The sequence below is a fragment of the Lacerta agilis genome, chromosome 10, assembly GCF_009819535.1.
Source record: "Lacerta agilis isolate rLacAgi1 chromosome 10, rLacAgi1.pri, whole genome shotgun sequence".
In the NCBI taxonomy this organism is placed as follows: Eukaryota; Metazoa; Chordata; class Lepidosauria; order Squamata; family Lacertidae; genus Lacerta; species Lacerta agilis.
This window is the reverse complement of record NC_046321.1, coordinates 31746608-31978547: the sequence shown is the minus strand read 5'-3', so window position 1 is coordinate 31978547 and position 231940 is coordinate 31746608. Positions and strand designations below refer to the sequence as shown.

The 231940-nt window shown below is 43.4% G+C and overlaps 10 protein-coding genes across 25 annotated transcripts; 5 read left to right on the top strand and 5 right to left on the bottom strand.

Moving 5' to 3' along the window:
* Window positions 1-1010: 1010 nt before the first annotated feature.
* On the bottom strand, window positions 1011-11301 carry LOC117053945. 2 transcript variants are annotated; one of them, XM_033162321.1, is made up of 5 exons: window positions 10914-11289; window positions 7715-7903; window positions 7323-7479; window positions 2839-3021; window positions 1011-1635 (listed from the first exon to the last, which is right to left on the bottom strand). In XM_033162321.1, the coding sequence occupies exons 1-5, from the start codon at window positions 11260-11262 to the stop codon at window positions 1383-1385; spliced, it is 1131 nt and encodes a 376-aa protein (XP_033018212.1). In that variant the 5' UTR covers window positions 11263-11289; the 3' UTR covers window positions 1011-1382. The 2 variants fall into 2 exon arrangements, with proteins under 2 accessions (XP_033018212.1, XP_033018213.1); XM_033162322.1 differs by lacking the exon at window positions 2839-3021 and having other exon boundaries at window positions 10914-11301.
* Window positions 10439-53735, top strand: LOC117053944 (solute carrier family 23 member 1-like). Of its 5 annotated transcripts, none has more exons than XM_033162318.1 (14): window positions 10439-11023; window positions 15829-15946; window positions 25498-25573; window positions 28470-28622; window positions 30810-30967; window positions 38750-38909; window positions 40050-40231; window positions 41858-41978; window positions 42342-42498; window positions 43464-43717; window positions 44984-45148; window positions 47002-47110; window positions 49704-49799; window positions 51286-53735. In XM_033162318.1, the coding sequence occupies exons 3-14, from the start codon at window positions 25517-25519 to the stop codon at window positions 51549-51551; spliced, it is 1878 nt and encodes a 625-aa protein (XP_033018209.1). In that variant the 5' UTR covers window positions 10439-11023; window positions 15829-15946; window positions 25498-25516; the 3' UTR covers window positions 51552-53735. The 5 variants fall into 5 exon arrangements, with proteins under 5 accessions (XP_033018209.1, XP_033018211.1, XP_033018206.1 ...); XM_033162315.1 differs by having other exon boundaries at window positions 10440-11023; window positions 25495-25573; XM_033162317.1 differs by having other exon boundaries at window positions 10440-11023; window positions 15803-15946; window positions 25495-25573.
* A 3083-nt stretch (window positions 53736-56818) lies between these two features.
* On the bottom strand, window positions 56819-73755 carry STRA8 (stimulated by retinoic acid 8). Of its 4 annotated transcripts, none has more exons than XM_033161759.1 (9): window positions 73569-73755; window positions 69704-69901; window positions 69136-69211; window positions 67457-67541; window positions 66545-66703; window positions 64321-64603; window positions 61553-61629; window positions 60237-60348; window positions 56819-57102 (listed from the first exon to the last, which is right to left on the bottom strand). In XM_033161759.1, the coding sequence occupies exons 1-9, from the start codon at window positions 73587-73589 to the stop codon at window positions 57028-57030; spliced, it is 1086 nt and encodes a 361-aa protein (XP_033017650.1). In that variant the 5' UTR covers window positions 73590-73755; the 3' UTR covers window positions 56819-57027. The 4 variants fall into 4 exon arrangements, with proteins under 4 accessions (XP_033017650.1, XP_033017651.1, XP_033017653.1 ...); XM_033161760.1 differs by lacking the exon at window positions 73569-73755 and adding an exon at window positions 72637-72713; XM_033161762.1 differs by lacking the exon at window positions 73569-73755 and adding an exon at window positions 70897-70985.
* On the top strand, window positions 73240-90602 carry WDR91 (WD repeat domain 91). The gene is made up of 15 exons (XM_033161758.1): window positions 73240-73422; window positions 76059-76238; window positions 76476-76683; window positions 77774-77856; window positions 78323-78459; window positions 79187-79355; window positions 80148-80306; window positions 82180-82379; window positions 82710-82860; window positions 83572-83666; window positions 85261-85429; window positions 86568-86676; window positions 87429-87541; window positions 87963-88160; window positions 89990-90602. The coding sequence occupies exons 1-15, from the start codon at window positions 73300-73302 to the stop codon at window positions 90152-90154; spliced, it is 2259 nt and encodes a 752-aa protein (XP_033017649.1). The 5' UTR covers window positions 73240-73299; the 3' UTR covers window positions 90155-90602.
* A 1118-nt stretch (window positions 90603-91720) lies between these two features.
* Window positions 91721-96211, top strand: CYREN (cell cycle regulator of NHEJ). Of its 2 annotated transcripts, none has more exons than XM_033162537.1 (4): window positions 91721-91954; window positions 93804-93978; window positions 94914-94980; window positions 95798-96211. In XM_033162537.1, exons 1-4 carry the CDS (start codon window positions 91738-91740, stop codon window positions 96035-96037), a joined length of 699 nt encoding a protein of 232 aa, XP_033018428.1. In that variant the 5' UTR covers window positions 91721-91737; the 3' UTR covers window positions 96038-96211. The 2 variants fall into 2 exon arrangements, with proteins under 2 accessions (XP_033018428.1, XP_033018429.1); XM_033162538.1 differs by having other exon boundaries at window positions 91839-91954; window positions 93854-93978.
* A 728-nt stretch (window positions 96212-96939) lies between these two features.
* On the bottom strand, window positions 96940-98255 carry TMEM140 (transmembrane protein 140). Its single transcript, XM_033162539.1, has one exon. It carries the CDS (start codon window positions 98229-98231, stop codon window positions 97629-97631), a length of 603 nt encoding a protein of 200 aa, XP_033018430.1. The 5' UTR covers window positions 98232-98255; the 3' UTR covers window positions 96940-97628.
* An 11733-nt stretch (window positions 98256-109988) lies between these two features.
* Window positions 109989-140754, bottom strand: AGBL3 (ATP/GTP binding protein like 3). 3 transcript variants are annotated; one of them, XM_033162748.1, is made up of 23 exons: window positions 140566-140746; window positions 137147-137251; window positions 136222-136282; window positions 135017-135202; window positions 131878-131985; window positions 130944-131091; window positions 129439-130221; window positions 127317-127482; window positions 126442-126568; window positions 125323-125423; window positions 125099-125178; window positions 124879-124927; window positions 123055-123153; window positions 121731-121799; window positions 120952-121065; window positions 119438-119563; window positions 117715-117808; window positions 116126-116197; window positions 115374-115550; window positions 114713-114743; window positions 113542-113753; window positions 113076-113331; window positions 109989-110508 (listed from the first exon to the last, which is right to left on the bottom strand). In XM_033162748.1, exons 2-23 carry the CDS (start codon window positions 137210-137212, stop codon window positions 110259-110261), a joined length of 3375 nt encoding a protein of 1124 aa, XP_033018639.1. In that variant the 5' UTR covers window positions 137213-137251; window positions 140566-140746; the 3' UTR covers window positions 109989-110258. The 3 variants fall into 3 exon arrangements, with proteins under 3 accessions (XP_033018639.1, XP_033018637.1, XP_033018638.1); XM_033162746.1 differs by lacking the exons at window positions 109989-110508; window positions 113076-113331; window positions 113542-113753; ... (10 more) ...; window positions 125323-125423; window positions 126442-126568 and having other exon boundaries at window positions 127376-127482; window positions 129431-130221; window positions 140566-140754; XM_033162747.1 differs by lacking the exons at window positions 109989-110508; window positions 113076-113331; window positions 113542-113753; ... (12 more) ...; window positions 127317-127482; window positions 130944-131091 and having other exon boundaries at window positions 130074-130221; window positions 140566-140754.
* Window positions 140755-148793: 8039 nt separating this feature from the next.
* On the bottom strand, window positions 148794-157246 carry PDE6H (phosphodiesterase 6H). The gene is made up of 4 exons (XM_033162011.1): window positions 157102-157246; window positions 150838-151023; window positions 149255-149295; window positions 148794-149129 (listed from the first exon to the last, which is right to left on the bottom strand). The coding sequence occupies exons 2-4, from the start codon at window positions 150978-150980 to the stop codon at window positions 149053-149055; spliced, it is 261 nt and encodes an 86-aa protein (XP_033017902.1). The 5' UTR covers window positions 150981-151023; window positions 157102-157246; the 3' UTR covers window positions 148794-149052.
* Window positions 157247-171105: 13859 nt separating this feature from the next.
* Window positions 171106-190972, top strand: ARHGDIB (Rho GDP dissociation inhibitor beta). 3 transcript variants are annotated; one of them, XM_033162008.1, is made up of 6 exons: window positions 171106-171218; window positions 183744-184007; window positions 186075-186158; window positions 188480-188556; window positions 189720-189783; window positions 190270-190972. In XM_033162008.1, exons 2-6 carry the CDS (start codon window positions 183830-183832, stop codon window positions 190467-190469), a joined length of 603 nt encoding a protein of 200 aa, XP_033017899.1. In that variant the 5' UTR covers window positions 171106-171218; window positions 183744-183829; the 3' UTR covers window positions 190470-190972. The 3 variants fall into 3 exon arrangements, with proteins under 3 accessions (XP_033017899.1, XP_033017900.1, XP_033017901.1); XM_033162009.1 differs by having other exon boundaries at window positions 171116-171218; window positions 183747-184007; XM_033162010.1 differs by lacking the exon at window positions 171106-171218 and adding an exon at window positions 182074-182233.
* Window positions 190973-192107: 1135 nt separating this feature from the next.
* Window positions 192108-211434, top strand: ERP27 (endoplasmic reticulum protein 27). Of its 3 annotated transcripts, XM_033163227.1 has the most exons (6): window positions 192108-192262; window positions 195762-195899; window positions 202968-203084; window positions 206156-206281; window positions 209290-209487; window positions 211316-211434. In XM_033163227.1, exons 2-6 carry the CDS (start codon window positions 195798-195800, stop codon window positions 211361-211363), a joined length of 591 nt encoding a protein of 196 aa, XP_033019118.1. In that variant the 5' UTR covers window positions 192108-192262; window positions 195762-195797; the 3' UTR covers window positions 211364-211434. The 3 variants fall into 3 exon arrangements, with proteins under 3 accessions (XP_033019118.1, XP_033019117.1, XP_033019120.1); XM_033163226.1 differs by lacking the exon at window positions 211316-211434 and having other exon boundaries at window positions 209290-209696; XM_033163229.1 differs by lacking the exons at window positions 202968-203084; window positions 211316-211434 and having other exon boundaries at window positions 209290-209696.
* The last annotated feature ends 20506 nt before the right edge of the window (window positions 211435-231940 follow it).

Sequence of the window (231940 nt, the reverse complement as noted above, 5' to 3'; positions counted from 1 at the left end):
AAATGAATGACATGCCCCATTTTATGGGTGTATGGAATTACAAGGTTCGGCAGTGTCTTGGTATTTGCAGTTCCCTTGTAGCACCCTTGAGCCCCAGCTTCTTGCATTCATTTTTGGGAGGAGGGAGGCAGAAGATAAAGTACTTATCAGTCTCAGCTAGAGTTCCCTTGGTGGTGGCAATTCTGTGGGGAAGCCCAGATGATGATGCATATCTGCAGCAATGTTGTCAGGATCCCTAGGAGTGGCCTCACCTGTATGTGCCAGGTGAGACAACATAAGCCCAGCATAATGTAAGTGACTATGACTAGCCAGATATCATAGAGAAATTAACAAATGAGGCGTAATAATGCCACTTACCTGTTGCTAGTCACAAATCTCAGAATGAATATGTCTGAACTTGGAGACATCTTGTATTTGTCATATGGCTTACAGTCACCAGTATTACAAACCATCGAGTGGGATCAAACTAAACAGGGCAGCTAGCTTGAGCACTTTTAACTCTCCCATCTCCACCTGCCCCTTGTGTACCCCATAAATCCGGTCTCTAGCACAGTCGTACCTTGGATCCCGAACGTCTTGTGAGTCGACTGCTTTGGCTCCCAAACGCCGCAAATCTGGAAGTAGTGTTCTGGTTTGCGAACGTTCTTTGGAACCCAAATGTCGGACGCGGCTTCCGATTGGCTGCAGGAGCTTCCTGCAGCCAATCGGAAGCGACGCCTTGTTTTCCAAACGTTTTGGAAGTCGAACGGAGTTCCAAAACAGATTCCATTCGACTTCCAAGGTACTGCTGTACATATTTCGGGGGTACACTGGGGAAGGAGAAGATGAACTTCTATTGCCCAACCAGAGGTGCTTGCACTAGGAGAAGTATTTAGTTTCATACTATCCTGTGGTATTACTTCTCAATAAATCACTTTGTTTGTGTAGGAATTCTGTAGATCTAGTCATATATTCTGTGGAGAAATAACATTTGATCTGTTTCCTACTTCCTCAGTGAATAAGACTAGAGATGACATAAAAGGTTGTGGCTTTATTCTGTCAAGTTGTCTACCTGGCTACAGAAGAAACACTTTACTAAATAATAGGGCTATGAACCTATGCCTTGAAATAAAACAAATGTTAAAACTCACTTTTCCTTTTTGGAGCTCCCACTGTTACACAAGTAGATGGTACATTTTCAGTAGTATGTTTCAGTTTTGAACAAGCAGCCTATATCATAGGGATGCATGCTTCAGATTATACATGTTTTCTCTATTGTATTTTACATAAACTGACCTATAATGACAGGTTTCATAAATGGGCTATGTATGCCATAAAAGAGCAAGAAGTCCATTCCCACAAACTTCCATGAGTGCATTGCTGTTGGTTCATTACAAAGCGATTTATCTCGGATTCCAAAGTCCTGTCTTATTCAAAGGGTTCAGTCCTTCAGATCTTCTATAATAAACGGAAGGCAAGGCTTGGGGGAGATTGCGATGGCAAGGTTTCACGTTCAAGGGGGCATCTGGTTTCTGAAGCAAATGAACAAACATGGAGGCAGATGGGGCAGTTCCTGGTTTAAGAACAACCTGCGGGAAGATGTGGATTTCAGAGCATAAGCTTTGCGGTGCCCATTTCTGCAGATTCTCCTGGCTCCTATTAGAAATGGAACACAGTAAAAGAGATGGTGAGAGGCGTTGGGCAGTAATCAAAATCACTCTGAACAAAATGTTCTACAACTAAAGGGCCACTGGAACATAATGATCATGCTTTTGTGACATTATGAATTTCACTCTCCCCAATCAGTTTGTGAAAGTGTCAATTGCCGCTTAGATGGGTATGGCAGCACGGCGTTAGGTGAAAGAAAGACATTTGAATCATATGCTGTGTGGATCATAGAACTGTAGAATTGGAAGGGACCCTGCAGATCATCTAGTCCTGCAATGCATGAATAGGCATCTGTCCCATGTGATAATCAAACCTCCCAGCTTGCTGTTCTCAGCATTGTGCTTTGGACCTCCAGATGTTGGACTTCACCTTTCATCATCCCTCGCCTTTGTCTGTACCAGCTGCGGCTGTGGGAGTTGGAGTCTTACAACATCTGGTGAATCCCTCCTATGTATTCAAAACCTCTGTTAAGACATACAGAGAAGAGGACCAAGCCATGCCTTGTCCTAGATAGCTGCTTTTCCAGCTATGTAGCTCAAAATAAGAAGTGCTTTTAATATTGGGAGCTTGGCATGATTTAACTGATTTTATATAACTTTAGCTGTGCCCCATTTGTTGATATTGTTGGTCTGTGTGCTGTGGGTAAACAGGGATCAACACTATTCCCATAAGATTTCCTGGCTATTGTGCCAGGCACTCTCAAATCCTCCTGAGAGCACCCTTCTGTATAATAGGTCCCTCACAATACAGCTGAACAGCGAATAGGTGAAATTACAAGAAAATTTGCCTTCTACAATAGCTTTCAACATGCAGAGCAGTTTCACTAATGCAGTGTTAGCTTCTAGGTGAAATAAGGTAAACACTTGTACATCACATCCCACCCCCCACTAAAATGAAATGCACCCCCACAAAAGTCAGCCAATGTTTGCATGAAATGTCCATGTGTGTGTGTGCGCGCACACACACTCCATCTCACCATAGTAGGAAAGACTGGCTAGGCGACCTGTTTGCGCACTGCTGTGTAGGGATCCTGTTCTCCCTTATGGTTCTTCATTCTTAAACCAGGTTGAGACCAGACAGTCCATCAGATGGTTCACTGCCACCCCTCCAAATAGACAGCTGTGCTCTGTAAGTGGAGCCCATGGCCACCTTCAGGGGAAGAATTGACTGCACCATACAGGCATGGAATACCTTTGGAATCCCTGGTTACTGCATCCTGCCAGAGCCCCAGGGTATGCACAACTGTAGAGGGCAGAGGTGCGATATTGAAGCCTGCGATTGTGCTTCATTTTCCCAAAGCGAGTCCTGCTCTTCCCCATCTCCTGTTTAGCTGAGTTTCCTCTCCCAACTTTGAATTTCCTTCTTGGTCGTTGCCTGGAATATGAGAAAATGTGCTACATTTGTTCTAGTTTATCAAGGTATTTACTAAGTCTGAACATGGGCAGTAAGTTTACAATGGCAACATATATTTCAGGACAGGAGGGTTTGCTGGATCAGGCCAGTGGCCCATTTAGTCCAGCATCATGTTCTTGCAGGTGCCTGTCCTGCAGATTCTAGCCCTTTCCTTCAGTTGGATATCAATACCATCACTGAAATAATATTCTTGTTAAAACGTCCTTTCCAGAAGAGTGAATAAATAAAAATAAAAGGTTTCTTTCCCTTTGCTATGATGTAATCAGGATTTAGAGTCTATTTAACAGCATTAAGCTTCTAAGAGGTGTTTTTGTGGTGGGACATTTAATTGGTTCTTTCAAACTGGAGTTTCGTTTGGAAAATCCTGCTAGTCCGTTTTTTTCCCAAATGGATGCCTTCCCCCAGTGGTACACCTAGAATAGAAAAGTCCATTTGGGATATGAGGTATATCTTTATCGTTTAAAACCACAGAGCCTAGGGCTTGCTGATCAGAATGTCGGCAGTTCGAATCCCCGCAATGGGGTGAGCTCCCGTTGCTTGGTCCCAGCTCCTGCCCACCTAGCAGTTCAAAAGCGCAAGTAGATAAATAGGTACTGCTCCGGCGGGAAGGTAAACGCCGTTTCTGTGCACTGCTCTGTTCACCAGAAGCAGCTTTGTCATGCTGGCCACATGACCCGGAAGCTGTACACTGGCTCCCTCGGCCAGTAACGCGAGATGAGCGCCGCAACCCCAGAGTCGGACACGATTGGACCTAATGGTCAGGGGCCCCTTTACCTTTAAACCAGAGGGATCTTGTGCAATCATCTTCTACAGCAGGTCTGATTTAACAATAAGGCAACGTGTGCTGCAGAGGAAGGTCCCTGGGTACCCTTTTTCAATACTACTTTAGTGTTTGCTTTCACAAAATGGCTAGTAAGATTTTTCTGCCCCGTAGAATTTGAACACATGCAGGCAAATGCAAAACTGCAATGCAGATGCCAAAAAAACAATTAATTAGAAAGAAGTGACAGATTGGTGGGTGTAAACAACTGAGTTGTTGAACAAACAAACAAAAAACAAACACCCCCACGTTTTCCCTTTAGGTGGGAAATGGCTTCCTTCAGACCTTGCTATGAGTTCTATCACGAATGAGAAAGTATTTGGAGACCCCCAGTTTATGAAATGTAGTAAAAACACAAAAGCAGTCTTTAAATCTATACCATGTCTGACAGCAAGTAGTTGAGGCTGTGTGCTTAGGCAACAGCATATTCGAGTCCTTCGTTTTCACACCGTTTCTGTCACAGAATCATAGAGTTGGAAGGGATCCCAAGAGTCATCAAACCCAACCCTCTGCAATGCAGGAATCTCAACTAATGCATCCCTGACAGATGGCCATCCAACCTCTGCTTAAAACATCCAATGAAAGTGAGTCCACCACATTCTGAGGGAGTCTCACTGTTAAACAGCTCTTACTGTCAGAAAGTTCTTCCTGATGTTTAGTCATTCTGCATTCATGTATGTATTTGGGGGGGGGGGTTGACTTTCACAGATCTCTCAATGCGGGGATTATAGTTTGGAGTGAGTAGCTTTTGGTTTGCTCCTCTTGTGGTACAGGAAACAACAACATAAAGCCGAATTGTCTACCACCTGGCCCTGCCTTCACCTACCTGCTGTTTTGGACCACATTTCCCATCAGCCCCTGCAAACCCATCTTCAAATTAGAGAAGGCTTTTGATTTGACCCCTTGGCCTGCAGATGGCAGCACCAGCTTAGTAATTTGCTCAGTAACTCAGAAGAAGTTTTATGCAGGAGAAATATACCATAATATGCACCCCTCTCATGGTGTAACATTTTGCAATGCAAGAGAAAAAGAACCAGTGATTGAGTAGCAATGGAACTACAACAGAATCTAGAATTCTCCCAGGCTTGTGGTCATATTCAATGTAGCACTAAAGTGAACATTCCATCAGTGCAAAGTTTTCTCCTTGCACAAAGGAACATTCTCCCCCTTTCCTCAACCCCCAACCTGTTATGGGGTTTCCCTCAACACCCCTGGAGAAGATTTGAGGACAGCGCAGAATGTGTGCAGAGGAAGGAGAGCGGGGAATCTTGTGCTAGTGCAGAAAAAATATTTGAATACTGCGCTTAGTGTTTTAAGGCTGCTGAAATCATAGAATTGTAGAGTTGGAAGGGACCTCAAGGGTCATTTAGTACAACCCCCTGGAATACAGAATTCTCAGCTAAAGCATCCATGACAGAACATAGAGCACAACATTCTTGCCATGACACCCCCCCCCCCTGTCCTTTGCAAATACCTCATTCTACCAGAGATGCGATGGGTTTGGTTAATATGAGACCCTTCTCTGTGAGTACTACAAACAAACTACAGGGAGGAACCAGAGGTGTTATATTGGAACAGTGACTGAGTCTATAGAGCATACATGCATAGTATTCAGGAAAAGGGTAAGCACAATGGTATATTTTGATGGTTGTGCATTTACATAGCTGTCCCATGGGGAACGTATAACCAACAAGGACTATGTATATTTTATCAGAAGGAAGTCCTACTGTACTTAGTGGGATTTACGCCCATAAAGGTGGGAGAGGAAGCCAAGAGCAGCATGGTGTTGCTCTAATATTCCTAATCCATATGGCAAATCTTGCAGTGGATTTAGAAGAGCAAACGTGTAGACAGTAGAGGCTCATTTTAAAACTGGACTCTGTTTCTTCACCAGCAGAGGGAGCTTCATTCTATACACGCCATAATACGCTGGACAAATGCTTGAATAAATGTCCTGCCGAAAGCCTATTGCACTGGATCCAACCTCATTCGTTGCAGAAAGGGAATTTGCTTTTCACAGTCTACCCAAAACCCAAAGATACGCCCTGCCCCTTCCTCTCTGCAAGTCTGGGAAAAGTGTAGGAGGGGATGTGGGGCCCTTGTAACTGATCAAACTGCTTTGAATCACCGGAGTGGTAAAATAGCTCATGAAGCTGGACCTCAAAATGTAAGTGAGGGTGTAGCTCTGGAAACACCTGGTAGTTGGCTGCTGAATTCATTAGCCACCACCCTTGCGACTCCCTGCCACAAATAGTCTTGCCGAATGCACTGTTTTCAAATAACCCAATAAGTCAATCTGATCCCCAGACTTGCTCCCCTTTCCTGAGCTCCTGCAGCTGCCAATGATCACTCGACCAAGTTTCAGCCACCATCTTTCCTAATATTCCCATGCATTCCTGCCATGCCATGCCATTACATGTACATACGCATAATGCTTACCCAATTTAAGTATGGAGCGCTTTCTTATGGGGACATGCCAACGGAATGGGATAGCAGTGGATTCCCTCAGAAGCAACAATCAAAGGGTGCAAGGGCACAATTAATGGGGGAGATATGGAAGAGGTGCCCCAGTCAGTTGATGATGGAGGCCTCATTTGGCCTCTGAGGCCCATTGTGGTGTAGCAGTTAGTGTCCTAGTAGGGCTGATTCCATGAAATTCACTAGTGTCCTCAAGCCAGGCATCATCTGTCTTTCAACCTAACCTGCCTCACTGTGTTGTGAGTATTGAATGGGAAAGGAGAGGACCACCTGTGCCAATTTTTTCTCAGAGAGAGGAGAGGAGTTAATTTTAATAAACTATTGAGGATCAGGAGTTGGATGAATGAACCTAACCAGAGATATCCAGGAAAGCAATCAGAATATATGGGTGGTGTAAGAATAGCTACTTCCCATCTTGCTGCTTTGGGGCAAAGTATGATATTCTCGCAGGATCTTGGCATGCACATGGGAAAAGTTACTGACAGAAAGCAAATTCCATAGCCACATTTTACAGCTAAAAGACTTCCCACTGAAAACATAATCTTCCCAGCGCAGTCAGTGGAACAGGCAGATGCTTAAGAAACAAACATGTCTCCCTCTCAGGGATAGCCAATATGGTGCCCTCGATATGTTACTGCACCCCAACTTCCCAACCAGTCATCAGGGAGAGGATGGCAGGAAGCTCTCTATAGGTTGATAAAGTCTAATACGAGAGTTGTACCTGTTACCTGCCTAGAGATTTTTCAATGGGCTCTAATAGAAACTTTGCCAATCTGAATGGAGAGGAGACTGAGGGCTGAGCAGCACTCCTTTCTTTGATTTGTTTGGCTCAGCCTTGGATATCTGGCCATTCCTCATCAAACAGCCTTAGTGGTGGAGTCACTTCTCACTTGGGGGCCTAATTATGGTGCTGAATGGGCCTGACTGAGGTTACAGGCGGAATCTACCGGTAGTCAATACTTACCCTCCTCTGGTGTCACTGCTTTGTGCATTTGCCCTCAGCATCCTGTCTTGCAGGCAACAAACAGCGAAGGAGATTGACATGGTAACAATGATCACTCCGCTGATGAGAGAGGCGATTACTGCCACCCGGAAACCTTTGTCCAGGGGCTTTGGGATCACTAAGGTGACAAAAACAAAGCATGCTTGTTATGAGTCACGCACTGTAAATGACATTAACTGAAGGGCACCTGGAATATTGCCAGTGCACTCTTTAGTTTTTCCATTTAGAATCTTCATTTTTGCGGAGAGAATGATCCGAAAAGATGCATGCTTTCTCGATCCACATTTGAACAGCACAATGTTCTGTCCATGCAAAGCCCAGCAATTCAGAAATAAGTTTAACCAGTAGCTTACCTTCACAGTGAGGTGGGGGGTGACTCCAGTAAAAGATGCTTCCTTCTAGCAAACAGGTCAGCTTTCGTTTGCCCACAAGCTGATAGCCTTCTTTGCACCAGTATGTGACCACTGAACCCAGGGAGCTGCCAGAGCCCTCTTCGGTATAATAAAACCCATAGCTTGGAGGGAGGAGAGCTGTGCACTGAGCTGCAACAGACACAGGGAAACTAAATATGGGTTATTTGAAGAACACACCTGTACGAATCAATGGCGTTGGCAGCTCAGGTCTGCAAATGAGGTTCTGCAAAGTGACTTGTGCAGCAGCAGCTTTTGTCTGCATGGGAGCTGCTGCAATGTGATGGCATCACAAGGGGGTGAATTGACGGAGGATAAGGCTATCAGTGACCACTACTCATGATGGCTACATGCCAGCACGAGGATGAGAGGCAGTGTGCCTTGAATGCTGGTTGCTGGGGAACAACAGTGGGAGAGGGCTGTATCTGATTGGCTGCTCTGGTAAACTTTATGCTGGGTTAGATAGGTTTTTGAATCAGACTCAGGAAAGTGGCTCTTATAACTTGGTGCTTCTCATGTTGAATTGTATGTATGAAAGAAGGGTACTCCCTGAAAAAAGTGGGTGTTTTGTATTGTTCAGCTGTGCAAACTGTCCATCCTATGATAAGCAAAGCCAGATGTATTGAATTTGTGCATTCAATCTCTTCTCTCCATTTGCCACATTTTAAAGCAAGGGAAGGAAATCAGGGCACATGGTAAGGTCTGAAGTGTTCCCAGGAAAATGCTGGTTTTCATTATTGTACTTGCTGCCTCTTGAGGGTAAGTATGGTTCAGCGCTCATAAGAGGGTTAGCAAATTCCTTCAGGTTGGAAACTAAGCAGTAAGTACGGATTTGGCATCCAGTGTAACTGGGACAACACAGTTCTCTGTGTCTACTCAGAAGTAAGTCCCACTAAGTTCAATAGAATTTGCTCCCAGGTAAGTGTGTGTAGGATTGCAGTCTAAAACAACGGAACTGGCTGGCTTTGAAAATGTAGTGGTAAACAGCTCACATAAGGCTAAATGCTTAGTTTCTCAAACTTACCGTATATACTCGAGCATAAGTCAACCCAAATATAAGCCGAGTCACCTAATTTCCCTACAAAATGTGGGAAAGCTTATTGACTCAAGTATAAGCCGGTTCACCTTTGCCACTGTGGTAGAGGAGGAACGAGCAGCCCTTTGGGCTGCTCCTTCCTCTTCCTCCTTTGCTGCTGTGGAGCTCACCCCGTCGCAGGGTTTCGAACCGCCATTCTTCTGATCAGCAAGCCCTAGGGCTCTGTGGTTTAACTCACAGCGCAATGTTCCCTTGTGTTATACATAGAAGGCTGGGATCCTGTCCTGTTTAAGCAGGAGCCAGGGAAAGTGAGCACCTGTGGGGTTTTAATACTTCCTTAACTGATAGGCTTTCTGCCTTCTGGGGTCTAAAGTTTGCATTTATGTGAGCAGTTCAGGAATGGAAAAAGCTGCCTGGGGAGAGTCAAGAACCACCGTTCTTGTACACTTCTTAAGGAATGGTTGACTTGAGTATAAGCCGAGGGCAGCTTTTAAAGCACAAAAAGTGTGCTGAAAAACTAGGCTTATACTCAAGTATATACGGTACATCCTTTTGCTAGGCTATTTGTTTGTCTTTACTGAGAGGCCATGGTTAGTTTGGGAAAGAGACAAAGACAGCCAGATCTCTGCAGATGACCAGAAGAAAATTTGGCAAAGATATGCCATGAAGGTAAACTTGCCTAGAGTTCATCTCAGTCCACATTAAAATTAGTGCACCAGGAGCACCTGCCACCTCTAAGTCTTGTTTGTTTGTTTGTGTTTGTTTGTTCGTTCGTTAAATTTGTTTACTGCCCCATTCTCATAGATCTCAGGGAGGCTCACAGCATAAACTTCCTTCACTTTGGAGTTGGAGAAAACTTGTATCTCAAAGTTCACACTACAGCTTGTGGTAGAGCAGTCCGGTGGACTCATGCATACAATATTAACAAAATAATACAGATAATTTGTCTCCCAATCGCAAGCCTTTTCAACCAGACATACTTTATAACAGTAATTGCAACACTGGAGGCAGCAGGATTCGATAGGGTTTAGGGCTGTTCTCCAGTGGCATAAGTGAAGTACCAGGACCGTGTGATCAATGGCTTCTCTAAATCAGATGTCTTTAACATGTAATGGTTTCCATTCATTGCATTCATTAACAACAATTCATCAATAGAAATATACACCTCTCATCAATTTTGGACTGGACGTGTTTCTACATTGTGTGTTGATTTCATTCTAATGCGGACAACATATTTGTGCCTATTCCTTTATAGTTTGTTATGCCGTTCTATTATACTTTTAAAGGATCTTTTAAAATCCTTCAAAAACACTTCAATAGTTTCTAAATAAATAAACATATTATGTATAGTGCAGGGGAGAGAGGGACCTGTACACCAATTCCCCACTAAGTGCCCCCTTTCCCTGCAATTGCCTTACAGAGAAAACAACAGAAATCACGAATCCTATGTTTTCCTCCTAAGATAATGCTATCCCCCTGGTGCCAACTCTGCTTCTCCCAAAAAGTTTATCAAACTACCAATATCCCCACCCCCAGGAGGGGAGAAGATGTAATGATGCACTGATTTTTGCATGGTATAAAAGAAGTATTTTTGCTCAAAAAAAGAGAGGGAAATTCAAAGAACATCTAGAACATCTGTGGTAGTTCTGCCTGTCCCAACAGGATCAAGATCTTAGTTGAAGATGCCATAGTGTGCTTACTAGTGAATTTGCACCATGCTTACAAAACGGCACACTTGTACTTGACATTTACTAGCACAGAATAATTGCCACCACATCCCTCAACATTTATATGCACTAAAGTAGGTTAAATTCTTCATACCACTTATATGTGTGCATTGAGTCTGTGAGAAAAAATCCATAGCTTTGATCCTCAGTGACGCTTAAGAGTTAACGTTGTGGTTTTTGTAGCAGTTAATATGACTGAGTGGTTAAACCGGGATGCTAAGGGGCAAGTAATGAGTGACCTAGTATATGCCCCTTGAGCGATGGTAGGAAGAATACCCTTCCGATAGCAAGTTGTGCATATTAGACACACGAGATGTGACTTTTGGCTGAAGATCTGAGGACACAAACACACACTTAAACACAAGACGTTTCAGAGTACCTGAAAGGTTGCCTTGTACAATGGTCCCATTTCCAGCATCTCTAAGAAATTTCTTTACACCAGCTTCCTCTCCAGGGATGATGGTCAAGGATTCCAGAGCTTCACTCAAGGTAAACTCTAGGCAACTCCAGGCTAGTAGGCAGAGGGCTGCGTGTTCCTGGGATGGTTGCCTCTTCATATCTTGAGGCTTTGCTGTGGCATCCTGGAGTTCTCCCAAGAATATTGAATGTATGTGTGCATGTTTCCCCCCCTCTTCACTCAAAATCTGACCTGGCAGCAGTAAGCTGGATTTGAGGTCTTTAAGCCTTGAGGAGGAAAGCCTGTTTGTTCCCCAGAGACCAGCTGCCATTTCACCAAATCTTACAAGACTGAAGGAACCTATTTCTCTCTCTCTCTCTCTCTCTCTCCCCCCCTCTCTCTCTCACACACACACACAAATATCTCTGAATTGTCTTCCTCTGCCCTCACCATGCATGTACATTCATTTGTTCCTGCATGCTTCTCTTTCCCCACCCCCTGTAAAGATAAAATACAATGATGTCCTGTTCCAGTGTTGGCTCAGTGACCAGTTTCTCCCATGGGGAAACCAGGGCTAATAAAAGTAAAGATGAATACAGTGTGCATGCAAAGCCTTTGAGAGGCCACTTATACAGCCATACATGCTAAATAGTGCTGGTGCTCTTATTCAAGATAAGTAATCTGTAATGACTTCTCTGCATATAAGGAGCGTTAATGCCATAACTATAATTACCTCACTGTGGGTTGCAGGGAGGCGAGGCAAATTGATGACCTCTCTGCAGGTATTCGCTTTGCTTCTTTCCTTTCTCTGTCAGTGTATCATGTATGACCACTTGTTTGTTTGTTCGTTTGTTCTCTTGTGGTGTTTTTGTTCATTCTCAAAAATTTCAATAAGCATAATTTTTTGTGTGAGAGAGAGAGAATGAGAGAGGGAGGGAGAGGGAGAGGGAGAGGGATGCTCTTCTGTCAAATAGCCAGGTTGCCATGCTAAGTATGTTTGGGTGTGCTAGAAACCAGCCAGGTGAAGAAGCCATTGCTATTTCATTCTGTTGCTCCACAGGGTAGGATTTCAGCTTAGCATTAGGAAGAACTTCCTGGCAGCTCAAGCTTGTTTGACAGTGGGACAGACAACCTCAGGATGCATTGGACTCTATTTTTGTTGGAGGTTTTAAAGTGAAGGCTGGATGGGCCCCTGGCATTTCAGGGGTGCTGTAGCAATGAGTATCCTTCATCAGCTGCGGGGGCGGAGGTTGGACTAGATTACTCTCGAGGTCCCTTCCAATTCTACGACTCTATTATCCTCTTTTTCTGGGGCACTTGCTTACATGCATAACTTCTGGCTGTGATGGAGTGGAGCCTCCTGGCCTATTCTAAGCTGCAGTTGGCTGTCACAATGAGCATGCTAACAACTTTGCTCCCCCATGATTCACAGAGGTGGGGCAGCAGAAGGAGAAGGAAGTGAAGGGCACTATAAAAGCTGTTTCTTTCTCCACATAGCAGGGTGAAGTCTAATGTTGGATTCTCCCTGCCCTGAAGCTAATGGGAAGGATGAGAGGCAGACAATAGCAATTCCAGGAAGTTTCTGCTTCAAGTGAATCAAGGGTTTAGTTACAAACACTTCGGGTTACAGACTCCGCTAACCCACAAGTAGTACCTCGGGTTAAGAACTTTACCTCAGGATGAGAACAGAAATTGTGCGGCGGCCACACGGCAGCAGTGTTAGACCCCATTAGCTAAAGCAGTGTTTTTCAACCACTGTTCCACGGCACACTAGTGTGCTGCGAGATGTTGCCTGGTGTGCCGTGGGAAAAATTGAAAAATTCAAGAGAATTACTTTATATATAGTCAATATAGGCACCGAGTTAATTTTTTTAACATTTTCTAATGGTGGTGTGCCTCGTGATTTTTTTCATGAAACAAGTGTGCCTTTGCCCAAAAAAGGTTGAAAAACACTGAGCTAAAGTGGTACCTCAGGTTAAGAACGGTTTCAGGTTAAGAACGGACCTCCGTAACGAATTAAGTCTGTAACCAGAGATACCACTGTATGTTGAATAGTTAGGTCATGTCTGAACTGAGCCACAGAGTGAAGCCATTTTATACCCATAATAATCCCACTTTAAACAAACAAACAAACAAACAAACCCTTGGACAGCCCACTTATTTCTTAATTTATAGTGCCAGAGACACTTGTGACCCCTGTAAAAATGTGGTTTTTAAAATCCCTCCCCCGTGTCTGCTGGGTGTTGCTACCGGCAGATGATGCCCCTGGCTGTAATCAGAATTTGGGACTTTCACTCCCTTCTGTTGCCCAATCTTTACAGAAGCTCCAGCTTCAACCTGCCCGTCACGTGTGCTTGTTGCGCTTGTTGATACCTTGCTTTCTGAGGATTAGTCAAATGTGAACACGGCTTGACAACAAGGACCAAGGGAGAAGCAGTCAGAGATGTGAAGCAATGGGACATGAGGAAGTTGCTGTTTGGCACCTCACTGTACTAGGTGAGGCAAGTGAATACTGGCAGTGAAATGTCACCAAATCGTTTCACTAGCTGATGGCATCTCACTGCCAGTTAGGCTATGGGAGAAAAAGTCCCCTGGTATTTAAGTTGCCGGAAAACAGAGCACATGTTTCAATTAAGGTCTGTGCTGCAGAGCCAAAGCTGAGTCGCATCACATGTTCAGAGGGTATCAGCCCAGCTAACATTGAGTGACTCCAGTTACTGTTTTAGGCTGTGAAGTTATAGTATTTTAGGCTGAAAATGCTGATTGGATAATCAGCGTGCATTTCCCCCCTTTTAGAAATATTTTAAAGCAGCCAAGAGAATACAAAGGCTTGTTATTTTGGAATTAAGACTCAAAAGGCTCATGCCTGCCAATCTGGTTTTAGATCCCTGTTTTATCAGCTCTGAGCCTAGTAAAATGTGGCTCAGAGATGTGGGTTCAGTTGGGGCAATCTGGCCTTGTATTTGAAGCTTGGAATGGCAGTGGAAGTGGAAGGAGAGCTTTTATAGAGTTCCCCCACCTATTTTATGTAATTTAACTGAATGACAGTGCAAAAAGTATGTGTATGGCTGGATTAGGAAATGTGAACAATCACATTTGGATTAGTTTTAACCACAGACATTTAAAAACTATTTTAACCCATGTATGTTTATTAGATGGCCTCGTCACAGAATAAAGAAAAGGAAATGGATGTATCTAATGAAGCAAATCTGGCCTCTTACATAACTTTTCCTAGTATACCTTCCCTTTCCTGCTAGCTAATGCTTCCCGCCCTATTTCCACATTTGACATCACATATCCTTTTCTTGAAAGCCTATATTCCCTGTGCTCAGGTGTGAGTGCCGTTGCTTGTGTAGCCCTCAGTGCACAAGAGAGAAGCACTCCCAAGATCAGAAGAAGAAGAAGTAGAAACTTTAGGGGGGGGGGAGTATAAGGGGGTGAGACCCCTTCAAACAACCCAGTCATGACTGAGCATGCTCGGTGGTTGTGGAATGCTCCCATGTCTATTTGCAGGGTGGGGCAGGCGGAGAGAGGAGGGTTGGAGTATCATAGAAAAGGGAATAATAAATAGGTCATGAGTGGAATGCTGAACAGAAGCATTCCACCCGGCAACATTTTTGTTGCAGGTCCCACTTGTCCTTTGCTAAAAGCTTGTTTGGTCATTGCTGCTCTTCCTCCATTCTGCAGTGTCTTCACTTATTGGTTAGAATGCTATGCTTGATGTCACTCCGTTAACAGACTTTTCCTGATTCAAGCATTCACCCCCAGTGGGTTATATCTAACTGAGTTCTGAGTAGCCCCATTGAAATGGATGGACTGAAGTTAGTCCTGGCCTTTAATTTCAAGAGGTCTACCCTGAGTAGAATTCACATTAGAGCCAACCCAGCAGCTCCTCTCCCCTCATGAGGCCGTGTGCCCTTTGCTCTTCAACACTCTTTCCACAAGCTCTGCTGCTGTTTGGTGACAAGCATGGAGCACGCACAGCAAGAGCAGCCATTCCTTCCTATAATGCTCACCTGTGCTCTTTCGTTTCTGGAGAGAGGGGGGGGGGGAAGGAGCATAGCTTTGTGGCGGAGCCAAGTGGGACCCAAGTGATTTTGGGCAATGCCTGGACTTGAGGAAGACCCCTGCTAGAGAGTGCTGTGGGAGCCTTTGGCAGAGCACACCATCCTGGACCAGTACAGACTTGAAGCCAAACTAGACAAGAAAGCAGATGAGAGAGGGAGGAGGCGTTGAAGGTGAAGATGCATTAAGGGAAGAGTTGTAGCCCATTGGTAGAGCATTTGCCTTGCATGCAGAAGGTCCCAAGTTCAATCCCTGGTATCTCCAGGTAGGACTGAGAGAGGCCCTCACCAGAAAGCCTGTAGTGTAGACAAAACTGAGCAAGATGGACCAATGGGATGACTCAGTACAAGGCAGCTTCCTATGTTTTCAAGAAGAATTGGGGGATTATTTTAACCCTTTCCTGCCTGTGCTGTCTGTGAAAATGGGTCCTTCCCCTAGCTGGATTATTAGGGGAAGCGTACATTCACACCTACTTACATAGGTGTGAAATAGTTTCATATGTGCTGCTGCTTACATTTGACCATTTCACTTTGCTGGTCCTTCCTGCTTTAGCTGAGCACCTGCCTCCTAACTTGCATGGAATGTGTGACATGGGAAAGCCACAGAAAAATGTGGTGCAAGCCTCTTTTATTGCAGGATAAGTAGTATAGATATATCTTCCTCAGCCCATCCCATGTGTAAACAAGCCAGAATCATCTTTAATCTTCCATAGTGTTTTCCCACCCCCCTTCTTTTTGTCCCCTCCTTTGTTGTATCGGTGCCACCTACACCCACGTACAAATCGCCTGGTGTTGACATCCTGGCAGCTCTTCAATTTATTCTTGTGCTCCAGCCCAGAGCAGTTTCAATGACGCCAAAAAGCATAAGCCCTGGAGGAGAGCAGCTACCTCTGTGACTCGCATCTCAGTGGACCAAGAACAGCTGGGCAGAGAACTGTCTGAAAAGCTCAGGTACCCTTTAACTCTTTGTTGACAGATAGATAGATCCTCCTAAGAGGAAATGCATAATCCTTCAGCCCCTGCTCTGGAGCTTGCCTGTCTGCTTGCCTGTTGTGAACCGACAGGTAGTGGGAATAGGTAGCACTAAGACAGGACAAAAGAGCCCTTTGGGGAATCTGGCTCCTGTTGCTGTAGAGGTGCAGGTTCAATTTGCTAAGCTATTGTGACAAACCCAGGATGATAGATAGAGCCTTCTCGGGTCAGGCCTAAGAGGCAGTGGGACAAGTTAGCAACAAAACCCAGTAGCAGAATAAAAGGATTGGCATTGCAGGTACCAAGTTAGAGATGCCTTCCGCTTCCTTTTGTTTGTTTGCTACATTCCCTGAGTTTGATTTTAAAAACTTTGAGAGCTAGCTATGGAAATAGGCAGAAGTGGATGGGAAAATAGGAATCCAAGGCAGTTTTACTTAAAACTAGGAATGGAGTGTAATGAAAGTATCCCATAGCAGATAAACACAAAGGTAGCACAACGTTAACATGGTCAAGTGTAGCACATAACATAACTTTTCAGATTCTATGAAGTGAGCTTCTTTGACTGGACTTCAGAATGTGTGTGTGTGTGTGTGCGCGCGTGCAGTCAGACCAGAAAAGAACTATTTATATACCTGCATGAGCACCATCATGCTCACGTTACCTTTGAAGCACACTGTGGCAGCCCCCCTTTAGACTGCTAACTCACGAATTAGTGGTGGAAGTGGGGGTAACTCAGCAACAAGGTAAAATCTCCTTATGGACCGACTTGAATTAGCATAAGCAGGATTTCAGATTTCCTTATCCCTGGCTAATTCAGCATATAGCATTACACAAAAGTCTGCATTTTTGTTTCTAGGAACAGTTGGTCTGGTGATAGGTATATTAGAGGGAGAAGCATTAAAAGTAATGAATTGCTGGTTTGTGTGTTTGGGTTTTTTTTGTTTTTTTTTTTAAAAAGGCCTTCACCCTGCCCTCATTTGATTAATGGTATAGCCTGCCGAATTACATGCAGTGTCGACATGAGATGGTCTGCTGATGTTCTTCCTAAGTGCCATGCACTTTACATGGCCAAACAGAACACCAAAGTAAAAAGGAACTCCAGCTAATTAAGCTTTCTTGAAAATGCAGATACAGTACTGGCAGTGTTCTGCTTTCATGACTCAGTCCATAGGGCAAAACCAAAAAGTTTTGCACGTCGCACTGGTTAAATAATGCCCTTAAGACTTTAGTGCTCCTTTTGGACTTGTTTTGGAATTTCAGATGCATGTGTGCTTTGAAATATTAAGTGCTTCCTATTAAGTGCAGTGGGAAGGCAGGGAGTACTACAGCGTTTACTTTCTTTTGGATGAGAGAGTGTTGGAGACATGGGGCAACTTTCTAATACAGTTCCATCATTTTGAGTCAAAGCTGCAAATTGAGTATGATAAAATTAAACCTAGTGGCTTTTGTCTAAGACGTCCATTTTATTCTGAGATAGGACGCAGTATCTTAGAGGATAAAGTTTATTTCCTTCTACTTAGTAGACTGGTTTCACAATTTTAGTCTAGTATTAATGACACGTTAGATGATCCTGGAGAAACCACAATATACTCTGTTTCCCATCTATAAAATGGGAAGAACAATTAAATAATGAGGCTGAGCAAGCGGTAATGAGGAAGAGCATAAGATAATAACGTATGAAGTGCTGCAAATACCAAAAGCATTGTATGCACTGTTACTACTTTATTAAAGAAAATATAGTATAAAAAGACCCTGGGCAAACGTCTACAAATGCACATTCAGGTAGCCAGAAATTTAAGGAAACTGCAGCAACTATTTTATATCATGCTATTTTTAATCTATTCTTTTCATAAATATCCTATAACAGTTCCAATAGTTGTTTTTTTACCTACTTGATCATTCTATTGTGATGCTTAGCTCTTTTATTCATTTTCCTATTCATTTTGTGACCTTTAATTTTCTCTAGAGTTACATTCCATATGACTAAAGAATCTGTTCTATTCCCTGGATTCCTCTATCCTTCTCTTATTCTGCTACATCACTTTAAGATGGGGTGACCGCAACTTCATACAGGTGCAAAGTTATCAGTGCATGATTGATTTATGCAACAATATTTAACTTTGGCCTTGTTGCTGGCAATAACTAACCTATCTCACAAGGTGGTTGTTCAGATATAATGTAAATGAAGTGGAAGATAAAAATGCAAGGAACTCTGTGTGTGTGTATTTGTCCGTCTCTTCTTCCTGGTACTGAAGATCCTGTTTCTTTTTATAGCTACAGTGCATCAGACTGATTTAAAATCAAATCAATTCCAGAGTGACTTAAGAAACTCTTTGTTTGCATGTAACAATTGATTTTGAATCTAATATTGGGTGCACACAAATAAACAACATTTTCTTGGAAGGAAAAGGCATTCTGCTATGTTTGTGTCTCTCAAGTGAATTACCTTTTATTCCTTCTGCAAGAGAATTAATCTAGAGAAGTTGCAAACCTCAAATCTAGTTTATGGCGGCCCACCATGAAGTCTGAATCTGATGGGCCAGAGGCAGGTGGCATGTGGCTATGAAAGGGCTGGAGTTAATGTACTTGATCAGTCAAGCAAGAACAGTAGAGGGTAAACGACAGAAGGTGTAGGCTGAAGATTTATTGTAATTAAAGCATACAAATAATTACAAACAGATTTTATATAGGTATATAGTTTTAATTCTATTAAAGTTTAACTGTACTAAATTTTTCAAAATGTTTATAGCGATTCTTGTTTTTAATCTGTAAGCCCCCTTAAGTCCCAACAGGGGGAAAGGCAGGGTATAAATAAATATATAGTAATATATATCAGATGGGACAGACGAGCTGGACTTGTAACAAAATGTTATTAGTGTGGAGTGCTCCTCTTCAGGTTTCTAGCTACTCCATTCTATTCCCTGCCACCTCCCACTGCTGTTTCTTCCTCTCTAATAGTCATTCTGCATTCCATGCAAGCTGAGCATGCTCACTCCTCATGGGGCTGTTTTAGGCATTCTTCCCCTGTTAAGTTTTAATAATAATAATAATAATAATAATAATAATAATAATAATTGTATTTCTGTAAATCTTGCAATTCCCCCAAGGCTGCTGGCATCTTCCTCTTGTGTTGTGAATGGTGCCATTTGAATGACATGGCACTGATTTCAGAACACATGGAAACACTTTGGACCAGAGAGACTAGGAAGGCCATGTTAAAGTTCAACCTAATACTTAGCACGTATTTGAAGCTGGGCAAGCCTCGTGAAAATCCAATATAGTTATTAGATGAGCACCAGAGCATTATTTTTATGTAGAGAGAGAGAGCTGGTTAGAAATGTCATCCACACATACAAAACAAAGTATGGTATTAACTCGGCCAGTGCTCACACCTGTAGCTGATGTAATAGTAGGGTAAAGCTAAAAACTTAATTGTTGCAGGCTGATCCAAATAATGCCCACATATAATGATGTCACCAAGCTAAGGTCTATTTCTCCTTCAGGTGCTGCAAATTATGTCATGCCTTTTCTATCTGAGCTGGGTAATTTTCCTAGAACATTCAAAGTTTTAGCCGACCAATATTAGGGGCAAGAGTGGAAGGGCATAGCTAACTCTGCTGAGCTGGCTTCATAGTTGAGAAGCGCCTAAAGGAAAAGGGTTCAAATAGTGGGAAAATATAAGTGACCCAGCATCAAAAGGCAACCAAATAAGGAGTAATTCACCGGAGACTGTTTCTGTGGAATTGGCAAGGATTTGGAGTAATTTTTCTCCTTGTGACAGTCAGGTAAGTCTGACTCTGGTGAGCCATCATGGTGAGAGGAGTAAGAAAACAGGATAAAGGCACTAAAGACCACTCTGATGAGGCAGTGGAGGTAGGAGTGTAAAATATGGGGTCACTGCTGTGGACGTCATCAAGTTGAGGTAGAATTAACTTCCCAGTTTCAGATGACTATGCAGCAGCCCAAATTCAATGTCCTCCAGGCATCTATAGAAGTGAAATTCCATTGATGAAAAGAACAAAGGCAGCAACTGGATTTTCTGTTCTGTGTGGGAAGGGATAAATACTGGCAATTTAGTCGATGGAAAGGGGATTCTATAGGTTGCATAATTGGTTTGAGCGGGGTCATCCCATTACAGAAGTTCGACTTCATGCTCTCCTGAAGGACACAAAGATTTGTGTACTTTAATGTGATACTGATTAATGTGCTTTCAGGTTCAAATGTGTTTGCAAGGCACTTAACAAATCATGAGCGAAATTTCAGATTAATTCAACCTCTGATGGCTTTACTATATTTGTTTGACCAAAGGGAGAGGAGCAGGTTGCACAGGTGAAGCTATTTCTTGGTAGCAGCGAGGATGGAAATAGCTGGAAAGTGAAAGGGTGATATGGGAGAATTGATAGATGCCCTCTCAAAGAAGCTCATTAGCCGTAGCAGATGGGTAAGAGAGATAATAAGATCGCATAATGTCATATGAATTTGGTTTTCATTTCTTGCATTGGTAAATAGAAGTGGGGAGTGCATCTATCCAAAATGAATAATAAGCTATCTTGAGAGGTCTAGAAATTAGTTAATAGCATCCAGGTGGCACTGAGTATCTGAACTTGCTGTCTGTATGTTATATAGACAAATGGAAATGAAAAAAACTCTATACCAGAGTTATTGCTCGGTTTTGTTATTTTTTAAATTGAAAATCCAAATAAAATATTTAAAAGATATATATTAGGGTGAAAACACTGGTCCAGTAACCACTCTGACTTCCTGATTCATTTGTCTGGAATAGAATTTGCAAGTAACACCAGTCTTGGCCTGGCAAACTAAAGAGGAGAATCTTTTAAATTTGAAAATGAACTTCTGGTTCTTCTTCATGTTCTTATCTGGTTGTTATCGAGGTTGTCATTACAGTGGTACCTCGGGTTAAGAACTTAATTCGTTCCGGAGGTCCGTTCTTAACCTGAAACTGTTCTTAACCTGAAGCACCACTTTAGCTAAGGGGGCCTCCCACTGCCGCTGCGCCACCAGAGCACAATTTCTGTTCTTATCCTGAAGCAAAGTTCTTAACCTGAAGCATTATTTCTGAGTTAGCGGAGTCTGTAACCTGAAGCGTCTGTAACCTGAGGTACCACTGTATCATCTCTTCTTGGTCATTAAGTTTATTCACCTTACTGGAATAATCATAATGATTTGTCCTGTTCACTGTTTGCATGAGAAATGTTATCTTTTTTATCATTAGTAATGATCTGCTTTTTCTCGTAATTGTGATCATTATGCTACAACATTGGCTGTAAACATAGTTAAACTTTGACTTCAACCTTTTTTCGTGACCTATTGGGAAACTAGATTGATTGTTTAGAGACACACATATACTGTAAGCCAGGAAAACAGGGAAGCTGTCAGAGGCCTGAAGCCTCATATCTAACTGAAATTCATTTGTGACCATGTTGTTGTTGGCATCTCTCTCTCTCTCTCTCTCTCAACAATAGAGTGCGCCTCTGTGGGTGAAAAAAACTGCTGTGTTAGCTGCACTGAAGTGACCTCCTCAGGGCACAAGCCTGGGGCTCCTGGGCTGCCCAGCTGACAAGACACACACCCCTCAGCTCAAAGAAAGCAGAGTGAAATGTTTGGCACCATCTTGGCTGCAGGAATTGCTATAAGGAGGGATACAAGGCACCATTCAACTGTCTTAGGGAACTATGCTCCAGATTTTTGTAGGGTTTACTCCTTAGCCTTTTCTTCTCCCGAAGATATCCCGCAAGGCAGCAGAGGTTTAGGATCAGAGTTTTCCTTCTTCTAGATGGGCTACCTTCCCAGGTTGATGAGCCCCATCTGACCCATACTTCCCTCTACGGCATGTGAAGAAACCACCTTCTTGACTATTGAACCCACTATTGGTCTCAACGGCTCAATCCACCAGAGCCTGTCTTCACATGCAGGGGAAATCCCTAACTCAGAGAGTTTCAGATCCAGCAGCTACACTCACCTGGTTTAGCCAACCAGCTGAAGCCATTTTCCAGGGTGTGGCCACTGTTGCATGTGGACAGCTTCTAGGAGCCACAAGTAAGAGCTGAATGTAGGGTGGGGGACCAAAAGTTTACAAACTACCCTAGAAGGAGCACAACATGTTCCCCACCAGAGGTGCTACTGCTGCCCTGACATACAATGACACTGGTTCTAAAATTGCTGTACACTTGTTATGTGTTATTCAGCTTAATGTTTGCAATGCTAGGCAGCAGCAAAATGTTTCTACAATTATTTCTGCCACCTGCATCCATGTGGTTTCTTCAGGCTTGATCCACTTCTATAGAAATTATGTAATCATCAGTTCTATAGTTGGTTTTGTGTAATCTGTTGCCCCAGCAAAGTCCATTGTTAGCAAAGCCATGTCTCTCACACCCATATTCTCCATCCATCTAGTAGCAGGCAAGGTCCTGCTCCACCTAGAACCTAGTTAGCATACACACAAACTGGACCACTTCTCGATCAGACTTGCCAGGTGAACTCTTGTTACTTGAATATTAATTTGAGTAGTTTTGTCAACACCAAGGAGGCTTGCAAGCTGCTTTATTAAGATAGCAGCATCTACAATGTTGTAGTTCTTTTTAGGCTTGTTATATTTGAAAATCAATAAAATGCAGTTTTTAAAAAACTGGAAAGGCTAGAAATTATATCTTAATGCATGTCCAGACTGTTGGTAGAATGGATGATGAGCTTGTGTGCTTTGAAGAAGCTGTCACACTGTTCATTTACACAAGCAGGGCAGAAAATAATATCAGTAACAAAGGTGGAGCAGTTGTTCTGGGGTAGCCATTGGTGGAGTTTGCAACCCGTCTGGCTGGTTCTCCTATTGATTAATTGGTTAAAAGTGCTGGCGCAAAGTTATTGCAGTTCTTGTTGAGTTTCTGGCCCTAGGCAATATCCATTGCTTCATTCAGTTCTCATCATCTATGTCTTTCACATTGTTATTGGATGTTACAATAAACCATGATTGATTACTGGGTGGGGAATTTTTTCTGGCTCTGCAGGCCCGATCCTTCTTTGTCTCCACCTCTGTGGGGCCAACTTTGACAGGTGGTTGTCCTGCCCACCTGTCAAAGTCCTTGCATAGTGCTTTCCAAGTGCCCAACTGTCAGCAGGTTGCTGGCTGCTTGGGAATTGTAGCACAGGGGGCTTTGCCACCCCTATGTTTGATGCTTATCAAGCATTGGCAGATAAGCTATGGCAAAGCTGTTTTCTGCAGGGATTAATTTTGTGATCAAATTATCCAGGGGAAATTGGTTGCAAAGCCAACGTAGTCATGTCTCATATATGCTTTCAGGCATGGGGCAGGTGGGTGTGGCTTTCAAAAATTACCTTGTGGGCTAAATTGAACCCATGCCAGGCCAAATTTGGCCCATGGGTTGGAGGTTTCTCACCCCTGTTTATAACGAAAGGAGCAAGGCAACCCCACGCCCACCACCTTGCATATTCCCCCCTCCTCTCCTCTCCCCAGTCCTGTGACAGTATAGCTGGCCAAGCATACCATAGCTGCATGATTTTATTTGGCAGTCTTTGGCTATTGGATTGTTAGTTAAATATTTAAACTTCTTTCAGACCTAATATTTTGACCCTAATGCTTGAGGAATCTGTGGTACCGAGTGTTTGCCATGGTCCTACAAGGCCACAGGAAAATAAAGCAAGTTGTGTTACTGAGTACAGAACTCTGTTTCCTAGGAATCTTTGAGAATCTTTTGTTTTCTTGGAGAAGATTAGCTTCCAATCCTCAGAGCTGCAGAGAGACAATTGAAAGTGTTTGGATAATCCCGACTGAAATCTCAGAAGTATGAAAGAGGTAGCTGAGTAAGATTTTCAGTCCATCTTGAAAACAGCATGTGGGTGTCTTAGGAAGTAGGGCACATTGTTCCAATGCCTTGCTTCTTGTTGTTTTGATGCACCAAACAAATGGTTACCTTACCACTAAAATTTGTAACTGAAGGCAAAGTTTCGGCATGAAACACAGCGAGTGCCAGGAGTGGCATCTCTCTTAAACTGGTTAGCTCTTCTGCATGCTCAGCCAGAGTCTGAGATAGCTATTGCAAGAAGTCAGACAACTCACCTTTCCCCGGTTTGCATTATTGGAAGAATAATTGGTGACCAATAATGATGGGAATGTTCTCAAGCAAACTGTTCTAACCAAAAATCGCTTTGTGGAATTCTATGTTGCTTTTAATTCCCTAATTGGCTACACTTCCCACATTCCTAATAACAGATGTACTTGGATGTTAGGGGGGGGGGAGATGTTGTGGTGGTGGTGGGAGAACCTTCTAGTACCAAGCAAGGTAAGAGGGGAGTCCTGCTGGAACGGACCAAACACCCATCCGCAATCTCCTCTTTTACTACAGCTTTTAGTTCCTTGCCATCAGAATCCAACTGCATTCCAAAAACGACCCACAATCTAACATTTAAAAGACGTATATTGGCTTCCCACTATCAAGCCTTCAAGGTAGGCTCATTATCATTAAACGATTAAAAACTATATGGATGAATATATATGTGTGTGCACATGCGTGTATATATGTATGTATATTTCTTATGTGGGTAGTATCTTGGGATCCTGTATCTGTGGGGATAGAATGTATGAGAGCAGACTTGCCAACACTGGTTCCTTTGTCAAGGTAATGGCTTTCGCTCGCTAGTCAAGTACCATGATTTAGCCTATGCAAATAAATTGCTCTATGCCACAGAATCAAATGTGGGGGCTCTTTTCCACCCCACTCACCTAGCCATTACATAGGAGAAGAATAGCCTTGTTCCAGGCTACATCTAAAGGTGGGACTAATAAAGGAGTGAGATCTGTTGGGGTGTTAATTCTGCGATACCCTCTTTCCCCATCCTATGCCAAGGTTGTATGTATGTGTAAATAAAACCATATATCGTAGAGATGTCCAGTCTTCACCAACCTTCATTCCAAAGAAAACAATCCCTGGGGTGTAGAGTCTCTCACCTCTTGGAGATTGGGGTGATATGTAACACACACACACACACACACACACGTATACCGGTATATAATATGTAAAGTTGCCAAATAGTTATATTCTTCAGGTATAGCTGTATGGTTTTTGAGTTTCATTTCCCTGTTTCACAGTAAACAACTGCGGATTTTTTTTTAAAAAAAAATAGTGCTCAGTCTGAAAAAAAAAAATCTGTTATTCAACACGAAATATGTATTAACTTAGGAAGGGTAAGTTTTAATGAATTATTTGTGATGCCCATGAAATCGACACACTGCCCTGTGTCTCAGGCAGGGCAATCTCAAAGATTTAGAAACTTACCCATCCTGTGTAATTGAATGGAAAGAGAGGGTGAGTTATTTCAGCAAGCCCGTGAAAAGGGAAATTCCTTTGCAGTAATTCTCACATGAATGCCTGGAAAAGAATTTGGACTCCTACAAGTCAGGCTCATTCAGCTTCTCTGTTGCTGCTTGTTCAGAACTTGAAGCATGAAGTTTTTATGGGAAATCTCATCTTCTCTTTTGTCTTGTTTTTTCGAAGAAGGTGCTGAAGAAACCTTGAAATGGAGATGACTCCCTCAAACAAGGACTCAAATGGACTAGACAATCCCATATTTATAGTAAGTTCTATTTGTATTTTAAATCAGATGCCTGCATAGTAGACTTGCATAAAACCAAACAAGAAGAAAATAAAAATAAAAAGTGGGGAAAGAGAGAAATGGATAGAGTAAGCCAGGGGATGGGAACTTGGGGCTTCAGCACCCAACATCCCTGACCACTGGACATGCTGGCTAGGTCTCCTGGGAAGTGGAATCTGGGGGTTGGGGTGGGCACGGGTTAACACCCCTGGACTTAGCAATGTTAGGCTGTGTTTATAATTGCCAAAACATTTTTATTTCTTGTAAAACTCTTTTTTCCCCTTATGTGTGGTGGAACTATGTTGAATAAACTTCTGTTTCTGAGTAAATTGTAACAGTTTGCTATTTATATTGTCCTTTAAATTTGACAAATAAGAGAGAGGAAGAATTGATTATTTTTTATTACATGATAGTTCACTCCCTATCATTTCCTTCTCTGCTTTAAAAAAAAGATAATCTCTTGCTTTTCTGCTCCTACTCCAGATTAAGACAGGCCAGAACAAAAAATATTGTTAGCATGTTCAAAACTTTAGGATAGTGAACATTCCTAAAGTTTACGCACCCCTATTCTGCATTACTGCATGCCTTCGGTGGGTTCTGAAGCTGCAATTTTGTGAACGCTTGCTTAGAAGCATGGGCATAGCCAGGATTTTTGTGGGGGGGGGGGTTGTAATTTTTTAGGGGGGTAGGATTTTGGTTAGGGGGGTCAGAACCAATGTGATTGGTCAGTTAGTTAAGTATTTCTATTGTTTTACTTGATCTGGGGGGGCAGCTGCCCCCCCAACTTTCATATTATTAGACTGCACGTCTAGGAGGAAAAAAAGAACACAAGTGTATGTACATGCACAAATAGGAGGAATGTACCTGCCTGACTACCTTTGTAAACAATGTAGATAATATCTAGCAGCGCAGCAGTGAAAAGTGTTACCTTATGCTTTCATATACTGTAGCCTCAAAGAGGGGATCAGTAGGCAGATCTTGCAGAAGGGTCCAGGATCCATCTCTAGTTAAAGGATCACAGATACTAAGAAAGATCTGTTCCAGAGACCCTAGAGAGCCACTACTAGTTAGACAGCATGCTAGCTGGAGTACTGGAAATTCAGTATTCCTCTTTTGTTCTCTGTGCTTGAGGATACCTTTGCTGTTTAGACTTCCAGGGCTAAATAGCTTTGCCATCAGCAAGTCTGGTAAATCAAGTCCTCATGCTATTTGGAAAGAGTCCAAGCCACATGCAAATAACTTCATAGCAGAGGTTTGGATGGAAATGCACAGTTTATGTTGTATAAATGAATAGTAGCAGCGTTGTTGTTATTGTTGTTTGTTGTTATACCCTACTTTTTCCTCTAAGGCTCTTTGGATGGTCCGTACATAGGGTTATTTAAAACAAATATTAATTTTTACTGCAACAAAATGCTCCTGTGTGGGGTTCCAGACAGCAATGCCCCCTTCTCAGATGCTCCATAATATTTCATCCTGTTTTTCTTCTTTCCCTCCCCACTGTAATGACTGATACTCAGCATTTTATTGGCGACTTAAAATGATCTGTCTCCACATGTCTTTTGGGTCCACTCTCTTTTTGCTACCTTAGTCATCCCTGAAATGCCCAGAAGCATTTCTTGTATTTCTGCAACTCTTGGAATTCCTGCCGCCTTATTTTCTCAGTGACCCAATTTTGGTTTCATAGCTACCTGTACTCATCACCTGTGTTTCCTTTTAGATGGTGTGTTTCTGGACCTTCAGCAAATGGAATGCTCGATGGTCTTTCTTTTTCCCCTCATAGCAACTAAGTGGAACAGATTGCTAGCTTCTCTCTTCCACAAAAAGGGACCCTGATGATAATAAACTTGAGAGGGATAACTAGGCCAATGTCCAAGCTCGTTCTAGCTTTCAAATCAGCTGCAGATTTTATTACCCGCCTCTTATTCTCTTTGTGTTGTGTGTCATTGCTGCTTTCAAGTCTCCTCCCCCCTCTCTCCCCCATGACTGACATAGTTACATGAGAAATAAAAAGTTTTCCTCTTTAGCAAGAGTGAAATCAGCTCAACCTCATTATGTATTTCCTATTTAGGATGCATGTGATACATGTGACAAACCATGCTGCACAGAAAGAGCAGTTTAAATGAAACATTTGTGGTGTGTTATTGTCTTTTTTTAAAAAGTAAAGCAGAGGTGGTTTTCAGTAACTTTTCTCGGCAGTGAATGAAACTGGAGTGAGCTTGTTTAAGAAGGAACGGATTAGAAAATACAGGGGCCAGCTCTGAAGATTTACTATTGAAATAGATCCACAGATAACTTTGTTTTTCCCCTTCCCAACCCATCCATATTTTTTTAATGCTTTATTGATTTTGCAAAAAAACAACAACAATCAACACAAACAATCCAAGGTCAATACATATTACAAAAAGAAAAAAAATAGATTCATACATAACATATTCCTTTATGACTTCCGATCACCCCAACATGGTTCCTGAGTTGCATTTTTTCAACTGCACACTTTCCATTGTCTCTCATAAATTGTCTCAATTGTGTTGGTTTTGTAAAGTTTCCTACTGTCATGCAAGGGTTAATCATGACCTGCCAAAGAATTTAGATGTTTACAATGCTCTTTTAGGTATCCTCTGTAAGTGTCCCATTCTCTATTAAAACTTAGTTCTGTATCATCTCTAATTCTTCCTGTCATTTTTGCTAACTCTGCGTATTCTGGCATTTTCTCCTGCCAGTCTGAGTCCATTCCATCCATATTGAGACAGGTAGCAAGATAGGCACCCAGAGGCCCCAAAGAGGTGCCAGTAACTTTGTAAAACACATTTCAGAGAAGCAAATGCTGGTGCCCTCCGGTTCAAGCCCTAACTGAAATGTTCTCCCTTGGTTCCTGCAGACTGATGATGGAGGGCATTACTGCAACTTCCCTGGAGCTGGTGCCACGGTTCCAGAGTGCGAAGAAAGGCAGAAAGGCAAAGACACCAACCGTCTCGCTTACACCGTCACAGATATCCCACCTTGGTACCTCTGCATCTTCTTGGGAATTCAGGTGAGGCTTGGAAGGAAAAGTTAGGTGGAGGGTCTTGTGTGACCAGTTGAACAAAACTATGGCTAAGAGTTAATAATAAATTCTAACAGATTTAAAGTCAGCCAATATGTGATAAATAGGCATAGGAGCCACAACGTGTACTGATTATATTGTAGCAAAAATGCTCTGAGTGGTGTATATATGGGGGAGATTATATCTCTAAAGGGAGAATTATATCCAAAGAATTCAGGATTACTTATTTGGGGGTAATTCCATTTATTCTGTGAGGCAAGTGAGTCTGAGAGAGAGAGAGAGTGACTAGTGGCCATCCAGATCACTAGAATCGGTATCAGGGGTTGCTAATGTTGTGTTTGCCAAGGCTCATATCACAGGGTTGCCACACGTCCGGAATTTACCAGACATAGCCGGAATACTGCAACCAAAAGCAGTGTCTGGGCAGAAATTGGCTAAATGTCCAGGAAAATCCGGGCGTATAGCAGCCAATGTTGGCAGTGTCATTTTCTCCAATTTCCCTCAGAAAAAGCTGCAACCTATCAGAAACCTATCTCAACACAGCCCCTGGTCCTGTTGTTGCTCCACTTGCCTAGGCCATCTATTCATCCTTTTTTTTTAACCCTCTGGCCCAGAGGGAGAGTGCTAGGAATCAATGTTGGGTAGTGCTTGGAACTGGGCCCAGAGGCACACCAAGGGAATGACTGAAGGGGAGAGGGATGCCCACGACAGGTATCTTACTCAAGGGCCCCATAAAACATGGAGCCAGCACTGCAAGTCCAGCTTTATGACTGAATGGGGATTTCAGTCATCCAAGTCTGCCCAGGGCTCTATTGCACAGCAACCCACAGTGGTTCTGACAACCCTAGTTCAGCCTTTCCTTTTTCACACAGCTTTAGCTTTGTGAGGCTTCTGTAATTCCCTCAGCTCTGAGGTGCGGACTTACCTTTAAAACAAGAGGTCAACACTAGACCAGGTGTACTGACAAAACTTTCTCAGGCACATGAAGCAGCTTCCTCTTTCTCATCAGTTCAAATATCATTTTGTAATAAATATGTATAATCCTATTAGTGGAGTTTTTTTTTTAAGTCTGTTAGTGGGCAGCCTTGAGGTAATGCTCAGACATTGATTTAGTGATAGGGGCATTATGTCAATGAAATTCAGGGCTAAAGGTTGAAGTTATTACATGTGAGGTGAGCAACAGGAACCTCAACCATTCTTTTGTTTGTTTGTTTGTTTGTTTGTTTGTTTGTTTGTTGGAGGAGGGAGGCCATTTGTACAGGAGCTATTTTGGTGAGGGAAGGTGTTTTTAAGATTTCCCCCAGTTTAATCCTCAAAAGTTGTCACTAGCTTGGGGCAAGGAGCAAGGGGAAGACAGGTACAATGCAAGAACCTGTGTTCCTCTCCTCTGTTTTCATTAGTGGTTTTGGGGACAGAGCATGGTAAGGGGAGGGGGAGAGGAAAGATTTGAAAAATCCTTCCTCCACTGCTGCAGAGCCAGAATATGTTGTTGTTCCCACAAAGCAGCCTATAGCCTAAATTCTCAGAACCAGACTTAAAAAGAACAATGTATGTAGAAAACTAACATACTGTATATGGAAAATGGGTCTATCTTGCCTGTTCTCCAATAGATCAATTTTGGATGGATTTTTGTGTGTGAAAGAGCATTCAGTCAATCTGAGCCCCTACCTGCAGCCTGAAGAGACAACAGCATTGCCTACATTGGAGAAAAGGAACCTTTTCTGGCCAACAGGCCAGATCCTTATCTCTCTACTCCTGTTGCCCAAATTTGACAGAGGGTTGACCTCTACCTGATGTCACTTTGACGTCAGCAGATGTTGTGGTTTGAAGCCTTGGTTGTTGGGACTTTGAAGCGTAGCATGGAGCGTTGGGAATGCCTTGCTCCCAAACAATTGGGAGCTCACTTTGAGTATCCAATTGTTCCTTTGAAGCCCCACCCTTACCTGCTCCACACATTCTTAAAGCTGGAAGGTACAGACATCCAGCTACATTAAAGTACAGTAATGGGAGCAGACCTGAAGCTTCAAAGAGTGGGAGCCAACTTCACCTCTCCTGGGAGGGAGGAAGTTCTGTACTCTGGGTACCACCACAAAAAAGGCCCTGTCTTCTCCACTTTTATTCACAAAGCTATTTCTCTTAACTCTTTTTTTTTCTCTTTCTCTCTCTGGTTCTTAGCACTACCTCACTGCTCTTGGGGGTCTTGTTGCTATCCCTCTCATCCTGTCCAAATCTCTTTGCTTGGAGCATGATACCCTGACACAGAGTCACCTGATCAGCACCATCTTCTTCGTCTCGGGGATCTGTACCCTTCTTCAAGTCATCTTTGGAGTCAGGTAGGCATGTACCTCTGGGAGTGCAACACTACATTACATTTGCATGTGGCTGAGATGGATGCAGTGCATTATTAGTTAAACTACTAACAGCTCACTAAGAAAGAGAATTATTTAAACAGTTTGACTGTAAAACCTCACTTAAAGCATAACAAACTCAGCAGCATCTTCTAATTTCAGTGAGTTGGATCAGGATCCCAGGAAGCAGAGGATAAGATAAAAGTTGAGAATGCATATTAGTGTGTAAATATTGCGCGTGCCTCCTTTCATGTTTGCGCAATGGAACAATATAGTCTTACAAACTGGTTTTAGTAACTTCCTTTAGAAATAAGTGAAGCAAAATGATTTAGGAACCAGGAATCTTTTTTTAAAAAGCCACAGTGGGGAACCTCCATCTGACAGACCTATTAATTTTGCCTGTGAGGTGGTTTTCCCCCAAACCATGCTGATGGTATATGAAACATCAGGTTTGTGGCATGCCAAAATGCAGCTGCAAAGGAACAAATGGGGGCTCAGAATGTATTCTCAATTGTTATTTGGTACATAGCACTAACTGAGAGCAAGTCCCTTTAATGTTGTCTGTTTGCAGGCACAGTTTAGATTCAAACCACACCTGCAAATGGACATTTTAGAAGAAAAATGTTCATGCGTAGTCGTGGTTTGAATCCACACTTTGTCTGTAAACAGACCAAGTGAAGTTCACTGTTGGTGTCAATCAGCTGTCTGATGCTGACGGTGGGGGGGGCCTCTTCTAACATTGTCACATCCATGTCTGTTGGCTGACAGGTGGGTGCTCTCTTCCACTTGTCACAGTGGCCTGCAGGGGTGGGCGAGGCCTTGAACAAGTCCACTGGTCAGATTTGGTTCCCCTCCCCTGTATTAAATACAGATAGTAAAATGTAAGTTAGTTTTGTACAAAAACAAATAAGTATCTTTTCTAGACATTTCCTGTTCTGATTTTCATATAATTTGTAGCTTTCTCTGTCCTCCTTACCAAGTTTTCTTCTCCATGGTTAACTATAAAATTCTGGAGTCAGGTTTTGTGGAATATTATCTGTTTCCAAAATCTTCAGAGGCTGTGTTCCATTTTTGTGTATGTGGGCATTGATATAAAGAAACCAGAAGATTTCTCGCTAGCTGACATCTTCTGAGAATGCGTGGAATCTTGTTCTTAATTCATGCAGTGCTGTTGAGTGTTGCATTGTGGAAGCAGCGTGCTTTCATCTTTCTAGCAATCATTAAGAGCTGTATCAGCAACCTTAAGGAACACTGGAATCATTTGCAGATGATCTTGTAAGCAAGCTGGATGGTATTGATGGTGTGTAGGTTCTTTAGTCATCTCCCATTTCTGGCACTTGTATTCTCCCCATAAGTGGACATAATTAGATCTCTGATCACATAAAGGATTGCCTAATGTCTGTGAAATGTTTTATTAGCCTTGATGTTTTAAGCTGACTGTGATGTTTAATTATTTCTGTTTTTAGCTCTTTAATTGTTGATGATTATTTTATTATTTGACCGTTAGCTGCCTTGCGCACTACTCTGCTGGAAATTAGGAAAGCAGGATAGGAATTATTTTGCTAAAGAAATAAATGTATTGGGTGGAATGCACAGGTGAGAATTTTCCAGGAAGTACTTCTCTCTCTAAACCCAGTTTGGACAGATGCTATGGAATTTTGGAACATCGCTTGCTCCTGATGTAAATCCTAAGATGGGTTAGGGCTGAAAAGAAAGAGCTTGGTTGTATAGTTAGGGAAACAATTCTGCCTCTTACATTTGCAGCAAAACTAGTGTGTGGCATAATATGTTCTAGCTTCTGTGCCACTATTAACACCCTGTCAATGGTGGCTGGGTTTATACGCTATCAGAAAAGCTGACTTGGGCCCCAGGTTATGGGTGCCCAGTGTACATGACGTCAAGACTTTATGCAGCCCCCCCCCCCCCAGCCTCGAAACCTGACTTCTGGTGGCACCAAAAGTCAGGTTCTGAGACCTCGCAAGACCTCAGAAAGGCCTTGTGATACCTTGGAAGTTGCATGGGGGCCCTGTGGTGTGGGTGCTGAGCACCCACAACAATTTTTTTCTGGGTGCTCAGGCACTCAGAGCCCCCTATAGTTGGCACCCCTGTATACTACATTTTCTTCTTTTTCTTTCATTATGTGGGAGAAGTTAAACCCTGAGCAAGTTAACACAGGCAGTATGTATTTAAACAGAACTGACACATGAACTTTCCCGCAATTAGAACAGACAAAAGTTTTTTCAATATCTCTCTTCCACATTACTGTTGTACCCCTCTTCCTTCATTATTAGTCGTTTTCCTCCACTGACGCTGACTTGGGGCGGGGGAGACAAGTGCCAATTCATACCCTTTATGCAACAATCATATTTGCTGTACATGCACCACTGTTTCCTGCAACAAGTGCAAATATACATATTCTTAAAACAGCTGTGTAGCTGAAGCAAAGTGTAGCTTTCACTCAGCTGTGGCTCCCTGAAAACCAAAATGGTTACAAACTTCTAAAGAAGTGTATATTCTCTTGTTATGGATTTGCTGTGAGAAGGACCAGTGTGCCTCTGGCAGATGCTGTTGTCATGTGCTGTCTACATTCATCCTTCTTGGGATGTTGGGGTGCAACTGTGCAAATTCAAAACTATTTTTTGCAAGGGGTGGTGGTGGTGGAGAATAATGACCCTGATCCTACAATCCTGGGAGAAGGAAGCTTGTGTTGCATAGGAAGTTTGCAGGGATTACCGCTGAGTCATGAAAAGAAGCAAAATTTGACACGGAGCTCTATAGCGCAAATCAGCTTCGTGAAAGGAAGCAGTTCCAGGGTCCAGCTTTGACGAGGGTTCATATGAGCTGCCTTTACAGACTATCATGAGACTCTCTTGAAAGAATGGCCATGTGCTGTTTTGTATGTGCCTTTGTTCTTCTGAGCCAGCCAGCAGGAGAGGAAGCAAAACAAACCATTATTCAAAGACACGGTGTTTCTTTTCTCAAAAACAAACTCTCAGCACAGGGCACAGATAATCTTTGTTCAGAGACTACTTCAGAGTTCACCACACCGCCCTGTCCCCCGCACTCCTGCAACTTCACAATTACTCTTTTGATTCGGCAGAGGTTTGGCAAATAGCTTTGAGAGCTGCTGAGCTAAATCTCCTAGGACCTTTTTGAGGATGAGGACCCCCTTTTAACCCCAATTTAAAAAAATGTGAACCCCCATGTGCAAAGGCTTTAAGAGATGCTCCTTCAGTTCTGTTTGAAGCTCCAGATATACAAATGGGAGTGAGGGAGTGCTTCAAGGAGCACTGTTCAGAAGCAGTCCTTGAAGCAGCCTCCACCTTCTGGAGGCTCAGAGATGACTGCCAGGTGCTCTCTTAAAGCCTTTGCAAGTCTTTGCATGTTAGGGTCCACAGAACATTTTGGGGTTAAAAATGTTTAACTGATCAGATGGTCGCTGAGGTATCCTGCACCCAAGCTGTTAAGAGCCTTGTAAATTAACAAAGAACTACGAACCTAGTCCAGTAGTGTATGGACAGCCAGTAAAAAATAATTTTAGCCTCATCAATTCACCAACTGCAGCATTTTGCTTGAGCCACTGAACCAGACCCAAGGGTAGACCCATGTTGGACTCAAATTCCCATCAGTTTCAGCAAACATGACCAATTGTCAGGAATCATGGGAGTTGTAGTGTAACATCTGGAGAGCACCAAATTGGTTACTCCCGCTTTACGAGTTGGTCTCAAAAGGTTGAGGTAAGTTTACAGGTGGCTCCTACTTTTTAATAATAATAATAATAATAATAATAATAATAATAATAATAATAATAATAATGCAGTACTGCGAGTACCTCCCTAAAAGCTGTGTTGTCATATCACTGATAATTTGCTGGGACAAAGGAGCAATTGGATGAAGGGCCACAGTTCAGTTGGTAGCTCATGCTTTGCATTGGTAAGGCCACAGTTTCAATCCTTGGCATTTCCAGGTAGGGCTGGAGAAAGCCCTGTCTGAAACCCCGGAGAGCTGCCACCTGTCAGTGTGTAGATGATACAAACCTAGATGATTAATTGGTCTGACTCTGAATAAAGCAGCTGCCTTCAGTTCCAGCAGGAGCTGCACTGTTGTGGGAATACGTTTTAGGGTTTTCCCGCGCGATAGCCGCTTTGTTAATCCTTCCGCGCTACTGCGCAGAAGGAAAGAAGATCCGGCCGGAGATTGGAGCCTGGATCCCTCCGCGCCTCCCCGAAAGCGCGCCAGGAAGCCTCCTGGTAACGGTCGCAAGGCTGGTTTCCCGCCTGGAAACACTCGTTATTGCAATGCTGTTATTGGTTGATGCTTATTTGATGACGCTGTATAATTTGCCAATAAATAGCCCTGCCTCTGTTAGCTCGACGAGTACGAGCAGAGCGACAGAGAGACGGAGAGCTCGCTCGCATTGAGTGCACTTGAAACCACCGACTGCAGTCTCTTTATTTTGGCCTCCTTTCTGCTATTTCGGCCACACCTTTTGCTTTGCTTCTTGCTGCCTATCCTATCCTCTTCAGACCTTCTGCAAGTCTTAAAACTCCTCACGACCTTCAAGAACCCTCATAACCAGCCAGAGCAGGCTCTCAGACGACTGGTTATCCCAGCAACTGGTTATCCCGACACACCGTGAGTACTGATAAGCTCTGGAGGCAAATAGATTTGTCCCTTCCTGCCTTCTAACAAATCACTTCACATCGTTTCCCAACCTGGTGCTTTCCAGATGATGGCTGGGGCTGATGGGGGTCCAAAATATCTGGAGGCCACCAAGTTGGAGAAGACTACTCTCTAGGCACTGTGGCATCATAGCAGTGAAAACTTGTGGATCAGTCAGGGATGAAGACTAGTCAAGGTTGAAGTCAGCTCAGTCCAGATGGTTCCACCCACCCTCAAGCAGAGGCTGCTGCTGCTGTCAGCACTGATATAGTTGATAAGGTGGGAAGATTATCCTTGCTCATGCTCTCTAGATTTATGAGCTCTTTCTTTGGCAGGCCTAACACTGATGGCTCAGTTCATTGGGAAACTAGACAGCTCACTAGACAGCCAAGTAGAAACCTTTTAAATTAGATTTAAGGTCAGGGATGGGGGACCTGTTGCCCTCCAGATGATGCTGGGTTCCATCAGGGATGATGGGAGTTGTAATCTGACAATGTCTGGAGGACCACAAGTTCACCGTCTCTGATTTAGGCACAGCAAATATCGCCAATACCGCAAGGTCAGCTGCAACATACGTCACTTCGACCTGGTCTAAAGCTCTTCATTTCAATAGGGATTTTATTTGTTTATTATTTTTTTTAAAAAAATTGTACTTGTATCCTGGCCTTTCTCCAAGGAGCTGAGATTGGTAGTTCCACACAGTGGTTACTCATTTTAACCTTGTAAGGTAGGTTAAGCTAGGAAATGGCCATCCAGTGAACTTGATGGCTGAGCTAAATTACGCCACATATTGGCATTCGTTGTAATTATAGGAGAAAGAACTCACAGTTCCAGAAGGTTCTGAAGCCATAATTTACAGTTCTAAAGCACACAAAGGAGGGTGCCTTCCTGTTTGCTTCAGTCGTCTTAGCCCACTGACATTTTTTAGACATAACAGTGGTATCTTTCAATATAATGGAAGGTTACCAATGAAACAGGAGCTTTTAAGGAATCTGTTTCCTCCACACCCAGATCACCTCTAGGAATGCCTCTGATGTAACCTCTGATCTGTGCGAGTTACTCTCTGATAGTCAGTGAGCTCAGGGGCATAATGGATGCTAATGAATGCCTCAGGTAGCAATATGCCTGTTACTATTTCCAGAAGAAATTACTGAGCTGTGGCTCATAAAATAAAATATTAAAACGCCTTTGAAGTCTTGGGTACATAAAGTGCAGTAACACTCCTTTATATACTTTGCCAAGGCTTATTTCAATTGTGATGTCGTTGTGGAAAGGCCCACAGGCACTCCCAGGATGGCAAATATTAAATAACTTACCTCATAGAGCAGTGAAACAGCAGTAAATGACAATTAAGATGAAGGAGAAGCAGGCTTGTCTATTTAGTTAATGCGTTTCTGCACTGCTGGATGTGCAGGAAAAGGCAACATAAATATGGAAGGTGATGATAAAGGATTGACTTGAAAAATCTGGTCATGCTTAGAGTCACCATGTTCACCTGGGTCTTAGCAGGCACTTTTTTGATGGGATTTCTTTGCAACATCCCAAATACTGGCTGCACTGGGGACGAGTTATTACTGTCCCAGCAAACCTATTCAAACATGGTGGCCAAAATATTTCATAGTCTTATAATTCAAATTTACTAGTGAGGTCAATGCTGGGTCTAAGAAAAGGCAAGAAATCGCCAAAACCTTGGATGCCACAGATCTCTGCCTCCATTCTTTGTACAATTACTTGAACTGTTCCTAGGTTAAAAGCATAGCCAGCAAACCACTGCAACAATTGAGAAACCAAAATAGAGGGAGGTGTGAGAAAGAGCAGCTTATGACACCTGTGTAGCCCTGTTTCATGCGTCAATCATAGCAGCAAGAGCTGCTATACTTGGGGAAACGAATCATTGTTTCCCCAAAACAAAATATATTGGCTTGTGACCAGGAGCGGGAAAATGTTATAGCTCCCAAATGAAAGTGCCGCTGTTGGGGAAATATTGGGGTTCAATACCATGTAGGTTCAGCCTGGATGGCCAGTAAAATCCAGGCTCCAACTGTCAGTTAAACAAGACATTTATTTAAGTGTCGCAAAGACAGCACGATATAACCTCAACCAGCAAGTAGTTGATGGGTGGCACCGCCAACATGAAAAAAGCACAATCATTTATACACTTCTAAGCAAAGGGAGTCAAAGCAGCAGTGATGGCCATATATGACAGTACTTCCTTCTACTTGTTTAATCACAAGGCATAGCAGCCTTCTTATCTTTCCCGTCTTCCTTTGCCCTTAACGGTTAAAGCAATAGCTCCTGTGGTACATGTTGTTCCATCCTTCTCTCATGATTTCCTTGCAAACACAGCCATCACATTCCAACCTTCACTTGCCCAGCCCTCCTCACACACATTTCCAATGTTTAATTTTACGATACCTATAATTCCCATGACACTGTCTTGAAGGGAGACCAGTGGATGCAGTGCAATCAGCTGTACACGTTACCCCGCTCTAAGTGGCTAGTACAGGAAGACTCCTGTTCTTGCCATACTAAATATCCAGAAGAAAGAGAAAAGCAGTAATGGAACCTGTGGAACCAGTTTTCTACCTTGGTTTCCAAGGAATTGGCATTTGCATAGGAGAAGGAAGGGGATGCTTGGTCCTTTGTCTGCTAATCATCACTTTTTCTTCTGAAACTTCCTTCCTCAGCTGCTTTTGCAGCCCTGGACACACTGTATGTATGTGTTTTAGATGAAGGGTGATAAGGGTGAAAGGGGATTTTTTTTCAGGGGAAAGCCACTGGGAAGTGAAGGCTTAAGCACTGTTCAATATAGAACAGGCTGAGCTAGGACAAGCATTAGCTGAACAAGAAGATGGAACAGTCTTTGGTTCATTATGAATATTTATACTGAATCATTTACAAGGCACCACTTTCAATACAGGCAGGCCTGCAAAAACCATGTTGACAAGCTTCTTCCATTTCTATGACAGTAGAATTAGATAAAGGTCTTCAAATGTATTTTCTGTGGTTGTATTTGCATTGTTGTTTAGTCTGTTTTATCTACAAAAAACCTACAAAGTGCAATCCACTCAGCAGTGCCATTCTTACCTCCATTTCCGAACACAGGCTACCTATCCTACAAGGAGGGACTTTTGCCTTCTTAACTCCAACGCTGGCCATGCTCTCTCTCCCCAAATGGAAGTGCCCAGCGTGGACTCAAAATTCCAGCTCAGTGGATACTTCTTCTCCAGACTTTGTTGAGATCTGGCAAGAACGAATGCGAGAGGTAACCCAATGGGCATTCCATATATATGTGGGGGAATATCTTGAAGTTTGGTTCTGAATAGTAGGATATCCTACAAGTTTATGTAGCTTCTCCAATAGCTATGGAGAGGGTGATTTCACTTTTGCTTTCAATTCTTCTCTTGATCAGCCACAGGGAGATTATACTTTACTTGCTCTTTGACTAGGTCCATATGTTAGAGGACCAGCATGGTTTCTATTCCCCATAGTTCCTTTCCATCATCTTCCAACAGGGCCAGTGCCAAAGGTCAGCATGGTTGGGCATCTGCCAGTGGTCCACATCCTAGCAGGATGTGCAGCAGTGAGGAGGTAGATTAATTGAGTTGGGCATGCATGAAGGGTATCTTGCCCAAGGGCCCTACAAAACCTGGAGATTTCCCTGTTCTCCAGTAATAATTAAAGTCTACAATATCATGGGAGATGTTGATGACATGATTATGTCTCACATATCTAAAACTAACAAAGATGGCAGCTTAAATACTTAAACATTTTGCTATGGTAGAAATTCCAATGTCACTCTTAAAAGCTGATGTGCAGGGAAAGAATCCACATTAAAATAAAATCAATGGAAAGTAAGAACATAAGAAGAGCTTGCTGGATCAGGCCAATGGTCTATCTATTCCAGCATCCTCTTCTCACAGTGGCTTCCTACATGCCCACGGAAACTTCCAGCAACTGGTATTTAGAAGCATTACTGCCTCCAACCATGAAGGCAGGAGGAAGATAACCTAAAGCTGCCTTTTGCAGGAGGGGAATTTGAGGAACTGAGGCAGATAGTGGTGATGAGAGATGAAGTTAGAGGCCTAATAGACTGATTAAAAGCTGACAAATTGCTGGGTTCAGATAACATCCACCTGAGACCTATCAAAGAACACAAATGTGCAATTGCTGATCCTCTAATATATGTAACTTACGTATGTCTCAGATCAGCCTCTGTACTTGAGGACTGGAAAGTAGCAATGCAAAAAAAAAGTTTGGAAAGGGGGCATTCCTAGAAATTACAAGTCAGTTAGCTTAACACCTGTCCTGGGAAAACTGGTTGGAAGTATTATTAAAGATACAGTAACTAAGAATATTAAAGGACAAAGCTTGCAAAAGTTTATTTTTTCTTTCTCTGTTTCAGTTGCAGGGAGCAATCATGGTAGCTTCCTGCTTCCAAATCTTTATTGGTTTTTCTGGTCTCATTGGATTTCTGTTGAGGTTCATTGGCCCTTTGACAATTGCCCCAACCATTTCCTTGGTGGCGCTGCCTCTCTTTGTCTCTGCAGGAGAAGAGGCAGGACAACACTGGGGTATAGCAGCCGTGTAAGTTTTACCTCCCTTTAATACCAAGATGAATGTGATGCAAACAGAGAACATACCCCCAGTGCTTTTTTCTGGGGGTATGCAGGGGTATGCATACCCCTAAACATTTTGTGAATCTTTGTACTTTTGTCCATTTACTGTATTTTCCCTGAAGTGATGATTTTCTTGAGTCAAAATGAGAGTACCCCTAAACATTTTTTTAAGAAAAAAAAGCACTGCATACACCATTCCCCAATTTTCCGTAGTAACTGGGGGCGAAAACATTGGCAGTTATGTATTTGTATGCAGCATATGTGAAGTAACTCTCTTCTGGTAAATGTGAGTTATGAAGAATGTGCATAAACATTCGTTGCTGTATGCAGTTGCATGGAATATATAAAAATGACATAATGAAGCTGGAAATATGTATATTACCAACTCAACACACCTAGTCTCCAAGCACTCTTGAGAAAGTGACACAAATTCATAGTATAAACAGCATATTTAGTGAATTGCCCAGTCAAAGACGGCAGGTGGATTCCAGTTGGTGTCCTTGCATTCACAGAAGGGCTTTTGATCCAGTGGACACTTCTGCTCACAAATTAAGAGAGGATACTCCCCACCCCACCCCAATCCACTGTTCTCTCTGCAGTTCCCTCTGTGCTGGACAATCCACCAACTCTCTGAAGCCAGTTTTTGAGGGGTGCTGAGGGCTGCAGTGAGAGGATGGAGAGTAAGAATCAGCAAGGGGCCATCAGTTAGATCACACCCTATCTGTATCAACCAGCAAATGTAAAATAATCCATACCTGGGACGAATTCACAGTTACTTGGAAACAATGCATCTTTACGGGGCAAAATAATGAAATTCCCAATTTCTGTTGTTAGTTCCATGCCTCATTTCAGTCACACTCCTGGCATAGCATGCGCTTTATGCTCACATGTAGATATATTCTTCAAGGCATTGAATAGGCTTGATCCTCTGATTTTTACGATGAACTTTTCATCTGTTTCTAAGTGTGGAATACTAATAAGTGCACACTGCTTGAAACAAAGTACACTGTTGTTGATTTGTTTTTGTTTTTTTACCCTGCTTTTCTGTCACAGGACACAAAGTGGCTTACAAGATTTACGAACACAATAAAACTAATGAAACACAACAATGCACAATAATCAGAAAATATAAATGCACGACATATACAACAGCAGATTAACAGTGCAATCCACTGCTTTGCATATCAGGTCAGAACAAAGTAAATAGTAGGATCCCAGCCTAAAATAGGTATTTTGGAAAACACAAAAATCCAGTCATGAGAACTTTGATATCAGAGGCTTGTCTCTGTTTGTAACTTGCACTGAGGTGTGTGGAATTTTGTAAGATGATTCAGGACAGTTGCTATCTCAGTAAATGAAGTTGATCCCATACAATAGTGTAGAAAAAACAGTGTAATAAACATGGTTGTGAAAAGGCAGTGTAGTAGGAACATTGTGCCCCATTATCTGAATAAGTGCAATGGAAGCATACAAGTGGCACCAATGCTTGTATTTGTTCCTGTATAAATACTCCCTTAAGTTCTGAATCAGGACCTCCATGTCAACATAAAACATACTGGCAACTTTTTCTTAACTTCTTTCTTTTCCACCTCAGAACCATGTTCTTCATAGTTCTGTTCTCTCAGTACCTGAAAAGTGTCCCTGTTCCAGTGCCATCTTACAGCACAAGCAAGAGATGCCATTTCTCCAAGGTCTACCTCTTCCAGATTTTCCCTGTGAGTTAACTCCTTTGAACTTTTGGTAACCAGATAGACCACAGCAGGTAGACTAAAATAAAACTAAAGCATGCTTCATTTCAGTCACCTAACAAATTGCATTGACTTCCACTCGTTTGTTGGCAATGAAATAAGCCAGCTGCAGAGGAAGTTTGCCAATTGTTTTCTGCTGCATCGTACCAATTTGCCTTTGAGTGGGGATTTGGTGGTTTTTGTTATGATTGAGTAGCTATACCACAACTACATTTCTTTGATGCACCTTGCAAATGTAATGGGAAATACTGTTGAACTATATACAGCTTCCAGTCTGGAGGAATGAGTCCTGCCACTAACAGAGATTCATTGTCTTCTGTAACTGATTAGGTGCTGTTTGGCCTTACACTTACCTGGCTTCTCTGTTTTATACTTACCATCACCAATGTGTTCCCTTCGGACCCACTTGCTTATGGCTACAAAGCTCGGACTGACAGCAGAGGGGATGTTCTTTCACAGGCGCCCTGGTTTCGGTTTCCTTACCCAGGTATTGTCATGCCGTAACGTTGCTGATTTTTTTTTTTTGGCCTCCCCATTAGGAGTGAAAACATTAATCAACTGCTTGGTTCTCTTTATTAGTTGATTTCAGATTGTTAACATTGTCTTCTTCAGACGAAAGGGCTTCATTGTTAATGGTACTGGTAACAGTCTATATGTATCTGTTGATTCTGCCAATGTGTTTAAGACTATGTTTCAAACAATAGCTGGGTATTTATTACAGTGCGTGGGCATAGCCGGGAGGAATTGACTGTCCCCCTCTCCCAATCAAGTTAATAAATAAATAAAAACACTTAGCTAAAAGTAGAAATTGTAGAAAGATTTTACAGATTTTTCTGAGCACTTGAGGTAAAAAGAAAGTAATTTAAAACAACAGTTGTGGAGACATTTTGTTCTGAATCTGCTAGACATAAATCCTGGCTACGCCCATGTTACAGTGGCATAGCTGCCCATCCCATTCAGGGATGCAACTTTTTTTTGGGGGGGGGTAAAACTTTGGAGCAGCAAAATTGTCTAGGAGTTGACTTGGAAGCAGGTAGAGGTGGATATGCAAGAACACAACTGACAGGACTGATCCTCATTCCAGGCACTTCTGATTTAGGCAACAGCCACTCTTCCATAGAGAGACATTGCACACAAATAGTTCGTCCTTGGCGACAGCTTCCACTTGGGAAAATGTGAGGAACAACATGCTCAAGTTCGTACTTGTAATGTAATGACAGCTGATACATCAAGCAAGTTAAAGTAGCTTCCCATGCGGTGGTTATTGCCTGCAAAACAGTCCTAATTGTTGTCCTGTTAATAATTATAATCGGCAAAATAACAGTTCCTTTGGCTTCAACGTTCAACAACATCTCAAGACGTTTTAACTACTTATGCTGGTGAGCTTCACTAACCAGCCTCAGATCCACAGTCTTAACATGGGCACTTTGTTTTTGTGTTTGCGATACACAGGTCAATGGGGAGTTCCAACCATTAGCTTGGCCGGGATATTTGGTATCATAGCTGGAGTGATCTCCTCCATGGTGGAGTCAGTAGGAGATTACTATGCCTGTGCTCGTTTATCTGGTGCTCCACCTCCTCCCAAGCATGCAATCAACCGTGGAATTGGAGTGGAGGGGATTGGCTGCCTTCTGGCGGGAGCCTGGGGGACAGGAAATGGCACCACTTCGTACAGTGAAAACGTGGGTGCTTTGGGGATCACTCGGGTAAGTCTGATTTCAGTACGATAAATTGAATTCCACTGCAGCAAAGTGCTAACATTTTTGCAGAAGAGGCAGCCACACATGTGCTCTTTAAACAGGCACCCCAACCTTTGGCCCTCCAGATGTTTTGGACTACAATTCCCATCATCCCTGACCACTGGTCCTGTTAGTTAGGAATCATGGGAGTTGGAGGCCAAAACATCTGGAGGGCCGCAGGTTGGGGGTGCCTGTCTTAAACGTGGGCTATGCATGTATAGTATTTTCCCAACCATTCTAAAGCCAGGAAACACTTTCCACATTAGCTTGTCTGCTGAGCAACACTGAGGGAATCTGCTATGGAAATCCTGTGCTTTGCAGAGAATTCTGGAGAATTTTCTAGAGCAAACATTCAGTTTGTGTAGGGCATTGGCCAGGCCACACACACCATTGGCACATCCGAACTGAGAACATAGCCTGAGAATCCCCCAATACTCCCCTGGATCTGCACACTGCAGGATGAGATCAGCAGCGGCGGGCAGGCTCAGCACTGACATTGTGGTCTTCGTAAAAAAGTGTAGCAAAGGGGAATGGAAGAAAAAGTTAATGGGGTTAGGCACCATCTTGCTGCCCTATGTTTGAAGCACTAGCACAAGCTCTGCTAAGCTTCTAAATGAGCACGTTTGCTGGATTGCTGTGCTGGAGTCCTTCCAAGCAGCCTGTTGCTCCGTGTAGACTTACCTCATTCAGAGGGTTAGCTTTTGTCTGTAATGAGCCACAACATTTTAGTTCTCTCTGTGGTAGTATATTATCAGAAATCAAGTTGTGCGGTAATATGATTACCTTCAGAAAGTTTATTAATGTTCTATAGGTTATAGAAAGAACAAAGGTGGGGGAACCTGTGCCCCGCAGGTCTTTTTCCCACAAACCATGCCCACCTGATGCTATGTTTAATATCTGCCATTGTAATTTAGAGCATTTAAAGGGAATAATGTTAACACCTCTTATAAGTATTTATTAATAGAACACAGAACACTAAAAACAAAGAACCTTTAACAGGAAAATCCATGGAACAACCAGAAAGGCTGTATTTCCATTGGTATAAAACACCTGGCTTGGCTATTGAGTCTTACTGTAATCTTATCTGATAATATGGCCATTATTATTAGTTACTGATAAATGTAATAACTAATACCAAAGCCCTACTGTCAGAACTGACAGAGCTCTGAAACATATAATTTTCTTCGTCCTTTTATGGGGGCTTGTAATTCCCTTCTGTTCTTCTCAACACAGGTCGGGAGTAGAATGGTCATTGTGGCTGGGGGCTGCGTTATGCTTTTGACTGGCATGTTTGGCAAGGTTGGAGCTATATTTGCCAGCATTCCAACTCCCATCATTGGAGGAATGTTTTTTGTGATGTTTGGCATCATCACGGCTGTGGGAGTTTCCAATTTACAGGTGAGAGTTTTGCTTCAAAAATCAATTTAATTCTGCATAAGTGAGGAGGAGCCATTTGTACAGTTTCTCTGGATATCCTCAGCACACAAATGCTAACCTGACATCCACACCAAACATTTTAAAGCACATGGCTCACCCCCACCCCTACAAATCCTGGGAACTGTAATTTGTTGAGGCTGCTTAGGACTGTAGCTCTGTGAAGGGAAAACTACAGTTCCCACAATGCTTTGTGGGGTACGTGCTTTAAATGTATGGTGTGGGTGAGTTATTGTATCCTGCCTCTTAGCCTAAATATAGTCCATCAAGGCATCTTACATTAAAGAAAAAACATAATCTGTGACAGCTCAGAAATAGTTGAATAGCACAAATTTCATATTAAATGTGTTTCAGGTAAGAAAGTTATCAAGGACCATTGCAGATGGGTAACGAGATGTAATAAGTTGTTCTTCCTATTTTGCATGGTTGGCATGTCTACAGCTGAGATGATAGGCAAGGACTACAAATTGTTAAGACTGCTAGTTGCACTGATGGGATAGTTGCAATTTATGAAAGACAATGAATTGTGTTGTTAATGTTTCAATTTTCAGTAAGATACATGCCCAAGGGTGGTTTTTCACTCTAAGTAGAGAACCGTTTGAGAAAGTTGAAGGAACCTGGTAACATGACCTTAAGATGAAATGATTTGAGATCATTAACAAATCCAAAAGTGTCAATGAACTATGAGTTAACTTCTGTTAAAAAGTACAGGTGTGTTCCAACTACAATATTTAATGGAAATAAAACAAAACTTATTAAGTTTAAACATTAACTCTGCTATAAAAAATGGGATAAATCAGCACATTGAAATGTGTCCTAAAACCAATGTGACATCTTTCTAACAGAATAGATTGCCTTTATCAACATCATTATCAGATAGAAAAGATTACAAGAGATTTTCTGAGCTGATAAAAGGTGAAGATTTTGTTGTTAGATAAAATTGCTATCATAAAAAAGCATTATCAAAGGCTTTATCATTGTTTGAAAATTATTCATTTTCTTTTTCATCAAGGATACTTACATATCTTATATGGAAAAGTAAACATCCTAGTGTAGCATTAATTGCTTTATAGAAGCCCAAAGAGAGAAGCTTGCCTGCTTGCCCAAACTTGTCTATTATCAGATTAAAATAAGTGTAAAACAAATTAAAGCAAAGGATTCTTCTTAGAACAGTACTGGAGCAATATCCAACGGCTTCACTTCTCATTGTCTTGGGTACCATAAAAGCATAAGTGTGCCATATTTCAGTTCTTTCATACCATCAACTTTCGCATTGTGGAATATATTCAAGACCATATTGCCCTGAAATATTTATTATTACTATGTTATACAAATAGGCATGCACAGGGGTGTGCTGGACACATCCTAATGTTTTTAAAACACTGGGGATTCTGGTAAGGAGGAGAGAGCACAGAGTAGCAACCCAGCTTCCACTCTGTCTGAGCTTAGTCTGGGACACCTGCTCAGGGACACTAATGAAAACCTTCAAGGGCACCATGGTGCCTGTGGGCACCCGGTTGGCAACTCCTGCCCTACTGTAACTCAGCGTGTAGCTAAGCCTAAGCAAGTGCAACTGAAACCACAACATGTTTCCTTGGTCTCCCCTTATTCTGTTTCCCTTGTGTTGAATTTTAGAGTGTAAGCTCTTTGGTGCAGGGACTTGCCCTCTTATACTCAGTAAAGCACTATGCCCACAGATGGAATAATAAAGAATCAACAATGCTGCATTGTCTACATACCTAAAATAGCTGGTGAAACTAATTGATATTGTAGTATCCTTTTGTTTTCCCTCTAAAGACCATCTCCTCTTTATTCAGTACACAGATATGAACTCTTCAAGAAACCTTTTCATTTTTGGGTTTTCTATATTTGCGGGTCTGACGGTTCCATTCTGGGTGCAGAACAATTCAAAAGTAGTGGAAACAGGTGAATGTTGTTTTCATTATATTTTGTATTTTGCCTGACGTCAACAGAAAATGAATTAGAAATGTAACCCACTAAAACTGGGATGTGGTTCCCATAATTAACTTCTGCCCACACTGTGGTTTCAGTTACATTGCTTCTGCCAACCCAGGAGTTCGAAAACACACCAGTGCAAGTAGATAAATAGGTACTGCTGTGGCGGGAAGGTAAACAGCGTTTTTGTATGCTCTGGTTTCTGTTGCACCAGGAGCTGTTTAGCCATCCTGGCCACATGACCTGGAAAGCTGTCTGTGGACAAACACCAGCTCCCTCAGCCTGAAGCAAGATGAGTGCCGCACCCCATATTCGCCTTAACTGTCCAGGGGTCCTTTACCTTACCTTACCTTACATTTCATGTATTTGAATGACTGGACTTTGACAGACACAGTGCTCATGCTAAGAAGCTGCCATAGGTGGTTTCTCAAGATGCCAGATGATAACTGTCCCAGTTACATTTTTGTAGCCGTCATCCTCCAAATTCACTTAACAGCATTATCAAAGCTGACTATGCCAACCACCTTTTGTGGGTGGAGACATGCATGCAAATCCATGTTTGTGCAGCCAGTTAACGTGTATGGAATCTGTAGATTGGGTCGAATGGGTAAAAATATGAAGACTGTTGTTTTAGCTTAGTTTAATTTAATTTATACGTTCCTTTTCCACAGTGTACCATGCCCAAAGATAGCAGAACAATAGATAGCAGACATCTAAAAAAAGAATGTTACAAAACTTAACAAACTCTAGTAAGGCAAAGTCAACAAGTCTGAAATTCTTTATTGCAATCAAATAATATAATAAAATACAAAAGGAAAGCCAATATTAACAATATTAACAGGAAAAAATAAGACTAAGTTTAGAGTAGCTGTTATCTTCAGGCATTCAACCCTTCATCTAATATGAGAGAAGGGGAATAAGTGTGCTAGCTCCCCCTCCCCGCCTCATTCCTGCACCTATTCACATCTCTGTCACTCTTGACAAGTTGGAGGGATTTCCTCTGAAGCAGGGAGTCTGTCTGGACTGGCTCAAGGCATTTTGCTGCCTGAGGCAAAAGTCACGATAGAACCCTTCCCCCAGGGCACATACAGGAGCCAATTGGACTGGTTATTGAATCTTATTCCAATATTGGCGAAAGGACAACGCCTTCCACTGCACTTGAGGGCAGTAGGCTAGCATGGGGGATGCAGGGCAGGCCACATGCCACTCACAGCTCTGGCCACTCCCCCTACTTCAGCAGCTGCTGCCTGAAGAAGCTGTGTCACTATGCCTCATTGTAGGGGTGGACCTGGAACCTGTTCTAATTGTGTAGGTTCCTCACATGATGTGAAACCAGAGCCGTCTTAAGGGGATCTGCCGCCCTGGCGCGGCTATCCCTCCGGCGCCCCCGCCATGCCGCCTCTCCGCCGCCTCCCTCCCGCGCTTGCCGCCCCTTGGGAGGGGGGTGGGCGAGCGGGGGACGAGGGGCGTGGCGCTGGAGCGGCGCGGGGCTCTGCGCGCCCTTCCAGCGCTTCCGGGACGGTAGGCGAGGGCGGCCGGCTCGCGCTCCCGCGCGCATCCGGATGGCGCGGCGCAACCGGGCAGCTTGTGCCCCATCGGGTGGGTGGCTGGCTGCGCGCGGGAGCGCGAGCCGGCCGCCCTCGCCTCCCGTCCCGGAAGCGCTGGAAGGGCGCGCAGAGCTGTGCTCCTGTGCTCTGCTGGGCCGCCAGAGGGCGTGGCGTGGCCGGCCAGCTCCCTTGCCGGGAGTCAGAGGGCGCTGCCGGCAGGCACTGCCAGCGGGGCTGGAGGACGGAGGCGCCCTCCAGGCCATTGCGCCCTGGCGCGCCGCGCCACCAGCCCCAATGGATGAGACGGCTCTGTGTGAAACCCTGAAAATTCACAAATCTAAAAAGCAAGAGGAGCCTGCACAAGTAGAAAAGGGGTCCCTGTTGCACAGTTTATACTTCCAACCTGTGGACAGGAATGCCAACAGGAGGACAGGGGTAACATGCTCACCCCTCACCCCATGAAGGGTTTAGAACACCTGAACTAGGTTTATGACAGCATTCTATCTGGTGTTTATAGTTAGTATCACTATTAGAGTTTCTGAAGAGAAAGCTGGACAAGTATCTTCTTAGATATGGTTAGTTGTGTTGATTCTAAACAGTGCAGATACTTGGATCAATGACTGCTGTTTTGGTAATTTGCATTGTACAACAAAAGGCCGTAGTTCAAAGCACAGTCTTTATATTATCAGATACGGGAGATTTAGCAACATGACATGGATATCTCTATTTTGAGGGCTGATATGCTTGAGTTGCAGAGTTGAGAATGTGGATTGAGTACAGGGTGATGTTTGCAATTGTGTGACAGCTTCCCTGTTGTGCCCAGTTCACAATTCCAGGGCATCTGTCTGTTAAACAGAATATTGTTTGTTGGACAGAATATTGAGGTAAATATACACTTTTGAGCCCAGAACGAAAACAACACTTTTAAAAAATGGCTTCCATCATGAGCTGTAAGGACTTGTTGGGGTTTCTCATTTGTTTGGATTGTTTGTTTGACAAATGGATTCTGTTTCTAGGAATTCAACAACTGGACCAAGTAATCAATGTGCTGCTCACCACAGGCATGTTTGTTGGGGGATTCCTGGGCTTTATCCTTGATAACACTATTCCAGGTAGGAATTACAATAATATCCCAGCTTCCTTGACTATATTCTAGTATCCGTTGCTAATCCGCAGTTGCACAGGTTTGGCTGCCTTTGGTTGCCAGGGTTTTTGAGCCCTAGGTCATTTTCAGAATAAATCTGAGATCCAGTCCTGATGGCTTTAAAAACACAGAGATCTTTAGCTTCCTAGCCACTGCCTCTGAATCAGTAACACTGGAGCTCTTAAAACATTAGCTTAACTGAGAACCTGTTTTTCCATGAGAGGCTCTGGTGTGGCTGGATCATGTTTAAATGACCCAACCACATGCAGGCACAGGCCCTGACCACTGAGTCAACAACATACTGGGAGCAGGGTGCTAATGCCCTGGGGAAAACTAATCATGTAGTTAGTTTCCCAATGCCTGGTTGGTCCATTTAAAAGTTACCCTACAAGAGAACAGCTCTCAACGCAGCTGCAGGAAAATTTAAGGGAGCCAACTCCGGGTTTGAGGGGGGACTTTTGTGTGGTTATGGGGCGTCCATCGTTAGGGCAGTCAATCCCTGTCCTCTGGCCCCTGGATGAATAATATTCCAGAGATTTAAAGCTTTCATATATATTTTTAAGAGTAAGTTTCTAGCATTTGTAGAACATGAGAGAGGAGGCAAAATGGACAGGTATTTTTGTGACCAACTAACCGGCTTTCAGTGTCTTATTTGGCCACTGCCACCCCACCCAGATAACTTTCTGTAATGGATCATGAATGTCAACAGTAGCCGTGAGGGTGGGGCGTATCCTAGAGCAGTTATGCCAGGGGCATTGTGGGAAATTAAAATGGCAGCTATACTCAGCTACCTGGTGCCTCTCAGATCACTAGTCTGGGGAGAAAATGTTACAGGGGGCCCATGGCAGGAAACACTGGCAGGCCTTGCCAGGCTTTTGCGGCTGTGTAGCTGCATCTGTGTCAGGTGCTGTGCTGTCCCCGAAAGCACCCTGTTGATGCAGTACAATTGTCCTCAGCATTTTGATTTGAGGAGGCCGAGGGTGTGGCTGCTACAGATTGGGATCAGGGAGGTTTCGTTTTAGAGTAAGCTTTGTAGGTTCTGAGGACAAAACTGCACTCAAGTTTTGCTTTTCGTAGCAGAAAGTCACAGTCAAAACCACTTTACAGGTTTATAGTGGCAATTAGCATGACAGAGCTGTGTTTATAATATATTCAGTGTACTATATAGATTCAGTCATTACACCGTGCCTTGCATTTTACCCATATTCGAAAAGAGTATGAGTTACATATGACGCTTTTCATATTTTTGTTATAACTGGGAAGTTGTCTTGCAAGAACTGATGCTTATTGTGAATGGCTATTTTTTCTTATACTCTAAAATGACTGTTGTGTTTGTGTTTATGTAAGATTCTTATTTTTTGTGGCACCAGAGGCTGATACGTACCGATGACACGAAATCACTTTGTTATTCTATAGGATGCCTTTTTCTATTAGTCTCTGTTTTCCTTTGGTAGGTAGCTTGGAAGAGCGGGGACTCCTGGCATGGAAAGAGGGTTATAAGGAGGAATCTGATGATACTGTGAACACCTCGGACATCTATGATCTACCCTTCGGAATAGGTTCTAAGTTCTGTGCTGCTGACTGGTTTCAGTACCTCCCAACGTGCCCAAAGCGGCCAGCTAGAAACAATGCAAAGGAGCCCAATAATTATGTACAGGAGAACAAAAGCAAATTTAATTCGGAAAAGGATACAGAAATAAACATTGACACGAGAATATAAGACTGCATCAGTAAACAAACTTGACTTGCTAAGCCATTGAAGCAACATCTTCCTTTTTTCTGGCTTCTTATCAACGAGATTGTGGCTGTAGCAAGAGACCAAGTTCTGGCAAACGACTCCATAATTTGCCATCAGCACAAATTGGCCATGTGTGTCAATTTCTCTGCTGGGAGAATACTTTGAGGGATAGCCTAGCTAGGGAGCCCAGCAGCACCCAAGACAAGAATTTGTTTTCCTTTCTACCATGGGAAACTGTTTTCCTGAAAATTGAATCTGTGGTTCTTGAGTTTCTGAGTAACTACCAATAGACAAGCTAGTTCCAAGGAGCAATGCTGCTGTCCTAGGCTTCCTTAAATCCAGCCTCAGCTTTTGTCTCTGATCATGTGCAGTTTGCCAAACTGCTTAATGTGTGTGTCACAATACTTTTGTTGCTCCCACACCTTTTAGTCTTCGGCTTTGTTGAGTCCATAAGTATTGGGAACCTGTGGGCCCTCAAATGTTGTTGGACTCCATTAGCCTTAGCTAAACGTAGCCAGTGGTCAGCAACGTCGGGAGCTGTAGTTCAACAACACCTGTGTTGTTTGCTACAACAGGCTCCTGAATTAAACTGGGGCATCCAAAGTCTATAAAATAGTTCTAAGCTGCTTTTAGGCTTTCATGGAAATCATTGTCCGTGAGAAGCCACACAGAACAAGATATGCTTGATCTTGGTTATATTCATAAAATGTTGTACTTTGTATTTTAAATCCATCCTAAAGGAAGGATTCAATACTTACCTCAGGGATGGACTCTTGGATCATCTTCCTGTGTGTATATAACAAGAGACCTCTTAGGTTTACTGTTGGCATTACCCCAAAGTGCCTTCCGTCTAAGATACACAAAGCTTTAATTGTGGTAGACTAAGACTAGGGCATTCACATTCACCTTTTTTGAAAAAACTTTCGGAAGGCCAAGTCTCATTCTGGTGACTACTGGGATGACTCTCCTATATAGTGTTGATGCCCAAATAAAACTCTGTGCCTCTGCCAAATTCTTAGGGCCGTTCTCTATTTCCATTTTTGTATTTGTAGAAATTATCCTTGCTCAGAATATGCCCCAAATACGTATCTGGTATTTTTAGGTCGGACAGGATGAATTTCTATTACACTTGTGTGTTGTCTCTTTCCATTTCTGCCTATCTGTTCATACTACAGAGCTCTTTCGCCGTTGCCTCCTATCTGTTGACAGCTCTCCGTTTCCACTTTGCTGATCCTTCCTCAATTTCTCCCCATGTCCAGGCTTTTGCGATCCCACTTACACTCACTTGGTATTTGTTTACCTGAAAACACTGTGCATTTTACTGGGCAGGAGCTGTACACAAATTATCCTACTACACATGAGCCGCAGACAAAAGTATTTTAATTGCTCTTTTGACAAAAGAGTTTGTTCGGCTGTGTTAGTCACAAGGCTGCACTGTGCGTGCCCCATTGTTCTCCCACTGTGTGGTGGTGTCTGATAAGCGATAACATCTGCATGGGCTGTGAACAAGTTTCCTGCCTACCCTTTTCTATCCTTTGCTCTTACATGGGTGTTTTTACGTGGTTTCTCAGTATCAGCCACTTAAGATGCCCTACACAAGGTCTTACCTAAGATTGTATTTGTAATGATATACGCTTGCTCCATGTGTTCAGTTGTCCTGACTCTGCCATGGGATTTTGCCTACATATGCTTAGTTCAGTGGTGGCTGAATTTGTGGCCCTCTAATCGTTATTGAACTACGACGCCTATCAACCATTGGCTGATGGGAAACTGCATGTGTGGATTTCCTGGTCTGCTCCAAGAACAGCAGGTGGAATTGCATCTATCAGCTCAGCTGGAGGATGGAAGAAAGGATTCAGTTCTACCACATGCAGAGCAGATACATGAACTCCCTACTGCTTACAAGGCTAGCTGCTGCATGTGTGCACTTTTGAATGAGGGCCACCAGTCACATATGGATCAGAAGCTCCCATTCTACACAGTAAGCCAGTTGGTTACATAGGTTTTTTTTAAATTACTGTACCTCTTTAAAACCAACCCAGCAGCAAACTTTGAACTCTTATTTTTTAATACAAGTATTTGCAAAAACACCTCGGGTGGCACATAAAAGCATCTTAGGTACGGCACTCATTCTCTCTCGCACACAAGACAAAACCTTGGATCCCAAGTTGTAAGGGGGTGGGAGAAGGTGGTTTCTGTCAAAGCCGCCTCCGCCGACAGCCCTCTGCACAAAAGTCCAGGCCATTTTCAAGGGTCTGTCAATCCTAAGGAGCAGATCTTGTGGGGGGGGGAGAGGCAGGAAAGCATGGGGGTGCAGGAGGGCAGCTGCCCCCCCATAATTAAAATTAATACAAATTGGAGGTTCTGTTCCCCCCCCCAAAAAAAAAATTCTGGCTATGCCCATGCAGGAAACCCTTGTTCTGTGAACATGAACTCTGTTCTATTCTTGGGAAGCTAGGACTCAAGTCATCATCTCTCCTAAGATGGCATCTGCTGTGCACATTATCTAGATTTTGAAGACAAGCATTTTTCTTCATAATGATTATTTTATTATCATGCTAGTGTGTGCAGATTTAACCAACCGTGCAATTCAGAGATTAAAACTTAATTGGGCGACACTTTTTTACCACTTCAAACCACTTTTTGTATACAACACTGTGGGTGAACCCTGTATTAACAAGCTCTACCCCACCCAATTTGTGTGCTTTTAATTTCACCTTCTCAATGTGCCATTAAAATGGATTATCCTATATTGTGGATTTGACAATCTTGTATGAAAAAAATGCTCTGTACTACTGGAAAATAAATAAATCATGATTTATTTATTTTTGTTAAAGTGTTTTTACTTGGCAGAAAACCATCCCATATTTTTGCTGTCTTCCTAATGGAGAAGTAAGATCCAGCATTCCCCCGATTAGTGCCCTTTGGATGTCACTGAACTACCACCATCCCCGACATTGCAGATATTGATAGCAGCTGGTTTTCAAATATTGCGTCTTTCAGTGTGCATACATGTCTAGGAAATTTGCTACCTCCTTGAGCCTGTGTTCACACCCCTGCTTACTGCATGTGTATCCTGTACTTGGCTGTAAGATGCTGCAGTTTAATGCGTTGCCTAATTTGTCTCTACTCAACGTGTGAACACCTTTGGGTAGACATCCCCTGGTGTGCGCACTAGCAGAAACAAACTGAAGTCGCACTGATGTGAAGAGCTAAGAGCACTCTCTCCTCCTGTGGTTTCCAGCAACTGGTATTACTGCCTCTGTGGGGGCAGAGCACAGCCATCATGGCTAGTAGCCACCCATAGCAGATCCTCCACGAATTAGTCATCTAAGTTGACGGCCATCCCTGCCTCCTGTCTCAGTGAGTTACATAGTTTTATCTGTCCTGAATCTTCCAATATTGGATGTCCCCAAGTTCCAGTGTTTCAAGGAGAAAAACTTTTCTCTAGCAACTTTCTCCATGCCACCCACAATCTTACCAGCTTCTGTCATGCTGCCTGTTACTCACCATTTCTCTAAACCAGGGGTCTGCAACCTTTAAGACCAAAAGAGCCACTTGGACCCGTTTCCGAAGGGGGGAAAAAACCTGGGAGCCGCAAAACCATTGCGACATTTAAAACAAATATAACACTGCATTTTATTTTTAAAAATCCGATTTAAATAAAAAAAAATCCGATTTAAATAAAAAAAATCCGATTTAAATAAAAAAATAATCTATTTATTTTTTAAAAAAATCATTCATTTTTATCCACCCTGGGGACCACTACCAGGTCACAGCCTGGTCCAAGGTGGGTTGCAACAGCATACAAATATTTGATTTTTTTTTTTTTTTTTAAATGAGTCCTCAACTGCACACTTGTGTTAAATGTTTGTCCCATGTCTAATTGAAGACTGCTGGCTTTTACAATAATCTTAGTGTCTTTTACTCTTAATATTTCAGACCAGAGGCTATGTTCACCTCTTCCAACCTCCTCTCTTGCTAAATAAAGCACAGAATTGCACCAGAGAAGCCTGTGATGTTTGTGCTGACTTGCATAAAGGTGGCTGTAGTAGTTCGTAGTGTTCAAACCTTTTTAGGGGAGTTCCCTGCCCCTTTAATGACAATGGCGATAGATTTTGCACATGAACACAGATCCAAGTTAGGACTCCTCTCTTCCACGCCAACAGGTGCTTTGTCAAGGCTCCCCTAACACACACTCAGGACAGAGGAAAAACTGCAAAACGTCCCGGCCTTGCTCCGGGGCTGAGAGAGACGCGCGCCCGCGAGAGCGCGGTCTGATGCTGCGAGTGGAACCAGGAGTGAAGGAGGCAGCGGCAGGGAAACAGGCGCCGCTTCCTCGACCATTTTTAAAAAGAGGGCTTCCCCCCTCGCCCTCGCCTGCCACCCGCCGCCCCTGGCCCAGCCCACAGCTGCCTACCTCGTCGTCGCCTCAACGCAGCAGCCAGCAGCCTTCCGAGAGGAACTGCAGCCAGCCCGCCCCCGCGGTCCCACGACCCAGCCGAGGAGTCCTGGCCTCCAGTGCCCATGCGGGGACGCGTCTGAAGGCCCCCTTCCTGCCCCCATCCTGTCCTGTCTCCCAGGTGCCTCTGGATGCCGCGGGGTCCCACATAGCTGCCAACCCCAGAGCTCCCCTGTCCGCCCTGAGGCCGCCTCCCACGCTAGGAAGACTCCCGGAGCTGGGCAGGGTTGGTCCCGCCAGGCAGGCTTGGGGGGGCGGCCTCTCCCATGGACGCCTGCTTCGGAGGCGGAGGTGGGGTCTTCAAAGTTCCCCCTCCCACTCGCCCAGCTCCATCTCTTCCCGAAGGAGCGCACGCGCCTCAGGCGCGCTCCCCGCCAGAGCCCTCAGCTGAGCTGCGCCACCTCTACTGCGTCCCCACTGCCTCCGAGCCCCGCTGCCCCGCTGTTCAAGGCCAGGTGATCCTGGATACGCCCCTGAGCAGCGCCCTCAGCCTCCGGAGAGCGGGCCACCGGCCCGCTGGAGGGCGGTCGCTTCCGCTGGCCAGCTGGAGAAGTGGGCGGGCGTATCTGCCCCAGAGTCCCAGAGCCGCGGCAGCCATGTAAAAGAGCCGCATGCGGCTCCGGAGCCGCAGGTTGCTGACCCCCGCTCTAAACTAAGAAGTGCCAAATGCTGCCACCTCTCTCCAGAGGGGAGTTGCGCTATATGCTATGAGTAGAAATGGTGGCTATTTCTTCCCAACATGTCTTGTTTTGCACTTCTCAGCACCAAATTTCAGACACTTTTTTTAAAATTTTAACTTTATAAATATCAAACTGCAATACATGTAAAAAGTACAAATAATTTAACAGACGAAGAATTATGTAGTATAAACAAACAGAACTCGTTTAAACATGATGAACACCAAGAAATTGAAGCAGCATCTCCTCGCACAGGCGGAGGGGTGTCATTAAGTAACAATTAGGACCCCTCCCACACGTTTAATAGAACCATCTTAATTTACAAGTCTTCATCATCAAATGTCTCTGTGCATCTCAGCATCACAGTCTCATAATCTAGCTGGAGAACCTCTTCCTGTCAAACATACACAGGGGGAGAGCTCTTATTAGCATTGAATGGCATTGGCAAAACAGGTAAATGAATAAATATTCTTTCTCTAGAACAGGGGTATCTGGCTCGGGGCCCTCCAGATGTGGTCAGGCTCCAATCCTCATCCATCCCTGACCAGCTGATGGAAGCTGGGCATCCAATAACATTGGAAGGGCCGCAGAACTCCCATCCCTATCCTAGGTACTGTAATGATAACTAGCAGAATCTAGTTACTCACTTCCATCAGGGTTCCCCCTTCCCATATACCAATGATGTTTATATGTTCCCGTTATTTAATAAAAAAAAGTCAGCTCTGGGACAAACTGATTCATTGGATGGAGCAGCTCAAAGTCTGGCACTCAGCAAAATGTTTATATAATTGTTGATTTTGACGGGCACATCTGTCATTACTTCACTTCTACCCAACCCACATACGGCAGTTTGTGGAGGTGAAGTAAATGTTAACCGAGTTAAGTTAGCTGGGCGTGCAAACAAGGAGAAAGAACGAGAGCTCTGCTAGCCATTTCTTGCCTTAAACGGAACAGTAACTTTTCCTTTCAAAAGTGGAAGGGGTGCCACAAAAACAGAAAGAAAGAAAAAGGATGCAGTTCATACTGCCTTGAAGAGTAAGAGCAAATGTCCATTTAACCCAGCAAAGTACAACAGAAATAGCCAAACCTTGTTACTCTGAGCCATACTAATTCCAGACATGAAATGCCTAGGCAATGGATGCTAAAGCAATTTCAGTGAATGGCCCCAAGTTCTAGTATTTTGAGAACGAGTATTTTTTACTCTGTTTGGTCTCCCTCAACGATTCATAGTTCTGTAAAGTTTCATCACGGTGTGCCACATCATGACAGCCACCTTTCAACATTCTAGAGGTCCAGCCTCTTTCTTAACAACAAAAAGTGGTTCTAGGTCTTTTGAACACTGCAGTTGGGCCTTCTCTACACTGATGGAAAAATGTGTTCCAACTCTGATTTCTTGCTGTTGTAAGTACAGGATACACACAGTATTATTACAGACAGCCCTTCTTATATTGTTCAGAGATAATAGTGTCACGAACTTTAATGCCCTGAAGAACTTTGTGCTGACACCTCATCCTGGTCTCTAGGGATAATGTGAAGCATTTAACGGATATGGCGTTAAGCAAGGACAAAAGCTGTGGCTGAAACCAGTTATCCTAGCTGTACATTTCTCTTCATTGATGTGTATTCTGCTGCAGTTGTGTAAAAAAGAAACTGGGCGCCACTATTTCTTTTTTTTTTTTTAAAAAAAGTAAACAAGTCCTACTACTTCTTCCTGTTCAGCCCATCATCTCTCAACTAGAAACCTGCTATTCCTGCCCAATTAAACTTTGCAGTTATCTCTCTTTTACTGTTATGAATGAGTTGGACTGGGATGGAGAGTCTTAGTCATCATCAACCTGCAGATGAGTCACATAATTTTAGTCTGGTGAGGGTGCTGAGATTTACTCAGGATACCCAGGCCTCCTTTACAGAACTACAGCTCCCAGAATCTCCCGTCCAGAGATGGCTTTTATCATCCATCGGTACTGCCTTCTATGCTCTAATCCAGGGCTTTTCAAACTTGGGACTCCAGCTGTTGTTGGACTATAAATCCCATCATCCCCAACCACTGGTCCTGCTAGCTACGGCTGATGGGAGTTGTAGTCCAAAAACAGCTAGAGACCCATAATCATTAACCTCACTGCACAGGACATTTGCTGCTCACAGCTTCTTTTCTCTTCCCTTCTCAGCCTTATGAATATTCTGTCCCACTTCTTCCTGCACCCCAAGCTACTGCTTCTCCCTGGGGCACTTGGAAGAATCCTTACAAAGCTGGTGCTGGCTTCTGCCTTCTGCTGCATTAAGCCAGATAGAAAAGAAGGATTCACAGCAAGGACACAAAATGTTATAGTGTATACAAAGTACTGTGGCGTTCACCCCTATAGGTTCTCCAAGGGTTAACTTGGCAGGGAGGAGCTTGACCAATGGGAGCTCTCCAGGCAATTAGAGTGTGGAAGGATGGCAGTTAGAGAGGATAGAAAAGGCAGTTAGAGGTTAGAAGTGAGACAGTTGAGATGAGTTGAGTTGAGGGAGATAGAGCTAATGAGCAGAGCTAGAGCAGGTTTAATAATAAACAGGAGGCATTAAGGATAGTTATTGGAATACTAGGTTGAGAGTTGAAATATACTTATCTGAATAACCATACAGTTATATTAAACGTTTTACCAAGTCATTTGAAACCATTACGCTTTGTACAAACAATAAAGAAACTTATGTTTTATTTTCACCGAAATCTGAATCTGAAGTGAGTTATTCATTGCCAGAGTGAATACTGGCTGGTGGCAGCGGAGAAACCATATGTCGTTGGGGCAGTTACCAATAGACCGTTAAACGTCCGGGGGTGCTGCTCAGGTCTGAGAGAGTGACCGCGACAAGTACCAGCCAGCGCTGCTCCTCTGCAGGATTCTCTGCTCTATTCACCCTTCCCCCTTTTCTGTTTTCCTTCCTCAGCATGCTCAGTCATAAAAGAAATGTGGTTTTTTTGGGTTGTTTTTTTTTGCAGGGTGGGAAATTCCACCCCCCCCCATTTTCTTCTTCTGCAAAACCTGGAGTTTCTGCCTGCTTTCTTGTGCATAGATGCTGTTGTTTGGGCTATATAGAAGATCTACATCCAGATTCTACGAGTCTGCTATCGATATATCAAACACAGACAGCTTGGACTTCCACAACAACAAGCACACTACAGGCAAATGCTGCACCTTGGGGATAGTAGTTCTGTAATAGGGCACCTGCCTCTGAGAAAGCCCTGCTCACCCATGACCTGAATCACCAAGAGCAGTTAGGTATACCCTCATGTTACATCTGAAAGACTGCCTGAGAGACAAACAGGCAAATGAGAAGTGAAAATTGCCGTTGCACCCAATTAGCTCTGAAATATATGCAAGACATTCTGAAAAAGGCCTTCAAATGGTGCATTAATTTAACCTACTTGCAGTGATGTGGTAGTTCTTATATCTTCAACAACACAACAGGCAGTCCTAACATTACCTGCAAGTTTATATTTGGGGGTAGGGTGGGCAGCCTTATAACAAGCACTTTGCAAAGTCCTACCTGGGATGGTTGTGTGTTAGCAAAAAACAGGCTCTTCAAGAAGCTGATGATCTGCAGGTAGAGGTGATGGTAATCCTCTTGGCTTTCTGAAGTACAGCCTGTGAATGCTGAGCTACAAACAGAAGATATTATAGTGAGACCTCCATCTACCCTGGAGAAGGAAAGGGAAAATTACAAAAAATCAATTGTTTCTTTTCAATATGGACAATGAATTTGATGATCGCCGACTGTTAGGTGTCATAGTGGGAAGCATAACCTACAGAAAAGAACCTTGTGTTTCTGCTGTCATGTCAATTAGTCTACCTTACTAACACAATCCACACCCTTACATAATCATTAGCAGCAGAGCTAACTATATATTTACACAATGGATGATCAGGAAATGTTTCAGTTTGTAAATACTGTAATGAATAAATTGCCCAGTCACACCAACTAATGCTTCAGGCGCTAACAAAATAGGGTTCTCTCTCTCTCTCTCTCGCCTGATCATTCATTCATTTATTACATTTGTATTGTGCCTTTCCCTACAAGAGGTTGGCAGCTAACAACAGAAATAAAGCCATGAGCTGGCATTTTTAAAACATCACTTCAAAATAACACTAAAAGAAAAGACACCCCAGAATACAGCAGCAACAGGATATAAAAAACAGAGACAGCTAATTACCATTTCAATAAGACAACCATTTATAATCCAGAGCCTTCTTTAAAAAAGTAAGGTTTTCCACCGACCTACAAAGCATTGTTAAGGAGAGGCGGTGGTCATGGAGTAAAATAATGAATTATTGCCAGGGGTCAGCAAACTTTTTCCGCAGAGGGCCAGTCCACTGTCCCTCACACCTTATGGGGGGCCAGACTATATTTTTTTTGGGGGGGGAATCCCCCCCAACTCTCCCCCTCCCTTCCCCACAGCACCGGACGAGCCCCAGTGGCTGCTTACCTGTGCCTTGCAAGTGGCAGGGGCTGGCAGTAGTGGCAGGATGATGAGCGGCGTGAAAGGGCTGGCTCTGGAGAGGGGCTGCTTAAAATGGTGCTCAGCTAACCGCAGCTCAACAAAGCCCAGCCCCCTTCCTCCTCTAGGCAGGGCAGGGAGAAGCTGTAAGGATGGAGGGAGGAAGTGCCGCTGCCGTGTGTGTGTGTGTGTGTGTGTGTGTGTGTGATGAGGGGGAAATAGTGCAGCCTGAACAATCAGAATCTCCACACAGCGATTCCCGGACTGTCCGCGGGCCAGATCCAGAAGGCAATTGGGCCAGATCCGGCCCCCGGGCATTAGTTTGCCGACCCATGATTTTGGCAGTTCACAGAACTGAGCCTATTACCTTTGGCTGGACATTTCTTGGGTTTCATTTCTATCCAGGAAGCTAGTTGCCACATCGAATGCATCTTCAAAGAGGATCTAAAAAAAGAGAAAGATGGCATTTTGGATACTAGCTCTCAGCTAGATATTGTGTTAGTGTCTTGTTTGACCACTATGCCACTCACAACAACAACAACAACACCATGGGAAGGTATCCTGCGAAGCACTATATCTAACAAAAACACACACAACTCACAATTCTGCATGACAAAGGAATGCAGATGGACAGGAAAGAAGGAACTTGGAACTGATGAGCAATAAAGCTTTTAGTGTCAATCATCTCTTTAAAAATCTAGTTTTTATCTCTTAAAAAGCACAGTCTATTATTAGGATAGGCCGTGTTTTGTTTCCTGGTTTTATAAGAGCTGGCCATAATTAATAAAAAGGGTGGGACAGAAGCCAGCTAGTTTCACTGTGAGCGTCACTTTTTAATTCTCTGTAACCCTTGAATCTGGGTCAGTTATTCACAACAGCTTCAGGGAAAGGTAGGGATTGTGCTGGTAGCTCCATCCTTTTCTAGCATTGTGCTAAACTGCATCATCTGTATTCCAGATCCAACTCATCTGTGTGCACATAACTGGGTTTAAACCACCTTTCTACAACACAGTGAATGTATCTGCATCATGCGAACCGTACCTGTGTTTTGTTTCTGTTTTAGCCTAGTTGTAACTAAGATTCCTCAAGTGTGAAGGCAAGGAGGGATGGGGAACCTGTGGCCCTCCAGATGTTGACGGACTCCAACTCCCATTATTTCTGAATACTGACTAGGGCTGATGAGAAGTGGGAGTCCAGGAACATCTGAAGGGCCACAGGTTCCTCATCTCTGGCCTTCTTCATGACTCAAGGAATCTTGAGTTAATCATGACAACTAATGTCTCAGACACTAACATAACATAGGTCTCTCTCTCCTACTCATTTATTTAAAACATTTATATTCCACCTTTCCTCAGTCACAATCCCAGGTTTGGATAGCACACTAAGCTAACCTATTACCTTAGCTAAGCCTAGCACAGCAAAACATTTGGGGGAAGAGCAAAACAGCCGATCTCTCTTCTTTGGGAGGCTGCACATTCCTGTTTCTACTAAGCCATGGTTTGGCTTAGCATAACGGATCAACCAAGCCACTGTCTCAACCTGAGATGTGCGTTTACACTTTCAGTAGCAACACTGCATGGAGAACTCCCACAGAGTACAGTTATTCTCTTTATATGAAGGGAGACTTTGCAAAGCAATGATATTGCCTCAGCAGAACTGATTTAAGTGGTGGTGCACCAAGTTCTGCTGCTTGATTAGACTGACAAGTCAGTTAGCCGTGATGGTTGAAATCATGCCAATAGATAAAATATGAGGAATATGATTGGTAGATTGGCTAGTAACATCACAAAGTCTCATGAACTGTACCTCTGAAACGGAATTTGTACATTTACTGTATGGAAGCATAGAGATACACTCACACACATATACGGTATTCATTTCACTCATATAAATATTAACCTTAATTATTCATATTGGCAGCTCAATCTTGTCGAGATTTTATTCTGCAATCTTTTGTATTTTTGCTAAAACATGGGTCTCTTGTTGCTTGTTACACATTGTTATTTTATTCATTTATTTCATAAAATTTATATTTGTAAACCCACCCACCCATTCAAATTACATGGAGCTTATGCTACTGCTTGCTTTGATTGATGACCTCTTTACCCTTCTCCATGAGTGAGTTTTGCCTGTCTGCCCAGTCACTGTGCTGTTTATGTCTGGAGGGGCTCAAACTTTTTTCTTCCTTCATTGCAAAATGGTCACTTTAGCTGAGAACCTCTGGCTTACAGCTTGTTGGAAACAGGTGCTGCCATACCTGTAATTTTTCCTCACCCATCTAATGAGTCCTGCCATTTATTCCCAAGACCTGCCCTTCCTTCTGAGTTTATAATTTATCCTAGTGATTTTAGTAGGTCATTATGCCTCCCCTACACTTTTGGGGTGTGTGCCAGCATTCTTGAAGATTAGAGCCAGGGCAAGTGTCAGAACTTGGAATCTTTAAACACCACGTCAGGGCCCACAGCTGATGCCTGTCCTCCCGGATTTCCCAGTTGTTGTTTTTTTAATCCAAGTCAAATGCTCCCCATAGCATTGAGCACCTCAATCAAGCCGTAATTTTAATTTACCGCGATGTATTCATTTATTTATTATTTGTAAAACTTCCTGTCATAGCAGGGCGGTACATAGAATGAAAAAAGCAACAAAAGAGAACAATAAAAACGGTGCCAGTAAAACACCGAAAGCGATTTGCTAGACTGATGCTACTTTGGAGGCACTGCGCTCCAGCGTTTGGGAGTGGGTTGAGGATTTTAACAAGCCATTCACCTGAAAGTGTTTATTGCCTGCTTTGGTATTGTTTTGACACTGTTTATTTTATTGACTATTTACTTATGTATTGTGTGATTGTTGTTTCATTGATAAGCAACGTCCTGGGACATTATGGTGTAAGACTGGCTATAAATCCCATGCAGAGAAATAAAACAGTCAGTTGGATCAGCTGTCTGCCCTTTCTAGAGCACACTGGTTAAGGCACTACTACCTGCTGTCAGAGGGAGGCCCTGCTCCTTGCAGAGGCTACAGGTGGAGGACGGGGCCTACCAAAAGGTGCTTTGCCCGAGGCCACTTCAACCTTAGAGCCAGTCCTGGTTAGAACTCTGAAGCTTGAATCCTTCCTTAAGAGTGATTCGTTCTCACCTCTTCTGGTGTGGATACTAGCGAACCGCTGGCTTCCTGACTAGCGCCGCTGTCCCTCACACTGCCGTCAGTACAGGGAAGCTCTTGGGAAGCCATCTTGACCTCAGTGATGAAATTCTGTCTCTCACTACAGTACTGCAGGACACTGTCCCTCCTCTCTTCAGGGAGGCCCTGCCACAGGTGGGAAACGGCTGTGGACACCACAGGAAGAGTAACGTCTTTGGGGCTCACGACCCCATTATCTACCAGCAGGTCTACTGTCTGTTTGTAAAAATGTAAGTATCTAGATAAGACAGGAAAGGAGATGGCTTTCAGAATGTGGTCTGGATGGCATCCAATAAATAGCACAGAGACCAACCAGGTGGTCCCTTTTGTGCCTCATATATTCGGTAGTAGCCAAGAGAAGGTGGCACAATTTAGGAAGCTGCCTCGTCCCAGGTCAGATTATTGTCTGTTCTAATGGTTAATAGATTTCTAGGAGGATCAAGCAGAGAGTGCTCTTTCCTGCTATCTGAACCTTTTTCTTCATCTTTTAAATGGAGTTAACCAAGGTCTGAACCTGGGACAGATGTTCTACACGCACAAGTGAACTAGCAACAGGGCAATGGGCCCTTCTCTTTGTACACCAAAGTATCAAGACAGGGAATCACTCTTTTTTACAGGCACCTTTCAATCATTGTCTTGCCCTGCATTTCTCCTGGTGACTGAACATACTGTACATGGTCTTGTTTTCAGTTGTGTTAAACATGTCACCCTATTCAGTACAGCGGTACCTCGGGTTACAGACACTTCAGGTTACAGACCCAGAAATAGTACCTCGGGTTAAGAATTTTGCTTCAGGATGAGAACAGAAATCGCACGATGGCGGCACGGCGGCAGCAGGAGGCCCCATTAGCTAAAGTGGGACCTCAGGTTAAGAACAGTTTCAGGTTAAGAACGGACCTCCAGAATGAATTAAGTTCTTAACCCGAGGTACCATTATTGTCTATTATGCCTGTTAACTCACTGGAGGTTTCCCTAAATTATGATTTAGGGTAGGTGGGTGCATGGAAGGGGAGGAGAGAATGGGTTGATTTCTTGTGTTGCCCAACTATATAGCCATAGTACATAGAACCATAGTTGGAAGGGACCCCAAGGGTCATCAAGTCCAACCCCCAGGAATATAGGAATCTTTCACACAACGTGGGGCTCAAACCCATGACCCAGAGATTTAACTTTCTCATGCTCTACCAGCTGAGCTATCCAACCACTAAAAGGGAAGGTCACAACTGTGTCACGTCTGATGACAGAACCAATTACAGGAGGAGAACCAGTAACGTAAAGAGCACACACGTGCTTGCCCTATTATTGCACAGGAACAGCCAGTTATTCGCTGTTGTCGTGACAGACCTGGTCAGACTTGCTCTAAGGAGTATCACTGAAGGTGGGAAGGGAGGGAGCAGAAACCACAGAAGGAGTTGTATAGGTTTTGTGAGGAGTAAAGTACTTATTTTGCTGGCTAAAACTTCTGCAGACGGTCAAAGAACTCAGTATCTGGTAATTAGAAAAGGCCACAATAAAGTGTAGGAGAGAAGCAGGCTTGCGCCACCTGCTGGCCAAGCTGGAATGATACCCCTATTTCAGCCTGACCCTCAAAAGAGAATTGCAGAATTATAGTGCAGAATTATAACATTATAGCATTATATATAGCATTATAACAGCAATAAGAAGATAAAGTCATCACAAATGTGCATCAAGCTAGGTCTTAGCTTGTCATTTGTATGAACAAAACATTATCCCAAGCTTGTACGGGATATGGGGGGAGGGGTGTGTGTGTTCTACAGTGCTCAAGCCATTTAAACTATTCTGTTGACTATGACAGATGTGAGCAAACATTTCCTCTACTCATAGGGGAAAAGAATTTTCTAAAAGCTGCAAAGAAATTTTATATTTCTAAAATACAACAATGACAATATAAAAAAATGCACAATACATAATAAGAACAAAGACAACCCAATAATTTCCCCTATACAAAGGTAACCAATCACTCCAGCAGAATTTCCGCAGGGTAGTTTCTCTCATTAGGGAGCCCTATGAAGGGAGAAGTCAGACCCACAGAAATCGCCCTATCCTGCAGCTATCGGTGTCTTTCTTGTATCAGGCAAGGACTCAGAAAATTCCGTCGTCTGTAACGTTAGCCGGTGGGTTATTCCAAAGGGAGAAACAATGGAAAATCTTCACATACCGCTCAAACTCCATGAGGTCAGGAGAAGAGGCAGCCGGCGACTGCGTCAGCCTCAGAGTCACATCCTCCCCTACGGAGGTCTTTTCGTGTTCCTGAATCACGTACCAGACGGTAGCGCCACTCTGACTCGCAGAATTTGAAGGAGGGGATGCAGCAGTACTAGAAGCAAGAAAGGAAAGCTAGAAAATATTTAGGGGTGAGAGATTGACTGGCTGTGGATTTTATCCAGTCACAGCGGACCCACTGAAATGAATCACCCTAGATAATTTTAGTTTGTTAACTTCAATAGGTCAGCTCTGAGTAAAACTTAATTGGACACAAGCTTTTATTATGAGCAGCTACTTTTTTTCCAAATAACTTGCCAGGCTACCCAAATCATGTTAAGAGAAGGATGACATTGGCAGAGAGAAGCAAATGTAAGAGGAGTTTGGGTCTGGTGCTGATAGGACGCTACAAAATGAGCTGCTTTTAAGGGTTGGCTCAGCCTGCTCTACAATACAGTGGTACATTGGTTTACAAACTTCATTCGTTCCGGAAGTCTGTTCTTAAACCAAAGCGTTCTTAAACCAAGGCGTGCTTTCCCATAGCAGCGGGGGACTCAATTTACAAATGGAACACACTCAACAGGAAGCAGAACATGTTCTGCTTCCGAGGCAAAGTTCACAAACCATAACACCTACTTCTGGGTTTGCAGCGTTTTTAATCCAAGCTGTTCATAAACAAAGCTGTTCTTAAACCAAGGTACCACTGTAATTTTTCTACTTGTTTGTTTCTATAGCCTGAAACTGTATGTACATACACAACTCGCAAGGCAGAAGCAGTTTATCCTCCTGAAGCTTGCAAAAAAGGTTTTCTGAGTTGCTTAAAGGGGACAAATTCAGTACTGTACATCCATATCTTTCGGTGACTTACCTGTGATTGTTGAAGTACATTTTGACATATTCTTCCTTTACTTCCTCCAAGCTCGATGGATGGCCATCCTCCAGATTTAAAACCTCTGTTGCCAGAAGAATGAGCACCCATCAACAAAGGGGCATATTCTGAAGTTCTCTCACTCCAGGCCCATTTCAAGGAAATGATGTGGGTAAATGGCTTCATAAGTTACCAACAAGATATTTTTTTTTAAAAAAAAATCCTCATCCTATTTTTTTATGCTCAAAACACCTTACAATAAAAAAAAATCACAATATATATCACAATGTAAAAACCAAGGGAAAAGCACAGTAAAACGAAATAAGCAATAGAACTGTAAATTCCAGAAGGAAATACAATCAAGTTAGCAAGCCAGAGAAGACGGGGCCTATGAGGGACCACAGAAAAATCCTGCAATTTTATTTTGGAAGGGGCCATGCAGAAGGCTCAGTCCCCAGCATGAAAGGAGCAGATAGCACAGGTGATGTGAAAGGAACTCTGCCCAAGCCTCCGGAGAGCCACTGCCAGTTAAAGTAGACAACAGTGGGTCAGATGGACAAATATCCTGACTGCAGGGAAAGAGGGAAGTTAGCCTGGGAAAAAGTGACAACATCAAAGGTTAATTAGTAATCTTCAAGCCTGAGCACAGATTAAAACTGAGGTCTCTCCAGTCCAAATCTAGCATGCCTTCTGCATTTACTGGAACACACTGAGGGACAAAATAAATATGACTTAATCACATAGTTCAGGGGTCAGCAATCTTTTTCAGCAGAGGGCCGGTTCACTGCCCCTCAGACCTTGTTGGGGGCCGGACTATATTTTGAAAAAAAATATGAACGAATTCCTATGCTCCACAAATAACCCAGAGATGCATTTTAAATAAAAGGACACATTCTACTCATGTAAAAACACACTGATTCCTGGACCGTCCACGGGCCGCATTTAGAAGGCGATTGGGCTGCATTCGGCCCCCGGGCCTTAGTTTGGGGACCCCTGACATGGTTCATCCTTGAGTGCAAGCTCCTCCCCCATAATAAATTGCAGGGGGCAGGAGGTGTGAGCTAGAATGAGACCTTGGCATGGAGGCCAGGGGGCTTTTAACCCATCGCCCAGATGTACTGTAAGAAGGCAGCAATTTCCATTCCAAACTATTTTTTATCACAACTGATGTTGCTTCTGTTCCACTGCAGAATGGTTTCTGCCAAATGGCACATTATTTGTCTCACTGTCTGCTATTTAATGTAATTAGTTGCGTAAATTATGAATCTGAAATAATTAATGATGTAATCCTTCCTAGGCCATTCATTTCAATGTAAAGGAAAAGTCAGAACAATGTTTAAAATTAGGTCATTAATTAGGTATCAGTTGCAGACTAAAAAGAAGTGAATACCAATTGTAATTGCTGGATTGATTTCTGTTCTGCACTTTGGGACAAAAACACAAACAGTGGCAATTTCTGCTTCTGTTTCCATTAGAATTCTCCAGCATCCCTGGTTGAAGACATAGGTTTACCACCTCACCTACTACTGTATTTGTAAGAAGAACCAGGCTCAGGATGGTATGTCAGAAGGAACAAGAACCTCAGCCATCTGCAGGGACAGTTTACCTCTTTCCTACTGAAAATGTCCGGGAAAAGTTTATTCATATTTAAATGAGGTGTCATGGTGCTGGTACGATACCTTTCATCTTCAGCAAGTTTTCCAAGGTTTTCTCCAGCTCCTGGATATAATTCTTAGCCTTGCATAAAACCTGACACTAAACAAAAACAGAGAACAGGCCCAATCTATCTGTGTTCTGAGCAGATTAACATTTTAATATGCCTTAGATTTTTCTGATCATTTTCTTGTTGCTGGCTAAACATCCATTTGAAGACTTCAAATACCGTACAAGGGATTATGAAAAGCAAAGGAAGACAGCACAGTAAATAAATACCCACCCTGTCAGGAAATGCATGGCCTTTCATGCAGATTGTTTTGACCTTTCCTCAAAACACATAAACAAAAGATGGATTCAGAAGCCAACATTCTCCTCCAACAGCTATCATTCTCAGAGTGGCTGAGTTTCTCTTCCCAGAAACTGTAGTTCTATGTGGGGAACTGGGGTCTCCTAACAACTCACAGCACTCCTGGGAACAAACTAGTTCCCAGGAGTCTTTGGGGGAAGCCATAGCTGATTAAAGAGGAACAATAGTGTTTAATAAATAGTGCAGATGGGCCCATAGGTGCTGATTCAGAGTTATTTCTATACCTTTGATGTGGTGTTATCTTGCTGAGAATATACTGTTTCCCGTAGGTTGTTGAAAAGTCCTGCCAAGGTAGCTCTGTTGCGTGCCTGAGACAACCGTCTTTTGCCCCCTTGCGACTTTGGATCCTGCAGATGTGTACGATACTTAGAAGTCACTCTAGCATATGGGGTGCTACAGTTTCCAGATGTCTCCATCAAAAGCTGTAAGACAATGCCATTCCACTGCTTAAAAAACAGCTTAATATCAGCACTGGCGAGTGCAACAAAGCAAACTGATTTTAAGCAACATGAGCCCCAGCACCCCTTACCTTGTTAACACCTGCTAAGTGCTAAAAGGATCGGAAAGTCACTGTAGGTTATCTATATCCATGTAATAAGGAAAAGAAGACCCATCCAGAAAAAAGAATATATAATAGGAAGTGCAAAGAGTATCCAAAGTGAAGCCCAAAATAGGAATGCACCTCAAGACAAAATGTGGATTATATTTTTAAAGCAGCCCATTTCAAAGCATTTTCAAACCAGCAAATTCAGGTTGTGTAATTAAAGATGATTTTAAGCTCTTGTGCAACAAACCTGTTTTCCTCCCACAACTGGACTTTTGTGATAAGGAAATTGTAAAGTGTGGGATGTTGTATAACCTCTCCACAACAAATCGGAACAAATGCTTGATAAAGAGCCCCCTGCAAACCTGTGCAAACAAATCAAGATTAATGCTCAATCTGGAAGTGACCTAGGTCAGGCTGTCATTTTAACTTGGGTTGACCAAACCAATGGTCTCTTGCTAGCCTCTGTTAAGCCTTAAAGACAGCTCTGAGTCCTTGTTATCCATTAGAGTTCCTAGGCCCTGTTCATGTCCTCTAACAAAAACCTGACACAAAGAAATTTAGCAGATGACACTTTCCCAGCACAGAAGCCTGGTTATTAAAAACAGAAGATAAGGTGGCAAACTTGTGTGTCTGCATTTCACTATGTCAGCCTGCAGGTGGAGTTCACCTGTGGGGAAAACAACAACACAATCTTTTATACAGAAAACTAGCAAGTCTAGGAGTAGATGAGGCAATACCAGTTTTTTAATGTTCATGAATTTTTTTATATTTTTGCAGAGTATTCAGTCACACAAAACTCTACCTGAAGAAATTCAGTCGGCACAGCTTTACCAATTTAGCTGCTGTTTCAGAGAAGTAAATTACACTTACATGTTAGCAACATGCCTGCACAGGGATTTGTACTTAGTCTGGCATTCTTAACCAATACATCAAATTGGTTCAAGAAACACCAGGGCCAGGCCAGAGGTAAACTGATAAGAAATCTGTTGTGCACTTTGACAATGTATGTCAAGCTGCTGTTGAAGAAACAGAATCGTGGTCAGGAAGAAAATAGTTACCCTATTACCAGAAGTCCCAGGTCCACTGTTTTAGCCAGACATCCTCTTGACGAATCTCTGCCAGATCCTTTAAGGCTGAAATTCTGCATGCTTATGTCTGACTGGACATCTGATTGGATTCAGTGGGACTTACTTAGTTCCAAATAAATATGCTTGGGATTAGGGTGCACATTTATTTTATATTACATCCCTCCAATCCTACTGAAATCCTAAAGTTTATCCTAGGATAAAACCAGCTGCAACTGAGGTGTGATTCATGGCTTATTCCTTCCTTTGCTGCCATTTTTTTTTAGTTCTGGAAATATATATAGAGAAAGGAATAAGGACTATGCTCCAAACAGCACTTAAAGTAAAGGTAAAGGTACCCCTGAACGTTAGGTCCAGTCGCAGACGACTGGGGTTGCGCCGCTCATCTCGCTCTATAGGCCAAAGGAGCCGGCGTTTGTCTGCAGACAGCTTCCGGTTCATGTAGCCAGCATGACTAAGCCACTTCTGGCAAACCAGAGCAACGCACGGAAACACTGTTTACCTTCCCACCGGAGTGGTACCTATTTATCTACTTGCACTGCATGCTTTCGAACTGCTAGGTGGGCAGGAGCTGGGACCAAACAATGGGAGTTCACCCCGTCACGGGGATTCGAATCGCTGACCTTCCGATCGGAAAGCCCAAGGCTCTGTGGTTTAGACCACTGCAAACAGCACTTAGAGATGCTATTTTATACAACAGAAGCAAATAATTCATTTTTGATATTTTGAATTAAAACAAACAGTGCTGCAGACTCCTGCCAAGTTCTGCAAATCTTGAGTGGAAAGAGTCTTGATATTTACATAACAGTCTGGTATCACCTGTTAATTATGTGTCAGTGGATTTCTTTTTCTCCTCCACAGCAATATATAGTTGACTCAGTTGACACTGAGTAACCACAGGATTGATCCCTCCCACTTGGTATTTTCAAGAGCACATTTAAATCCACTGTGACATTTTTCAAATGCAGATTTACATCTGAGTAAACATATTTAGAAGAAATTTGTTTTTAAGGTTTGTGGAAGGCCGTAGCTCATTGGTAGCAGACCACCTGCCTTACTTCAAAAGCTCCCAGGATTCCTGGCATCACCCAGCGGGCACTGGGAATTTGTCTGAAACCCTGGAGAGCTGCAGTTCATATAGATAGAATACTGACAGCAAATTTCAACTACAATAGTTCGTTACTGTCTCAAACCAGCTTTTCCATTATTTTTAAAAATCCACTTTCCCAACTGACTTCGGGGTGTGTGTGTGTGCTGTCTCTCCAACCACGGCGTTGCTTCTGAAAAATATCTACAATCCCCCTACCTGCCCCGCCCGTTTCCCCGCTACATTTCACCGCCTTTTTTCCCAGACACCGCTCTGCTTTAGGGGCGCTAACTCCTTCCCCACTTTATGCCCCCAGCCTCCCTCTGCCCCTTTGCAGACTCGGCCCTGGGATACGAGGGGAAGACGCTGCACGCCTCTTTGCAGAAGACGCCTCACGCAAACGATGCTTTTCAAGCAGCGCCTGCTCCTCCAGCTCACCTTGCGCCAAGCTAGCAGGCAGCAGCGCAGCTTTCGCAACACGCGCCCCTCGCGCGCCTTCCCGCTCTATATCTCCTCGCCCTAGCGCTAGCCGAGAGTCGCATAGCCAATCAGAGCGCAGGAGGCATAGCCAGCCGCCAATAGGAAAGCTCCGATGTCGAGCTGGCCGTTCTGGTAGCGGGGCTGGAAAAGGGCAACAAAAACGCGGGAAAGAAAAACGGGGGAGCGGCGGAAAAGGAGAAAGAGGCGAAGCGGGGACGGAGATTTGGGAAAGTGGGTGAAGCTGAGTGAGGGGACCGGGCAGGAAACAGTATTTACTCTTGTGTCGCTTAGGTATATGTTAGAATATAGTACTACATGGAACTGAAGTTGTTTACGCTTTGTACACCCATAGACACGCCTGCATCATTTGTGTTTCTGGTGCAGCGCCCGAGCCTTCAACCCAACAAAACCACACAGGCTCCTCTCTTTCAAAGGGAAACAAAAGCCAACGGGAGCCCGCCGCCCGCCAAACGCCGATTCTAGCAAAAAGCGGGGCTGGAGGAACCGAGGGAGGAGGCGGCGGCGGCAGCAGAGCGCCTCGGCGAGGGGCGGAGCGTGGCGGCGAGGGCGGCGCGCTGAGCTCGGAGCGTCCCTCCCTGTTCCCCGTGACCCGGCGGCGCGATGGCGGCTGCGGCGGAGCGCACCGATGAGCTGGTGCGGGAATATCTGCTCTTCCGCGGCTTCACGGCCACCTTGAAGCAGTTCGACGCGGAGATAAAGGCGGACAAAGAGAAGGGCTTCCGGGTGAGGGTTGCCCGGGAGGGAAGCCGGCGAGACCCGCTTGTGGATGGAGGGAAGGAAGGGCTGTGGGAGGAGGAGGGGAAAGAGGAATTGGGGTTAGCAGGTCCCGCCCGCCCCTCCTCTTTCCTTTTCCAATTTAACTCACGAACCTGCAAGGAGCAGCATTGCATTACGTGTGAAATGCTCCGCGCCTGGGATTTTGAGCGCCCTTGCCAGTGCTGCGTTGACACTTGCTGCCGCTGGCTAGATGGGCCTGGTGTTGTGGGCGGGTTGGTTTAGATGGCCTTTGGGTTCCTTAGCAGCTAGTCCAGCGTCCCCCTAATGGCTGCCTCGTGTAGCCCCTTGTAGCGGCAGCGGCACCCGTGCCTAAATTTAAGCAGGCCTCCCCCACCGGAGCTCTGGAGCAAGTGCAGGCTAGCAAGGGAGAGGAGAGAGCCTGAGTACTTCCCTTTTCCTCAGCTGAGTAACTGCAGTAGTCCTTACGCATCTGGAATTGGGAACAGGGTATCAACGAATATATATTTGGCATCAGAAGTAATACACAGTGTGTTTCCCTTTACATAAAGTTCTTGAATGGGGTTTCAGTAAATTCAGATATGTATAAAGCAGTACCCAACACATTGCACTTGACCTAGATAATTTGAATAATATTCTCTTGAATTCCACAGAGGAGAGTTCTAACTGGTCTTTCTCTCCCCTCTTCTAATAGTACCCCATTAGAACTCTTCTTTTTCTCCCCTCCTCTTGTCTGAGTCTTCTGACCAACCTGGGCTAATTTAAATTTTGCTGCTGACTTGCACTGTCTATATTCAGTATAGCTGCAGGCTAAGAAGGGATGTTGGCATGTGATAATGAGCACACTTGAAGTTTTTCACACTGAAAAGGATGCATGTGATTCAGCTGATGGGCGATGCTTTCTTCAGGGGTTGGCTGTGTGCTGAGTTCCCCAAAGGGAACTCAGATTCACTTCTGAGCCTGCTGTGTGTATACCTCACATATGACTTCAGGTATAGGGCATGTGAGTTTGTTTTGAAGGAAATGGCCTTGTGCTCAAAATTTGCCTAGGGGCTAGTGGTTGCTCATCCCGAAAATAGAACAGTTCTGTCTGAACTGATTGGAGCAATCCCCACACCCCACACTTCATTTTTTTCAGCTGCAACTCTATATAATGGGAATAATAGTCCCCTACCTTACAAGACTGAGAATGTAAATGATAAAAGGATTGCATGTGAAGTCCTAGTATCAATACAGATTGTTTTCCATTCCAATGCAGTGTTTCAAATCATAATTTCATATGTGATTAAAATTATGCATATACTGTATATGAATTGTTACATTGCATTATGACCCTTCTGCGAGGGTATATTAAGAATGGCCAGCTTTTATTGCTAAGTCCATCCTTCCTTTTTTTGGTGAGGGGGTCTTTTGCCACTTCCTCAATTCCTCCAGAACATGAAACCCCACCACCTCCCCTATTCATATAATGCTTTTGTTTTGATGTTAAAACTGCCTGTCACATTGGTATATTTCCAGTTAAGCTTGTTGGGAAGTGCCATCTCTACATTTGGTTTTTGTTAGTTTTCCTCATCTTTTTGTCTTCTTCATTCTGTTCCCCTTGATTCAAGCAACCTGAGTAACTAGCCAATCTCATTTAGAGTTTTGCCTTGTGGAAGCAATAAACTGGGAAGATAGAACATTGACCTAGATTAGCCTCTCCAACCTGGTGCCCTCTAGGTATTCTTGGACTTCAACTCCCATCAGCCCCAGCCAGCATCACTGGGGGTTGGGGATTATGGGAGGTGTAGTCCAGTGACACCTGCAGAGCAGCAGGTTGAGGAAGGCTGTGTTAGATAGACAATGGGACGTTGATGGATGCAGCACAATAATTCTTACTGGGCCTGCTGAGAAATGACAGTGCCAAGGATGACTTTAGCCTGGTTTTGAAAGAAGTTAGCGATGTTTTGTTGAAACCAGCTTCCTTGTTTTCAGTGAGTCTCCAAAAACTGAGTGATAAAAGTTCCATCTGGGTGTGACAAAACTGGAAATATCAGTCAAGCATACATTTATAGCCTCTTTTCAAGCCTAGCTGCTGTAACAGAAGGGAACATCTGCCTGGAAAATCTTGGCAAAGAAAGCAAGACTTTGATTCTTTCTACTCTCCTTCCACCCCCCACCCACATGTCAGTACACAGTATCATAGAAGCTATGCTTTGTTTATATCAGAGGTGGGGGACATGTGGCCCTCCAAATATTGTTGGATTCCAGCTGGCTAGGGCTGATGTTGTCCAATATAATGGAGGGCATTGAGTTGGTGAGGGCTGTCCAAGAGGCTGTTCTACAAACGGGTTTACAGACTTACTGCTTTGGAATGATGTTACTAGGTCCTGCAGCACTGCCAGTGACTCAGAGGCACTGCTAGTGGCTCTTCTCTTATCAATTGACACTTTGTTGTGATTGACAAAGAGTTGGGAAGGGAAAGGAATTCCCCATTTGAGGCTCATAACTGATGCAGGGTGTGTAACCTGACCTTGTTTCCAGAGTTTTATGTGTGGTTTTTGTTATGCCTTTTGGTGACGGAAGCTGACAGTTACATGGGAGAGAACTAACTGGGTTTTTTGGGTTCTGTGCTGTTTCTTCAGGTAGATAAGATAGTGGACCAGCTTCTGCAGTTCGTTCATAGCTATGATCTGGCTGCCCTTCGGGAGTACTGGAGCTACCTCGACAGGCGCCTTTTCAGTCGATTGGAGGATATGTACCGACCTACCGTGAACAAGCTGAAAATTAGTTTATACCGCTACTACCTCGTTCATACTGTGCAGGTTTGTGTCAAGCCGGTAGCCTTTCTTCAAAATACAATTGCTTTGTTTTAAGAGTGAATATGTTGCCTTATCTAATAAAATGCTGCATGCATCCTCCTTCTCTAGCAGGTGTGCTATTAGGTAGGAAAAAGGACTCCTATCACCCTGCTGGGTCCAGAACAGAAACCAATATTTGCAGCTGCCAGAGCAGCATTAAAATTTGTAATCTGAGCCCCTTTTCTGTTTTCTGTATTTTAGACAAACAGGAATGACAAGACACAGGAATTCTTTCTCAAACAAGCCTCTGAACTTCAGAACCAAGCTGAGTGGAAGGACTGGTTTGTTCTACCTTTCATCACCAATCCAGATGCAAATCCTACTTTTGCCACATATTTTTCCCGCCAGTGGGCAGACACTTTCATTGTTTCTCTGCACAACTTCCTCAGTGTCTTATTTCAGTGTATGCATATCCTTCCTAGATGTGAAAAAGTAGTTTTAATTATGAAACAGCTTCATCCTTTGTTCTCTCTCCCTTTCTCTTGCTGTCATGTTAGAGAGTGGTAATCAGCTTTCTGCCATGTGTGTTATGGAGCAACGGTGTGGCTTGTTAGTCTGGTCCATCTATTTCATCTACAACTTATGGATTTATATCTTTTGTTCTTTCGGCAGATCACCGTCCTCAACCCCACTTTATCAAAATTGCATACTAAGGCCAAACGTAATGCTAGAGTATTTTATTCTGGACTGTAGCCCACAAAACTGACATGTCATAACTAGACCAACTGGGCAAGAGACCTGCAGTCATTTGTCAGCATTATGCTACTTCTTTGCAGCTCAAGCATTTTCTCGATAGTGTTTCAAGCCACAGGCAGGTGATGGTAGCAGCCAGTTGTGTTTTTTTCTGTTCTGGATAATATATATTCCTCCATCTTCTTCCACCCCAGATAACTAATAAATATAAATCCCTGAGTAGTGGGGATGCCAAGTGAGGAGTGAGATAAATAGGATTTAAGAAAAAAAAAGATAATAATAGAAGTAGCATCAATGGGCAAGATCATGCAACTCACTGAATCTCACAAACTACCATGTTTCTAGGGACACTCTTAAAACTTGTTTGGTGCTGCCTTTGGTGGTCAAGGTGTTAAGAAATGGATTGATTCAAACTGCCTTTTCTATTGTTGAAAACCAAAACAGCTGTAAAAGTGGCATCACTCTCCAGATGGCTAGCTTGGTTAGTCTGTTGCAGTGGAATTTATTTGTTTATGTTATTAAATTTATATACCACTTGGAACAAAAAATCAGTAAAAATAGCTACTTTAAACATTAAAAAAATAGTTAAAATCAATGATAAGCTACAAAGTAAAATACATGCCAACATCCTACATATTTAGGTAGGTTTGTCATAATGTTATGCCATAAAAGGTGTGTTAGTCTTCAAGGTGCCACAAAACAACTGGTACCCTTCAAAACATCTAGAAAGCATTCGGTAGGGAAGTCTGCTTTAAAGGAAGGACTTCCATTCTTGCTTTAAGTTTTTCACCCTTAACCTTTGTTACCTGTACCAGTAATCTTGAACTTTGAGACAGAATGTCAGAGAAGTTGTTTCCTGCAAGAAGAAAATGAAATTCTGCGTCAAAAGGTGAGAATGTCAGTTCTCGAATTCTCTTATGTACAAAAACTGGAGAACACACGTTTAAACTTTCAATTGAGCTATTGACTCAGAGCCAATAAATAGTGTGCGGTATAAACTGTTGCATTATATAAACAAGGGGTCGGCAAGGTTTACCTCGCCTGGGCCGGTTCACTCCAGCAGGGATCCCTCCGTGGGCTGAATCGTGTGTGTGTGCCTGCGATTTCCAGCGTCTGCGCAGACACGATTTCCGGTGCCGCGGAAGTGATTCCCTGTGCCGCGCTGCGCTGGTTTAGTGCAGTGCATGGGGACTTGCCGAGTGGGTGGCTTGGTTTGGGGGCGGCTCGTGGGCCAGTGAAACGACCCCCGTGGGCCGCTTGTGGCCCATGGGCTTTAGGTTGCTGACCCCTGATGTAAACTTTGCATGGAACCTGCAATTCATCTCTCTGTTCTCCCTATAACCCCACTTTTTCAGCTGTTTGCCTTGCAAGCAGAATACTTCCAAATAAAGAAAGAGGAGCAGCAGCAGCAGGAAGAGGAGGAAGAGCTGATTCTCCACCACAAGCTTCCTTCCTATGTGACCAACATGGACCATCTGGGGGACTCAGAGCTGTGAGTCTGTATGTGAGAGGCCAGGACAAATGGCTGCATGATTGGATGGTAGAGGCAGATCTTGGCCCTTTTGCCGTTGGTCACTTGCTGGCAAACTTGGACAAGCAGCTTCGGAGGAATGCATATTCATTCAGAAAGATCCACAAAGATTTGAGAATGGTTGGGTGTTTTCTCTCTCCCCTGCTCCCAGGTCTTGCAGAACCAATTGGCTGGCCTCTTCCTTTAAAAAAACAACAACAACCACACTTAACGGAACAGTCTCTTTATAGGAGTTTTCTTTCAGAGCTTCATAACTTTAAGTTACTTTTAAATGTCCTTTGGTTTAAAATGTGGGAAATCTCATCCTGCGGTTGAGCATCATGCATCTTGCTTAATCTATGGAGCTCCCTTAGTGGCTTTACTTAGTTTATTTGCCTTAGTTGGACCTTCCACCCATGTCTGGGACTGTCCACTAAGGTTTGCTGCAGGCTCTGTTCCCTTGCAGCCATTCCTAACATAGCTGTATAGTCCAAGAGCTGCAATTAATTCAGAGGTGACTTCTTGTTTAACTCTAGCAAATGGAAGTTCCCTTATGGCCCCAGTCCTGAGCTGGGGAGGAAGACGTATAGAAATCCCTGCTGTTATTGCTGTGACACACAGCATGATGATGATAGTGGGGCTTTTTTGAACATGTCTCTGTCTAATGCACCTGATGCTGAGGTTTTTGGGTTTTCTGCCTTTTTTCTAGTGACATGGCATGCAACCAAAGAAGCCCTGCTCACTCTCTGCAGACCCGAGGGGGGTTCCTGTCGTCTCTGCTGTCTCAGAGCAAAAAGGGCTCCTCTAGAACAACAGGATCCAACTCGGCACAGACTGGCGTGGCATTGGTGGGCAAGAAAGAGCAATCAAACCACCAGGTGAGGTACCGTAAGAGCAGCCAGGCTAACACCTGTGTTTAGAGCCAGGCTGGATGTCTGCTGTGTTGATCTTAGGACTGATTTACAGGCTGCTCTTTTGCATTTACATGAAGGTAATGTGCTTATTTCATTTTTAAACCACCTTTCATCAAGGAAAATCCCAGGGTAGTTGATTAAATAGCTGATTGAAGCAATAACATTTACTATGCCGTCAATAGAACCATTAATAAACGTTAAAGGTTTAAATAAGTATGGCAGTGGGCATCGCAGTTACAGTGGGCTTTGAGAACATCAGTTTTCCCCAAAGGCCTGGGTGAAAAGAATAATCTGTTAAGATACCTCTGAAAACCCAGCAATGAAGGTGGTGACTCCATATTAATCCGCATGTTGATGGTAACCTGCTCCTGGCAGGTTCTTGTATTTTGCACCTTGTCCAAGGATAGTGACTGGGATATACTGAGGACCTACATCCAACAGCCTCTTCTCAATAACCTTTATTGAAATCTGAAGTTAAATACAGCAGCCCTAGGAGGTGCACAGGCTCTTAGATCAACCGAAATAAGTCACAGCTGGTGCTTCTAGGTGGCACGGGGGTGTTCCCCTTCTCAAATCACTGAATTCTTCTGCTGTTTCCAAGTTGGGTGGTGGGGTAACGTGCAAGGGACACAGAACCAGTCGCCTGAAAGGATTCTCACAAGTGATGTTCCTAGATGTGTTACGTACCAGAAATCTCAGCTTAGGCACAGTATCTGGGAGAGCCAAAACTTGAGTAGTCTTCTCTTTGCCTTCCAGAGCACCAAAGGAAAGGAGGCAGCCACTGCCTGCAAGGAAACAAAAAGTCACTTCAGTAGCCCGGTGGCAGCAGAGTCGAACTTCTTACAGCAGCGTCAGAGGCGCCTGCAGGATCATGGGAAGGAAAGGAAAGAACTTTTAACTAAAACAGCTTCCCAGGTGTGGACCGGTGTGTCTCTGATGGGTTAGAGAATGGGATGAAGTCTTCTCTGTATTTCTGTGTGCAGTAAATCACATGCAGGCAGTCTAGTAATAGTCAGGCTGATGATTTGTCTAAGCAATGCAGATCCATGTGTGCCTGAGCAGATAATTACGTACTGTGCTGATTTTTTAAAATGAGAGTCTCATGTTTGGATCAAGCAGCGGATAGAGAATAAGAATTGTTTCCTTTACTTAGTGACATCCTCACTTGTCGACTAAGTTGGGGACAAAGGGGGTCTCCTTAACCCCCTTCCCCTCCTCCTGAATAAACAGCAACACTATATTGAATAGAGTTCTTCCCTTTGGCACATCAGCTGCTGTTCTCTGGTTTGTGGCTCTTGCACGTGGGAGTGAATCTTTGGCACAACCTTTCTTGCTGTTGACTCTAGGAAGCATGAGGCTAAAAAGAACTTTGTCTTTGTTCTCTGCCTGTTTGCTAGGGAGAAATGACACAATGTGCACAGAGATGTATCCCTGGCTCCTGTCTAAATGAAAGCTCCTGTGGGCTGGAATAGGCCCCAGTCCTTCATTTGCCTATAGAAACAGGAGGGAGCTTGCTTGCAATCATATATCTTATCTCCAAACCTCTTGGCTGTCTGAATGGAGTGGGTTCCCATTTGATGAAGGCATTTTCATTCAGAGCATTGACCTCTCATGGCAGTGGCTGTGCATAAGCAAGTGACAAACTGATCTTGTGGCATATAGGTGTCTTGTGTCTAGGAGAGAGGTCTCACTGTGCCAGCAGCACAGAAATTAAATACCCTTCAAACTGAATTTTTAAAAAAAGAATCCTTAGCTGCCATTTTTAGGGAGCTTTCCACTGGGACCCTAAGATTTCTTTCCTGGGTCGTTAAGAGCTACTTTAGACCCCACTTTTTTTGTAACCGAATGCAGGGCATATACTTTTTGTTTCAATGGAGATGAATGACTGAATCTAACTGCCCATTCTCTTGCAAAGAAACCACATTTGAAGATACTTATTTGGACGGTTTTGGAGTTCCTTGGTCTGCTCTCACTATCCTGAATAATTTTGTGTTGCAAACAATCCCAACTGCAGATTATTTGATAAGGTTAAAAAACACTGGCCCCAGCACAGTTCTTATTGCATGCTTCCTCCCATATTGGAAACCATCTGATCAGTTCTGCCTTCTGTTTCCTTCATCGGTTACTGCTCTGTAAACAGGCCCAGCCTGCTTCATTTCCTGTTTGGATTTCTTTGTGTGCTGACTTTGCTGAAAAGGGAACATGTCTGCCTCTGCTTGGCATTTTCCACTTTCTGTGTGTTGCTTTGTATGTGTATTAATATTGCTGAGGAGCCCCTGGTTACCAACCAAAAGTTAAAAGATGCAGCCTTTGTCTTGCATTTTGTATTTGCCTGCCTCTCTTAACGCCCCAGCTAATGGCAGGGATTCATGGAGAGCTTTTTTCAGATATGGCAAATTATCCAAGTATATTAGTGTGAACTCCATGTACTGATGCCCCTCTGCTTTCCACGATAGTGTGGAGAAGGATACTGGATTGAAAGCTCCAGACTGTGGGAGGTAGATGCTGCCCTCCCCTGAATTTCATAGGCAGGGCCTTTCCCCCAAGGCTGGTTTCTCTGCAAGTGGGTGGAACATTCAGAAAGTGAACAACAGATGCCTGTCTATGGAAAGTGGTTACTGCTACTTGCAACATGCCTGGATGCATTTTAGCTGCTGGCATGATGCAAAGCTCTGCCTTTGTTACCTAAAACTCTGTACTCACTGAGCACCCACTGAGATGGACATGAGTAGCTTAACTGATTTTCCTGGCTTGCTGTACTATATGCAGGGTCCTTCTCTTGGTTTAGGGGCAGAATGTTGACAGGAAGATGGAGGCTAGTGCCACTGAAACAGACCCTACCCCTGAGCTGCATGCTGAGCAAGCAGAAACCCTGACCAAAGCTTTCGGGTCCAGCATAGATGCTGGAGGCATCAGGCAGGAGCAGCCATTCATTGTCCTGAGCCAGGAGGAATACGGAGAACACCACTCATCCATCATGCATTGCCGGTAAGGGGTACTCCCCCTTGGGGGAAGGAGAGGGTGGCGGTCAGGGAGCCACCACTCTTCAGTGGACTGTGTTCCAGACATGCAGTTGTGGGGTCTGAGCTTGGCTGTGGCCTTGGCATTCCCCAGCCTCTCAGCTTCTGTTCCTTATCTGTGATATGTAGGCTGTGACTTTGACATTTTGTAGGGATTGCAAAGGGCTCTACATGTTTAAAGTACTATTTTAATGATAGTGCTGGCATAGTTTGTATGAAACGTGGCAGAGAAAATCTTGAGGAAGCTGTAATCATGGGGGTTGGAAAGGACCATTGGATAACTTCCTTCTGTGCTTAGGGTTGACTGCTCTGGTCGAAGAGTGGCCAGTTTGGATGTGGACGGAGTCATCAAGGTGTGGTCTTTCAACCCCATCATGCAAACGAAAGCATCTTCCATTTCCAAGTCTCCCCTGCTTTCCCTAGAATGGGCGACCAAACGGGACAGGCTGGTGAGTAGCTGGGCTTGGTGCAACAGGGAACATCTGGAACTGCTGCTGAAGCATCTGTAACTACTGTATCCTAGATTCAACCTCTGACTAGTCTTAGATATCCCGAGGCCTAAACTGTATTTATTGCATGGTACTTCCTGAGGGCAATATATCCTTTCCCATGACTGCTCAGCACAGTTGATCGTTCTTCTATGAACCAAGTAGGTTTCACATGGCTCTTTCCAGATTCTGGTAGACGCAAAGACTTCATAGCATGATTGACCACAGGATGAGAGACTGTACAAAGGAGAACCACAATCTTTACTAATTTCCTAATTGTCACCAGGGCCTCAGCCATTTCCACTCACTGCATCCTTGTAATCTGTTCCTTCTAATTTGATGCTCTGTCTTTTTTTCCTTTTTGGTCTTTTTGTTGGCTGCCCTTTCTTTCCTCCTGGAGAAAAATGGAGCAGACCAAGTGCTGGGTGGAGAGAGATGCGAGACTTTTAGACTTTGGTCATTTGTAGTCTCCCTTGAAGCATGTTCCTCACTGTATGCTCATTGTAGGTGCAACGGGTGATGGAAGGGTAGCAGTGACAGGGTGGAGGTGGGGGCAGCGAAAGGCTAAATAGAAATGGCTGCAAAAGTTTTGGGTAAGGTGGCTAGAGTGGAACTGGGGAAGTCGCCGCTTCCCAGCTCTTGATTAACATTCTCCTTGGTGCTGTGTTCCAGTTGTTGCTGGGTAGCGGAGTTGGGACTGTTCGTCTTTACGACACTGAAGCCAAGAAGAATCTTTGTGAAATCAGCATTGATGAAGACATGCCCAGGTAACCCTCTTGAGCAGAGTCTCTCTTACTTCACCTCTTGCAAAACTAGCCATTTGGTGTCCAAATCTCAAATGCATCCCTGTTTTGCGTGGCGATGCCCAGCTTGTGTTTCAGAGGCAGTGTTCACCTGTCCAGAGCTCACCAACACCCATTACATTAAGGCAACTGCTTGTTTGTGATTTGTAATACTCCTTTGCACATGTTAGTGGTACGCTGCTTCAGCACCATCTCTGGGTGCACACAGCTTCATTCATGCTGGATTGAGAGCAGTCTTATATGCTGTGATTTTTCAACACAGAATCAGTTTCCATGAACGAAAAAGACATATCAACAGAGTTCCATAGTTTGCATTCCATCTTAGGCAAGTGTGCAGAGCCCGCCGCCCCAATCTTCATCCAAACTTGGAGCTGCAGAGATGTGACAGAGGGTGGGATGGTGGTGCTTGGTTGTGCCTAGCAGTCCCCACCCTTTCCCCTCCTTCATGGTAAGAGAGACGGCCAGAGTGATTTGGCCACTACAAAGCTCCCGAAAGCCCCAACCATCTTTTCCTGCTCCAAACTTGGATCGCCCCTGACTTTTTGTGAAGGCAGAGCTTGAGAATTGGAGACAAACAGAAGATCCAAGTCTTTCCATCCACAATTTCTGGCTTGGACCCCTCCATGTACAGCACCATTCTGATGGAAGTACATGCCAGGCAGGGGGTTGTGGTTTTTTTTTAATTAAAAACAAACAAACATGCCTCCTGTTACACAGATTTTCTGTGTAGGGAAAATGCGAACTGGCCATTGATGGTTTGCATGTAAGCCACCTTTTTGAAACTCTTTTCCTCTGGATTTCTTTCAGACTGCACTAAATCCTGAGAAGCTTCCCCATACTTCTTGGAAAACATTAAACCTTTGATGCAAAGGGCACGGATTCTGTTCTCTGGTTGCTTTAAGTAACTGACCACACTTGCGGGATTTATATCTGCCCTAGTTTCCTGTTGTTGCTCTAAGCAATTGGTGTAGATGGTAGATGCCAACCTAGAGTGCTTTCTTCTCTTGCGGCTTCTCTCCCCCCCCCCACCTTTTTTTGGAACAGGCAGTATTGCTGCCCTGGGGCTTTTACCCCCTACATGTTCAAGGCAAGAGAACAAGAGTACAACTGCACCTTCCCTGGTATGAGTGTTCAGGAATTGGGGGGGGGGGGATCTGAGGCCTTCACTTTGCTCTAAGCTTTGGAGAAAGTGACTATCACAGGAGGCTTCTGCCTGATTCTTAGGAGCAGAGGGATTGCTAGTTCTTGATGAATCCTTGCCCTTCTCTTCATGTTTGGCCATGACTATCAAAATCTACTCTTCTTTGTTTGCACTCCTCACTCCGAAAACACCTCTCTGCCTCTTAACATCCAGAGGCCAAAGGAATAGAGAATAAAAGAAAGGGAACCGCCCATAGCCCCAATGCAGTGAGAGGCTTGTTTGGATGCATGGTTTTTACGGGTGTTGGGGTAGGGGCTGGACGAAAGTCGGATCAAAGCCAGGGCTGCTTTCCAGCCTGGCAGCTCATGGACTTCCTGTGCAGAGAGCCAGGGCTGACCGTGTGTGTGTCTGTTTCAGGATCCTCTCCCTCGCGTGCAGCCCAAGTGGTGCTTCTTTTGTGTGTTCAGCTGCCGCGTCTGGCCTTGGCAACCAGCTAGACCATGGAGCTCAAGATTCTGGAGGGAAAGGCATGAATCAAGTTCCAGGGAAACTGCTTCTATGGGACACTAAAACCATGAAGCAGCAGGTATGGTTGTGGCGTTTGCTTGAGCCCAAAGAGCAAAGGGGAGCGTTCACAGATAGGATGTTTGTGGCCCTCCAGCTTTTTGTTGGTCTAAAACTCCCTGAGCACTGGGAATGCTGGCTGGGTCATGATTAATGTTACATCCCAGTTGCCTTAATATTGATCTGTGCCAGTTATGAGCAGTTTAGTGAATGTTTGTTGTTGGCACCTTATTATAATGTCATAAAACTCCAGCTGAATTTTTAGGCTTTTCTCTGAAGTTGTCAGGAGTGTTCTGAATTGTGCCCTCACCCCATTCCCCATTTCTATAGTTCCACAGTCAGTCCTCCTTTCCATTCATGTGACTTTCCTAACTTGCCATCAGCTTGGTTGTGTTTTCCTGTTCTGGGCTCTGCTGCTTCCCCTACTCGCCCCCCCCCTTGTAGCATCTGCCCTTCCTTCCATCTCCTTGTGGTTTAGGCTGAGTTCCTTCTGCAGTTTGGTCTTATTCACCCATTGTGATGAGATCCCTTCCATCTTCCCTATGTTTCAGGGATTATTTTTTTTTAATGCTTGGACACACAACCAAAGAGGACCTCAGTTTCTCAAGAGTGTGGCTTCACTAGTGGAAGCAAAATAAACTAATGACACTCTCAGAATGGATCCAGTCTTCTTGCATTCCTGTGTGCTGGTTGTGATGGGTTGTGGCGGCCACTGGCAAGTGGGAGAGTTGGTGCCCACACAGGATTTTGCGGCAGAATTTTGAAGTTATTTTTTTCATGTAAAGGAGACATGCCTGAAGAAAGTTATGCATTTCTCTCCCAGGAGCATAAGAAAGGATATCCTTCCTTGTTTACCCAGAGTTATATTTAAGCTTCTCTATGGTGAGAAACAGTTCTCAGACTTCTGTGGTGAGAGGCAACAGTACAAGAAAGCCTCTGGGGGAAAGATGGACTGGATTGGTCAAAATGTCCCAAATTCCCTCTGGTGCAGAACTGAACAGGAGAGGGGAAACCCAGATGGAGTGAGTGTCCATTTGGTTGAGCAACCCAAGAGCTCTGAGTAATTGTTCCCCTGTGTGTCTGCTGTACAAGCAAAGTTTCTAGGGCAAAGGACACCTAACTAAGTTCTCTTTAACATTTTGTTTTGTTGTCTTTCTCAGCTCCAGTTTTCTCTTGAACCTGAGCCCATTGCTATAAACTGCACAGCCTTCAACCACAATGGGAATCTGCTGGTCACTGGAGCAGCGGATGGCATAATCCGTCTCTTTGGTAAATTGCCAGCCGGAAATACAACTTGGATTCCTGTAACACACCTGAGGCGGGACTGCGGCTCAAAGCACCCTGCCTCTGAAGGGCCAGAGGTTCCCTATCCCTGCCTGTAATGTCATAGCTTGGTGTATTCATCCTAAGCCCTTTTGGTCTGAGGATGTCAAATGGTTTTGGGGGGGCACCCACTGTGAAAGAAGAATGTGAGGTATCAAGACACCTGCTTCAGGCAGAAGTGCTGATATGCTGAGAGGAATTGACAGATGGGATTCTTTCCATGCTCAAAGCATTCTCAACACCTCTGGTCCTCCACACCACCTTCAGAGAGCCCTCATTCAGGAAGATGTGGGGCATAGTGAGACTGCTGGATCTTCAGCACCCCTTTGCCCTTCTTTGCAGATCATTGTGTGCAGCAAGAAATGGACACACACAGAATGTTCTGTGCAGTTTTCAGGGTGCTCCTTTGCCAACTAGATGGTCAGCCCTTCTTCTCTATGGGAGGCAGTGACTGGCCCAAGGTCACCCAGTGAGCTTCATGGGCCTAGTGGGGATTTGAGCCCCGGGTCTCCCAAGTCCTAGTCTACCACTTTAATCACCCAACTACACAGACATAGGGAAGAAACACTGTCCTTTTACCATTTTGGGAGCCTTTCCCCTGCTTCTTTAGAATTCTGTGAAAATTCGTTGTTAATTTTAAAAAAGCACACTTACTTAAAAATAACTCCCCACCCCACCCCTTTTATGTCCCCTTTCAGACATGCAGCAGCATGAATGTGCTATGAGTTGGAAGGCCCATGATGGGGAAGTCTACTCTGTTGAATTCAGTTATGACGAGAATGCTGTTTACAGCATTGGAGAAGATGGGAAGGTAGGTTCTAGGGAGACATGGGGTTGTATCGGTCTATTTTTTGCGTTTATCAGCGTGCTGCTTCTTTGACCACACATGGGGCTCTCCAAGCAGCTTACCATGAATGTGAAATAGCCAAATAAAGTCAGTAACCACATACAGGCATTCAGGTAAAAGCATTAAGAATCCATTAATGACAGTGACATCTGATTTGCATAATGCCACCCAGAAAGGATCCGGCGGCATGCTGCACCTTCTCAAGCAAGGTGGTGCACAAACCCCATGGAGGGGAAATGCTGGTGTCCTGAAGGCAGGAGCTACAGTGGCTGTGTTTTTCCTGGGTTTTTTTTTCTTGCCAGCTGTCATTTCTGTCTCCACAGCTGCAGATGCTACTGCACAGCCTCCTGGCATCTAACGCAGAGTCTCTTGTTCCCCACCCTAGTTTATTCAGTGGAACATTCACAAAAGCGGCTCCAAAGTGTCCGAATACGCTCTTCCCAGAGATGCCACCGGCCCCTTTGTGTTGTCTGGCTACAGTGGATACAAGCAGGTCCAGTTCCCACGTGGAAGGCTCTTCGCATTTGACTCGGAAGGAAACTACATGCTGACCTGTTCTTCCAATGGGGGTGTAATCTACAAGGTACTGGCTGCTAGTCACAAAGGTTATCTGCTACGTCCAGTATCAGAGGTAGCATTATGCCTCCTGGGGAACAATAGCAAGAGAGTGCTACTGCGGTCACATCCTGCTTGTGGGTTTTGCCAAGGCGTGTGACTGGTCATTGCTGGTGACATTTCTGCCTTCACATTTAGTGGGTGGGAGGCGGAGTTCTGCACCAATGGAATGATGCTTAGATATATATATTTCATAACGTTTATACACCGCTTGATTTTTTTTTTTTAAACACACCTTCAAAGCAGTTTACAAAAACAAACAAACCCAATAAAATTACCACTGAGAAAAAATAACAATAATTTAAAACTTTCAAGAAGTTAGAACAACAATAGACTTAAAAAAAAACTTGCAACTTTCTAAACATCCGAGTAGGCTTGTCTAACCAAAAATGCTTTTAGCAGGCATCAGAAAGAGTACAGTGAAGGCGCCTGCCTGATATCAATAGGCAGGGAGTTCCAAAGGGTAGGTGCAGCCACACTGAAAGATTGAGTTCTTACAACTTCAGAACAAGTATTATGTGGCACCAATTCTGCCTCTTGAAGTGGTTGAGTGGGCGCATATGGAGCAAGGCGATCTCAAATGTAAACTGGTCCCAAGCTGTTATGGACTTTTACAAATAGTATGGTACTGCGCAGGAGGCAGCAGGCCAGTGGAGGCTGACAGGGCTGAGCAGAGGGGCATGTCTGCCTAATTAAACTCCCCAGCCCCAGCAAAGGGGATTTGGGTTGCCTTGCCAGTGTCTGACTTCTTGGTTTCCTTGCCTTAAATATAGCTGTGTTGTTATGGGCTTCCCTGTTCTACCTACTGCATGTCCCCTGCAAGCTTTGACAATGCTAGTTCAAGATTTCTATGCTGTACTGCCCTTCAGGACTACTTCCCGTATTAGCCATTATGCCCTCAAGTTTAGCCACCGCCTTTTGAGAACCAGTGCAGCCCAAAATTTGACTTGGATAGAGACGTCAGAAACCTCAAATCCCACTTCTGCCCTGGCCCTGCTTGGTAGCCTAGGCAAAAGTCCTTTATTTGGGTCCAGATCCTAATATGTGTATAATATAGATGGTTGTGGCCTGGATCATAAGCTGCTAATCAGGTAGGTGAAAAAGATTTCACCTGCGAAAGATGATGGAAAATTCTAGTGGCGTCCATTGCAGCCCTCAAGTTGTCCAGTGATTGGCTATGCTGAATATCACTACCTCCTTTATAGAACTTCAGAGCACTATTCTGTTAAAAATGAGTGTGGTTTGTGCAGCTAGACTTATTAGATTTCAAACTGGTGTCAGGGATTGCTATCACAGAGGCTTGCTAAGTGTTGCTAAGTACGTTTCCGAGCACAATTCAAAGTGTTGGTGCTGACCTTTAAAGCCCTAAATGGCCTCGGTTCAGTATACCTGAAGGAGCGTCTCCACCCCCATCGTTCTGCCCAGACACTGAGGTCCAGGGCCGAGGGCCTTCTTGTGGTTCCCTCGCTATGAGAAGCCAAGTTACAGGGAACCAGGCAGAGGGCCTTCTCGGTAGTGGCACCCGCCCTATGGAATGCCCTCCCACCAGATGTCAAAGAGAAAACCAACTACCAGACTTTTAGGAGACATCTGAAAGCAGCCCTGTTTAGGGAAGCTTTTAATGTTTAATAGATTATTGTATTTTAACATTCTGTTGGAAGCCGCCCAGAGTGGATGGGAAAACCCAGCCAGATGGGCAGGGTATAAATAATAAATTATTATTATTATTATTATTATTATTATTATTATTATTATTATTATTATTATTGATGTATGCCTGCCTTTCTTCTCTTTCAGCTGAATAGTAACGACAAGGTCCTGGAGAGCTGCCTCTCCCTGGGGGGCCACAGGGCCCCGGTGGTCACTGTGGACTGGTGCACAGCGATGGATTGTGGGACCTGCCTCACTGCCTCCATGGATGGGAAGATCAAACTAACCACTTTACTTGCACAGAAGTCATAGAGGAAACTGTGCTGATAGGAAAGCACAAACTGTGAACTTTTTGGGGGAAAGATCAGTATTAGCCATCTAGATTCAGACTATTTTGGGCAGGAGATGCTGTTTAAACCACTCGGTCTTAATGTTGCTTTCTCCTCTAAGGTTGGAAACTTTTTTAAAGCTGATGCCAAACCACTGCCAGATAGGAGTTTCAGTTACAGCCGTTCCCCCTGAAATTAAGCGATGCTCTTAGCAGGCATGCACTGATCTACAAGCTCGCTCCAGTGACGACCAGCCCCGTTTCCCCCTTCTGGGTCTTCAACAGCACATGGCCATAAACCTCCAAGATTGTGCCAAGGTATACGATACCGACTTGTAAAGATCCCAACGGAAAACAGGGCCTGTGTGAAACCTTAACAGTATTCTGTGTCTGCTCCTGTGTTTCTTATTAAAAGCAAATGTTTTCATTGCATTTTCCCTGTGTGTGTTGCTTCTGTGGCTTTAAAAGAAACTTTATGGACCACGAGGGTCATTTAGCCTAACCTCTTTGTGGTGCATGGGGAGAGTAACACAGGTCTTAATCACAGGGTGATGTGGAAGGGAAACTCTTTAAGTTTCTGTAAAGCGTTTTACACTGAAGAAGCCTTTGGGTGAAGATCTTTGGGCGAAGGGGTGGAATACAGAATTAATAAATTTATAGAACCATACCCCTTCTCTCGAATGGGACGTGGGTGGCACTGTGGGTTAAACCAGAGGGCTTGCTGATCAGAAGGTTGGCGGTTCGAATCCCTGCGACGGGGTGAGCTCCTGTTGCTCTGTCCCAGCTCCTGCCCACCTAGCAGTTCAAAAGCACTTCAAAGTGCAAGTAGATAAATAGGTACCGCTCCAGTGGGAAGGTAAATGGCGTTTCTGTGCGCTGCTCTGGTTCGGCAGAAGCGGCTTAGTCATGCTGGCCACATGACCCGGAAACTACACCGGCTCCCTCGGCCAGTAACGCGAGATGAGCGCCGCAACCCCAGAGTTGGACACGACTGGACCTTGTTGTTGTTCAGTCGTTCAGTCGTGTCCAACCCCATGGACCAGAGCACGCCAGGCACGCCTATCCTCCACTGCCTCCCGCAGTTTGGCCAAACTCATGCCAGTCGCTTCGAGAACACTGTCCAACCATCTCATCCTCTGTCGTCCCCTTCTCCTTGTGCCCTCCATCTTTTCCAACATCAGGGTCTTTTCCAGGGAGTCTTCTCTTCTCATGAGGTGGCCAAAGTATTGGAGCCTCAACTTCAGGACCCCTTTACCTTTACCTTTACTTTACCCCTTCTCTCAAAGAGCAGTTTACTCCAGCAATAAAGTATTTCACTTAAGTAGATGCAGCTGCCATGAGATAAACAGGAGTGGTTTACTCTCCCCTGCTGTTGGTACTGCAGAGACTATATATGACGGCGCAAGTGAAGCTGCGGTAGCTCAGCGGATGCACAACCCGCCTTTGCTGCCTTCTCAGGTCCGTTTTGACTGCTGAGATTTTCGGAAATGCAGCTTCGGGCAGGAGGCGGAGCCTGGGAGAGAGATTCGCCCTCCATTGAAAGCTGCAAGGAGGGAGTTGTCAGCCAATGGAAGGAGAGGGAGGTGGAGCCGGTTGCTCCCGTGCAGCGGAAGAGACGCTTGTTCCCGGGCGGCGCTCGCGGGAAGCTGCAGTTCCAGGCAGGGAGTCGCGAAGTTTGCGCGCGCGGGGGGAGCCGCTTGTGCGGGAGTCCTTCCTGGCTGCAGTTCTTGGCGTCGGGTGCGAGGATGAGCGAGCAAGAGGAAGAAGCGTGATCTACAGAGGTGGTGAGCAACCCCCGGGGCCTGGCTTGAATGTTGAGGCTTCTTAGTAGAGTGCTTGTTGTTTGCAAAAGTTAAAAGAGTGGCCCACGGGACCCAACTCAGCGTTGCTCAGCTGGGAGTTAAACATGCAACTAAACATCCTTAGTAAAAAGTTGCCGGCCAAATACCTCTGGAAAGCTCTACGTTGTAGATGACACAGCGTGGTAGCACAGTAGTTGTCATCCCATTATTCTCCTACCTAAGCTCCTGAGAACAGTCTCTGAGGACTGAATATACGAACTGTTTATACACTGATAGTGACTGAGCGCTTGGACAACTGCGCAAATAAGGGGCGAATGAAAAGACAGCTTATTTGCCCTGAAATCATGTCTGCATTGAGTGTTTTGCATTGGGGAGGGGGCGCATTGCTTAATTCTTTTGCTACTGTGCTTCTCTCCTGCGGGACCTGCCCTGAAGCACAATTAGAAACAGGAGTCCTGTATAGGTAACAGGTCCCCACCGCTCTCTCTCCAGGCCTGCAACATGGTGTCATTGCATGTACTTCATACTTATAACTAAAATTTATCTGCTGCTAGATTACCCTTCATGGGAATTGGTGCTTGGGTGGCAAGAGTCCAGACCAGGGTTGGAGAACCCCTTTCAGCCTGAGGGCCACATTCCCTTCTGGACAGCTTTCCAGGGCCCGCAGGCCAGCTGTGGGCAGGACTGGAGAAAAAATTGGGCGGAGCAAGGGATGTCACATTTACCATAGGCTAGTTTCTACACTTATTCACACACCTGTTTGCCCCCAGTTCATACATTATCAGAGTTCAGGGACACCTTCCAGCCACCCCCTAGCCCCGAAAAGTGTGTGTGAAGTGATGGGTTTGACTTGGGAGAAACAGGTGCTGCCTGGGAAGAGATCCAAGGGCCAGACAGGCCTGGAGGGCCAGCTTCAGCCCCTAGGCTTGAGATTCCTCACCCACCCACCCCCCACCCCGGTTCAGACAAATCCCTTTCACAGGTTGCCAGAGGTATCTCTTGCCAGGACAATGATCTATGCAGAAATCTATGCAGGAAATTCCCCTTTCTCAGAGAACTTGCAGGAGTTGATTGAATGCCGCTCCAGGCAAACTTCCCATGTGCCCCTTGAGCAAATGGACGGGTTACTTCCGGGTTTGGCGGTTCACGCATGCGCAGATGTGTCAAATGACGTCACATGCATGCGCAGAAGCACCAAATCGCAACCTGCGCGTGCACAGAAGCGGCACTGCAGGTTGCAGACTGCTCATGGTGCGAACAGGGCTCCGGAACAGATCCCGTTCGCATCCAGAGGTACTACTGTAGTTGCCTGCGCTTTATTGTACAGTTGGTTTGATCAGGGATGTTAACAAAAAATAACAGTGAGAGTGTATTGTAAACGGTGTTGAGAGCTTCTTTTGTTGTTGTTTAGTCGTTTAGTTGTGTCCGACTCTTCGTGACTCCATGGACCAGAGCACGCCAGGCACTCCTGTCTTCCACTGCCTCCTGGAGAGCTTGTTACAGGGTTATAAATTTTAGCAAAACAAGAATAGCTGTGTCTTGCTTCTCTCTCTTTTTACATAAAACTAGTGCTCCTCTTTGTGCCCTGTCCTGAGCAACAGCTGCTGGACTTTCATAGTCCAGCCCCTTCCATGTCTCCTAGGTTTGCCTGCCTCTCTTCTTCCTGTCATCCCTGTTGATGTCATGAAATTAGAATGAGTAGACTACTGAACTGAGCCATTATATAACTTATTCTGTGATAATCAGAAAGCCCATTTATAAGCTCACTCCCCTTTCTTGTAGACGGCTCAATCACTGTTCCCTAATAAATAATATTAACTCTGCTGCAAAGGGATTCTCAGTTCCCATGTTGTGAAAGCTGTTCCCTGTCTTCTGGAACAGAAGGAAATGGGGTCTCCTGAAGCAGCTAAGAGGATCCTCCCAGCGTGGATGACAAAGAGGGTGACTGAGCCAGCACAGCAAGTAGGGATGAAGCCAAAGAGAAGGAAGAAGGCAGCTTTGGCAAAGTAAGTTGCTTTTGTGTTTCTTTTAAGCCAAGGAAGGTTGGGTTTCACCTTGGCCTCTACTTGGGTTTGGGCCCCACAAAAACTTATATGACTCTGAGGTTAAGAGCCTTGTGCTCTACCAACTGAGCTATCCCAGTCTTCCATCTAGACGTTTGACTTTCTCTGCATGTTAATGGGAAGGGCTGTAGCTCCGTGGTATGGCAGGTCCCAGGTTCGTTCCCTGGCATGTTGAGATAGGGCTGGGAGAACCCCGAAACCATGGAGATTTTGCTCCTAGCCAGTGTAGACAATGCTATGCTAATGGTCTGACGTAGTTTAAGGCAGTTTCCTCTATAAAACATGTTGGTGGCTCCCAAAGAAAGGCAGAATAACTGGCACACTGGCAGTCTTGTCTTTTTCCCCTCCATCATTAATGGGTTTGGAAAGCATTGCCTTATACACTTTGAACATGTTCAAGTTGTTTTGTGCCCAGTGATGGTAGCATTAGAGGTGGCAGGGAATAGAGCCTATTGCAGATTTTGGTGCCAGTGTTGCTATGGCAACAGCACTGACCATGCCGATTCAACTAGAAGCTTGTCTGCAGTCTTGTGTGAATTTAACACAATTAAAATTTAAAATGTGAATCTAACGCTGTATTGTTTTAACATTCGTTTGGGAGCCGCCCAGAGTGGCTGGGAAAGCCCAGCCAGATGGGTGGGGTACAAATAAATTATTATTTGTGGGCGTCAGCTGTGCTGCTTCCGTGTTCCAGTTGCTCGTAAATGTTTCGGTGCAGAAGCAGTCTGGCCCAGTCCCATCTCACCTGCTCCATTCTAAGTTTTCGTTAAGTCTGATTGCAGAAAATAAAAGTTTTGGTGTGTATGAGCATGTACTTTCCAAACTATCTTCTGTCTGGTTGATTTTAGATTTCATGAAACATTTTTTTGCTGTTGCAGATTTGAGACTATCTATTGTATGAATGAAGCTGAGCTAGTAGATGCAGCTCTTTGCATTATGGCTGAGGTGAGCACTGATGGGTATTTGCACCTTCACTCCCATCTGATGATTTTTGGCTGACCCTCTTCTGTTAATCCTTCTCTCAGTAGAATTGGCTGAGAGAATTACATTGTGACTGAAACGTAGTTTATATTTGCAGTTGTCCCCTTCTCTGACAAACACAGCAGTGGCTCCAGCCTGTTTGTTTGGCCATGGAGAATCACTTGAAATTTTGAAGTAAGGGACCAGGATTTTGAATGGACTCAACATTCACAATGAGCATGTATTCCTACTTCCCTGGGCTGGACATAAAAAATTATGCATTTATTCCATGCTAGGCAACTATGTACCCTGAATACGGGAGTGAATAGACTTTTGTGACCTCCATTTTTAGCTCCCTGCCCTTTTGCAGGCCAACTTTGACAGGAGAGTGTGGCCATGGACATTCACCATTATTTTTAAAAAATATTTGTAATGACAAGATATTGACCAACACACATTGGCACTTCCCATGCATCAGTTGATGCTCAGGGAAGGTCAATCCTGCTTTCTGTAGTTTAGGTATGCAATAGTTCCCTGCAGGTAACACTTTTGCATACCTGAACTAAGCAAGATTGAATGCCCCCATGTATCAACTGTTGTGCAGGGAGGTCAATTTTGGTTTCAGCTGCAAAAGCAGCTGATCTAGCTGCGACTCCAACTCCCCCACACTGGACATCTGATATGGTTTAGGGAAAATTGCCTGGTGGTCCAAATTTGGCCCAAGTGCTGAATGGAGGTTCTCCAAGAGATTGCTACCTAACATGCCAAAATGAGTACTTAACATTATTCTTTTACTTGTTAGAATTGCATGGCCAAGGAAGCTGAGACAACTTCATCAGATGAATCCCAAGAGCCTGAACAAATGCTGGAAAATCCTGTCTGCAGTTCAGTTAGTGGCAGCCACCAAGGCAGAAGAACCCCCAATGTTGGATCCAAACCCCCAAAGGAGTTGAAGGATTTAGGCTGCAGTGAGAAGACCAAATGTGAGCAGGAGGAGGAGGAGGATGCCTTAAAATATGTCCGGGAGATCTTCTTTACTTAACTTTAAAGCATAAGCAGATAATGCCTTATTTGAGACTGTGGCAATTTGGACACATGAAAGTCAGACAATTGGTTGCCTATCCCTGTTCTGTAAAGGATTGCTAAGCTAATGTTGGTGAAGCACTTAAAAAAAGGAGTACAGAACTGGTAGATAAGATAAAATGCTTCCAATGGGTATTTGTTCTGTTTTTAATAAGTCACACCGAGTAGTGTTTTAACAAAACTTTAATTTCCATATCTCTTGTATAAGTAACAAAGACTTTGGTTTGGCCACAAGACACTTGGAAAAAGTATTATTTGGCTACAATTGTATAATGTTAAGCTTCCCAAATGCTTTGTTTAAACTTAATAGGAACTGAAGGAAAAGAAAAACCTCCCAGCATCACATAGCAATATGGCTACACATCAGCATATATAATTAGAGAACGCTCCCACTTTTATCAGTCACTATCAGTATTCTCATGATAGCAGCAGCTAGGTGTCTGCAACGTGTGTTCAACCATACTTAAACAAATTATTTTGCAAACAACTAAACACAAAGGAAACCAGGAATCTTGCACATGGCAGAGATGGGAGGCCGTGACCCTGGAGTAAAATTCCCATAGTCCCTCCTATTAACCATGCTGCCTAGGACTGGTGGGAGTTGGCAGTCCGAACAAGAGGGCTGCAAGGTCCCCACCCCAAGCATAAAAGAAGCAGCAGCCCTGTGCACCGTTGCATTTGATTGATGGCATGAATAAATGGAATATTAGCAGCCATCACTACACAGGGAAGTGAAGTAATCCTGGCTCCTGTTCATTGAACCTGTCTTTGGTTGAAAGCTAGAAAATACACAACCACGTCCAACTTTAAACGCCTTTGATCAATACAAAAGTTTTTAAAGAACACTGTATATCACTTCCCCCCCCAAAAAACAAAACCCAAAACTTGTGCAACATTAGCATGGTAGTGGTAGAACAGCATGCTACAGTGGTAGTCTCAGCAGGGATGAAGATGCCTCTTCCTCTGATGAGGGTCACTCCGTCCTCAAGTTTTTGCTCGCATTACACGAGTTTGGAGAAAAGAAGCAGCAGGATAAGTCTCTTCAAAGCAGTGAGTGACTCATGCTGTACTTTACTTTCTCTAAATCTCAGCACAGATGAGAAAACTGCTCCTCTGCATATGGCAGAGGATGGGGCAATTGATGAACACAAATAATGACTAGGCTTGTAAGTCAAACCATGACTTGTGAGATACCTGTACTACTAGCTTATCTTCTATCAATATTTTTTCCCCTAAACAGTTTGGATGCCCAGCAAAATTTCAACACTGCCAAGCAGCAGTTAGCTACTGCTGACTTTTAGAGAGCCATGTATTGATCACACCTAAATGAGTGCTTGATTGAAGAAGGCACCAATCATGCAATCTCTCCCTCCCTCCCCCGGCACTTAATAAGATAGAGAGAGAAATATCTGTGTGTTAGGAATGCCAACTCTTCCCCCCAACATGCTCATCGTTCATGTGAGGGCTTGGAAAGGCATCAGGGTCAATGGATCCACTGATCTTTTAAATCCACTACAGCATTTGGTATCCCAGGCAGGAACTTCACATATTTACACAGGAAAGATTTGTCCTTTGGGTAGAGCATGCTTGCAATGTGCAAGGAACAGGACAATAAAGATCAAGTGGAGTAGCATCAAAATGTGAGCCCCAGCTAGGGCTACAAAAACCTCGCCAAATTCAGAGACCCTTATCCATGGCTCAGTGTGGAAGATGAACAAAGCGACACCAACGGGCAACATCAAGCTGCCAATGGCCAAAAAGATGCAGGCCAGTTTGAATCCATCTCTGTCTTTCAAGCACATGGCTTGCAAAACTATAGTGGCAACAAAGAGGCACAAGACTGGCGTAGAATATACACAGATCCTTGACAACACCAGCGCAACACTGTTGATGCCCACCTTCTCCAAGTTCTTGAAGCATTCCAGTTTTTCTGCTTCCTGGTCCCACCAGCAGAAGTTGTAAAAGCCAATTTTTCTGGTGGGAGAGTCCACAATATTCCCAGCTTTCCAGATGAGGGCGTAAAGCAGCAGAGTTACATAGCCAATTGCCAATAAGAGATTATTCAGGTAGAAAAGCCATGGGCTGAACCTTTGCCACTGCAGACCAGTGCTGGGCTTAGCAATGTCTTTCGAGCATGGCTGTTGTATTTTCATCCTGGCCACCTGGAAGGAGAAAAATAACAAGTTTCAGTTTCAAGAGGTCAAATCCCCACTTAGCCTAGCCCCAAAGCCCACTTGATATTGGGCCAGCCATATTCTCAGCCTGAGAGGATAAACAGTAGGGAAAGGTTGAAAGAGACCATGTATGCCACCCAGAGCTTTTTAGAAGATAAAACGTGTGGCTGGTTAAAATATAAGTGTAGGGACAGTCTGGACTGACAGGTGTATGGCGTGCAGGTGGTTTGCTAGTTCCCTTGGACTAATCACAGACTCTGTAAAAACCACAGGAGTAGGAAAAACAGGGAGAAGCTTTATAGTCACATCCTCCCAGCCGTCAACCCCCAACAAAAGAGTTGGGTCTCAAGGGGGTGAGCATCCCGAAAAACTCTGGCAATCCCATCCACCACTGACCCAAATGTGTTTTTAAGTATACACAATTTTGGCTTTGCGTGCTATCCCTGTAATCACCTGTAATTGATAACTCAGGATGCAACATCGAGAGGTTCTGTGCACAACTTATCTTCACACTGCTCAGCAGCATTTCCTGGTGGAGGGGTGGTGGTTGTATGATGGGAACAGCAGCTGGTGATTTAGCTTTCAAACAGCTACAAAAATGCTGCTACTGCAAGGAGTTCTCGGTCATTAACACTGGGAGTGGTGGGGAGAGACATGTAACATTCAAATGTTCCTGTTGCCACTGATGACATGGGCACTACTGAATAGGAATTGGGGGGGGGGAATTGCAGCCATATTCCGCTTCTTGTGGACTACAGTAATGGATGTGCCATCAAATGGCCTTTTCTCAGCACTAAGATTAATGTGGTTTGAATGGGAAGGGTGAGGTGAGCAGTGTGGGTGCAAAATCCTGCAAAAAGCACCACCACCTTGAACTGTGTGGCTCCAATGCAACCAAAGGGTAAAGAACATGGGAACGACTCTTAACTACAAAGTTATTCATGGGGATTGATGCAAAAGGATGCTTTTACTTCCAGTTTCAACACATATAAGTGACATTTGGCATGTAAGGTACCGGAGTAATTTAAGACTGCTGTGACTAAGAAAAGGATTACAAAATCGAACTCATTGGCCTCGTTTGCATGCAAGGCTCTCTTGGAATTTTGAGAACGTGTCATGGATATCAGTAACAGGACAGCTGCTGTGGGGGCACGACACATCACAAAATGCCTGTTGTGGGAGCATGACTTACTACAAACTGGCCATTGCATCTAAAAGAATGTAAAAAGACAGGACCAGGAAATGGTCCGGTTATGTCCCATCTATCAATGGGAAACAGACACCTATATCAGCCACCACATTCTCTCACAGTGAAAAGCTTATTTGTATCTCCTCTGTTCGGAACAGAAGGGATGGTAGGTGTCCAATCCTGTCATTCAGTGAAAATAGGGCCACGTTTAAAGAGGAACTGCTGGAAATACTGGTGCCTGCGAATGCAATGCTGATGACCCACCCATCTGTGAAGCAATGGTTTGTTTAACTGAGTTGCCCTGCAGATGATTAAACAAACCATGGCTTGTTTCTTCAAAGGCTGGCTTATTTTCAGCTGCTTTTGCCTTGTGCCTTTGAAGCTTGGTGCACACCTGGTATAGGGTAGCCAAACAACCCATGGTTAAAGGAAGGTGCTGGCTTCCCACGCAACGCCGAGTCATAGCTAATGTTCAATACACCATAGTTTAACAAACCATGGCTTAGCATTATACAAATCAGGCCAATGTGCACTTGTCTCTTACTACCTATGCTTCTTTTGCAACATCCTTTCTAAGGTTTCCCTCCAGGCTAACATCTGGCTGAAATTTTGAAAACCGACACACATCAGGCTTCACTGTGGAAGAAAATCAAGAGTAACTATTGTCCTATTGCTCCAGATATTTTTCCTCAGGTACTCATTTATGCTGGGTGAAGAAGTCAATTTCTATTACTTAGTACTGTTACAAGAGCACAAGTTTTCTCTCTGGGCCAATTGAACAGGGTAAAATTGACAAAAGCTTTTGGAGATCATGATCCAGTTTTGTTTTGTTTTTAGTAAATTGCCTTATCACTTGATAAGGCACCTTTGTCTGTGACTGTTGTACAAGACAATTTGGTACCCCAAATATAAAAGCTAAAATGTGGGTTTTAAACGATACCCTATCCTGTGGTATCAGCATCATTTTATGCTATGCTGTGGTAAAAATGTACATTATCTATCTGGAAATTTGATACCCTTCAGGTCTATGTCTTCTGCTTGCTGATAAGAGGCAGCACTGGTTGCAACTTCTACACAACTGACATAATACTAAGTTCTGGCAGCTATATTCTAGTAAAGTTTTACTCATACTAGTTGTCAATGTGATGCTACCAGATGCTTGCCTCCCCCCCTCCTAAAATGGGGAGTACTTTACACAGACCATCTAATCTATACATTATAACATCAAAGTGTGCAAGACCATGCAAGGCTGGAGGAATCAAAAAGATTGAAGTGGAGGAGGAAACACGAGGATGACCAATACTCACCTTTTATAAGACGCAACTACCGGTAGTTCTAACCAGTACACAGCAACCAGCAGACCAAGGCCTCCTCAATGCCTGGAGTGCATCATTGTGCCACCTATGGAAAATGAGATTTCACCATGTCATCCATCATCTGCTCAAAGTGTGAGTTGGCCACAACATTTAATGATGCTACTACTACTGTGCTGGCAGCCAGAATGATGCCATTATGGCATGGGAAATTCCAAATAACACCCCTCCTGCAGGCATATAATAGCGAGACAGGAAAGAAGCATGTTTTAATTGACACAGTAAAATAAGGGCAGGCAATACAAAGCAATTTGAGGTTTCAATGGTTTCCATGGGCGATATTTAATGTGCTTCACATTCCAATTGAAATAAATGGGACTTAAAAAGAGTCCCATTTGGCTGGATTGCATGATTGGAACTGAGCTAGAAGGATGGATGCACCCTCCCAAGACTGAAGGGAAAACTCCAAGCTCAGAGGCAGTAAATCTTTGATGTTCAGATTCTGGGAGGATAAGATGCTCTCTGCCCAACATGTGGGCTGGCCACTGTTGGAAACAGGACACTTAATTAAACCAAACATTTAATCTGATTCAGCAAGGCTCTTCTTGTGCATATACACATTTTTTGTTTTGTTTTTGGGGGAGGTAGCAAACTCATCAGTCTTAGCCAATACGAACACACACTTGTGCTATATACTAACTAGTAGCTTCTTAAGATTTCTGTATGATGCCTACCAAAGAATTGTTTGATTTTTGGGTATCATCCAAAATGCCCTTTAATGCCACCACCTTGCTGCAGCGCCAAGAAATTTTCACAAACTGCGCCATTATTACCTAGCAGTTACTCACTTCCATTTTCAACTCCTTTCCCACAAGTTAACTTGTTTTCTTCCTTATCAGCTAGAAAAATGAGTGAGCAGTATTTGCTTCCCTTTCCTTTGCAGAAGCCAAACAGATGCCAGTTAAGCCTGGATGTATACAAAAATATGTTTTGCTTTTGGTTGGTGCTCAAGATTGCAACATTATGCGGCTCACTTTTCATCTGGATTTTGTACTTAAAGCTGGAATGTGTTTTTTGTCCCCAACTCGCTTGTTTCTTTGTTATTGCTGATCTATAAGGTTTTTTTTTAAAAAAAAATGACAGTAGAGTTGTAAAGCTTGAAGGGATCCCAAGGGTCATCTAGACCAGTGTTTTTCAACCTTTTTTGGGCAAAGGCACACTTGTTTCATGAACAAAATCACGAGGCACACCACCATTAGAAAATGTTAAAAAATTTAACTCTGTGCCTATATTGACTATATATAAAGTCATTTTTCAATTTTTCCCACGGCACACCAGGCAACATCTCGCGGCAAACTAGTGTGCCGCGGAACAGTGGTTGAAAAACACTGATCTAGACCAGTGTTTTTCAACCTTTTTTGGGCAAGGGCACACTTGTTTTATGAAAAAAATCACGAGGCACACCACCATTAGAAAATGTTAAAAAATTTAACTCTGTGCCTATATTGACTATATATAAAGTAATTCTCTTGAATAGGAATCAAATAAACACAATTTTTCCCACGGCACACCAGGCAACATCCCGCGGCACACTAGTGTGCCACGGAACAGTGGTTGAAAAACACTGATCTAGTCCAATCCCCGGCAATGCAGGAATCTCAACTAAATTATACATGATTTAAAAAGCAAGATCTGCAGAAGTCTCTGTAGGCAAGAGAACCTTTGATTTACACTACAGTATTTAACATTGGATATATATTTACTTCAACAGTAAAAAAAAAGTTTTAAATTTGTCATTCTATACACGATAACACAACCAGCACACAAATCAGGGTGACAGATTTAAATCTGGACAGTTGGGCATCAGCCGAACAGCAGGCAAAAGATCACTGAGCTGCATTTGAAGTACAGTACTGGGGGAAAAAACCTTTGCTAGATGAAGAGTTTTCTTCTTCTTTGGTGATCACTCGTAGCTGAGTAAGATTGTCTTCCATGAACACAATCTTAACAGTGAGTCTGAAACTGACAATGAAGGCCAAATCTGAATCCACACGTCCTTCCACAATGGGGACATAGGTTTCTGGGAGGGAGTTGATCAGTTTGCCAAAGGTGCCTTCCTCTTAGCATGCTTTTTCCAGAGTGCTGGGGAAGGGAAGGTTGAAGCTTCCTCCCCATATGTGTCACATGGCCAAAATATAGCTGCTCCTGAAAACCTTAGTAATGCAGGAACAGCAGGCTTTACCCCCAGGGCAGCAGGAAAGGCAGTGTGGCCCAAACAGAACAGCCAAGGGCCACATGCAACCCAAAAGTTGCCCTTGCCCTGTTGTGCTGCGATCTTCATAGGAGGACCACATGTTGCTTGAGAATTGCTGCTTGCCTTCTTCTCTGATCTTCATAGGAGGACCACATGTTGCTTGAGAATTGCTGCTTGCCTTCTTCTCTGATCTGGTTTGGAAATACTAGAAGCAAGCGCCCTCCATCCACTGTTCCTTTGACCTGGCTACTCCTTTCAGACAACCTTTTCACTCTCCCTTCAAACATGTACTTGCAATTTTGCTTATACAAACCTTTGTGTGCTTACCTGGGAGTAAGGTCCACTAAACAGGGACCCTACTTTTGAGTAACCATGCTCTATAAATCTCAAACACAGCAAACAATTTTATATGCATTTCATCTTGTTAAAATAGTAAAATAAATTTGGATTTGGTAAGAAAGTTGGTGTTGCATACATTTCCATTTCCCCCTATGGTTTCCCCCCTTCAGGGATTAAACATTTCTGGAAATTTAATACATCTGTGTGCAATGAGGCTTATCTTAAGTTTAAGTGTGCATCAGGATAACAGCTTGTCACTGTACATGAGACAGTTCCACAGCATTCAAAAACTCTGTTTAAAAATACATAGCAGTGTTCAATTCCCTAAGATACCTTGACATCAGAAAGGACAACAGATAGAGAAGATGGAGGGGAGCAGATGCAAAATAGGACTTTTATCTACATTGGCACTAGCGGAGTAATTATTTCAAAAGTTACAAAAAAAGAACATGATTTAAACACTAATATCAAACACCTCACGTTAACAAACACAGAAACAATACCTAACAATAAAATACAAAACATCCCAATGGCAAGAACAATACCATCACCCCTCCAGGCAGGAGGCAGGTGAAAGAAAGTGTTGAAATTCTGAGTATCTGAACTGTTTTCTATATAGGACAACAGCAATCACTCCTTCAGGGAGCACAAACAGGCTTAAAAGAAGATGGAAACAGTAATTTCCAACGCCTGAACTGTACTGCACTGTAGACTCCGTTTTTGTCCAATTGGCTAGATGCTTTCCCATCTAAATGTCAATCATTGCTACCACTTAGCTTATTGGCTAAAAACAGGAAAGAAGGGAACCAAACACACCAGACTTTGCCCCATAGGTATCTCCAGCACTACAAAGGCTATAAACCATTTCAAAGCATTGAAATCTTGGCGTTCTGCTATTAGGGTTGAGAGGACTGACCCCCTTCCCCGCACTTGCGGACGCCAGTGGGCTGGACGAGACCACAGTCCCTAGGGAGATTGCGTGCATTTTTCCCAAAGACGGAGAGAGGGAGGAGAAATAAACAGGAATAACAAGGAGATCGCGGCCAGAGGGCTTTGAAGACGAGAGTCGCCGGGAGGAGCAAATCATCACCTAAATTAACTAGATTGCTACTCACTTCGCAAGCCTTCAAATTCACCGAGGCACTTCGAGAGAGGCTGAATGTTAAGCAAAAGCGAAAGCAAAATAAGAAGACACGGGCTGGGTTGCACCAAGGGGTGGTGCGAGGGAAAAGCTTAGAAGGGAAAGTTCGCTCGGCGGGAGCCAGGCGAAAATTAAGAGAGATAAGCAGGAAGGAGAACAATAGTGCGCCAGGGGCGGGGAAGAAGGAAGTTTTGTCGAGAAGACAAAAACAACAAGCGAACGGGAGGCGGGGCGGGAGCCAGGAGGTTTAAGAATATATAGGGGGAAATGGGGAGAGGCAGAAGCAGGAGACCAGCAGCAACGGGAGTGGGCCTAAAAGACACAGGCAGAGCATAGGCACACAAACGCCCCTTTTAAAATAACTTCCAGGATCTGTTCGGGAAGAGAACAAAGGAAAAACGAGACTCGGGGAAAGGAGGTTCAAGCCTGCCTGAGGGGTTTTTTTTGGGGGGGGGGGGGTGAGCCAAGGCCAGGTGCAGAAAGAGGTTTTCTAAACCGACCTCCGGGAGGCGCTGCTCTGACCCACCTCTCTCCCGCGACCACAAGAACGAGGCGCCCAGTCACCGAGCGGCCAAACTGCTCCCCCAAACTCTGCCTTCAACCCTCTTTTCCACCTCAGGGGGAGCAATTCGTGGCGGATATGGCCGGACACCCTTTGCCCCGATCCTAAGTGTATGGCAATGGATGCGCCATGCTGCTTCCCACCCTCGGGAACCCTCGTCGCTCTTCAGGCCTTCCAGACGTGCCATGGAAGAGTTGGGTTTAACCCCAAGCGTGTTTCAGAAGTAGCGTTTTCACGCGCTGCCAGAAAATATCCGGACATGCTGGAAGCCAGCCCCCTCCCCCCCGAAAACTGAATTTGCTGTCTTTTTATTATTTCCAATGCTTGGAAAAACCTGCCCACCCGCGTTGGAGAAAAGCGAGACCATCACTAAGCGAAAATCGACAGCAACTGCACTCGTTGCTTCTCTTCCCCCAGAGTTGCGGGGAAACCTGCGCAAAGCGACAGGGAGAGTTATTTAGCACCGAAAAGCCTCTCGAGTTGCCCAAAGTCGGAACTACGAGCAAACTGGCTGTCGTGAAATAATGGGAGTGAATCTCCGCGTCCCTAACCCCAAATTATTCCTTAAAAAGTTCTCGTTGCTTTATTAAAAAGAAAAGCGCAAGGAAGCGGGGAGCAAATAGGAAGAATATTTACTTGCTTGCGGAGCTCGGCGGTGGCGAGAAGCGCTGCCCTCCTGCGCAAAAGTTGATCTAAGCTTGTTTACTTGCTCGTTTGAGAACAGAGCCATCCGTCACGTGCCGCACTCTCAGCAGATTTCTCTTTCGTTTTCGGTCTGATTGGCCTTCTCGCGTATGGCAACTGGCAAGGATTTACTGTCGCCCTCCAAGCTGCGTGTTCTATTTTTTGTGTGAAAGTTCACTTAACGTTTTACCTAGTTCTTGCTTCTCTACCTCCCAGCTGATCTCATCAGGCGTGACCAATGAGCTTCATTTTAAGTTGATCAGGGATGCAAAACAAAATTTCCCGCGGGGAGGGGGCAAGGCTTCTTTTTTTTTTAACGCAGCTGCACAACAGGCGGCGATAAGGGGTGGTTCCCCCCCCCCAAGGAAATGGGAGGGTGTGGTTATCATGCGGTTTCTTTAAATGCAACAGGAGCCGTTCCAGAAAAGAAAACGAAAACCTTTTTGTAGAGATACACCGTACATGGGCGTAACCAGGATTTTGTTGGGAGGGAAGACTTTTGTTAGGGGGCAGAACCTCATATGCACCGTGATAGCAAAGGGATGCACGCTTCGTTAGAGTACAGTAGTAGTGAATCCAAGTGCATGCGCAGAAATAGCATGCAAGTGCAAAAATCTGACGTCGTCCCAGGGCTTTTATCGCTGGGCTACTTGTTATAGGCATATAGGGCATTTGAAACTGCAGGCATAAAGTTACTTAGCAGCTGAGTATTGCTCAACCATAATATAGTCTGGTGATGTGGGTTGTTGCTAGGGTCATAATTTGGCCACTATCACATGGAAACATTATGCTGGTGCTCTCAAATTTATCCCAGTAATTCCAGACTCTTTGGGTGGTAACTAATTTATAATCAATACGGATTTATATGTTCTTAAAAAACCCCACAAATACTCATCATATTGCACCTTCTTGTTGTTTCATGTTGCACACTCCTGGGTGTGGGATCTCAGTGCAATTCCTCATAATGGTATCAGAGTTGGCTCTTTTGAATTCATTGGTTTCATGAATGCAAATTTCAAAAAGTTTATTGTACCAATCTAAAAAGAACAATCCACAGGTGTACCCAGGTTTATTTGCTGAGATCTGCAGCAAGACAGGACTGCAGCAAGGTGCTAAAATGTAGGGAGTGGGGGCATATCCTGTAAGCAGGACCGGTGCTAGGGTTTCTTGCACCCTAGGCGAGACCACCTTCTGGCGCCCCCTGCCAAAGCCAGCTTTAGTGGGAGGTGGGGGTGGTGGAGAGGCAAGCAGCAGTTTCTCTGCTGTAGCGAAGAAGCTGCTGCTCACCCGCCCCGCCCCCCACCAAAGCCTGCTTTAGCGGGAGCCGGGGGGGTGGTGTAGGGGGCAAGCAGCACCTCTCCGCTACAGTGGAGAAGCTGCTGCTAGCCCATCCTGCCCCCCCCCCCGCCCAAGCCTGGCCAGCGCCCCCTCCATTTTGGTGCCCTAGGTGATTGCCTAGTTTGCCTTAATGGACGCGATGGCCCTGCCTGTGCTAACAAGGGGACATTTAGTCTGCTTTTCCTTCCTAACCACCCTAACTTTGTTGATGGAAAGTGGGGGTCAGGGCCAGCCCAACCATGAGGCCAGTTGAGGCAACAGCCTCAGGCAGCAAGATCCACAGGGCAGCAGATCCCCATGTAGATTTTTATTCCCCACTTTTTCCTGATGTACATCTTCACTCACCCCTTCTTCCCTGGTGGGGAAGGGAGCACCATTTGTGGTTTGCCAGAGGTGCCAAAATACCAAATTGGGCTGACCCTGGTGGGCGTAACCAACATGGTGCTCGCTAGTTGTTGCTAGATGACAACTGCCATAATTCTTCATACCCAATATACAAATATGTTTAGTTCAATAACATGTTGGCTGTCTCAGATTTAAAGTTAAGCTTAAGTCCAGGGAACCACTGTCCTAATACTTCAGCCCTTCTCTGTGACAGTCCTTCAGGTATTTGAAGTGTGCTATCAAGTTAAATCTTTTGAAATTATTTTGTTACCCACTTTGAGAAAAATGATATTTGCTAATCTTTTTTCAGTGAGTATACTTGATTCCCCCATACCTACTTTTTTCAGACCCAGCAAGCTTATAAAATTTATAGTTTTCCTAATTATTTTCTGTAAAAAGTAAGAGTTACCAAGTTTTAAAGCAGAATCAAATAAGAGTTTTGTACTACCTTAAGCACCCTAGTCTAGTGATGGTGGCAAAAAATATAATGGAATTAAATGCAACTGCCATTGCAGCACCAGCCTGTCCAATGTGCACAGGTAAACGGTTTTTCAAAGCTTCTGTGCCTTTTGTTAGAATTGTGCAGCTTTAGCCTGTTAGTCTGGGGACTGTGATGAATTCTGTTAAGATGGTTGGATGGCATCTGTGCACCCCCTTCTCGCAACTCCTGCAGCCAAGCTGGTGCCAAACTGCTTTCCTTTGGACCACATCAGCAATGCTGAGGGGACTCTTGTCATCTAGGTAGCCGAGGACCTCCATACACATCCTGGGGAGGTCCCGTCATTGCTGAAAAGAGGTTTGACTTCCAGAGCCGTCTCATCCATAGAAGCCGGTGGCGCGGTGCGCCAGGGCGCTGGGCGCCCCAGGGGCGCCCCCGCGAGCCCGCCGGCATACCGGGCTCCTCCTCCCCAACCCGCCCCCGCCCCCACGGGCAGGCGGGCACTCGCGCGCCGGCGGGCGGGCTGTAAGCCGCCCGCCCTCGCCTCCCAGAGCCCCAGCTGGAGCGGCGCGGGGCTTTGCGCGACCTTCCAGCACTCCAGCTGGGGCTCTGGGAGGCGAGGGCGGCCGGCTCGCGCTCCCGCCCAATGCAGCGCGAGCTGCCCAGCAGCGCCGCGCCATCCAGCTGCGCGCGGAGCGCGAGCCGGCCGCCCTCGCCTCCCATCCCGGAAGCGCTGGAAGGGCGCGCAGAGCCCCGCGCCGCTCCAGCGCCACGCCCCTCACCCCCCGCTCGCCCACCCCCCTCCCAAGGGGCGGCAAGCGCGGGAGGGAGGCGGCGGAGAGGCGGCATGGCGGGGGCGCCGGAGGGATAGCCGCGCCAGGGCGGCAGATCCCCTTAAGACGGCTCTGTTGACTTCACCCCCAGGGGCTCACTCTATTGTCTCTCAAGACAGATGGATACCAACAAGTGGGAGATCTTCCTTCAGTTTTGTAAAGTCTAAATGTGGCCTGTGGATTCAGATTGGAACCATGGCATTGGGGGAAGGTAGTTTTCATCCTTTACCCATGTCATTTTCCCAATTCATACCACAGCTAGGGGTGGGATTCAGTATAAGTCTTGCATTATCCACCCCTCCCCATTTTTAACAGCAGCAAAATAGAACTATAAAACAGAAAATGAGAGGGAAATAATTAGTTTTATCTCCACTTTCCCTCTGGAACAGAAATGCTCACATTACCGCTTACTTATTCAGTGCTCTCCCACTAATTTTTGAAGCTGCATTCACAATTTAAGCCACAACACAAATCAATCCTGTAGTTTCTTAAAAAATACTGTCAAGAAACTGCTGTTTGATGTGTTGTTCCCCTCAAACCAGCTTCAATCAGATTAGAAAACGTGGTGCGGAGTAAACAGTAATGTGAACCTACCCTAGCCGCCATAATGCAGGTGCAGATGAACACACAGACACAGATGGCTTAATGAACAGGAGTTCCAAGGGGGGGGTGGTGGTGCAGGGGAGGAACCAAAAAGGTCCTGCGTGTCAGGTGACAACATCTCCCTGCTCTGATATGAACAACTTCGTGTGAATGCAGCTTACTGCATTTCAAGCAACTAATGGGAACGTACCCTACATATCAAAGTTAAAGGTACCCATCAGGAACCAATAAAATGGCTGAACCTACAAGAAGGAAACTTAATTAACATTTCTGGAACCTTTGCTAAAAGGGACTTACTTGTGAGTAGACACTATAGGCAGATCTTGGCCATTAGGACGAGCATTGATAATACAGTGCTTGACTGGAACGTCCAATTTAATATCATTTTGACTAACTGTAGAAAAGCAATTCCTTCCTGTGGATCATTTGTTATTTCTATTTTTAGATTTAAGACAAGATTGGATGATGATCCCCACTATGATTTTTTAATTTGTCTAATAGATTTTAATACTGAGAAACACTACCCCAATCCCTCCTTTTTCAGTTAACCGTTTTGTTAAAACAGCATCAGTTTTAAATCAAGTGAATTTCAAAAGTAAAATGACTACAGACTTGCTTCCCTGTAAAATTTGCCAGCAATAAACATAAATAAACTAGTTCATATTTTGGTTTCATTTTTATCTGTCACAGAATCCCCATGGGTGATGTTCCAGCATATTTTTGTATCCTGTGTTCCAAGCCTGCGCATGGCAGAAGTGCTCTACAATGAATATACTTTTTTTTTTTTTTTGCATTTTCCCAGCACCACATCCAAGGAACTGAAGCAATAATTTCTGAAGATATCATTGCAGGTTGTCCATCTGGATAGAGCCTTTGCAGTGGCACGCATTGGCTTGTTAGCTGCCTCAAAAGAAATGGCATCTGTTTCTAAGCGTGAAAGGAAATTCTCTCAGTTGTTGCTGAAAGGTCTTGCATCGAAGGCCTGTGATTTAGGCACTCACTTTTGCGTCTCTTTGAAAAAAACTTGCTCTCACTTTGGCACAGTAACTTTTTCACTGGCATTTTTGGTCCAGTGTGCAGTAGAGATGTAGAAGTGGATGCTTCATCATCTTCACAGCGTTTCAGTAAAAGTGTCTTGTGGGTCCCTTTTGTATTCATTAGTGTAGCCAGGCGAGGTCTGCACAGATAAACAAAGGAAATTGGTCTCAGTCTCCCACTCAGAAGGACAAATCCACTAAATTGTCATCCCAACCAGGCAGCCTCCATTTATTGTTTACATTTTACTTCTTAAACCAGCTTCTCAAAGAACTATTTATGTTAGAAGGCACCTGGTTTCCAAGAACCAGTAAATCAGAATGTAAATCCTCAGGATGTTGCTGCTAAGATCTGCAGTTACTTGTTGCCTGGACTACTGTAATCTCGAGAGAAAAGGTGACGTGCTTTCAACACTCATATAAAGTCACATATAAAGACTAATATGAACCTTCATCTTTCTGGCATGGTCTCCTGTTATTCCTACCTTGGTTCAGTCAATCCAGAATGTGGGGTCCTACTGGGCTAACATAATCTTTATAAAAATCTAATCTAAATGTAAGGGACGCAGGTGTTGCTGTGGTCTAACCACGGAGCCTAGGGCTTGCCGATCAGAAGGTCAGCAGTTTGAATCCCCGCGACAGGATGAGCTCCCGTTGCTTGGTCCCTGCTCCTGCCCACCTAGCAGTTCAAAAGCACATCAAAGTGCAAGTAGATAAATAGGTACCGCTCTGGTAGGAAGGTAAACGGCGTTTCCGTGCACCAGAAGCGGCTTAGTCATGCTGGCCACATGACCCGGAAGCTGTACGCCGGCTCCCTCAGCCAGTAAAACAAGATGAGCGCCGCAACCCCAGAGTCATCCGTGACTGGACCTAATGGTCAGGGGTCCCTTTACCTTTACCTAATCTAAATGTACCACTACCAAAGTGTTTCTTGAACCACCACTGCCTTGCCTTTTCTGTGCCTTCATGTAAGGTAACCCACCTCTGCCTGTATTTAAATACAGTACTCATTTATAAAAACCCAGAGTTGCCAAAAGGTGGCGTAAAGGGGGAACACCTGTACTAGGCCCAATTTCTGGAATTTTGGAATACATTGTCAGCAATATGCTGAGGACACACAGCTCTGCTACTCCTTTACATCTGCAGGTGTGGCAGTGGGTGTGCTGGACCAATGTCTTGCCTTGGTTATGGACTGGATGGATGGGAACTGACCTCTTGATGGGGTTACATTACCCTAAGGAGCTGGTATGTTGTTTGGGGAAACCTCTGGATTTATTGCCACCACTTGAAGCTCAGGTGGCCTCTGTGGTGCAGAGCGCCTTCTATCAGCTGGTGGCCCAGCTATGCCCATATCTGGAAAGGAATAACCTAACTTCTGTTGTCTAAGCACTGGTAACCTCTTGGAGTGAGATTACTGCAATGTATGATACGTGGGGGTGCCTTTGATGATGATGATTCAGAAACTTCAGCTAGTGCAGAATTCAGCAGCCAGGTTGCTCACTGGGGCAAGAAGGTCTGAGCACATAACACCAATCCTGGCCTAACTGCACTGGCTATGAATTGGTTTATGGTCCCAATTTAAATTTCTGGTTTTGACCTTTAATGCCTTATGTAACTTAGGACTCCCAATACCTCAAGGAATGTCTATTCCTGCGTGAACTGATCCAGATACTGTGGTCACCATCTGAGGTCCTTCTTTGTGTACCCCTCCATGGGAGATCAGGAGACGGGCAATACAGTACAAGAACAGGCCTTTTCAATGGTGGCTCCCCATTTGTAAAATGCTCTCCCCAAGGAGGCTCGTCTGGCACTATCATTACATACCTTCAGATGCCAGGTAGAAGCATTCCTTTTTAACCAGGCATTTGGCTCTTAACTATCTATTGCTTTTTAGAGTGGGAGGGATATTTTAATGTATTCTTTCTCTTTGGTTTTAATGTATATATGTGGGTTGTTGTCTTTGGGTTGTTGTTTTTTGTCATTTTGTAAGTCACTGAGTTGCCATGGCAAAGAAATGTGACTAATATATTAAATAATTAAATACTACCACTCAGTTTGTTTGAAGAAAACCTGTGTGGTTTTTTAAAAAATAAAAGAAACAAATTATGATCTAGGTTTGCACAATACTGCAATCCATACTATGGTTTGTTTGTGCCAGGAACAGTACCCTCAAGGGTGGGACAAGCCACATTTGCAGGGAGGCATAGAAGGCACATTCATGATTAAGCCATGGTTTAAAACAAACTATGTCTAAGTGTGATGTATGAACCAGCCCAATGACCATCTGTATCAAGGGGCTTCTTAAGCATTGGAACAGAAAATTCAAACTCTCATTTGCATAGACTTGATTTCATAGAATAGTCATGTATGCTATTGGGAGACTGAAATAACTCCACCCAGAGTGTATGGGGTCCCACTGAGTGGCAACATGAATTCTAGGGGCATATTGGCATGGAAGAGTTTAAACTCTCTTGGTACATTGGTTTCTCCCAGTGTGAAGATACCTGCGAATGACGAAGAGTAGCAATTGTGGAAGCAGCATGGGCAGTGCAGGCTACACTGTTTCAGGTGCAATACTGGCATCAGATTCTTCCTTTGCGTAGCATGCTGTCTTCAGGGAGCACAAGCTACAATACAGTTTAATGCTAAAGCATCTTGTCAGAACAGACGCACCGAATGTTGTATCGAACAGGCAGTCTTGTTCACTTACCGGGGCCGACCTAAGGACAACTTAGGTTGCTGTTCATTCCTCTGGTATTTTTCAGTGACTTGTCTATACTTTCCTTCTGACACCAAAGGTAAGGAGAGTTGTAGAAAATCTTGTGTATGAGAGGACTCACTGAGTCTAAAACTTCCTTCATGGTTTCCTCCATTGTTTCTGTCAAGTTTAACATTGTTTGCTGGTGATTTCTCCTTTATTTTCCTTTCTTTGTCATCTAAATTGTGTTTCAGGTTGTCAAGAAGATCTGGGATCAAAAACAAACAAAAAAATTCCTGTAAATTATTACTTGTTCCAGAGACCAATTTGAATTACAACTCTCAGGAGATATAGAAATAAATGCAGCAGAGGAGAACAGAGGACCATTATGGGAATTTTGATGACATGCTGCACCATCCATACTAGTGTACTTGAGTCTTTTGCTAATAATTTCAATGATGAAGGGGGGGAAAGAAACCTTTCGCTTGTAAAGATGTCTTCTCTCTGCAACTAGTGGCTCTTCCAGTTCCACACTTCTCTAATCGCCAAGTTGTAGCTTTGTTGTGTAAAGAATTAAAATGTGTTTCTTGATCCAGGGCCATGTTTTGTACTTCTTTTTGTCCTAACTCCAATGTGACACAACCCCTTTCTGTGTTATTTTCTCCAGTTGCCTGAGACAGAACCAGAGAGCTGAAACAGAGTAAGGCCACAGAATAAGATAAAATAAATACATCAAATGAAGTAGCGATTGCAGTATAAAATCCAAGATGATATATAAATGCTTGTTTAATAAATAATTGCTATACAATTTAGCATTCACAAATAAAAATAAAATACAGTGTCTTAGTTTAACCTTTAGTTTGTCATTTTAAGACATAGCGCACTGGTGACATGACTCAGGGCACAGTCCGTCCTAAGTTAAGCATCTCAAAATGCCACTGAGTTCAACAGAAGAGTTCAGTACTCTTCTAATTAGGGATAGACAGATTAACCTAAACCTGTTATTCTGGTACTCAGTCATCTTAAATCCATTCCACCCTGTTTTGTGCAGATTTTTTTTTGAAAGAATGCACAAAAAGTTAGCATTTAAATTGACTATTTTATTATTAAGCTGTCTGTCAGAATGCTTTTTATTATGCTTTTATCATTGATGTTCTGTAATGTGTGTTAAATGTAGTACATCACCCTGGGATATTTTGATAAAGGGTGCTACAGTGGTACCTCGGTTTTCGAACGTAATCCGTTCCAGAATATGGTTCGAGTTCTGAAACGTTTGAAAACTCAACAGCCGACAGCTAGGCTTCAGGATCTTGCACTTCCAAGGTGTGTTCAAAAACTGAAGCATTTACTTCCAGGTTTACGGCGTTCAAAAACTGAAATGTTTGTCACCGGAGATGTTAGAAAACTGAGGTACCACTGTATATAATTTTTCTTCTTCTTCTTCTTCATCATCATCATCATCATCCAATAAAAGCATTAAGCACATCAATAAGAGCTGGTTGGCCCATCTGAATAATACAGTTGTGTTTAGAAATCTAAAAACAAGAAGGATGTTACGCTCTTTCCAAACCCAAATCATAAAGATATAAAGAATGTGACTGAGAAATCCACATGGAAGATTGCTGATAACAAATAAGAAGTTTTCCTACCTAGGATGACTCTCCACATGTATGAGAGAGGCTGTAAGTAGAAAAGAAAAATAATATGCTACTGAAAATGTTTCAGGAAATCCTTCCTTTATATGAAATAACCTTTCCCCCTCTGTAAAGTTTCCTTATGCCCAGCAAATCATTCATACCAGATCCCAGTGGCACAGGGCCAACAGGGTAGTGTGAGGCACCAAATGTGCAGCACTTCCCCCCAAAATGTGCCATGGGCTTTCATAGAAAGAACTGTAGTGCTACTACATGCAGAAAAAGGTAAAGTACCCCTGGATGGTTAAGTCCAGTCAAAGGCTACTATGGGGTTGCGGCGCTCATCTCGCTTTCAGGCTGAGGGAGCTGACGTTTGTCCACAGACAGCTTTCTGGGTGAAGTGGCCAGCATGACTAAACTGCTTCTGGCACAACAGAACACTGTGACAGAGGCCAGAGCACACGGAAACGCCGTTTACCTTCCTGCCACAGCAGTACCAATTTATCTACTTGCACTGGTGTGCTCCTGCCAACTGCTAGGTTGGCAGCAGCTGGGACAGAGCAACGGGAGCTCACCCAGTTTAGGATTTGAACCGCCAACCTTTTGATCGGCAAGCCCAAGAGGCACAGTGGTTTAGACCACAGTATATCCCCAAGTATTCAGTTAGTTGACTTACTTCTTCGCGGAATCTTTGCTTCTTTTCTCGTATTTTCCACCCTAGGAAGTTTGCAACCTGAGAGTGCACCTTGGTGTCTTCTTGGTGTGTTGCACATCTGGTCAAGAACGGCAGGAGGCAGAAAAAGTCTCTGTGAGATGATTTGCTTCAAAGGTTGGGTTAGGTCCCAGCCAATATCTGTAGGAAACAAAGGCCAGAACCAGACATAGAGTATTATGTTAAAGGGCTGGACAAAATATAAAATTTATGAGTTTATTCTTGCTTGCATGAATTTATGCTTCTGGTGTACATCTCCATTAGTTCATTCTCTTTGCTCTAAAACTGTACAGTGGTACCTGTGGTTACGTACAGTACTTAATTCGTTCCGGAGGTCCATTCTTAACCTGAAACTGTTCTTAACCTGAAGCACCACTTTAGCTAATGGGACCTCCCGCTGCTGCTGCGCCACCAGAGCACAATTTCTGTTCTTATCCTGAAGCAAATTTCTTAAGCTGAAGTGTTATTTCTGGGTTAGTGGAGTATGTAACCTGAAGCGTATGTAACCCGAGGTACCACTGTATTCCAATGCACTCTACCCTGAAAGCAAGCCCTATTGAACTTAGTGGAAACTGTAAGTGAACATGCTGTTCAGGCTGTAAAATCTCTATTTTACACAATAAACATGGCTTTCATTGTATTGCCTATAGTTGCACATACAGTATAACCTGTATCTAGACACAAGATTATATGAATTAAAGATATGAGTAACTTACTTAATCCTTGTTCAGGAAAGTAATGACTGACGTACTGAACTGTGTATTTATTTCGTTCATCTGGCATAGACTCTGAAAGATGGCCACAACTGTCATGAATTGATCATGAAATGAATCTCAGAAGGAATACACATTTAACTTTTATAGAAAAGGGAGAAAGAGTTTTGTGACAACTTAAAAGGCTAACAAAATATTACCAAAAGAGCTTTTGTGGACTAGAGTCAACTTTATTGGATACATGTCTTTAGATGTCCTTAGATGGCATGCATGCCTATTTATGGGCAAAGTACAAAAACAAGGCATTCTAATGAATGTCTAGGAAATCTATTCTCTGGGGAATGGTGGGAGGCAAAGAACCAAACAGCCAAATGAAAATGTTGTTACATATTCAGTACTGTATCAGCACTGTATACAAGTCCTGGGAATTGCATAGGTTACCAAGAAAGGATTAGGAAATATGGAAACACATGAAAAATATTAGTTGCTTTCCCAGAGCATTTTATGTTGTTATAAATAATTATACAGTCTGGTAATATTCAGTAAAATTTCACAACCAAGAAACATTTAAGAAAAACATTGTTTCATGAAATCATATGAGCCTAAGTCTTTGTCCTGCTACCATATTGAATGAAACTGTGAATGGTGAGGTACTGCATGATCTGGAAATATCCTGTGCTACAGACAACCTCCTCCAATGATTGTCTGAGAAAGACCAATATCCTTCTGTTTTCTTGTTGGCTGATCAGTCTACTATCAAATGCATCAAGTAGACTGAGAAGGTGATATGCACATATAAACAGGTATCAGATAACAGGATAAACCAAGCTGTAAAGCTTAGGGCGTGGCAACCTAGAGTTTCTGAGATCACTGTACTGATTCAGAGCATCCAGTATCTCCCATACACCTATCTGCAGTACATGCTTATTTCCCAGCAGACCATTTGGAAGGCTGGAGGAATTAAAGGGAAGGAGGGGAGGTGAAGGAACAGCACAATCCAAGGATGTGCAAATCTTCTGCAACACGGTACCTTCCCCTACCCCCAAATGCTTTCTGTGTTTCCAATTTCATGCTAACACATAGAATTGGAAGTTTAGAAAGTATCCAGTTAGAAGTATTCTAAATATTTAGGGAATATAAAGCATGCTCCAATTTCTAGAAAACTTTATCAAATGGGAGAAAATGCTTTTCATATAGTGTGAGAAGAGCTTCCCATAAAAGATATGAGAAATGCAATGTTAGTTGCTATTAAATCCCAGTTCTTCTGCTGTAATCATCCTTTGTAATCGTTCTGTACATTGGACTGAATAGGGAACAAAAAGCAGAGGCCGCTATCTGCATGCCTTCATTCTATTGTCCAGTGTAGATGCAATGTTCTAGAAGCATGCCATGGCCTCACAGATACTCAGTGCATGAATTCCTCTTTCCCTTTCATGGATTGCTTTAACAGCATGACATCTGCACTGATTATGATTATGGCTAAAATAAATAAATTATTTTCTAACAACTTTGTAAATACCTATACGGTATTAATTTTTCAAACGAAAAAGTTCACATGTTCATAGAACTGCTTTGCCCATGTTATCTCTTACCTGTTTGGGAATCAAATGACATTTCATGAAGTTTACCTTCTACAATTGAGTTAGTTTCTCTGAAGAGTTCATGAAACCCTGCTAAGGCCTTTGACTGCAAGAATAAAAGGAGGCAAATACATTGTTATTATTAAACTTCCCACCTGAAGTCTGAAATTAGTTTGTTGTAAAGAAGCACTGAACTGTAGAGTTATATCCAATGCAGCGCTAATTAACATGTTCTGTCAGCATAAGCTTGCACTGTGGCACTTCTGTCTCTCTCCTTCCCCTGTGCTGAGGTTTTCCCCAATCCTCTGGAGCAGAATTAAGGATGATGAAGAGCACATATGATGGGGTGGGCGGGCAAGTTTTGTTGTGCAAGCATATCCTTGCACCAAATGAATTAGCCTTTATACCCCAAAAGTTTAGGATCTGTGTGCTTGCGAGATTTTTGTGTATGCAATGTCTAAAGTAGTTCTTCAGCCTTTAAGGCTTATTTTATCATCCTATGGATGCAATTACTTATTTTTTTTAAAAATGTACCCTGCCATTTTGCTTAAAGAAAACTTACCTCTTCTTTAGAAACTATCACTCCAGCTAAAAAAAAAACCTGTGTAATATTTGATTGCTAACCATTTTCTTGGCAAACTGTTAGCTATAGACGAGTTTCAAAGCACAGGAGGAAATGTTCAAAATGCACGCCACATAAACATCATAGCAGTGAAGTATGGGATAGTACCATTCTAGTGTAACCTCTGCTTAGTGTCCCTGATGTACTTTGGCTTTGGTCTAGGAAGTAAACAGCAGCACAGCACAGGAAAGGGAGGGAAGCAGAAACACCTGAGACTATGTCCTAACCTGAAATGTGTGCCTTCCTGCCTCTGTCCAAAGGCCACAGATACCTGCTAGCTGTCCTGCTTGTGTTGTGACATGCTGACAACCCATGCAGTATTGCAATTGCAATATCAAAAAGGAAAGCAGCACCCTTTTAAGAAACAGAAGGGGGAGAGGAAAGAGTTCAGAGTATTTGTATAATCCACCTTTAAGGTGTCTACACTGTGAAACTGGCAGGAATGTGGTCAACTCTGGCTTACTGAATGGTTGGAGCTTACAGAAAAGACATTCCCCATATAGCCAACATTCCCTGACACAGCCAATATTTCTAGGCAATATCCACATAGTATGTGTGGTCAGATAATGATGTGAAAACCCTATTGAATGCATTTGTTTTTATTTTTAGCCAGCCACCATTAACAAGTTAAAATGGTAACATTGTACCAATCTTACCGAATAATATCATAGTCCAGGAGCAAAATTTACTCATGCATCTGTTTTGACTAAACCAGGGTTGCTAACCTTTGGCCTCCAGATATTGCTGGACTACAACTCCCATCATCCCTCACTACTGGCCACACTGACTAGAATGAATGAAGGTGGAGTCCAACAACATACGGAGAACCACAGGTTAGCCATCACTTGCCTAAAGTAGAGGTTTCCTAATAAAATACCTCCAGCCCTTTCTAGATCACTGCTCTATAGATACGAGGAGTTGGCTTGCACCATCAGGCTAATGATCCATCAAGGCTCCTAATATTAAGCACACAACTGGGAACAGCTCTTGGAAATAAGGTTGAGAGAGCAAGCAAGCAAGCATTAGAAGGACTCTGCATGACAACTTGCTAGCCGCAATTTGCAACTACAGAGTCAGTAATGGGTCATTCCATGCAACACCATTTCTGCTTACCTCAAAATGTCTCCTCCGTCTTCCTTTCAGACTGGAGTGGAAGGAGGTGTTGGTGCCAACCCAACCTCTGTATGGCAGCTTCCCATTTTCCTCCTTAGCACATTCCCAAAAGTGCTCAGAGCATTCCTAGAAAGGCAGAAACCTTTTGTCTGGGGACACTCCTGCAGTGATGCAGGCAAGCTTATAACAAAAACCTGTGTTATTTGTTCTAGTCACATAATAGTCTCATCAGTCATCTGGATGCATGAGATATTAATGTTGGCTGATATATATGTTGTGCTGTGTGTGTGGATTGCAGGAATCAGGTACTCTGCATAGGTTCTCTCACCCCCGGAAACAGGGGTCACAGGAAACGACCTTCCAAGTCTCTCAGCAGTAAATTAACAGCTTTGTTCACTTGTTCTTAAACATTTGCTGTTTTATGGAGCTTCTGACCCTGTAGCAAGTTCTAGATTTGGATTGTTGTGGAATATTTTTGTTCAATGAAAAGATGTTCAAAGCTTATTAAACTAATCCATAGAGAGCTTACCGTTAATAGGTACATATAGTGGATTGACAGAGCAAGTTCTCTTAGTTTCTTTTCCTTCATGATCCCTGATACAGTATTTTCTGGTTTTATCTGAATCACTCACCATTTTGCTTTTGGTTTCTTTCAGATGGTCCGAGTAACCAATTTGAAATGAATTACTAGTGGATTCCAATCTGAGATTTATGAGTATTGTCTTTATTTTTTCCTGTATGTAATGTATACCATGGCTCTTAATTTTGAGCCACTATCCCCTGGAATGAGCAGATTCTTCCAAATTAGAATACTCTGAATTAGTAGGCATAATCGCATAAGAATTGCTTGTTTAAAGGCACATCATCCTTTCTCTTTCTGCATATGGGAAGCTAAGGGCCACAGAACATGTTATGATAATCACAAATGAAGAAAAGCAAACTCAAACTGCCTGTTGCGCTGAAACTAAAGGCTCTTCAGGGAACTGAGATATAATTACACCCCTTTCTTTTAAACTGGACCATACTTTAAAATACATTTCTGTAAAACAGAGTACCTGCTTGCTAAAAGTTAAATAAAAAAATACTCAATGTATTTCATTGATTGTTCAGAATAAAGCTACAAAGCTTTTTTATCACTTTTACTGAAAGTCTTAAAACAAAGGCAAATGACCTTTGGTGTTAACAACTTCTAGGAGATAAAAGAAACAGCAGGTGACCTTACAGTCTGCTGTCCAATCACTGTTGTGCAAAGTAAAAGGAACTATGATTCTTTTAACTAAAGTGGGTTCCACAATGCTGTTCTAGTTCAGTAATTAAAAAATAAAATAAAAAATTGCAAAGCACACATATTATTTTAAGCAGTATGTTACATTGTCAGATATCCCTTTAACAACAGGACACAGCATCCTTTTTCTAATGTCAAAGTCAAAGTCTGCTTTTGGTTGTCATTAACATAAAGCAATATGCATTTTCTGATTATCTGGAAAATTAATCTATTAATGGGCCAGCCAAACCTTTTTAGCATTGTGTGTTCTGGGCAAAAGTTCTACAGTCTGCTTGGTAATGTCATATTTTTCCTTTTGCATGTTTTGCAGCTCCATTGGTTTCAGTTTCTGAAAAACCTGGGTCTGTGGAGAAAGAGAAACCTGTACTACTTACCAGTCACTTCACTTACATGGGAAGAACTAAAATAATACCATGGGCATAGCCAATGGGGGGGATTATTGAAAAGCATTGAAAGTACTCAATTAACTGAGAAAAAAAGCTGAACAACTTTGGCAGATCCCCTAAAAAAAGTTAAAAATAAAGCTCAACAACTTGGGCATGCTTCATGTATGACATACACAGGTTTATTCTTAATGTTAACAGCAACTGGTCCTTATTCAACTCTAGTGTACAGCAGCTAGTGGACCCAGATGGGTGTGTACATGCATTGAACAGTTCAATGGGCCCAGCTCAGAAACATGAAAGAGATGTGCAACATCACAGTTATTAGGAGTAACTGTAACAGTACTGCAAAAAGCCTTTAAAAAAAGAAAAAAAGTAGTTTATACTTATCCCAAAGTATAAACTTTCATTTGTCTGAATACCTGAGGAAAAGAGCAATTATAAACAGCTACTAAAAATATCAAACATTTCAAATATATTCATATGTGTATACCTGAGAATTCATATAAGCAGGAGATTTGACTAACTAATGTTTGCTGTCAGTTAACTATTGTGCTATTTTCTATATAATCTTATTCTGATCACAAAGGAAAACAGATCTTTCACAATACATAGAAATCCTTACACTTTTTATAATTTGTTCATGGCTCTTGGAAATTCTGTGGGAAGATTCTTCTGATTTTTTGGTTTCACTCTAAACAGGAAGAAAGGGATTACTGTATTTATAAGAGAAACCATTATACTTAAAAGGATGCAAAAGTAAACAAAATATTCTCATAATATTTCAGGAATTTTCAAGATGCACTTTCCTTCTGTTTCCACAAAAGAAAGTACTTGACACCTTTTCTGAACTGCACCAGTCTGCTCAAATAAGTCCTGGAGCTTCCTAGTTCAGTCTATAACTTTATTGTGATGGATCTAAGAAGTGAAGAATGAGGTCTGTTCCTGGTCTTATGATGAATAGAATCCTGAAGGTCAAGTAACAATTCTTAGGTGACAAAATCCTGGTTTATCTTCATGACATTGGTGCATTTGCCAGGCCAACAATATATTCTTAAACAATAAATTGCACAGTGCTTATTCTACTGATTTCCTGTCAGTGTTATACATTATATAGAAATGCTTAGGGTTGCTATATGTCTGGATTTTCCGAGATAGGTCCTACTTTTCAGGCTTAAAATGTCTGTCTGGGAGGATTTTTAAAATTAAGCAAAATGTCTGAGGTTTTTTGTGTTTAGATGGACATGGCATTCCTGGCCTTTTCCAATGGGGTTGGTTGGGGAGGAAAGAGGACTTGGCCAGCCAGGCCTCCTCCCTCACACACCCCGGGCATCGATAGGCAGCGCAGAGGCGGGAACTGGGTTTGTGGGGAGAGGGAGGGAGAGAGAGAGGGAGAGAGAGGAGCAGCAGTGAAGGAGGTGTATGAGGTGCCAGGTGCTGCCAACAGCCTCTCAGGAGATGGGGCGCGACAGGAAGAAGGCGCACATGCTCCCTCACTTGTCTGTGTGAGGGGGCGCTTGGTGCTTCTCCTCAGCATGGCTGCCGGACTTGCCACGTGCCTCCACTGCCCGGCCTCCCTCCCTCTCTCCCTGCCAGCTCTCCTCCTCTGACAGCTGCCTGGACGAGACCCAGGAGGAGGGTGTTGGGTGTATGGGTTGAGGAGAAGAGTTTGAGGAACCTCTGACTGCTTTGCTTGGGTTGTGATGCATAATAACAATAGCCTGTGTCCCCTTGTGGGTGCGCAGGGGGAGTGTTGGGGGTCACAAAGCATTAAGGGCCACTGGCTGTGCAGGGCGGGGGAAGTAACAAAAAAATAAAGGGGGCGCTTGTGTGTGTGTGTCCTCTTTTTTTTGCTCTTCAAAATATGGCAACCCTACTAATCTCATTAATATCTAGTGCTAATAATAATAATAATAATAATAATAATAATAATAATAATAATGCTTTACAAGTGATTCATGGGGATGTTTAGAAAATCTTCTTCCTGATGATACCAGAAAGGCACTCCTTTCTTTCTTGGTTTTCAGATACTTCTTTCTTGGTTTTGCCTAACAAGCAAAACAAACAAGCAAACAAACAAACAAACAAATTAAAATGTATATCTGGGTTCAATAGGATTACAGTTATCTACAATATATTTTAAAATTTATTCTTAGATCTTAGTAACTCAAAAGGATTTAAGGGAACTAGATGTTGCAAGAAACACTGGGTTGCTCCCAAAAATGGCAGACATGCCCCCATTTCACATTCCAAATGCTCAATAAAATCTAACACAATTCATCCTGATTTCCTTAAAATATAATGTGCATCTCCTCGCCCTCCTCCACATCAATGCACCCCAATGACTGGACTGGGGTGGAAACACAGTGTAACAATGTCAGCCAAGAGATGGGATAAACTATATCAGATGTTATCAATAGAGACGAAGGCTATTATTTTGAGGTTTCTATTTTTGTCAGTAGCACCAAAGTAATATTTCTTGAAATGCTTAAGTTTCCCCCTAAATGAAACGACTTTTTAGCATGACATCTTTCCCTCTTTGAGCATATGTTCTCCAAGTTTGATTTCTGATTTATCACTCACAGTTTGTGTGTATGTCTTGTCCACCCCCCCCCTATTCTGTACCTTTCAAATGTCCCCAACTAACAAGAAGTGCATGCTATAAGTCCTGGGAGAGGGAGGTAAGGCCTGTGCCCAGCCAGTTGCTTCTTGCCTCATCCCACCTCCCTCAGTGATGATTGGTGCTGGGCCTCTCAGAAGACAGAACTGATCTTGCTCTGCAGGGAGACAAGTAAAGCAAAACTAGGTGCCACCACTTGCTATTCACAATAACAATATTGTGGTCTGCTGTGTCTGGTTGAGGAAGGCTCCCTAAAGCAGAGGTTCTGGCAGGAAAGGATGGCAAGTGTGGCGGAAAGATTCAAGGACAATCCAATAAATAGTTAAACATTTCAGTGTAGTGTAGTACAGTACAGTATCAAAATATTTTTTTATCTGCAGAATATGGATAGCCATCTTTTCAAAATGAGCATGAGTGCATCAAGTGATACTGAAAACAATCCTAGTGATCCACATTTGTCAGCAATATGTGGATATCTATCTGAGTCTCAGTTTCACATGGGCTGGAGATGAAAACGTCCCTCAGCCTATGTGTTTGATCTGTGGCGAGAAGCTTTCCAATTCCAACATGGCCCCAAACAAGATGACAAAATGTCTGCTGTCAAAACACGGAAATCTGACAAACAAGAAGGTTCAATATTTTGAAAGGCTTTTGGAACAGCGGAAATACCAGCGGACATATTTCAAAAAATGAGTAAAAGTCTCAGGATGCAAATTATATCTTATCAAGTGACAGAATGGATTGCTCAACAGACAAAACCACATACAACAGCAGGAAAATAAATTAAGCCTGCCCGCGCCTTGATTGTGAAAATTCCTTTGTCTGAAGATACAATTTACAGAAGAATAGTTGATATGTCAGTTAATATTGAGAAGCGTGTTTCCGATAGTATGAAGAATTCTAAATCTGCCATTCAAGTTGGTATTATAAAGTAGTTGTGTTCTACATTATAAATTAAGCACTGCTAGTTGTTTCTTTTTGTTTTCCAGTATATTTCTTATGAATAAAAAAATCAGTGTATCTATATTATTTTGACACATTGCAACTAAACATCAGTATACTGTTCTGTATATCATTATATTACATTTCAAGGAAATTAATTTCAGGTAAAATCTTACTAAAGCTGAATTTTTGATGATAATGTATATCACACCTGGGCTTCTCGTTTAATGGTAACCTCATTGGAGTCCGAACTGTCAGAACTGTAAAAGAAAAATAATTATGCTTATTTTCATTTACAAGAGTATGGATTTCTAGAATTCATCTGCACAACAAATCAATTATCTGCTCAGCAAACACATCTGGAAAGCATGTAACTGATTTCCTCAATAACAAGCTAGAAATAAAACAATTGTTAGAAGAGGTCCTTTTACCTGGAATCTCTGTCATTGACAGAGGCAGATAGAACACCCTGTTTCAGCATTTCCTCCAATTCATTCAGGCACTCGTTATACTAAGGAAGAACACACACTAAGTTAACAATAAAATTTAGTGCCTCACTACTTCAAAGTAATAATAAATACTTTGACTGTATTCCTGTAAGTACATAATTGCTGCAGATATTACTGCTGCAAGAAATAATGTTTATTTGCATTACCTTACTCTTCTTTTTATTACAGAAGTCCAATAGTGACTCACAGAAATGGTGTCCTATGGATTCTAAATCCTTGGTACTAAAGTGGGTACCATGTCTACTACCTGGGAAAAAAGGGGGGGAAACCAGTCACCAGTGAAGAAATAACTGTCCTATTCAATACCAGCAATTATTTTAATTCCACTGATGGAATTCCACATTTTAATTTGGACTGCTACCAACCCAATAACACTTTTTTGTTAGCAAAACATTTTATATTCATTTGAAATCTTTTACTTTCAAAAGTTCATCAAATGGCTTTTCACATTCCATATTCCCAAACTCCTTCCTATAGCTCCTTTTGAGAACCTCCATTCCTTTGCCTTTACAATTATACCCTTTGCTTTCTAATTATAACCCTCAGCTACCTTTTTTTAAAATAACCCAATCCACAGATAAACCAAACAAGTGCACTTCTGCCTTAACTTCACTGCAGATTAGTCTGCCTCAAATTCACAGTTTTCCTCATTATTTTCTGCCATCTCCAAAAGTGTTTATCTGCCATCTAAGGTTGACAGTAGGAAGCAAATTAACACCAATAATTTTCACACAAAACTAAATAAAAGATTGCTATTTCTTGTTAAATAGTCCGATTCCTTCACAACGACACATCTACTATATAAGGTAGATACATTATTTGATATCAGTTCAACAACCACAGCTTCAAAGTTGTGAAAATGTGAGAATTCTGTGTTAAGAGATTCCTAGCTACCCAACTTCAAAGAACTACAATACCCAAAGATGGAATCACTGTTAAACTAGTCTGCTGTGTAAATACAGTTTAACTGACTTTCAGGTAAGCATAAACTCAGTTTTAAACTCATTAGCCAAAACCCCACCCTTCTGTAGTCATTTACTCCCTATAATTGTTACATTTGGTACCCACAACCACTATTTCTTGGGCCAAAAGCAAATTTAATATACACCTATAACATTAACATTTCAACATGTCTTCCTATGTGGTATTTATCTGTCAAACACAATAAGCTCACATTATCTCTTAAAGAATCTGCAGCTACAAGACATGAGACTTCTTTGAATGCTTTAAATATAGATTCTAGAGAAAAACTGTATTTGCCTTACCCAGTTTAGAACCACAGAAAGTAACTTCTAAGGTATAGCTGTTGCTGATGCCCATCTTCCACATCACTATTCGACCTGTCCCTTCTCTAGCTTTTTGTATCTTGAAATTGCAATCTTGGAACGAGAACTTAAGAGAGAAGTGGAATTACTACTGCGCTTTTGCAATGAGGCCAAAACTATACAGATGTGCCCAGAAATGGCTTCCCCATGCCATAGTCTTCCTCAGCACATACCGTATATACTTGAGTATAAGCTGACCCGAATATAAACTGAGGCACCTAATTTAACCACAAAAACTGGGAAAACCTATTGACTTGAGTATAAGCCTGCCCAGGGTGCTGCCGAGAGGCAGAGGCTGGTGGCGGCAGCGGTGGAGGAAGAACAAGCAGCCCAAAAGGGCTGCTTTGGGGCTGCTCATTCCTCCTCCTCCGCCGATAACAGCCTCTGCCGGGAACCCTCACTCGAGTATAAGCCATGGGGGGCTTTTTCAACATTCAAAAATGTGCTGAAAAAGTCAGCTTATACACGAGTATATACGGTAGGTTAATTTACTGGTGATGTCATGTTGTCAAGTCATTCACGTCCTCTTGCCCACTGTGCATTATAGGCTGTTACAGATGTGGGGTAGAGGGCAGGGGCAGAAGGAAATGCATGATATAATAACTTCATGTCATGGTGCATGCTCCTAAAGGGACTCACTAAGGAAGCTCCTAGTATGTTAACAACTATGACAATATAATCCCATATTTTTAAAGCACCAACTTCTTACAATGTTTAGATCATTGAAACAACTTTAAAAACTGTCAAGTGATTTAGCAAATTTTTAATGTACTGAGAGATGATTTCTTACATATTAAAGTTAAATGTCAGCTTACTTTATCGGGACAACGTTTGCTCATAATGAAAGGAAAAACGCGCTGATTTAAGCCTGCCCCTTCTTCTTGATGATCTCGTTTTTCACAGCCATACATGAAGACATTCTCTTTCCTGCTATGACCATGAAGGTCACAATATAGGAGAACATTGCGCTCTCCCATCATTCTGTAACAAGGTAGAAAGTTAAATAAGAGCAGCTTTGGTTTCTGCAAATCAGACACTCTTGATTTTTTTGGGTTGTGATAGCAATTGTAGGAAATCTCTTAAAGGTATTAAAGATGATCATTGCTTGAGGGATTTTTTTTTCTACTGGAACAACCTGCACTAGAGTATTGGTTAGCTGCATTAGTGTCAGTGGAGCTTTTCCCTTGAGTCCAATAAGAGCTGAGTTGCACCTATTAGGCCATCACTGCCTTTCCTATGACAGATACTAGATGCACAATATTAAAATGCTTTTTCCATTGCAGCCGACATGTGACAAATGTTTAAAAAACAGAACTATCACATAAGTTGCTGTCATTATGTGAAAAACCCTGTTAACAGAAGATTAAAGAGCTTTGTTAAGGAAAATAGCCCCCTTTATTGGTATAGGGGAATTCCCTTCCTTCTCCAGAGGTTGGTCTTTCCATTCTATGTTCCTTAGAATGGAACACTAGTCACTGTGAATATTCCCTGCCAGTGGCTTTGCAGGAGTCTTCCATGGAAACAATGTGTTAAACCCATCACCAGGAAGAGAGGAAGGGAGGAAGGAAGGAAGGGGCATATGAATAAGTTAGAATTATACAGCCAATTCCTCAGCCCCTCTCAAGTTCCACACACACACACACACACACAGGCAGGAAAGAAAAACACCTCTGAAAAAGGCATGGTTTAAACTGGAAGGACCAAACCCCCAAAGACTAAGATGATTTATTTTTATTTCATTTTATATTTAATAAAATGTTTGTAATAAAACCTCAAAGCAGGTTACATTAAATAAAAATTATCAGTAAAAGACAGTTAAAAACAGGTAATTTAAAACATTCAAAAACCACTGATGACTAGTGCCATCTGTACCAAGCCAGGGTGAAGGAGGCCTCCTGCATACCCACCAGAACCCACACTCACAATAACTAACAAGTTTCATTTCCTGGTCAGTGTGTAGGAGGCCTTCATGAAAATGTGACCTCCCAAAGCTAACTTCCAGATCTGAGCCCCAAACAGATGGTCCAAATTAAGACCCAGGCAAACCTGCTGTTAAACCCTCAACTCAAAAACCACTTTGACTGCAGTTTGGTTTTTTTCCAGGGAAGTAGAGTGAAAAGAAATGTAAGAAAAAGAAAATCAGACTTCCTGATGGGCTCTCATGTTCTGGACTGATGCCAGATCCCATCCAGCAAGAGAGGTCAGGTCAGGATCACTGACAGCTCTATGTACACATTAAATATTTGAAACACACAGGGCTCGTTTCCCCCATCACCTCAGAGCACTTCTATACATATAAGAGCATAAGAATAGCCTGCTAGATCAGGCCAATGGCCCATCTAGTCCAGCATCTTGTTTTCACAGTGGCCAAACCAGAGGCCCGTGGGAAACCAGTGAGCAGAAGTGGCTTTTCCTGATGAAGCCATGAAGGACAGACAGCCAAACCAGAGAAAAGGAGCAACTAAATTAGTCTTTTCTTTTTTAAAACACACAGTGGGAAACAGGTGAAAACAAAAAAGGAACTGGCTAAAGATCAGCAAATAGAGAAAAAGCTAATAATTACAAGATAAAATGTATTGGATAGAATTCCAGCAGAAGCTGAAGGAATACTCTATCCTAGGGTATGCAGGAAAAGGAAGTGGGGATGAGCTTGAGAAGCTGCCGCTGGTTTTATAATTCTAACTTTATCACATGTCCCTGCCTGTCCTCAGCAGCAGGGAGTGCTAACGCATGATTTTCCTGGAGGCCTTCCACATGCCAATCAGGGAAAGTATTAAAACAACATTTAGATGTACCTAAAATTTCAACAAAATTTCAACAAAAAATAAGTTCAATGCAACAAGATGAATACACATTACATATTAATTAATATTGGTCTAATAATGAACAAAGAGTTGTGATACTGGACACAGAAGAGAGATGGTGTTACCTTTTTACCTTTTGATCATGCTGCGGGTACACCAGATGGGAGGGAAGGATTCCTTGAGATCTGATTTATAGTTGCGGTTTAAGTCCCTGCCTGCTAAAGAGCAGCGGTAATTGCCTACAATCACGCCATCTGGATTCAGCATTGGTACCACCTTAAAAACAAAAGTGTCCCGAAGCAACTGGGCATTATGCGAATCCCCTAGAATGTAATCCAGAAAGCCCTTCATCACCCAGGAACTATTTGTTTCGCCTGGGTGCACCCTGGCAGTCAAAATCACCGCTGCCTTGCGTTTTTCCTCCTGAAAATCTTGCAAGGGGTTAGTGATGGTGAGAACATAGACTATGTTCCTAGCCAGGGAATGGCACAAGATGCGGATCTTGCAGAACTTGGACCGCCTTGGGTCTCTAGCAATGGTTGCTAGGTAGTCTTGCAGGTTACTGTAAGTGTAAGGATAGCAGTGGGCAAAATAGCAGGTGTCCCTATCATGCGGGAACTGGAACGTCCATGTCAGGGAAAAATACTGGCGCCCACCTTGGCCGAGATTGTTTTTATAATACTTGATTTCATCTCCTGTCCTTTGCCACCCCACCTTGTGGATCTTTGCTTCTGCTTCTGAATACAGCAACGGACGCATACCACGATTATACAAACTTGTTGGCTTGGTGAAGTTGACAATGGTGAAACGGTAGGGCATTCCTGCTTGGGTGTTGGTGACCTGGAAGTAGTACCACTGGGTGTGCTTTTTTGTGTAGAGATCAGTGCGTAGTGTCAGCTGGTATTCAAAATCACTACTGGCATGGGAAAAGAAGAAAAGTATTTTAGTATAATATATACTGTTGGGCATTCAGGCACAGTTATGAAACATGATATATGCTGCTCCTTTAACGCTCTTATTTCAAATGTATCTTTTTAAACCCAAATTTATTTCACAAACAATTGCCTATAATAAACTTGTAGGGAACTTGTTCACGCACATATTTGTATTTTAAAAATAGTCCACATGATCTTTATGGTGAGCTTAGATCAAATTCTCAGATGTCTTGAATGAGCAGTTAAGTTATATTCTCTTATGTCTTTCAATATATATTGTATTTTACAATTATGTTCATTAGCTGTTTTATCTTACTGCTTTATTTTGATTCACATATGATTACATACCAATCCACATATAATTACATTTGGAGTGTTTTTGTGGTCCTGACTGTCTATATTTTGTATAAGTGCTGAGTGTTCAGAAATTAGTCCTCTTTGTGTGATTCTGGGATTATAATAAGCCAATACAAACTTTCCTGCAAGTGTATATGGATATCTGCACTTCAGGTTTTCTAAACTATTAATCCAGGTCTGCCAAAACAAGAGTACAGGTGATATCCATACTCAGTCTAAGTAGTCAACCTACTGATTTCAATGTGACTACTTTGAGTATTTACTTAGTTGGATATCATCCTTTAACACCAGAACAAATGCACAGAAACTACTCCTGCAAATCAAAGGCAAATGGTGAGCAACCTACATTTTGACCACCTTTTGCAGATTGCCACTTTCAAATCGTGCTTCAAAGATCAAAGTATTGTCCCAGTCATCCCAGGATTGAGGAAGCACCTGCTTCGAGGGGAAGCTCCCTCCTATTCGAGAATACATAAAGCTGGACTCTTTATCAGCTGGTGAAAGAAGCAAAATATACAATTATTATTCAGTTGTGAATTACTATTAGAAAAATATTCTGTGCAAGAAGGGAGGGAGGGGTCACTCAGAGACTACCCACTTGGGGGTGTCCTAGTGCCACTGCAGAATTGCCTGATTTCCTTTAGGAATTTCAAAACAAAAACTTGGTCAAGAAGCATTCAGCATCATATAGACAGTTGTTTAAAATGATAGCTATTGGATTTAAATATCCAGCATCTGAATAAAGCCTTTGCATATAGCATCCATTTAAGCAGGTGTCACTGCCTTTGTTCAATCCTGCAGTGCTTTCTTAATGCTTACACTAACTCTCATATGCGTTATGTAACAATATTTTTGCCTCAAAATATCAGCTACTGTCATGGGCCCCATGGCGCCAAGTGGGATGGGGTGGTCAGATGAAAAGGCTGAGAAAGGGGTTGGGGAAAGCTCAAACAATGATGTGGAGGGGGACCCTGCCCTGGGGCTATCAGATGTTCCAGAATGGGATGGGGATAATAGCCTGTTAATTGTTCAGTAACAACCACTGTCTGCCATTATATTTCAACACATGTGCATTTTGAGTGGTGTTTGTATTCTAAATAAATACTTGCAACTTGTAGATCTTGGTCTTTTGCTTGTTAAACTGGATTCCCTCTCCAGTTTCTCTTTTTCAGTAACTTATAAGATAGTACTATGTATTTTTTTCTATTGAAAACCATTTAATATCACAAATACGGTTATGCTTCAAGTATTATGCACTCAGTAATGAAATGTGCTCAGACCTCCATCTGCTAGATACACCACAGCACCCTCTCTGGGGTCTGTGCAAAGAGGCTCAATCTCCAGACATGTTGGACTGTATAGTGGCTCTGGCTGAGGGGGAACCCACTCTGGAAAAACAAAACAAATATTTAATTATAGCTGTTGATTCAAAACATTCATTGTGTGTCATGCAACCAAAAATCATGAAATTAGCTTTATGTTTATGCATTGTTAAACAGTAAGGAAGTGTTGCCTTAAAAATCCCTTTGTGGCTGGCTACTATTGATAAGATACATTTAATGTATTTTTTAAATGGAAATGCTGATAGTCTGTCATCTCCTCTTTCATGATCAAGATGTAAATGCCATGGACAACACAGTAGAATCTTGATGAAACAAAAGAGATGGACACCCAAGAAGTTAACAAGATTCATTTGTAGCCTATGCGAAGAACCTTCAGCCTTACCTATAACCAAAACATTATCCTGCACCACTGAAATCTGGACAGCTCCTTGTTCTCTATTACATCACATACATAATTTGTATAGCAGATGCATGTATGTTGTCAACATAGTGGCTGTGATCCAAAGAAGCAATGCGTACAAGTTTACATTTGCTGTTGTTACTACAAGAGTTCCTCACTGCCAAAGAGACAACTCACAAGACAACTTAAAAACTGAACATCAGCATCTCCTTTGGGCAATGGGAACTGTTGTGATGAAAATGTGAAACAAAACATCTGCTATATTGTTGTTGTTCATTATACTGCCCTTCATCTGAAGATCACAGGTTAATTCATAACATAAAAATACAAAATGAGAACACAAAATACATAAAACAAAAACATTTACAAACCAATAATTCCCCTCTCACAGACACATTATTGTGTAAACACATTGTTGTATATTAATATGTGTACATGCTTATTATTAATAATAAAAGCACCATTCATCTTCAGGATGCTTTACAAAGAATTGACCTCATTCTTTAATGAAAACAACCACTTAAAACAACCACTGTTGTATGTGACTGGCTGGTCAAGTGTATTTCTTTAAATCCCAGATACTATCGTTATATACTGTAGTTGTGTGTGTGCTGTATGGATATTATACTTTGCTTTAGTATAATGTACCTTTAGGAGGCCCTGAACTAAGAAAGGATCATTTTGTTCACATTAAAGGAAACATTATTCAGGAATAAGAACTATACACTCTTCATGTGTCACAGATAAGGATTACTCTGGTCTAGTTCACAGATTCATTATGTTCTATGAATACCTCCAAGGTTTTTCAAACATTTCCTCATGAAATTATTTTTCAAAATCAGAAGGATGCTTTTTCCAGAAGGTGTCAGTATCAGACCACAAACTGTGGAACAAGAAAAACTTGCACAAAAATGATTCAACTTGAAATCCCCACTGAAATGAATGAAGCTTCACCAAAGCAGACAGGATATGTGATAGACCTTAATTTCTTAAGACTATCTCTGTATCTTTATGATAACATTTCATTTTCATTTTGTAGCAGGCATTCAGAATTGTCCTATTATGGAAATACCAATGCCTTAAATTAAAACATCTTCACATGTTGGATTATAAACGAACAGCAATATGATGCTAACTATTGCTGAGACTTAACAGATGTCAACTTATATGAAAATTACATTTGGTTTCTACTTTACAGTTGGAAAATATGGTGCCAAATAGCTAAAATTTGATGTGAGTACAAAATAATATTTATAGTTTTGGGAGCCTCAGCTTTATATTAGTTGCTAGCATATTTATACACATTTTAACTTATCTGGTAAATGACAGCAGAACCCTTTGGCTAATGCAACCTTGTGATAATAATGTATAGGAGCTAAAGTTATTTAGAAATCGAGCTGAAAGGGACAACAAACATGGCATCCATGCATGATTACAAATACCGGTAGTGACTTAATTAAGATTTTGAAGGGGCCTCTGTTATCAGCTACATAAGTACATGATTTTTAAGACAACTGATCTCCACTGATCATTTCTATGACAGAGTAAGGTTCAACTCATAAAGCATAATTCCCATTACACAAATAATTCAGTTGTATGCACTTATAAAATAACCACTACTATCCAACTGGAAAAAACCAAGTGGAATTGAAAACGTAACATCAGATTAAGTTACTGTCATAACAATTCCCCAGCTTTTGTTACTTAACTCTAAAACAAGAATAAAGGCTGGGCTGGTACTAAGGTCAATTTAGGGTTGAGTAACGTACTTTCGTTAAAAGCTCAGCATTTTCACATTTGAATTCTTGAGAAACTCATGGTTGGGTACCATGCAGAACTGGGGATTTGATAATTTTTTTAAATGTACAAATAAAGCCCATAACTTAATATCTTATTATCACTATCTACCTCAGTTCCTCAGACATCTTCCTGAAAAAGCTCAGAAGCACTGATCTGTACCCTACGTATTTCATTGTGAAGTCGGATGCACAGGCTTCATTCTGCTGTTGTGAAATCTATGTATTCTCCTACCTTTAAACTCTCCTGTCATTCAACATACTGACTCCTATCTGATTTCTTGCTTCCAATGTATTTAATTTTTGCTCTTAATGTTTTTACCCATGTGCTCCTCCAGTTCTACATCTCCTTTTGCATTTGTTCTACATCCCAAGCTTGCATTTCAGTAACTTCTCAATAACAGCAGACCTTCTAGCTGAGCTTCTTTTGTTGACATATTAAGTAACCCACAAGTGTTCTCAAGAGGGTTGACTCTGTTGACTTTTTTTTAAAAAAGTAGGCAATTTTTATAAAAAAGGGAAATCGTAAATAAGTTCTGAAGTCAAATGTTACTGCACTGCTGACTTTATTGGCAACTATCCAGTGGAAACAGGATGCTGAACTAGATATGCCTTTGGTCTGAACCATCAGGGCTCTTCTATTATTAAACATTACAGTTGGATCCTATGCATATAGTCTCAATCCTATTGTAATCCAACTAATGAAACTAAATGGTGGAATGATACTGTTAATACCTTCAATATAAGGTTTTCAAAATTTTAACTGACTGCAGCAAGGATTATAAAATGCTTTACTATATAAATTATAATTTAGGAAAATATTGTTTTAATAACTAGCTACAAAACTATCACATCAGAACACACTTTTAATATCATTTACCAATATGCTCAATTTTCTCTCTGATAACTTCATACTCATGGGGCCAGCGTACTAGATTCAGGTGTCCAGCTGCAGGAGACAGGCCATATAAATCTCGTGGTTCACGAAGCCGTGGCACCCATTTCCCCGAGTTATATTCCAATAAAATCTGTGTGGTCCGTGGCAAAAGTTGATCATAAAATGAATCTATAAGATTAGAGGGGGGGGAGGAGGGAAGGCAGTGACTCATTTTGCCTTGGATAACTTAAATTAGACAGCCAAGTTGTCTGATACAATTGAAAAGAATAATCTCATCTGGCTATCTGACATGATTCCTGTACTGTACTGTATTTATTTCTTTACTGTATGTATGAATTGCCTTTCCTCCAAAAGGAGCCCAGGGCTTCTATCTTATAGAACATGAAGAAGCAACAATAAAGCAAACATATACAAATAACCACAAACAAGCTATAAAATAACAGGATCATTAAAACACAAAGTTCATTTGCAGCTGCTGGGCATGAAAAACAACAAAATATCAATCTGTATAAGAACACAACATTGCAGAAGTAGCAACTGTGTTTTTATTGTAATTTATAAACTGGTCCAGGGTGCTCTTATCAAATTTGTTTAAGGAAGAAAATGCAGAATCTGGGTGTGTGGTTTTGTTCTGTTTTGCAAGTGCTATTATTTCTTCATTTCTATTAGCACATACCCTTTTTAGGGTGGCTACTTTATGCCTCCAGCTTCAAGGAACTCTCCTCATGCCATCATCACATCACAGGCAATTCCCTACTTGTGTGTGATCTACTTGCACACACCCGCAGCACCAGCAACCCAGCAGTGTGGAAAGAACTGGAAAGACTTCCTGGCTCATGAGGAGACCTTCCCCAGAGCCCCAAGATGACACCCTCTTCAGGCCCTGGGGAGGGTCTCATCGCAAGCCATGAGGACTCTCCAGGGAGCTTCCACTTATGCACATTTCACTGAATAAGCGGGGAGTCACCTGTACAGATCACAAAAAATATTATTGTCACATATAAATATTGATATTATACTACTACTGGATTTTGACAATGAGTTATCCTCATGTCTGACACAGAACATTGTTTCTTTAGAGGTTTTTTGCAACACTATGCATGCCAGAACTAGCCACTAATCCTTCCCCACTCTTACCCAAATGCATTTCAATTCACTAGTTTGACAATGAACAATGATATTCAGACCTGCAATAAAGGCACACCGCTCAAGATCTTCTGTTAAAAATGGGTTAAAGGGATCTTCGTCCTAAAAAAAACACAGAAAAATACAACAGAAAGTAAGGTCACGTGTTTCTTGCACACAGAAAGTAGATAAAAATATCTGAAATGGGGCACTGTGCACTCAATAACAGTGACCATTATGATTCTAAATAAAGAAATAATTGAATTGTTTATTTTTGCTAATTTTGTACTATAGTGCAAATGAAACCAAGAGGGTATCATCATGAAAGAGAACAGATTGCAGGCTTTAAAATATAAAAAATAGACACACCATTTGAGAACTTAAATAAACAGTTTAATAAACAGTATAGCAAGAATTGTTGGATTGTGAGCAAATATGTAAGTAATGCCTTCCTTGTAAGTCAGATAAATGAGTTGGTTTCCCCACCCCCACCCCCAAAGTGTGTGCTGTATAGATTTCCAAACTTCTGCTGAATCTGTTGTGCATGAGTCCAATGAATTATGTTAACTGCTCATTGCATAATAACCTGCTGTGAATTTGGAAACATGTGAGAGGATTAATAGGGCCAGAATGATTATAATTGCTCCTTAGTAGTCAGTGGTGAAAATCAATGCTTGGAATGAAGTACAGTACATTGTTTCCCTTCTCTCTATTTTATCTTCACAACAACACTGTGAGGTACATTAGGTTGAGAGACAATGACTGGCCCAAGGCCACCCATGGCTACATCGGAATTCGAACCCTGGGCTCCTAGGTCCAACACTCTAACCACCACCGCACACCAGCTAGACCATTTCCTCTGGCATGCACAGACATAAGATATTCCCATTCAGGGATGGCAAACTAAATTTTCTTTAACGAATAAAACATTACAAGAAATAGATAATATATTCTAGAATAATGTATAAAACCGAAGACTGAGCATACCGAATTGTAATCATCACTGGTTATTTGTTCTATGTGCTGCTTGTCCTTATCTGAATCTTCGGACATAATCTCCTGAAACCAGGCCTTTTATTTTTCCTCCACAGACTGTAAAACACATAAAATTCAACTGTTTGAACTCTATAGCAACTTTGACTAAGCTCTTGTCACAAACAAAAAGGAGGCATTAGAACCCCAGTATCCTGTGGGGTTTTTTTTTAGGTGTTTCATGGCACCAATCATTTTGACTTAATAGTATTTATTATATTATGAAATAACACTTTTCCAACTCAGAGGCATTTTTCCGTTTTAAGCATAGGATGTGTGAGTTTTATTACTGCCCTATGCATCACCCAATAGGTTTATAACTGAACAAAGCAGTTATCTGTTTATTATAATTTCGCTATGCACAGTTACAATTATAATTTGTCCTTGCTTTTTGATGCTATTTAGGATGTGTATCAAAAACAACAGTCTCAGGCCTTCTTGGATGGCACAAGAGCCCCTGAGCATGGCTGCCACCAACTACACAGATTCTGAGAAGCTGATGAAAACATCACTACTATACATCTTCCTGGTGAAGTTTATCCTTGATCAACCCATATAGTGAGGTAGTTGTTTCCATTGCCAGTCATTTTGACACAAGTAACGTTGCTGCAGGCAGCCAAAAATAAGCAGACTCAAGAGCAATGTTCTACATAAAAGATGCTGCTGATTGCTCTGGAATTATTATAACTGGGACTTTGATTCTGACATCTTCATTCTCCCATTTAATCTTTTCTGCAGATTCCCAAAAAATAACTGTGGGTAGCCATTGATACAGATAAAAAGCTTCTAATTCCCAGAAGGATAAATGTGTTAAGTCTCTTCCACCAAAGCCAACCGATAAAGACTTACAAATTTATTATGGCATAAGCTTTCGTGGACTAGAGTCCATGTTATTGCCACAAAAATGTAGTGAGTTTAAGACCTCAAACCATTGCTGGTATTTCATGATGAAACATTCCATCATTATTTACCATAAGAGAGAAAAATCACAGAATGGAGACAATGGACCTTCTTCCCATCCTTTGGAAAGCTCAGTGGTACAGCATCTGCCTTATATGCAAAAGATTACAGACTAAATTGCTGGCATTGCTTTAAGAATGGGAAATACCCCATCTGAAATCCTGAAGACTCTGTCAATCAGTGTGTAGATAATATTAAGCTAGAATAGATGTGCCAACAATCTGACTCGGTATAAGACAGTTTCCTACAGTCCTATGTCAGCTTTCTCAGATTTCACAGACATAAACCACTCATTTCCACTCATTTTCAAAGCAAAGGTCTTGAATAATGCTAAGGGAACATCAACAATACACTGTGCTGATGTAGGACAATGAAGAGAGGGAAATGTTGCTTTCACAGTTGGTATCAACTGCACAAATTCTGTCAAAGGCAAAGAGCCATCTGTGCCCTCTGCCAGGCAGTTTACGTGTGGAGTAGGGGGCCATTACTGATTAATTTTTTGTCAGTGTGAACCAAAAGCAGTGTAACATGTTATGAAGACACACTGAATTACTCCTCCATAAGTTTTAAATTCTAGTTTTTAACTGATTCTACTCATGTGCTGATTATTGACAATACCTATTGATCTATTTCTGCAAAACAATAGTATGTGTCTGATGCTACCTTCTCTGCTTACTGGCAGATTATGGACAACATAGTACCGGTATGTAGTTTTGCTGTGTGTTAAGATTTTTTTTCTTCAGTAATGTAGGAAATGTATCACTTTGAAAATCAAACATTTTGCTGAGATGTATCATCTTCACAGCCTCCCTGACCATGATGAAAAGAGGCAATAAAGCTTGCGTATCCTTGTGCCCTGTCTGTATAAGACAGAGCTATTAAAAATGGGAAACAATTTCCGATCCCCAGAATCCACTTGGGGAAATCATAACAGCTGTAAAAACAAAGGATGGGAAGAAGGAAAAGAAATATTAACAGACAGCAAGAACCTATGTCGCTCTTAATCTGCCAATAAGCAGTCAAGGAGCACCACAAACACTTTTTTGTTTTGCTAGGCAAAAGTAAATCAATAGTGTTGCCAATAAACGTCATATTTGACAAGGATGACTGTAAAAGCAAAGGATGAAGAGTTTCAGCCCACACTCATTCTGTGCATTTATTATTTATTCAGCTACAACCAGGTACCACTCAAATTATTCAGCTACAGAGTTTTGGCCTTTATTTCTGAGTACTGTAGAAAAGAAATCTTCTGGAATGAGAGGCATATTCTAGGAAAAATTTAAGCAATCAGTTTTTCTCAACCCTCAGGCTGTAAGACATGGTCAGCATTTCCATTAAAATGCTATTTCAGACATTTGATAAAGGTTCAACAGTTGTTTTCTGTTAAGGAAGAATGCATGGAGGCAAACTAGCATACTGACAAGTCCCGTGCATGGGTAGAAAGCTGGACCTCACCTCAAATGCACTATGTAAGCATCTCCAGTACCCACAATGTGACAATGTGCACACAAACACATACACAAAGCCGTGTTTGGGAACTATAGGCCCAGGGGCCAATACTGGCCCTCCAGGTCTATATACTCCCCCCAGGCCCCACTTTACAAACACAGCATTTTTGCCTGTCTGGATGGATGATAGAAAAGGCCTCTGGCCCACCAACCACTTGCACATGGCCCTTGGAAAGTTGCCCAGCAGTGATTGTGGCCCCTGGAATGTTTTCCCCACCTCCAGTCCCAGTGCAAAGGTTTGCCCAGTGGTATCATCTGAGGAATTAATTCCAGGGCACTGAATGAGAAGCGCCCCCAAATACTGTACAGCAGTACTGTACTGGATAACCATATTTTGAAGTTAGTAAAGTAATAATACACTTTATCAACTCCCCCCGCCCACAGTGACCATTATAGACAGAAACTGAAATTATTTAACCGCACGCACCACTGAGTTTACCCTGAACTACCAAGCTTGGGCGCTTCCAGACGGGCTTAATACAGAAAATGCGTCACTGAGGTAGCGCCAACAAGTTGCTAAAAAACAAAGGACGTATAGGATTTTCCTCAGGGGAAAAATGTAGGCCTGGATTAAATGGGAAGGAATAACAGGATGGCATTTTGATGCCAACGACATCATGTGGACGCTGCAAAAGAAAAACAAAAAACAAAAAACAAACAAACAAACAAACGGCGGGTATGAGGAGCACCTATCTCATTATAAACACCAGCCCCCCCCCCCCCCGGCCAGAGCAACAAGGCTAGGTAAATGTCACAAACATACGGGTCAGGAGCCAAGAGGCACCTATTCCCACGTTCCTGGAGAGCTGCACCAAGTTCTCCCCCGCCCATTTCTGCCTACACCCTTTCAGTGCCACAGACGCTCTTCCGTTGCCCGCACACCATTCATGCCCGCTTCTCCCTCACCTTTGAATTAACGTGTGAATGCTGATTCCCGGGTTCGGGGTGGGGTGGGGAGGAGCAGGGAAGTCCCTAACCCCGCATGGCTAAACCTCAACCCCGCCCTTGGCGGAAAAACCCAGCCGCCAAGTCAAAACCGCAGCGCAGCGAGGGCGTGGCCTCGGCAGCCTTTTCGGGCCAGTGATGGCGGCGGGGCTGCTGCTCCGAGCGGAGAAGGCCGAGAAAAGACGTTGCCACGGCAACCGCGAACCGCTCGGTTCCTAAGTGGAACTGTGGCCGGTCCCCCGTTCCCTCCGCCGCCAAGAGCAGCTCCTCCGGGACTGCTGGTCCCACCATCCCCTTCCTCTATTTAGATCTGCTCTCTGGCAGCCTCCCCGTTCATACCACTGTCGTGTGAGTGGAAGAAACTCAACAGGTGAGGTTCCGCCAGCTCTGCGGAAAAGCCCCACCTGTTGGGTTTCAACCCCTTTCGTTCAAGGTGCAGGAACCTCACAAGGGAATGGATGAAATGTCAGTGAGGCACTATGGACTATGCCGAGATGGCAAAACTGACTGGAAAACTCAGAAACCAAGAGGACATTTTTTTAAAATAAAAGAATGGGGGGAAATTATAAGTTATTTAGGAGACCACTGTAAACAGATGGAAACAAAGGCAGGATTTTTATTTCACTTGTAGAGTAAAAGTTACAATCGATAATACGGTTTGATGTATGGATGAATATGCAGTAGTAGATGTTTAAAATGAGACCCCATGGGGGGAAGTCTTGAAATTTGGATAATCTCTTTATATAGATATACTTTTTTTATTCTCTGTTTATTTGAATTTTGTATTTGTAAAACCAATAAAAATGATTCTTTTAAAAATCAGGGAAGCAGGTATACTTGCCATCTGGGAGTGTTGCCAAGTTTGTTTATTTCACAATCCCAACAGAAAGTGATGCATTTCCAAGAGAGGAAATTTTCCCAACTCACTGTGCCCACCTAGGAAAAAGCAACAGGCTAATAAATATATTTAATAAGGATATTTAAATAATTGCTAAGCAAAAGCAACAGAATAAATTCAACTGGGCATATATATTCAACAGAGGAGGTTCCCCCCAGTATTACATCATCACAGCACAGATGACGGTTGGTCATGGAAATCACCTAAATTATTCTAAGTGTTCAAGGTCTTGCTTGAAAACAAGGTGACCACTTTGCGTAGAGATGTGAAGTGCATTGATATTTCTTCTGAGTCAAGGAAATGCAGGCACAAAGCACGAGATGTAGAAACTGAAATTTAAAAACCCCCACCCATTTTGTTCTGTGGGTCATTGGTGCTGTCAAAGAAGGGGAAATATGATTAAACAAAGCACTTTATAAACGAACAATAACAAAGCACTTAATTACTAAGTTAGGAAAGAATGAGAAATCAAGATTAAGAAAGGGCAGTAACAACAAAGAATAGATAAAAGGAAACAAGTGACAGGATTATATATTTTGTTTGTTTTGGAAGCTTTGTTTTGGACCTGTCTTGTGCAGGAACAAACATCTAGCCACCTGTTTTTTTTTAGTTTTTTTTTAAGAGAAGTGGGAAAGTGTATGAATACGTGCCTCTCCTGTGAAGCAAGGCTAATCTTCCATCTTTTGTGTCCAGATGGGATATTATCATTTAAAAAGGATTTGAAATAATGCACAAAAGCTAAAAGTCATTTTGATTGATCATATTGAAGCATCTATGTATAGAGATGTTTGCTTTGCTGCTCCTTGCTGGATCATTTTACATCTAAAACTTTTACAGATCTAGCATTTTTCATAGCTGTTAAAATGGGAATGAACATGGTAAGAGACAGAAGTAGCCCTTCTAATAAATACATCTCCAAAGCAAGGAAATTCAAAATACAATTTAAAGTTCTCTTAATATGCTGCCACTCTCTACTTGCCCTTGGGGATTGTGTTGTTTAAAACCTGGTATTAGTGAAAATGTTATGGAAAAAAGCAATGAAGGATTTAGTACTTATGGGTTTAAAAAGTAAACGGGATATCTGAATCATACGAGAAAAATACATTACTTAAATGAGAAACTTACCTTTTCTGCAGTATAAATCTATGAGTGAATGCTACTATTACTAATCATCATATGAATGCTTCTTCCTGGATACTCTCATTTTCAAAGACTTTGTCTCATGGGGAGCTCCCAATATGTCCTTGTGCAAGCCAGCAACAAGCACAAAATGATCCAGACTATGAAATTCAGAAGGAAAGAAATCCACCTAGCTTCCCTCCCATGGGTCTAGCATTGTGACATATGGGAGATGTGAAACAGTATAGTGCAGCAACCATTCTTTAGGGTCAATGATATGGAGCTGAGCTGAAGTGCTCAATGGATATTTTAGTGAACCCGGGCTTAGCATTCAATTTATGTTGTGCTGTTAAAATGCATCCATTTACCATGGAGCATCCAGGTCAGCACAGATAATATGACACACAGATAATAACATTCTGAGTCCCAGTTTGGTTCATCATGTAAACATAATTATTTCTCCTGTGACTGCCCAGAAGCAATGAGTCATTCCTCCTCTGGAGCTTTATGTAATTCAAGATTTGGGTTGGCAGTTTTAGACTCCGTGTCAGATATTGCCGTTTCCACAGATGCCTCAGAAAAGGCCAGTTCATACTGTTACTTTTTTGCATGCACTGATAGAGCACTTCAGCATGTATCCAAAGATGGATCATGTACAATAGACAAATCGTGGGAGGATGTCTCATAAATCATTTATCTTAGCACTTGTGGTGCCCATAGTGATACGGTTATGGTAATGACATAATGCACTCCAGAGAACTTGCTATTGCAACATTACCCTCTTTCCTGCCTGGAACACTTGTACTTTGCTTCTACTGAACTTGCAATCTGCCACCCATTCACAAAAGAAAATGGGCATGTTGGCTGGTGGATAAGACAACTTGGCCACTCACTGTTTGGGACTCAAGGCCTGTAATCCTAAACACGGTTACATGGGACTAATCCTGATTAAACTGAGACTTAATTCTTGAGTAAATATCCATGGGGTTAGGGTGGTGAAGCTGTTAGTGTTGTAGAGGCTGGAGGTAGACCATTTAAATATTTACTGTATAGTTATTTTTGTGGGTATCCAATCATCCACCATCTAGCTAAGATCTAGCCTCATTGTTGGGAATGTGGGAAACCAGAAGCTGATTTCGTGCATATGTGGCGAAGATAATGAAGCGGGCTAGACATATGATGGTAACAGAGAGGAAATTACTGTAATGACTGTGACAAATGATCACCAGTACAGAGAGCCTGGGCTAATGACACAGTGCTCCTTCCTTTTAGAACCAATAGATCATTGTTTCTGGCAAGTTTTGAAGTCAAGGGGTCTTTCCAGATAATAGGCAAAGAGTAGGGCCAGGGCTGCATGTGACTACAGCTGTACAAGGCTGGATCTAGACACATCAAAGAAGTGTTTCAGGAAAATGTGTTGTGAACTTTATTATGGGAAATCACGTTGGCGAAAGACAGGACTCCACATCGCCATCTGGTGTCACAATTATAATGCATATAAAACGCTTTTTCTTTACTAATGTAGCTGAGTCCCAAGGCTACATATTTAGCAATGTATAGATGTATGGATCACTTGCAATATTGTCATTTTTGCTGGTGGAGGAAGGTGTATCTAGAGGGTCCCCCCCCCCGTAGCCTCCCCCCCCCCCACTCAGTGTTAAAATGAGCCTGCAAACCTTTGTATTTTCAGAGTTTGCATCCAAGCTCCTTGTAAATTTTACCTTGTTGAAAGTAATTGGATTGCATCAAACTTCAGGAATTCCATAGCAGAGAAACATTTTTAAAGGCCCAACTGATGTGCACTTTGTTGTCTGAACAGCACCTGTGGCATCAGAACTACGCAGTGTGAGGAGGAAGAGTTAAACCCTCCTCCCCAACCAGTGTCATCCCAATGAAAACCCCAGCCCTCCTACTTCCATTTTGTTTCCATTAGCCCAAAGGAAAGGTTGCATACAACCTGCCTTTTTCTACCAGTTGTTACTGAAGCCATGTTTGCAGTTTTATAAAAGCCTAACATTAAAACAGCTGTTTTGTGCAGAATTGCTCTTCCACAAAAAACAGCTGTATTAAAAATAAAAATTGCCCTTGCAGGTACAAGAGGCAAGGAATAGAGAGGAAAAGAAATAGCCTTTCAAGCAAGCTAATAACTCCAAACATAAATATTATTTAATTTTGTTGACTGGTCTTTTATGCAAATCTGGTATATTCAAAATATTGTATTAAAGGAAATGTGTGTTTTCACTTTCCAGCTAGATTTAGCTCCAGCAGCTCAAGTGATACAGCCAGCGTAGCTTTCTAAAAGCAAGTGAGAACAGCTGCAGACACCTGCTTAGCAAAGGCTTGGAGTGTGTGTGTGTGGGGGGGATGATGCATCCTGATGATTATACAGCTTATAGAGAAGTGACCAATTTTCAGTTACAGTAATTGATCTGTGAGATCCTTAGACAAAGAAGGCCTCTCCTCCACTCTCTTGGAAATGGAAACAGCAATCTATTTTTTTTAATAAAAAAAATAAAACTGCTGTTTTGCGTGAATCTGGTAAATTGAAAAAGTTTAATTGCAAAAATAGTTCCACATTTTTTCAGAAAGTGGTGTGTACACACACAAAAATATGTGCATGCATGCTCGTTATGGATCTTGAATTTACAGAGTGCAGGAAAGTACTAATTGAGGGAAGGGAACAACAACACACAGTGTGAATGCATCCTGTCTAGCACCTTGATGGGAACATCAAGGTTGATTTGGGAGGCATAACAATGTATGTGTTCATGCATGAACAAAGGTACAGAAATGAACACACCGAAACAGTGGCCCACCCTAATGTGCACACAACTCAGGAGACCTCAGCTACATTATTAAAGGAAAAGTGTTTTATATGCATTATAACACTGTGACACCAGATGGCGCTGTGGAGTTCTGTCTTTCACCAATGTGAATTGCCACTTTGAAGTTTACAAGGCATTTTCCTGAAATGCTTTTATGACTTGTCGAGATCCAGCCCTCATTGGAAGCAAGGGCAGAAGGGGCAAATGACAGGACGGAAGGTACATACTGAAACCACAACAATAAGTAAGCCTACCCTTAGCCCCCACCCCACCCCTGACCATCCCAAATGAGGAAGTTAATGCAGATAAACATGCAATTAGAGTAAGCTTTAAGAATACTCAAATCCAAGCAATACCCAGATATGTTTAAAACAATTTTTATTGCATTTTCATATTTTATAGTAAAAGAACAAGGACATACATATGTTGGGAAATATGTACTATGACATTTGGACATTTATTAATATTTTTATATGTAAAATGTTACCTTTCAATTTTGATGATTGCACTACAGAAGGCAGGAATCTCAAGAAAAACTCCTAGGAAGCATATGTATGTGTTTCTCTGTGTATATAATCTTATGTATATAAACATACACACAAATATATATGTTTGCAATGTATAATAAAACGTAGTGGTGTATATGTGGTGCAATGGTGCAATGGTGCAATGTATAATAAAATGTAGTGGTGATTTTTCAGAATACCTGGGTTTTCTTTGTTGTACAAAAAAGCAATGGACAAAGATATAGTTCTAACAATCCCAACCAATAAATGAATGTTTCCGTTAGGAAACACTGGTAGGCAGAATACCCCAAATTAGGCCAATGCAAGGGAATGTAATAATCTGGAATTATTAGACATGTTTTAACTGGCACTGCATTAATATTTATTACTCATATTTACCAATAGCAAATTCATTCCTCTGGCTGCCAGTTGTCATGCAGTCAAAACAGTACCTTCCATGCACAAGAAAGAGATGTCAGTTCCAAGATTAACAGAACTTTTTGGGGGGAGGGGGAAGCTGGCGGGAGGGGTCTCCAGAACAGTCCAAGGAGAACTGAACATGCTCAGAGGGTATGGAATGGAGTGAGCAGAAATCTAAACAGGGGTACTTCCACACTGCAACAGTGCGCTGCACAAGTCCCACTTGTTAACCCTAAAGCGAAATCAAATTTACAGTAGATACTAGATTCCTTATACACAAGAGTATTTTTAAACACTGAAGAACACTAAAGAATGTGACCCCTCCTACCCGGAATCGGAAGTAGCATGGTCCCAGGGGGAATGTGCTCTGAGTTGTGCTAGATGCTGGAATCGGATTATTGTCTGAGTGCTAAATTAGAAAAAGGAATTTTTGACAGTAATCATAAACCTGCAAATGTAATATGTTTGAGAGAGAAAGAGAGAGAAGGAAACTAGATCAGGCAGAAAGACAGCTGAAAACAAAATAAAAAGTCACTTTTTAAAACCTAAATAAAATTACTGTGAGGATCTCAAGTATATGCAGAATCAAGATGTTGTTAAAAGCTTTCCCCAACCTCTGGTGCTCAAAGATGCTGTTGGACTGCAACTCCCATCAGGCCCAGTCAGCAGGTCCAACAGCATCTGGAGGGCAGCAGGTTGCGACAAGCTGCAACTCTGCATAAAATTGTTACTACTGTGTCCTTTATTAGAATCAGTGATAATGGAACGAATCCTATTCTTTCTCAGAATTGTATGTTGTGTAATACCTTTCCTATTTATACAGCTAGCCTTTACCTTCTAAACTCTAGAAGCAGCACTGTTGCTAACTTCCTAATGATTTTCCCTTTAGGCAGAAGAGGTGAGGCTTACATTTGAGCTTCAAAACCTTGATGGGTTTGTGGGTGCCAGACCCCCCCCCCATTAATCCCTGGATCCAGCAAGTGTTAAAATCTAATCAAGCTACCTTCAAGTTACCTTCTCATGAGGTGACAGCCTGGGTGATGAGCCATTAAGAAGGATTAAGGGGCTTGGTGCGAGACAGCTAATGGCTAGTGCCCCCCTCCCTCAACAGATAGAGTCAGAGTTTAGAGTAGAGTGTGTGTGTGATGTAACCTAGAAGAAAAGCAACAAACTGGTCAGAGATCATGATGTTTGATTTCTGTTTGACTCCAAGGTAGCAGCTATGGGAGAAACAAGACCCTTTTGTGGTGTTGATGCTGTGAACCCCTCAATCGTAGACTCAGGCTGTATAGATCTGTAAATAAACCATATATCATAAAGACACCACAATCTCCACTGTGCCTCATTTCCATAAAGGAAACACAAACCCTGGGTAAGTGCCTGGAAGCCCTGGAATCTTGCACTGCTCAGAGATTGGGCTGGCGTGCAACACTATCATCATGCCACTTTGGCCGATGAATGTGTTGTTCTGAGTTCAACACACTATACGCACAAACCTATGCTTTCAAGTAAAAATGCGGGCTCATAGAGATCACACTACACAAATCTAAGCAGCACAAGTTAAAAGCAGCAGCAGCAGCATATGGGGAAAAGTAAGTTTCCCAATAGTAGGAGATGGTGAGTGGAGCTCAGATGAATAATGTTTATGAAGCAACATCCTCCATTCTGAATATCAAACAGTATAAATCACTTAATCCACCGACCTCACTATTAACTTGTCTTGAATTAAATGGGTGTAAAACTTCAGCCTAGAGTCTTCTACAGCCATTCCAAATGGGCTGAATGAATGCAGACAGGATAGTGAATAATCATTGCCACCATCACCTGGGGCTGTAAGACCGCAAGGCAGGAGTGGTGTGGAAAGCTACAAAAATGTATCATTCTGCTACCTACAAACAGATGTCCTATAGTCATATGAGCCTATCAGGATCTCCATTAAGTTGTGGCAGCATAGCGGCTTCACATAGGGTGTTTTCCTGATTTGGGTATACCCAGGGGTAAGGCAGGGTAGGGAGACACCATTGACATCTATTTTGAGAATATGCAAGCTTCTGTGTTATGCTGTATGCATGTGGTAAAACAGATTCTTGAGCAGTCCTTGCAAACCATGGGGTGTATATAGAGCTCCCCTCTAAAATAAACTCTCTGGGTATCCTGCTTATGGTTATGGAATGTTTGGAAACATCCCTACACATCGTTTTGGATATTCATTATGTGGGAATGCAATTCAAAACTTGTGATCATTTTCATGGATGCGCAGGAGCAGATTTGAACAATGAGTGACACTTTAAAGACTTCTAGGATTGCATATGCAAGCACACAGACTCATAACTTATCCAAGATGAGATGAAAACATATAGCTGAGGTTTTTATGTATATATACAGATCAATCCTAGATGGTACATGGAAAGAGAATTTTAGGGAGAAAAAGAACACAATATATTTTACACGAAAACATTTAGAACCGTTCCAACTTCTTAGCTGATGAGCCAGTTGGATATATTTTTAACACCCTTTCTTGCAAAGTACCAGTAAATCTAAGAAGAAAGTTGCTCAAAACTGACCCCACAAAGCCATCTGTTTTGTTAAATGTCAGAATTTTTTGAAGAAGGAGCGGAAATAAGTATCACAGGTGACAGACTGTTTCAGAGCTCCGGTCAAAAGCAGGGATTCTGGTAGATTAGATGATTCCAAACTGTGCCAACTCGTGAAGCTCCAGATGGCTGAAAGCTTCCCAAGGGCAAATCACTGTGATATCTGCAAGAAAGAGAGAGAAAGCTTATTATGCCTATGTAGATCAAGATGGAAAAGCTCATTTAAGATGGCTTGGGGTGGAGGTAAATAGCACAGGGAATAACAGAGCAATATTGCCTATCAATTACCTGTTCCAAGGCCCTCCATTCCTGGGATATCATCTCCAAAACTATGGAAAAAGCAACAGAAGAGAGTTTGAGTTGCAACCATATGTTTGTGTATTTATGAATAGATATATTTTTCCTAACCAAAGAGAACATGCAAGGGAACAGCTGATTTTGTGTGTGTTTTCTGCTGCAAGATCAAGTTGTACTGCCTGGATATTCTCTCCCCCATTAGCAAGCTCCTGCATTTGGCTTGGTCTTGTTTTGCTTCTAAGCATTACTATGTACAAACAGATGGGACAAATATCTTTAAGTAAGATCAGTTTGTTCCTTACAAAGAGGCACCAAAAAACCTGCAATTTTCAGAGTGTTTTGAGCCTCTCACTCATTTCACTCATGCTGATTCCAATGTTGGCTTGCCACGCAGGGGCATCTATTCACACAGAACAGAACCAAGTCAAACCAAAATATAGAAAAAATATGCTAGGAAATATGGGTGATAACATGCTTGTACCGTTGCTCCCTAAGCATATAGTCACAGTGCTTCTGTTCATCAGCAGGCCATCAAATCTAAGCTAAACAATCTCATCATACTGTCTCATAAGAAAGCCAAGAACAGGAAGTGTACCCTGGCTTAGATACATCTGGAGGAAACGGATTCGCCATCCCATCAGAAAATAGACTGTATTTAACTAGCTAGATAGGTTCCGAAACCAGGCGGCCTCAACATATGAAAAGTTTATCAGTGAGTAATCTAAGGCCATATAATGGAATCGACTGTAATGTTGCTGTATGCCCAGGACTCCTCCTCATTGGTCCAGCACCTTAACATCAATATCACCCCAGTCCATTACTCATGTATTTCCCATTGTAAAATACCCTGACAGGACCCATCCATCAGCAAAGGTCCTTTAGTATAAACCCATATCAAGCTACCCCCATAAGGCCTTTCCTCTGTCCTCTGTCTCCTTGCATGATCTAACCAAGACAAGACCATTACAAACAACTACAGAGCCCAGCTCCATTTATGATGCAGTCGTACATACGTTTATTCATAGGTAAGTATTACTGTGTTCAATGGGGCTTATTCCCCAATATTTATCTTTAGGACTATAGCGTTATGCAGGTTAAGTCAAGATACCTGCCACACCTCAGTCTATGGCCTGAAGCACAACATACCGTCATTCATTTACATCCGGAATGGGGAAAGTGTGGCCCTCCAGTAAGCTGTTGTAGTACTACAACTCCCATCACCCTTGATCATTGGGTAAATGCTGATGGGAGTTGTAGCTCAGGAACACCAGGAAGGACAAAGGTTCCACACCCTTTAGGCACATGATGCTTTATTCAGAGTGAGAAAAGAGGCCCCTGTCCCAAGGGGCTTACAATCTAGATATTGACGCAAGGGAAACAACCAAGGAAGGAAGAGGGAAATGGAGGCAGTGGTAAAAGAGGAATAAATAAGGCCCGCCCAAGGCCCAGTTACATGTATGTACCGGTAGTTACAGCAGGGGTGATACCCTAATAGTTGCAGTTTGGTAATGCAGAATCTTAAAAGCACATTTATGAGCGAATGAAGCCTTTGGCTTCTGAATTGCTACCCCTACCCTTTTACTCCTTTTTTGGGTGGCTTGCTCTTGAACTGCCGTGTTTGCCGTTGCTTGAACTTGGGAGGCCCCTTGCGAGGCGTGGTAGGTCCAGTTGTGTCTGAAGCATTGAGGGTGGTAGGTGCTGCTGCGTTCTCAGTCATTCTTCACCTCCTGTGAGGCGCTCTGCTGCTTCAGATCGTCTCTCTGGAACACAAATAAACACAGTTAATGAAAAAAAAACAACCAACCTTGTTGCCATTAGAGTTGGAAAATCTAGACCCCTACTTTAAAGAGATAGGAGCCTTGCCCTCAATTCAGTCTGGTTATGCTGTCTTCAACCATATAAAAGTCTCTCTCTCTCTTACCAGAGCTACAATGTTTTTCAAAATCACAGCAAAACCTATGCATCTGAGCTCATGTAAAGTGGCTGGGATTTAAGCTGGTAGAGCAGCATTAGCTAGCCTCTTTTTTTGGCAACAGGCAGGAATTCAACAGGGACAGCTGGTTGCACAGATGTAGCCATGGGAAAGGTTTCAAAAGCTACATTTTTGTGCATCGTGAACTTTTTAAAGGCACAAGCAACCCTGCCGTAAAGTAAGTGTGTGCGCTGGAGGCAGGGAAGAGCGAGAGATCGTGTGCAGGAGACATTCCTACTTCTAGGTGCTCTCTCCCATCCTCACTGGTTTGAAAAATAAAAAATGAATACTTCAGTTTGCCTTCACTCAGCTCAGCTGTTCATTGGCCAATAAGCACAAACTGCTACTTAAAAATAATAATAATGGAGCAATTTATACAATGGGATCTGGCCCTTCCATTTTTGCTCATCAGGGAACAATGGAGGTATGTTTGCATACTACACAAATTGCCCCCCGCCCATGACTCCGTGTTCAGTAAATGGTTATGAGATTTGAGCTGATATTGAAGTTTGGCATTAAGACCATAAGACAATTGCTTATGTTCCTCCCTTAAGTATTTACTTATGTGCCTAGCACATAGCAGGGAAGGGGAACCTCTCACCCTCTAGAGTTAGGACTCTAACTTCCATCAGCACCAGCCAGGATAGTCAAAGGTCAGCAACGATGGAAGTTGTATGTATGAAGCAGCTTCAGCCCACATTGATTAAAATGTTGGAGTCTAATACACCCAGTTTGAATCGCACGATTCAGATTAATTTTTGTTTGTCTCAACACAATGGAGGCAGAAGGAATTCAGTTTGAATCAACTCTTCCTGAAACAATACACAAACTAAAATGCAGCTGTCCTTCGACATTCTCGCTTCTCCTAATTTCTCAGTGCAGTTTCTCCAACCAAATAACGTGTACATAGCTGCATATATTTGGGAAATGGTTTGCAAAAAAAATAAATATGCATAACAGACAAAACCGCATACCAAAATGTCTTATTTTGGGAGAAAGGCACACTGAAATGCTGATGGCTATTCATGAGGCAAAATAAATAAATAAATAACTGTATACACTGTGAACCAGGCACCCCCAAACTTGGCCCTCCAGATGTTTTGGGACTACAATTCCCATCACCCCTGACCACTGGTCCTGTTAGCTAGGGATGATGGGAGTTGTAGTCCCAAAACATCTGGAGGGCCGAGTTTGGGGATGCCTGCTGTAAACGGATGGAGAAATGTGGAAAACAGAACTTAAGTTAGGAAAATTGGGAAGCTTGGGGTTATAAAACCTGACAGATTTTGTCCACCCTAGTTCACACACTGCCAAAACCAAAAACCAGTTATTGGATGCTTTCATTTCCCCTTAAGCCAACGCCACTTTCGCAGTCAAAATGGCCTCTATGCCTAAGTGCCAAAGGAAAAGGTTTCACCCTTTCTTCTTTGTCCCTCACACACATGTGAAGTCACATGTTTGTCCCTTCTGCTCCGCATAAGCATTATGCAACTCCCATTCTAGACTTTTCTCCTGGCTAGTTCTCAGGCTGATCCCTGCTGTCAGAGGACAAAATTAGCCCAGACATCAGAGCTGATTCTTAATCTCTTTATTTAAGAGCACCACACTGTATCTCCTTGACGCAGCCTGCTAATATCTCCTCATATCTCTCTCTACAGCAGTGGGATATTTTTATGTCTCTAGCCTAGAATTTTCACAAAGAAAACAACTATTACCTGAAGAACAAAGAGCAGGGTACTGCTTGTCCTCTAAAACATTTCTGAAATGGTGGCTAAGACTTTTTATTCCAACAATGTATGTAAAAGGCTGGGATCTGCTCTTGAAATGAAGAACGAGACAGAATTTCTTAACAAATGTATTATGGTTCGTTGTTGCTAATAATTATATGCAGCTTGTTTATGAGATTCCAAAGACGCTTCAGTAATCACATTGCTCAAGAGGGGCAACTTGTAATAACTTCATAAACGAACAATCTGCTTCTTTTCATGCCACTTTAATGTATGTTGTATAGTTGATAAATATTTAACATTGGAAGATTTGTAGTTGCTTGTGGTTCAGCCAAATGCTGTGATCAGACCAAAGTGATAAATCTGCAAATAATTTCAGTTCATGTCTTCTATCACCATAGACCAGCAAACCATATTAGGAGTTACATTATGCATTTGGACATAGCTAATGACTAGCTGCCCATTCCTAAGTATGTTTACTTGGGAGTAAGTCCAATTCACTTCAATTGGACGCACTCTCAAAGTAAGTGCATATAGGCTTACAGCTTTAGACTGCAAAACTGATATACATTTACTTTGGAGTAAGCTCCTCAGAACTCACGGTGGTTTTCTGCGTGGGATTGCTCTGCTAGGTGTAGTACATTAAACCAATCGGCATGTTTTCCAGTAAGCTCTTAGACTTTCTTCATGTTGTGTTGAGTTAGGGAAAATGTTTTATTTCCATTTTTTGAGAGATAGGAAGTTCAAGAGGAAAGTCTAAACCATTTGATCAAGGAAATTTGGGGCACAGCCAAGAATTAAATCTAACTCTTGGTTTCCTGAATCCCATTCTTTGCTGAAGTCAATGGACCTCTGCCAGTTTGCATTAGCACGAACAGACCTGTAGCATCTTAAGGACAAGTGTGTGTGTGTGTGTGTGTGTGATTTAAAGAAGTGACAAAGGACTTGGGGGGAGGGAAACCACGTTGTTCTTAGGGTTTTCATGCTGTATACTGATTCTGCTGCTTTCAGAGATTGCAAATGCCCAAACTACATCCATGGTTACAAATTACATACTTTAACAGTCATTGTGGTAAACAATTCCAGCAAGAGGAACATTTGGCTGGAAAACCTATTTAAATAAATAGCCCACAGGATGCTCTTGAGAAGCTTAGATTGGGTTTCATTGAAAATGTGGGGTGTACCCCTGAGTGAACCAAACATCAGGAAATTTTCAGGGAAAGAGACTCGAACCCACAAATTTAGAAAGGCATTAAGATGCACACAGCAAGACCATGTCCATGTATGTATGTATGTATGTACACACTGTGCATATACAGCATATGAGATCCCCAAAGAACCCTGGAAGATGTAGCTTGTTAAGGGAGCTGGGGATTGTAGTCTTGTGAAGTACAGAAAGGAATCATAAAGCAATGGGGAAGGGCTGGAGCTTAGTGGCAGGGCACCTGCTCTGCATGCCGAAGGTCCCAGATTCATTCCCCTGCATCTATAGGGCTGGGAGAGAGCTCTGTCTGGGATGCAAGAGCCCCCCCCTGCCATTCCGTAAGTAGATGGCTCTGAGCTAGCTGGACCAATGGTCTGACTCGATAGGGGGGAAGCTTCCTATATTCCCAATGCTATTTCCAAACAGATTGTCCCGTTTCTCTTCACTGTCTTTGCTTCTCCTTTTAGAAAGCAAAGGGGAAGGAAGGTACCACCTCAAGGATTCAATAAAACGTTGCTTCCATTTCAGAGCAAGGCAAAGAGATGTGCTGCCTGCAGTCAAGGGGAGTTCACGTAAACTGAGTTCTCACCATGCTCAATATTAAAAGGAATAGACAAAAAGGGGATCTAGCAGTGGTCACAAATGATCCTTCCTATTTCTTCACCACCACCCTGTCATCAATGCAGGCATCTCATCTAGTCAGGGGGGGGGAATAAATACAATGGTCCACTTCTTTTACCTGCTGTCAGTAACAGACCAGCGGGGAAAGGGGGCTAGTAATCCTTTCCCACCAATGGCAGAAATGCCCCACTCTGTTCTCCACCAATGCCCTTTGGAGCTACTGAGTAAGTTTCTCTGTAGAATTCATCGAGCTGGGTAGCACACAACGTTACAGCCGATTTCTCCATCCCAAGCCATTGATCCTGGTCTTCCACCATCACTGTACTGTATCAAGTGCCTGCGACTGAACCCCACGATTCACGCTTCAACTTTTGGATTGGTGCCTTTCAAGGACTCCTTTAAATCCCTTGGGAACTTACCTCTCAGATAATGTAAGAGCAATTCCGCCACTAAAATTGCCTGTTGTTACTGGAAAAACAGTCCTGGGATGAGCGAACCAGTGCAGGTGTCAGCAGTGAAATATGCCTTGAAAAGTGCTGTGCAATTGCGTGTCCTTCCCCCCCCCTCCAATCTTCATTTCTCTCCCTACTTCAACGTCAAACTCAGTGCTTTCTAATTGGCTCCGACAGGTCCCTATTTCAGTCGAAGAGTTAATCCATTGTGTAATGACGTTGCGTACATCGTCAGATGGTTAATTTTACCTAATGCAATCTTGTCCACGGTAATGCTCTTATCCTGATGCTGTCAGATGGCAACCCACCTCCGGGCTGCTATCCAGGTTAATCTTCCCCCTCCTCCCTTTGTGAACATCTTGTAGGAGGGCTTGTGCACAAATGGCAAATTGCTTCTTCCTAATCCCTCCCTTTCACAGCATTTATCTCTGATCCTTTAGGAAAGGCAAAATAGATTCTCCGGCTGATGTTCTTTACAGCAGGGCCAGATAAAAAAACTCTACGTGGGCTGCTCTTATCCTTTTTGATTTATCACCCTGGAAACATCTCATATCCCAGCTCCATGTCTGGCAAGAATATTACACGCTGGGCCATGGGAAGACCAAGTATCACTAACTACCGGTACTCAAAGCTGGTGTACTTTTAAGTGTGATCCAAAAATCATCATACATGGAGCCCTTTGTGTGTTCTGCAGTTGTCCTCAGAATGGTAGGCTGTGTTACCCCTCACTGCCTTAGAACACAGCTAAGACATTCTTTGTCTCAGTTCAGATTGAAGCTGGTTTGGGGACAAGCACATAAAAATGCAGTGGCTAATGTTGGGTGAACACAGCTTCCTAAGCTAGCAGTGGGGGTGCAATGGATGCAGAGTAAATAGGAAGCATGTACACACCAGTAGTCAGGAACTTCAGTCTCCAGTCTCCAAAGGAAGCCATTCATATTATTCTCGCTATGACAGGGGGGTGTCAGAAAGCCCCATAAGTATTGCACCCATGATACCACTCTAGCCATTTGCTATCTAGAATCTTCTTAATCTAGATTCAGACATAATTCTGGTTGCACTGAGAAGTCGTGCTATTCCAGTTTGGTTTTTGTGGGGGACTGATTGCCCAAAACCCAGTTATTTCCAACATCTGCTGATGAGCAGATATTTTATTCTTCTCAAGCCAAAGGAGAAATTATTTAAAAGGGGGAATCACATAAAAGTTGGCGGCTCCTTGTAATTTAGTTGAACATTTTATGAATCAGGTGAAACCCTGCTCCAATGGATGTCAATGGCAAAACACCCACTGGTTTTAATAAAGCCCCACTTCAGCCTTTGCCACCCTTCCATCTTCCTGATACAATCTCAAGGCATCAACACTTTAAAGTCCTTCAGAGACCACATGGGACACCCACCGTGCACCCTTGATAAATCAGCTCTTTAATTACATTCTTCCAACCACTTCAGAAAATTCTGTAAGCCAACTCAGCTAAGAATAGAGTCCTATGAAGTTTGCAACTGCCAACAGGTAAGCCAAAACGCTACCAAGAAAAGTACTAGGTAAAAGTGACTAGCAAAATAAACAAAACTTGCCTGGATGTCCAATGGACTACCTATTTACACTGAGTCCAATGAAAGATTTATTGCATTCATCTTGAAAAAGTCACATAATCATCAGACAAATTATATAACCTTTACTGCTGGTGTTATGAATTCTTCAGATTAAAAAAAAGATTTTAAAAAAGGGAAGTCCTCCTGGGTTTCAATCCATGCTTTTTTTTCTAATTTCAAAGCACAATCCACAAGAACTCCTCCTTTCTCTCTTCCCTGCTTCACTGTCTACAAGATGCAGATATTTTTTTTTTTAAATGAAAACTTACAGTGTTGTGAGCTCCTCTTGGAAACCATGAAGTTATTTCCCACCCGCTTGATGAGAAAAATCTCTCTGAAAGGCAAAGCACCCTCCAGAAATACTCCAAGGTGTCCTAATCCACCAGGTGACATCACTGACAAATGGCACCAGTGACAATGCGTCATGCCTCAAAGGAGGAGGAGCGGACATGTTTCTGAGAGTGTTGATCCCAGATTTACTTTAGAGTGCATTTTGGGGGAGCTGTGTTAGAATACTACAAGCATGAGAAGGCATTCGTCAAAGGAACGGGAAGAGATTGTCTGGCACTGACTGGACGTTTCTCACCTGCCCTGAAATTCTCACTTTATCTGAAAAAATAAATAAAATAAAATAAAATGGGGTGTCAGATACATAGGGGAGGCTCTCACATAGATGCAGAAGCTGTTTTATGAAATTTAAGCTTTTTCAACAATGCCAGAATAGGGGGAAGCCTTGGGCCAAAGGATTAGGAACAAAACAACAAAAAGGGTACTTTTCAATTGAACACCACACTGCTAAGATCCTTTAGAGAGACTTACACTTCTCCTCTTTGATAGTATTCACTGTACATTTTCTGTCTAATGTCTTCCAGTTACATAATACATGTGGCTCCAAGCCTGAAGAGTGTGCCTGTGTACTTGGCAGCAGTAACTACAATAATTAGTTTCCAGTTTGTTTCTGGGCCCAGTTCAAGGTGTTCATATTGGTGTTTAAAGCCTTACACAACTTAGGTCCTGAATATCTGAAACACCACCCCCATCACAACAGACGCTCTCAGGTGTTAAGGTCACAAGAGAGGTGTTTCACCACCCTCAAAAGTGCAGATTATGACATCTTAGGAGAGGGCTTTTCTACATCCAAGCACACTGGTTCGGTAACCCAGGTGGAGATTCTGCAATAGCAAAAATGATGGCAAAACAATAATCTGCGATTAAAATTGGCCACAACTTCATTGATTACAGATGTAGTGGATTTTGGCATAGGCATTGGGTATGCATTCTAAATCAATCCGCCTGCTTGCTGATTGATTACTCCTTCAGGGTTGATCCTGGGTGCAAGGATCACCCCTTGATGTAGATCAAATGGGGTGATCCCACCAGAATGCCAGCAGGGTGTTCTATGGCCCAGTGGATCCAGTCTGTAGTGGCAGGCCTTGATTTGTGGAATTCCCCACAGAGGTCTATGAAGTAGGATTGCCTATGACCACCCTGACAGCATCACGAGTGCAAATCATGATGAGTGCACAATGATAAGGATGTCTGAAGGGGCTCCAACAGCTACATTTCTATGTGTGTGTCCCCCCATGTCCTTTTTATTGCACATTCATGATTATTTCTGCTCATGATGCTATTGGGGTGGTCACATACAATCCCACTTTCAATACTGCTTGCACCTGAAAGCGTTTGGGGGAAGTCACACTGCTTCATTCCCAGTCAGTGCATATCCTGTAACTTCCTGCTGAAGTCCTGTAACTTTTTATACCACAAATGTTCTGGGTTTCTTTTATCCTCCTTTGGTTGTGCTGTAGCCCCACTAGACAGCATTAACGTGGTAGTGTTGTGGAATCACCACAGAACAACTAATGATGCAGAAGAAACCCACCACTAATGCACTATCATTGTGGGCTCATCCAGACTTCTGCTTGTCCCACCACTTTCCCCCATGAAAATCTTTACTGCCAAATAGCAGCAAACATCAATAGGGGTTTTTTTTTGCGGATTGATGTTTGCTCCGACTCAGTGCTAAAGAGTGTGGAAAGCAGGGGGGGCGGGGACAGAAAAACCTGTGCATAGAAAGCTTTCTAGGCATAAGACAAGTGGAAGTGTGTGGACAAGCCCACAGTCAGGAACAGGTTGCAGAATACACATGTGATAAAACAGCAGTCTGGGGGGCCCCTGTGTTAGGTTGCTATTAAAGGCACGTGAGCAGGACATTTTTTTTTTTTAAGACAATTCTAGAGAAAAGAGACTGAGGTTTGTGAGGTGCCTTCCGTTTGTGTGTGAATGCCAATACATAAACACACACACACACACACACACCCCTCAGGGATGAAATCTCCTCCACACAGTGCCTGGGACATTGAGATTATTCATGTTGCACATGACACGGTAAGCATTGGCTGCAGCCAGCTGGAGGAACCATGCACAGACTCAGCAGCAGGCTTGTTGCATCTGCCGCCGCCGCCACTCCACCCACGTCTGCTCACCTCTGAGTTTCCATCTGTCTCGGCAGCTACACAAAGGGTTGCTTCTCACCACTGCCCCCTTTTTATTCGGTACTTGCTCTCTCCTCTCTTTTAAACATGCCTCATGGCCTCTTTTACCATTTCCTTATTTATTTAGGAGATTCCTTACCCACCTTTGCACTGTAAGGCTGGCTAACAACAACAGAACACACAAATATAAAGACCGGCAGAACAGTTACAGTTTTAAAAACAAGTAAAACTGTTCCAGCCGGAACAGAACAAATTGAGCAATAGAGGCGAGTCCCACAAAACATCCTGTCTTAACTGCCAAAGGGCAGAGTAAAGAGATGGATTTTCATTTGCTTTTCTCCCCACCCCAAAGTCTTGTGATCGATTATGCAAAGCGGGGCTTACATGCCCCCCCCCCAATATTTTATTCAAGTTGGCACCCCTGATGGGTGTTGCGTTTTGGCGAGTGTATTCTACAACATATAACTGATACAATAATTGTACATTATGGGTAGATTTATACTGGATGGCCCACACACTATTCTGCTTTGTTAGTTGTTCTGCAATGCTTCCCCAATATTATGGAATTATTGGCGTCAGGTGTGGGGCACTCTTGCACTATAGCGGAACAAAAGTCGGACAACATTAATCCAGGAGCATTTGTGGCATAAAAAGTTACAAGATTTCAGCAGGAAGCTACAGGGCATGAACCAAATGGAAATGATGCGGTATGCCCCACACCTTGGAACTTTGGCAGTTGCAAACAGTATGGAAAGTGGATTTGCACATAACCCCCCCTGATAAAATCATGAGCGCAACTAACCATGAATGCGCAATAAAAGGGACAGCTGGTCTTCTAATCACAACCCCCTCTTGAGTCTCGTTCTACCTACCTAAGGACCAAACTAGGCAAGATCCCACATATAGAATGCCCCTGAAAATGGCAGCTGGGCATCTCATTTCCCTCCCCACATCCTTCATAAGCAAGGTCAACCATCACAGGGTTGGTTCACCCATGAGGCAAGGTAAGACAATCTCTACAAGCAGCAGAATTGGCAGAGGCAGCATACGCAACTTCCAGAGAATGCTTATCCTGCTGCTGCCACCCTTGCCACACATTCCTTGGAGGCCAGAACTGCATTCTCCTTGGCAGCACCCCAACTTCCTATGCTGCCTCTGCAGCTGCCTCTCAGTGAGTAGGGGATGCTGCTGGTCTCCTCCTACCCTGGGGAGGAAATGGCAGGGGTTGTCCTCTGGGGTCTTCTAGGCTCTACTTGCATAGGACGCGGGTGGCGCTGTGGTCTAAACCACAGAGCCTCTTCAGAAGGTCGACGGTTCGAATCCTCGTGATGGGGCAAGCTCCCATTGCTCTGTCCCAGCTCCTGCCAACCTAGCAGTTTGAAAGCATGCCAGTGCAAGTAGATAAATAGGTACCGCTGTGGTGGGAAGGTAAGCGGCATTTCCGTGCACTCTGGCTTCAGTCACAGTGTTCCGTTGAGCCAGAAGTGGTTTAGTCATGCTGGCTACATGACCCAGAAAGCTGTCTGTGGACAAACACCAGTTCCCTTGGCCTGAAAGCGAGATGAGCGCCGCAACCCCATAGTCACCTTTGACTGGACTTCATCGTCCAGGGGTCATTTACCTTTACCTTTTACCTAGGCTCTGCACCCAGCATGATTCAGAGTGGGTCCCTTTCCCTCCCACAATGGCCTTTGATTCCCATCCCAGCCTTTGGGGAAAGTTGATTTGATTGCCCCCTTGTTCCTGATGTAGCTCTTCACTCAATCCTTCTTCCCTGGTGGCGGGGGGCAACATCTTGTGGTTCACTTCAGGTGCCAAAATGTCTTGAGTCGGCCCTGTTCCCTTGTGCTGTGACATGATGGGTTCCCCCATCCCTGCTCTGAATAACTGGTGACTGCTGGGAGGGGAGGGGGAAACGTTGGTACGTTGTGAGATCACATCATGGGGTAAGCTGTGCTATATGTCACGGAAAGGCTGGAAGAACTAGATGTTCCCTCTGCTAATTGCTGGTTTTGACAGCAGCCATCTGTTATAGCATTTTTGCTTCTTCCGATCTTTAATTAAAATGCTTCGCTATCTATAATAATAAACAGCACTACAAATGAAGGAGAAGAATGGTAAATAAAACTACTGTAACGCAGCCTTCACCAGTGTGGTGCTTCCATCAACTCCCATTAAAAATTCCCATCAATTTCATCCAATGCTCAGGGATGATGGGAGTTGCAGCCCAACAACATACGGGAGGACCAGTTTCCCAGCCCTGCTCCAGTCCACCATTCTGTTCCAAAATCAACAAGCCACACACATTTGGAAGCTCTTAAGCAGGATATGAAGATTATGAATGTCTCGTATTGCTTACTTCCAGCACCTGATAATTACGTACATAAAGATTCCATTTAGCTGTCATGATGAACGGCCGTTGACAGAATGATTGTCCATTGATTTGCTTAATCAGGTTTGAGATCCATTTAAGCTTTGGCCATCAGTACCCCTTGAGGTAGTGAATTCTAAAGGGGATGGGGGACAATTCCTTTTCCTCTCCTGACATCACTTTTCTCTCCTGGCAGATCACTTTTGCCGGGTGGCTGTGACCAAAGGTACCAATATTGTGAGAGAGGAAGGAAAAAAAAAATCTCTCCAACTACTCTCTCTCAGCATTACTGATAATTCATGAACTCTTATTATCTCTCCCCTAAATGTGGGAACACTAGCTGCAGCTGCTTTTAAACTTCAGGTGCACTGCTGGGATATTGGATTATGGATCTTCTCCTACATCTCAGCTTGTTTGCTCCTGACTCAGAGCATGCAGTTAAGACTGCCTTGCCAATTTTATTGTTGAAAACAGGCAGCTTTCACCTCAGTTCTGCTGAGAAACACCCTACCCTTTCAAAACGAATACTCCATTTAAACCTTGGTTTCACTTTAATCCAGTCTTCCAAAAGAATAACTTAAGCTTGTTTTCCATATGGAAACCAGAGGGATCCAACACAGCTTCCATGGCTTATGTATAGCTGTATACTTGGATATCAGTACTTTACCTGGTGTGTCCCACTAGAATTTTTTTAGCAACCTTAACTACAAAATACAGTATATACTTTCCTACCTCTAAGATGTGGGTGGTGCTGTGGTCTAAACCACGGAGCCTAGGGCTTGCCGATCAGAAGGTCAGCGGTTCGAATCCCCGCGACGGGGTGAGCTCCTGTTGCTCGGTCCCCGCTCCTGCCAACCTAGCAGTTCGAAAGCACGTCAAAGTGCAAGTAGATAAATAGGTACCGCTCCGGCGGGAAGGTAAACGGCATTTCCGTGTGCTGCTCTGGTTCGCTAGAAGCGGCTTAGTCATGCTGGCCACATGACCCGGAAGCTGTACGCCGGCTCCCTCGGCCAATAAAGCGAGATGAATGCCGCAACCCCAGTCATTCACAACCCATATGGAAACATTTATGTATCTCACATGCTTACGTTTTCCAGTGTAATACCAGCAAAATTTTATTCCCTTGTATATAATTATAAAATACCCATGTTTGGAGCAGTGTCCTTTATCCCTTTCCCACTCCAGAAACCCACCCCACCCCCCCCATCCCTCCTGGCAGCAAAAAGCACCTGAGTTGGTGACACACTACAGGAGGCAATCATTTTCCATGTGTCCATTTGATGTGCAACTGCCAATGCACAGGTCATTTTGGAAGGGCTCAGAACGGGGGTGTAACCGGGCAGGGTGGGTTATGTCTGCTCCGCCGACATTCGCGGGGGCAGAATGGAATCCCTGTGCAAATGGCTGCCACCTGTAGTTAATAATAAGTTTTGAACTTTTTGAATTATGCTGGAGCAAAGCAGGAGTGATGAACACTTTTCACCTCCAGGGTCATATTCCATTTCAGGCCGCCACCTGGGGGTGAACAGGGTAAAGGAAAAAGGAGGTGGAACATGGGATGCAACTCTTAACATGGTGCAGGTGCCTACATCTCAGCCATGTAATAAAAGCCCGGTGCTTCTACATTTTGCCATCTGTTCACTCAACTTGGAGAGGTCTCCACAATCTGCTTTTGTTTCGACGACCCTGGACAATTTAGTACCGAGCTGTATAACTGGCTTTGCTGCAACTCGTGCAGGAAGGGTAAAATTATATAGCATGCTCCTGCCCAGAGATTTGTAATCTAATAAAAGGAGCTGAAAAATCAATAAGGCCCCAGGCAGGCAACTAGTTATTAACACAGTGTTCAAAGAGATTTATGAGATTATAAGAGTGTGAGTGTTTTGCTGTGTATATAATTAGCTGCAGGACTGGGACCGGATGTTCAGTTTCAAAGTGCACTTGTTCTTTACTCTGTGCTTGCTTACAGGAATTTCGCCATTTCCCTGGAATTTCTGTAAAGAGTAATTACTAAAAAGTATGTATTATGTGGCATCCTGACCTTCCAGAGGACGTTCAGGCAGATTTTCTGCAGCACAACAGAGCCCTGATTTTAGCTTGCTTTTATTCTTATGCAGCACAATCCTGTGCATGTTTACTCAGCATTCCTACTATGCTATTTATTCCTTATTCCTGCATTGCAGGAGGCTGGACTAGATGACCCTTGGGGTCCCTTCCAGTTCTACAGTTCTATGATTCTCTATGTTCAAAGGGCTAAAATGTGCAGAGGATTGCAGCCGGAGCAGTCTCACGCCTTGCTTCTTTTGGAGGATATTTTCAGCTGATCAGCTGACCGGTTACAGCTGCAGAATTACATTCAAAACACCTGTACTGCATGTTTGTCCACTGGCTCTAGAGGTAAATTTATCAGGGAAACGTGCACCATATTTCAAATTGTTTTAGCACTTTGGCACTGTAGTACTTTAGTTGCTGAAGAATGAAGCTATTTTTTTGTTTACTCAGAAGTAATCACTGTTTATGTCAATGTGGATTTACTTCCAGGTACATATAACTAGCATTGTACTCAGATCCTAGCTATGCACCCATTGAAGACTTTGCTACTTATCTGGGTATTTTAAGTGATTTCAGATTGTTCTACAATGCTCTTTAGTCATTCAGGTTTTAACTTGTTTTTGTTTCATATTTTGTAATGTTCATTTAGCAGTTTCAAATTGTATTTATATCCATAGTGCACTTACGTGTTTATTTACATTTTTTTTGTATACCATCCTGGAATCTTTTTATGAAGGGTTGTTAACGAATATTTTAAATAAATAAAATGAAAACATTTTTAAGTCCGAAAATTAAAGCCAAGAAGTTGAACTGAATTTTGAATTTTCTGTAATATTTAACTTTACATAAAATATATAAAAGTGTATATGGACACGAGGCCTCTTAACACCTATTATCTACAAATAGGTTTTGCACTTTTGTATAATTTACTTACGCACTTTTCTCATCCAGTTGTGATTCTAAAACTTGGATGTAGCACACAGAATATTATTATAATTATAGCATATGTATTTCTAAACTTGAAATTTCAGCCTTTCTAGAAGCAATACTTTCCTAGGGAGCCAAGGGTATTAGTGAGGTGCACTAACATCTCCTTTAATTAAATATCCTGCTTGCTGCAGTGGCTCTTTCAGAATCATGAAACAAAGAGAGCTTTTCAAACTTTACAGGCTGATGGGAGGCGGAGTCCAACAACATATGGAAAGTACCAGGTTCCCCATCTGGGTCCTAGCTGTTTTTTTTAAAAAGACACCAGCACCAAGATATGTTGCATTATTTTCCACAAAAATTGAAGAAAATATGTATTCCTTACTAGAATTATAAATCTAAAAGATTTCATGATACATCATTTTTAAACATCTCTTTTAAAATCTTTTGTCTAATATGGAGAACTGACAGGGTTTTCATACGGCAGTAGGAAGAGAGGGGAACATTGCGCACAGAAGGATTAAAGGAGAGAATGAGTCCCCTTGTCTCCCTCCATCATAGTCCTTTCCACTCCCCAACCTGAACACGTTTGTTTCTTGAAGCATCATTGCCTCAGCGCCACAATCAGTCAGCTAGGAGCAGGAGCAGAACTTGCCCACCTTTTCTCACCTTTAAGCTAGGGACAGGAGCTAGGCGATTAGCTGGTCTGTAAGCGGATTAATAAGGCATTAAACCTCCCCATCTTCTAAATGGTGGAGAAGTGATGGACTGTCATGTATGTTAACAAGACAAGACCAGCGTCCTACCTGTGCAAAGCCTCCTGAGAGCTTTACAAGTCATTCAGGTACTAGTTGCAATCAACAGCAACACTCAATATCCATAATACATACCTTTGACTTTGTAGTATTGTGGGTGGCTGCCCCCACTTTGCCAGACACCTGATACAGTGGGCCTATAATACAACTTAATCATGTAACTGTAGCACTGGAAGGAACCCTGAGGGCCATCTAGTCTAACCCCCTGAAATGCAGGAATCTCAGCTAAAGCATCCATGACAGATGGCCACCCAACCACTGCTTAGACACCTCTAAGGAAGGAGAGCCACAACTTCCCACTGTCAAAAAGTTCTTTCTGGTGTTTAGTCAAAATCTCCTTTTTTTGTAACTTGAATCCATTGGTTCAAGTCCTACCCTCTGGGGCTTATTCTGATTTAATACTTTCTTCTCCCACTATTACTCCAATTAGCTCCAGGCACCATTCATGTACATTGTTAGTCACCATGCGTTGCATCTTCACAAGATGCAGTGGGATATACATTTTTAAAACAATGGTAAGAGCGGTTCTCTCCTGATCCCCACCACTTTCTTAACCTCACAACAAATCTGTGAGATTGTTCAGGTTTAGGATTAAAGGCCATAGCTCAACAACAGATCTCCTGCTATGCAGGCAAAAGATCTTGGGGTAGAGCAGGAAAAGATTCCTCTCTAAAATCCTGGAGAGCCACTGCCAGTCAGTGTAGAAAATATGGAACTATATCAGCATCCTTCAGCCTTGGGTCCCCAGATACTGTCTGACTCCCACCATCCCATTGGCTATGGTGGTTGGGGGATGAGGGGAGTTGCAGTCCAACATCTGGAGACCCATGGTTGAAGAACACTGAGCTATATGGGCAAATGGTATATGGAAACTTCCTGTATCCGTTTACTGACATAAGGCCACCCAATGAGCTTCATGACTAGTAGAGGGAATTTAAACCCATGACTCTCTGTTTCAGTCAAGCATGCTACTGACTGCACCACACCAGCACCCTGTCTTATAATTTGGCACACATATTCTCTTTATGCACACATAAGCCACATGTCCTATTCAGTCGATATACCTGTAACCTGCCACATTACGGAGAATGTAGACATTCTGACCATATTGACAGGCTGTACATCTTGTTTTAGTAATTTTCCTCACATTTGGAACGTGGCCTGCCCTTTTATCATGCGGTAATTTAAACACAACTATAGTTGGAGCTGTGGGTAATTGAAAAGGAAAGGCTCCATATTTTAGATGGCAATTGTTCCTGCTCCCATTAAAAAAACACGTAATGCAGGGACATTGGGTCCTTACTGTGTTTTACACAATTATGGAAGGGTGTGTCTACCGTTCATGCAGTGGTACCTCGGGTTACATACACTTCAGGTTACATACGCTTCAGGTTACAAACTCCGCTAACCCAGAAATAACGCTTCAGGTTAAGAACTTTGCTTCAGGATAAGAACAGAAATCGTGCTCTGGCGGCGCAGCGGCAGTGGGAGGTCCCATTAGCTAAAGTGGTGCTTCAGGTTAAGAACAGTTTCAGGTTAAGAATGGACCTCCGGAACGAATTAAGTACTTAACCAGAGGTACCACTGTACTTTGTAACACCAGCTTCAGCTTAGGAATCTGCAGGGGAGCAAGGTGCAAGTTGCCTCCCATGAATTTTTATACAATAACAGCTAAACTGCTAGGTAAACGAGGCTTGCTGGATTGATTCCAACTAAGGCTGCAATCCTTACCCCACCTACTTGGGAGTAAGTCACACTGAATTCAATGGAACTGACGTCTGAGTAGATTTGGCAAGGACTTCAGGCTAAGCCATACTTGGAATAGACCCACTGAAATCAATGGGCTTCAGTTAGTCAAGTCTATTGATTTCAGTGGATTTTCTCTTATGACTTGGATACATCTTGAGGAAAGGTAATCCTCTCTGTTTACAAAAACAACATGGCTGTTACAGTATCTGCTAAATTTCAGAATATAACATGCAAGTTCTGAAATGTATGGATTAGAGCAGTGTTTTTCAACCTTTTTTGGGCAAAGGCACACTTGTTTCATGAAAAAAATCACGAGGCACACCACCATTAGAAAATGTTAAAAAATTTAACTCTGTGCCTATGTTGACTATATATAAAGTAATTTTTCAATTTTTCCCACGGCACACCAGGAAACATCTCGCGGCACACTAGTGAGCCACGGAACAGTGGTTGAAAAACACTGGATTAGAGAACTGCACCTGCAGCTTCTAGATAGCTAGCTTACAGAAGAAATTGCCTAATAGTCATTCTTACTCTTACAGTTGGCAAACAGGAAGAAGGTTATAGAGGAAGTGTTGTTACTACATTCCACCAAGTTCCTCCCTGGAAACAATTTGAGCCTTAATGACCAAGAGTTTATTCAAATTGCAATTAAAATCAAAACAAGATACAGCACATGAAAACTTAAATGGTTTCAAATGTAGCCAAGAGTAACTCTTTAACTTTCAAACATTAAGGAAGTGTGAATATTCTGAATCCTGTGACTGATGTTTTGGTTTTCTATATAGTGGATACAATCCAGCGAACTGCACAACTAGTTCTGTAATCCAAGGAACTGTTAGACATGTTTTTTAAAAACACAGGAACCCAGTAAGAGCCCAACTGGATCAGTTCAATGTCCATTTAATCAAGCATTCTGTTCACAGTGGCCAACCAGACGCCCACAAGCAGGACACAAGTACGATTTCATCAATAGCTGCTCCCCTCCTGCAGTGCTGCATGGCAAACATTTTGAAACTTACAAGAATTTCAAAACACCATGGAATATGGCCAAGAGAGAAAAGTTGTTGAAAGGAAAAAATAAGTCAATTCCATTGGGAATGAGCAAATCCTTATTTATTACTAAGTAGCTCTTTGAATCTTCTCAAATGCCCATTAAAAGTCATCCTTTTAAAAGTGGTTTTCAACTATGACATTTTTTATTTGGAATCAAGAAAAAAAAAGTCTTACCTGTAAAATATTGCAGGACTCTGAAAGGTGGTACTTGCGTGCCTGAAGAAATTTTCTGTCATAAACAGAATGGGTTCTTTCCCCTGTGTATGTATAGAGGTTTTTCACTTAAATCACCTTATTCTGTTGGGATGGAATGACATGCAAACATAACATCGGATAAATCCTATTAAGCACACAGTACCACACATTTCTTCCTTTGCACACCCATGTCTCCATTGCCACCCCTTCCGTTGTTGTTTTCCTGTGTCTGTTTTAGATTGCAAGCCCCTTGGGGGCAGAGACCTATCATACATTTTCTTTGTAATACACTAAGCACACACGTGACATTAATGTGTTTATCTTCTGGCAACCAGCCAACATGCACCCATTTCTTCCAGCTAATGTTTATTTTCTGGCTACTGATTTTCATCTCATTTTCTCTCTTTACCCAGAGCAGTTCTTACGGTACAGTGCAATATTTCAGCTCAGCTGATGACAGCTACAGAAATGAACAACATACCATGTATTTTAGAGCTGCTCAGTTATCTGTAATGCACTTTGAATTCAGGCATAAACCTGTCAGTGGATTTGTGTGAAGGAAGTATTAATAGTTTAAGAATGTTTACTTTACGGAGCCTTAATGACCAATGACTAGATGTCACAGTAGCGAGAGAACAAACAGAAACGAAACAAGCTGGATGTAATCCCCTGCATGTTTACTTGTGAGTAAGACCCACTGAAATAAATAGGATAAGACTGCACACCAATCCCCACAGATGCCAGTTTTTTCATCCCTTAGCCTAGGCATCTTCTTCCAGTGTCTGAATGCTTTTTCAAGATTTGATCAGCCAAAATTAAGCATTTATAAGGTCCACTGATCTCATTGGCAGAGTTAAGCACATGCTCACATATGTCCAACTGAAACTTAATAGTGCTTAATGTTATGTGGCTGGGTCATGCCCATAGTTGGATGCATTTATCAGGGGTTTCTTTCATTAATTCTTTCCCTCTTCTCCTGTGATACTGAAATCAACATTTCTTCATAACGAAAGGTAATATTGTAGAAAAAATTATGTGCATGCAGTGCTTCTGTGCAGGAACCAGAAGCTAAGATTCTCTGATGAAATATAAAACAGGAAGTAGTAAAAATCATCTAGCTCAGGGGTAGGCAGAAGTAGATCAGGTTCAACTTGCAGATTTACTTTGCTGTAGATCAGCAAGGGTGTTTGGTTCCCAATTGTTCAACAACAGAAACTACAGTATTACCTTTCCCATCTGTATTAGCAGTGCTTTTTTGACTCAAGAAAATCACCATTTTATAGTTCAACTTGGGGAAAATAAATACAGTCAATGGACAAAAGTACAAAGATTCACAAAATGTTTAGAGGTATGCATGCCCCTGCGTACCCCCAGAAAAAAGCACTGTGTATTAGGCTGTTCTAATCAACATCAGGAATGGAATTGTGTGAAAAATGCAAAAGCAACAGAAGAGTCTGGCTGGATTGCAGGCCCATCATGTTTAGTATTCTGGTCTCATAGTGGCCATGGGAAGCCTGAAAGCAGGACCTGAGCAGAACAACACTGTCCCCACTCTACTATTCAGAGGCACACTGCCTGACAGCAAAGGAAGAACACAGAACATATCAAGTAGCCATTGGTAGCCTTTGGTTGCAGGCACCCCCTTACATTTAAAGCACATCCCCTCCACCTCTTGGGAACTGTAGTTTGTTAAGGATGCTGGGAATTGTAGCGCTCTAAAGGGTAAATGCTTTTAATGTGCTTTAAATATACACAGCCTCCACGAATCTGTCCAATCCTCTTTCAGAACCATTCAAATTGTTGGCCAGTGTTACATCCTGTGGGAGTGTGCATTCCACTACTGGAAGCAAGTTATCTGGGGCAAAATGTGCTCAGAGGCTATCCATTCCAACTGTACCGTCCCATAGGCAAGGTACTGCATGTCTTTCACACCTAGCTTCAGTGTGCAGCTTTGGGGATTCTTGTAGGGGGAAAAAAACAAGCAGATCCAACAATGCTGAATGCTGCCCACCCCTTTTGCAAGACAAGCTTCTGGAGTGTGAGGATCAAACAGAAAATACAGTGTGTGTGTGTGTGTGTGTGTGTGTGTGTGTGTGTGTGTGTCTATTTTGGTACACTACAGGTACAGGTATCTCTATTTCTCTCCCTGTCCCGCCCCCAATGATCTTCTTGATGTGAATTACAATACCTAACAGAGGAATTTACCGGGCAACGTGCACAAAAGGAAACATGCATACTTATTTTTTAACGGGCGGAGTGCAAAAAGGAGAAACCTATATTTTTGTGGACCCGTCTCCCTAGAAACCGTCCGCGCCCGAGCACTAAAAGTAAAGTAACATCCCAGCCAAGGAATATCACTTTCAGAAAGCCTCGTCTGCACAGAGCTGCATGTTTCCTACAGAAAGCCAGGTATGCGCCCCGCACCGCAGCCCAGAAATGCCTGAATGAATCCATTCTGTCCATATATATATTTGCAAGGGCACTTCAGGAATTCACACGCACCTCCTCTGTGGGCGAGGATGCTTTTTTCGCCCTAAAGAGAGAGAGATAGGCTTCGTGCGCAGCAGGAAAAGCAGCGATACTGCAGCCCGGGGCTTCCTCTAAAAGGTTTTTTTTTTTTTTTTTTAATTCTTATTTTTTCACCGACTTCCTTCCTGCTTTTTTAAACTGCCCAAGCTCGAAGCTGAGCGCAGAGCCCCGGACAGAGACGCCCCTCGCCGCCGCCGGTACGTGAGTCCGCCTTCTCGCAGGGGGGCGGGCGGGCGGAGGGACACCCACCCGCAGCCACCCACCCGCTTGCCTTGCCCGCGCTCCCAGCCTCCTCCGGGAGACTTAATCCACAACCGGGAAAAGGCGCCAGGGAGCGCGGAGCATGGCTCCCGCGCCAGAAGGGGAAGAAGCGCGCCTTGCTCTGCAATGCAGCAGGGCGCGCAGGCCGTATCCCGGGGGCGGAGGAAGGGGTCCGCTTGGGAAACGTGGCAGGAAGCGCCCCTCCGGATTCTGCCCCTCGGGAAACCTGCCCCGGGGGTGGCTGAGTTTGGGCAGGCGAGGCTGAGGGACGTTGCTCGCCTTGGTGCATTTCTCCGTGGAAAATTCCACCCGTCTTCCTGTGCCAGAGCTCGCCCGTCATTCACATGAACTCTGGAGGCCTGGATGTTCATTTCATTATTTTTAGATTTGGGTCGCTGCATATTTTAAGGAGCGCGGGGCCCAGCGGCTCAGGGACTCGTGAAGGAAAGGAGAGAATGGCTGCTTGACTTGCTTCTTCCTCCACGGGCTTCCTGTGTGAATTCAGGCAGTTGCTGCTGCAAAGAATCAGGGTGTCTCTGCCCTGTTGTTTTTTATGGCGTTGAGGGAACAGTTTTAATCAGGCTGGGGCTTCCAGACAGGCAATTTTTTGGGGGGTGGGGGTGGGTGGGATTCAGTTACTGGCAAATTGAGGTTGCGCAATGATAGTGGGTTGGAAGGACTTGCACAACAAAACCAACTTCTGCAAAAGGCCAGTAAGGAAAAGGGTGGGAAAGAGGGGTAACATTTTGCTTTGACTTAACCTCGCTGGAAACAGGTTGGAAAGTTTGCTCATTAGGTAGTCTATGTTGTCTTCTTGCAAACCGATCAGGATGCCTTATCAATAAGCTTATTGTTTATCTGGAAGCAACAAGGGAAGTACAGTATTGAGCCCGGTCAGTTCTACAAGAACAGGTGTATGGGTTCTGCGCTCACTGAGAAAATCTTTCCTAGGGTTCCTTCTGTGTTCCTTACTCCATACTAAAACACAGAGGTCACCATCTGCATAGGCAGGAAAGACAGCATATAGCTTTGTTCTTTGATTGGAAATACTTAGATAAAAGAATAATTAATCCTTCCTCTAGCTAGATTGGGCCCCCAATGAGAGTATGGGAGTAGTCCAAACAAAAGACTAAACAATTTTTTTTTTAATTAAAAAAAACCTCGCCAAAGGCCAACAAGATCTTGGGAGAGGAGTGAATGAGTTTCATCATGGGGTGCCTCAGCTGAAAAGGCCCTGTCTTACTTCTTATCTGGCTGAGCCCCTAAAGGCAACAGAACATAGAGGAGGCCTGGGCAGGCCGGGGCCATCCTCTTATATACCTGCTGGGATTGACAAGTCACCTGACCCTCATATACCGGCTGATTGACAAGTCACCTGACCCTCACCTGAATCTCATAGCTCTCTGGTCAGTTATCATTTAACTCTTGGGGGAAATAATTAGCATCACACATCATGTGCCTGGAAGTTGCCAAACCAATTAACCAACCAGAAGGAGTACTGTTAATAGCACCAGTTTTCCCATAACTTGATATTGTTGGATAGTTTTGATCAACTGCAAAAGCATTTTTAGTTTGCTTTCTGTTGCCATACTGGAACATTTATTTATTAGTGCCACTTTGTTTTGTATGATTCCTTGCAAATGAAGGAAAACAACTTTTCTGCTTGTATATGTTGATAATATAATCTTGGTTACTTGGTGCAGGCCATGCTGTAGTGTAGTGCTTATGCGACTGTGAATAAAAGGTGGCTGGGCTCATTGGCTCCGGGTTTGGGGGGAACAAATCTAGGGGTGGGGGTGGGGGTTAGAGACCCACTGGAGGAAGGAGAGAAAGCTCTCTACGTCACCCCCATAAAAAAGCCTCCTTCGCCGTCTCCTCCTGTCTCTGCCTGCTTTGCCCCCCCCTTCCCCGGACGAGCCACGCGGCTCTTGCTGTCCCTGCGAAGATGATGGGGGGCGATGGAGTGAGAAAGAGGTGCGCACAGGTGGGGTGGGAGTTAAAGGTCCAGGCGGCTTCACAGGCAACCCACGGAGCCCACCTCTTGGTGTTTTTCTCCTGCGCTGCACGATAGCTCGCTTTCAGATTCAGGAGAACTTTTAAGGGTCTTTGACGCGGCTCTCTCCTCGCTCCTCACACTTGGCGTGCGCTCGGCAGCCGGATGTTGAGGAACGTGGGGCAGGAAGTTTGGGAAGTGTGGCCTCTTTCCCTAGCATGGTCTTCCAGCTGCGCGGGCGGGGAGGTGGGTGGGTGGTGGACTCTCCTCCTCCTCCGGCTCCTCCTCCTCCCTCAGCGGCGCTCTAGGATTGCAGAGGGGGAGAAGCTCTGCTCTCCCCGGACTCCAACTCTCCTTCCCAGACACTCAGCTTGCCGCCCGGCCCTGGTTCTCTGTGCCACTGGCGCCACAGGATAGAGACGTGCCTGGGGAGAGGAATATTCCCTTTGAAATAGAGGAAATTTAAGGGATATAAAAAAAATCAGGGATAGCAGCGGGAAACGGCTTGGAATAAGGGAGTTTCCCGCAAAAAAGGGAGACTTGACAGCTATGTATAGATAACAAGTAGCATTTGAATTGTTTACAGAAATGAAATTGGGAACCAGTGCACATTGAACAAAAGAGAAATTTGCTCTTGTTGCCTTCAGTCACCTTCAAGGAGCTCTGAAACTCCAAAGATGTGCAACCCTTTGCAAATAAGTCAAGGGTGCTAACCAAACCCAGCGTGGAAAACATGTGCCCATCAGCCAGTGTCTTAGCTCCAGATGAGTCCCAAATTTTCCCTCTTGATACGCTTATTGGGCTTGAATTGCCATAGTTCAGAACCATTAGCTGGTCTCAGATAATTAATTTGGCTCATCCTGTCCCCAGTGCATTGCTATTTTCTGCACAACCCCCCCTTCTTGTTTAATACTTGGCCTGCAGAAGGTACAAGCTTCCACACAGAAATCACCACTTATTGAGTTGCAGAAAGACTGAGCTCCTAAACCCTGTTTGCTTTCCTTATGGTAATACCCCTTCCCCTTTAAAATTAGCAAAGCTACTGCTGATCAAAGAAAGCTCTTCCTCATGCCGTTTAGTGAGCTGGGGCAACCTCAGAGCCTGCTGAAGTTGGTTTGCATAGGATGCCCCCTATCCCATCCCACCTTACATATAATCTGTTGATTTGCTGGACCTACAGCCTGGCTCTCCCCCCCTTTCACAGAACAGCGGTTTATGCTAGGATAACTGGAAACCACCTTAAGGTAACTGTCTTATGTGAATACATTGAATATTCAAGATTTCGGCTTCCTTTTCGCCATCTTTTGTGGTTACAGTCAGGGTGGTGAAAGCAGCAAAAGTGTATTTCCACCATGAGGGAGGTCTTTTTCCTGCTTTGCCTTTAGCAACTGCACTACAGGCAGAAAACAAGCAAGTGAAGCCTCCTCTATCCCTCTCTATCTGCATGTAAAGAAAGGCTTTACCTCCTGAATTGCATCTGTTAAAAGGCCCCAGCAGGAAGCAAACAAATAGCCTTGGCAATCCTATTTAATATATAGATTTGGATGAACTGGAAATTTAAGTCTCTGTGTTAGCAACTGTGAGTATGTAGAACAAAGGGATGGAAGTGATTAGAGACTGAGAAAACTTTTCATGCCGTGTTTGTACCTACCCTTTCTCATATGTTTACTCCACCTGTAAAATGGGGTGTGGTGGGTGATGGGGAGTTGTACTTACTTCAGCTGCTATGCTTTCAGGATAAATGCCTTATGGATACATCTTACAGCTGACAAATGAAATAGCAAAGGGGTACACCAGCACAGCAGGGACCTGCTTCTTTGCCCATAGAGCAACCAATTACACAGCAAAGAAAAGAATAACAAGGAGTTTTCTGTACCAGTTTTGTTTCTGTGCCCAGTGCTGCTTCTTTAATCTGGATATCTGACTTAAGGGAGAACAGAAATTTCCTTCCTTCTGAGAAATTGCTTCTAGTAGTGATCACTTAAACCTTCTTCCTGCTCTTAAAACTGGTGCTTGCTTTTTATAGCAACAGCTCAGGAATTCTAATGCTTTTGTTTCTTTGGAAATGCTGAAGTACTGCGGTACTATGGAAACAATTTGAAATCTAGGGTGTCAACAAAGAAGAGCTATAGGAGATGGGCAGTAGATGGGCAGTAGAGAGTGAAAGAATGGGTGAGGCAAGCAGACAGCTCCATGAGGGAGGGAGCAATCTTTCCCCTCCTCCTTCCTTTGGTTTTTTTTTTAAAGGCCATTTTTGTTACAAAAAGAAAAGGCAGACAGTAAACTACATGGATCCCTTCTACAGAAGCCCTCTACGCTACATGGAGTAGGAGCCCATGTTTGTGGCCTGTACGTATATTTTTGCAACGTCCCACATTAAAAGCACTGTTTGTTAGCCCCAGGCTTCTATTCTTCTCCTGAGACTATCTGGGCTCTACCTGCTTTCTTTAGACTGTTGCCGTTTTTAATCTACTCTGATGCGCAATGGACCTTTGGAATCTATGCTACCGGTATGCTGTGCATCCTCCCCTTCATTCCTCTTTCCACTAGAAAGTCTTTTCCTGTTCTGTTGAGGTGTCAGCAGTCCAAGTTCATGTTAGTAGATAGTCATCATGCGCCACAGCATTGCTGTTTGGAAAGAGTACCGTATATATGTGAGTATAAGCCGACTTTTTCAGCCCATTTTTCGGGCTGAAAAAGCCGCCCTCGGCTTATACTCAGGTGAGGCGGGCGGCTGCAAAGGGACAAGCAGCAAGAAAGGGATCCTTTCTTGCTGCTTGTCTCCCCCGCCCTGCCGATCCCCCATCTGTGCCTGCTCTCTGATCCCTCGTCCTGTGCCTGCTCTGCGCAAGGCATCTGGGAGGGAAAAGTGGGGAGAAAGTGCTCCTCGATGCTTTTCCTCTCCGATGCCTTGCACAGAGCAGTCACTGCTCTGTGTGAGGATCGCCTCCTCCTCCTCCTCCCGTCCCTTCTCCCCGAAGGGGAACAGAGGTAGCGACGGGGGCAGCGGGAGCAGGAGGAGGACAAGTATCGAGCGCGAGCCGGCTCAGCCTCAGAGAGCCTGTTGCTTTTGCCCCCATCCCATCCCAGCTCAGTCCGCCATAGAAACTGCCCACCCTGAAACTATCAACCCCTGAAACCTTCCCAGAATCTGCTCCCTTAATTCCTCCCTGAATATGCCCCCTCCCCCTGAGCCCTCCCTGTAAAGAGACCCTTTCTTTCCAAGCCTTCCCTCTTAACCCCTGCCCATCCCAGCTCTGCCCACTGTAGAAACTGCGCTGAGACTCTATGATCCTGTGCCTGCTCTACCCCTGCCCACCCCAGCTCTGCCCACTAGAAACTGCGCTGAGACTCTATGATCCTGTGCCTGCTCTACCCCTGCCCATCCCAGCTCTGCCCACTAGAAACTGCGCTGAGACTCTATGATCCTGTCCCTGCTCTACCCCTGCCCACCCCAGCTCTGCCCACTAGAAACTGCGCTGAGACTCTATGATCCTGTGCCTGCTCTACCCCTGCCCATCCCAGCTCTGCCCACTAGAAACTGCGCTGAGACTCTATGATCCTGTGCCTGCTCTACCCCTGCCCATCCCAGCTCTGCCCACTAGAAACTGCGGTGAGACTCTATGATCCTGTGCCTGCTCTGCGGAAGGCATCGGGGAGGGAAAAGTGGGGAGAAAGTGCTCCTCGATGCTTTTCCTCTCCGATGCCTTGCACAGAGCAGTCACTGCTCTGTGCGAGGATCGCCTCCTCCTCCTCGCAGGCGCGCGAGCCGGCTCAGCCCCAGAGAGCCTGTTGCTTTTGCCCCCATCCCATCCCAGCTCAGTCCGCCATAGAAACTGCCCACCCTGAAACTACCCACCCCTGAAACCTTCCCAGAATCTGTTCCCTTAATTCCTCCCTGAATATGCCCCCTCCCCCTGAGCCCTCCCTGTAAAGAGACCCTTTCTTTCCAAGCCTTCCCTCTTAACCCCTTCCCCCATCCCAGCTCTGCCCACCCTAGAAACTACCCACCCTGAAACTTTCCCAGAATATGCCCCCTTGCCTCTCATGCCCTCCCTAAATATGCCCCACCCACCCTGAAACCTTCCCAGAATCTGCCCCCTTCCCCCTTAATCCATTCCAGAATATTCCCCTTGCCCCCTGAAATGTACCCACATTATGCCCCCTTACCCCCTGAGCCCTCCCTGTAAGAGACCCTTTCTTTCCAAGCCTTTTATTGGTATTTATTTTTATTTTTGAAATTTACCAGTAGCTGCTGCATTTCCCACCCTCGGCTTATACTTAAGTCAATAAGTTTTCCCAGTTTTTTGTGGTCAAATTAGGTGCCTCGGCTTATATTTGCATCGGCTTATACTCGCGTATATATGGTATGTTGAATCTGGAAATTGCTGTTCCTGAGCTGATTTGTCAACTGGAAACCTGGAATCCAAGGTGGAACCCATACTGGTGTATTGAACTAATACTTCCTGCTTATATGGCTGGTGGTGCCTGAAGGAAGCAATTAACTGAATTAGGACTTTCAGGTACCTACAAAATAAACCAAATATATACCCGAAGTATCTGATATAGTATTAATTATTGCAGACCATATAGTGTAATGAAAGCATATTCATTCTTTGAAACTGGGTTTCTTCTGTGAATTGTTTGTGTTTTCATGATGTGATATTTGGGATTTGGTGCTTTTCATTTTTTTATGTATTCATTTATTTCACAGCCGAAGTGGTTTGATAGTCATCCCCTTCTCCCTAGACTCATGGGAGCTGTAGATCTGTAAAGGTGCCCAGGGTGTTTGTGCTCTAACAAGAAATTCTTAGCATCTGTACCAGACTACAATCACTAGGAAGGCTTAGCTAGTTTGATTGGAGTAACACTGATTTAAATATATTTGTAGTATGCAATGCCTTAATTCTTTCTTGTTGTTTGTTGTCATGGTCTGTAACCCTCCCCACACAATGTGGCTGAAACTAACATTATTCAATCAAAAGTCATGATTCCGCCATGGCCTGTGAAGAACCTGATTCACAAAAGCTCTGTCACACAGTGTGCAATGCAGCACATTAAAAAGGCTTTCCAGGCTTTGTTCTCTGCTTGTACATCAAGCCTCTGAGAGAGACCAATGTTAGTATTTTACACACAGGCATACTTCCAATTGTAGTGCTTGCCCAGAGGGGTGTAGAACTAGTAGGGTAGAACTGATACACATGTTGAGTTCAGAGGTGTGGGTCTCTTAGAAATAAGCAGCTGGACTGAGGCTATGGGTTATTAAAAGAAGATGATTATTTTATGGACCTTTCCTTTTTCACAGTTGCATACAGATTGGTGTTCTTCCTTCCAGAATTCTCTCTTAAGTCCTGGGGTGGACTATTCTAGGCTTAGGCCAGAGCAATCTGGAATCCTAGTCTAGATCAAGGAATGGATCTGCCATAGACATAACAATGCACACTCTCTGGGACCAAGCTCTGGAGTTAGTGGGGGAAAGTATAGCAATATGGGTGAGTGTCACGGATGTAGGAGTCCACCTTCAAGTCATGCTTTCTCCAGGTCCCACCATGGAGATGTAGAAATTTATGTCATTGAGTGGAGATAGATTACAGCTGGCTTTTTCCTGTATGTAGCAAGAGCAGACAGCAGTGCTGTCTTTGGGACGAGGCATATAATCCCCCCCCTCTTTTTTGTAAGAGGTTGTGGTCCCATTTCACTTCTTGTTGCATCCCTGTATTATTACGCATATAAAAATATGAGTGGGGGTGGTTGAGAAATTGAACAAGAGGCGCTGCTATTGCCAGCCTCCATGAATCAGAGAGGGCTGTGATCAGCTGCTTCTCAGGAAAAGGCACAGAGAAGCAAACCCGACTTGTACAAGGAACACTTATGGAGTGAATGCCTGGTGTGTCTTCACTCTCCTTTTCTCCCCTTTCATCTCTCTAATGCACCCCTCTGCTGAAGTCTATCTATTGAGCCTTTGCATTTAACCTCCTCTTCTTTCTCTCTCACTTCTTCTTTCAAGCAGATGTTTCTCTCTCTCTCTCTCTCTCTCTCTCTCTCTCTCTCTGTGTGTGTGTGTGTGGCCTTTTGTTTCGGTGCTTTTGGGCGTATGCATTTCTGAACTGGGGAGGGCTGATTTATACTGGATAGCTGTATTCTCTGCATTACACAGTAATTTGAGTACCCATATTTTGACGCTTCTTTGTATGCTCAAGTGATGCAGTTATGTAATCTTAGACTCTGAAGTCAGTGGCCTTTTTAGACAGCAAAGTGTATTACTTGAAGGTGTGGTATGGCAGGACTGCTGCACCTTCTGATGACTGGGGCCCTGGACTTTTGCCCCAAAGTCCTGCCCTGATGGCATCATTATGTAAGCCTGTTCTTTTTTCTTTCTTTTTTTGTGTGTGGTTACTGGTTCTTTATTTGATGGAAATGTGCCTTTGCTATGTGCAATTTACTGTAGTCTTATAGTTTGATAGTTCTGCATTCCCATTCATGCAAATATATCTCAGGGTTTGATTTGCATTTCAACAGCTGCCTCTTGACATCCAGAACTGCTTGAGGTCCACGTGGGAGAAGCTGTTTGTGTGTGGCCACTGGGCTTGGGCATCATGGCACAGCAGACTGTTCTTTTGGAAGCTTGTGGTGCTGTGGTGGAATTATTTGCATTGCAAAGCTGAGAAGCGGCACATGGCTTGCCCACACAGAACAGCCTCAGCAAGATTTCAATTTCTGTTGTCCACCACATTGCAGCTTATTTGTCTGAATGAGGCTTATAATAAACTTATCTCTGTCTTCCCGGTAGCACATGCAATCTTGTTTTGCTGCTGGCTAAGTATATTTGGCACCTCTCCTTTTTTGGATAAAAAAAGTCTGGTTAGGAATGATGTATTTATCACAGGAACTTTTAAAAGCCACAGGCTGTGTACACACTATACCTTAAAAGCACATTCTTTCTCTCAGAGAATTCTGGAAATTGTAGTTCATGCCTCTCAGCAGCGCATCTCCCACCATTCCTTAGCAGACTACAGTGCCCAGAATTCTTTGAGAGAAAGAATGTGCTTTGACTGCGATTTAAAGGTATAGTGTGTGTACATAGGCACAGTGTGTGCAGTTCAGGAATAGGGAGCCAGTGGCCTTCCAGATACCAGCATGGCCCAGGGTCAGGGATGGCTGTTGTTGTTCAGCAACATCAGGAGGGGTGCAAGCTCCATATCCCTAGGGAAGACTTACCGTAGTTCCCATCTTTTTGGACACAGCACATGGGAGCTAACTGAGCGTTCCAAGCTCCCAACCTACCTTACTAGAAGGGGTTTGGATGGGGCAGAATGGATTATTAAAATAGATATATATTACACTCCAATGATTTGGAGAAAAGCAACAGAAGAAAAATGACAAAATAATGAAGGTTATTGCGAAAATATTTGTGTGTGTGTGTGTGTGTGTGTGTGTATATATATATATATAATTTATATTTTGGTATATTTTGCAACATGTCATTGATGCAATAATAAAGTATTGGCGTTGGATTCATACTGGACTGTCCATGCAGTATTATAGCATGGACTCTTGCACTGTGATGCAACAAAAATGGGACAAAAAACCAAAATCCAGAACATTTCTGGTATGAAAAGTCACAGGATTTCATTCAGATGTTACAGGGCATGCACTGATTGGTGACGAAGCAATATGGCCACCCCAAAACTTGCAAGCAGAAACAGTATTAAAAGAGCACTGAAAAGGGCATGTGGAATGGAACTGAGCCACAAAGAGACAGCTGCCAGTCAGTGTAGACAGTACTAAGCTAGGTGGACCAATGGTCTTACAGTATAGTACAGTTCGCATGTACCTACATAAAATGTAATCTCTCTGGGATTGATATGCAATCTGGGTAGATAGCTGGAGTGTGAGCTACAAATGGTTTTAAAATCCTGCATTTACTATACAATCAAAGGACTGTGTAGGATTGCGTCTCTTTCAAGATCAGATCCTATTCTACTCACCAACATGCCGTTAATATGGTTTCAGAAGGCATGGCTAGTGTGATGTAGTTATTAGATTAGAATTAGGGAGACCTTGGTTCAAATCATCCATGCAGTTCACTCGGTTAATTTCAGCTGGCTGAGGATCCATTTTTAAAGCTCAGTGTGCTTTACTAGTTGAACCTACGGAGTTATAATCAAAACAAACAAAAACAAAAACAAAAAAAAATTCCTTCCAGTAGCACCTTAGAGACCAACTAAGTTTGTTCTTGGTATGAGCTTTCGTGTGGATGCACACTTCTTCAGATACGGAGTTATAAGTAAGCAGCACTGATTTTTGCATCCCGAGAAACCAGACTTTATTCTAGGCACTTCTGCTCATTGCCCTGCGTTTGTGTGAGGGTGGGTATATAATATGTAATTATTTATTTATCTATATCTATCTCCTACATTTTGGAGGTGTGGCTGTGGCAGCTGTCATGGTGAGCTCCTGCACTTGAAATTTTTACCACTACACCCACATGCTTCTTTCCTCTGCACACTCACCTCTCGTGCTGTCCATCACAGAGGTGTTCCTGATCTGCCCATCTTGGGTACTCGTGAACCCTCTCGCTGTTCCTTCCTCTGCCTTTGCCTCTTGACCTCAAACCACAAGAGGAGACGTGTTCTTCTGGCATTGCCAGTTTCAGCCGCTGCTGAGAATGCAGCATGCTGATTTCAGCCTTTCTTACTTCCTCCTCTTTTGGAGAAGTTTCAGTGCTTAACGGCTGCTGCTGCTGCTGCTAGTAGGGAGTCTGCAGCCAGGGCATGTGTTGTCATAGGAACAAACCACATGCTTCCTTCTTGCACAGGAAAGGGACCTGGTCATAGCGCAGACAACAGCTATTTTAACTGTTGTGTGCAGTCAAGAAACTACACGATATTTGCAGCTGGATTCATCGGCATTCTTCATTTAATTTTTTTTTAAGCTTGTGTTATGAGCTCCATCCAGGTATTTCCCCCTCATCCCTTGCTTTTCTTTCTGAACGCCATCTCTAGCCTATCCTTAACTGAGACAAAGCCCTATAATTTGCTGCATGACATATTTGATTGATTTTGATTGTAGCGGAATTGATCAAGGCTGCAGTGGCTCTCAGTTGGTGTGTTGCTCAGACGCTGTGTGTGGTGGGCTGTTCCTGTGTCAGTGTGCCGTGAAGGCATTTGTTCTGCAAAGGCGGCTCCTGGTGGGGTTTGCTGGGTCGCTGCTGGAGCTGTGTGAGGTGTCTTGTTACTTGGAAGAGGATGAGGCTATGTGTGCTTAGCAGATTTTTCTGCTTAAATCAGTTCCAGCCTTGCATACCTGTATATAGGTCCAAAACGTTTTGAACCCAGATGCAATGATCAGCCCTATAAATCAGTTCAATGAGTAACACAGAAGAGAATTCCAGAATTGCGAGCTGCAGGCTTCTTGTATTGATTCCCTATAGATGGTCCCAGCAACCAGGAGTATCTGAAAACTGGAATAAGTTTAATGCTGTTTGTAGTCCAGTGTAGGTGTGGCACCAGTCACCTCAAGTAACTAAATTCTTGGATTGAAGATATGATTAAAGGGCCGGGGGATCACGTCTACTCAAAACAGATCAGTTTTCACAAGTTGCAGTGGGTATTTTGAGGTTCCACTAATGGAAATGTGTAGAAACCATAATATGCCAAGTGCTATAAATCAGTGCCAGGTTCTGTTTCTGCATTAGTTGCTCTCTGTGATTCCAGTTGGATAGAGGAAGAGGGAAGCGTGTTTGTTTGTGTGTATGTATAATATGCTTTATATGTGCTCAGATATGTTTTTCTCCTATATAATATTCAAGAGAGAGCTGCACATTAGAATAGTTGACTTAGATGGCTGTGGATTTCTCTCTAGGTAGGAAAAAAAATATCTTTGCTCATTGCATCAGAACCTGGCCTGGATGCAGACTTGTCAGCAGATGGTTGTATTTTATAACTTTTATTGTTTTGTGCCCAAAGAACCAAGTGTGACTTGGTTTGGTTTATTTAAAAATAAATAAATAAATAATACAGGTAGATAGATAGATAGATAGATATAGTTGCTAATCACAGTATTAGATAAGTTCACAGGAGGCAGTAATATTAATGGTTGTTAAGGGAACTAGTTTGCCCTCGCTTGTTGGGCATGTCCCCAACCATTACATTGATGGAGGTAACTGACAGGGACTGGCGTGACATCTTGCACTGTTTGTATACTTTCTGTGCAGAATATCTGGGGTTAGGAAATGCTGCACAAATGGTATTTTGCTAGATAGGCTCCTTTTGGTTTGACAGGACCAGCAGCGTTCAGGCGCCAGCACTCAGGCTGCTGTTCACATCTCTTTGTATAGAATTGACTGCAGTACAGCTGTTGCATGTGTGGACGCAACAGAACCTTAATTTTGAACGCCAGATAAATGTCAGCGACACTTGCGCTTACGAAAGCATTTCGATGACTGCACCTTTGCTCTTTATTGCAACAGAAGCCCAGCTAAGGACTTAGGAGCCCCACCAGCGCCGTGCTTTTACACTCACTGGCGGCTTCCTCTTCTGAGGCCAGACGACCATGACTGAGAAAGACCCCGAGGTGCATGTGGAAGACGATGATGATGAGCTAGATAGCAAATTGAACTATAAGCCCCCACCTCAGAAGACGCTTCAGGAACTGCAGGAGCTGGACAAGGACGACGAGAGCCTTGCAAAGTACAAGAAGTCCCTGCTGGGGGATGGACCTGTGGTGGCAGGTATGGCTCAAGAGACCTCGGTGGGAATGGGATTGGTCCTGTGGCACAGCGGCGGGGAACCTTTTTCGCTTCACAGGCCTGACCTCATGGGCCAAAATTGATAGTGGGAGGGGCTTCCCACATGGCAGTCATGTGATGCCATTATGATGTCACATGATTGTCAAATTTGGTTTGCTCCGATCTTAAAAGGGTAATGGGTGGAGGCTTGCAAATACCTTTGTGGATCTCAACCCTCCTCCCCCTCCCCGCTTCACTTTTAAGTCCTCAATCTTGCACTGTTATGGCTCTGATTTCTCCTTATTTGATGAGTGGAGATTAAATCCTGCTGCCTAGGCTTCACCTTCCTGTTCCAGGATGATGCAGCTGGTGCAGGATTAAATCCTGTGCTCCCGCTCATCACTTGATGTCAGCCGTTACATCAGCTGCTGGGCAGGTGGGTTTGGTTTGGGGCAAATGGCCAGCTGGGCCAAATTGGACTCCCCTGGCAGGCCAAGACTGGCCTGTGGGCTGAAGGTTCCCCAACCCTGATGTAGGACACCTTTCAGAATAGGGAAGGAGCTGATTTGGCATTATGTAGCGGGACTGGCATTGTTATGGATGAGAGAATATGAATAAATCTTAAATGTGGGGAAAGAAATTATGTTGGTTAATATTATTTTGCGTGGGTTGCTTACAGCAAGATTTGGGTTCTATTTTCAGCATCCAAATACATTCTCTCTTTGACTAGGGATACCTGTTTTGAAGCTCAGGGTTACGAGCACTTGCGACCAAGAGGATCATACCTAGCGGTGCTGAAAGAAACTCCGGCTGTGTACATACCGTACATTTAAAGCACAGAGCCAGGGGGAGGGGAAGAATCCTGTGTTTTACCCTGTACAGAGCTATGATTCCCAGCACCCTTAAACTACAGCTCCCAAGATTCCTTCTTTGGGGGAAGTGGGGATGTGCTTTAAATGCATAGTGTATACACAGCCTTCTGCTCATGATCCTAGAGATCTGCTGCCAGTCAGAGTTGATAGCCCTAAGTGGGCTCCCGCAGCACCTGCTTCGCAATGTATCAGTGCTTCTAATGCCACAATTTTAGGAGGCATTCGGTACATGCCTGTAACATGTACCCAGTAAAATCCAACTGAGTGAATTCATGCTTAGCTGCTCTCCCTTGGGGCCTTCGCGAATGTGTGGTTGGACGTATTGGGAGGGACTTGGAAGAATTATTTTGGGAAGTGTGGATGTGGGATTGTTCTCGTCTAGCAGAGAAGGGAGCCAGGTATGTGCTCAAAAATGTTGTTAGGCTGCAATCCTAAGCGTATCTACTAGTGGGGGGAGGAGAGGAACAGTTTGTACAATCGGCAGAATCAAATGGCAATGCTCAAGCGTGACTGTAGCACTTTTAAGCTGGCAGGAACAGGAATCGTGCGGTTACGCGATTGAATACGCTCTTATAAAAAGAAGAGCAGGAGGGTATTTCGGCATGCTGATAACACTTTGCAGCTTGAAGTGTATAGCTTCATCACATGTTTCTAATCCTGGAATGCCTTTATCACCATTGTTATTAGTATTCATTAAATTTATTAGTTGTTTTTTTGCAGCAGCAGCTCAAAGCAACTTACAACATTTAAAGCAAACACGTGCATTAAAACCAACATTTTTAAAAAGTGATTTTGTCTGAGAATTTTGGGCAGCGCTGGATGCATGTTCGAGGGGACCCTGGGCAATGTGTCCTCTGTGGGGGGACCCTCCTCTGCTAGTGAGCCCCCCTTGTCTTACCTGGCTATGGTGGGGGCATGCCAAGTCATGCTGGGCAGCTGGGTCTCACAGTGCCCCAGAGAAATGCTATCTAAGGGGCATGGCGATTAAGGAAGAGTAGCTAGATGCAACTGCCTGATGTTGTTTGGAGCGGCAGGTCAAAAATTAAGGAAGGAATGGGGGGGGGGGCTAGGGGGCACTAGCTGCTGCCCAAGGCGCTTTTCTACAGAGTGACTGATGCTGTAGAAGTCTTTGAGCAACAAAGGCATAGGGCCTTGTTCCCTTAACAAGCTGACTTACCTACCTTTCCTGTTCCCACAGACCCTACAGTTGCCAATGTGACTGTCACTCGGCTCACCCTGGTTTGTAACAGTGCTCCAGGGCCAATTACCATGGACCTCACTGGTAGGTGAAATTCCCTTCCTTTCACAGCATAAGGCCAGTGATTTTTTCTTAAAAAATGTTTAGGGGTACAGTGGTGCCCTGCTAGACGAATGCCTCACTAGACCAAAAACTCGCTAGACGAAAGGCATTCGCTAGCGGAAGGCTGCCCCGCAAGACGAAAAAGTCAATGGGGCTGCCTCACAAGACGGGGGGAAAAAAATTTGTCGCGAAAACCGCTTTCTGCCTTGGTGCTTCGCTAGACGAAAAAATCGCTAGACGAAGACACTCGCAGAACGAATTATTTTCGTCTAGTGAGGCACCACGGTACTCTTTTTCCTACTCATAGATTCACAAAATGCTTAGGGGTATGCGTAGCCCTGCATCCTGCCAGAAGAAAAGCACCGCGTAAGGCTAACCTACTTTTTTTGGTGTCCTCTAGGCCACATTCATCCTTTCCTAACCCTCCAGGGATGACACGCCAGTAGTTAGTGTGGCCACCCTGCACTTTCACATTCATGCAGACACACTCACATGACATGCTGATCTATGCAGATTATACATTATTAGGTTATTGCCCTCTTATCGCCATCAAACGATTGATCTGATGTTTGGGGAGGGCTGACCAGTCATGGCACCCTTCCCCCCATTCTGTATCTTACTTAATTTTGTTTTCTTTCTGTTTTCACTGCAAAAAGAAAATTCAGGTCTTGAGTGGGGGAGGGAGAGGGAAAAAATGGTTGAGGGCTGATAAAACAAGGGACACCAGCTGGTTGACAGGTGGGTGTTGATTGGGGAAAATGGCTCCATGGGCCGAATTGGAACCCCTGGGGGGGGGCCAAGATTGGCCCACGGGGCAGAGGTTCCCCACCCTTGCTTAGTGAGTTTGCAGGTTAGGTGAAACTTGAACTGGACACTCTGATGTCCCAGGTGCCTTATTCCCTTTGGACACAATAAGTGTTGTTTTGGTGTTTTTTTTTAAAAAAAAGAAAAGCTAAAGAATTTGTGGATGCTTAAAAGACAACAACAAAGCGACAGTAAAGTGACACATCTCTGTAATTAGGTCATAGAAACTTTTCCCAGAGTCCTATGAAGTGTACAAATAATAGTTCTTGCCAAGCCCTTTTTGCTGGCACAGACTAGAGCATCAGTTCTTTTTGCAGACGAAATCAGCTGCCAGCGTTTCTCCGAGCTTCACACCAGTGTGAGAGAGTCACGCTTCGCCTTATATGGACTTTTTATCTGAGAGAGGAAGTTGGGGCTCAGCAGAGCTAGGATGCTTCCTGTTCAGCTGAAATCTCTGGGGAGGCAATACCACAAACGGTTTCTTGATTATCTCAACATTATACAGCCTGTTTTGTGTGAGCACCTAGGCTCTTCTCAAACCCACCTAGCAACAGCCTCGCCTCTTTCACAACCCCCTCAGTGTCAGTGGCTCTTTGCACAATAGAATCTCACAAGGATTTGTGCCTATTCCCCACCCCCCACCCCAGTTCATGGGACTGACAGAAAATGTGCTCATATACGCAAACACACAAGTATTATGGTTTAGGAATACATCCACAACCCTATTTGCAACCATAAAGTATAGGTATCCTAGGCATGTTAAGACATAAACAACTCGAATAGCGATTTTCTTTGTTTAGGGAACCTCAACAACGGTCTGTGTAGGGGAATGTTCAAGATCTCAATCAAAGATGTCGCAGTGCCTCTTCAAACACCTCCCAGGATTCTTTGGAGAAAGCTCTTTTAGTTTTAATGTATTTGTTTAAAACATGTATATGCCTTCATATAGAGCCAGTGTGGTGTAGTGGTTAAGAGCAGTGGACTCGTAATCTGGTGAACCAGGTTTGATTCCCTGCTCCTCCACATGCATCTGCTGGGTGACCTTGGGCTAGTCACACTTCTTTGAAGTCTCTCAGCCTCACTCAGCTCACAGAGTGTTTGTTGTGGGGGAGGAAGGGAAAAGGAGATTGTTAGCTGCTTTGAGACTCCTTTTGTTGTTGTTTAGTCGTGTCCAACTCTTTGTGACCCCATGGACCAGAGCACGCCAGGCACTCCTGTCTTCCACTGCCTCCCACAGTTTGGTCAAACTCATGTTAGTAGCTTTGAGAAAGCGGAATATCAAATCCAAACTCTTCTTCATCATCATCATCAAACATACTCCAGTTTACCTTGTGCGAAATCGATGCATATTTGAAGGGCAGATGTTTAAATGTCCACATGTATCACAGTCCTTCAACATACGATAGTTAGAACAGTCTATGGGTAAATGTGTTCTCTTGTCTCTTGTCTTCTTCACAAGATTAACTGGGTGTCTCTCTTCTCTCCCTGACCCCTCTCAGGGGACCTTGAAGCCCTCAAGAAACAGACATTTGTAATAAAGGAAGGATCTGAATATTGCGCCAAGATCCACTTCAAAGTGAGTCACTCTTCTGCTTGTGTTTTCTGTGGGTGTCTAGTGCTGGATTCTTCCCCCTGCTGATGCCTGGTGCAATGCAAACCTGTGTATTGGGTTGTAGGTTCACATGTTTCAAACCCTGACAGTCTAAATAGTAAAAGCACTGCTAAATTAAAAGTGCATATTGTGCAAACACAGCAGTAGGCTGTACCAGGCCAAAATGGCTTTCCACAATGCAGGCTCTTGCATTCCTAAACCCCACTGCTGGGACTGGTAGTTTATTTAGTTTATATTGTTATTCTTTAATATATTTTATTGGAATGGTAAATGTTGCAAATCAACCAGAGTGGTGCTCCCCACCCGAAGAACAACATATAAATGTATTAATAGTTGTATTTCAGAAAAGTTGTTTACAGTGTTTACCGCTTTCATAAAATCAGCCTTTTTTCAAATCTCATTACTGTGATAATTGTCGTACTTCATGGAGAATTTTACACTTGTGCAAAACTGACTTGAAGGTGCACTTGGAGAAAGGCTTAAACTCAGTGCTTTTTTTCTGGGGGTACGCATACCCTAAACATTTTGTGAATGTAAGTTTGGCCTCATTGAGGGGCAGTATTTCAATATGAGTAGGAAAATGAGAGTACACCTAAACATTTTTTAAAAGAAAAAATGCACTGCTTAAACTGATCTCCAAGCAGCCTATCCAAAAGCAACAAATCAAGTATGTGTGGGGAGGGGATAGGTTTGTGTGGCATCTGGAAAAAAAAACCCTTAATTGGTTAATTTATATGACGACATATAATTAAATTGCACTTGCAAACCCATTACTTAATGTGAGTTTATCCGAAAAAATAACACTAAATTTATCATTCTAAAATGTAATAAAAGCTGTCAGTTTCTCAGTTTGATCCGTGCTCTAGCCTAGAGTAAACTTATCATGTGCAGGAGTTTCATTATTGGCAAGCACCTCTTACAGCTGCTTATGAGGAGACACTCTGAAATTGGGTAGGATGGGCTTTGTTCCCAACATGCCATCTCCCAATAGCCAAAAAGGGTGAGGGATGACAAAACGTGGCACAAGCAAGGAGGAAACAAGGAGGGAAACGTGGAATAAAAGAGAGTCCTATTACCAAGGCAAAGGGGGCGGCAGAAGCTTGAATGATGATGCTTTTGTCTTGCAGGTAAATAGAGAAATTGTATCTGGCTTGAAATATGTGCAGCACACTTACCGGACAGGGGTGAAAGGTAAGTAAAAATGAGCTATTTTTATTCTTCCTTAGCAAAGCTTCTTCCCACCTCCTTGCAGACTGTTCTCCTCTGCTGCTCCAGCTCACCTAATCCCACCCACTTGCCCATGTATTCCCCATCACTTTCCAAACTGCAAACATTCCAATTTTATTTTATTTTTTAAAAAAGCTGAATTTGTTGTGTTAGGGCAACAGATGGCTTTGATCAAAATTAAATGCATAAAGTTTGGATATGCCCTTGGATCCCTCCCACAAAATACTGCCAGTTTGGAGGCGACCTAGTTTATTTGAAAGAGCATTAAAATCCTTTCTGGGCTATTTTCTGTGCATGGTTGCAGAGCAGCAGCAGTGTACACAGGACTCCCTCACTACAGGCTGATGCAGCAGAGAAACTGCAGAGCTGAGCTGCTTGTGTGACTGTCTCTCAGCAGCCTGTGTTTGTGCCCTGCCTCTGATGACTTTCTTGCGGGCTGTTCTCTCCTAGTGGACAAAGTGCAATTCATGGTGGGCAGCTATGGGCCACGGCCGGAGGAATACGAGTTCATTACACCTCTCGAGGAGGCACCTAAAGGCATAATGGCTCGAGGAAACTACCGCAACAAGTCCTTCTTCACCGACGATGACAAGCACGACCATCTCACCTGGGAGTGGAACTTGGCCATTAAGAAGGAGTGGACAGAATGAGCTCCACCTCATTTCTCCTCCCCCTTTACTTTCTCCTGTCTCTTGCACTGTTCTCCAGGTGTGCCAGTCTCTGGCTCCTGCATGCCACGCTTCCTCCAACACCCCCCACCTGGCCCTTTTACTGTTTTAACACAGGCCTTGGGACAGACTCTGTCTCTCCTGCGCTGAAAAATAAACCACAAGGAATTAAAACTGGGACAAATCATCCTCTCTGCTTGCATAGGATCAGTCCTTGAAGTGCCTTTGCTAGGAAGACGCACAGATACTAACCCAACACAATTGCTATCTAGGTTTTCCCCATTTAAAGATCTATGGCCGTTAGCCTAGTTTCCTTGCAGTCTGTATTCACTGGAAACATACTTGCCTATGGGTGGATTCTATCTAATTTAAGCTTGTTTTTTGTGTGTGGAAAACTTGCCTTTGAGAGTAGCAGGAGACACAGTTCCTGCCCTGGCCTGTGAAAATGTCTGTATCTTTGAAAATAAAGCCAGTTTTGTCCTTTGCTTCCGAGTGTCTCGTGTTTCATACAGTAAATGGATTTGTTCTGTCCTTTGCACATGCAGAATGTCAAACATATTCGGATCTACAATGAATTTTAAAAATAGTTTCTCCCTCCCTTTTACTGAAGCATATTTATTGAGTGCTTACCACTCCACAAGGTGCAGCATGGAACATAGGTAAAGGGACCCCTGACCATCAGGTCCAGTCGTGTCCGACTCTGGGGTTGCGGCGCTCATCTCGCTCTATAGGCCAAGGGAGCCGGCGTTTGTCCGCAGACAGCTTCCGGGTCATGTGGCCAGCATGACAAAGCCGCTTTCTGGCGAACCAGAGCAGCGCACGGAAACGCCGTTTACCTTCCCGCCGGAGCGGTCCCTATTTATCTACTTGCACTTTGATGTGCTTTCAAACTGCTAGGTGGGCAGGAGCTGGGACCGAACAACAGGAGCTCACCCCGTCGCAGGGATTCGAACCGCCGACCTTCTGATCGGCAAGCCCTAGACTCTGTGGTTTAACCCACAGCGCCACCTGGGTCCCTAGCATGGAACATAGATATGACCTAATCCTTGTCCAGAGGGCATGGTGTTTATGAGATACTGTTCTAAGAAGGGAGGACACCTGTCATCTATCTGCATCATCTCAGAAGAGGCATTCCTCCTCCTTCACATGGAGGGGATGCATACCTCTTCTGATTTATGCATGCAGTGTTTAAGAGCACATAAATAATGCCTTTCCCCTCAGAACTATTGTTTCATTCTTATACAATATTCATGCAGATTTAATCAAGTAAACACATTAAACTACTGAGATACCTTTAACTGAGCGAAGCTCAATTACAAATGGTTTGGGGGCAAGCACTGACAACCCTAGAGTGCCTTGGTTGCATAATAAGTGGGAGACAACGCACTGCTTATAATAGATAAGGTCTTTCTTTGTTATCTTCGCTGTGCCCAGACCACTGAAAAAGGGAGTCCTATTGCCAACAAAATGAGGAACAGAACACTTGCAAAAGGAACCCTCCAGGAGCCTCCTGTTCCTGAAGTCTCTTATCTTGGGAAATAACAGATCTGAACATTCCCAGGTGTTGCACTCTCACGGCTTTAGGTGTTGCCACATCAGATTCGGGGACAGACAGCAAGTCACCTTTCCGATGTCTGGCTCGAAGCAGGGCTCGTGGCAAGGAGAGAAACGAGGCAAGGCAATGAAAACCTTCGCCTTGCAGCAGTGGTTCCTCACGTCCCTTCTCAGTTGTGTCTTCCTGTTGGGATGTGCTGAGAAGGAGCCAGCACCCAAAGGTAAGGGAAGAATGGCTTGAATTTCAAAGAGGTGGTGAGGCTGTGGGGATTGGCACATAGAGTAGGAGGGCTCATCCAGATCGAAGCAGCCATTTTAGCTGAGGTACTGTTGCTCCCAACTGAGAATGTGGGAAGCATTCTGAAGGCAGCCATGAAGGCTCATTGCTTCGGTCTGTGAAATCTGATAAAAACATTCAAGGAGGGTTGGGTACAGTGTGTTTGTGTGCGTTTGCATGGCTGCGAAAAGAGGCTGGCTATACCTTCCTCCACTTCTTAGGTACCCCTGAAGATGTGAAGAAACCAGTACAGTTGGAGGATGTTGCAGCCGTGGCCGCATTTGTCAGTGCAGCTGAGGTGGTTGTCGTTGGATTCTTCCAGGTTTGTTGAGATGATTCTGTTGCTGTAGACTTGACAGGCCTTTCATGCTGGGCACTCTAGCACAACCTCCTTACAACCCTGTATTATGTGGAGGACCATGTAAAAAAATAGTTGCTCTCATCTATGGTTGTTAAAATTTTGTCAGCATAAGTAGTTGGATTTTTGTGAGCAGTGATGGTGTCATTGGAGGACAATATAACACCTTAATGCTGCCTGGTTCAGGAAGGAGAACTGTGTTGTGTGAGCACACAGTCCAAGTTCCAAAAGCATAAAGGTAATGGTACCCCTGACCGTTAGGTCCAGTTGTGGATGACTGGGGTTGCAGTGCTCATCTCGCTCTATAGGCCAAGGGAGCTGGCGTTTGTCCGCAGACAGCTTCCGGGTCATGTGGCCAGCATGACTAAGCCGCTTCTGGCGAACCAGAGCAGCACATGGAAATGCCGTTTACCTTCCCGCTGGAGTGGTACCTATATATCTACTTGCACTTGACGTGCTTTCAAACTGCTATGGGCAGGAGCTGGGACCCGAGGAGATTCAAACTGCCGACCTTCCAATCGGCAAGCCCTAGGCTCTGTGGTTTAGACCACAGCGCCACCTGCACCCAAAAGCATATTGATCCCAAAATTATCTTGAGTACATAGTTTTCTCCCTCCTCAGTTCTCGGTGTGTTTTCTGAAGGCCATTTCTCACATTTATGGCCAGCATCAGCACTTTACATACTCTGGCAGCTTCCAGGGCCCAAATGACCCAGTAGGGATCAATGTTTGTCATGGCTACTCCTCACCAGGCAGCTACAAACTACTACTACTATATCCCCCAACACTATAGAGCACCTGATATATCAACACTGGAGGCTTGCTTTCCAAGTGTTGCATGATCTCACCGAAAATTGGCGCAATTGCACTGGAAATCAACACTGATGCTAGTGATGCTTCTCTGCCAGAAGAGTCCCTGCAGAACAAACCACCGCCAAGACTCAAATAAAATGTGTACAAATAGAAGGCTCCTTCAAATGGAAGACTGTTCTCTGTAAAGTAGGACAAACAACAATCCTAGCAATAGCTCAATGGACTTACTAAACATCGTGCTGTACTTCAACAGAACATTGTTAACAATATCACTGTCTCTATAAGTATACTGTACAAATGTGAAGCCAAGCTTTCAAAGGCTTGGAATTTGGTTTGTCCAGCTAAAGCCCAGTTGATTAATCACTGAATACTCAAAAGCACTTTCTTCCTCAGTTTGAACTTTCTGATGTGTTTTCATTCCACGCTTCTGCTTCCGCTCTAGAACCAGCTGCTCAACAACAATAATAAAATGATGAAGAGGCCTTTGTTTAATACGAGGTCTCTCTCTTCACCCCTGTTATTTTCAACCCATCTCCTTTTCCCCAATTGATCCACATTAGCTGTAAACTTGGTTTCGATCTTAGGTTTTTTTTAAGGGGCTCTGAGAATTTTAACTTTTTTGAAGACAGTTTCAGGAAATAGATGTTTTAAAGGGCCAACCATCACTGTTAAGTGAGATGTAGAAAGGATGCAGAGCAAAATTATCTTAAAATATTTGATAAGTTGTGCATTTCCAGTCTCCTTTGAGCGCTACCTCGTTTTATACCGAGAGTCTGTCTAAAGATGCAAGGAGGGTTGGGACGGAATGGATCAGAAAACAAACAGCTATGTGTGGTTCACTAACACCTTGACATCCTTTTTTGATGGTGGCAGAGAGAGATATTTAATGTGTTTTAATGCCCACTCTTGTAGTACCCACGAAACAGTCTTCGAATCTCAATAAGTAGATAGAGATTGCTGTATTGGCTCCAAAGGACAGAAAAACAGGTGGTATCTCCCAGTGAGGAAGTGCTGTCGTCTACAGTCTCGGGGCCTAAGGTTCAACAGAACACAAAGGAAAGTCAAGCACCCTGCACTATTTAAGGAGCCTCATGACCTTTGTTGCATCTGGTTTATAAATGCAGCCACGGTAGCAGGAATGCATTGTTCATTCTCTATTGAAGACAAGAGGTGACCAGTCCAGAAGGTCATCCAGAATATTCATTTATTGAGGGATGTCCACTAATACTTGTCATGGAATACTGACTCATGCAGAATAAGGGCCGCTAGAGAAACCTCTTTAGGAAAGCTTTTAATGTTTGAAATTTTATTCTGTTTTTAGTGTTCTGTTGGGAGCCGCCCAGAGTGGCTGGGGAAAGCTATCCAGATTGGCGGGGTATAAATAATAAAATTATTATTATTATTATTATTATTATTATTATTATTATTATTAACCTGCACAACTACAAGTAGCCGCTAGATGTCAGCATCCTTCACTTAAATTGCAGTGGAAAGCCAAAGCCCTGAAGTAAATCTGAGGCAGAGATTTCTGCCTACAGAGCTGCTTTCTTAGTCTTTATTTAGTACATTTTCCTGCTCTATTTTTCTCCACTCCCTCCCCCCCCCCCGATATCCTCCACCTTTCTCTTTTTCTCTCATTCTACCTCTTTAAGGGTACAGCTACACTATAGACTGAAATGGCTTTGATAGTGTTATAGGGTAGTATGGATGACTACTCGCGGGTCCCCTCCAACTTGTGATCTTGTATTTATGAGCATAGAATCTATAAGAAGAAACCTGCTGAACCAGCCAAAGGATGTCCAAAGAGTGAGCTCTGTTGCCACACAGACTAAGAGGCAAGACTTCCCATCTTACCTGGATGCCATCATCATAGGAAGGAGAACAATAAGTCAGAGGAGGAGGACTGGGTGTGAGTTCTTGGCTGGTGCTGGGAGTTGGAGACACAGAGGCTTGTCTTGTTCTGTGCTGAACTCAAAGCTGTGGCCTGAGGCATCCATGGAAGCCAATCTCAGGTTATGTGCCAGAACCCCTTGATTCTCACCACTCGGAGATTGGGGTGAATGCAAAAATATTATTCCCTACCCACCCCAAAAGTTCAATGAGATGTGCAGAGAGTGTCTCCTCATGGATAATTTCCAGCACCTTCCCCAGTTTCCAGGATTCTTTGGGGAAACCCTTCCACTTAAAACTGGGTTTATAAGAGATATAAATTTGTAGCGTAGGATTCCCCCCCACATTTTTTTTCATTCTCTTTCTTCCCCTTTCCTTTTCAGGATCCAGAGCGACCAGAACTTTCAGAATTCCTTAAAATGGTACAAGATATGCAAGATGTACCATTTGGGCTCTGCACCTCCTCTAATGTTCTTTCCCATTATAACGTCACAACAAACACCATCTCCCTCTTCCGTATGGTAGGTTTTTGTTTTTTCACTTGTAGTTCTGCTTCTTCCAGCAAACAGGCCAGTGGTGGCTGATGCCCATTGGAACTAGTAGGGTAGAAGGCAGGGAGGCCAACAGTAGGTGGCGCCAGAACCAAGGACAGGCCAAGCCAACTGATTCCAGTCTTTAACCTCCTCTTTACTGAGTTCTACAACAAGCAATACTGAGGCATGGAGGAGGAAGCTGATAAGCAATTTTAACCCCCTGCTTATAAGTAAGAAGGCAGGCAGGTGAAGGGTGGCTAAGTCAGACTAACACTGGTGGGGCAGTGCTATATTCAAAAGCCTTCGCTGATCCAGGTGCTGCTGTAACTTGGTGTGTTAACTGGGTTCTCTTTTTCCAACAGTTTCTTGGTAGAAATCAATATTAAACTCAGAAGGAGAGGTTAAGTCTTTCCAACAGCAACAAAAAAGACCTGGAATGCGCTAGGTAGGAATGTTGGCCCATGAAATCTGTACTCTCTACATACAAAGCATGAAGAGAACAACCCCCTCCTCTCTTTCTTTTAAAGGCCAATGGAATATTTTGGAAGGACTTTAGTTCAGCTACAATTCTGCTAAAATGAAGATCAAAGGATTGCAATCCTGATTAACATATGCCCAGTAACCATAGACTTGTAGACTTTGGCAAGACACATATGACTGTCTCATTAGAAAAAAATTCATGTCAGCTGCCCTGTGGCAATTACTAGAACCTCTACATAACGCTTGACCACTGCCTTGCTGTTCTAAGATTGAACGGCCACATGCATCTGACTTCCCTGTGCAGTGAGAAGGTCCAGGGGTGCAGAACTTAAGCTGAGTTTGATTTCTTTGGATCAAGGGATCAGTGGAGCCACATAGTGTGGCTACGGGTCATTGGTTTAGGAATCAGAGGCAGAAAATGTAAACAGCTTGTCTATGGACACCCTTACATGGAAAAATCAGGTCTAAGCAACTTGTTGTGGGAGATAACACCCCTGCCTGGACACAGCCAATCAGTCTAGACTAGGTTTTTGATAAATACATTCCCCCCTGTTTTCCTATCCTAATTGCTCCTTCAGTCAACTACTAGAATTCTCCCCCACCCTGAAAATATCATTGCAATAACTGTTTCAATTATTGCCATGCAAAACCATAAGTAAATAAATAATAGATTAAATGACTGTTTTAGATTAAAAGCATCCAGGATTCATTCATTTATTTTTAAGCCATGCTCCAGTGGATGCCCTCTGGGGCTAGTGTCTCAATCTCAGCAGGTATAAGTCTGTTAGCAAAAAACACTCGCCAACAAGGGTAGGGCTGCAGATGCAGAGCAATCCAAACAAACCCCAGAAAATCAGTCTTGGAACCAAAACATGATCCAGAGGCAAGACAACAGTCCAAGATCAATATCACAGGGAGTTCAGGCGAGATACAACACCGCAAAGGAAATAACAAAGAACCAGAGTCCTGTGTTGTTTCCAGCATCTGGAAAGCCCCAAAGGGAAACCTTATACACGCTGACCTCCTAGACCACATCCTAAGCACAGCTGCTAATAGTGAAGGTGTTCCAGGCATTGCTTACTTAGAAGGAGACCCCTTACAAGCCACATGGCGGATCTGTATCTGTAGATACAGGCTATGTTGCTACCATTCAGCCCCCTAAGTCCTGGACCTTGAGAACCCCAAGTGTTCTTGAGGACTAGATGGTGGTGGCTCCTATGACAGTTCCAATGGTTCTTCAGCCCATTGTTGGTTTCAAGGGACCCTTCCTGCTCCTCCAGACCCTTGGCCAGTGGTGTGTCTGATTTGCCCTCTGAGAACCCCCTGACTGACACCAGGTCGGGGCTATGCATGAGAAGTAGTGATGAAGACCCTCGGAGGGAATAAGTTAGCTGGTGTGCTCACCTCCCTTCCACCTCTCATGGGGCAGGCTACAGTCTGTGGTGTATTGCTGTCCCACCACTACTGAACATATGTTTAAATTGAACCTGCAGGACAAATGAAAGAGCAGCATGAAGTGAATCCTGGGCATGATGTCCATTAGCTGGATCAGACTAATTAAAATGTACAGAACAAAATAAAATAAAAAATTCCTTCCAGTAGCACCTTAGAGACCAACTCTATTAAGTCTATGGGTGGTGGTGAAGTGAAATAAAATTATGTCTGAAGATCTTTTTTTTAAACCCTGCACATAGAAAGTGGACATGCTTGTGTAGAGCAGCATCCCTTTCTCTGATATGGTAGCTTTCTATTGAACTTGCTCCCAATTGAATGGCTTCTTTTAATGAGGATTAGACAAATTAATGGAGGAGAAGGCTGTCAAAGGCTACAAGCCATGACTGGAGGCAGCAATGCTTCTGAATACTAGTTGCTGGGGATGCATAGGAAGGAAGAGTACTCTTGCGCTCGAATCCTGCTTGCTGGTTTCCCACAGGCAACTTAACAGTGCGGCCACTGTGAGAGCAAGCTGAGGGACTAGACGGATCTCTGGCCTGATCCAGAAGGTTCGTCTTAGGTTCTTATGCTGTTGGTGTTTCTTTCAAACAAGTGTTCTCCTTCCTGCAAGCTGAAGTAGCATTATTCAAGAAGGCTGCTGCTGTTGAAGTTTGGTAAACATGCTGCAGAAAGGAATAGTCAGGTTAAGACTGCTGGTAGAAACTTAAAGGTAAAGGTACCCCTGACCGTTAGGTCCAGTCACGGACGACTCTGGGGTTGCGGTGCTCATTTCACTCTATAGGCTGAGGGAGCCGGCATACAGCTTCTGGGTCATGTGGCCAGCATGACTAAGCCGCTTCTGGTGAACCAGAGCATTGCACGGAAACGCATTTACCTTCCCGCTGGAGCGGTACCTATTTATCTACTTGCATTTTGACATGCTTTCGAACTGCTAGGTGGACAGGAGCTGGGACCGAGCAACGGGAGCTCACCCCGTCTCAGGGATTCAAACCGCTGACCTTCTGATTGGCAAGCCCTAGGCTCTGTGGTTTAGACCACAGCGCCACCCACGCCCCAGGTAGAAACTTAAGGTTGATTAATTGGGAGCAGGCAAAGCCATTCTGAGCACAGGCTTCACATGTGGCCAGTGAGGAGATGCTGGCACATGCTAGCTCATCCTGCAACTGGCTTGAACTAATGAAACTTAGGGAGGAAACAGGAAGGCAGGCAGGCCTTTAGTTATCTACCTTACCAACAAACTTGTTTTCTCCTGCTCTGGAGGGTAGGACTCAAACCAATGGATTCAAGTTGCAAGGAAGGAGACATGTGGAAAACCTTTCTGACAGTAAGAGCTGTTCAACAGTGAAATGGTCTCCCTCAGGAGGTTGCGGACTCTCCTTCCTTGAAGGTTTTTAAGCAGAGGTTGGATGGCCATCGGTCATGGATGCTTCAGCTGAGATTCCTGCATTTCAGGAGGCTGGGACTAGATGACCCTTGGGGGTCCTTTACAATTCCACAAGTCTAAGCAGTTACTTAAGGAGGAATCCATGAATGAAGAATAGCTTGCCTTTCTGTCTACTGTTGCTGCCGTCCAGTTCTGGTAAAATATTGCAAGTGTTACTGCTTTACTCCCATCAGTTACCACACTCTTACTTTTGCTTCATGTTAGCCCTTCATGGCAAGTCCATTTACCCCCTGAACAAATGCCCAAGGCAGGGACAGATCAACTAGTGTTACCTTCTAGTCTCTCTCTCTCTCTCTCTCTCTCTCTCTCTCTCTCTCTCTCTCTCTCTCTCTCACACACACACACACACACACACCTGGCTGCCTATGCTGTCTTCATCCTCTCTCTGCTACTTGCCCTTCCTGCCACTAGTCAACCTGGCAGAGTTTTGCTGCTGATTTCTAACTCTCTTCAGCCTTTACCCTCAGCTTTATGCAGTAGGGACTTTAAAAAGGGCTAGACATCAAAATTCAAATCACACCTGTAAATGAGCTGTGGTCGGGAAGGCACATCCCACTCCCCTCTCTGTGGGAGAGGTGGCAAAGCTAACAATGCTGTTATTTACTTACTGGCAGGAGCCAGAGAAGGAATGGAGGGGGTGTACAAACACAGCCCCCCGTTGGTAACCTGACATTGCAGTTCATAGCAGTGCACAGGAAATCCTTCAGCTTACTTTGCATAGGCATACTGGGAGCAGCTTCCTTGGCTAGGTAGCATCCTGGTTTGTTGTGGTCTTTTGTCAGCCCAGAAGCCATCAGGGAAGGAGGCGGCTTGCTGGGCTGTGTGTGCTGTGTGCGGTGGGGTCCGAATCCTGGGGCAGAGCAGGTTAGTGCTTCCAGTGCTGAAGAGAACTTGGTCGCTGCAGGCATAGATGCTTGCCATATCTAGATGTAGGGGTAGAGCAATGGGTTAGTTGTAGCTTCCAGTTTAGTACTGGAAGTTGACTATGGGTCACTCCAAGCTTTTTCTTTATTAGGGAGGCAAGTCTCTATAAACAGCAGCAAGTCTCTAAAAAGCCCTTTATCCCAATTATAATGGTGGCCTTATTCCTCACAGCTGGGCAAGTTAACTTGGTTATGCCTTCGTCTGGGATTTTAAAATGTTGTGCAAGTTAGAGGCAGCTGGTAACCTATTTGGAACAGAATACTCTCACCTTTACTCCCAAATTTATGAAGTACAATTAAATGTGGCAAGTTTGTTAGGATGACTCACCATTAACTTCATATGCAATTTCAACAGGTGTTACTCATGGAAACCAGATTTCACTGGCCTGTTTCCATTGGTTTTAATGTTCCTCTTCCAAAGACGCTTCAAAGATCTGTACTATGAGGGAAATAAACATCATTATTTGATTGTGGAAGGCCGACAACCTAGATACACCCTTCTAGATTCATGCTTCTCCTTAACATGAGATAAACTAATAGATGCGGCTAAAATTAAACTAGGTTGACAGGGTAGATATACAGCTTTCCCAGTCGTCTTGCAAAAAATGTTGAAGAATTTGTATAGTTCCCTCTCAGCCTGCCTTTCCCTTGAATGAATTTGGAAGAAGTGAAAAGAGGTGCGGGGAACTGAGGCAGGAGTCCGGAACAAAATATCTGTAGAATTGTGAAAAAATGCATAAGAAAATGAATCTGACTGCAATAAATTAAACCATTTTTTTATTCATTCTTTGCAACTTTACTCGAAGCAAGTCCAGCTGTGTTCAATGGGACTTATTCCCAGAAAAGTGTGGATAGCACTGCCGCCTTAAGTTGCAATCCCTCCTCGCTTGCCTGGGAGTAAATGTCATTCAGTGCAGAAGGACCTAATTCTGGGTAGACATGGCTATTGTACTCCAATCAAGGTCAAACAAGCAGGCCCTGATTCAAAGGCCTATTGCTTTCAGTGAGACAAGCCTCATGCATTGTGATAAGTGTAGAACAGGAATTGGTGCCATTTTGACAGTCCCTGTGGTTCTGTGAATGACAAATTCATCTTTCCATTGACTTTTTAAAAACACCCCAACAGCTTCTACTTCCAAAGGGAAAGGAACTCTGCACATGCTCAGAAACACTGTGCCATTAAAAAACAACAACCACAGACACACATTCCTGCTTCCTTTTATAAATAACTGTTTCTATGCATGTATCTGTGTTAGATCCTGTTTTAACCTTCCCGACCTTTATGCACTTTGCATGTCTTCCAAGAACTTCAGCTTGAGATACCATCATTTGTGCAATAAAAATAACACGACTCTTGAGCCCTGGCCCAATCCAGTGGGATTGGATGGGTCACACCACCCAGTGTATGTGGGTGTATATATGTTTGTTTGTAGGTATGTCAATAGAAAACACACACACGCGTAGACTTGATCAGTGTTCTTGCAGTAATCTGCAGTCTATTCCAACCCCCAATGAAGACGCTTTCCACTGACTCTGGTGGTCCTTGGAACCATCCCAAAGGTTTATGTACTCTGGCTCACTTTAGTTTAGTGCCAGTCTTAACACTCTTTACTTTCCATGGAGCTGCTCTTGTTTTCCTTCCAAGCTGGTGAGAGAAGACTCAGCCCTCAGTCCTCTCAGCTGTGTCCTGAAGAGGGCTAGCAATGCACCAGAGTCAAGAACTAGCTCTAGGGAAAAGCAAAAGAGGACTATGTTGATAGACCTGTTTCTGGAAATGACAACTCCATTTATGGGGTATGACAGTATAGGATTTCTATGTGCCATTTCCTAAGTTCCATATATCTTGTCCATAATTTTCTTTTAAAAAATAATCACAAGGTTTCAGCTTTGCCTTGCTGGGCCCATACATTAACTGAACACCTTATTATCCCTCTGGGATTTCTTGTTGAGTTTTCGTTTCCTGCCTGCCGGCCTATTAAGAAGTCCATCAGGAAGATAGATCCAGGAAGATGTCAAAGAATCTTTTCCAAAAAACGGTATTTGTAGAGCCTGAATATTTTCTTTTCTGGATCTGCTGGAAAAATTCCTCTGTTTATTGGAGAGGATTCTTGCTTGCACAATGTTTCCAGGAAATCCATACATGCCTGTGCCAGTGTTTATTAGGTTTAGAAGTAATGAAGTGAGCAGGCAAATATTTTCAAAAAGGAAAGAGATTTAGGTTGGTTTAAGATCCTTTTTCCAGAGGTCCCACAAATGTTTGCTTGCTAATCCCCATATCTCTAATGTCTAGGGCAATTTAATGCAACTGATAACAGCCACATCTGATTTTATTTTTAAAATGTTTCTATCATACCCTTCAGTTTACGGCAAAAGAGCAAATTAAAAAGTTTATTCGAGCCTCTGGGATAAATCAGTAGGATAGTCCTCATGAAAATCTTAGGCCAAAAGTGAACCATACACAGGAATGCATACTGTGTGCTTGTGGGAATGGAAGGATAATGTATTTCTGCCTCACAGCTGGGTTGCATGGAGATTAACAGTACAGATGAATATTTTTTTTGGGGGGGGGGAGCTGAGGTCATAGAACTTCCATAATGTGGCTAAGGACCCCATCCTGGGCAGGTTTGGGTGCGCCATACAAATAATTTACTGGGCCCAGAGACCCTGTTGGCTTTCCTGCCTTCCAGGACACATGACATTGATTTTGCAAGTGGGACAGAGTGACAACAGTGAGACTGCTTTGCTTTGCTTCAGGTGGATAACAAGCGGCAAGACCTGGAAATCAAAGACAGCAGTGGAATTGACGCCACCAAGCTGAGTCGCTTTGTTCGGATCAATGAACTCCGCTGGGTAACCGAGTACAACCCTATGGTAAGAAAGGACGTCTCTATATCATGCTGGAGGCATTTGAATACCGAGTTCACTTTGGAGAGAGCAAACCCATGAAATTACTGCCCCTTTCTTGACCTGAGAATGAGTTAATTGAATAGTGGCAGTGATGGCCACCAACTTGGGTGGCTTTGAAAGACGAATGGACAAATCCATGGCTATCCATGGCTACTAGCCATGGTTGCTGTGCTCTGCCTCCACAGTTGGAGACAGCAATGGTTCGGAATATCAGTTGCTGGAAACCACAGGAGGGGAGAGGGCTCTTGTGCCCGAATCCTGCTTGCATGTTTCCTACAGGCACCTGGTTGTCCAATGTGAGAAGAGGATGCTGAACTGGATGGGCCATTGGCCTGATCCAGCAGGCTTTCTTTATGTTCTGATGTCTCTCTCCCTAAGCTTTCCTTGCATTTCCTACCTGCTGCTCCTTCAACCTTCCCGTCTTCTGTGAACTGAGAAACCGAGCGGGGAGCTTGACGCAGGGCCTAGTTCGCTGGACCTCCCACAATGCTCCAAATCCCACAGCTCTTGAGCTGGAAGGCTCTTCGAGAAATGCACTCTCTGACCTCTTCTTGTGAATTCTGGAATACACACACACACTTTCCTTCTTTTTATTGACACAGAGCCTCTCTCAAACCCTCCCCCCATCCTGCCAATCTCCCTGTGGGTGGGTGTAGCGCACAGGGAGGTGGCAGGTCAGCTGTAGGGTGTCCACAGGCCCTTGTTTGGCTTGTGGGAGAAGGGTGGGGGGGGGAAGTGCAAGGGGAAGGAAAAAGTCAGATGACAAATTATCCGCCGATGGGAAACTATGCGAGGAGCCCATTGGCAGTGCCAGATGACTTGAGGCTCTTCACAGAGGGCTAGTGTGTGCAGCTCAGTCATCCCAGTGATATATGGAGAGTTCCAGGTCTACTTTCCATGTTGTTAGCATCCAGTCTGCTTGGACTTGTGGCTTTCAAACACAGTTCAGATCGGTGTTGAGATGTTTTCCAGGCTTCTGCTATGTTTTTCTAAATGGGAATGATAGCATCAGAAAGGTATATTTGTGTGTGTGTGTGTGTGTGTGTGTGTGTTCTTGGTTGCCATTGCAGTGTTAACACTTCCACAGGATTTTCCATCCTTCGCTTCTTAAGGTTTGCAGTCTGACTCAGAGAAGCAGCTTAAGCCAAATGGTGGCATATATCACGTTTAGAATAAAGACTCACATCAGTTTTTTAAAAATAGGAAATATAGAATTCCACGGTGATTAAAAAGTGTACATGCAGAGTGGTAAAGAAAATACATGGAAATGGAACAATGAAGGCTGCATTCTCTCATGTTGGGAGTAAGTCCCTTTGAACTCAATTGGGCATCCTTCCAGTTAAAGAGGTAATGGACTGAGCTGAAGATCTTAAAAGCTGTGTTTGACAGGGCAGCCAGCAACCTTTAAAGCAAACACAAAGACATAACATTGATCATCATTAAAAGGACAACTGGGATCTGCAATCTCAAATGTGAACTGTGTAGAGAATCAAATTTGTCAAATGCAAACAAACAAACAAACAAGGCCCCCCCCATATATTCTTGTTCTGTGCTCATGATGCTAATAACAGGGCAGTCACATGAGGCCCTACTTTCAATACTGCTTGTGCTTGCAAAAGTTTTAGGGTCATAACCCTGCTTCACTTCCATACGCCTTAATTTCCTGCCAAAATCTCATAATTTTTAATACCACAAATGTTCCGGTGTAATTTTGTCTGGCTTCTCTTGCGATATAACCACTTGGACAGCAATAATGTGGTAGCATAGGGGATGCATCTCAAAACAAACAAAATCAGGATAAATCCACCACTGTTATTGTGTCAGGGTCAATATCCTGTCGCAGAATACACAGCAACCATCACCATCATCATCCTCCATCTGGGGAGGACCTTGATTTAAAATATCAAGCTTTTGTCTTTTTTAAAAATATTGACTTCCTTAAAAAATAATGTTTAATTGCTTTTATTCTTACAGGTTAAACAACAACACAAATACAACAAAAGGCACTCCTCCCCCCCTTTTAGGAACTAACTCTTTAATTCAACCATCAATTTGGGTCCCGGATTTGTGTTTTTGAGGAAATCTTGAGTTTCCAAATCCTCACCTGAAACAAAAACACATATTCTCTTACAAGCAACTCTGAAAACACACACACACACACACACACACACAGAGAGAGAGAGAGAGAGAGAGAGAGAGAGAGAGAGAGAGAGAGACAAGTTTTATTACTGTTTTGAACAATTATAGTAACATACAAACAAAATATAAATAGAAGTCAAAAATAGGAAAGGAGGATGTTGGTTAACGTGGCTTGACCTTAGAAATTGTTCATTGCCGGATGTATAACAAATGCTTACCAACTGCCTGTGCTTCCCCTTTGTGGATGTCAAGCTCAGTATGCAGCCATTGAGGGCTGGGGTTGGGGTGCAGGACTTATCCACCTGTTTGTTGTTCAAAGAAGGCGTTGAGAGTCCTCTTCTTTTGCTTGAATACAGGCATCTATTGGCCTATGTCTGAATCCAGCAGTTCTAAAAAGAGCACACCTGTGAATTCTTCTAATTTGTGGGTTGTGGGTTTTTTTTTGGCCAGTTTAACAATTACAATGTGCAAACACAAAAAGGAAAACAGTTGAGGGTTGAAAAATAGATTAATCAGAGCAAAACTGATCGATGTTCTGACAAATCAAGTAACACCTAGCTTACTAACCATCTTAGCTGGCCTTGCCTGACCTTTGCGCAGATTCAACTGCACCACCTTGGTCCAGCTCTACTTGATCCTGAAATGTAAATCACCGCTGCGCTTTACCTCTCTGCTTTTAATTCATTGCATTTTCCTCATATATATATATATATATATATATATATATATATATATATATATATATATATAAAATAAACTCAAGGGAGCATTGTCATGATTCTGAAGGCTAGCCTTATGCTTTCAGTGTTTTAGGTTTTAGGACTTGGTGCTCCAAGAGTGCCTCAGTACTCACATTCCCTAATCAACATATTTCTTCATCTCTGATATATTGACAGACTGCAGTAGGTCTCTTTAATAGTACCATTCAGACCCACCTTCTCTTGTTCACTGACAAGTCATCCCCAAAGCATGTGGAGATGATGGACAAGTATCGTGAAGCAGCAGTTCTCTTCCAAGGGAAGGTAAGACTGATGCGACTTGGGGTGCAAGAGTTTTTTTTTTATCCTTCCAGACAGAAGTAGTAATTTATGCTTGGGCATGCCACGGTCTAAAGCGGGGTTTACCAGTGGCAGAGGAAGAGGGTGTGGTCCGCAATGGGTGTCATCACTGAGTGGGGGGTGGGTGACAAAATGAGATTAAAAATAAAAAATTGGGCTCACTAAACTTTTTAGGAGTGACATGGTGGCTTAGGCGCCTGCAGGTTCCACGGTGCCTGAAATGGCAGCATGGGACTTGCCTCTGCCTACTGCCTCTCCCTCAGCTGCCCTACAGCTGAGGGGGAAGCGGCGGAGAGGCTCCAAGCGTCGGAGAGGCTTGCCCTGCCCCCGGCTGCAGGACACGCCCCCACACCAGGCACCTGAGCGGCTAGCTACGCAGCTGGGGTTGACATCAGCTGTTGGCATCAACAAGCACTTGCCAAGACTCACTCCTCAGTAGCAGCAGGTGAGCAATGAAAAGGAAAAGGAGAAGGAATTAACTTCACACACTTTGTTCTCCTCGCCTCCCTGCTCAGGAAATCATGCCAACTGAGCCCAGGAGTGGCAGCAAGGGAATGTACAGCGGCAACAGGAGATCAGGGCCAAATCTACACTATACCTTTAAACACTGTTATACCACTTTAACAGTCATGGCTTCTCCCAAAGCATCCTGGGAATTATACTTCGTTAAGTATGCCGAGAGTTTTTGGGAAATCCCTATTCCCCACACAGAATTACAATTCCCAGAGTGGTTTAACAATCAATCCCTCTTCCCAGGAAACATTGGGAATTGCAGCTCTGTGAAGGGAATAGCAATCTCTTCCTTTACAATTCTCAGTAACCTTAACAAATTGCAGTTCCCAGGATGCTTTGGAGGAAGCCAAGACTGTTAAAGTGGTATAAGAGTGCTTTTAATGTCTGGTGTGGATGTAGTCCAGGAGAACATTCATGGAGATATGAGATTAGAATTGAAAATAACTTTGTAGAATACATGAAAACTCATTGGTGAACTTTTGGTTTAATACTAGTAGTCCCTTGCCAAAGTAAAAATGCTATGTATTTCAAAAAACATTTGGGATCCATTTCCTTCGCTGATGGCCAGCTTCCATTTTTGTTATATATCTGAGTCACAGTTCAACTCTGGAAAAGAGCTTGGAGTGGCCAACGGCACTGCTGCTGCTGTTCCATTGGCCAACTCCTGATGTCTCTGAATATTCCATATGCCTGAAGAACTTTCTTCAAATGGCAGCACATCCCTTGGACTTGCCAGGTGAACTGCGCTGAGGACACTGAGTCAGAATTTCAGAGCTTATAATGTCGTAGAGGTTTCTTTGTTGCTTCTGTTTAAATTACTGACCTAAACACCAGGGGCTTCAGAAACCTGTAGGTGATCTCATGTGAATTCTTTCCCCCAGCTTTTCAGTTCCAAACATCTTCTACACAAATGTTGTTTTAATAGGTGAAAAGACTTCTGAGACATGCAGGATCAAAGGCTGGTGTTTGGGCAGGAGCAGGTCCAACAAACTTTGCCTAAAGTCCATGGTGCTATTATGCGGAACCCATACAGTATTAAAGACAGAGCTTCATAACTGTCTGGTCCACATAGTCTAGCTAGAATCAAACACGGGGAACACACAGCTCTGAGTCACTCTCCCCATCCCATACCCTCCCCCAAGCCATGCTTTCCCATCTATTATTATTATTTGCATACAAAATACAAATGTGGGGGAGCTCAGAGATAGACCAAATGCTTTGCATGCACAGGGTCCCAGACTCAGTCTCTGGCTTCTCCAGATAGAGGTGGGGGAAATTCCTGCTGGAGATTTAAATGAAGAACAGAATAGGGTGGCATGACACAGAAGCATTTTTCTTTCCTATGTGAGTAAAGGTAGATGGAAAAACATGATTTTAGGATGGGGAGTGATATAAGGCCACTCTAGACTTTTTGTTTTTGCAGATGATACTATTATGAGCACAAATCATAAGGAATGCAGCATAAAATGAATGTCTGGAGGGACCACTAAGGATGGCCATTTCCTACTTTTCATTGCCCAGGCCCCACTTGTCAATTGGCTTTGCCTCCCATTCCTCTGTCCCCTCTGCTAATTCAGGTTTGCTATTTTCAGTTAGAGGAGACTGCAAGGCTGGCCCATTTTGTTGATCAAGGCAAAACAGCAACACACACACACACACACACACACACACACACACCCCGTTCCTTAAGCCAAGGTGCATAGTACCCAAAGCTGATTCTGACTACAGATGCACACAATGGTATTCCCTTCATTGTGGTGCTACACAGAAAGGTCTAAAGGTCTCTGCCCAGACCAAGAACCCCCAGTGTTACCTGCCCTCTCTGCTCTTCAGAATTGAAAAGCAGAGAGGATGTGATTTCCTCCACTTCCTACCACTGGGCTGACTGGTGAGGTTTGAATCCCCGTGTCTAGCCCAGCTCCATGATGTTACTGCTGTGTGTCTGGGTGTCTGATGGGCCACAAAACATGGTTTGGGGGCGAGATCTGGCCCGTAGGCCAACAGTTTGCAAATATCTAGGTTACTGGAGCTCCTCTGAGCTCTCATAATCTGTGTGATAACATTCATTTGCCTGTGTGAGCATTCTAAAATATCTCTAGGTAAAGGTAAAGGGACCCCTGACCATTAGGTCCAGTCGTGTCTGACTCTGGGGTTGCAGCGCTCATCTCGCGTTACTGGCCAAGGGAGCTGGCGTACAGCTTCTGGGTCATGTGGCCAGCATGACAAAGCCACTTCTGGCGAAGCAGAGCAGCGCACGGAAACACTGTTTACTTTCCCGCCGGAGCGGTAGCTATTTATCTACTTGCACTTTGACATGCTTTTGAACTGCTAGGTGGGCAGGAGCTGGGACCGAGCAACGGGAGCTCACCCCGTCGCGGGGATTTGAACCGCCAACCTTCTGATCAGCAAGCCCTAGGCTCTGTGGTTTAATCTACGCCTTTCCTTTTGCCTCCTTGAAGATTCTTTTTATCTCAGTGGACGTCTGTGCAAAGGGCAATGACAGGGTTATGTCTTATTTTCACCTGAAGAAGTCTCAGCTGCCTGCACTGGCTGTATACCACACTCCAGATGAGGAGCAGGAGGTGCTGTCCGTGGATGAAGTCTCCCTGGAGACTGTAAGGGGTTTTTGCAATGGTTTCTTACAGAGAAAGGAATTGGTGAGTGCACAGGATGACAACTGGGCTGACCAATCACAGCTTTCTGCTCCATTATTAACCCCACCCCCTGGAATTGTTGTACCCACTTTTCCAGTTCAGTCTGATGTCTAGTTTTATACCTGACACAGCTGGTAGTGTTTCAGAGCAATGCTTTTGCACCTAAATAATAAACAGAGGACCAAACTAGATGTGATATTAAGTGTATCTTTACACTTTAAAAACAAACAAAAAACAAAAAACAAATATCAGACAATGGGGGGCAGAGAGGATTTATGATTATCAAGACAGCCACTGGTGATGATGGAGGTATTTAACACTTTCCTGGAATGCTTATTGGTGCCTATGGAGGATTTCCTTCCAATGCAAATAACAGCTACTAAGGGGCTATTTTCATCAGGGCCACACCTGGGGAGGAAAGGGTTAAACCCATTTATCCCTACCTGGTGAGATTCTGATAACTGTCAGTCCTCCCAGTGCCTGTTTTTTTTTTTAAATCAAGCAGTCTAGATGCAAAGATCCATCTAACTCATCCTAAATAATTCAGATAATTTCTGACATAGCAGGTACTGTGTGCATCCCCATCTGTCAACACAGTTCTGAATTATTAGTGGGTCATAGCAGTGCTATTGCATCAGTGATCAAGCACAACCATCCATATCTTCCCCTGAGCCAGTTCAGAGTCACAATATGCATTCTCTTGGGTGCTTGTGAAATCTTCTCTATAGCTGCCCTAAGAAAATATGTCCATGTAGAAACCATCTCTGTGCAGCTCAGTCTATCATGGAAGTAGAATAACTTCTCCTTCTGAAAAGCTGTACAGTCTCAAAAGATTTAGAGATCTGTGCTAAAAATAATTTAATAAAACTGAAATTATAGGATTGGAATAAATTATGCAAATGGAACAAATGTGAACAATTACATTCAGTTTGTACATTTTCTCCTCTGGCTACACAGCTTGATCCCCGCCCCCCTAAGCAATGGAAATGTTTAGTTCCGTTGTTTTATTTTTGTTTTTCCAGGATTTGGATAAGGAGGTTTTGGACTCATGGAAAACTGGAGAATTGTGGTGGAATATGCATGCAAGAGTCAGGGCACAGGGACTCCAGATGATGGGGGAAAGTTTGGGAACTGGCAAAAGCAACTCTGCCTCATTTCCTTGAAAGAGGAAACCTTAGGCATTATGGGGCCTGCTGCTGTTGTGGAGACAGAAGAGATGCACTAGGGAATGGATCTTCAGAATATCTCGCACAGATTCCCCACCCCCCACCCCCAATTCCTGTCTTGCTCTTTAATCTTGATGCGAAGCGAATCCCCTACCTCTTTGTTCTGCTAAATATATGGGGGGGGGGAATCACATGAAATATTCATTGTATGTATAATATTATTGGCATATGCATTCTAGTTTTCTTACAGTAATCAGCACATAAAAGGTAAATACAGCAATACAATATAATTTTATACAATTACAGCAGATTACACACACACACACACCAGAGATTTCCTGCCTTCAGAGGTCTTGTTTGAGTGATGGTGTGAAAACTAAAATGGTATAAGAGATTATTCCCCCATATTAATGTGGCTCAGTTGACAGAGCATGACACTCTTGATCTTGGGCTTGTGGGTTCCAGCCCCATGTTGGGCAAATGATTCCTGCATTGCAGGGGCTTGCACTAGATGGCTCTCAGGGTAACTCTACAATTCTGTGGTTCTATGCACAGCGAGAGACACCAAGTGCTCTTTCAGGATCTCAAGTGTCTCCACTCCCAGTTCATCTTTCCACTAAAAATCATGATGTTGACGTGGTTCCCTTTGTTCTGCTTTATTTCAGAAAGAAAGCTCTAAGCCAGAGGATAAGATCTTCAAAGAGGAACTCTGACTCTGTTCCAACAGCCTCCAGCCACAACCTAATTCCTGCTGTAGTTCTGCGCATACTCTTGTCCGGGGGGGGGGGGGGGGAGGGGGGGAGGGAATAATCAGCCGTAACCAACAGTCACACAAAAGAAATGTGCCAGACCATGTCAGTGGAGTTCAGTGGGTCTGCCCACTGTCTTTCCTACTTTACCAGCTCCATCTTTTCAGTTTTGTTCTTTGGTAATTCAAGCTCTGCCCTGTTTTGCAAACAATGAGATTAAGAGCTGCTGGGATCTGCTCGCTTTGGACAGGCTGCCAGGTAGTTGGCTCTTGACATTGCAATGCCACGTTAGTGGTGGGTTTATTCTACTTTAGTTTGTTCTGCAATGCTTTCCCTATGCTGTCACATTATTGCTGTCTGGAGGGGTTATAGTGCAACAAAAGTGGAACAAAAATAAAAAAGAACATTTGTGGTATAATAAATATGGGATTCCAACAGGAGGTTACAGGATATGCACAGACTGGGAATAAAGCAATGTGACAAAACTTTTGCAGGCACAAACAGTAGTGATAGCTCATGTGTGAGCTCCCCATTGGCACCATGAGCACATATAATCATGAATGTGCAATAAAAGGGTGTCTGAAGAGTCCCACGTGGGAAAATGTTGCATCAAAACTGAGGGGGGAGGTATCAAGAAAGACCCATGATTAAGGCATGAGACAGCTCCCCTACAGGATCTTGTAATAGCCACTTGAAGGAAAATTTTACAGCAGTACAACCTGGATGTATTTAATTAGTTGGTTGTTTCTTTAAAGCACTCTTTAGCTGAAGTGCCTCCTGGAGCAGCTTTATAAAGATCCCCAAAGAAAACAGGATGGGGGAAAAGCAAGCTCAGCCTCCAGGTCTTGAAAGTTACGGTTCTTATAACAATCAGCTGGCATAGAAACAGTTCAGGGAGCCAGATGGGATGGCAGCTGTTAGGTGAGAGTTGCATTAAGTCTTGTTTGCCACCCCAGACTCTAAGCAGTGTGGAATTCTAGGGGGTTCAGGGCTTGGGTTCCTTGTAAAGAGGGACAGCAGAGACTGTAGTGTCTTTATGATATATGGTTTATTTACACACATATATATAACCTGAGCCTACATTGCAGGATATCACAGCATTAACACTCCAAGAGGCTCTTGCTTCTCCCATAGTCCCAGCCTTGGATTCAAGCAGGATTCAAGCATGGTTCTGTCTCTCTGGTTTCTGCCAGCAGCTTACTTCCAGCTCTCTCTCACACAAGTGGCTTTTGTCTTTCTCACTACCATCAAGGTGAGGAAGAAGGGCCCATCCATTTGCCCTCTGACACAGAGAAACTTTGCTTGCCATACTAAGGACTGTACTTACGTAAATAGTAATGAGAACTCTTGGCTAATTCAACAATGGAATCCTACATTAGATTTTAGCCCTTGCTGGACCTAGGATTCCAGGATCACAAGGGATTCTGGCATCCACCCCCCCCCCCGGGCCAAACCTCACAACAGTATTATGGGGAACAAAAAGCGTTGCTTGGCCCAATTCTATACTTAAGATTCTGTTTTTCTTCAGCAAGGGTGTATAAAATGTACCCTGTCAGAGTCTCCAGTGAAAAGGTAGTCTGCAAGGGGCTCACTTTACAACAGAATTGTAAAAATGTAGTGGGGGGGGGAGAGGTTATAGCTGACTGGCTTTTAATTGAAGTGCTTGCTGAGTCAGACTGCTGAAGAGTGGGGAGGAGGAAGGCTGCTACAGATGAAGAGTATCGCTGCATCCAAGATGTGGCAGAGAGCTATCCCGCTTCACTCTTGGCATACCCTTCTAACCCTGACAGATTGCTGCTGCCATGTGAACAGTTGCCACGTTGTCTCTCAGGAAGGCATTTGACTTGAGGGGAACTGCTAAGTACTGCAGAGCAGAGAAACCACAGAACACCCCCTGTCCCCAAGGGCAAAGCTAGGAGTGAAAGGCCACTCTTGTTCTCCTAATCCCTGCTCAGCCGCCTCCATATCTGAAAGTGGAGTTACCAGCAGCAATGTGCAGTGGCGGCAGCAGCAGCAGCAGGACATAACAGCCAAGGGAATGGGAGGGACTTGCAAGGCCCACAGTGCTGGAGTAAAAGGATCTCTGTCCTCTAAAACAGCCTCTTGTTGCAACTTACAAGGCCACTCACAAGTTCTTGGGTGCCCCCGTTTGTCCCTTGCTAATTCTTTCTCATCTCAGGATTTCATTTTCCACTCTGAATTGCACTGAGTCAACACCAGAACTGCAAAGCTGAACAGCCCTACTATGGGATCTTGGCACAACGGGGTGAGTGGAATTGGCACGCGGTTAAAGCTCTGGGTTCTACTGTGCTGAGAACTGGCAGTGCAAAAACACACACGCACAAATCGCCAACTTGAAAACAACAACAACAACACCCAGGAACATAGTGCAGGCACACCTACAGACACAAAACCCCACATCTGCTTTCCTACTGCCTGGAATGGATAGAGAGATCATCGCTGCACAGAAGTGACTGGTTAGGAATCACTTCTTCACAGAGCACATAGTTGAACTGGAATTTGCTACTACAGCAAGTAGCAAAGGCAGCTAACTAGGATTTCTTTAAGGAGGAATTAGAAAAGTTCATAGCAGATAAGATATGTACCTTCTCCAATGTCAGTACCCGGTGCTCATGGGGGGGAGAGTGCTGTTGCATTCATGTCCTGCATGCAGGCTTCTCAAGGATCTGGTTGGCCACTGTGAGAATAGGATGCTGGACCAGATGGGCCTTTGGATGATCTATCTGGGCTCTTCTTGGGTTAAGTTCTCCATTGGTCCTGCCTCCACTGAACATGGTAAACATAAACTCTCAATTCAACCTTACTGATCTGTATTGCCTAATGAATCTTGTCTCATCATTTCAGTTTGACCTTCACATCCATAAAACTTCATGTCATCACCACCACTCCTATTTATCTGAACTTATAATTATCCAGACATTTTGAATATTCCTCAATTGAAAGGAACATTTCCATCACCCCACCTGCAAAGAGAAAATTTTTCAAAACCAGTTCCCTACCTTTATCAGTCCTGTTGGCAAATTCCACACATATCTATTTGTCCTGTACTGTTTCCACTGCCTGCCTGGTGTCCAAAGATCCTCAGAGCAAGAGGATGTTTGTATCATATGACCATCACAATATCTTTCCTACAATCTCAGCACATGGTGAAATGTAATGGTTTCATAGGCAAATCTCTTTTGGGGAAATTAGGCTTCAGAACATATTCACTTGCCTTAAATACTCACTTGCTTTAATACTTAAGTGTCACACACTTGTAATTCATTTATACGAAGGCTAGAAAATCTTTTACCTTCCAAATGTTGTTTGGATCCAAATCCCATTGGTCCCAGCCAGTGTCCTGTCTCTCCCCCTTGAACTCGGAACTTGAACTGTTGTCACGTCTGGAGGTTTTGAAAGTTCTATTGATGAATTCAGTACAGCATCCCACCATGGGTCTACAGGTTACACACAGGTAAGGCATGACAGAGTACTATGATACATGACTAGGCGTAACTAAGCTATTGATCCATCACTTGACATGCTCCCTCTGAGAGTGGGGTGTGCACAGCTATTCACGCAGGCAGGACATGCAAGGTTTGCTTGAACCAGCACTGTTCCCTTGCTTCTTTGGAGACAAAGGTGGAGGTGACATAGCTGGCTCCCTGTCAGACTTATTCCTGGGTGTTTTCCTTGAGGGATGAGGTGCATAGGGTGTCCGGTACTATAGAGGCAGGCTGTTCTTTTGCTAGGCCACTAGACCTTTCCCCTGAATCCAGATCCCCACCTCCCAATTTACTAGGACCATCCTTGGGTCAATCTCCTGTGCTCATCCCTCAACTTGCTAGGGTCTTCCTTTGGGTCAGGCTCCTCCAATTCCCTGCGTTCTTCCCATTCCTCATCCTCATCTGACTACCCTTTCTGCAATGTCTCCAGGGGTCTCATGACATCCAGTAGTGGAGAGTGGAGTGGGGTAGAGGTACTTTCCTGACCTCCTGGCAGGTGAATAAAGGGAAGGGCAAGGTGTCAGGGAAGGTAAAAGGTAAAGGGACCCCTGACCATTAGGTCCAGTCATGGACAACTCTGGGGTTGCGGCGCTAATCTCGCTTTACTGGCTGAGGGAGCCGGCGTACAGCTTCAGGGTCATGTGGCCAGCATGACTAAGCCACTTCTGGCGAACCAGAGCAGCACACAGAAATGCCGTTTACCTTCCCGCCGGAGTGGTACCTATTTATCTACTTGCACTTTGACATGCTTTTGAACTGCTAGGTTGGCAGTGCATACAAGCTAATAGGAGTGTTGCAGTGGCTCTGCTTGTGCTCTTGCACCAAACCACCCTTTCCACCACCTTGATCCTCACCCTCCTCCCGGTAAGCAGCAGAGACTCATCTGCCGGGAGGTCAGACAAGTGTCTCCACCCCACCACTACTCCATCCGCTGCTGGTCCCAGTCAGCATGGCCAATCGTCAGGGATGATGAATTCAAGAGCCTCTGGAGAGCCACAGGTTCCATGTCCCTATTTCATGCAAATAACAAAAGATAGGGGAATGGGCCAACCAAAGGCACTGTATAACTTGTATAGCACATGCACAGAGCATTGGAAACAAGCAAGACGAATTGGAGCTTTTAATACAGGATGCAAATATGACCTGGTAGGCATTATTGAAACCTGATGGGATGAGACCCATTATGGGAATGTAGGAATTGAGGAGTATAACATGTTCAAAAGGAATAGGCCACAAGGATGTTTTCATGGATAGTTGAGATTCCTGCACAGCAGGGGGCTGGGCTAGATAACCCTCAGGGTCCCTTCAAAAAGTATATAGTTCTATGAGTCTATGAAGAGCTGGATAACTACACAATAAGGAGCAGAACAGCTATATTGATTTGCCTCTCAGATTGTAGCAATGTGAATGAATCATTTTCAGTCAAATAAACCAGAGGAAAAACAAAACAGGATGTACATGGACCTTGTGGTTACGCTAACGTGTTCATGAGGAGATGTTTCCTCAATGCCTGTCCCACGAGTGTACATAGATAATTATAGAGACAACTTTTTAAAGAGGCTTGCTATGTACATTGGTAAACTTTAATTCCTTTTCTCTCTTGTCTAGAAGACCACATTCGAAACAACAAGCCCTTAAACCACCGTGTGGCCAAGAAGCCATCCCCTATCCTCCCACAGCTGGCCACAGCCAGAGTGCTAAAATATAGAAAGTTGCAGTCAGATGTCCTCACAAGACCCTCCAGTTAGTGGAGTAGTTGTCAAGTGTGGGGGCAGAAGATTTCCTCAAAAGGCTCAAGTCAGCACTTTTGAGAAATGGGACCAATGTGTTTAAACACTATGATGGTGTTGCTGCAGATATTTAATGGAGAACATATTTATTAGACCAGTTCAAACCAGCTGATGATCTGCCCACCCCAGGGTACTATCTGATATGAACTGGTATGAACCACTAGCTAGTGTGAACCGGACCTTTGGCAGGAGTTATTGTAAGAAAAATTGACCGCAACTTCTCCACTCTTGTTTGTTGCTAGAAAATGTCATAGAGTGAAGCAGCTGTACAGATGTTCCTCATCACAAGAAGTGCTTCTGTTTAAAGAACATGTAAAGCTAACATGCATTTTTAACCACAATTGTAGCTTATAGTGCATACTTTTTAACTGTTGTGTTAATTCATTATGCTTTTATTTTAATTTGTTTTTAACATTGGTTTTTATTGACATTTTAAATGTATATATCATATTCTTAGTAAACTACTTTGATATTTTATTTAAAGTTAAGCAGTATAAAATTCTGTTAATGAAATAAAATACTATGCTTCTCTAACAGCTCATAATGTGGGGTTGCTGCAAAATTGCAGTTCTTTCCGCATTGCTGTTAAGAGAGTTGTTTGGAAGATGACTATTGGGTAGTGTCTGTGATGTCATTGATGATGAGCAACACAAGTCCTCCTCCTCCAAAGCCCATGCATTCAGAAAAGAAGAACTGAAACTGCTTATTCTCAAGGCAAAGTCTGGAGAACCCCCATGGCAGTCTTCCTGCTGCCCCACAGCATTTTCAGACACAGCCTTGAGATTTTAGCTGGAATATCCTTTGGGACTTTGCTTGGATGATAATACTTATTCCTGTGCAAGTCTCTGTTTTCTACGCCCAGCGCTCTTAACCTCTGGTACACTAGATGCATAGTATTCAGCCTTTTGAAGATTAAGTTATCTTATTTTGGTGCGATACTGCAGAAGACACCTGTAGGGGTATGAAAATCAGATGAAACACTTTGCTTCTATGACTCTCTGTCCCCTGAGATTCCCTTCTTGTCTTGATGGAACCCAAATATGGCATGATAGATACTCTGTGGGTGGCTCTTGTGGCTGTTACGGAGGGCAGTCTGCTACGTTCTGGTGGTTCTCAGGAATTAATGAGCCAAGACAAGGATTTGGAATTAGAACCAAACCTCTACGTCTACCTCCACCGACCACAAGGCTGAGTCACTTGCCACATAACTAGTTTTTCCAGTACCACTAACAACCTCCTTATGAAGCAGAATAGGCAGTGGCTGTCTCAACAGCCAAAATGCCCACTGAAAGGTGTGTATTGATGCGTGGAGGTAGGCTGCATGACTATGGCAAGGACAGAGAGATAATGCCACCCTAATTTCAATGATCATGGGTAGAGTAAGATAGAGCTGGGGGAAGTGATAAGTTACCATGGAAGATGAAGGCATCTCTGCCTTGTCAAACAATTAAGAACCTGCTGTGTCCGACCGACTGAAAGATTATTACAGAAGAAGAAATTCTTAAAGCAATTAAAAACTTAAAAAGTGGGAAGGCACCAGGACCGGATGGATTTGCAGCAAAATACTACAAAAAATTCAGTTGCACCCTACTTGTACCTTTTAAAGAAGTATTAAACAATATATTGGAAAAAGCAGAGATTCCTGAAACATGGAAAGAAGCTTATATTACATTAATACCTAAACCAGATTCAGATTTGTTACAAATTAAAAATTATAGACCCATTTCATTGTTAAATAATGACTGTAAGATATTTGCTAGCATACTTGCAAATAGATTGAAGAATATATTGAAAGAAGCAATACATGAAGACCATGCAGGCTTTTTACCTGGCAGACAGATGAAAGACAATATAAGGAATGTGATAAATATTATTGAATATCTGACAGCCAGGAATGAAAAGCATGCAGCATTGATTTTTATAGACGCAGAAAAAGCTTTTGACAATATATCTTGGGAATTTATGATAAAGAATCTGGAAGTTATGGAATTAGGAGAATGATTTATAAGAAGTATAAAAGCAATATATTCGGAACAAAGAGCGAAAATAATTGTGAATAATGTTTTGACTGAAAATATAAAAATTACTAAAGGTACAAGACAAGGGCGTCCACTGTTGCCATTACCATTTATCTAGGTTCTGGAAGTCCTCCTGAAGACAATAAGACAATCAGAAAGAATTAAAGGAATAATGGTCGGAAGAAAGCAACATAAAGTGAAAGCCTTTGTCGATGACTTGGTACTGACAATTGAAGAGCCAATAGAGAGCTCCAAGGCAGTATTAGAAGAAATGGAAGAATTCGGCCAAGTCACAGGATTTAAATTAAATAGAAAAAAGACTAAAATGCTTGTTAAGAATATGGGCAATGGAATGATAGAGAGGATTCAACAACAAACCAACATTGAGGTGGTTAAAAAAGTTAAATATTTGCTGGTTGCAATATCATCAGATAAATGAAATGTTTAAGCAAGATAGGAAAAATGGTTTTACTATTGAAAAATCCAAAATCTTATATGAAAGACAATTGCACTCAACTGAATTGAGTAGTCGGATTGCAAGAAGCTTTGAAAGTTAAAATCCAAAAGTCATTGTAATATGAATTTTAGTGATAATTTTAAGTGTTATGATTTTTAGCAGTGATAAAGTTGTGAAGTATAGAAATTAGTAATGAATGTTAGAAATCATAAGGAGGGTTTGATGGAAGTCATGGCCTTAAAAAGCCAAAACGTACAAGATAAGAAGAGAAAATGTAATGGAAATTATTATTGTATTATTATAAAATGAATAAAAAATGATATGGCAAAAAATAACCTGCTGCGTCCACTGGCCTTTGTGTGATGCTGTTTAATGCTTGATCACTACATAATAAGACCACACTCATCCATGATTTGATCTACTGAGACCTGGGTGGGTGTGTTTAGTGGGGTTGATCTGACCCACCTGTGCCCACCCTGGACACTTGGTGCAGCATCAGCACAGGAGTTTCTGTGCTCCACAGATCTTCCATAACCAGGAAACACCTCTGTTGGAACTGGCTGTGAGAGCCTGCACCCAGTATTGGGCCAAGGAGATGCTAAACAATGGCTGTTGTCGGTATACCATCCACCCTCTGCCCAGAGGTCATACAAACCTTGAGCAGATATTCGGCTGTAAAACTTACACATGGCCAGGAATGAGTGTCTTCTAGGTTCCAGCTCAGGGAGGGCAGAGATCTGAGGGGGCTCCTGTACTCATGGAGGTCCCCACCCCAATTTAGATCTCAGTTGTGTAGAGTTCTAAATCACATGGGCAGCCTCTGTGAATACAGGTGGACACTTGCCCCCATCCTCTCCCTGCTCACCTGTAGGTTTACACCTGGGCTACTATAGCAGGAGATTCTATAATCCAAGGGTGTATTAACACATGGTAATTAGCTGCAAATGGACCGCATCTGATTAAATCAAATGTAGAACACCAACTTTGTGTCAAATAGGTGATTTAACTTGTGTTGCAGACATGACCCAAGAGCTATTCAGCTTTGCGTCAAATAGGTTATTTAAGACAGTGTTTTTCAACCACTGTTCCGCGGCACACTAGTGTGCCGTGAGATGTTGCCTGGTGTGCCGTGGGAAAAATTGAAAAATTACTTTATATATAGTCAATATAGGCACAGAGTTAAATTTTTTAACATTTTTTAACATTTTCTAATGGTGGTGTGCCTCGTGATTTTTTTCATGAAACAAGTGTGCCTTTGCCCAAAAAAGGTTGAAAAACACTGATTTAAGAGATATGTAATGACTTGAATTCCCATGGAAAGACAAGAGGAAGCTTCTCCTAAGCTCACTGTCCATCAGCAGATCCTTGTTTCCTACCAAAATATACAAAAGGAAAAAAAAAGGAAAAGGAAAAAAAAGGTTCAGCTGCATAGCAATTATTTCCAAGGCGGGGCAATGACATCTGTGCAGGAGAGGGAGTATTGGCTTGTGTTTGAGACACTTCGGTTAAATACCACAGCCTCATCATCCCACACAGCTCCTCTTTCACTGCATTTCACGCCAACAGGAATATTCTTTGGGATGCAATTGTTAATGTTTTCATGGGATCTCAGAGGTTTCCAACGTAGGCCTTCATCATGAGGTCTTCCCATCATCAATGTCTTTCCTGAGCTCCTGGAAATATGAAGGTCTTATGTTGGTTTCCCAGGCCTTTTCTCATCCATGGGAAAATATCCCACACTGATGAAGAGATTAAAAAGCCACAGAAAAACTTGCAAGAGGAACATGTTAGTATTGATTCCACTTAATGCTGCCTTTCTTCCATGATGGAATAGGCTGTCTCCCATCCAGGTCATTACCTAGATCTGCTTCTCATTAGCAAGGCCAATGGATGCAGGTCCTCTGGGCTCATGGGGGGGGGGCTGCTCCATCCACCTCAGTCTGGCCTCAGCCAGACTGTTTTTGCCTGGTTGCGATGTGTTATCAAAGAACTTTTGCTTGCCTTGATAGAGGATAGCAAGGCATGTGAGAATGTTCATAGAAATGTGCCTGTTTTAAAATGGTAATATTCACATTTGCTGCTCCGCCCACTATTTGCCCTGGCCCCACCCCCATTGGCATTTGGCCCTCAGAAAGTTACCAAGAAGAAAATGTGGCCCTCAGGCTGGACAAGGTTCCCCAGCCCGGTTTAAGGCAGTGGCTTAAGATGCTCCTTTCTCTGCAGGTTTTCAGAGGAAATGATTAGATCCAATTAGACAAATTGGTTCGATTCAGCTGCTGCTATTAAGCATCACTGTTGAATGATTTGTTATGATGGGTTTTGTCCTTTGTGAGAATTGTGTTTATGTTATGGATTCTATATTTTCCTCAGGTCTCTCTTGCCTACCTTCAAATTCTCGCAATGTTCGGAGGAACTTGAGTAGGTGTCCTCAGGGCGCAGGCTGGTGGTTTGGTCAGAACAGAGGCTGCAAAGGGAAGGCCAGAGCATTGTGGGTAACAGATGTACCAGCACTGTCAACAATCCCAGTGAGGTTACCATTCCAGATCGTGAAGCTGAAAGGGGAGAGAACTGGGTGGGAGGAGACCTGCTGGAGGAAACCTGCCACAGCTCCAAGGATGGGCAGGTGACCATTCAGAGCCAAGGTTGGAAGATACAGGATACAGAGATTTCCAATCCTGTTATTCCTTGCCTTGGGGCCAAAGCCAAGCTAGACTTAGCAGCAACAGATGACACATTTGTTTAAACTTGTCTGGCTGGATCTTGCAGGTGGAATCAAAAGGGGCACTCAGAAAGGGACCTCACAGCTGACCACCCCATATTTTGTCCCCCCTCCAAGTGCTTTTTTCTCCCGCCAAGCTTTAATATCTTCAGCCAAACTTCATTACGTACCTTTAGGTGCCAAGTGAAAATGTTTCTCTATAACCAGGCCTTTGGCAGATTGAACATTCGATGGCCTTTTAAATGTGCTTGCGGGAAAGTGGGGGTTATTGGTTTGCTTTCGTTTTATTGTGTATTTCGTGTCCTCATTTAGTATTTTTATGTCATGAACCACCTTGTGATCTTCAGATGAAGGGCGGTGCACAATTTTAATACATAATAAATAATAAAATAAATAATATAATGGTGTAGTCGGAACATTGGTTCATCTAAACTAGTACTGTTGACACTGACTCCAGTCTTATCTGGAGGTGTGAGGGATTGAATCTGGGACACTTGAAGCAAGTGCTCTGGCACTGAGCTCTGGCCTTTCCCCACAGCTGAGATGTGCTCAGGTGGCAGAAAAGCTGTGACTGGGGCAGACCCAGGTTAAGCTAGTTATTATGAGTTGTAGTCAATGTTTGCCACAGTCTCAGAGCAGATCCATTGAAATGAATGGACATGACCAACTTGGGACTATTAATTTAAATGAGTCTACCCTGAGGAGAGCTTAGTTGGATGCAACCCTACGGACCTTGTCAGATGCGTAGAGGAGGTGGCTGGTTCTGCCCCTAATCCCCCTTCGTGTGCTCATTGTATGGTCTGAAAAATTCATTTCCCAGCATTCCTGAGCGTGCAAAGAGAGATGGCTGTAAACACAGGGAGTCTTTTCAGACCTAACAATAAATGCACATAGGCTACGGCTGGAAGCCTGCCCCTGGGATGTCACATGCATCCATTGTACATGTTTAGAACATCTGAAAATGATTTTGGTGAAAGTCCTTTCTGTGTGTTGAATTTAAGGGTCCATCAGCAGTGCACAGTTAAATCCAACACACTTCTTTTCCTGCAAAGAGAGCACAAGGATGAAAAGGCATGTCTAATTTTCTGCAAAAACAAGCAAGCAAACAAACAAACAAAAAAACCCCCCGATAGGATGCAGGGAGGGAGAATATGGTGATTCATATTAGTCACACAAGAAACAGCAAGAAGATAGGCAAATCACCGAAAACACAACCCAAGTCTTTCCACTGGAGGGGGTCAAGCTGCACATTAGGTTAATGTGGAGTTTCCCCCCTGAATTCTCTTTGTAATTTTTGTTGGAGAGAGAGGTTTGGAAGTAGAGTTTTGTAGTAGAGTTAGCACAATGGTGTTTGCTCGAAGCACATTTAAACTTGGTTCGATATACATATATCCTCATTCACTTAAAAAAATAAATAAATAACAAAACGTTCCCCGGGAAGAAACTACGATGCCTGGAGATGATTTTTTGGGTCTGTAAAAAAAACACACCTTGGGAGTTACTTTCCCCAACACCAATTTAAACTGGTACTAGGAAAAGCTTGTGCATTGTGTCTGAACACTCTGCTTATGCTCTGTTGCTACTTAATGTACATACCATAGCAGATCCCACTAAATCCATTTCCCAATGATGTTTCCTGAGCCCAAGAGAGAAAAGCACCCTCATCCCTCTGAGTACAGAACACTGAATTAGTTGAGCTTAGTCATATATCCTGGAGGCTCTGTGTTTTGAAACCTTATCCTGCCCTAAAATATGTGGGTGGTGCGTGCTGTTTAATATAAACCATGTTTAGTCTCATTCCTCCCCTGCTTTAACAAATCAGAGCGTCCAAACCCCCAAACTGAGAAAGAGACAGCTTCTATTTTGGGCGATGAATATGCGCCAAGCCTCAGCCCATGTTTTATTTTTGTTTAATAAATTAACTCTGTCTCAGGGAATTTGTCTGAGGCTGAAAAACAAGGTCCAGACCATATCATGTTATTGTGGCTGCGAAGAGGTGTGCGCATGTGTGGGAGAGTGAACTTTATTTCAAGGTAAACACTCTCCAACCTAGTCATCCTTTCTTCGCAAAATCTGTGAAGAGCCTCGGCTTCATAAACATCACTAACGTAGGTTCCTGATCCGTAAATCACACACCCACTGGGTTGTCAATACAGCAGTATAAACAAGAACTTTTGCATCTGAGCATGTACTTTTATGGCGGCTGACACTGGCCAAATCTGACTTAACGTAGGAGAGCTGATATTAGACGTGTGTGTGTGTGTGTGTGTGTGTGTGTGTGTGAAGTTGTTTGTTTTAATTGGCTCAGCAGTCCTGGGAGGGTATTTAATCATTCCCCCTTTCACTACTTCACCAGGGGCATACCTAGGGGTTGGCGAAACTGACCCCCCACTGGGGTGAAGCTCAAAATGCCCCCAGGTTGCTCTGGCTGCGGAAAGAGAGTTAGTTGTGTAGGGTGAGAGGCATAAGAGGCAGATTGCCTGGATGACAATTGCCTGGGGTGGGTAAGTGGGGTTACAGGACAGCTGGTGTCACTGCCGCTGCCTTTTTTGCGCCTGCTACCAATGGGAGCTTTTAACTTCCCCCAACTATTTCAAACAGCGAAAAAAGTTTTGGCCAAAGTTTTTTGTTTTTGTTTATAGGGCACCCCCCCCCCCCCAATCATGGCAGTGCTAACATGAGTTGCCTTACGTCTGGATTTCTGCTTCTGACTGCAGTATTCTGGAAATTGTCTGGGAAATTGCAGACGTATGGCAACTCTACCTGACTAGGCCCTGCCTGCCTCCTTCCCCATTTGCAATAAAAATACAATGAAAAGTAGAATTCAAATTCCATATGAATATTTAATGTAATGGATGTGCCATCTCCTGTCTTCAACTCTACAGACACTCCATGGACCACCTGAATGAAGCTTGTGGAACCCCTGGCCTAAATGCTATTCAATTACTTACTCACTTACTCAGAATCTCATGGAGAGTGAAGCATCAACGTAGTGAAGCATCAACATAGGGACCACTGAAACTTGCCACCTATTGGTGGTCCACGGACCACAATTTGGAAACCCCTGGTCTAGTAAAATGTTCCTCCCTGAAGACTGATCCAAGTGGTTTTATGTTGGATCTGGAAGGATTTCCCGTCAATATGGCCTATGAAACGAGATGTCTACAACCTACTGATGCCATAGAAATACATCTATAGAGTCTATTAACCAGGAATGTGAGACTTTGAATGATTATTTGCTTGGCATTCTTTTGTAGAATATTGCAAGCTGGGCTAACAAAAGCAAGTACAGCAAATTCTCAAAATATACAAATCAACAAAATATATTGTGTTTCAAGAGACTTGGGCCAGGTGGTGACTGGGGTGAAAGTCGTTTGGAATATGGTACTCTGTTTCTGGACTGATATTCCTGGGAAAGCTTTTTGATGCCTGCACTTAGGTCCTTCCAGCACCAAATAAAGCCCTTTTTATTTTCCTATGTCAAATGTCAACTTTAATGGGTTTTTATTTTGTGGCTTAAATGTGCTCTGTTGCTTTACATGTGACTGAAATGGTGCTGCGATTTGAATTTTACCATTTCTACATATTTATGGACAGCTTTTCTGAATGCAATAATAATTTTTGTAATTAATTAATTAATTAAAATGCTACACCACACTCCAGTGAGCTGCTCCTGAACACCCTTCTCCTCTTCCCTGGATAGCTTCAGTCAGAGATGTAGTCCAAAGAATGCCAACATTGCCAATCTCCTCTCTCAACCATCCACCATGTAGTTGTTCTGCACAGAAGCCCCTGAAATGAATTAGAGCTAAATGAGGGAACTTGTCCAGCTCCCATTGACTTCAGTGGGATTTGAGCTTCCTGGTGGATTGTATTCAACAAAGTCAATCGTAGGAAGCTGCTGCTTGTTGAGCTGTATAAGTATTGTTCTCTTGACAGCAAGCTGGAGCAGGCCTCCCCTCCAATGCATGTTGCAGCTGGATGGGCAAACATTCCAGGCGATCTTCAACTCACATGCCAGACCTTCAAACCCTACAGGGTATTGCTTTCAGTCATCTGTCTGCATGGTCAGCATTCAAGACATTTTATTTAGATCTCTGACGTTTTGAAACCTGCGGCAGCATATGAAATTGTGTAGCTGCCCCCATAGCAGAGGAACTAGAGTAATAATTGTTAGCTTGTTGAAAGAGCTGTGAGCTTTTTCATGCATCACATTTTAAAATGTTTGCACCTATGGTATTTCCGAGTACACACATAATAATGTAAAGAGTGAATGTGAGCACAGCTATCATAAAGGTCCGTAATGTGAGGGAATGAAGCTTACCTTTAAGACCCTGTTTAGTGTGTAATTCAGCAGTAAACCCAGGTTTGCCTCTGCACAAGGTGTGAACTAGCTTTTAGATGTTGGTTGAAAACTACACTTAGGGAGCTTCAACAAGGTTGCTATTTTTGGCAACTACTTAATCATATACCAACTAATTCAGGTTGTGCATCTAAAGCTGATCAACACTCTTGTCAACCAACTCAGTTCTAGCAAAAAACAACAACAGACTTTTTGCAATAAGGCAGGGTTGAGGAACCTCAGACCCAGGGGCAAAAAACAGCTGTTTGAGTGTTGTTATCTGACCTTTGAGACTCTCTCCAGTCCATTACCACTGCCCAGCCATACCACCCTTGAATGTTTTGCCTGTTTGGAATGTTTCCTTGAACTCTTGCTTGTTTGGACAGAGAGGGGTATAGAAACTAGTGTACTGTACAAAGGTAAGATTAACATTAACTAATCTGCCCACTTTTATTCTGAGCCCACCCACTACTGGTATGCGGCCTCCAGAATGTTGCCCAGAAGAAAATGTGACCCTCAGACTTAAAAACGTTCCTCCATCCCCATGATAAGGAAAATAAATGGGAAATGCATTGGAAAGTGTGGAATGACACTTATTTGATGCAACATTGTATAACCTCCCTGAAAACATATCAAGATGAATGCTCAATAAACAGGTTGTCTGGAAGGACTCTGGTCACATTCTTTATAGAATAGGCTTCTTGTTATATTTGGGTTGTTTGGAGAAGACATGAGATGAGCCCAGCGTTTAGGGGGCAGAGGCCCGTTGCTGCCCCTCACTTTTGGTGTTGGCTGCCTTAGAAAGCTTGGGCATTATTTACGGTAGCTAAAAGTGGGAGAGTCAGAGGAGGCTTGTGGATTTCCTGAAGTTCCCCCTACCTCTTCTCCTATAATTCAAACACTGGACAAACCTAATATACAAAGTTTTTCTCCCATTAAAGCTATATGTTTCAGGGCTTTGTTTACACAGCCAGGTATCCTGGGATAACAACCACCGAACTCATTCAACCCTCTAGTTTGTTTACACATTCCAGGGATGAATAAAGAACTGGTTTGCTGCAGGAGTTACACAACTCCCATCAAGATCAGAGGAGCCTAACTAACGTATATTTCATCCAGATTGAGTGATAATGGAAGAGTTCTCCCTGTTGATGGGTAAGCTTACCATTCCTGAGAAAAACAAAATGAGTGACTTTAAATGACCCAGCATACTCAGCAAGGGTGTGTACTGAAAGCATCTGTGGTTCCTTGAAAAGCTAACCTTTGGCACTTGACTCATAAACAAGCCTGAAGAACTGTTCAAGTAATATGCTTGACACTGAGTGCAGGAGTGCTAGGAAGCAAAGGCCAATCCCATCTTGATATGGATACCTTTGGAATACCCTCTTTCCCCACATTCATAAGTATATTGTTGCATGCATGAGGAAAACATGTTGTTACATCTTCCTATATACATAAAAATGTAAGGCCACCATCATGCAGTCCCCACTGGAAAATTTCTAGTGCCTTAATAAACTCCTAGATTTGCATGAAGTCAGGGCATGGGAGGGACGCAAAAGAGAAGGCAGGTTTAAAAATGGCCGTTTTCAACAACAGCAGAGGGTTGACTAAAGCAGTGATAGAGGGACACAGAAAAGCTGCGAGGATACATGCGGGGGGGGGGGCTTGAAGGAGCTGTGAGGGAATGGGGGAATTGAGTGAAGTGTAAAGGGAGGGGTGGTTAGTAGGCAGGGCTGGCGAGCATAAAACTGCAATTTGTGAAGTGATCCTAAGATGCTAAATTTTTGGCACACTTTGAGTTTCTGTCTGCTGCAACTTGCAAGCTGAGGTTACTGTCATTGCCTCCACTGTATCCAATGGTTCAAAGGCACTTCCAAAGTTTGTTTAAAATGACAACATAATGGGTGGTCCCTATTTAAATCCATTACATACGCAAGAAGATCAAACTCCATTCGAATATAAAAATGTTTGAGGGACTCTTGGTATTTCAGAGTCTGAAAAGGGAGAGAAGCAGCTGCATCCCATCTTGCATTGCTGATCCAGCCATGTGCTTCTCAGAGGGAGGAAAAGAGTGGAAGCAACAAGTGAGCTCATATTTACACAAAGTACAAAATGAGATATATGCACTGCCTGACTACACCCTGCAGATCATGTGGAATGTTGAAGCCAGCCATGAGAGGAAGCAGCTCACAAAACCCTGCCTGCCTCATTTCCTTGTGCATATTCTGACTCACTAGTTTGGGCATGCTGCCAAGCATCAGGGCCTGAAGGACCATTTCTTGTTGCCTCTTCCCCTCTTTTCCCTCCTGCTATGCAGGAGAGATATTCACTCAACTATAGGGGCTTTTCCAAAAGCTACCAACACACACACACACACACACACACACACACACACACACACACACACACATTCAGTTAGCCAGTGAAAGTTGGGAAATAGTGCCAGCTCCCATCAGTTCCCAGGCTGCATTTGTCAGAAGCAGCTGACATCAAACTTCATACCCTGTTGTTGAATGCACCAAGGATGTGGCAAGAGCGCGAGAGAAACAAGCCTGAAGCTGGAATGCCAAACACAGTTGTGGGAGGCTAAGTCCCACTGAGCACTAGGGATGAAAAAAATAAGGCATTTTTTTTTGTTTCACCCTGCATTTGCCGCATGCAGCACTGTTTCTATACCACTACAGTTCATCTTCTGCCAAAAATATGTTCTTCATCTCACTGTCTGCTGTGGCAAAATTACTTTTGTATTTTGTGTGAATTTGCTTAAAAGTATGTAAATTATGTTGCCATTATATTATTCCACCCCATTAATTTCAGTGCAAAGAGAACACAGTGAGAATGGGGAAAACATAATCAATTGCTTATCATTTGTGGACTGAAAGCACCAGCAACAGTGAATACTGATAATTCCGTGCGCTCTGATTTCTGTCATGGTGTTCCATTGTGCCAGAAGCAGTTAAGTTATGCTGGCCACATGACCTGGAAAGCTGTCTGTGGACAAACACTGGATCCCTCGGCCTGAAAGCAAGATGAGTGCCGCAACCCCATAGTCACCTTTGACTGGACTTAACTGTCTGGGGTCCTTTACCTTTTACCTTTACCTAGATGAAGCAGCATTTGAAAATTAATCAATTCTTTTGTATCGTCTCTAATTCATGGAATCCAAGTGCCAAAAATTAACTGCCATTAAGCTGACTGCAAAAAAATGAAGCCATACATCTTCAAAGAGCATGCACTTGGACTGTGGAAGTTATTACCACAGAAGGTAATCATGTCAAAATTATTTGGCTAGAGTTCAGACTCTTTGTAGTTAATGCCATCTACAGTCCTGTGTAGTAAGATAAGATTAGCTGAGCCATGTGCTTTAAGGCATAGGAATTTCTTTCTTCTCCTTGCAAAATGAATGGCAGAATTGGATGAATGAATTTTATGTACCTCTGCCCTATTTTTCATTGAACTTGCCAGAGATGTATTAATAAAAGAAACATAATCTAGGTTGATGAATTTTAGGGATTCTGCAAAGATGACATTACCCCACCTTCATTTTAACTTTTTGACCTATAGATAGAGGGAATATAACTGCCCTAAAGTACTTTGCATATTATAAATGTGTTCACCACCACCACCACAAATCTATTCCAGATGTAAATCTTGATTTCTTGCCTAAGCATGTATCAGGCTTGAGCTTCAGGTTGAAATCATTTTACTTGAATGGCTTAAGATATCGGGATTGGCAGTTACTTCATTCAGTGAGAAGTTCTCTACTTTATGGGATGATATCCTGGGATAACATATGGATTTTGTGCATATGGGTTTGACTTATGCTGGAATGAAAGAATTGTATGCATTTGAATGCAGTTCCATTGTTGTAAAAATTAAGTATACTGTCTGCTAAAATATTGTCAAATAAGACTATTCCTGGTGGGGAAAATGGGTACCTGGATGATGTCCATTTTACAACAACAGATGGAGTCCAACTCAATATAAAAAACATCTGGGAACTTTGAATCTTATGCAATGGGTTGGCCTAAGGCAGCTTGGCACAAGGGATAAAAAGGACTATTTACTGGTATAAAGCAGTTTGTAGTCCAAAGCATTTCTTATCACTTTTCAAGTCTGGGCAGGAAAATAACGTAGATAAATCACATCTGGCTGCAGAGAATGAGTCAGCTCAGGACATAAATTTGTGCAAAAGAAACAAGGAGATGAGAGAGGAAATACAGAGGAGTGAGTACTTCTGATTCATATCCCAGTGAGCTATTTGATGTTTTGCCTGGCTTTGCTTGTTCTTACAAGGATTTGATTAGTTGTATGGACCCCTTGTCAAAGCACCAGCAACTATTACAGAGATCAAAATAATGTTGACAGCCCTTAAAAAACCCCAAAGCCCATTCCTTCTCTCCTTCCTTCCTTTCCTGTTCGTAGGAGTAATAGCTTGATTAGTCTGGGGGAGTGTGATAAAGGAATCATTGAGTGGAAGCTAAGTTAAGAGAATTCATTTACATAATTTCCCCCTAGATGGTGAGCCTCTATTTGGTCAGAACATCTGCTGTGGTGCTCACAGGTAACGGTGCACTGCAGGCATGGCCAGGAAGCCCTCTTTTGTCATGTGTAATATCTGTTTGCATTGAATGTAGCACATTTGTACTTGCCTGTTGCTTCCTCACGCATCCTGTGGGAGAAAACTCCATTTGGGGAATCAATATGGAGGCTCACACCAAGTTCCCAATTGGTCAGACTGGATTGTGCAATGCATTACAGGACAGAGTCTAGAGAGTCTGCAAAAACTTTCCATTATGAAACACACTATATCAGCATGTCATCTTGGCTGTTTCATCCTCTCCCCAACCACCTTCTGCCGCCCCATCGCCTCACAATCTCTCATCCAACCACAGTCCTTGGAAACACTTACTCACCCCATTTTTGTTACTGTACAGTGGTACCTCGGGTTAAGAACTTAATTCGTTCTGGAGGTCCGTTCTTAACCTGAAACTGTTCTTAACCTGAAGCACCACTTTAGCTAATGGGACCTCCCGCTGCCGCCGCGCTGCCACCGCACGATTTCTGTTCTCATCCTGAAGCAAAGTTCTTAACCCAAGGTATTATTTCTGGGTTAGCGGAGTCTGTAACCTGAAGCGTCTGTAACCTGAAGCGTCTGTAACCCAAGGTACCACTGTACATGCAGAGCCCTCCTTGCACCTTATCTGGAGTTTTTTTTTTAATTCTAACATTCAGCCAGTAGGTTCCTCATAAACAGGTTCTTGCCAGTTTTGTCATCAGGCCACACTCTTGTGTACATGACAGTGGCCTCACCGGTAAAAGGTTTTACAGAATTTTTACCTCAGTTCCGTATGCATGAAGCTCTTTTGGGATAACAGGAAGATCTCTTGAAATATGCAGGCAACTGGGTGTCTGCCATTTTTAGGCCCTTCATTTTAGGGTGCATGGGGGAAAAAAAGAATTTCAGGAATCACAATTTCGTGCACTACAGTCATTTTGTTCTGCACACTCTCTTGCAATATGCTAAGCTAAAGCAAAAGCCAACATGTGATCAGAACAGTTCTCAGACTGTTACACAGACAAACGTCCAGATATTCTCAGGGACATGGCACACAACAGATGTGTGTTACACAATGCTATGGCTGCTGGATTGTGAAGCTGATTGATTGGTAATGGTGAAGAATGATACCGGTAAGTGTTTGCTCAAAG

Bases quoted from the DNA above. Each gene is read 5' to 3' on its own strand.
- PDE6H (XM_033162011.1), bottom strand. From the start codon at position 150,980: ATGACTGAGAACGCAGCAGCACCTACCACCCTCAATGCTTCAGACACA. The intron at 149,296-150,837 runs GTAGGGGTAGCA...CTTTTTCCATAG, and splicing joins CCCAAAAAAGGAGTAAAAGG to TTTTGGAGATGATATCCCAG. The intron at 149,130-149,254 runs GTAATTGATAGG...TCTTTCTTGCAG, and splicing joins AATGGAGGGCCTTGGAACAG to ATATCACAGTGATTTGCCCT.
- AGBL3 (XM_033162748.1), bottom strand. From the start codon at position 137,212: ATGTCCGAAGATTCAGATAAGGACAAGCAGCACATAGAACAAATAACC. The intron at 125,179-125,322 runs GTAATGCAAATA...GTTCTTCCTTAG, and splicing joins GTAATAAAAAGAAGAGTAAG to TATAACGAGTGCCTGAATGA. The intron at 119,564-120,951 runs GTTTGGCTGGCC...CTGCCTTTCTAG, and splicing joins GAACACACAATGCTAAAAAG to GAATGCTCTGAGCACTTTTG.
- WDR91 (XM_033161758.1), top strand. From the start codon at position 73,300: ATGGCGGCTGCGGCGGAGCGCACCGATGAGCTGGTGCGGGAATATCTG. The intron at 76,239-76,475 runs GTTTGTGTCAAG...TCTGTATTTTAG, and splicing joins ACCTCGTTCATACTGTGCAG to ACAAACAGGAATGACAAGAC. The intron at 82,861-83,571 runs GTGAGTAGCTGG...GCTGTGTTCCAG, and splicing joins CGACCAAACGGGACAGGCTG to TTGTTGCTGGGTAGCGGAGT.
- ERP27 (XM_033163226.1), top strand. From the start codon at position 195,798: ATGGTACAAGATATGCAAGATGTACCATTTGGGCTCTGCACCTCCTCT. The intron at 203,085-206,155 runs GTAAGAAAGGAC...ATATATTGACAG, and splicing joins TAACCGAGTACAACCCTATG to ACTGCAGTAGGTCTCTTTAA. The intron at 206,282-209,289 runs GTAAGACTGATG...GCCTCCTTGAAG, and splicing joins CAGTTCTCTTCCAAGGGAAG to ATTCTTTTTATCTCAGTGGA.
- LOC117053944 (XM_033162320.1), top strand. From the start codon at position 25,517: ATGGAGATGACTCCCTCAAACAAGGACTCAAATGGACTAGACAATCCC. The intron at 38,910-40,049 runs GTAACCCAATGG...TCTCTGTTTCAG, and splicing joins GGCAAGAACGAATGCGAGAG to TTGCAGGGAGCAATCATGGT. The intron at 40,232-41,857 runs GTAAGTTTTACC...TTTCCACCTCAG, and splicing joins CACTGGGGTATAGCAGCCGT to AACCATGTTCTTCATAGTTC.
- ARHGDIB (XM_033162008.1), top strand. From the start codon at position 183,830: ATGACTGAGAAAGACCCCGAGGTGCATGTGGAAGACGATGATGATGAG. The intron at 184,008-186,074 runs GTATGGCTCAAG...CTGTTCCCACAG, and splicing joins GGATGGACCTGTGGTGGCAG to ACCCTACAGTTGCCAATGTG. The intron at 186,159-188,479 runs GTAGGTGAAATT...GACCCCTCTCAG, and splicing joins AATTACCATGGACCTCACTG to GGGACCTTGAAGCCCTCAAG.
- CYREN (XM_033162537.1), top strand. From the start codon at position 91,738: ATGGAAGGAGAGGGAGGTGGAGCCGGTTGCTCCCGTGCAGCGGAAGAG. The intron at 93,979-94,913 runs GTAAGTTGCTTT...TTGCTGTTGCAG, and splicing joins AAGAAGGCAGCTTTGGCAAA to ATTTGAGACTATCTATTGTA. The intron at 94,981-95,797 runs GTGAGCACTGAT...TTTACTTGTTAG, and splicing joins CTCTTTGCATTATGGCTGAG to AATTGCATGGCCAAGGAAGC.
- STRA8 (XM_033161759.1), bottom strand. From the start codon at position 73,589: ATGCAATGCTGCTCCTTGCAG. The intron at 69,212-69,703 runs GTATAGAAATAA...GTTTTTGTTTAG, and splicing joins AAGATAACACCACATCAAAG to TGTCAGGTTTTATGCAAGGC. The intron at 57,103-60,236 runs GTAGGACTTTGC...TATGTTTGACAG, and splicing joins CTAACACACAACCATCCCAG to GAAGAGGTTCTCCAGCTAGA.
- LOC117053945 (XM_033162321.1), bottom strand. From the start codon at position 11,262: ATGGCAGCTGGTCTCTGGGGAACAAACAGGCTTTCCTCCTCAAGGCTT. The intron at 7,480-7,714 runs GTAAGCTACTGG...TTGTCACCTTAG, and splicing joins CCCCCCACCTCACTGTGAAG to TGATCCCAAAGCCCCTGGAC. The intron at 3,022-7,322 runs GTAAGTATTGAC...CTCATATTCCAG, and splicing joins AGCAGTGACACCAGAGGAGG to GCAACGACCAAGAAGGAAAT.
- TMEM140 (XM_033162539.1), bottom strand. From the start codon at position 98,231: ATGAAAATACAACAGCCATGCTCGAAAGACATTGCTAAGCCCAGCACT.